This window comes from Nycticebus coucang, chromosome 12 (assembly GCF_027406575.1).
Source record: "Nycticebus coucang isolate mNycCou1 chromosome 12, mNycCou1.pri, whole genome shotgun sequence".
Classification (NCBI taxonomy): Eukaryota; Metazoa; Chordata; class Mammalia; order Primates; family Lorisidae; genus Nycticebus; species Nycticebus coucang.
Genome location: NC_069791.1, coordinates 100,209,221 through 100,494,762, shown reverse-complemented (window position 1 = coordinate 100,494,762; position 285,542 = coordinate 100,209,221). Strand labels below are relative to the sequence as shown.

The 285,542-nt window shown below is 44.0% G+C and overlaps 9 protein-coding genes and 3 pseudogenes across 25 annotated transcripts; 8 read left to right on the top strand and 4 right to left on the bottom strand.

The window, feature by feature from the left end:
- Positions 1-15,313: 15,313 nt before the first annotated feature.
- Positions 15,314-25,234, bottom strand: LOC128561296 (histone-lysine N-methyltransferase SETMAR-like). 2 transcript variants are annotated; one of them, XM_053555335.1, is made up of 2 exons: positions 25,115-25,234; positions 15,314-24,444 (listed from the first exon to the last, which is right to left on the bottom strand). In XM_053555335.1, the coding sequence occupies exon 2, from the start codon at positions 24,126-24,128 to the stop codon at positions 23,061-23,063; it is 1,068 nt and encodes a 355-aa protein (XP_053411310.1). In that variant the 5' UTR covers positions 24,129-24,444; positions 25,115-25,234; the 3' UTR covers positions 15,314-23,060. The 2 variants fall into 2 exon arrangements, with proteins under 2 accessions (XP_053411310.1, XP_053411309.1); XM_053555334.1 differs by having other exon boundaries at positions 25,070-25,201.
- Positions 25,235-25,270: 36 nt separating this feature from the next.
- Positions 25,271-55,852, top strand: SLX4 (SLX4 structure-specific endonuclease subunit). 4 transcript variants are annotated; one of them, XM_053555322.1, is made up of 15 exons: positions 25,271-25,371; positions 27,236-27,995; positions 29,708-29,932; positions 32,432-32,621; positions 33,467-33,679; positions 35,294-35,496; positions 35,601-35,917; positions 36,924-37,143; positions 37,594-37,682; positions 38,648-38,794; positions 46,620-46,786; positions 48,171-50,458; positions 53,069-53,171; positions 53,933-54,319; positions 54,711-55,852. In XM_053555322.1, the coding sequence occupies exons 2-15, from the start codon at positions 27,641-27,643 to the stop codon at positions 55,063-55,065; spliced, it is 5,259 nt and encodes a 1,752-aa protein (XP_053411297.1). In that variant the 5' UTR covers positions 25,271-25,371; positions 27,236-27,640; the 3' UTR covers positions 55,066-55,852. The 4 variants fall into 4 exon arrangements, with proteins under 4 accessions (XP_053411297.1, XP_053411295.1, XP_053411296.1 ...); XM_053555320.1 differs by lacking the exon at positions 25,271-25,371 and adding an exon at positions 25,404-25,757; XM_053555321.1 differs by lacking the exon at positions 25,271-25,371 and adding an exon at positions 25,404-26,306.
- Positions 55,853-58,074: 2,222 nt separating this feature from the next.
- NLRC3 (NLR family CARD domain containing 3) lies at positions 58,075-92,869 on the top strand. Of its 3 annotated transcripts, none has more exons than XM_053555323.1 (20): positions 58,075-58,304; positions 69,556-69,699; positions 71,048-71,109; positions 71,365-73,421; positions 74,349-74,435; positions 74,520-74,618; positions 80,013-80,096; positions 80,654-80,737; positions 82,152-82,235; positions 83,521-83,604; positions 84,407-84,490; positions 85,088-85,171; positions 85,677-85,760; positions 86,299-86,382; positions 86,817-86,900; positions 88,182-88,265; positions 88,962-89,045; positions 89,651-89,734; positions 90,139-90,222; positions 90,473-92,869. In XM_053555323.1, the coding sequence occupies exons 4-20, from the start codon at positions 71,389-71,391 to the stop codon at positions 90,561-90,563; spliced, it is 3,402 nt and encodes a 1,133-aa protein (XP_053411298.1). In that variant the 5' UTR covers positions 58,075-58,304; positions 69,556-69,699; positions 71,048-71,109; positions 71,365-71,388; the 3' UTR covers positions 90,564-92,869. The 3 variants fall into 3 exon arrangements, with proteins under 3 accessions (XP_053411298.1, XP_053411300.1, XP_053411299.1); XM_053555325.1 differs by having other exon boundaries at positions 69,556-69,707; positions 71,048-71,566; positions 71,672-73,421; XM_053555324.1 differs by lacking the exon at positions 69,556-69,699.
- Positions 92,870-95,665: 2,796 nt separating this feature from the next.
- CLUAP1 (clusterin associated protein 1) lies at positions 95,666-177,272 on the bottom strand. Of its 7 annotated transcripts, none has more exons than XM_053555327.1 (13): positions 176,137-177,272; positions 140,786-140,897; positions 139,518-139,602; positions 128,357-128,536; positions 124,083-124,178; positions 120,876-120,959; positions 114,137-114,270; positions 109,154-109,295; positions 107,285-107,357; positions 102,851-102,958; positions 100,325-100,380; positions 100,003-100,059; positions 95,666-96,117 (listed from the first exon to the last, which is right to left on the bottom strand). In XM_053555327.1, the coding sequence occupies exons 2-13, from the start codon at positions 140,884-140,886 to the stop codon at positions 95,968-95,970; spliced, it is 1,266 nt and encodes a 421-aa protein (XP_053411302.1). In that variant the 5' UTR covers positions 140,887-140,897; positions 176,137-177,272; the 3' UTR covers positions 95,666-95,967. The 7 variants fall into 7 exon arrangements, with proteins under 7 accessions (XP_053411302.1, XP_053411301.1, XP_053411303.1 ...); XM_053555326.1 differs by lacking the exon at positions 176,137-177,272 and adding an exon at positions 144,397-144,568; XM_053555328.1 differs by lacking the exon at positions 176,137-177,272 and adding an exon at positions 144,171-144,364.
- On the top strand, positions 119,307-119,406 carry LOC128562939 (uncharacterized; annotated as a pseudogene).
- LOC128561298 (ubiquitin-conjugating enzyme E2 variant 1-like) lies at positions 128,901-129,343 on the top strand (annotated as a pseudogene).
- On the top strand, positions 144,532-159,449 carry LOC128562059 (CCA tRNA nucleotidyltransferase 1, mitochondrial-like; annotated as a pseudogene).
- Positions 171,943-176,139, top strand: C12H16orf90 (chromosome 12 C16orf90 homolog). The gene is made up of 3 exons (XM_053556659.1): positions 171,943-171,988; positions 172,293-172,757; positions 173,267-176,139. Exons 1-3 carry the CDS (start codon positions 171,943-171,945, stop codon positions 173,422-173,424), a joined length of 669 nt encoding a protein of 222 aa, XP_053412634.1. The 3' UTR covers positions 173,425-176,139.
- Positions 177,273-177,415: 143 nt separating the features above from the next.
- Positions 177,416-211,021, bottom strand: NAA60 (N-alpha-acetyltransferase 60, NatF catalytic subunit). 4 transcript variants are annotated; one of them, XM_053555337.1, is made up of 6 exons: positions 210,869-211,021; positions 184,538-184,653; positions 183,023-183,152; positions 182,391-182,487; positions 181,132-181,366; positions 177,416-180,028 (listed from the first exon to the last, which is right to left on the bottom strand). In XM_053555337.1, the coding sequence occupies exons 2-6, from the start codon at positions 184,645-184,647 to the stop codon at positions 179,872-179,874; spliced, it is 729 nt and encodes a 242-aa protein (XP_053411312.1). In that variant the 5' UTR covers positions 184,648-184,653; positions 210,869-211,021; the 3' UTR covers positions 177,416-179,871. The 4 variants fall into 4 exon arrangements, with proteins under 4 accessions (XP_053411312.1, XP_053411311.1, XP_053411315.1 ...); XM_053555336.1 differs by lacking the exon at positions 210,869-211,021 and adding an exon at positions 200,951-201,237; XM_053555338.1 differs by lacking the exon at positions 210,869-211,021 and adding an exon at positions 200,951-201,244 and having other exon boundaries at positions 179,871-180,021.
- Positions 211,022-211,238: 217 nt separating this feature from the next.
- Positions 211,239-221,874, top strand: ZNF597 (zinc finger protein 597). Of its 2 annotated transcripts, XM_053555316.1 has the most exons (4): positions 211,239-211,338; positions 211,492-211,571; positions 212,323-212,449; positions 216,231-221,874. In XM_053555316.1, the coding sequence occupies exons 2-4, from the start codon at positions 211,539-211,541 to the stop codon at positions 217,775-217,777; spliced, it is 1,707 nt and encodes a 568-aa protein (XP_053411291.1). In that variant the 5' UTR covers positions 211,239-211,338; positions 211,492-211,538; the 3' UTR covers positions 217,778-221,874. The 2 variants fall into 2 exon arrangements, with proteins under 2 accessions (XP_053411291.1, XP_053411292.1); XM_053555317.1 differs by lacking the exons at positions 211,239-211,338; positions 211,492-211,571 and having other exon boundaries at positions 212,330-212,449; positions 216,038-221,874.
- A 34,882-nt stretch (positions 221,875-256,756) lies between these two features.
- Positions 256,757-264,689, bottom strand: ZNF174 (zinc finger protein 174). Its single transcript, XM_053555311.1, has 3 exons — positions 263,485-264,689; positions 262,257-262,479; positions 256,757-257,791 (listed from the first exon to the last, which is right to left on the bottom strand). The coding sequence occupies exons 1-3, from the start codon at positions 263,884-263,886 to the stop codon at positions 257,190-257,192; spliced, it is 1,227 nt and encodes a 408-aa protein (XP_053411286.1). The 5' UTR covers positions 263,887-264,689; the 3' UTR covers positions 256,757-257,189.
- Positions 264,690-264,783: 94 nt separating this feature from the next.
- ZSCAN32 (zinc finger and SCAN domain containing 32) lies at positions 264,784-284,759 on the top strand. Its single transcript, XM_053555315.1, is given in 8 exon segments — positions 264,784-264,986; positions 268,173-268,645; positions 272,737-272,902; positions 275,944-276,038; positions 276,341-276,477; positions 282,213-282,634; positions 282,637-282,684; positions 283,428-284,759. Coding segments are annotated over 7 exon segments (2,109 nt in total). The 5' UTR covers positions 264,784-264,986; positions 268,173-268,279; the 3' UTR covers positions 284,303-284,759.
- Positions 284,760-285,542: the final 783 nt, after the last annotated feature.

Below are 285,542 nucleotides of genomic sequence, written 5' to 3'. Positions count from 1 at the left end.
GGTATGGCATCCCTCCTGTGATAATGAGTGAGTTTTCACCCTGTTCATTCACACAGAACTAGTTGTAAAGCCTGGCACTGCTTCCTCTTGTGACATGCCTGGTCTCCCTTTGCCTCCCTGAATCCCTCACCAGGAGCAGATGCTGGCACCATGTTTCTTGTACAGTCTGCAGAACCATGAGCCAAACAAACCTCTTCTTTTTATAAATTATTCAGCCTCAGGTATTTCTTTTATAGCAGTGCAAAATGGACAAACATAGAGCCCTATAAGGTACTCACAGTGAAGATCAGAGAAAAATCCCTTCATGCTTCTGGCAGGGGGAGGGGAGCCATTTTGGAATATGTCTAGAGAGCACATGTAAGAATGAGATTGATTGAAGAGATTAACTTTTGAATTAGAAATGTTGAGTTGGGGGAATGAGTCATCCTATTATTGTTGTTTAAGATAAAGGTTAATTATTGTTAAGATAAGGGTTTAACATGGTTTCGCTTTGAACTTTTATGTATAAAATTGTAGTTTTGGAAATGGAAGGGCAGAACAGTCTTGGAGAAGCTACTCTCACTGTTCTCCAGAATTGCTGGCCTTCTAATAATAAAAATAAAGCTTGTTTGGATCTAGTCCCCGTCTCTGCATTTGGCTGGCAGTGACAGTTGGCAGGACCCTTCTTGTCCAGTAATACATTCTCTTCAATTTTTTTTTTTTTAGAGCCCTATCAATTCTTTTTTTTTAGACAGAGTCTCACTCTGTATGTGGGTAGGGTGGTGTGGCATCATAGTTCACAGCAACCTCAAACTCCTGGGCTTAAGGGATCCTCCTACCTTAGCCTCCCTGCATAGCTGGGACTACAGGGACCCACCACAACACCCACCTAGTTTTTCTGTTTTTTCTAGAGATAGTCTCATTCTTCCTCACGCTGGTCTTGAACTCCTGACCTCAAGCAATCCACAGGACTCAGCCTCCCAGAATGCTAGGATTACAGGTATGAGCCACTGTACCCAGCCCACACATTCTGTTCTTTCTTTCTTTTTTTTTTTTGAGACAGAGTCTCAAGCTGTCACCCTGGGTAGAGTACCATGGCGTCACAGCTCACAGCAACCTCAAATTCTTGGGCTTAAGCGATTCTCTTGCCTCAGCCTCCCAAGTAGCTGGGACTACAGGCACCTGCCACAATGCCCAGCTATTTTCTGGTTGTAGTTGTCATTGTTATTTGGCAGGCCCAGGCTGGATTCGAACCCGCCAGCTCTGGTGTATGTGGCTGGCGCTCTAGCTGCTTGAACCACAGTTGCGAGCCCACACATTCTGTTCTTAACAAAGCCTGTTCTCAAGAGCCTAACTTAATGAGATTTTACCAGAACCTATGAACCTAACTGACCTGGAGGAAGGGAAATACCAAACTCAAGAGCCCCCTGTAGCCTTTCACATGAAAGAAAGTAAATGCCCAACACTCGCCCCTTCTGCAGTCCTATTTCGCCTAATAGGGGGAAAAAACCAAAACTGAGAAGCACTTGTGAAAGTCACAGGCTCATGAAAAGACTGACACACTTAATTACAGAACTATGAAACACTTCTCCACCTGACTGCCACTCCTAGATAATGACAGGGGAATACAACTGAAAAAAAATTGCGCATTTCAAACCTTATTTAAGAAGTCTTTAAGGAAATCCAAAGGCACAGTGGCTGATGCCTGTAATCTTAGCACTCTGGGAAGCTGAGGTGGGTGGATCGCTGGAGCTCAGGAGTTTGAGACTAGCCTAACAAGAGTGCGACCCCCATCTCTACTAAAAAATGAAAAAAAACTGAGGCAAGAGGATCACTTGAACCCAAGAGTTTGAGGTTGCTGTGAGCATGATGCCATGGCACTCTACCCAGGGCGACAAAGTGAGACACTGTTTCAAAAATAAAAAAAGTAAAAAAGAAAGAAAAGGAACAAAGAACAAAAGCAATAGAAAAGAGGAGATATTAATTAAATATGGCAGATATTAATTTAACTGTACCAGTAATCATTTTAATATCAAAGGCCTAAATATACCAAATAAAAGACAGAGAGGGCTCGGCGCCTGTAGTTCAAGCGGCTAAGACACTAGCCACATATACCACAGCTTGCTGGTTCAAATCCAGCCCGGACCTGCCAAACAATGAAAACTACCAAAAAATAGCCTGGCGTTGTGGTGGGCACCTGTAGTCCCAGCTATTTGGGAGGCTGAGGCAAGAGAATTGCTTAAGCCCAGGAGTTTGAGGTTGCTGTGAGCTGTGATGCCACGGCACTCTACCCAGGGCAACAGCTTGAGGCTCTGCCTCAAAAAAACAAACAAACAAACAAAAAAAACCCAATAAAGCAGTGAGGTCAGTCTCAGTGGCTCTTACTTGTAATCCCAGTAGTTTGGGAGGTCTGGGTGGGAGGATTGCTTGAGGCCAGGAGTTCAAGACTAGTCTGGACAACATAGTGACACCTGGTCTCTACAAAAAGTAAAAACAATTAGCCAGGCATGGCTGTGTAGTCCTGTAGTTCTGGCTATTCAGGAGGCTAAGGCAGAAGGATCACTTGACCCTGGGAATTTAAGGGTAAAGTATGTATGATTGGGCCACTACACTCCAGCATGGGCAACAGAGTAAACCCAGGTAGGTTAAAAGTAAAGAGGTAGATGAAGATCTAATCAAAAGAAAACTAGAGTAGCTATTAATTTCACGTAGAGAAGACTTCAGTGCAATGAAAATTATCAGGGACAGAGGGGGTATTACATAATGGCAAGGAGTACTTCCTCAAAAAGACATGCTAATCCTTAATGTGTATGTGCCTAACAATGGCATCAAAATCTGTAAGGCAAAAATTGATTAAAAATACTGTAAAGAGAAAGAGATGATTTCACTGTTACAGTGGGAGACTTCAACACCCCTGTATCAAAATGGATGGATCTAGGTTGGGTGCAGTAGCTCATGACTGTAATCCTAGCACTCTGGTAGGCCAAGGTAGGTGTATTGCTTGAGCTCAGGAGTTTGAGACTAGCCTGAGAAAGAGTGAGACCCCTTCTTTACTAAAAACAGAAAAACTAGCCAGGCGTTGTGGTGGGCATCTGCAGTCCTACCAACTTGGGAGGCTGAGGCAAGAGGATTGCTTGAGCCCAAGATTTTGAGGTTGCTGTGAGTAGGATGATGCCACTGTACTCTACCCAGGGCAATAGAGTGAGATTCTGTTTCAAAAACAAAAAAAGGGACAGGTCCAGGCAGAAAGTCAGTAAGGGTATAGTAGAACTCAACAAAGCAACTATAGAATTGACATCTATAGGCTACTTCATCCAACCAGAACAGAATACATACTCTTCTCGAGCTTACCACTCACCAAGATAGACTATACTCTGGGCCATAAACACACTTTTGCAGACTAGTATATTCAAAATAATTATGAGTTTATGTTTGGGGGCACACAATATATAAGAATGCAATATTGTGATATCTATAACTGAAAGGAGTAGAGATGGAGGTGTAATGGAGCAGAATTTTTTTGTTATTGACGTTATGTTGGTATAAACTCAAATTAGGGGTGTTAAAAAGAAAACAAGAGTGTTACAACTTTGGGATGTTAACATATAATTCCCATGGTAACTACAAAGAAAATAGCTATGGAATACACACAAAATAAGAAAGGAATTAAAACATTTTACTTAGAAATTCTGCCCAATCACAAAAAAGATACTAATACAGGAAATGAGTGGGGAAAAGCTATAAGCTATAGAGAAAAAAATATAGCAAAATGATAGAAGTCCTTCCTGATCAGTAAGGATTCCTATATAAGTGGATTAAACTTTCCAATTAGAAGACAGAATGGTCAACAACACATGACTCAACTAATAGCTGTCTATAAGAGACTTACTCTAGATTCAAAGACATATAGGTTGAAAGAGAAAGGATGGAAAAAGATATTCCATGCAAACAGTAACTAAACGAGAACAGGGTGGCTATACTAAGATCAGACAAGACAGACTTTAAACCAAAACACAGGCTTGGCGCTTGTAGCACAGTGGTTACAGCGCCAGCCATATACATCGAGGCTGATGGGTTCAAACCCAGCCTGGGCCAGCTAAACAACAAAGACAACTGCAACAACAACAACAACAACAAAATAGCCAGGCATTGTGGTGGGCGCCTGTAGTCCCAGCTACTTGGGAGGCTGAGGCAAGAGAATCGCTTAAGCCCAAGAGCTTGAGATTGCTGTGAGCTGTGATGTCACAGCACCCTAATGAGGGTGACATAGTGAGACTCTGTCTCTAAATAAATAAATAAATAAATAAACAAACCACAAACACAAGATTCTGGTGCCTGCACTCACTCTTCTGTGGGTCTGCTCATTGTGCCATGGATGGCATTGTCCCAGGTATAGCAGGTGGTACAAAGTGGGGATCTGATGAGCTTTTCTCTACTTGTGTTACTAATGGACCCTTTATCAGTAACAGCAACTTGGCCTCTGCGGCAAACAGAAATGACAATAAGAAGGTTAAAGGTGATGACAGAAGTGCTGGCATTCCCTCTAGAGCGATCGACATCTGCAACTTCCAAGTGACATCACTGAGGGGAAGTCATCTTCCTGGGGCTGCCCTTTGGGAAAGGACCGAGCTCCTCATGCTGAAAGGAAGAACCAGGCCTTCACCAAGATGAAGACCAAGCAGGCCGCCAAAACCATGGTCACCTACAACACCTCAGTGATGCCCATGCTGTGCAGCCAGCCTATCTATATCCAGTCTTCAATCCCAAGGAGCTCCAGATTGATATCTCTTCCAACCAGGCACAGGTCCAGACAGCCTTGCAGGTGGTAAGTCTGGTTGAGTTGGAAAACCTGGCCTTGGCTGCCTCAGCTGCCACCGTGGATGCAGTTGGCAATGGCCAGGCAGAGCCCCATGCTCAAGTAATTGTGGAGAACTTCTACCCCTGACCCTGAACATGCTGCACCAGAACTTCTCCAGTTGGGTAGTTCTGGAAATCATCTTCACCTAGAACAATAGTTCCAACTGCTGCTCTAGATGTGGACCCTGTGAGTACCCAGCATACCAAGTAGTCCCTGGACTGGCAGAACATCTACCACGCCCGCTGCATGCTGCACATCAACTTCTCTAAGCCTCAGTGTCAAGTACAACAGCAAGTGCTGGGACTATACTGGCCCAGACCTGCCCACTGGGGACAGCCAGCCCTTGTTGGACCAGACTGTGGCTGCTGTTTTCAGTGTACCTGGTATAATCTCTGCCTCTCCATATATAAGAGCTAGTTTCCCTTCTGCTTTTGCCATTTCTCAAGCTGCATGGCTTTCCATTTGTAACATTCACGGAGCCTTGGACTCACTGTTCATTCCATCTGCAGCAGTGGAGGTGGCAGCAGTGGGCTGGATTACCATCCCACGCCCGGCAGGGGTTGGAAACTCTGTCTTGCTGGTCAGTAACTTCAATCTCAAGAGTCATACCCCAAAGCCTCTTTATTCTTTTCAGTGTTTTTGACAATGTGCAGAGGTGAAGATCCTATTCAACAAGAAAGAATATACCTTGTTGCATATGGCCAATGCAAGCCAAGCCCAGCTGGACAGCCATATGAATGGGCACAAGCTTTATGGGAAGCCCATCTAAATCATACTGTCAAAGCACCAGAATATGCAGCTGCTCCATGAGGGCCAGAAGGATGAGGGCCTCACCAAGGAATATAGCAACTCATCCCTGCACTGCTTTATTGTGAAGCCTGCATTTAAGAATTTCCAGAACATTTTCCCTCCCTCAGCTACCTTGCACCTCTCCAACATGCCACCCTCAATATCTGAGGAAGATCTCAAGATCCTCATCTCCAGCAGTGGTGGAGTTGTCAAAGGATTAGTTTTTCCAGAGGACTGCAAAATGGCCCTGATCCAGAAGGGCTCTGTGCAGGACGCTGTCCAGGTGCTCTTTGACTATGCACAACTACAACCTTGACAAAAACCACCACCTGCAGATGTCCTTCTCCAACTCCACCACTAAGGGGTGCAGGGCCCACACGTTGGACTCCCTCGTAACAACTTCCATCATTCCAGAAAAAAAAGCCACTTTAAAAAGTAGCTGAAGTGACCTTAACAGAGCAGAGATTTTATTTTTTTAAAGAGAAAATCAGCTTACCTTTTTAAAAAACAATTAAAAAAAACAAAAAAGCCATTCATAAGAGACAAAAAATCATTATATATTAATAAAAGGTTCAATATAATAAGATGATACAATACTTGTAAACATTTAGCATCTAGTAACATACTATTAAAAGGGAGAAACAGTTCTCCAATAAAAGTTGGAGACTTCAATAGCCCACTTTCAATAATTGAAGGAACAACTAAACAGAAGGTAACTAAGAAAACAGGACTTAACACAATAAACCAACTAGATTTAACAGACACATACAGGATGTGCTAGCCAACCACAGCAGTATAAACATTATTCTCAAGTACACATGGGGCATTTTTCAGGATAAACCATATGTCAGACAACAAATTAAGTCTCGGGGCAGCGCCTGTGGCTCAGAGGAGTAGGCACCAGCCCCATACGCCGGAGGTGGTGGGTTCAAACCCAGCCCCGGCCAAAAACTACAAAAAAAAAAAAAAAAATTAAGTCTCAATAGACTTAAAAAGATAGATATGGGCCAGGCATAGTAGCTTACACCTATAATCCTACCACTTTAAAGACTGAGGTAAGAGAATTGCTGGAGTTTGAAGCTGTTTGAGCTATGTCTACACCACTGCACTCCAGCCTGGGTGACAGAGCAAAACCTTGTCTCAAAAACAAACAACAAAAACCACACACAAAAACAAAGATAACAGACAAATTACCTTCTCCATGCAAAACAGGACAATTTCAGAAATTGGTAATAGAGAGAAAACTGTATAATTAAGAAATTTTTGGAAATTAAATGATATACTCTTAAATAACCAATGGATCAAAAAAGAAATCACAAGGGAAATTAGAAAATACAGACAGATGAAAATGAAAACAACATTAACATACCAAAACTAATGGGATGCAGTGAAAGAAGTGCTAAAGGGAAAATTTATAGCAGTAAATTGTTATAAACAAGAAATCTAAAATCAACAAACTAACGTTACAACTTAAGAGACTAGAAAAAGAATAACAAACTAACCCTAAAACCATAAGAAGGAAGGAAATAATAAAGATTAAAGCAGAGACCAACTAAATAGAGAATAGACAAACAATACAGAAAATCAATGAAACTGAAACTTGGTTCTTAGAGAGCATCAATCAAATTGATAAACGTTTAGGTAGGTGAACTAAATTGATAAACGTTTAGGAAGGTGAAGAATAAGAGAAAGACTCTTGAAATTATAAAAGTCAGAAATGAAAGTGGGGAAATTACTACCAATTCAACAGAAATAAGAAGAATTATAATTCTATGGTAGTCAGGAATGGTGGCTTACATCTGTAATGCTAACACTCTGGGAGACTGAGGCAGATGGATGGCTTGAGCTCAGGAGTTTGAGAGCAGCCTGAGCAAGAAGGAAACTTTCTCTCTGCTAAAAATAGAAAAACTAGCCAGGTGTGGTGGTGCATGCCTGTAGTCCCAGCTACTTGGGAGCCTGAGACAAGACTATTACTCAAGCCCAAGAGTCTGAGGTTGCTGTGAGCTAAGATGCTAGCCACAGCCTTCTACCCAGGGTTACAGAATGAGACTCTGTCTCAAAAAAAAAAAAAAAGTTCTGTGAGCTAGGCATGGTGGCTCATCCCTGTAATCCTGGCTCTTTGGGATGCCAAAATAGGAGGATTGCTTGAGTCCATGAGTCTGAGACTATAGTGAGCTATGATGATGCCACTGCACTCTAGTCAGGATGACAGAGGAAGATCTTGTGTCAAAAGAAAACAAAAACAGCAAAAACCACTATGAACAAAGGTATGCTGACAAATTGGAAAACCAGGATCAGATCTACAAATTCCTACAAACACAAAACCTACTGAGACTGGCCAGGTGCAATGGCTCATATCTGTAATCCTATCACTCTGGGAGGCTGAGGTGGCAGGGGTCATTTGAACCCAGGAGTTCAAGACTAGCCTGGGCAATACAGTGAGACCTTGTCTATACTAAATTTTTTTTTTGAGACAAAAGTCCCACTTTGTCGCCCTTGGTACAGTGCCATGGCATCATAGCTCACAGCAACCTCAAACTCTTGGGCTTAAGCAATTCTTTTGCCTTAGCCTCCCAAGTAGCTGGAACTATAGGTGCCTGCCACAATGCCTGGCTATTTTTAGAGACAAGGTCTTGCTCTTGCTCAGGCTGGTCTCAAACCTGTGAGCTCAGGCAATCCACTTGCATCAGCCTCCCAGAATGCTAGGATTATAGGCCGGAGCCACAGTGCCCAGCCTTAAATTTTTTTTTTTTTTTTTGAGACACAGTCTCAAGCTGTTGCCCTGGGTAGTGTGCCATGGCATCATTATAGCTCACAGCAACCTCCAAGTCTTGGGTTCAAGAGATCCTCTTGCCTCCGTTTTTCTGTTTTTAGTAGAGATAGGGTCTCACTCTTGCTCAGGCTGGTCTTGAACTCCTGAGCTGAGGCAATCCCACCTGCCTGAGCCTCCCAGAGTGCTAGGATTAGAGGCATCAGGCCCAGACAATAAAATTTTTTTAAATGTATGAAGTAATCAAAGAAAGGATATAAATGATGACCTGAATAAAAGCAAATGTATGGCCTATTTTTAGGAACAAAACAAAACAACAACAAAAAAGAATTGCCTTTGATATACAGGTTTCTTCTACTTCCATAGAAAATGAAGAACTATTTTTTTAAGTTCTTCAAAGTATAATTTTGGTATTTAATGGGGATTGGCTAATACCGTTTTGTATGTCTAAAATATTCTACAATTTTTTTGAGACAAAGTCTAACTTTTTCACCCTGGGTAGAGTGCTGTGAGCTATGATGCCACAGCACTCAAACTCTTGGGTGCAAGCAATCTTCTTGCCTCAGCCTCCCAAGGAGCTGGGACAATAGGTGCCCGCCACAACGCCTGACTATTTTTTTAGAGATGGGGTCTTGCTTCTGTTTAGGCTGGTCTCGAACTCTTGAACTGAGGCAATCCCACCTGCCTCAGCCTCCCAGAGTGCTAGGATTAGAAGCGTGAGCCATCAGGCCCAGTCCATAAAAGTTTTTAAAATGTATTAAGTAATCAAAAAAAAAAAAAAAACTACTGAAGGATATAAATGATGACCTGAATAAAAGCCTGTTTTGGGAAACAAAACAGTATCATAGATATCTATTCTCCTAGATTTAAAATATAAGTCTAAGGGCCAGGTGTGGTGCTCATGCCTGGAATCCTAGCACTCTGGGAGGCTGAAGCAGGTAGATTGCCTGAGCTCACAGGTTCAAGACCAGCCTAGCTCTAAAAATAGCCAGGCATTGTGGTGGGTGCCTGTAGTCTCAGCCATTTGGGAGGCTAAGGCAAGAAAATTGCTTGGGCCCAAGAGTTTGAGGTTGCTGTGAGCTATGATGCCATCGTACTCTACAGAGGGTGACAAAGTGAGACTCTGTCTCAAAAATAAAGTATATATGTGTGTGTGTGGGTGTATATATATATATATATAATATATATACATATACATACACATACACATAGGTTCGGCGCCTGTGACATACACTGGAGCTGGAGGGTTTGAATCCAGCCCAGGTCTGCCAAACAACAATGACAACTACACCCAAAAAATAGCTGGACATTGTGGCAGGCGCCTATAGTTCCAGCTACTTGGGAGGCTGAGGCAAGAGAATTGCTTAAGCCCAAGAGTTTGAGGTTGCTGCGAGCTATGACGCCACGGTACTTTACCCACGGTGGAGACTGTGCCTCAAAAAAAAAAAAAAAAAAAAGAATATATATATGTATATATATATATATTATATATATATGTATATATATAAATGTATTTATATATATATGAATATATATATGTATATATATATATTTTATATATATATGTATATATATAAATGTATTTATTGTAGTCTAATAAAAATACTAAGATGAGGCGGCGCCTGTGGCTCAGTGGGTAGGGCACTGGCCCCATATACTGAAGATGACCGGTTCAAACCTGGCCCTGGCCAGCTAAAACAGCAATGAGAATTCCAACAAAAAATAGCCAGGCGCTGTGGCGGGCACCTATAGTCCCAGCTACTTGGGAGGCTGAGGCAAGAGAATTGCTTAAGCCCAAGAGTTTGAGGTTGCTGTGAGCTGTGAGGCCACAGCAATCTACCAAGGGCGACAAAGTGAGAAAAAAAAAATACCAAGATGAATTCTTTTTTAGTAGACAAATTAATTTTAAGAGTTCATATGGGGCTCGGCGCCCATAGCACAGTGGTTATGGTGCCAGCCACATACACCAAGGATATCAGGTTTGAACCTGGCCAGGGCCAGCTGAACAAAAATGATAACTGCAACAAAAAATAGCTAGGTGTTGTGGCAGGTGCCTGTATTCCCAGCTGCTTGGGAGACTTAGGCAAGAGAATCGCTTGAGCCCAAGAGTTTGAGGTTGCTGTGAGCTGTGATGCTACAGCACTTTACCAGGGGTGACATGGTGAGACTCTGTCTCAGGGAAAAAAAAAAAAAAAAGAGTTCATATGGGCTGGGTACAGTGGCTCACACCTCTAATCCCAGCACTTTGACAGGCTGAGGTGGGGGTGGGGGTTTGCTTGAGCCCAGGAGTTTGAGGGTGCACTGAGCTATGATCACACCACACTGCACTACAGCCTCAGTGACAGAGACTCTGATTAAAAAAAAAAAGCATGTAAAGTCTATAAACACATGATCATAGAGGTTGTTTTTTTGGGGGAGGTTGTTTTTTGTTTTAAGAGAGAGCCTTGCTGTTGCTTGGGCTGTGAAGTAAAGTGGTGTGATCATAGCTCACTATAGGCTTGAACTCCTGGGATCAATGGATCTTCCCACCTCAGCCTCCCAAGTAGCTGGATTTATAATTATAGACTACTGTGCCTTGCTAATAACAAGTTGCATTTAATCATGTGAAGAAATGCTCAAATTTTCTCAATAAAAGAAATGCAATGCAAAACTACAAGGTGACAATTTTTGATAATTTTCTTATTTTTTAATTTCAGGTTAATTTGAGGGTACAAAGAAATAGGTTACAATGTTTGCATTTGTTAGGTAGAGTCCCTCTTATAATTGTGTCCTACCACCAAAAGTTATGCTACACACCCTAACATTGTGCCTATTAAATGGGAGCACACCCATCCCCCTCCCCTCTCCTCCTCCTTGTTCTCCATCCGCCATCTTGAATTGATTTGAATTTTCTTATGTGGGCATGTATTATTGTTTCATTTCTTGGTTTTCTATTCCATACCGTATGTCTACATCTCTATTTTTGTGGCAATACCATGTTTTGACCACTGTGGACTTGTAATATAAGCTGAAGTCTCACAGAGTGATGCCTTCAGTTTTTTTATTTTTTAATTTTCTTTTAGACAGAGTTTTACTTTGTCATCCTCAATAGAGTGCCACAGCATCCTAGTTCACAGCAACCTGAAACTCTTGGGCTCAAGTGATTCTCTTGCCTCAGCTTCCTGTGTAGCTGGGACTATAAGCACCTGCCACAATGCCCAGCTATTTTTAGAGATGGGGTCTTGCTCTGGCTCAGGCTGGTCTTGAACCTGTGAGTTCAAGCAATCCACCCATCTCAGCCTCCCAGAGTGCCCAGCTTTGTTTTTATAACTAAGAATTGCCTTGCCTATACATAGTTTTTCTGGTCCCATATAAAACAAAGTACTTGTTTTTCCAGTTCTTCAAAGTATGATATTGGCATTTTAATGAGGATTGAGTAGAATAGACATTTTAACAATGTTGGTTCTTTCCAGTCAAGAGCATGATGTGTTATTTCATTTGTTAATATCTTCTGCTATTTCCTTTTTAGAATTTCATAATTCTCATTGTAGAGATCCTTCACCTCTTTCATTAGGTATATTCCTAAGTATTTCACTTTCTTTTTTTTTTTTAAGTATTTCATTTTCTTTGAAGCTACTGTGAAGGGAATTATGTCCTTGATTTGCTTCTCAACTTGGTTGCTACTGGCATATACAAAGGCTTTGTGGACAAAGGATTTGTGGACATTGATTTTATTCTCTGAGATGTTACTGTATTTCTTGATCACTTCCAGTTTTGTGGGTGAGTCTCTCAGGTTTTCTAAGTATAAGATCATATCATCAGCAAAGAGCAAGAGTTTGACCTCCTCTGCCCCCATTTGGATGCCCTTTATATCCTTCTCTTGCTTGAACTTCCAGAACTATGTTGAATAATAGTGGCAATAGTGGACATCCTTAACTGGTCCCAGTTTTAAGTGGAGAAGCTTTCAGTTTTACTCCATTTAGTAGGATATTAGCTGTGGGTTTGTCATAGATGGCTTTTTTTTTTTTTTTTGGTTTTTGGCCAGGGGTAGGTTTGAACCCGCTACCTCTGGCATATGGGACTGGCGCCCTACTCCTTGAGCCATAGGCGCCGCCCATCACAGATGGCTTTAATCAGCCTAACAAATGTACCATCTATGCCTATATTCTTTTTTTTTTTTTTGGCCGGGGCTGGGTTTGAACCCGCCACCTCCGGCATATGGGACTGGCGCCCTACTCCTTGAGCCACAGGCGCCGCCCTATGCCTATATTCTTAAGTGTTCTTGTTAGAAGAAGATGCTAGATTTTATCAAATGCTTTTGCTACATCTATTGAGAGGGTCATATGGTCTTTGTTTTTGATTTTATTGATATGGTGAATTACATTTATGGATTTGTGTGTTAAACCAGCCTTGCATCCCTGGGATAAAGCCTACTTAATCATGATGTAGAATTGTTTTAATGTATAGCTGCAATCTATTAGCCAAGATTTTATTGAGTATTTTTACATTGACATTCATTAGTGAAACTGGTCTGTAGTCTTCCTTTTAGTTGAGTCCTTTCCTGGTTTTGGAATCAGGGTGATGTTTGCTTCATAGAACAAGTTGGGAAAGATTCCTTCTTTCTCACTGTTTTGGAATATGTTCTGCAGTATAGTACAAGCTCATCTTTGAAGTTTTGATAGAATTCTGGTATGAAGCCATCTGGTCCAGGGCTTTTTTTGTTGTTGGAAGATTTTTTATTGTTTCTTCAATTTCAGTGCTTGATATTGTCTGTTCAAGAAATCTATTTCTTCCTGGTTAAGTCTAGGGGGCTGGTGTGATTCCAGGTATTGGTCCATTTCCTCCATATTGTCAAATTTCTGGGCATAGAGTTTTTTGTAATAGTCAAAAATAATCTCTTGTATATCTGTGGTATCAGTTGTTATTGCCCCCTTTTTGTTTCTGATTGAGTTATTAAAGTTTTTACTTTTCTGTTTCTAGTTAATCTGGCCAGTGATTTATCAACTTTATCTTTTTGAAGAACCAACTTTTTGTTTCATTAATTTTCTGAATGCTGAATGATTCTTTGTTTTCAATTTCATTTCATTTCTTTCTTTTTTTTTACTGTTATTTGCATTTATTTTATGTTGCATCTATTCCCATGCCGTAAGTTTTTGTTCCTTCAGTTTCTTCTGGGATATCTTTTTCTTCTGTGCTACCTCTTCTTCTGGTTTGGGAAAAATCTGTTCCTTTTCAGTAAGGATCATCTCAATGTGGCAGGGGGAGCTCATGTATGGGTTAATGCGACCATGAGCTCTGTAAGTTAGGCAACACATCTTGGGTGCTTTGTTCACTTGGATATACTCAATGACCAGAGAATCTACATTGAAACCCTTAAGTTCAGCAGTTCTCTCTGCATTTTTAAGCATATACAGCAAAAATTCAGCACTCTTTTTGGGCCACCGACCCTGTGTCAGCTCCACTGTTTGGCCTGGGCACACCTACCAACTCCACCATTGTAATGTCGGAATGGTACACCTTGTTTCTTTAAGGTGACATCCTTGAGATACTTGGTGGCTTTTCGTACATGCATACCCTTAATGGCCTGGACAGTTTCACGTGTATTCTTAAAGTGAACATGAAGATTTGAGCCTCTTGACTTGCATGACTTTGTGGGGTTTTCTGGGTCGAGTGAATAGCAAACCATTTTCACAGATCACCTCAGGCTGCTTAGGGGAAGAGAAAGAGTGGTGGCTTCTGGGAGAATTCGTGAGAACTCCAATTTCATTTATTTCTGATTTAATTTTGGTTATTTCTTTTCTTCTGCTAGGTTTGGGATTGGATTGCTCTTTCTTTTCCATTTCTTTAAGATGATTCATTAGGTTGTTGATTTAGTCTCTGTTCATCAGTCAGCAGCTAGTGCAATAAAGCCCCAGGCTTTGGTAGTTTATGTCTTCATTGTTGTTATGTTCAAGGAAGTTAATGATTTCCTCCTTTATCTCTTCCTTGATTCAAATGTCATTTGGCATGAGGTTGTTTAGTTTCCATGCCTTTGTGTGGGGATGAAAATTTTTGTGGGAGTTGAGATCTCTTTTTAACTTGTGGTCTGAAAAGATACAAGGTATAATTTTGATTCTTTTGATTTTGTTGAGATTTGATTTGTGTCCTAGGATGTGATCTATTTTGGACAATGTTCCATGGGCTGCTGCGAAGAATGTATATTCCTTAGTTTTGGGATCGTATGTTCTATATATGGCTATTAGGCTACTAAGCCTAATTGTTCTAGGGTCATGTTTAAGTCCCTTGTATCTTCATTTAGTTTTTGTTTAGAAGATCTGCCCAGCTCTGTAAGAGGGGTGTTAAAGTCCCCAGCTATTATGGTGTTATAGTATATATTGCTCAGGCCAATTATGGTCTGTTTCATAAATCTGGGAGTATTTATGTTAGGTGCATAAATATTTAGAACTGAAATGACCTTGTTGTATTTATTGTTCTCTTGACCACTATGAAGTGACCATCTTTGTCTTTCTTGACTTTAGTTGCTTTAAATACATTTATATCTGAAAATAAGATTATGACCCCTCCTTTCTTCTGATTGCCATTTGCCTGAAATATTGTTTTCCTATCCTTTACCCTGAGTCTTGTTTTGTCCTTTGAGACTTCTATTTCCTGGAGGCAATATACAGATGTCCTTGAGGCCTTGTGTTTCCTGGAGGCAATATATAGATGGCTTGTGCTTTTTTCTTTCTTTCTTTTTTTTTTTTTTAATCCAATCAGCCAGCTTGTGCCTCTTCAGTGGGGAATTTCAATATAAATAAAAACTCATATACAGGGTGGCACCTGTGGCTCAAAGGGGTAGGGTGCAGGCCCCATATGCCAGAGGTGGCAGGTTCAAACCCAGCCCCAGCCAAAAACAAAAACAAAACAACAACAAAAAAAACTCATATACATGGGATATAAGCACAAAGACATTTATTGCATGATTATAATGATAAAAACAATAAATGTATTTTTTTATCAATAGGAAAATATTTGGCTCAATATCGAATGTAGATTTTTGTGTACTGACTTAGAGAAATATTCATGATATAACAAGAAAAACAAAATGTAATGTGCAGACTCTTTGTTAAAGGATATCAAACAAAAGGCTATACATGTATATTTATAAAAGCATAAAAATAGAGTAGAAAAGATGCATATATCAGACTTCAACATGTGAGAACAGAGGAGGGGTGAATAGTCATCCGACTATTACTTTTTCGAATAATTTTGTAATTAAAATATGGTAGGTTCTGGCTCAGCACCTGTATCTCAGTGGCTAGGGCATCGGCCACATACACTGGAGCTGGCAGGTTTGAACCCAGCCTGGGCCTGCTAAACAACGACCACTACAACAAAAAAATAGCTGGGCATTGTGGTGGGTGCCTGTAGTCCCAGCTACTCGGGAGGCTGAGGCAAGAAAATTGCTTAAGCCCAAGAGTTAGAGGTTGCTGTGAGCTGTGATGCCATGGCACTCTACCAAGGATGACACAGTGAGACTCTGTCTCAAACAGAAAAAAAAAGGGAGGTTTTACTGTTGTTTTAATATGGGAAACATTAATGAAGGTTTATAGCAACTAATGTGAACAATCCACAGAGAAGGAAAAGGTAAGCAGGCATTTTGTTTTAGCAGAGAACAGTCATATTAGAAGAGGGTGCTGAAGGCCTGTTTGAGGTGTATGATCATGAATTTAAAGTGATAGTACTACATGCCCTGTAACAGGAATTTACTCAGTACTGTTCAGCTGCTTGGCTAATGGAACAGGTACAAAGAGTAGTGGAGTTGAGGTACTATTGTCTAGGTGGAATGAAGATAAACAGGATTAAACTATATTGAGTACTGGTAAAACATGATGGCCCATAAGCTACATGAGGATGTGGAAAAGAGAAAGCAAAGAAGGCCAGGCACTGTGGCTTTCTATAGTCCTAACACTCTGGGAGGCTGAGGGAGGAGGACTGCTTGAGTCTCAACCAGCCTAAGCCAAGAGTGAGACCCAGTCTCTTACTAAATATAGGAAAAACTAGTCAGGCATGGTGGCAGGCACCTGTAGTCCCAGCTACTCAGGAGGCTGAGGCAAGAGGATCCCTTTAACCAGGAGTTTAAAGTTGCTGTGAGCTACGATATGATAGCACTCTACCTAGGGTGACAGAGACTCAATCTCAAAAAAAAAAAAAGAAAGAAAGAAAAAAGAAAAAAAAAGGAGAGAAAGCAAAGGAGTTAATGGCCTGGAAATTCCTATTAAAGTCAGGGAAAGGATGTCGCTTGCAACTCCATAGAATTTTCAGATGGGTAGCCAATTCCCAAAATATAACCCTAGGTTCCCTGGGATTTTGGGAAGGATGATGGGTGAAATGGTCAATTCGTATTTAGATGGACCTGGGCTGAATCTTAAATCTGATTTGTTAGCTTCATGACCTTGGATAAATTATTTGCCCTGAACTAATTTCCTCATTTTAAATAAGCATAACAATCTCACAAACTTTTTCAAAGGATTAAAGAAAATAATGGATGGAAAAGGCTAGAGATATAAGTCATGGTGTATAGAACATGATCATGGATGCTCTTTTCTTTCCAGGAGTAAAACATAGTATTTATTTGGGGCCAGTTCAGCTTCAAAAATAAAAGCTTTTTTTTTTTTTTGAGACAGTAAGACAGTCTTAGTCGCTCTGGTGGAGTGCTGTGCAGTGACAGCTCACAGCAACCTCAAACTCCTGGGCTCAGGTGATTCTCTTGCCTCAGCCTCCCAAGTAGCTGGGACTACAGGTGCCTGCCACAGTGCCCAGCTATTTTTTGTTGCAGTTGTCATTGTTGTCTAGCAGGCCCAGACCGGGTTAAAACTCACCAGTCTTGGTGTATGTGGCTGGTGCCATAACCACTGTGCTACAGGTGTCAAGCCAAAAATAAAAGCTTTTTGATCTCTGAAATGCTTGTTACCCAATCACGTGTGACTAAATGATGTGATAAATGTGACTCAATGAATATGACATGCAATTAAATATGACACATGAATTTTTGAAAAGGAAAGCCACATATATGAATTTTCTTTACATTTATAATGAGTCTGCTGACCCAATCAAATCCTTAGTGGAAATGAAAATGGATATTAGAATTTAAAAACACAGAGGATATGCTCTCTTGGGCCTCTTTTATAAAGGCACTAATTCCATTCATGAGGGCTCCACCCCTATTATCTAATTACCTCCAAAGGCCTCGTCTCCTAATCATCTTGGATGTAAGGATTTCAACCTATTAATTTGGGGGGGACATAAATATTCATAGCACAGATTATTATCTGGTTTATGATTTAATAAATATTTTCTCCCATTCTATTGGTGGTCTTTTCACTCTCTTGATAGTATACTTTGGCACTCAAGTTTTTAATTTTGACAAAGTGCACTTTATCTTTTTTTGTTATTTGTGCTTTTGATATTATATCTAGAACCCACTGCCAAATCCAAGGTCATGAAGATTTACCTGTTTTAAGAGCTGTATAGTTTTAGTTCTTACATTTTTGTTTTTGTTCCATTGAGTTAACTTTTGTACATGCTGTGAGGTAAGGGTTCAACTTCATTCTTTTGCATGTGATATCCTGTTATCCCAGCATTATTTATTGAAGAGACTATTCATTCCCCACTCAATGGTCTTGGCATCATTGTCAAAAATCAATTCCTGGGGCTAGGAGCAAGGGCCCATCCTTATAAACCCAGCACCTTGGAGGCCAAGGTGGGAGGATTGCCTGAAGCCAGGAGATTGAAATCAGCCTAGATAACATGGAGAAACCCCATTTCCAAAAAAAAAGATTTTTTAAAATTAGTTGCCTGAATATACATGGACTTATTTCTGGACTCTTCAGTTCTGTTCCACTGATCTATATCTGTATGTCTATCCTTATGCCAGTACCACACAGCCTTCATTACTATAGCTTTGTAATAAGCTTTGAAATATGAGAGTGTGTTCCTGAAAAAGAACAAAGTTGGAGGCTACTGGGATTTGGGGTAATGGGGGGGGAGTCGCTTGCAACTCCATAGAATTTTAAGATCAGATTTTCTACTTCTGAAAAAAAGGCTCTTGGGATTTAGATAGGAATTAAACTGAATGTATAAATAGTTTGGGAAGTATTGCTGTCTTAAACATATTAAGTGAAGATGACTTCATTTTAACATCAAAATTATGAGTGCCATTATTAATCTCAATTGGGGTAAATGTTTTGCAGTTGAGGCCAGTAAATTTGCATACAAAAGTGACTCCATCTTGGATGTTAAGCTACCTTGTTACTTTATATTAACTCCAGTCACATAAATGTCTCCTGATTTCTACTTTATTTACTGTCCTTAATGGAAGAACGTGTACTCACTATAAATTCTGCCTTTACTATAAAGGAACCTTAATATTATCACACAAATTGTAAGCTATGAACATATAGCATTCTTGCCTGTTCTGGAGGGTTGCCTTCAATTATTTTACACAGAGCATTTATACCTTTTCCCAATGGTACCTAAGCCTGGGGTGTGGGGAGTAACAGGTAGAGAAATTGTGGCTACCAAGGCCACACTTGTGTCTTTATCCCCAATAAAAAAACCCTTTACCAAGAAAGCTGGATTTGTCTGCTTTATCCTTTGGCTTCTTGGCTACTTTAACATTTGCAAGCTGCTTTGAATATACGGCCCTTTCAATTTCCCTTAGACTCATCTAGCAAAACAGAGCTATATCACATAACAGGTGGTAGAAGGACACTGCAAGAAATGGTGTGTCACCTAGAGTAACTTCTGTGTACTCAGACATGTAAAAGTTAAAAAAAAAAAAAAGACATGTAAAAGTTATTTGCCCTCCTGATTTCAAAAAATTTGGTGGTATAGGAAATAGAATTATACAACAGTAAATAAAAGGTAACATGACCAAAGAGGTCAGAAGACAATGCTTTCCTTGTTCAGTCTGCTTTCTCTCCAACCCCTGTCAAGATAAATGAGAGGGACCAGGATAGATTTTGGCTTTGGGATTTATAAACAAACCACAAACCTGGGACAAAAAACTTTCAATTCTTCCTTAGAACTGTTAAAACATTAACCCAGTGGAAGATGTCATAGTTTTCAAAAAAAGGAAATAGTCCAAAAGGGTAAGGAAGTGATAATCATAGCATATTCATTCAACCTTTGTTTTTTACCCCTGTGCCCTAAAATGATATAGAGGGTGTCCCAAAAGTCATCTCTAAAATCACCAAACATAGGGAAAATGGGAAATTATAGCTAAATGTACCTTTTTCTGGGGGAGGGGCAGAATGTCCCTCTGTTGTCTTAAGAGTACAGGGGCCATCAGCCTAGCTCACAGCAACCACAAACTCCTGGGCTCCAGTGATCTTCTTTCCCCAGCCTCCAGAGTAGCTAAGGACTACAGGTGCACGGTTAATTTTTGTTTAGCCATGATGCCCAGCTAATTTTTCTATTTCTAGTAGAGATGAGGTCTTGCTCTTGCTCAGGCTGATTGGGAACTCCTGAGTTCAAATGATCCTCCCACATCATCCTTCCAAAGCGCTACTACTATAGGCATGAGCCATCCCGCCTGGCCTACATGAACCTTTATTTACAAAATATTCATTACAAAGTATTTTCAAAATATTTTCTATGAGTTGGCCACCTCTCTGTAAAATTTGAAATATTCTTTCATCTCCCTGGTTTGAGTATTTTGGCAATATGATAGTTTTCTACCCCAAATGCTGGCAGAGAACACACATAACTGTCATTGAAATAAAGAACACGTCAGCTTAGTCACACTTCTGCCTTGTAGTGGAAGAGTATCATAAAACACAGAGCTTTTGTGGAAGACAAGTCACAATAGGGTTCAGGAAAGGGTGGTTCCCATTGTCAAGCATGGGCCAAAGAAAAAGCTCTCCCAGTTATGGAAAACTTTCTTCCTTGAAAAAGGAATTATATCTAACTGTAAATGCCAATTGCTCCTCACCTAGCTTTTTTTTGAGACGGTCTTACTATGTTGCCCTTGGTAGAGTGCCGTGGTGTCACAGCTCACAGCAACCTCAAACTCGTGGGCTTAAGTGATTCTCTTGCTTCAGCCTCCCAAGTAGCTGGAACTACAGGCATCTGCCACACGCCCAGCTATTTTCTGTTGTTGTTGCAGTTGTCATTGTTGTTTTAGCAGGCCCGGGCTGGGTTCCAACCCGGGTATATGTGACAGGTGCCCTACCCACTGAGCTATAGGTGCTGCCTTCTCACCTAGCTTTTGGCTTTTTTTTCCCAACACAGCTCTGTCACTTGGGCTAGGGTGCAGCGGCATGCCAGCTCACTGCAACCTCAAACGCCTAGGCCCAAGTGATCTTCCTGCCTCAGCCTCCCCAGTAGCAACTACAGGTTTGTGCCACCATGCCTGACTAATTTTAAAATTTTTTTGTAGTGATGGAATCTTGCTGTATTTCTCAGGCTGATCCTTCCTTCCTAGTTTTTTTTTGCCAACCTAAGCTATGTAAGCTCAGACTGATCTTGACTTCTGGCCTCAAGCAATCCTCCCACCAAAGCCTCCCAAAGGATTATAGGCATGAGCCTCTGCACCCAGCTAGCATCTCTTTTATACTTAACCTACAGTACCTTTTTTAACTTACAGTATTTAGTTAACCTACAGTATTTCTCAGTAGGTGTTGTTTAATAGTAAATTTAGCAGTTCTTAATATAGGGGCCATCAGAGTCATCTGTGAAACTTTCAAAAGACACAGGTTGGAAATCTCTCCCCCAAGATTTATTCAGTATATGTAACATCAAAGCTTTTCCATAGGTTATTCCATAGGTTATTCAGTTGAGAATCTTGCGTTTAAGGTAACTCTTCACTAAACTACCTCATTTTATGTAAATAAATACAGCTAGATTTTACGTTGGGAGGAGATGGAAAGGGCTTTCTTCCTCTAACGAACTTAAATCCTAAATAGGCTCAGGCCCTACATTTTCAACCTGACTGAAGAATAATCATCTCTACCTTTCCAACTGTCCTTCATATCATGCCAGCCATCTCCATATGTATCAGTCATTTAAAATTTTTTTCTGACATTTTGACATCTTAAAAACCTTTCTGGCAGAAGGAGACTATCTTTTCCCTGGACTCTTTTTTTTTTTTTTTTTTTTTAAGAGACAGAGTCTCACTCTGCTGCCCTTGGGTAGAGTGCCATGGTGTTACAATTCACAGCAACCTCTTGGGTTTAGGCGATCCTCTTGCCTCAACCTCCCAAGTAGCTGGGACTACAGGTGCCCACCACAAAGCCCAGCTATTTTGTTGTTGTTGTTGCAGTTTGGCTGGGACTGGGTTTGAACCCACCACCCTTGGTGTATGGGACCAGCAACCTACTCACTAAGCCGCAGGTGCCGCCAGGACTAGTTGATTCTTAAAAATTCTTGAAGATATTAAATAACTTATTTGGGAGCACGCCTCTCATAGAAAGCCAACCACCCACTTTATCTAACTCTCACACACCAAGCCAATATTTTTCCTGTCCTAAGTCATCCCATTGGCCAGGTACCAGACAACTAAGGAACACCTAAAGCTAAAGCCCACTGGAATGTTTACTCTGGCCTGATTTGTTATTCCTGTGGAAACCCCACAAAGGCTCTGGCCTAGGCTTTCTCCTTGTTTCTCCTTCCTTCTGACCAAAAGCCCATGCTTCTCTTGTGGCTCTGCCATGTTGTGGCATGCCACCCCGTTTTTTTTGAAATATAATAAATTCTTTCAACAGCACTGGCCTCTCCATGTTGTCACTCAGTCATCTCTATAAATTAAAATCCCAAGGGATTTTAGACACCTACACCACCGCCCCCAAAAACTCTGAGCTAACTACAGTTTATTTTTGATTTTGTTGTTGTTGTTGAGACAGAGTCCCACCCTATTCCCTGAGCAGAGTGCAATGGCATCATAGCTCACTGCAACCTCAGACTCGGGCTGTGGGCATCCCGCTGCCTCAGCCTCCTAGGATTACAGGCATATGCCGAGGTGCCTGGCTTGGTTTTTCATTTTTTTAGGAGTTGGGGGGTCTCACTCTCCCTCATGTGTATACTTTGCTAATCCAATTGGAAACTATATTACAAACTAACTTAGATTTCCAAAACCAGAGCAAGAAACAACTAATTCCTGTATATAGAAAAACCTCTTGAAAGTGCTATTAGCATTTGAAACTCAACATTCAGAACTAAGTTTTACCCAGTAATTCCACTCCTAGAGCACAAAAACTTGTACACAAGTGTTCACGGTAGCATTATTTATAATAGCCAAAAAGTAGAAACATCCATGTTCATCACTGAATAAACAGATAAACAAAAGTGTATATCTGTGTATGGGACTATTATTCAATCACGAAAAAGAATGAAGCGCTGATTTATGCTACATTAACCTTAAAATTATGCTTAGTAAAATCCTGACTGAAGAGACCACATATTGTATAATTCCATGTATATAAAATGTACAGAATAGGGAAATGTATAGAAACAGAAAGCTAGTTAGTGACTGCCAGGGGATGGGGTAAAGGGGAATGAAGAGTGACTGCTAATGAGTAGAAAAGTTTCTATTTGGGGTTACAAATGTTCTCAAATTGATAATGATGACAGCTGAATAATCTTGTATGAGGGACACAATGAAAGTTTTGAGATACACAAAAATTTTAAAATGTAAAATAATTTTGGTTACTGTATTTTCTCAAAATAATCACCATGACATTCTATGCACTTTTGCATTCTTGTAAACCATTCTTTAAAACACTCCTTCCACTCATTTTCTTCAAGTGCTGTAAGCTCATTTTCGTAGGCACAAACAGCTTCTTCAGGGCTGGAGAAGCTTCTTCCCCGCATGCGATTTTTTACTATAGGTAACAGAAAATAATCACACGGGGCCAGGTCAGGACTATAGGGTGGATGAGTCATAAGTTCAACTTCTGTGGACTCCAGAAACTGAATGGTGACATTGGCTGTGTGGGCTGATACATTGTCATGATGCAAAATGGTCCCCCGCAGTCCTGTCGTTGGCCGCCATTCTTGAAGCTTCCTGAAAACTTTTGGTAGACATACTGTTGTGTACCACTGAGCAGTAAAAGTCCTTTGTTCCTCCAGAGGAACAGTTGCAATATGACCGCTTTTGGAGAAGAAAGTTGCCACCATTTTCCTTCCAACACTTCGGGGCCGCTTCACTTTTGTTGGTGGATTTTCATCGGGAAAAAAAATCCACATTGTTGACTGACATTTATTCTCTGGATCAAATTGATATATCCAGGTTTCATCACCAGTAATGATGTCAGAAATGCGTCTAGACTTGCCTCCATCGAATCTGATCAGCATTTCTTGACACCATTTAACACGGATGCGCTTTTGCTCATCTGTCAAAGTGTGAGGCACCCAACGGGATAAAACTTTCCTGACTCGAAGATAATTGTGCAGGATTTTGGACACTGCAGGTGATCCAATCTGTAGTGCTGCCTCAATGTCCTTAATTGTCACTTGACTGTTCTTGCGAACCATTTTTTCCACAGCAGCAATGTTTTCCTCAGTCACTGCAGTTGCCGGACGCCCACTCCTCTCCTCATCTCTCAGTGAAGTACGGCCTCTTCTAAATTCTTGAAACCACCGAAAAATTGTTGCACGGGAAGGAGTAAGGTCCCCGAAAGCTCGATGTAAACGCTCAAGGCTTTGAGTCTGGTTCAATCCACTTTTAAAATCATAGAAAATCATCGCACGAAAGTGCTCTCTTCCCAGCTCCATAGCTGACCTCCAATGAGTGTAGAGTGAATGGAAACAAATGAAGCCCTACCAGCAACACAGACAAGTCTAGCAAGTTAAAATTTGCACAAGTGAATCAGAGAAAAAAACTGCTGTCTACTGCACTTCTTGGAAGTGAAATAACCATAACAGAGTCTGTCTCAAAACTTTTGTAGTGACCTTCCTAAATACATTAAAAACCTCAGTGAATTTTTGATATGTGGATTATATCTTTACATGAACATATCATCTTCCCTCCAAACCTGTTTCTTGACACTTTTTCTGTGATCACATTCACTGAGATGCTCAGGCCAGAAACCTGCAAATCATAACAGACAAGTAGATCATGATGAGTCTAACACTTTAGGTGTTTCCATTTTCTTCACTCCCCTTCCTAATTCGGGCCACTCTCATTTTTCACCCAGATCTTTGCAGCCTCCTAATTAGTGGGTCTTGTGGTCTCCTGTCTTGCTCCCCCATCCATCTTTACACTGCAATTAGCATAGCCTTTAAAAAGAAAATCTTCAGTGGTTCCCAATGACCCCAAGCTGAAGCTCAAACCCTTAATAGGATGTGTAAAGTCCTTCAAATTTCATCCTGTGGTGAATCTCTCCAGCTTCACCTTCACCTTAAGCGCTTGACAAATCCGCGAGAGCCTGGGTATCCAGGCCGCTGCAAGCGCAGTACAATCCCCTCTTCATGTAGCTACTGCTCCCTAATCACCAGACCTCAACTTTCATGCTACCCTCTCCGGGAAACAAACTCTTCTGGTACTGCCAGACTGGATCTGGGTTTTTTTCCCAATTCCCCTCACTCCAGTAACTCTATCTGCTCCACAGGCAGGTGCGCTCCGAGGGGGCCGCCATTGTACCAGCAAACACCTGAGTAACCTTGGTGAAACCACATTTTATCTTAAAACTGCTGCAACAGCACCGCAAACTCACCCCAACTTGTCCTCAACAATTAACAGACTTTATAGCGTCGCGTACCGCCGCCGCCCAGCCTGCTATACACAGCTTCCGCCTCTCCAGGCCTCGCCCAGTCCTGCGCTGTCAGGGAGCATTAGTCGCACTCCATTCGCGCCCGTAGCCGCGGAGGAAGATGGGAAAGCCAGACACCGCTCCCAGCCAACGCGCCGCTCTGCGCCGGCGCATACGTAATTCTCCGAGGGTGGGGTAGTGGCGATAGGTGGCGCATGCGCAGGCGCACGGTTCTCCGTTGAGAAGGTGTCCGGACCGCGCCGGAGGTAGGAGGAGCCGGGCTGTGGGGTTGGGAGTCTGCGCCCGGAGGAGTCGGTTCTGTTACCTAGGGCGGTTGTCGCTCTCCTGAGGAAGAAGAGCTTTTCTCGCCGGTCTTCCTCGCTGGTTCCTTGGCCTCGAGAGGCCGGCAGCCTCGGCGGACTGCAGGACCCGCGCTTGGGAGGAGAGGAGCCGGGGCCCTCCTCGAGGGAGGACGAGAGTGGATCGGGATATCTTTGGTGGTCAGGGTCTGGGGCCTGAGAGCTGTCAGAGTCCTGGCAGCCCTTTTCCAGGCGGGTCCCTCAGCCTCCTTTCCATAGGTCGCCAGGCTGGGGGGAAGCGGGAGGGTCCGCCCCCCACCGATCCATTCATTCATTCCATGCCTGGCGCCGAGGTAGGTGGGATGCTAAGGAGGAGGCCCAAGTCCCCTACCCTCTGGAAACTTGCAGTCTTGTAGGATCCATTCTGCCATTCAGCACATGTCGATTGAGCACCTGTAGGAGATGGAACTGTTTAAGACTCATGTCAACAGAAATGTAGAGACTCCACACTGTTGTGGAGGGTGGAATTTGCTCTTAACTTCTCACCACATCCAACAGAATAAAATTCATTTGGCTTAGCCTGACGATCCAGGCTTTTGGGAACTAGTTTTTGCCTCTCCCGCAGCCTTCTGTCCTACCACTTTCTCTTCACTCCGATTATATCAAAAACTTTGCATTTCATGAATTCAACAAGTAGTTGTCCAATACTTATTACAAGTCAGGCACTGGCTAAGCTGAAGAGAATACAAAGTGAAGTAGATGGGCCCGTGTCCTCCTAAAACGTTGAACTTAGTAGGGGCGGATAATAAGTTGATGAATAAAATTTATTCCAGCAGAGTTCCAGCAGATACTCTGGAACCATACTGCCTAGGTTTGATCCCAACCCTGCTACTGGAAAAGCTGTAAGGACTTGAATTGGTTTCTCATTCTGCTTGTGCCTGTTTTCTTGCTATAAAGAGAAAGTGGCAATAGATGCTACCATAAAGGATTATTGTACAGATGAAACGAGTTAAAGATTTGAAAAGCAGTTGTAACAGTGCTTGGCACACAGTAGGCATTGAATAAATAATATCTTCTACATATGATTATAACCTATGACAAGTGATATTGTGAAAACAGTGGGTGGTGATAGAGATTAATGGTGGTGAGGGTCCACTTAAAGGATTGGGGAAGCTTCACTAAGGAAGTGATGTGGAAGACAAGAATGAGCCAGCCATACAAAATAGATTCTAGGTAGGGTTATCTGCCTAGCTTTCTAAAACAGAATGATTAATCAGATTTTTTGGACAGCATGACTTGTATCATTGTGTTTGAAATGAAGAACTTTCGGCTGTTAGGTCATTCATGTGCCAAAGTAAATCATTCCCAGGTAGCATTCTAGTCATCTGAGTTTGGAGAGCTCTTGTTGGGCTGATATGTCTCTCATAATGCAGTGTTTGCTGATAAAGCCTTTAATAGATGGGGGTCTTGGGCCAGTCAGGTGATAGTTTTTCTAGATTTGGGACTCCTCCTGTTTCTGTGGTGACTGCCATCCACTGGGTCCCCTTCCCTCCCCCCCCCAAGTTTCAGTAAAAATATTCTCCCAAGGTATACATACTTTTCTGGAAGAACACATGCTTTAAGAGATTCCTAGATCACTCTCCTCTGTTATGTAGTGATGTCCTATAGGAAGATTAGACCATGTTAACCAGGCTGTTCTGAGTATTTGAGAGGAGTATAGTTATTCTGAAGACTTATACCTTACCCCACATACCCTTGTACCTTCTGGAAGAAATGGCATAAAATAACAATGTCTGTCTAATTACACTTAGATGCTTTTGGTTTTCCACAGATATCAAATTAAGTGAACCAAATGTGCTTTATCACCCTGGAGATATTGGAGAATCATCTGACACCAAGTTCATAGATAATTCTATTTGAGAGGCATCTACTGGGCAACAAAACCTTCTCTTGGCTTTGAACTTTAACAGAGGAAAGCTTTAAACATATTATTTAACTACAGGCCTAACTTGAACAAAGACATTTAAATTGCTGTGGAGAGGAAAACAATACTTCTTGTTCAATTGTGCAAACTCCAAGTATCTAAGTGAGAAGAAGAGAGGAACCATACAAGGCTGTGAGTGTGAATGAGACTTGACTAGACTCATACTTGGGTTCATGTTTGCCTCTGTGTTCATGCCCCAAGACTGACTCTCACTCCTCCGAAGACCAGCCTGAAAGCCTTAAATGTTGTCACATGATGGATGAGTCAGATGAGGATTTTAAAGAACTCTGCTCCAGCTTTTTCCAAAGGGTGAAAAAAAATGCAACCAAGGAAGTGCCAAGAGAAAAGAAGGCACAAAAAGCCTCAAACAATATGCAGATAAGAAGCAAATTGAAAACAAAACAAGTTGATACCAAGGGCAAAACCCTTCAAGACCCTTCAGAGAAGAAACCTCAATCTGGCGGCCAGGCCCCTAGGACAAAAAAGCAAGGGACAATCAAGTCGCAAGCAAGTGAAATGGCTTTCACTGTAAACGGTGAAGGAGGTATGCTTGCTCCTGCTCCAAACCAGCCTGAGCTCTGGGAAAGAGTACAGACCACCCAGACAGGTAACTGGGCAAGAACCACTTCCAGAACTTTCCAGAGGAAACCAGAGATGATTTGTCCTATTTTAAACCAGGGGTTAGAAAACTTTCTGAAAAAGGCCAGATAGTAAATTATTTTGGCTTTGTGGGCCATAGAGTCTCTGTTGAAACTATTCAACTCTGCTGTTGCAGTGAAAAAGTAGCCATATTCAATATATAAATGAGTGGAAGTGGTTGTGTGCTAGTAAAACTTTATAAAAACAGGCAGCCAGCCCCATGTCCAGAGTTTACTGATTTATGTTTTAAACAGTAGTCATAAAAAATATAATCCCTTGGTGAATTTTTCATATGATTATGTTTGGAGTCCTTTGTTCTTTCAGAATTTCCTATGTGGGTTTACATTATATGGTTGACAAGAGTTACATAAACATGACAATAATGCTGCTTTTGTCATTTTCTCAAACTTATTCCAAAGTGGGTAAGTTGGAATTGGCAACCCAATTTGGTTAGGTTGCTGAGAAGGTGCTGTATGGATTTAAGTCCCAGGGAATTTTAAGGTCCTTTCTTTCTCTCTAAAGACTTTTTATTCTATCCCCCTCCTTTTTTGTTTGTAAGCAGCTTTCTTGCGCCTATACCCTAGGTATATTGAGCCTTGTGCTTAGCATACCTTCTTCATGCAGAACTGGAAACTATTCTTGGATATATAGTACACCACAAGCAGTTTGGGCTCCTGAGTTCTGTTTCTAAATTCTCACCTTCATTTCCTGATCTTAAATCATTTTTTTTCTAGTGTGGTCAGCATCACCTTACTAAATGGTGGTAATATCTTAGCTCGCAGAGACTGGTGTAAGGCTTCAGCAGTGCTGCTTTACCAACACTATTGGTCTCTCCTCCTCCCTTTGAAGGCCTAATAAAAGCTATTCATGATTCCCCAGAAAACTACCTACATGTATACCTGTGGAATTGACACAATTTCAGGATCCCTACTGAAGGACATTTCTGGATCCTAAGTTAAAGCAGAACTCCTGATCTAGAACATGTAAACCTTTGTCATTAATATTTCTTCTTCTTCTTCTTTTTTTTTTTAAGACAGTCTCACTTTGTCACCCTCTGTAGAGTACTGTGGTGTCACAGCTCATAGCAACCTCAAACTCTTGGGCTCAAGTGATTCTCTTGGCCTCAGCCTCCCGAGTAGTTGGGACTACAAGTGCCTGCCACAGTGCCCAGCTATTTTTAGAGACGAGGTCTTACTCTTGCTCAGGCTGGGTCGAACCTGTGAGCTCAGGCAATCCACCCGCCTCAGCCTCCCAGAGTGCTAGGATTACAGGCATGAGCCTCTGTGCCTGTCCTATTAATATTTCTTTAATAACAACTTTATTGGGATATCATTCACATTCTATAAATTTGCCCTTTTAAAATATAAAGTTAAATGGTTTTTAGTATTTTCACAGTTGTGCAACTATCACCACCTCCTAATTGTAGAACATTTTCATCATTCCCAAAATAAACCCCAAGCTCAATTAGCAGTCATTTGTCATTTCCCTCCTGTCATTGATATTTATGTCTACCTTGCCATAGACAAAGAAGTTGCCATGAAGCAATCAGTCCTGTTTGAAGCAAACCTAAACTAGTTGATAAAGGACTCCTTTGAAACTTAGGTCCAATCTCTACCTGCTGGAAAAGCCTGTTATTTTTCCAGCTATAACAGATGCTTGTGAATATTTTCTTCCTTCCAGAGACTACTCCCAACAGTGACTCCCAGCCACCTCCTTCCTGTTTGGCGACAGTCGTGCCAAGTCCCTCCAAACCCCGCACAGCAGAGTTGGTCCTACAGCGAATGCAGCAATTCAAGAGAGCAGATCCCAAGCGTTTGAAACATGCTTCAGAAGAATGCTCCCATGAAGTGGCATTGGAAGAACATGCCCCAGAGGGCCCTCTAAAGGAGACAGTGTTGGGGAATGGTATGATGAGTATGTTTGTGTCTTCCAAACAGATATAAGTTAACCTCTGAAGAAAGGAGACAGGGAGAAACCCTCTGCTGTGGGCCTGGTATTTTACCACGCCCCTACATTGGCTCTAGTGAGACAATAAAAGATCCCTTGTCTGGCTTCTTTGACAAGATACTTTTATTTATTTATTTATTTTTTGACACTGTCACCCTAGGTAGAGTGCTGTGCCATCACAGCTTATGTCAACCTCAAACTCTTGGGCTCAAGTGATTCTCTTGCCTCAGCCTCCTAAGTAGCTGGGACTACAGGCGCCTGCCACAATGCCCAGCTGTTTTTTTGTTGCAGTTGTCATTGTTTGTTTTTGTTTTTTGTTGCAGTTGTCGAAGCTGGTCAGGGCCAGGTTCGAACCCACCAGCCTCAGTGTATGTGGCCAGTGCCCTACCCACTGAGCTATGGGCACCACCCTGATTTTTTTTGAAAGAACAATCTCTGTTTATTAAACATGATTTTTCTTTTTCACCATATACTCCAGAAAAGAAAAGGAAATGAGGCTGGGAGGAAAAAGGAACAATGGTAGGGGATAGAGAAGGCTGGGAGTGGGATGGGGAGGGTTGTTTGATTGTTTTTAACGAGACAGAGTCTAGCTCTGTTGCCAAGGCTAGAGTGCAGTGGCATCATCACAGCTCACTGCAGCTTCTAACTCCTGGGCTGTAGTGATCCTCTTGTGTCAGCCTCCCCAGTAGCTGGGATTATAAGTGCACATCATTAAGCCTGGCTAATATTTTAATTTTGGGTACTGACCAGGTCTTGCTATGTTTCTCAGACTGTTCTTAAACTCTTGGCCTTAAGCAGTCCTCCTGCCTTGGCCTCCAAAGTGCTAGGATGATAAGTGTGAGCCACTGCACCTAGCTGATACTGACTGTTTGAAGCATCTGTGCTAACTATCTAATAAGATTTTCCACTTTCTGGATTTGTTTGATTATTTCTTCATGGCATCATTCAGCCCCTTCCTCTTGCCCTTGGACTGCTGGTAGACTGTAAGTAATTTAGAGGTCTGATTGGCTCCAGGTTACAGTGCTTCACAGATGCTGTTTCCCATTGTACCACATCATAGGCATGTAATGTCAAGTGGTCCTATTCTTTATCCCCCATAAACAATGTGGACCTTCTATGCCTCATATCCTCATTTCTGATGAAAATATAAGAAAAGAAATAGGAAGAGATTGTATTGACAGACCTACAGCCAGTAAACATGTAGGCTCTTGGTGTTGCATGTGCAGTTTTACTATAAGAGCACTGATAATTCTCAGGCCACCCTAAATGTCCACACATAAAACAATTTGCCAGGCTACTGATATATCAATTTTCAACGCACATGGGATGTGCAGAGGCATTGCCCAGCCAGTGCACAAGCCCAGCACCTGCCCTACATTTGACTCATATCTTTTCATATCATACCTAACGAATGCTCAGAAAGAGAGCATTGTTTGTTAAAAAACAAAACAGGACACCAAAATGAAGGTGGTTTGCTTTTCTGGTGTCAGTGGCAGGCATGGTAGCCTATAGTAATATTAAAAAGCTTAGGGCTTATGGCTCGGCGCCTGTGGCTCACACGGCTAAGGTGCCAGCCACATACACCAGAGCTAGCAGGTTCGAATCCAGCCCGGGCCCACCAAACAACAATGACAACTGTAACCAAAAAATAGCTGGGTGTTGTGGCAGGCACCTATAGTTCCAGCTACTTGGGAGGCGGAGGCAGGAGTTGGAGGTTGCTGTGAGCTGTGATGCTATGGCATTCTACCCAGGGTGACAGCTTGAGGCTTTGTCTCAAAAACAAAAAAAGAACAAACAAAAAAACTTGGGACTTATGAAGTTCTCAGGGCATATCTTTTGTGAGTGCCAAGGTTCTGCTCTAGCAATATCAGAGGGCCCACCTTAGAAGCCATCTCAAGACCAGCATATTCTCTCTCTCTCTCTCTCTCTCTGTCTGATGCTAAGTAAGAGATGTTGCCTTTTAATCGCCAAAGGCATTTCACTCTGCCTGGTTCTGTAATGGGCAGTACAAAGTCAGCACTGGGAAAGCTTAAGCTTTGAGGAAAAAAGCTAGATTTGTTGGAATAGGGCCCTGGTGAAGCTGCAATGGCTGAGGCAGCCAACTTCAGCAGAAATGGGGAAAACAAAAGGCAAGTTCTTCAGGTTCTTGATACTCAAAGAGTGGTCCTGGACTACCAGCATTGCCATGCCTGGGAGCTTTTGGAAATGCAGGGTCTCAGGCTCCAGCTAGGCCCCCTGAATCTGGATTTGCATTTTGACAAGCTTCCCAAATGACTTTAATGCTAAGTTTGGAAAGTGCTGTTCTAGGAGCCCCATTTAGTGCTTGTGTTACCAGGTGGCATGGGGCTGGATTCTGTTCTCCTAATGCTCAGCCTGGTGCCCATGTACAGTGCAGAGGTTTGAGAGTGAGCTTGTCTTTAGGATTTATCCTCACAGTTCTTTGGTGCTTCTCTGCAGGATATGGGTCTGGGCTCCCTGCCACAGAGAGCGATGCTGCGGTGGCCTTGGCCCTACAGCAAGAGTTTGCACAGGGAGGAGCATCTGCACACAATGATAGCCTGGAGGAAAAGGGGTTGTTCTTCTGCCAAATCTGCCAGAAGGACCTCTCAGCCATGAACGTGGCCCGGAGGGAGCAGCATGTGAACAGGTGGGAACAGTTTGGACCAGGGCCCCTCCCATGCATGCCATCAATCCTGAGACTCTGTACTATGATGACATCACCTCAATTTTCTTGTCAACCTACCCTTTTTTAAAAGTAACTCTTAAGATATAATTCACATACCATGCATTTACCCATTTAAAGTGTATAATTCAGTGGCTTTTGGTGTATTCACAGAGTTGTGCAGCCATCACCACAATCTTGGATTATTTCCATCACCCCTAAAAGAACCCCCATACTCACTAGCAGTCACTCCTAGTTGTCTCCATCCTCCCCTGGCAACCGCTAACCAACATTCTGTATGGAGATGCCTATTGTGCATGCTTCGTGTGAGTGGAATCAATGCTTGGCCTTTGTGTCTGATTTCTTTTACTTGACAATGTTTTTGAGGTTCATCCATGTCGTAGTCTTTCAGGACTTCATACCTTTTTATGGCTGAGCAATATCTCATTGTATGGATAACCCATAGTTTGTTTATCCTTTCAGCCACTGGTAGACTGTGGATTATGTCCACCTTTGGGGTATTGTGCATGAAGTTTGCTATGCATGTGTGTTTCATGTATTTGTTTGAGTACTTGTTTTCAGTTCTTTGGGATATGTACTCAGGAGTAGAATTTCTGGGTCATAAGGTAACTTTTAATGTATCCTTGCTTTCTTTAGCTAACTTTGGTAACAGATACTTCATGTCTGGAGGCCGACTGCTGGGAGTTGTGCAGGCTGTGTGGAGGGGATTGGCTTTGGCCAAACATTGTCCATGTTGACGTGGATCCACATCTGCTACAACCCTCATTACTGGCCAGCATGGTTCTCCTATGTTTACTGTTTTCCTCCAGGTGCTTGGATGAGGCTGAAAAGGCACTAAGACCTTCCATGCCTCAGATCCCTGAATGCCCGATTTGTGGCAAACCATTTCTCACCTTAAAGAGCAGAATCAGTCACTTGAAACAATGCGCAGTGAAGATGGAAGTTGGCCCCCAACTCTTGCTGCAGGCCGTCCGGCTGCAGACAGCTCAGCCTGAGGGGGCTGGCAGCCCACCAGCATCTAGGTGAGTCAAATGAAAAGGAAGAAAATAAGCCAAGTAATGGTGTTTGTTTAAAAAAAGAAAATACTTCTTGTTTGAGATAGAGTTTCACTGTCGCCCTGGTTAGAGTGCCATGGCATCATAGCTCATAGCAACCTCAAACTCCTGGGTTCAAGCAATCTTGGGACTATAGACGCCTGACACAACACCCAGCTAGTTTTTCTGTATGTGTGTGTGTGTGTGTGTGTGTATATATATATATATATAATTTTTTTCCCCTTTTTTATAGTATAGATGGGGTCTCGCTCTTGCTTAGGCTGGTCTTAAACTCCTGAGCTCAAGCAATCCACCTACCTCAGCCTCCCTGAGTACTAGGATTACAGGAGTGAGCGACCATGCCTAGCCTAAGAAAAAGCTTTTTACGGTGTCGGAGGACAGTACAGGCCTCTTTGATTCATATGAGATAGAAATCAGGCATAGTCTAGAAGGGATTAAGAGGGGAAAAATTCTCCATCCTTGAAGGCTTTGGAATGGCCTGTTCAGGTGTGTCTGTGGAAAGGACCATTTGGACTGGTTTCCTCAAGGTCCTTCTGAAATCCTTCTAGTCCCACAATCCTGCAATGAGTCCCCTCTGGTGTTTCTGAGAATTTGGTATTCACTTTACCATATCCATTTCTTTGTTGTATGACATGGTTTCTGCCTCAGTGTAGTCTAATTATTACATAGTTAATGTAAGATTATTCAGCACAATTCAAAGAATTGGTGAGATAGAAGCACAGAACTCTTATTTTTTAAAAAGATTGCATGAATTAATGCTTAAGTGTTAAAATAGAAGGCCCTGCTGACATCTGGGCAACAAGTCCTTGGCATGCAAACCACAGCGCCACCTGTGGTGGAAGGTTGGGCCAGCTCTGTTCCACATGGCTCCTGCCACTGAGGATGCCAGAGTTGACCTCAACTTTACAGGAAACAAAGGCAGTTTGGACCCTAGATCTTTCTAGATTTGGGAGTTCTTCCCTTGACAGCTGCAGGAGCAAAGAGAAGGCCAAGGATGATGGCTCTATTTGTTCTGGCCAACTGCCTTGTACACAGGTTATGGGCAGTTGAGCTGAGCTAGGGCTGAGATGACAGAGGGCAGAAGTGGATTCTCTTAGCTAGTGACCCTATCTGTATTTAGCAGATCCACACAAGTATCATAGTGTTGAAATCCTAGAGGCCTTAGAATAAACGTTATGTAAGCCATTGCTTGCCTCGTGGCAGGACTGCACTGAAATTGTCCACTCCGGTAAAGTATGTCTGCTTTTAAAATATCTCCAAGTAGTGAAACAAGATGTGTGTAGATCCTTCTAGAACAGTGGTTCTCAACCTGTGGGTTGCGACCCCTTTGTAACAATGAAAATACATCGCAGCATTAGGAAGGTTGAGAACCACTGTTCTAGAAGGTTGTTAGAGTAGAAAGCTACTGGAGCTAGACACTCTTAAGGGGTCTTTGAACCTCCTATCTCCTAAGGCCAAGCCTGGGCATTTGCAACTCAGGTTGTCAGGGCACAAGTGCTGGTCAGGGTGCCCACTCATCCCTACATCAGAAGAAGCTTAGGCAGTTAGTCCCACTAACTTCTCTCTTTGGCTGCCTGTTAGCTTTAGCAATCACGTGGGAGGTTTGAAACGGAAAGTAGCCAACAACAAGAAGGAGACACGGAAGAAGCGGAAGGTTGTTGAGGCACCCTCCGAGGACCTGCTGGTGGCCATGGCTCTGTCCCGATCTGAGATGGAGCAGTGTCCATCTGTGCCAGCACTCAAACTGGAAAGTGCTTTTTCTGAGAAAATAAGGCCAGGAGCAGGTATGTGTGGCTGAGAGCAGTAGCCCTGGGGAGAGACCACTGGTAGGTCCCAGGACAAGTGGACAGAGTCCACTATTCATCATGTTGCTTCTGTTTCCCTCTAGAGAAGAAAAGTCACAAGAAGAAAACCCTGGTTCCCCTTCCCAGGTTGTTGGTCCAGGACTCTGAGACCACAGGCAGGCAGATAGAAGACCGAGTGGCCCTGCTCCTTTCTGAGGAAGCAGAATTATTCAGCACACCACCACTTCCTGCCAGCAGGATTTTAAAGGAAGAATTGGAAAAGGGAGGCTGGTGTCTGCCACCACCTGAAGGAAAGCGGAACTTTCTGTGGGAGGGCAGCACCCTGACCGGAGCCTGGGCTGTGGAGTCCTTCTACACGGCCAGCCTTGTCCCTCCCCTCATGCCCCAGAGGCCTGTCATGGTGAGCCCTTCCCTCTGGGCACCCTTGTGGATGGGCTGTGGGGAGAGGTCGGCAGTTCCAGAATTGCAGAAGTGGGCATCAACAGCTGAGCTGAGGGAAAATCTGTGGAAAGAAGGAAAGTCTAAGGAAAGAGGGGAAGAAGCCAAAGGGGCATCAGCTATAGTTTATTTCTATGTGCAACAACTAAATAGCTTTCTGGTAAGAGCAGGGATGAAGGACGCATGCTTCCCACAATTTAGTGTGTTCCTGGAGCTTATTGGTTTATTTGCATTCATACCTGCTTACCTGGAGTTTATTTAAAACACAGAGCCCCAGGGTGGCTGGGATAACATCTAAGAGGGGACCCAGGAACAAATATGCGGCAGGTGGTGCCAGGTGGTGTTAGAGTTGGTACTCCCTTGACTGAGGCCATTCAAGAGATGTTAGGAGAGGGGCAGGCCCAGGGACCCCTTCCGGCCCTCTGATAAAACTTTCTTCAGAGGTTTGGTGCCCATAGCTCAGTGGTTAGGGTGCCGGCCACATACACTGGGACTGGCAGGTTCGAACCCTGCCCTGGCCTGCTAAACAACGATGACAATTACAACAACAAGAAAAAATAGCCGGGCATTGTGGTGGGTGCCTGTAGTCCCAGCTACTTGAGAGGCTGAGACAAAAGGATCGCTTAAGCCCAAGAGTTTGAAGTTGTTGTGAGCTATGACACCATGGCACTCTACTGAGGGCGACATAGTGAGACTCTGTTTCAAAAAAAAGAAAAAGAAAAACTTTCTTCAGACATGGATATCACAGGGCTGGCCTTGGCCATTACAGAGAAGCCTGTTGACCAGAAGTAATGGAGAAAAGCATTCCTGGGCTGCTCTGGGCTGTGGCTGTGCCATTGGGGACCCTCTGTGCTCCAGAGCCCTGGACTTGCTCTGTGGTCCTGTGTCCAGCTGTGCACACTGTGGTGGCCTCTGCAGTGCATTGGTACAGCAACCCTACAGTCATTCTGCTTGCTGACTTCTTTCAGGGACTCCCTCTGCCAGCTGAGCAGTCAGAGCTGGGTATGGGAAGACCACCTGCCCTACACAGCAATGCCCCTGTGGGCTGCAGCCCTGAGTACCCATCACCATCAGCCAGCCAGAGGGAACACCAGGCCCTGCAGGACCTGGTGGACCTGGCAAGGGAGGGGCTGAGTGCTAGCCCGTGGCCTGGCAGTGGGGGCCTAGCCAACTCTGGAGGCACTGCAGGTAAGACATTGGGTAGGAGGCTGCGGCCTGCCCCACCATTATGGGCCTCTCTTCCCTATGGCTGAGGCTGGAGTGGACCAGATCTTGTGCCTCTGTGACATAATCTCATCCCAGGAAAATGGGAGGATGTGTAGTCTCTGGGTGCTTTTATTTTTTTCTCAAAGGTAAATGTAATGTAGTTAAGCTTGTTGCAGTTTCCTTAAACTTTAACCAAAGGCAGAGTCTTATACCCACAGCAAGTGATCCTTTGGGCTAATTTTATCTATTTTACCTCCCTGTTGGGAGGGTAATAAAAATGGTTTGTAGTGGGGGTTTGCTCTAAAAGACGTCCTTAAGTAACAAGTGCTTTCACACCTCTGGGTCAAGCTCAGCCTGCAGATGATGCTGTCTGCTTGACAGTTGACCTTGCTGGAAAGTGACCTTCTTTTAACCTACAAATCCTTATCTCAGGGTTGGAGTTGGTGCCCAGTGGCCTTCCACTGACTGGGTTTGTCCTGCCACCCAAGGAAAAGCATCTGGAGAGGGGCAGCTATGCTTCGGTAAGGACCAGAGCTCCTCCCACCACACATTTAGCTGTTGGGCTCTGCCACTCACTCTGTGGTCCTGGACACTCTTGCTTGTTGTATGACTGTGTGTTTGGTGAGGTTGGCTCACCACTGGCCTCCAGGCCCTGCCATGAATGTGCTGGTCTCTCAAGAAGCATCTCTGCTTCCCAGAAAGCTGACACATATTAACAGCCTGTGAACAGAGCCAGAGAGAGTGCACTGGGGCCTGTCTCTCTGCCATGATGGCTTTTGTCCTTTCTGTCTTTGAACTCTATGGATCACTCCAGAAGTCAAACACTCAGAGCCTACTTGTCCCGGGACTATTCCTTTCTTAGTGCATTTGCCTCATGTGTGGGCTGTTCCAGAGCCTAGCTGAGCAGCCCACAGGCCAGTGTTCTGTGTTGGGGTTGAATTGAGGTGAAGGCTAGGTTTTCCTCAGAGTGGACCTCATGCCACTAAGATATTAGTGTCAACCAAACACTGCATGCAGGGAGAGCCTAGTGACATTATTGCACATCATCAGAGAGCAGACCTGGGGCTTGCCTCTTACCCAGGTCCCTGAGCTGCTTGGAGTCAGGGTCCTCATGTATCATAGCGGGCTGGGATATTTCCTCACAGGGCTGCTGTGAGTACTGAGTATGTGAGCACGTGAAGCACATTAGCCTGACCCCTCATTGGTGCCAGAAGCTTTCTCCTGATCTGTCTATCCACTAACTGTACTCCTGTTTTAGATTGGGGTATAGCACTAGGGAATTTGAGAAAGAGGCTAGTGTTTTGCTGTTGTGTATGACCAAGTACCTCAAGGTAACTCAAAGGTAGAACCCAGCACAGGAACCATCCTAGAGAGGAAAGAGAGGCTCCTGGCCCACCCTAGGGCCGCCTCAGCTGGGGGAGTGTCCCACAGCTCAGAGAAGCACGATAGATGAAAATGACAGCTCGCCTCCTCTCATGCATTTCAGCTCTCCCTCGGGTTATTGGTTGCTGACTTTGGTGCCATGGTCAATAACTCACACCTGAGCGATGTCCAGTTCCAGACAGACAGTGGGGAGACACTTCATGCCCACAAGTTTGTGCTTTATGCCCGATGTCCACTTCTCAGTCAGTATGTAAGTATGTGGTGGCCATCATACGCCCCTCCCTGTTCCTTCCCACCTTTTTCTGACCAGTCCTTTCTTTGTCTCTCCTTTGCTTCTACCCCCTCCCTGTCTCCCTTACTTCTTTTTTTTTTTATTATTATTAAATCATAGCTGTATACATTAATGCAATCATGGGGCACCATACACTGGTTTTATAGACCATTTGACATATTTTCATCACACTGGTTACCATAGCCTTCCTGGCATTTTCTTAGTTATTGTGTTAAGACATTTATATTCTACATTTACTAAGTTTCACATGTACCCTTGTAAGATGCACCGTAGGTGTAATCCCACCAATCACCCTGCCTCCACCCATCTTCCCCCTCCATTCCCTCCCTCTCCCCCTTCCCCATATTCTTAGGTTATAACTGGGTTATAGCTTTAGGGCTGAGTACATTGGATACTTTTTCTTGCATTCTTGAGATACTTTACTAAGAAGAATATGTTCCACCTCCATCCATGTAAATGTGAATGAGGTAAAGTCTCCATCTTTCTTTAAGGCTGCATAATATTCCATGGTGTACATACACCACAATTTATTAATCCATTCGTGGATCCATGGGCACTTGGGCTTTTTCCATGACTTAGCAATTATGAATTGGGCTGCAATAAACATTCTGGTACAAATATCTTTGTTATAATGTGATTTTTGGTCTTCTGGGTATATACCTAGTAGAGGAATTATAGGATTGAATGGCAGATCTATTTTTAGATCTCTAAGTGTTCTCCAAACATCTTTCCAAAAGGGATCTATTAATTTGAATTCCCACTAGCAGTGTAGAAGTGTTCCCTTTTCTCTATGTCCACGCCAACATCTCTGGTCTTGGGATTTTGTGATATGGGCTAATCTTACTGGAGTTAGATGATATCTCAAAGTAGTTTTGATTTGCATTTCTCTGATGATTAAGGATGATGAGCATTTTTTCATGTCTGTAGGCTGTGCGCCTGTCTTCTTCAGAGACGTTTCTCTTCAAGTCCCTTGCCCAGCCTGCGATGCGATCACTTGTTCTTTTCTTGCTTATATGTCTGAGTTCTCTGTGGATTCTGGTTATTAAACCTTTGTCAGAGACATAACCTGCAAATATCTTCTCCCGTTCTGAGGGCTGTCTGCTTGCTTTACTTACTGTGTTCTTGGCTGTGCAGAAGCTTTTTAGTTTGATCAGGTCCCAGTAGTGTATTTTTGAAGCTGTTTCAATTGCCTAGGGGTCCTCCTTATAAAATATTCGCTCAGACCGATTTCTTCAAGAGTTTTCCCTGAATTTTCTTCTAGTATTTTTATAGTTTCATGTCTTAAGTTTAAATCTTTAATCCAGTGAGTCTATCTTAGTTAATGGTGAAAGGTGTGGGTCCAGTTTCAGTCTTCTGCAGATTGCCAGCCAGTTCACCCAGCACCATTTGTTAAATAGAGAATCTTTTCCCCACTGAATGTTTTTAATTGGCTTGTCAAAGATCAAATAACGGTAAGTAGCTGGGTTCATCTTTTGGTTCTCTATTCTGTTCCAGACATCTACCTCTCTGTTTTTGTGCCAGTACCATGCTGTTTTGATCACTATTGATTTATAGTACAGTTTGAGGTCTGGTAGGGTGAGTCCTCCTGCTTTGTTTTTATTTCTGAGTAATGTCTTGGCTATTTGAGGTTTTTTATGATTCTGTATAAAACAAAGTATTGTTTTTTCAAGATCTTTAAAGTATGACAGTGGAGCTTTAATAGGGATTGCATTAAAATTGTGTATTGCTTTGGGTAGTAGGGACATTTTAACAATGTTGATTCTTCCCAGCCATGAGCATGGTATGTTTTTCCATTTGTTAACATTTTCAGCTATTTATTTTCTTAGAGTTTCATAGTTCTCTTTATAGAGATCTTTCATGTCCTTTGTTAGATAAACTCCCAAATATTTCATCTTCCTTAGCACTACTATGAATGGAATAGAGTCCTTAACTGTTTTTTCAGCTCGACTATTGTTGGGATATCTAAAGGCTACCTATTTATGAATGTTGATTTTGTAACCTGAGATGCTGCTGTATTCTTTGATCACTTCCAAGAGTTTTGTAGTAGAACCCCTGGTGTTTTCCAGGTACACAATCATATCATCTACGAAGAGCGAAAGTTTGATCTCTTCTGACCCTATATGGATACTCTTGATCGTCTTTTCTTCCCTAATTGCGATGGCTAAAACTTCCATTACAATGTTAAAGAGCAGTGGAGACAATGGGCAACTTTGCCTAGTCCCTGATTTGAGTGGAAATGATTTCAATTTAACTCCATTCAATATGATATTGGCTGTGTGTTTGCTGTAGAGGGCCTCTATCAGTTTAAGAAATATCCCTTCTGTACCAATTTTCTTAAGTGTTCTGATCATGAAGGGATGCTGGATATTATCAAAAGCTTTTTCTGCATCAATTGAGAGAATCATATGGTCTTTGTTTTTTAATTTGTTTATGTGCTGAATTATATTTATAGATTTACGTATATTGAACCAGCCTTGAGACCCTGGGATAAAACCAACTTGGTCATGATGTATAATTTGTTTGATGTGTTGCTGGATTCTGTTTGTTAGGATCTTGTTCAATATTTTTGCATCTATATTCATTAGTGATATTGGTCTATAATTTTCTTTTCTTGTTGGGTCTTTTCCTTGTTTGGGGATCAGGGTGATATTTGCTTCATAGAACGTGTTGGGTAGTCTTCCTTCTTTTTCCATATTTTGGAACAGGTTGAGTAATATAGGTACTAGCTCCTCCTTAAAGATTTGGTAGAATTCTGACATGAAGCCATCTGGTCCCGGGCTTTTCTTTTTAGGGAGATTTTGTATGGTTGATGCCATTTCAGAACTTGATATAGGCCTGTTCAACATTTCCACTTGATTCTGGCTAAGTCTTGGAAGGTGACATGCTTCCAAGTTTTGGTCAATTTCCTTCAGATTTTCATATTTCTGAGGATAAAGTTTCTTGTAATATTCATTAAGGATTTTTTGAATTTTTGAGTAGTCTGTTGTTATTTCATCTTTGTTATTTCTGATTGATGAAATTAGAGATTTTACTCTTTTTTTCCTGGTTAGGTTAGCCAAAGGTTTATCTATTTTATTGACCTTTTAAAAAAACCAACTTTTTGATTTATTGATCTATTGTATAATTCTTTTGTTTTCAATTTCATTTAATTCTGCTCTAATTTTGGTTATTTCTTTTCTTCTACTGGGTTTTGGGTTGGAATGTTCTTCCTTTTCCAGTTGCTTGAGATGTCCCATTAAGTTGTTAACTTCCTCTGTTTCCGTTCTCTTGAGGAAGGTTTGCAGTGCTATAAATTTCCCTCTTAGGACTGCCTTTGCGGTATCCCAGAGGTTCTGATAATTCGTGCTTCATTGTTGTTTTGTTCCACAAATTTGGCAATTTCCTTCTTAATCTCATCTATGACCCAGCTATCATTCAGCATAACGTTATTTAACTTCCATGTTTTTGTATGAGTATGCAGATTCCTGTTGTTACTGAGTTCAACTTTTATTCCATGGTGGACCGAGAAGATGCAAGGAATAATTTCTATTCCTTTAAATTTACTGACGTTAGACTTGTGACCTAAGATGTGATCGATTTTTTGAGTATGTGCCATGGGCTGATGAGAAGTATGTGTATTCAGTTTTGTTGGGATGAAATGTTCTGTAGATGTCTGTTAAATCCAAATGTTGGATAGTTAGGTTTAAATCTAACATTTCTTTGCTCAGCTTCTTATTGGAGGATCTATCCAACACTGTCAAAGGAATGTTAAAATCTCCAATATTATGGAGCTGGAGGAAATCAAGTTGCTCACGTTTGTTAGAATTTCTCTTATAAATTGAGGCGCATTCTGGTTGGGTGCATAAATATTAATAATTGAAATCATATCATATTGAGTATTACCATTAACAAATATGAAGTGAGCTTTCTTATTCTTCCTTACTTTTGTTGGTTTAAAGCCTATTGTATCTGCAAATAGAATTGCAACACCTGCTTTTTTCTAATTTCCATTTGCCTGAAATATGGATGACCATCCTTTCACCCTGAGTCTATATTTATCTTTTAAGGTAAGATGAGATTCTTGTATGCAGCAAATATCTGGCCCGAGTCTTTGTATACAGTCAGCCAACCTGTGCCTCTTTAGAGGACAGTTTAAGCCATTCACATTAATGCAGAATATGGATAAGCCTGGTAAAATTTTGGGTATCGAGTTTTTCAAAAGTCCAGTAGACATTTTTCGCCACTGTGGAAGTTGGAGTTTGATCAAAAGTTTCTGAGTGAGTTTACTTTTGTGGTAGAGAATTGTGCTAGTAATTATGGAGGATAGGTCTGAGAATATCCTGAAGAGCTGATTCGGTTATGGCAAATTTCTTCAGCATGGACTGTCATTAAAGTATTTACTTTCTCCATCATAAATGAAACTCAGTTTAGCTGGATACAGGATCCTGGGTTGAAAGTTATTTTGTTTTAGGAGATTAAAAGTTGATGACCACCCTCTTTTGGCTTGAAAGGTTTCAGCAGAGAGATCTGCAGTCATTCTAATATTCTTCCCTTTGTAGTTTATGGTTTTCTTACGTCTGGCTGCTTTCACTATTCTCTCCTTCATATTAACTTTAGTGAAGTTAATTATGATGTGCCTGGGGGATGCCAGGTTGAGAAATGCTGGGGTTCTGAAACTGTCAGCTATCTGAATTTCAGAATCTCTTGGCATGTCTGGAAAATTCTCTTTCATAATTTCATGGAGAAGAGCCTCTGTGCCTTGCAAAGCCACTTCATCGCTTTCAGGGATTCCAGTGAGGCAGATATTAGCCTTCTTCAAATTATCTCAGAGCTCTCTGTGAGAATGATCCGTTTTTGCTCTCCATTTCTCTTCCTCTTTGAGAGTTTGGGAGCGTTCAAAAGCTTTGTGTTCAATGTCAGAAATTCTTTCTTCTGCTTGCTCCACTCTGTTACTAAGGGATTCTACTGTATTTTTCAGATCTTTGAGGGCTGCAAATTCTTGATTCAATGTGTCAAAATCTTTGGTGATTTTGTCTTTAAATTCGTTGAATTCTTGAGACAACTTTTTAATTTCTCCTTGAATTTCTAATTCCAACTTTTCCTCCATTCTATTAATCTTGTTTGCAATCCAAATTCTGAATTCGATTTCTGACATCTCGGCCATCTGTTTATGAATGGGATCTTCAGTTACATCTGCCATATCTTTCCTGGGCAGGGGGAGGGGGTTGATCTACTCTGGTTATTCATGTTACCAGAGTTTTTCTGCCAATTCTGCCCCATGATTATTTTACACCATTTGACTAGATGAGTGGATAAAGAAAAGTTGGGTTCTGGGCTCCAGGAGTAGTGGTTAAACATCCCTTTGCCCAAAAGCTGGCACTGGTGTCTGTACCTTTTCCCCTGGAGCTTTGCAGAGGACCCGTACAGTGCTACGGCCTGAGAAACTAGGGACCTGTTTGGTGTGGTGGGGCTAAATGGTTCTGTCTTGTTTTCAGCTGGTCTCTGTCTGACCCTAGTGAAACAGTTACTCTGGGTGAAGTCTCAGCTGTGGAGAAATACCAGCAATTAAGTCACCCTGCCCCCCACAGGCAACAATTGGAAAAGGAAAATCAAACCTTCCTACAACCACACACCCAGGGTACCACTTGGATAGTCCTCGGGCGATTGGCTCAGTTCAAAAGGTCCAAATCAATTGTCTCAGTCAGCACCTACCTCAGGTGGGAGAGTTTAAAAGGTCTCAGGCAACTAGATCCAGGGCTCTGCTGGCAACTCAAATATGACTTGCTCCGGTGCTCCGTGAGATCAGGAGGACCCACACAGCAAATAGATTAATCTGGGAAGGTTGATGCCTCCTTCCCCACCTTGCACCTCTGTCACACTCAGTCACTGATAATCCCACAGGGCTGTGACCCAGTTGCCTCCAATGAGCAGATACTCTAGGGGTTTGCACCTGCCTGAATCACAGGGAGATCTATGTCTCCTCAGCCAGGCCACTGCTCTCTGCCACTATCCAGCAGGGGGAGGTGAGGCCTGACAACCTCGGGTGCTTAATGGAGGCTGGGGCTGTTCACTCAGTTCCAACCCCGCCCCTGATTGATGTTACTGACAGAACAGAACAACTTTGCAGAATTTGTTTCTGTCCCAGCTAAATTCCCCTGCAGAAGAGAGGCTGTTTTGAGTTCACAGAACCTGTGTCTCAGGCCCTGTCTGTGCTGCTGTCCAGTCTCAGCTATTGGTATTTGCTGCACGGTTACCTGTCAGTTCCAGCCTCTGCCTATCCTTGTCTAGGCTGATGATCCCCTGAGGGCTGAATGCATCTTAGGCTCAGTAAAGCAGTCCTCTGGGTCAGCCCCGCCCTGGGAATCTGCTGGCTCTGTGCATGCGTTTTCTAGTCCCTGTGCTCCACCCAGGCCGGTACCACCTCAGGCAAACCCTTTACTCACGGGGCCTGCGTTTCCACCCCAGTTCTGTTCTGCTGGTGGTTGCCACCTGAGGAGATGCCCAGCCTCCTCTGGTTGCCCAGAGAGACATGGGGTGTGACTCCAGAATATCCGGGGGTGAGCCCTATTGTTGCCAAAAACGGCTGCTGCTCTGTGTCTTGGGGCACTGCTGCTCCTGTGTGGTTCCCTCTCAGCCAACCGTCCTCTCCTCACTCCTGTGCCACAGAATTAGCACTGACCAGCAGCAATCCATGCCCTGTTCACACCTCTCAAGAAAATACCCAAGAATCTGGACTCCTGGGGGACAGGCTTTCAGACCTCAGAGTGAGAATGGAGGGGAGTGCTGGGAGCTCAGAATTGCAGGTAGAGAATATATACAGTTTTATGCCTGGCAGGAGAGCACCAGGGCACCCCAATAGGGGAAGTAGGTCCAGTTTTTAGAGGGTCTCTCCCGTGGAATATAATGGAAGAACTTTTGAACTCTACTCGTTTGTTTATGGAGTACTCTGAGCCGTTCTCATGGGGAAAGGGACTCCCGTCTGCTTGTTGATGGATTTTGTACCTTTTCTTTGTATCCTTGGGGTTGCAGCTCACCTCAGCAGGGTTGATGTGCGTTCTTTAACCTCTCTCTTGGCGCAGCTCTAATCCTCCAGGTTACTTGCTAAATTTCTGTCCTTTAACTCTTCTTCTGGATGGGAGCCTCTGTGGAAAGCTGGCTTTAGTAAGCCATCTTGTCTCCGCCCCTTCTCCCTTACTTCTTGTTCCCCACATTCTCCCCAGCTCCCCATTGTTGCCACAATGTTTACCACATACATACATACTTACTTGATATATGGAGGAGAGACAAAGACTCTTGGGGGAGATCAGGAGGGGTGTGAGGGAGTATGAGGGGAGGGCCCCAGTATTGGGAAACACTGGATTTTTCTTCTGTTGAATGAAAATCCTTGGTTTCAAGAATTTTTGCTTTCTATATATAGCCTCCCAGCTAATCCCTTTAAGATTGAATTGCTGACAGATGTTTTCAGAGACTTCTGCTTTGACATATTCTGATCTGCATTTGACTTGAACTTGAATCCAGAAAGCTGCTATCAGTCTCTTTAAGAAAGTTCTGGAGCCTGTGATATGTCTACCAGAAGGAAACTAATTGGGTTCTTGAACTTCTACTCCTGATATGATTTGACAACAAATGTATTAGGCCTAACCTGCAGAACTAATGCCCCCAAAAATGTATAAACACTGGATAATACTTTTCTTGGGGCAGGGGCTGTTTTTAAAACTGACTCTGAGGACACCCAGACTATTTTCTTCACTCTAAGTTGTAAATGTCTGACCCATAAGCCTTCTGTGTTGTGTTTCACATGCAGGTGAACAATGAAGGCTTCTCTGCTGTAGAAGAGGGGATTCTGACCCAGCGTGTCCTATTAAACGACGTGAGCACCGAGGGTGCCTATGCATTCCTGCACTATCTCTACACTGCAGACACTGGCCTTCCTCCCCACCTGACCCCTGAGCTGAGGTCCCTGGCCCTCAGGTCTGGATTGTTCTTTCCTTGTGTTCTACAGCCTTTGAAATCAACTGATGAGGATTGGCAGGTTGATAGCTCAAGGGAGGGCTGTGTTGCGGAAAGGGCAAGGCTGAGGCCATCAGAACTTCAAGTCCTATTTATTATACCTTTTATTTATTTATTTTTTCAATTTGAAATATTTTCATCAAACTGGTTAACATGGCCTTCATGGCATTTTCTTAGTTATTGTGTTAAGACATTTATATTCTTATTTATTTATTTTTAATTTTGTTTTTTTTGAGACAGAGTCTCACTTTGCTGTCCTCAATAGAGTGCTGTGACATCATAGCTCACAGCAACCTCAAACTCTTGGGTTCAAGCTATTCTCTTGCTTCAGCCTCCCAAGTAGCTGGGACTATAGGCACCGCCACAATGCCTGGCTATTTTTAGAGATGTGATCTTGTTTGTGGTCAGGCTGGTCTCAAACCTGTGAGCTCAGGCAGTCCACCTGCCTCAGCCTCACAGAGTGCTAGGATTACTGGCATGAGCCACAGCACCCAGCCTGTTTATACCTTTTAATTCCAAATTCATGACTGGTGATGACCGTGAACAGTGTGTGTTAGTTGAAAGGCCAGAATGGACACTTGCAGGGACATCACATGCTAGATGGGGAGAATGCTACTGAGTCCTGTGGCTTTTAGTGCCCTGGGTATGATAATAGAGTGATTCTTGGCTTCAGCACTGCCCCCAGAAATGCTGCTCCTTGATTATTCTGCCACTAGAGCTGGACAACTGCAGTCCTTTCCTGAGTCCAAGAAAATGGACATGGAGAAAATGCTTAGTCTATATCCCATGACTTTGCAGCTCCCTAGCTTGTCCACTCAGGACAGATGGCAGGTGGCTTAGCAGAAATAGCTGTTCTACCTCCCAACAAGGCTTGAGGTCCTGTGGGGGAACCTTGTTCATCCAAGGCTGTGTCATCCATCAGATGCTCTCTTGGGAAAGGAGTGGCTCAGCCTCTGGGGTTTGAAATGTACTGATTAGTCCACCAAGCCTTGGAGCAGGTAGCCTGCTGGTGTGCCCATTAGCCAGGCTCATCTACTGACAAGTTTGGTCTGTTGTGGTTTGGTCTGCTGTGCCTTCCAGTTTTGCAGTCCTGCTAACTCCTATTGTATCAAACTCAGCCTGATGTACAGTAGTGAACCCTGTGTTAAGATGTTGTAAGTCACTGGTTTCTAGAACACTGCTGGATAGAAGTGTGAGCACCATTTTTGAAGATAAACAGGGCCAGGGCTGAGTCACAGTTGTTCCTCCTCGTGAAGACTCAGTTCTGATACCCCCACTTCACCCCAGGTGCCCAGAGCCCACCTTCATGCAGTGTGGCCATGACATTTGGTGTTTCATGTTGCAGGTTTGGCATGAGTGAGCTTGCTCACCTATGTGAACAAGTGCCCACCATGACAGATTCAGAGGGCGAACAATGGGAGAAGGAGGATGAGAATTGTGAAAGCAGAGCAGAGAATTTCCAAGAACTCTTGAGGTCAGTGTGGGTAGATGAAGATGAGGAAGCAGAGATGTTGAAATCTAACAGCCACAAAGAAGACAGAGAAAAGGTAAATGAAGCAGAAATGGAGGAAATTTATGAATTTGCAGCTACTCAGCGAAAGCTGCTCCAGGGGTCAAGAACACCAGATGATAATGAGGACACTGACCACCACAAGGAAGACAGACCAATTTCTGGGCATGTCCTAGCAAGTGTCCAGGTTAATGAACAGTTGGAAAAGGCAGAGAACATGGAATCTTCTGAGCCAGGAAGAGATGAGGACCCAACCAATGGGGGGGATAAGCGAGAGTGCGTTCTCTGGCCACTCCAGAGCCACCCCTCAGACAGGGAGGGGGGTGCAGAGACCCATGAGCAAGAGGCGCCCATGAAGGCCCAGGGTTGTTCCAGGTCCTGCAGTCTTTCTGTGAGCTACCCACTTCCACACTTGGAGGATACCCGTGAACACAAGCAGCTTTTTTCATCTACTCTAGGAGAATTCTCTGAGCTGTCCCAGATAACGTGTGATTCCAAGGAACAGAGTGGCTCTGTCAGGGAGAGGAGTATGGAGATTCTTCATGACCCTGCTGCCCAGCAGGTGCCCCTGGCACACACGAGGGGCTTCCTGTCTCAGCTACCCCACGGTGGGAGTCCCAGCCAGTCCCCTCTTCACCCTCATCACCCAAGTGGGTTGTCCCCATCAATACCGCAGTTGCATGGTGGTCTCTCCCAGCTGGCCACCCCAAACTCACTGTCTCCAGCTGGGCTATCAAAGCTGAAAAGGAACAGTAATGTGCTTACATTATTTAAAGAGCCAGGCCACCAGAAAGGCAAAGAATGTAGTTCCGTATTGGAACCCCAAAGTAAGGGGGTCCTGATTTCCCCAGAAAAGTCTCTGTCCATTGACCTAACCCAAATAAAACCTGATCATCTGAGTCCCAGATCTCAGAATTCTCTATCCAGTGTGAACAAAGAAGATGAGATTATCCTTTTGTTGGATTCAGATGAAGAGCTGGAGCTAGAACAAACCAAAATGAAGTCAGTTTCTAGAGATCTTCCAGAAGAAAGGAAAGTTCTAGACATTAGTCTCAAGTCCTCTGAGTTGTTTTCTGTCATTGATGTCGATACAGATCAGGAGCATTCCCACAGCCCACCAAGAGGAGAAGCTGAGCTACAGCAGGAAAGGAGGGAGGGGCATTTGGAGAAGAGGGGCTCTGTGGGCAGCAGAGGGACTCCCTGGCTATTCTGTAACCGTGAGAGCAGCCCTGACGAGGATAGCACTATGGACACCTCCTGGCTGGTACCTGCCACCCCTCTGGCCAGCAGAAGCTGCAACTCTTCATCCCAGACCCAGATCACCAGCCTCAGGACCAGGATAGCAGTGGATGAAATGACTCGGCACATGGCTGCGGCCTCATCAGAAAATAGGGAAGTGAAGGAAGCTACACAGGAACTGTCAGTGATCATGCCCCAGGCACTGTCATCATGCCGTGTCCCCAGCACTCTAGGAACTTCTCAGAGCAGAAGGCAGGTCCACAGAAGCTTCCCTTTTCCCCACCTCAGGCACCAGAAGGTCTCTCCTCTGATCCCTTGGTCCATCTCAGAAGATCATGTCCATCTCACCAGGCCGTTCCCTCAGGGGATCTCATACTCACAGCCCGGGCTGAGGCTTCCAAAGCAGGCCACTGCTAGTGAAGTGGTGGAGGTTGAGGACAGTGAAGATGAGCAGGAGGTGGCCTTATGCCAGCCATATAGCAGCCCCCCACTGGACAGTGACCCCAGGGTTCCTGCTGATGACTGCTGCTGGCCAGTGGAGCCCCTTTCACCGATTCCAATCGACCATGTAAACCTTGAGCGGACTGGCCCCCTGAGCACGAGTAGTCCCAGCAATAGGGTGAGGGATGCCTTTGATAGCAGTGACAGCCACTCACCTGGGCTCCTGGGCACCACTCCCATCCGAGGAAGCTGTGCTACACAAAGAAAATCTCCAGAAAAATCCTCCCAGGCCAGCTCCCCAGGCAGTAGCAGGCTGAGCTTTTTGAATTCAGCTCTGTGGGCTGACTGGGATGGAGAAGAGCAGAAGTCTCCAGAAGCTCTTCCTCTGACCAAGACACCAAGTGTTGATCCAGCTCAGAAGTCCAAAGAGTCAAGTACACCCAGTGAGTAGCCAGGAGGGCGAAGGAGAGGGAGGGCTACTGTTTTTGTTTGTTTTTTTTGTTTTTAAGATACAGGTCTTGCTGTGTCGTTCAGGCTGAACTCAAACTCCTGGTTCAAGGGATCCTCCTAACTCAGCCTCCTATATAGCTGGGGTTACAGATGTGAGCCACTGCACCAGTTCTGTTATAGTACCTTACACTAAGCGGACATGGCCATGGCCATCTATAATGAAAATCAAGGGGCCAATGATGCTAAAGGGCCTACTCACCTGCAGTAGGACCTTCCCATTGCTTTCTAGATCCCTCCCCAGTGGAGGGAGAACCAGCTGCCTATTAACATTTATTTCCCAGCCCATAAGTGAGCATTTCCCAAATTGGCCTGGGTCCCAGTGTTCTCCTAGGCATGTGTTAGAAATCTGCGTGTGTAGACCATTCTGCAGAACACAGTGTGGTTCTTCACGGAACCAGCACTTTCAGAGGCCACAACTCTGTTCATCAAGTATATCCATGTGCTTTAAGATTGGGCAAATGTGGGTCCTCAAAAAGTTAACCATAGAATGGCCATAGGACCCAGCATATGTCCAAACAAATTGAAAACAGGGCTCAGACAGAGACTTATTCACACATGTTCATAGCAGAACTATTCACAACAGTCAAAAATAGAAGCAACCCAAATGACCATTGATAGATGAGTGGGCAAATTAAATGTGGGTGGTCCATGCGATGGAGCATTTCTTAGCCACAAAAGGGAATGAAGCACTGATGCGTGCTACAATGTGGATGAACCTTGAGAACATGCTGAATGAGAAAAGCCAGTCACAGAAGACCATGTGCTATGTAGTTTTGTTGTTAGGAAATGTATAGAATAGGTGGATCCACAGAGACGGAATGCAGATTACGAGTAGTTGCCAGGGGTCATGGTGGGGAGGAATGAGGAGTGAACACTTATCCGGTCCGGGATTCCTTTTGCAGGTGCTAAAAATATTTTGGAACTAGACAGAGGTTGGCCCACGCTGTGACTGACTTAAAGCCTCTGAGTTGTTTATTTTGCAATTCTTTATGTGAATTTCACCTCAGTTTAAAAAAACAGAAACAGGCCAGGTGTGGGAGGCCATGATCCTCATCTTTTCTCATACCCCTGGAAGGGAGATACATCCCTAGTTCACTTCAGTGCTGGCCCTCTCAATGCTGCTGCTCCCTGGCCAGGCACTTCCAGAGGGGCTAAGGAAGGACAGCCCCCTGAGCAGTGACCAGATCAAGGTGGCTGAGCTGTGGGTGGGCACCAGCCTGTGGCTGGGTGGCTCCTTTCCTCCTGAAATCCCAGATGAATGATGCCAGTGAGGGTGCCCTCAGGAGCTTCAGAACACATGTGGCCCTATCCAACCCAGAGCTTCAGAGCTTCATGAGGGTGACAGAAAAATTTCATTGCTAACCCATTCCTAAGTGTTGCCATGAGAGCTGCTGCAGCAGGCTTCAGACCAGTGCATCTGGGCCTGAATCCGAGTTGGGCTTCAAGACAGATGCTGCAATGGTAGGAAGAGCTGTGTGCATTCTTCAGAAGATAGAGCCTACTGTTTCCATCGGAGTCTCCAAGGGCTCCATGATCATAAAGAGGATTAGAACCAAAGCCTGTACATTTCTTTTTGTTTGTTTGTTTTTTTGAGACAGAGTCTCACTTTGTTGCCCTCGGTAGAATGCCGTGACGTCACAGCTCACAGCAACCTCAAACTCTTGGGCTTAAGTGATTGTCTTGCCTCAGCCTCCCAAGTAGCTGGGTCTAAGGTGCCCATCACAATGCCTGGCTATATTTTGGTTGTAATTGTTATTGTTGTTTGGTGGGCCTGGGCTGAATTTGAACCCGCCAGCTTCAGTGTATGTGGCTGGTGCCCTAGCTGCTGAGCTACAGGCGCCGCCCCTCACGTTTCTTTTTTTTTTTTTTTTTTTTTTGGTTTTTGGCCGGGGCTGGGTTTGAACCTGCCACCTCCGGCATATGGGACCAGCACCCTACTCCTTGAGCCACAGGCGCCACCCAGCCCCTCACGTTTCTTATTATGGCAATCCTAGTGAGTATGAAATGACATTTCATTGTGGTTTTGGTTTGCATTTCCTTTGTAGCTAATGAAGTTGAGCATCTTTTCATGGGCTTATTGGCCATTTATATATCTTCTTTGGATAAATGTCTGTTCATATTTTAAGTTGGATTATTTGTCCTTTTATTGTTGAATTACAAAAAAAAAAATTGATGTGTAAGCCTGCTTGGAGGCTATGAGCACTGCCCATTGTCTCAAGTTGTCACTGTGTTTTAAGACATTTTAAGTTTATCTATGTTAGGTTTAGTCCTGTGCTAGGCTGTTGGGTCGAATAGCCCCAGGAGCCATGCTCACTCAGTATTAGTGTCAGACAAGGCATGGCCTTCAGCGTGTGCCCCATGATGCTTTCCAATGGGAAGATATGATTCCAAACAGTGAAGGGGATGGTCATTTCTTGCTTTCATGGAGCAAAATGGTGGTTAGGTTGTCTTCAAGTGCAGTCTTCTTGGTGACACTACTAGGATAAGAAGTGGTAAATCCATGTCTCTTATGCTAAAACATGTGCCACTTTTGTCTCACTCAGGAGGTGCTAATCAAAAGAAGAACTTGCCCCCCAAAGTGCCCATAACTCCAATGCCACAGTATTCCATTATGGAGACCCCAGTGCTGAAGAAAGAACTGGATAGGTTAGTGGTGTTTGTATGTGGTCTTTTCTCTCCTGTGGGTGACCAGACTCAGCAAGCCTGGGAGTGTCCATGTAGTCCCTTCAAGTCTGGTGGGTGCAGCTGGTTGGGAGGAAGTCTGTTCTGCCGGGAGCCTGTGTAACTGTCTGGGCCTCTCTGCATACTGTTCCCTGGGGAAGCTGACAAATGAGACTCTTCAGGTGACCCACTGGGAAACAGGTCTCCATGTTCCATGTTCATAGAAATGGGACCTTTGCCAGAACAGTCTGAGTAAGGAGATCTGACGTTGTAAAAGACACTAAAACTATCACATCCAAATGAATGTCAATTTTCAACTTGGGTGCCCAGGAAAGTCACTGCTACCACCGATGCTCAGAACAGGATAGTAATGTCTCTTTTGGAATACAGGCAGTTCCCAAGTTACAAACATCTGACATACAACTCACATTTAACAAACAAAGGCTATCATAGGCAATAGATAAATATATCCACCTGTTCCAATTTACAAATTCAATTAAAAAATAAACCTATATAATGTATCTCATTCGTAAGCTAGGGACTTATTCCCTAGAGTAAGCTTAGTTGGTGCCTAGGACAGACTAACCTCTGATGCTCCTAAAAGCCAGGCACCTAAGGTTTCAGTCCTACAAAGCCTTTGCTAGATGTGCCAGTAACTGCTCTTTGCAGTCTATTTTGGAAATAGCATGGAGTATGTACACAGGCCTTGTGATTGAGTCCTGAACTTCACCTGTTTTCTTGCTCAGGTTTGGAGTCCGCCCTCTGCCCAAACGCCAGATGGTTCTGAAACTGAAGGAGATATTCCAGTATACTCACCAGACCTTAGAGTCCAATTCTGAGGATGAGATCCAGTCCTCACAAGTGCCACTGGAGGTGCCTCCCAGCCGGACACACACCTCTGCGACCCACAAGCCTTCAAGGGAGGCCAATCTGGGACCCGTACCCCAAAGGTCCAAGCAACCTGCTAAGACCAAGGGTCCCCGATGTAGAAAGCAGCAGCCCTGTGGATTGCTGAACAGGTCACCAGCCAAGGAGTCTCTGCCACACCCTAGTGGTGACACCCCGCTCCCAGCCTCCCAGGAATCTGTGACCACCTCTGTGGATGGCAGTGACAGCTCCTTTAGCTCACAAAGGTAAACAGATAGAAGCAAATCAGAGAGTTGGCATAAGCAAGGCCTAATGGTTGATTTTCAGAAACCTCTGTTGCCTTGTGGGTTTGCACTATAGGAAACCCCGGCAGGTTTAAAGTGTGTTTCTCTGACCCTGAGCAGACCTTCTGGTTCCTTGTCCCCATGCCTGGACTTTTCTGGCTGAGGACAGGAACCTGCTGGAGTATAGCCTGCAAAGAACTGTCTGGCGTGTCCTGCTGCCCAAAGGGATCATCTGTGCCCCCCTGCCAGGCTCCACAGGGGGTGGGTCTGGGGCTGAACAAATACATACCTTCCTTCAAAGAGGCTCCTGATCTTGGGGTGGGGGGCTAGAGAGAAAGAGTGTCACAAAATGCCGTTGTCTGGCTCTTTTCAGTTCTTCCTCCTGTGAGTTTGGTGCAGCCTTTGAGTCTGCAAGTGAAAATGAGGAGCACGAGGAGGGGCTTAGTGCATCACAGGCCGCCATCCAGGCAGCAGACACAGAGGAGGCAGTGAGACGCTTCATTCGCTCCCGGCCTGCCTTGTACCGGAAGGTGCTACTGTACCAGCCCTTTGAGCTAGGGGAGCTGCAGGCTGAGCTGAAGCAGAATGGCATCTGCATGGCCACAGGCAAGCTGCTGGACTTCCTGGATGCCCACTGCATCACCTTTACCACTGCTGCAGCCCGCAAGGAGAAGCTCCAGGGGAAGAGGAGGCATCCTGTGGGCAAGAAGAAAGGGGAGCAGAATTGACAGGGCCCTCCCCTATCCCACCCCTGCGGCCAGTAGCCTCCACTGGCCATCTGTGGGGAGTACCGGGGATACCAGTGCCAGTTAGGCCTCCACAGGTACTTCTGGGCCTCAGGATCCTGTCAGCTCTGCACCTGTCAAAATAACAGCACTGACCCAAGTCTCCTTCCTCTGGACGCCACTCTCTGGAGTGGTATTTGGAGAGTATCAACCACTGGATTTTGGGTCCCCAACCCCTCCCCTTTCTCAGTGCCCACAGCGTGTCTCTCTTTAACTCAGTAAGGCCATAGTGTTTTAGGGGGTAGTGGGCTTCTACCAGGCCAGGACAAGACCTCATTGTGCCACATCTGCCACTCTGTCCACTAGTCCTCTGCCCCATGAGTCTGTTCCTGAAATGGACGTCAGGCCCCTCCTGCCTAGCGGTGTGGGCTTGTCTTCCCTCTCAGCTCTCGGGTCAGTACCAGCAACTACCAGCAGACCAGGAGTCCACAGGCTCCATGCATTACCACATCCCAGGGGCAGTTGTCCTGCTGATATTTGTCATTGTCACCAGCAGTCTGTAAATTGGGTTGTGCACAAGGGCCGAGCACAACTCTGGAGCTCCCCAAACAAGCATGTTTTGTTAGTGGGTTCTGCTCATGCTTGTTAGTGCTGCCTCCAGTCTCAGGAGCCATGTAGGCTGAAGGTGAGGGCCAGAAAGAAGGAAAATTGAGTCTCCACATCCTGTGTCTGTCCTTGTCTGTCTGAAGTGTGGTGCAGCCAGTTTTATATGATATGCAATAAAAACAAAAAGGCTTCATAAAAACTCAGATGTTACACTCCAGAAAAATCAGGAGGGAAGCAGGCTGTGAGCTGGAAACCACACTATCCTGCTCCATGCCTGTGTCTGCAGAAGCCCTTCCCGTGCCTATCCCTCATCTCAGAGTGGCCCAGACCTGCTGCTGCCTCATTTTTCATAGATGGTCATTCACTTGTTCATCCATACATGTGTCTATACATCTACATTCATAGAGCCCCTGCAAAGCTCTGCTCTGGCCTGCCTTGGCAGTGTGGAGAGACCAGGAGACAGATGCTGGCCTAACCCAGGCTTGTGGAGGTTGGGGGTTGGGCTCAGGTGGCCTGAAGGGTCATGTCAGGTACAGCCTCCTTTGTGAGCTGGGTGTTAGGCGTGCCTTCTCTCAGTGCCTATGGTGAGGCTTGTGGCTGCAGGGGCCTTCTCACGGACAAGGCAGGGAGAGAGTCCCTTACCTGCCTCACCATGGGGGGAAGGAGTACCTGGAGTGCTGACAGCTGAACATTCATTGGCCATAACTAGATCAAAAAACAGGCACATCCAGGCCTGTCCTACTTCCCATGACCCCAGCCTCAGCCTGGGTGTGTCCACTCAAAGCAATCAAAGGAGAACCACAGCCCAGCTCTGGCCCAGGCAATGGTGCCCACCGAGAAAGGCCTCGCCCCTGCAGGTGGGAAGTTGTGCTGTGGTTGAAAGGTGGGCCGATGTTACTGCTGTCCAGCTGACCCCAGCTCTGGATAGAAAGCCCCAGAGTGAGAATAACTCAGGATCCCTTGACACTCCTTGGCCAGGAGCTGGGGGAACGGCCCACCTGTTCTCCCAGAGGTGGCGGCAGCATGGAGAATGTGGGCCAGCCCTGCGTAGGCGAGTGGGCATTCCTGTGAGGTGGAGAGAGGGAGGTGGGCTTGAGATGCTCCTGAGGTCCCCGCAGAGGAGGCTGTTTCCTCTTATGCTCTGCGTGCTCGGCATCCAGCCACTGTGAACTGTCAAAGGAGGCAGGGCAAGCTTCTTCAGGCCCCTTCATGCGACTGATACCCATCAGGCCCCTGTGGTTTCCAACATCCTGTGGGTGGCCTGGTTGCAAACATCTTTGCTGCACCCCACAGCCAAAGCTGCAGCCGATGATTCTGTGCTCTGTGTCTGGAACTTTGCCAGGCTTCTCCAGGACCACCATGGTGTCCTCCCAGCACCTGGCACATTCCTGGGTTCTCAGAGGCATTAGGAGGGAGGGGGAAGGCAGGAAGGGATGTGGAGCTCTTCTCATCGGCCACCTAGGCTCCCTCCCTTCCTCCACCCAACCACATAGGCCCAGGAGAATGAGCTGGTGATAATCACACATGCTCTCCCACCTCCCATAATACACAAGCTGCTGTCTGCCTCTGAACCCACAATCCTGCTCTTCAACCATCACTGGTTCTCACTTGTTTGCTGAGGAAAATTCAGATCCCAAGACTCCTATCTCTTTGTTCCCACTTTGTCACCTCCTTTCCTCAGTGGACCCATGTTACGTGGCTTGTCACTGGAAAATACCCTGTACTTTCCCTTTATTATAACATCCCTGTATGTCTTACTCTGGGCCATGTCCTTCCTCTTCATGTCCTCCTCTATCAGGGCAGACCCCCTGCTCAGGCCTAGCTTCAGGGGCCAGTGGGGGAATCTCTTGCCATGAATGGCCACATGGTGCTGTTTCCTGTCAGGGTGCAGGTGACCTGCCTTTAGGGGCTTTTGACTCACAGGAAGACATTGTGGGGTATAGATGGGTGAGAAGGTGCCTGTTGGGTGACGGAGAGAAGGAAGCAAGAGAGGTTAGAAGAGGGAGAGAGGGCTGCAGGGGTAGCAGAGCACCTGGCGTAGGAGTGCGAGGGTGCAGTCTAGCCCCAGACAGGGTAGGGTGTCTTCTAGCTGTGTGACCTCAGGCCACGCACTGAACTCCTCAACCACCACTGCTCCTACTAGTGGTGAGTCTGCTTTCCTTTGTGGCGGAGTGGAGGGTGATGTGTCAACAGCTTTAATGCCGTGTCACTTTATCTAAGCATCAGGTCTCAGAATAGAGACCCTCCCAGTGGCACTCCCCCACTTTGACTTATGGGGGTGGTGACAAAGCCAGAGAGTGGTGCCGAGGCAGCCCTAGCCCATTAATTTGTCTGTGAAGCTGTTGGCTTTTGAAATCAGACAGGAAGGAAGGTTGAGGTTGAGACCAGCACAGGAAGAGGCGAAGAGCCAGAGCTGCAGGGACAGCTGGTAGGCTTGGGGGGTCTGCAGCAACAGCCACCGTGTTGCCCCCACGCTGCCTCCCTGACTCCCAAGAGGTCGACATGGGAAGTACCTCCGATCCCTAGGTCTCAGACCCAGGGCCCAGCTGGTCTGTGGCAGAGTCTCTCAGGGCACCCACCACCACCTGGCAGGAGCTAGAGATGGGCATTCCTGGAGCAATAGCCAGGCCCAGGAGGTAAGTTGAGTCCATGCTACTTCAGTGCAGGGCAGGGAAGGATGGTGATTTTTAAGGCCTGAGCTACTCTGGGGAGGGGACTGAGAGACTCTAGGGAAGTGTCCTCCTGGGTGCTGGGAGCTGTTGGCACAGGACTGATTCATAAACATGTCCCCAAGGACAGCCCAAGACAGGCCCCAGGGGACAAAGCCCAGCTCCCTCAGGGACCAATGATGGATGGGAGAAGCGGGAAGCAATGGGGAGGGCCAGTGGGTGGACGGTAGGGACATGGAACCCCAGCCCAGGGGAATCAGCAGACTTGGGCACCATCCCTACACAGGCCCAGGCAGGTGGCTCTGCTCCTAACTCCAGTTCCCCATCTAGAAGTGGAGAAACAACACAGGATTCAATTCAAAGGGCATAAGGGCCAAGGGAGGTAGTACAGGCAGCTCCAGATCCAGCTCATGATGCCTGCCCCATGGTGGCACCCCAGTATCAGGGGATCACTCCAGGGCCTCTCCCACCCACAGCCCTGATCGGGAGTGGCCCATCATCCTGAGAGAGAAGCAGCACAGGAGGCCTTCTTGGAACAGGCTCTGCCAAGTGAACCAGTGAGGGTGCTGGCTGTAGGGTCCTACCTAGAGGCTAGGTTCCTGGGGCCCCTGTGCTCCCTCCCTGGAGGTGTCCCCCCAAGGCCAAGGGCTCACTCGCAGCCATCACCAGGCTGCAGGCTGGGTACCTCCTCTCTATCCCAGGAGAGTTGAGCTCCCAGGGTTGGGCCTGCCCTCCCACTTGGACTCCAGGGATTGGGACAGTTTGGAGCATGGTATCTTGAGGTGCAGGCACAGCTTTTCTTTGGAAAGGTGTTTGATCTCAAATTATATAGTTGGTGTCACCTCAAGAGGGACCAGTTACTGAATTCCCAGGCCTCTGGGAGTGGGGCTGGGACAAGGAGTTGGGACAGAGGAGCATCCAAGGAGCCATGGACAGAGATATGGACAGCCCAGGTGGGCATCCAGCACTGGAAGGCCCCCTTAATCACCAAGTAGCAGGTGGGCAGGGCAGGCTCAGGCTAGGAGTGAAGCTCTTAGGCCCCAAGGGCAGAGACAAGGGACACTAGGAGGGTCTTGGATCCAATATCCCCTGCATACAAAACTCTAGGAATGGGCCCTGGTGACACATGCCAGGCTCAGGGAGGCAGTAGTGGCCACCCACTCAACCCTCTGGCCTTGCCTGCCTGCTACACAGCTCTGTGGAGTAACCTCTGGCCTTCAGGTCCCCCATACAACCCAAAGCCAACGTCCTCAGTCTTCTGCTCTTTAAGCTGGGCTAGAGGGAGCCCCTGCAGCTCTCCTGGAAGCCATTTGCACCAGGTGGGTTATCTGACTGTCCCTGGTGGTATCTGTGGCCTCCAGACCTCAGCCTGCTTAGAGTCTGTGGTAGGTTCTAATCTACAAGAGAGGCGTCTGGAACTGCCTACAGGGCTGTTGGCAGTGGCAGTCATAGCTGCACCCACTAGCCTCCAGACCAGGAGGTTGGCTCACCTGCACCTCCTCCTCCGTCCTTGCTGGGCAAAGTGTGCAAGGGTGAAAAGCAGCTTGGGGAGCTTTGTGGGGGGGAAGGGTCTCATCTGAGTGGAGCGTGAGTAGAACACCTTGTAAATTTGAATTTCAGACCAACAATCATTTTTTTAGTATGTCTCAAGTATTACATGGGACATGCTTACACTAAAATCATGTGTTATTTAAATTTCCCTGTTGTCCCGTTTATTTATTTATTTTTTTGGAGATAGAGTCTTACTTTGTCACCATTGGTAGAGTGCTGTGTCATAGCTCACAGTAACCTCAAACTCTTGGGCTCAAGTGATCCTCTTGCTTCAGCCTCCCCAGTAGCTGGGACTACAGGGGCCCTCCATAATGCTTGGTTAGTTTTTAGATGGGATCTCACTCTTGCTAAGGTCTCGAACTCATGAGGTCAAGCAATCTACTGCCTTGGCCTCCCAGAGTGTTAGGATTACAGGTGTGAGCCACTGTGCCTGACCCGGTGTCCTATATTTTAATTTGCTAAGTCTGGCAACCCTAAGGACTGAGGTCACTGGGGCAAGAAAGATGGGTGTCGGATTGAGAGGGAGCATTGATCCCAGCCCTGAGAGACCTGTGTGGCAGTGCCTGTAGTCCTAGCTACTTGGGAGGCTGAGGCAGGAGACTCACTCGCCTGATCCCAGGAGTGTGAAGTTGCAGTGAGCTATGATGATGCCACTGCACTCTAGCCTGGTGACAGCAAGAACCTGTTTCCAAAAAAAAAAAAAAAAAAAAATCAGGTCAAACTAATCCTAAATGATGGAAGTCTAAATAGTGGTTACCCCTAGGAGTGATTCTGAGGGGGGGTGGGTGCATGTAGATGCCTTCTAGGGTGTTGGAAATGTCTATATGTTGATCTGGGTGGTGGTTACATGGGATTATGTATACATATCACTTTACTGTAGGTCAGTTATACCTCAATTTAAAAAATAACTAAACCATCTAAAAACCCAAACATATGTAAACCAAAATGAAGCAGTGAAGCAAAATGAGACTGGTGTCCCTTGTCTCTGCCCATGGGGCCTAGGAGCCTCTTTAAGCTGGGCTAGCAGGAGCCCCTGCAGCTCTCCTGGAAGCCATTTGCACCAGGTGGGTTATCTGACTGTCCCTGGTGTCATCTATGGCCTACAGACCTCAGCCTGCTTAGAGGTCTGTGGTAGGTTCTAGCCTACAAGAGAGGCATTTTAGTGCCAGAGGCCAGGACATTGGGGGCCCTGCCCTGCTCTCATATTGGGTGATGTCAGGGTGTGGTCCAGGAGTGGACACAGCCTCATCTTAATGGAAGTCCAGATGGAAGTCCAGATGTGTCCACCAGGTGACATACCCTGTTGCTGCTGGGGCTGGGTCAGTGGCTGAAGGAGGAGGGTCTCGTTGAAGAGGAGCCCTGGGCCGGGCATTGTGGCTCATGCCTGCAATCCCAGCACTTGGGAGGCTAAGGTGGGTGGATTGTATTGCCTGAGCTTACAGATTTGAAACCAGCCTGAGCCACAGCGAGACCCTATCTCTAAAAAATAGCCGGGCATTGTGGTACCTGTAGTCCCAGCTACTCGGGGGTCTGAGGCAAGAGGATCATTTGAACCCAAGAGTTTGAGGTTGCTGTGAACTAACATGCCATGGCACTCTATTGGGGGTGACAAAGTGTCTCAAAAAAAGAAAAAAAAAAAAAAGAAGAAGAAGAGGGGCCCAGCTCTGTGCTTCTCTGTTCTGGCAGGGCATTATCTGGAGCACTACTTGCTCCAAGACTGGAGTGTGGTGGCATCATTGTAGCTCACTGCAACCTTCACCTCCTGGGCTCAAGTGACCCTCCTGTTTCAGCCTACCAAGTAGTTGGGTGCCACCACAACCCACTAATTCTTCTGTTTTTTCTGTAGAAACATGGTCTCACTCTTCCTCAGGCTGGTCTCAAACTCCCAAACTCAAGTGATTCTCCCATCTCAGCCTCCCAGAGTGCTAGAATTATAGGCCTGAGCCACCAGGCCCAGCCTTGGTTTGACCTTATTTTAAACTCCCTACAAATGGAATCACAGAGTGTGTTCTCTTCTATGTTAAACTTTTTTCACTCAACATTAGATGACTGCAAGAGCCATCAAAATAGTTAGCATGTCAGTAGTTTATTCTTTTTCATTGCTATGTGGGATTCAATTGAATGAACATTATCAAAAAAATTTCCCATACTATTGTTGATGGATATTGGTTAATTCTGCTTTTTTGGTCATTATGAATAAAGCTATTAGGAACATTTGGTATCTGCACTCCTGAGTCCCAACAGAAATAAATACTCATTTCTGTTGGGACGGAGGAGAGGAACCGCTGGCTCACAGAGAATATGCATAGTTCCTTTATTGCAATCAAACATTTCCAAAGTGATTTTAATTTGCATTTCTCTGATGACTGATTCTTTTTTACAATGTACCTGTTAAATTTTTTGTCTCAGTTTTTAATTGATCTGTTTTTTTCTTATTTATTTGTAAGCATTTTTTAATGTGCTTGGGATATATATATATCAGATACCGCCCAGTCTGTTTTTCTTTTTCATATATATATACATATACATATACATATATATCAGATATATCCCAATCTGTTTTTCTTTTTCATCTTCTTAATGCTGTCTTTTAATGAATAGACACTTCTATTTTTTTTTTTTTTTTTGGCCTGGGCTGGGTTTGAACCCACCACCTCTGATATATGGGACTGGTGCCCTACTCCTTTGAGCCACAGGCGCTGCCCGACACTTCTAATTTTAATGAATCCTAATATAGAATTCTTTTCTTTTTTGGTTAATGCTTTTTGTGTTCAGGTTTTACTTAGCTCAAGTTCATAAAGATATTCTTCTATATTTTCTGAAGGCTTGATATTGTTAGCAATCACCTTAGGTCTACAATACAGCTCTAATTTTTATTTATGGTGTGAGGTAGGGGTCAAGGTTCATTTTACTTATATATTTATACTTTGCTTATCACTCAGCAAAGTTTATTGCAAAGATACCATCCTTCACCATCAAATTGCAAAGGAAACATTTATAAGTCATGTATGGGACCTTCTATTCTATTGCCTTGGTCTATTTGTCTACTCTTGTGCCAATACCTATAGCTCTGTAATATGTCTTGATGTTGTCTAGTGTGAGTTTTCTACCTTTATTTTTCTTTTTGAAAAAGCTGTTCTGCCTAGTCAAGGATCCTTTGCATTTCCATATATATTTTACATGTTTTAGAATCAGCTTGACAATTTCTACCCACTTCCCCAAAAAGCCTGCTGAGCTTTTGATTGAGATGTTATTGAATCTATAGATCAATTTAGGGGAGAACTGACATCTGAATAATACTGAGTCTTCCAATCCTTCAACCTAAAGGGGGCCAATCTGTCCTTTAGGTGTTCTTTAATATCCCTCAGTAATGTTTTATAATTTTCAGTACAACAATCTTGCAAATTTTTTACTAGATTTATGACTAGTAAATAGATATTTGACTTTTAGTGGTGTTTTAAATGTCAGGTTTTTGATTTGATTTTTGCTAATAAGTGGAAATATAGTTTTTTTGCTTGTATTGATCTGTATCCAGAAACTTAATTCACATATTAGTTATAACTGTAGATTATTTTGGATCTTCTATATACACAATCATGTCAGCTGTGAACAGTGACTTCTTTCTTTTCCAATCTTGATACCTTGTATTTTTCTATGTGCTCTAAATCTAGCATCTAATTTTTTTACAAAACCAAACCAAATCTCATGTTTGTTTTTTTTTTTCCCCTGAGATATGGTCTCTCTGTCACCCAGGCATAAGTGCAGTGGTGCATCAAGCTCACTGCATACTTCTGTATTCTTTAAATGTTTTTAGTAAGCATGTATTACCTCTGTTTGTTTTCATTTTTAATTTTTAATTTTTTGAGACAGAGTCTCACTATGTTGCCCTTGGTAGAGTGCTATGGCGTCACAGCTCACAGCAACCTCGAACTCTTGGGCTCAAGCGATTCTCTTGCCTCAGCCTCCCAAGTAGCTGGGACTACAGGTGCCCGGCACAACACCTGGCTATTTTTTTGTTGCAGTTGTTTAGCTGGCCCAGGCCGGGTTTGAACCTGCCACCCTCAGTGTATGTGGCTGGCATCGTAATCACTGTGCTATGGGTGCCGAGCCAGCATGTATTACCTTTATAATTATTTTTAAAAAATTTAAGCCTACAGCACCCAGTATTCCCAGGTTGTCTCCTATCCAACTACTAACCAGGCCTTACTCTGTGCAAAGCTTAGATCATAGGGGCACAGTCAGGGTAGTGTAGACTATTGCTTTTATGGTTCTGTAAACAATCTATTTAAATGGGGGGAGCAATACATGTGAGCAAACTTTAAGCAAGTGAAATTCACAAAATAAGAAACAATTCCTTAATTCCCCTGTCATATATTTCTGACCTTTTCTATAGCTAGATAAAAATGGTATCCTAGGCTTGGTGCCGCTAGCTCAGTGAGTAGAGCACCAGCCACATACACGGAGGGTGGTGGGTTCAAGCCCGGCCCAGGTCAGCTAAAACAATGACAATTGCAACAAAAAGAATAGCCAGGTGTTGTGGCAGGCGCCTGTAGTCCCAGCTACTTGGGAGGCTGAGGCAAGAGAATCACTTAAGCCCAAGAGTTTGAGGTTGCTGTGAGCTGTGACGCCACAGCACTCTACCGAGGGCGACATAAAGAGACTCTGTCTCAAAAAAAAAAAAGTATATATTATAGTTTTCTTCTGCATCTTGTTTTTTTCCTACATAGAATACATTATGGTGCTATATTACTCTATTTATATGAAATTATAAAAAAGACAAAACTAATTTATAGTGAAAAAAGTAGACCAATGGCGTCAGGACAGAGAGACGTGGTTGGGAATAAATTGCAAAGGGTCATGAGAGAACATTTCTTTTTAGAGAAAGAAGTGTTCAATATATTGATTGTAGTAGTTGTTACTTCAGTATATAAACTGTTAAAACTTATATAGCTGGGCGGCGCCTGTGGCTCAGTGAGCAGGGCGCCAGCCCCATATACCGAGGGTGGCAGGTTCAAACCCAGCCCCGGCCAAACTGCAACAATAACAACAAAAAAAAGCCGGGCGTTGTGGTGGGCGCCTGTAGTCCCAGCTACTCGGGAGGCTGAGGCAGGAGAATTGCCTAAGCCCAGGAGTTGGAGGTTGCTGTGAGCTGTGTGACGCCACGGCACTCTACCGAGGGCAATAAAGTGAAACTCTGTCTCTACAAAAAAAAAAAAACTTATATAGCTATACACCATTGCTGACTGGTCACAAGTTATCTAGTAACATGGATAGTTTTTGCATGAAATTGCAGGTCAACGATGTGTTAAAATAGGTGCACTTTATTGTATATAAATTGTATTTCAAAGAAAGTGATCACAATCTTTATGATATTGAAAGACTAAAAATACACTGTGGGCCAGGTGCAATGGCTCATGCCTGTAATCCAAGCACTTTGGGGGCTGAGGTGGGAGGATTGCTTGAGGCCAGCCTGAGAAAGAGTTGAGACTCCACCACTATAAAAAATGGAAAAAATTAGCTGGGTGTTACAGTGGGCGCCTATAGTTCCAGTTGCTCAGGAGGCTGAGGTAGGATCACTTGAACCTAGGAGGTTCAGGAAGGCTCGCCTACTCAGGAGGCTGAGGCTGCAGTGAGCTATGATAACCCTGTCTCAAACCAAACCAAAACAAAACAAAATAAAACCATTGTAGATATTTTCACAGTTTGACATGTAGTTTGACCTCACTAGTTTTTGTGGTCGCATAGTATTCCATTGTATAATTGGACCATAATTTAATTTACCTATTCCTGTTAATAGAGATTTAGTTTCTTCTCCTTTAATTTCTTCCTTCCTTTCTTTTTTTTTTTTTTTTGAGACAGTCTCAGTATGTCACCCTGGGTAGAGTGCTGTAGCGTCACAGCTCACAGCAACCTCAAACTCTTGGGCTTAAGCGATTCTCTTGCCTCAGCCTCTCAAGTAGCTGGGATTACAGGCGCCCACCACAGCACCTGGATCTATTTTTTTTGTCATAGTTGTCATCGTTGGGTTTTTTTTGCTGGCCTGGGCTGGGTTCGAACCTGCCAGCCTCAGTGTACATGGCCAACACCCTACCTACTGAGCTATGGGCACCACCTTCAATTTCTATTATAGACAATGTTTCCATGATCATGGTTATAGCCACATCTGTGTATACTTGTCCACTTATTTCTTTAGGATAAATTCCCAGAAATGGAATTTCTTGGACAAAAGATATTTAATGGCAATAGATAATGGCAAATTATAATCCAATATTTTACACTGGCTGGGTGTTATGGTGGGTGCCTGTAGTCCCACCCAAGGGTCTGAGGCTGGAGGCTGAAGCAGGAGGATAGCTTGAGCCCAGGAATCTGAGGTTGCTGTGACCTAGGCTGATGCCATGGCACTCTATCCTGGGGCAACAGAGTAAGACTCTGTCTCAAACAAAACAATCCCCCCAAAATTGTTATACTAATTCATACTTCCACCAACTATGTATTAAGATTTCCACTACTGCTACATTCTTACCAGTGCAGTCTGTTATGTTTTTATAATATTTGCCAATTAGAAAGATTAAAAATGGGCTCAGCATCTGTAGCTCAGCAGCTAGGGTGCCGCCACATACACCAGAGCTGGGAAGTTCGAATCCAGCCTGAGCCTGCCAAACAACAATGACAACTACACCCCCCAAATAGCCAGGCATTGTGGCAGGTGCCTGTAGTCCCAGCTACTTGGGAGGCTGAGGCAAGAGAATCACTTAAGCCCAAGGGTTTGAGGTTGCTGCGAGCTGTGACACCATGGCACTCTACCCAGGGTGACATAGTGAGACTCTGTCTCACAAACAAAAAAAAAAGAAAGAAAGATTAAAAATGATACCTCACTGGTTCCATTTTTTTTTGAGACAGAGTCTTGTTCTGTGGCCACTGTTAATTACAATGGCATCCCACAGGACACAGCAGCTTCAAACTCCTGGGTTCAAGCAATCCTCCTACCTCAACCTCCCAAGTCACCGGGACTACAGGAGCTCACCATGATGGCTGGATAATTTTTTTATTTTTAGTAGAAACAGGATCTTGCTCTTGCTCAGGCTGTTCTCGAACTCCTGAGCTCAAGAGATCCTCCTGCCTCAGCCTCCCAGAGTGCTAGGATTACAGGCCTGAGCCATCTCGCCTGGCTAACTCTGGCCTTTTTCTTTTCCTCTGACATGCACTTGCTGTTTGCCCTGCCTGAAATGCTCTTCTCCTAGGTTTTCACATGTCTAACTCCTCCTCACCCTTCTCTGCTCCTAGGTTGCTTTCTCCCAGAGGTCTTCCCTGGCCACCGTGACCAAAGCATCCCCTTCTGACCTCCCCCTAGATTGCCAATGCTCTTTGTCACTTACAGTTTATTTCATTCCCAGCACTAATCACCAGCTGAATCTGCCTTGCTAATTTGCTTGTTTTCTTCTTTGTTGTCACCATCCCCTACCCTCTAGTGTGTGCCTAGAACACACTACTGGGAGCCTGTTTGGTCCTTAGTAAATATATGCTGATTGAATAATTAAATGAAAATAAATCACCATAATTACATCAATATGTGCTAACAAGTCATTTACTAATTTAACAGACATTTCTAACTTTTAAAAACCGTGTAAAGCTACTGTAAGAGGCAGCAAAGATGATATGGCGCGAGCATTGGTGTCAGTGAGGTCTTGTTTTCTATGCCAAACGAGTCACTTCCCATTGGGCAAGTCACTTAACCTTTTTGAGTCTCATGTCCTCATCTATAAAATGGGAGAAATAATGGTATTGAAAGTTGTTATGAGAAGTAAATTAAATGATGTAAATATAGTGCTTAACAGAATATCTGAAAAGCAGTATGTGTTCAGTAAGTATTATACGTTATTATTTGAGTAGTAATAGAAAACAAGTGGAGAAGAAAATGAACTTGAAATCTGTCACAAACACCATGCCTAACAGTGTGGGCTGGAACCACTCCTGGTTCCATAAGGCATGAATGCGTGCTATTACCACATTGCTCCAGGGAAGAGGAAAGCCTAGCTAATGCAACAAACTGTGTGCAATAGAGCTATAATTTTAGAGATGAAGAGATAATATTATTCTCACTGAAGCAATCTCAAAGCCTAAAGAAAGTTAACTGAAAAATTATAAGATACATTAATACTTAATATGCTGATGAGATAGGAGATATAATAAAATACACAAAAATCAATCATCTTCTTTTATACCAACAATATTCATAATAACAACAGAAACTATTTTAAAAATACCTATGTACAAATAAAAAATTGGCAAGCTCTAGAAGAGAAAAAGTAGAAAGTTTTGTTAGCCTGTAGTCCCAGCTACTCGGGAGGCTGAGGCAAGAGAATCGCTTAAGCCCAGGAGTTGGAGGTTGCTGTGAGCTGTGTGAGGCCACAGCACTCTACCGAGGGCCATAAAGTGAGACTCTGTCTCTACAAAAAAAAAAAAAAAAAAAAAAAGAAAGTTTTGTTAAAGAACATAGATAAAGACCTCAGCCAGGCACAGTGATTCACACCTGTGATTCCAGTACTTTGGAAGGCTGAGGGAGAGAGGTTGTGTAAAGCCAGGAGTTGGAGAACAGAATTTATTTTATTAAAAATAAAATGAGACTCGGCGCCCCTAGCTCAGTGGTTAGGGTGCCAGCCACATACACCAAGGCTGGCAGGCCTGAACCCAACCCGGGCCTGCTAAACAACAATGACAACTACAACAAAAACATATCCAGGCATTGAGGCAGGCACCTGTAGTCCCAGACACTTGGAAGTCTGAGGCAAGAGAATCACTTAAGCCCAAGAGTTTGAGGTTGCTATGAGCTCTGATGCCATGGCACTCTACCGAGGGTGACAAAGTGAGACTCTGTCTCAAAAAAAAAAAATAAAATAAACAAATGAAACAAAATGAAATAAGAAAGACCTCCAGTTACCCACATGAATCCATACACATAATGCAACTTTAATCAAAATCCCATCTCTTTTCCCCTTGGCTTTGACATTTAGAAAAATAACAAAGTGAGAATAGCCAAGGACTCTGAAGCAATGTAACAACAGTGGCCATGCCCCGGCTTAGTGCTGATGTTCCTGGATTAGCTCAGCTTGTTTGGCTATCATCTACTTTTAATTCACAGCATCCCTTGCCTCTTCAGCACTAGCATGAACCAAATGGCTGGAAAATGCTATTTTACTTATTGCTAAGCTTCTTTTAGAATTTTTCAGATAAAAATGTTCACCCAGGTTGGACACAGTGGCTCATGCCTATGATCCCACCACTTTGAGAGACCAAGGCAGAAGATTGCTTGAGGCCAGTAGCTCAAGTTCAAGCTCAGCCTGGGGAACATGGCAAGTAGTCCCAGCTACTTGGCAGGAGGACTGCTTGAGCCAGGTGTTCAAGGTTGCAGTGAGCTGTGATGGCATCACTGTGCTCCAGCCTGGGTGACAGACCACCACCTTGTCTCAAAAAAACAAAAGTTCAACCTGAGTTAAAATTCCAGGATCCCTAATGCAAATCCATGGTCAGGGAATTTATTAATCCTTGGGGCTGTAGCCAGTGAATTCTTCTTAAGCTAAACACTGAGAACCAGAGAACTGAAGGGTCTGACAGTATGCATCTGACCTGTTTCTCTGTGAAGTGACATCTGGGGCATGTTTGCACACAGGGCTGCCATCAGCAACAAAGGGCTGTGATCTGTGTTGGCCATGCATCGTATTTTCTCTCCCCAAACCATGGATGACAGATGGCTGGCCCCTACTCCCTGATTCCTGGGGCCCTGCTGGAGGGGTTGCCGTGGCTTACGTACCTGGTGAGGAGGTAGGGGTGAGTGTGGGGTCCTCAGTGTCCACCTTGGCTACAGGAGGGTCACAGAGGGGGATGATGAGCATTGGCGAGAAGGAGGCAGAGGAATGTAAATGGGTGGGCCTTGAGTGTAGTTTGGACTCTTAGCATCTGGATCACCATCTCAGCAGCAAACAGCGCAAATGGTGGGCCAGGAGCCCCTGTGGTCCTGGGAGACCTGGGAAAATAGTAAGAAAAGCAGCTGTGTAGCTGCTCTGAGAAGTAGCTTTTTCTCCCTTTTGACTTTTCCTCCTTTCTGTTCTTTTTCTTTTCTTTCTTTTTTTTCCCCCTTTTTTAGATAGAGTCTTACTCTGTGCCCTGGGTAGAGTACTGTGGCATCATAGCTCACAGCAACCTCAAATTCTTGGGCTTGAGTGAAACCCTTGCTTTAACCTCCCAAGTAGCTGGGACAACAGGCACCTGTCACAACACTTGGCTAGTTTTTCTATATTTATTTATTTATTGTTGTTATTGTTGAGACAGAGTTTCACTTTGTCACCCTTGGTAGAGTACCCTGGTGTCACGGCTCCCAGCAACCTCAAACTCTTGGACTCAAGTGATCCTTTTGCCTCAAGAGATCCTCTTGCCTCAGCCTCCTGAATATCTTGGACTACAGGCACCTGCTATTTTTTAGAGAAGGGGTCTCGCTCTTGCTCAGGGTGGCCTCTAACTCATGAGCTCAGGCAATCCAACCACCTTGGCCTCCCAAAGTGCTGGGATTACTGGTGTGAGCCACCTTGATTAGCCTAGTTTTTCTATTTTTAGTAGAGATAGGGTCTTGCTTTTGCTCAGGCTGTTCTCGAACTACTGGCCTCGGCCTCCCAGAGTGCTAGGATTGCAGGCATGAGGCACTACACCCAGGCTTTCTGTTTTTTTTCTAATCCATAAACTCTTATACTACCTGTCTGTCCCTCTTCTAGACTCTACCACTATCAACATGCCCCACCAGAGTGGTCCATTTGTTACAATCAATAAACCTACACTGACACTACACTATCACCCAAAGTCTACAGTTTACAATGGAGTTCACTCTCGGTGCTGTATATTCTGTGGGTTTGGACAAACACATAATGATGTGCATCCACCATTAACGTATGCTGCAGAGCAGTGTCACTACCCCAAGGACCCTCGGTGCTCCATCCCCAGCCTCTCTGCCCCGCCCCTGACCTTGTTACTGGCTCTGTACATGTATCTCCACACTTTTGCCTTTTCCAGAATGTTAATGGGAATCATGTTGTGCAGTCTCCCCAGACAGGCTTCTTTCATTCCTCCCTCCTTTTGAATGAATCTACTTGAAAACTTGTCACCATTTTTAGGTGACAGATGAGGGCACCAGGATGCAGACAGGTGACACAGCCCGCCCAGGGTCACCCAGCTGGTAAGTGACAGGATGGAGTGTGAGCCCAGAAACCCAGTTCCTATCCACTTGGCTCCTGAATCCATGTGATTGTTTTCACCATCTGAAAACAAATAAGCCCTTCTAGACCATTCTTGGAGGTGAGGCCAGTGGGCCACCTGCAGCCTGGGAAGGGGGCCGGGGAGGTTCCTCAGCTCCATTCCTGGGACTTCACTTACCCATTCCAGGGCACTGAGTAAGGGTGGCACACAGCAGGGTTGGGCCCTCTCTTCACAGCTCCTGGTGGTAATCCCAGACTCCATGAGGAAGCAGGAGGTGCAGACGGGCAGGGAGGCTGGCCAGGGCCATGGCACCAGCTCCCCAGCTGAGCAGGTGAAAGCCCTCATGGACCTGCTGGCCAGGAAGGGTGGGCAGGGCTCTCAGGCCCCACAGGCTCCTGACAAGACACCAGACTCTGCGCTGGGATCCTGCAGCAACGGTAGGACCGGTAGGACCGCTTGGGAGGCCATGGAGGGATCTACCTGGGCCTTCTCCCCTCTGACCTTCCCTGATCTTGCCTTCACCTCTGGCCTCTGGCCTCCAGACTCAAGGATACAGAGGCACCGAGAGGCCCTGCTGAGCAGGGTGGGAGGCGGCCTGGAGCTGGGCAGCACCTCACACAGGCTGACCACCCTCCTGCTGGTGGAGGGCTTAACAGACCTGCAGCTGAAGGAACACGACTTCACACAGGTGGAGGCCACCCGTGGGGGCTGGCGTCTTGCCAGACCCATCACCATGGACAGGCTTTTCCTGCCTCTCTCCCGGGTGTCCATCCCGCCCCGTGTCTCCATCACTGTCGGGGTGGCTGGCATGGGCAAGACCACCCTGGTGAGACACTTTGTCCGCCTCTGGGCCCGAGGGCAGGTTGGCAAGGACTTCTCATTGGTGTTGCCTTTGACCTTCCGTGATCTCAACACCCATGAGAAGCTATGTGCAGACAGACTCATCTGCTCTATCTTCCCGCACATCAGGGAGCCCACCTTGGTGTTGGCAGCCCCCACGAGAGTCCTCCTGATCTTGGATGGCTTGGATGAGTGTAAGACGCCTTTGGACTTCTCAAATACTGTGGCTTGCACGGACCCCAAGAAGGAGATCCAGGTGGACCACCTGATCACCAACATTATTCGAGGAAACCTCTTTCCGGAAGTTTCTGTCTGGATCACATCCCGACCCAGTGCTGCTGGTCAGATCCCAGGAGGCCTGGTGGACCGGATGACAGAGATGCGGGGCTTTAATGAGAAGGAGATCAAGCTGTGTTTGGAGCAAATGTTCCCCGAGGATGAGACCGTCCTGGGCTGGATCCTGAGCCAGGTGCAGGCCAACAGGGCCCTGTACTTGATGTGCACTGTTCCAGCCTTCTGCAGGCTCACGGGGTTGGTGCTGGGCTACTTATGCCACAAAAGGTCAGGGCCCCAGGATGCAGAGCTGCGGCCTCCAAGGACGCTGTGTGAGCTCTACTCTTGGTACTTTAGGATGGCCCTCAGTGGGGAGGGGCATGAGAAGGGCAAGATGAGCCCTCGAATTGAGCAGGTGGCCCATGGTGGCCGCAAGATGGTAGGGATGCTGGGCAGGCTGGCCTTCCATGGGCTGGTCAAGAAGAAGTACGTGTTTTATGAGCAGGACATGAAGGCGCTGGGCATGGATCTCACTCTGCTGCAGGGTGCCCCATGCAGCTGCTTCCTGCAGCGTGAGGAGACACTGGCCTCCTCAGTGGCCTACTGCTTCACACACCTGTCCCTGCAGGAGTTTGTGGCAGCCATGTATTACTACAGCGCTTCCAAGAAGTCCATCTTTGACCTCTTCACGGAGAGTGGCATGTCCTGGCCCAGGCTGGGCTTCCTCACGCATTTCAGGTGTGCAGCCCAGCGGGCCATGCAGGCCGAGGATGGGAGGCTGGATGTGTTCCTGCGCTTCCTCTCAGGTCTCTTGTCTCCGAGGGTCAACAACCTGCTGGCTGGCTCCCTGCTGGCCCCAGGCGAGCACCAGGGCTACCGGGCCCAGGCGGCCGAGCTCCTGCAGGGCTGTCTGCGCCCTGATTCTGCAGTCTGCGCCAGGGCGGTTAACATCCTGCACTGCCTGCATGAGCTGCAGCACACGGAGCTGGCCTGCAGCGTGCAGGAGGCCATGGAGAGTGGGGCCCTGGCAGGGCTGACAAGCCCTTTGCACCGGGCTGCCCTGGCCTACCTCCTTCAAGTGTCTGATGCCTGCGCCCAGGAGGCCAACCTGTCCCTGTGCCTCAGCCCAGGCGTCCTCCAGAGTCTGCTGCCCCAGCTGCTGTATTGCCAGAGCCTCAGGTGGGTGCTGGGCTGGGCTGGGGAGAAGGGGAGTAGTGGTGAGAGAAGGACCTGGATGTTCCTTCCTGCACCATGATCCATCTCCTGGAGCTGCTGTAACAAAGGACCACAAACTCAGTGGCTTCAAACGATAGAAATGTGTTCTCTCACAGCTCTGGAGGCCAGAAGTCTAAATACAGGTGTCAGTATGACCTCATTCCTTCTGACATCTGCAGGGACACTGCTCCCTTGCCTCTCTAGCTCTGGCACCGCCAGCAATCCTTGGTGATCCTTGGCTTGTCACAGCACTGCGCCATTCCCTGCCTCTCTGTCACATGCTGTTTTTTCCCCCGTGTGTGTCTGTCTTTACATGGTACTGTCCTCTCTTAAAGGGACACCATCACACTAGATTATAGGCCTGCTCTATTCCAGCATGACCTTATCTTCATGAGTTATGTCTGCAACGACCCGCTTTCCAATTAAGGCCACATTCTTGAGACACTGGGGGTCAGGAGGTGAACATGTCTGTTTGGGGGACACAATCCAATTCACAACACCTCCTGGACCATTCTGTCTGATGGAAGCTGACACTGCCCTCCTCTTCAACTTCTCTAGACCTTAGCAAGCAGGAAGGGACAAATGTGGGCTGAGGGTCCTTCAGGACCTGACAGCAGCTTAGGTGCCCTCAGAAGTGCTAGAGCTTACAACTGGTGTCCTGCGGAGGCATATGGTGCGTGGACTATTGGGATCACAGCCTCTGGAGGATACGCCTCTGAACAGACACCACAGCGCTCACCAGAACCAAGCCTTACATTCTCTCTCTTAAAAAGGCTTAGCATACATCACTGAGCTGCAGTGAGGGTGCTGGTGTGGGATGCAGAGAGGCAGAGTGTGTCGGCAGAGAGTGAGTCTGTAGCCGACACTCATTGTCACTGCTCCCCTTGGCAGGCTGGACACCAACCAGTTCCAGGATCCCGTGATGAACTTGCTGGGCAGTGTGCTAAGTGGAAAGGACTGTCGCATTCAGAAGATCAGGTAATGCTGACCCAGGAGACCTCCCAGGGTACACACCTGTCTGGTGGGGTATGGGGCCCCCTCCCCATCATCCTCTCTGTGCAGCTGGCCAGTGGCACCTTCAAGGAGAGGTATCTTTGAAGCCTGTGACTCAGGATCCAGTCTGCTTGTTTCTGCCCATTCCAGAAAGTGCCAGAGGCTCAGGTACCTCATTTATAAGAAGAGGGAAATGACCAGACACTGTTGTGGTCATGGAAGCATTAGAATTAAAATTTAATTCTAAATTAATTTAAGTAATTTTTAATTAAAAACTACCTCTTTCATGTTATCATTAAACAAAAGTTTGTATGCTTGCTTATACACTAATGAAATCTCTCCTGGAATAACATTTCTGGATCTCAGAACATGCTGGTTTGTAGTTGAATCGAAGTGAAGCGCTGAGGGTAGCTGTTGGAGAACAGGACTCAGGGAGTAATTTTTCATCCTTACACAAGCCTCTAGGTTTATCAGCGTTAACAACAATTTAGACTGAGTAAGGAACAAAATTCAGTCATTGAGGATAGTGGTTAGAGTCATGGGCTCTGTATGACCTTGAACAAATCACCTGGCAGTAAAAATGGGCTTAAAAGGGTATTTACCTGTGGATTGGGGGAATCCCTATGACCACCCTCAGGTTCACCAATCTGCTAGGTCTCAGAACTCAAAAACGCCATTATACTCATGGTTACAATTAATTACACTGAAAAGACACAGATTAAAATGAGGAAAAGAAAAAGGCATATTGAATGGGGGCCTGGAGAGACCAGGCATGAGCTTCCAGTTGTCCTCTCCTAGTGGACAGACAGCAACACTTATTTCTCCCAGCAATGTACGACAACACGCTGGAAATACTGCCAACCAGGGACATTCATCAAAGCCTTGGTATCTAGGATTTTTAATTGGGGATTGGGTTACAAGGACATATCTGATCACTTGGATGAATGACCTTAGTCTACAGCCTCTCCAGAGGGCGAGCTAGTACTGCATTGCCCAAGACCCCTACCACAAATCCCATTTTGAGATAAACTCTCCAGCATGGCCCAAGGCCCCCAGGTAAACAAAGACATTCTTAAGCCAGCACATTCTAAGGGCCAGGTTAATCCTTCAGTACACATTACCTTTTTGTTTTGGGGTTTTTTTTTGCAGTGTTTGACGAGGGCCAGGTTTGAACCTGCCACCTCTGGTATATGGAGCCGGTGCCCTACTCCTCTGAGCCACAAGAGCCGCCCCTACCTTTTTTTTTTGAGTCAAGAGTCTCACTATGTCGCCCTGGGTAGAGTGCTATGATGTCACAGCTTACAGCAACCTCAAACTCTTGGGCTTAAGTGATTTTCTTGCCTCAGCCTCCCAAGTAGCTGGACTACAGGTGCCCACCACAATGCCCAGCTATTTTTTTGTTACAGTTGTCATTATTTTAGCAGGCCTGGGCCAGGTTCGAACCTGCAACCCTCAGGGTTTGTGGCTGGCGCCATAACTACTATGCTACGGCTGTGGAGCCCACATTGCCTTTTAGAGTTGTTGTGAAGTTCAGGTGCAGAGGAAGCTCTGGGTAAGAGCTGGTTATTATCATTATTATTATTATTTTATTTTATTTTTTGAGACAGAGTCTCACTATGTTGTCCTAGGTAGAGTGCCGTGGTGTCACAGCTTATAGCAACCTCAAACTCTTGAGCTTAAGCGATTCTCTTGCATCAGCCTCCCAAGTAGCTGGGACTATAGGCACCTGTCACAATGCCCGGCTATTTTTCTGTTGCATTTGTCATTATTGCTTAGCTGGCCCAGGCTGGGTTCGAACTCACTAGCCTAGGTGTATGTGGATGACGCTGCAACCAGCTACGGGCACCGAGCCAAGGGCTGGTTATTATTAACAGGATTACTTTTGCCTTGTTAGCAGAAGATATAATTGTAACTTCTTTGACAGAAAAATGATAATGACAACCCATTATTAATAGGTTTTTCCTTCATAGGAGGCTCCAAGCATTTTTAGCACATGATATACTGCTAGTTTTGCTTATGGGAAGCTGGGTAGTGCTCAGAAGTTATTCTGAATGAAGCCAAAAATTCTGCCTATGGTCACATGCTCCCCTGTACCTCTTTATGGCGGTGCTCAATGTCATATCCCTATTTGAAATGCCCAAGGAGTCCTTCAGAAAACACAAATGGCTGCTCATTAAATATTATTTATAAAATATTACAAAAGTACTGGAGGGAATGATGCCTGGATTGGCTTGGCGCCCATAGTAGTTAGGGTGCCGGCCACATACACCAAGGCTGGCGAGTTCAAACCCAACCCGGTTTTGCTAAACAGCAATGACAACTGCAACAAAAAAATAGCCAGGCATTGTGGCGGGTGCCTGTAGTGCCAGCTACTTAGGAGGCTGAGGCAAGAGATTTGCTTAAGACCAAGAGTTTGAGGTTGCTGTGAGCTGTGACACCATGGCACTCTATCTAGGGTGAAACATAGTGAGACTCTGTCTCAAAAAAAAAAAAAGAAAAGAAAAGAAAATGGCCTGGATGAATGGTGTGAACGAAATTCTCTGAAAAGGAATTTGAGAAAAGAGACCTTATTTCAGTGAACAGTCTGCAAACCAGGGAGACAGAGCCTCTTTGGAGGACAAAGGGAGGGTTGATCTTTGTTTCTTTTTAAAATTTCAGATTAATTTGAGAGTACAAATAATTAGGTTACAATGCTTGTGTTTGTTAGGTAAAGTCCCTATTGTAGAAGTGTCCCAGACCCCATAAAGAGGTATGCCATATACCCTAACATTGTGCCCATTAGGTGGGAGCACACCTAATTGAATTGAATTGAATTGAGTTTTTCTCTTATGTGGGCATGTGTTAGATCTTCTACTGGCTTCTTATAAATAAGGAGTACATGGATACTTGCTTTTCCATTCTTGTGATACTTTACTAAGAAGTATGTGTTAATTCTTCATTTAGGTTAATACAAAAGATGTAAAGTCTTCATCTTTTCATGGCTGAATAGTATTCCATGATATACATATACCACATTTTATTCATCCATTCCTGGGCTGATGGGCATTTAGGTTGTTTCCATATCTTGGCAATTGTAAATTGAGCTGTGATGAATGTAGTGCAAATGTCTTTATGATAAAATTATATTTTTTCTTTTGGGTAGATGACTAATAATGGGATTGTGAGATCAAATGGAAGGTCTATTTTGAGTTCTTTGAGGATTCTTCATACTAATTTCCAAAGAGGCTATATTAGTTTGCAGTTCCACCAACAATGTAATAGGGTTCCCTTCCCTTCACAACCACACCAGCATTTGCAGCTTTGAGACTATGATGTGGGCTATTCTCACTGGGGTTAGGGGACGTCTCAGGATGGTTTTGATTTGCGTTTCTCTGATGATTACGGAGGATGAGCATTAGGATTGATCTTTTATAGAATCTCCACCCAGGTCTATGCAAATGAAGGGTTCAAACTTGCTTAGTTCTGATTGGCTGATGCTTGCTGAGTTCTGATTGGTTGTTATAGTACTGGTTGCTTCATGCAGCATAAACAGGAATAAGCAGCTATCAAAGCCCCCAAAGTTAAGCATACCTGTAGGTTTTCTGGGAACTCAAAAGAACCTGTGTATGGGCAGCGCCTGTGACTCAGTGGGTAAGGCCCCAGCCCCATATACCGAGGGTGGCGGGTTTGAACCCAACCCAGTCAAACTGCAACAAAAAAATAGCCAGGCGTTGTGGCGGGCGCCTATAGTCCCAGCTACTTGGGAGGCTGAAGCAAGAGAATCGCCTAAGTCCGGGAGCTGGAGGTTGCTGTGAGCTGTGATGCTACAACACTCTACCAAGGGCGACAAAGTCAGACTCTGTCTTTAAAAAAAAAAATGGTATCCTAGGCTTGGTGCTTGTAGCTCAATGAGTAGGGAGCCAGCCACATACACCGACCCTGGCAGGTTCAAGCCCGGCCCAGGCCTGTTAAACAACTATGACAACTGCAAAAAAAGTAGCCGGGTGTTGTGTCCAGTGCCGATAGTCCCAGGTACTCAGGAGGCTGAGACAAGAGAATTGCCTAAGCTCAAGAGCTGGAGGTTGCTGTGAGCTGTGACAGCACGGCACTCTACCAGGGACAACAAAGTGAGATTCTGTCTCAAAAAAAAAGAAAAAAGAAAAGAAAAAGAAAAAGAACCTGTGTGTCCTCTAGTCAGCAAATGACCACTTGACTGTATTTTTTTTTTTTTTTTTGCGGTTTTTGGCCAGGGCTGGGTTTGAACCCACCACCTCTGGCATATGGGGCTGGTGCCCTACCCTTTTGAGCCACAGGCACCACCCTTGACTGTAGTTTTAATTGAAGGCCAGTCACTTAGGATTCATCTTGATGGATTAGGTTTTTCAGGGTTCAGGGTTCACATGATCTTTAAACTTTTTTTTTTTTTTTTGCAGTTTTTGGCTGGGGCCAGGTTTCAACCCACCACCTCCGGTATATGGGGCAATGGAACACCTCCTTTAAGAAATGGAACACCTCCTTTTCTTTTTTTTTCTTTTCTTAGAGATAGGGTCTTGCTGTATTGCCTGGGCTAGACTTGAATTCCTGGCTTTAAGCGCTCCACCTGCCTCAGCTGTCTGAATAGGGGGGATTATAGGCATGTGCCACAGTGCCCAGCTCAGCAATAGAACCATTTCTAAAAGTAATGTGTTGGGCATAAACCTATGAAGTACAACAGACAAAAAGGGAGCTGTGGGGATTGAAAGAAGTGGGGATGAAGGGGCCCAAGCCCAGCCAGTTAGTTCTCCTTCATCCTCCTGTTGGCCTGTGGGTTTTCTGGGAATCCTAGAAAATAGGCCCTGGGAAAATAGCTTGAAAAGCACCGGCCTTGAAATTGTAATTGAACAGCTATATCCATGGGCTAAATGCCTGCAAAACTCAAGAAATTCAACAGCCACCATTTCTGAAACTGGCTACATGTGGCAACATTAAGTTGATTCACCAGCAAATGCCTGGCATCACTCGTTCAAGGCAGATACAGATGTACAGTTCTTTTTTTTCTTTTACTTTTGTAATAACTCTACTATTTCCCACTTTGCACTAGAGTAGAGGCTAATATGAGTAGTGATTTGGAACTAGTTTGTATCAGTTCATAAGAGCTGTTAAATTTTTAGGAATTTTGCCATTTGGCCATTGTGGGAATATTTACACCAGGGGAATATGAAAATGCTACATATCAGTTGTTTGTCCCTTGTTTTTTTCTGAGTCAGTTTACCAGTGCGCCAGTGGTTGGCATCCCTGGGCAGACTTCTAAAATTAATTATCCATGTTCTCTGTTGTGCTACTGGTGTAGAAGCTGTTGTGCTGAATTCTGGCCAAACTTTTCCCTGGAACCCTTTGCCAGGGTGATATCTGTCCACCCACTCTGGCCTTACCCTGCCCAGGGGTTTTCCTTTGTCTGCATTCTGGTCCAGACGTCACCTTATCTCCACCTGTGTATAGGCCCTGATGATGCTGGACAGGCCTAGGGGGTTAAAGAAGTGTTGAAAGAGAGGAGACAAGATATATATGACTGCAATGACCAGTCCTCTCTCTTTCCTTGGGCAGCTTGGCTGAGAACCAGATCAGTAACAAAGGGGCCAAAGCTCTGGCCAGATCCCTCCTGGTCAACAGAAGTCTGACCGCTCTGGAGTAAGTAGGATGCCAAAGGCCAAACTTCATCACTGGACCAGGGGAACTGTGAGCCATTCTGTGAAGTGCCTTCCCCACCCCTAACATGACTGGGATCTTATAAATTCTTCCTGATTCTCCAGATTCAGCCCCTGGGAAGTGCTTAGAGCTGGTTCCAAGGACTTCAGGCTCCTGTAGGAATAGGACAGAGGGAAACCACCCCTGGTTCACAAGCTCCCCTGGGTGGGTCAGAAGAACAGCTGAGCCCCCACCCTGTGAAACACCAGATTTGGGACCCTGAATCTAGGATTAGCTTTATCCCCAGCTGCATACCTGCCCAAGCCCATTAGTCCATCAGGTCCTGCTTTTCTGCCCATCACATGGGGCCATCTTGGAAACTCCTTCTTTGTTCACCGTACAAAGATCTCTGCCCTGGTTCCACTAAATGTGAAACCTTAAATCCTGACACATTCACTTTAAGGATCATAGATGAGAGGGTTGGTGTCATTTCTTTTCTCTCTTCCCTCTTGGGAGTCAGATGGAAGAGAACAACAGATCTTTGTCTTCCTTCTGCCCAGCCTCCGCAGTAACTCCATTGGACCACAAGGGGCCAAGGCTCTGGCAGATGCTCTGAAGATTAATCACACACTGATCTCGCTGAGGTACGTTACCTGCTGCCCCCAGGAGAGGGCCCAGAAAACCTTCTCCTCAGTGCCCCCTATAGAGTGGGAGGCAATTCAATATGGTGGGCATTTGACACCAGCTCCCATCCTATTTGGTACCAGGGATCTTGTATCCTAAGTGAGTTTCCAAGTTCTGGCTCTTCTTCAGTTTTTGAGCTTGTGTGTATGGCCTGAGCAGCAAAGAGAGAAGTGGCAGAAGGGTACTAGAGATGGAAAGGCAGAATCATCTCTAAGGAAAATCTCTTATCCTCTGATGAAGGGGGAGATCTCCAAGGCTATGGTGTCAAAATTCCCCTGAGATGTTTTCTAGGACATTAAAAAGCCTACCTTCCAAAAGGTGCCTACGGTTTGGTGTGGTTTGCTGTGTCCCCTTGAGGAGCTCATGGTTGTGTCCATCCTTAGTTGAGTGGGTACTGTCATTCTGTTCTAGTTATATTTATTATTTTGTTTTTTATTTTTCTTAAAGTGAAACTCACATTTTTACATTTACCATGTTAAAGTGTACAGTTCGATGATGTTTGGTAGGTTCACAATGCTGTGCAATGATCACCACTACTAGTTCCAAAATATTTTCATCACCTCTACAGGAGACTTGTGCCCATAAGCAATCACTCCACATTCTCCCCTTCTTCCAGTGTTGGCAACCACCAATCTTCCTGTCTCTGTTGATTTACCAACTCTGGATATTTCCTATAGATGAAATCATATAATATGTGGCCTTTTGTGTCTGCCTTACTTCACTTAGCATAATGTTTTCAAGGTTCATTCATATTGTAGCCTGAATCAATACTTCTTTCCATTTTATGGCTGAATAATATTCCATCATGTGGACAGACCATAATTTGTTTATCCATGCTCTATGAATAATGCTGCTATGAACATTCATCTCCAGGTCTTCAAGTACCTATTTTCAATTATTTTGGGTATATACCTAAGAGTGGAATTGCTAGGTCATGTGGTAACTCCATGTTTAACCTTTTGAGGACCTGCCAGACTGCTTTCCATGGAGACTGGTCCATTTTACATTCCAACCAGCAGTGTGAGGGTTGCAATTTTTCCATATACTCAAGCACTGTCCATATACTCGCTGACATTTGGGCACTGAGGTTTTTAGCTATAATAAGGACTATTGATGACCTTGTCATTGTTATCCAGAGAGCATGGGCACCTTGTTCCCAGTTGGGAGGCAAGTGCTTACAGACCCAGGGAAAAACTGAGCCCTGAGCAGTGGCAGGAAGGGCCATCTGTTTTTCCTTCCTGGTTAGCAATCAGAGCACACAGTGGTCAGAACCCCTTCTCACTGAAGTCAGCTGCTGTCACCCATTGGGCCTCTGAGGCATCTTTTGGTGAGAGTTCAGGCCACCTCTGGGTACACTTCTTCTTGCCTCTGCAGCCTCCAGAGCAACGCAATCAGGGATGATGGTGCCAGGTCCATGGCTGAGGCCTTGGCCTCCAACCGGACCCTCTCCGTGCTGCAGTGAGTGGACATGTCTCCTCTTGCCTCTCTTGCCTCCTTCAAGGGCCTCTCTGCCTATTTCTTGCAAGGGGGAATGGATGGAGTGAGGCCTCTAAGGCTTTTGGATGGCCCCTGGGACACTTGATATTCACTGTTATCCAGAGAACAGGTGCTGGGGAAATAATTTTATACAAATCTTCCTGCTAACCCAGAAAATTCTCTCCACAGATGTAGGAAAGAATAGTTTTATTACTGAATAAGCAATGTAATGCTTATTATTAAATAACCAACTACAGTGTGCATCATGGGCTGCAAATGAGACCGCAAAGACAAAAAGAAATCTCACCCTTCCCTATAGCTGTGTTCTCAAGATAAACAACTGTCCTCAAGCAAGAAGATCTGACAGCATCATTTGTCATCCATAATTTGCCCTAAATTCACCTGATAATAAAGGTGGCCACCTGTGTTCCCTAATTTCTTTTATCCAAAGGAAAAAATAAAACTTCTGCTATCTTTATGACATGCAGGTACTTACCTAGCTAGGTACCTCAGGCTAATTCTTACAGAGGCAGGGAGCTAGGGACTCTGTCTTCCTTTGATGTTTCAAAGAGAAACATCCAAGTCCCTTATAAAAGATATTCCTGGCTATGAAACTGGCAAGAGGCTGAGTTAGCTTTTTAAAAAGATTTATACACATTTCAAAGGGACAGAGAAAGGATTTGCAATCTCAAGTTTTCTTAAGAGATTAAGGAAATACTCTAAGAAAAGGTGTGTCAGGGAGTGTCTCTGTTCTTTTTGGAACCAGGGAAAATTGCATTTCTTAAAGATTTGTATTTAGCCTCACACAGGAGGAAAGGCCCTGCCCTATTGTCCTAGGATTGCACAGAAAACGAAGTAGCTCTCTAAGAAAAGGAACCTAACAGAGGGTCTCCCTGGGGTCTCTTTTGGTGGAGGCAAGCTGCTGGCTGGCCTGGATGGGAGGCAGACTGTTGGGTGAGGGCCACAGGATTTGTCCAGGAAAGCCCCCACTTGGCAGATTGCTAGACATCACCGCACCCTCTGCTCCCCTGCCCCTTACAACAGGCCTCAGCTGCCCTGCTGCTTACTCTCCCACGTAATGTCAGCCCACTAGCATCACTTTGGCAATAATCAAAACCTTTCCGGGAGATCCCTGCTTCCCTGCTGTGATAAATGGAGAGGGCACCCTAGTTGTCACCCTAGTTGTCTCTGACCTTGAACCTGATCTGTCCTTGGCCTGGGAACAGCTGTGGCCAGCTGTATTGAGGATACTTCTCTTCTCACACAGCCTGCAAAAGAACACCATCGGGCCCACGGGAGCCCAGCGAATGGCAGATGCCCTGAAGCAGAACAAGAATCTGAAGGAGCTCATGTGAGAAATGCAGAAGGGCCAAATTTGCATGCTCAGAGTCCAGCACAATGACAAACTCATCATAAATATTAGTGAGCATGAGGAAGGATGCATGGTTGGATGGTTGGATGGCTGGCTGGGAAGATGGCCAGGTGGGTAGATGAGTGGATGATGGGTAGACAGCTGGCTGGCTGGTTGGATAGATGGACAGAAGATTGGGTGGGTGGCTGAAGAGTGGCTAGATAGGGGGCTGGGTACCTGGCTGGGTGGGTGGATAGATGGAAGGATGGCTGAATGGGTGTGGGAATGGACGAATGAGTAAATAGATGGGTGGATGAATGAGTGGATTGATGGGTGCATGGATAAATGGATGTAATGATGGATGGATAGATGGAAGTGTGGGTGCTGGTTAGTTGGCTTGGGACTCCAAAGCACTAGACCAGGAAAACGAGGTTCCAAGGATTGGGTGAGCACTACCTCTTCAAGCTCACATTTATTGCTTTCCCAGCTGATAGAAGAAAAACAGCATTTCCTGGCCATCTTCACATAAAGTATCACAAATTCTTCTTGCTAAAGGGCTGACTCTGCCTGCCTCCCACCTGCTCTTGCCAAAGAGTCCAGGAGAACTTTTCTGCCTTGATCTCTTACAGTCACTTGCAAAGAACATGGCTCAACAGGCCTCAGGCAGAACAGACTGTGCACTGGACACCCTTAAGAGATCAGATTCAGCCCTCCCCTGAAGGCTTCCTAGGGCCCCGATCCCCAGGCCCAGCCCTTCCTGGCTGCTGCAGGAGGCCAGCTCATCGTGTCCCATCTTTCACAGGCTCTCCAGTAACAGCATTGGTGATGGAGGCACCAAGGCCCTGGCTGAGGCCATGAAGGTGAACCAGAGCCTGGAGAGCTTGGAGTGAGTAGGCCTGACCACCCTCCAGGGGTGGTGATTCCCTCTGGGTTCTCCATCCAGCAGATTCTGGGCTGGCAGTCCTGGAATAGGGCCACTTCCCTGCCAGAACCCTCATCACCCACCCTGGGCATACTCCTATCCTCTCCTTGTCCCATGCCCACCTATCAGCTCCATTTCCCCAGACAGGAGCTGAAGTTGGTTCAGTGACAAGGATAGCAGAGGAGGTTGAAGAGGGAGTCGTGATGGTAGCCTTGCAGGAAAGTAGAGGAGTTTGGTGCTGCTTTCATACTGGGGAGAATGCTGTACCCTTCTCTCTGGGGGATTCAGGCCAAGGCCACACCAAGGCCATTTGGAGCCACCCACAGAGAGACAGAGTTTGAACTTTAGTGCTCATTGCACAAACCCACCTGCCCTGACCTGGCAGGGGCTAGAAGGTTTGGGGAAGGGAAGGGAAGCAGAGTTGAGAGCAGTGTGGCTTGGTGACTCTCTGAGGTCCTCCAACTCCCTGTTAAATCCAGGGCCTGTGGTCCCAGGCTGGAGTGGGCAGCTCCCTCTGGGTCCCAGGACAGCCCCACCAAGGATGCTCTGTCCTGTCTGCAGCCTGCAGAGCAATTCCATCAGTGACGTGGGAGTGGCAGCACTGATGGGGGCCCTCTGCACCAACCAGACCCTCCTCAGCCTCAAGTAAGTCCTGGCCTCCCTCTTCAGCCAGGTTGTCCCATTGATCAGGGGGGTCTAAAGGGACCTTGGCACTGGGAAGCCTGTTATGGGGAAATCTATGGCTGGGCAGTCTTTCTGGCAGCCTGTCGCTCTTCCTCCACTCAGAGAGCAGGGGACAGCTACAGCCGTCAGTGGGCCTGTTCTGCTGCCCCCTTCCTAGACACAAGCCTCTTGCGTACCCCTACATGCTCGCTCATCTCTTGTCCCTCTGAAGTCCTGTCCTGTTGTCTTATCCACTTCCTCCTGGACTCCCCACATTGTGGATGGGCATAAAGTGGATGACTGACTGGCCAGCCACAGGGTCCCGCAGCTGGAACAGGCTTCTTCACACCTCAGCCCACATTGCTTAGGAGGCCAGGGTCCCACCTGAGGATTCTTGGGCTTGGAGCAACCTAAGTATCTGGGCTTGTCTCCTGCCAGAGGCCACATCTGCTGGGTCAGCAGCTCAGGGTCTTCTCTCTTTCCTCAGCCTGAGAGAAAACTCCATTAGCCCTGAGGGAGCCCAGGCTGTGGCTCATGCGCTCTGCACCAACAGCACCCTGAGGAACTTAGAGTATGTGACGGGGGTTGGGGGGTCCTGAGGGCTCTGAATGACCACGGCCACACCACACAAAGCCCAGGGCTGAGGGGTGCACTGTGACAGCTGGGCCCTGGGCACCATTGCCATTCCACAGGGTTAGAGAAGAACCTGGTTGGGGAGGAGCAGCCAGGAGACTGGGTATAACTCACATGAGGATGAGGCTGGCTTGACAGCCGCGCTGCCTCACCCAGCAGTGTAGACAAGTACCTGGGAAGGGCTCTGACAAGTGGATGGGGAGCTCCTGGGCGGCGTGACCCACAGGTAGCTCTGCCACATCCTGGCTGTGTGACCTGTCATCACACCCACCGAGCTGAGCGTGAGACAACCCCCACTGGTCGGTTGTCAGGATTCAGTACAGCAGTCAAGTTCCCATAAACATGAACTTGAAAATTCTGACATTGATGCTCCCTTGGGGAGCATGGGGGGTGAGTGGTCTGAATTCCCTGGTGACTGGGGACAGAGGTCTTCACGGTTGGGCCCCACTCCTTTGCTTTTGTTTCCTTCTTTCCAGCCTGACAGCCAATCTCCTCCACGACCAGGGCGCACAGGCCATCGCAGTGGCAGTGAGAGAAAACCGTGCCCTCACATCCCTTCAGTGAGTCTGTGGCTCCTCCGCCCCCCCTCTGCCACTCTGCAGAGCTGCAGGGCTATACCCAAACAATGTGTGAAGACCAGCATGCCTTTGGAGCACCTCCAAAGGTCTCAGGGGCCTTCCCAGGCCCGCTCGCCTCCAGCAGGCGATGCCCTGTCCCATGTTCTGACTCCTAAGGCTCCACCACAGACAAGTGTTAGGAGGTGGGTGTCTATGGCTGTGCCTCGGGGTGCCCCATGCTTCATGCACAGGCCGTCTGGAGAGTCCCTACTTGACCCTGTCCTGGTGGTCACCACTAACAGAGTAGGCATGTAGCCCCCTGGAGGACCAAGCCTGAGGAGGTGGCAGGAATTCTGCCACACCCTGAGGACTCCATCTCCTGCCCGGTTGGCTCTGCCATGGTCCACCTGGTCACACGTGTCTTTATGTTTCCTCAGCTTGCAGTGGAACTTCATCCAGGCCAGTGCTGCCAAAGTCCTGGGACAAGCACTACAGTTCAACCAGAACCTAACCAGCTTGGAGTGAGTATGGTGCCCAGGGGCTGTGCAGAAGTGGGATCTGGAAACCTGGAGCCCAGCAGGCACAGGGCTCCTTTCTGAGAGCTCCTCTTCCCCCAGGGTCCCAATGACCTCTCCCCCAAGCTCCAACCCCTGCACCCACACCACTCTACACCTCCCCTCCGGTGTTTCCCAGGTCCTGCCAGCTGCCTGTGTTCTCCCCCACAAGCCTGCTTCTTGGTTCCCAATCTTGCCAATGTAAACCAATCAACCAACTGTGCCAGCTCTCACCTCTCACTCCCCATTCATTTCCAAGTCCTGGCCATTCCCCTCCTGCCATCCCTCCTACCTACCCCCTTCCTTCTATCCCTACTGTCACCATCCAGGCCACCAGCACCAATAACTAGCATCCCACAGCAGCCTCCCCATTGCTACCCATCGATCTTTCCGAAACATGAATCTGTCCCTGTCCTAGGTGTGGTCTTTAAACAGCTGCCCAGAACCTGCAGGATGAAGCACAGTACTGCATGTGGCTCACGAGGCCCCTTCAGATCTGCTTCTTTTCAATCTCCCCAGCCTTGTTTCTCACAACTCTGGAAACTCAGCTCCACTCGTTTGGGTTTCTTAGATGTGCCAGGCCCTCCCCCATCTCATCCTTTGGGTTTTGGTTTACACTTTCTGTAACCACACTGGGCTAGAACACACAGACGTTCTCCTCTGCAGCCAGCACTTGGCCTACTGTAACTGCTTTTAATCATGTCTTCCCTCTGAGCAGGCAGAAGGGCGCCCACTGCCTGCCTTGCACAACACCCAGCACACAGACAGTTTGCTAAAATCATGAAGGGAAACTGCTCCCTTCATGCCAACGTCCATGTGAACTGAACTCTATCTTTTACAGCTCTAGGGCTTGCTGTTTTCCTCCAGTTTGGAAGGGGGGAAAGATGCAAAACCCTGACCAGTAAGAATAGCCCAGGAATTAAGGGGCTTTAATTTAATTTTCTGGCTGGCTTTGAAAAGCATACCATTTTTTTTGTCCCAAGTCCCTGCTGTCAGTAATTTCCACGTGTCCCTTTTCTCCTTGCCTCTGCCTTCTGCTTGCCTTGTCCAGACTCATGCAGACTCCAAACCCCTCTGTGCATTAATTATGAGGCCAAGGGCTTTAATTGCTGTTCAGCAGGGGCAGGGTGACCCTGGGAGTCTATGTCTGTAATGTCTGTAGTCAAATCTAGAAGGTCCAAACCCAGCAGGTAATTGATAGAATGTTCCCAGCACCCCATGCACCTGAAGGGGTCATGCTGTGTCTAGTTTACAGGAGAATGCCATTGGGGATGAAGGAGCATCTGCGGTGGCCAGTGCACTGAAGGCAAACACAGCCCTCACTTCTCTCTAGTAAGTCCTTGTGCGTGGCAGTCCCAGAAGCCACCCCCTTTCATGCTTTGTTTGCAAGTCAAGGAAAGTTCCACTTTCCTATTACAGGAAATAGTAATATTGGCAATTGAGAAATCAAACTTAGATAGGGGGGATACAGTGAACATTCTCCCCCAACCTTTCCAGGAAACTGCTTTTTTTTTTTTTTTTATTGAGACAGAGTCTCAAGCTATTGCCCTTGGTACAGTGCTGTGGCGTCACAACTCAGAGCAACCTCCAACCCTTGGGCTTAAGTGATTCACTTGGCTCAGCCTCCCAAGTAGCTGGGACTACAGGCACCCGCCACAATGCCCGGCTATTTTTGGTTGCAGTTGCCATTGTTGTGTAGCTGGCCCAGGCCAGGTTCGAACCTGCCACTCTGGGTGTATGTGGCTGGCTGTAACCACTGTGCTATGGGTGCTAAGCCAGGAGGAAACTGCTTCCATTTCCTGTGTCCTTAGCATCCAGATCTCTGTCTTAGGCATCAGTGTAGACAGGGGATGAAGCATTCAGACACATCATTGGCCAACAATTTTCAGTACTTTCTCCACTTTCAGCCCTAAGTCAAGGAGTGCTGAAAGTGAAGGGAGAGTCTGGAGGGAGCCAGGCTCAGGACAGGCATAAGAGGAGGGGAGGAGGGCACCACCCTCATGCTGTTCTGACCACAATACCCCTCAGTCTCCAGGTGGCCTCCATTGGTACTCCAGGGGCCCAGGCGCTGGGGGAGGCTCTGGCTGTGAACAGAACCTTGGAGATTCTTGAGTAAGTTTCCATTCTCCAGCTACATCTTTTCACCAAAGAAACAAGCTATTGATTCAAAATGGGTATGGGGCAAAACCAGTTTACATGGTAACTCAAATGGTTTTAATGACCTTCATTTCAGATCAAGTATGTGGTATGCCCAACTTCCCCATTTCCACTTCATCCCCTATCCCGATAGTCACTGTCACTTGCTGTCCTCTGCCACTTGGCCTTGTCCAGGCTGATCTCTGAGATCTAAACTCCTGGTAGGCTGGGTAGGGGTGCTCAGTGCGTCCCCATCATCCCTGTTTGCTGAGAGCACTGGGACCTGCTCCTGGAGTGTGGCCTCTCCTGCCTCAGCCCAGGTTTCTGTTTGGAATGGAAGAGGATGAGGGCAAAACACCCAGTCTGGGCCAGCCTCACCTTCCTGCATGCCCTGCTCCCTAGAGCCCAGCTTTGTTCTGTTGCCTGGGCAGGGAGGTGGCAGCAGCAACTTTAACTGTAACCCCTGTCACTGCTCAAGTCCATGTTTTCTCTACCAAGTAACCCCACACTCACCTGAAAAGGCATCATAAATCACCTCCCAGCCTGTCCCTGTGTCTTAGGTTTCCTGTTTTTCCTGACAGCTTAAGAGGAAATGCCATTGGGGTGGCTGGAGCCAAAGCCCTGGCGAGCGCTCTGAAGGTAAATTCAAGTCTCCGAAGACTCAAGTAAGTGGTTGCAGAGACCAACTATTGTCCCAGGGGAGCAAACTTCCCTGCTGGGTCTTTTGGGATAAAATGCTCATCTCCTCTGTAGCTATTTCCTTCTGAGTATGAATCAGTCGCACTGTTCTGATCCTTACAGCCCACATTCCATTGCAGTTAGGTTTGTTTATTCGCTTAAGTCGGATGTCTGCCACTTAACATATGCATTTAGGGTCTTACATCCTCCATGGCACTTGGGTGGGACGACCTGGCTACTTGTAGATGCCAGTCTCAAGGGTCAGCTGCCACCTAGTGGTTACCATGGCGCCCATGGATAAATCAGCCCCAGAACTGCTGGTCCCCTCTGCTGCCCCCACAAGACAACATAGTGTTGCTTCCTCTGGTGTCTCCATCTTCTCTCTGCCTAGCCTTCAAGAGAATTCATTAGGGATGGACGGGGCAATATGTGTCGCCACCGCACTCTCTGGAAACCACAGGCTCCAGCACATCAAGTGAGTGAGGCTCAACAGCTTCTGCCCTTTCTGCTCACCTTCAGAACTACTCCCAGGTCAGACCCCGCCTTTTGCCTGATTCTCGCATTCAGAAGACTCCCAGGCCCCTCAGCAACACTCCAGAGAAACTTGATCTAAGAGGGAGTCACCCTGAGCCTTGTCCCTCTGGCTTTTCCGTAGTGCTAACCTGCTTTGCTATGGAGAACCTGCAGGCTTCAAGTCGAGTCCTGCCCTAACCCTTCTCTTCCAGTCTCCAGGGAAATCACATCGGGGAATCTGGTGCCAGAATGATCTCAGAGGCTATCAAGACAAATGCTCCTGCGTGCACTGTTGAAATGTGAACAAAACAAGTTCCTGGTCGACCAAGCAGGACAGGCAGAGACTCAGCTGGAAGCTTTTGAACAGAAAGACCCATCTGTGAGGGGCCCTCCTGAGATCTGGGAATGATGCTGATCTAGCAAGAGTCCTGGTCTCCTGAACAGAGAAAGATGCTATCCAAGGAAGTCGTGAGCTCCGCTGGTCCAGGATCAGTCCGGGCAGTGGCAGATGGATACTCTGCTACAGCACAGACAAGGGAAGAGGCTGCCACCAAAGGGGCTTGGGGACACAGGCCTGTAAGCACAACAACGTAGGAAGCTAGTTCTAGCTTACTTATACCCCAAGGTCTTCATCTGCCCCCAACTTTAAAAAACTTTTATTACCACCCTTTTGTACTTACTTGATTAAAATCATCCCACTCTGAAATGAGCTGCCATCTCCACGTCCATTAAGAGCATCAGTTTGGCAGGAGTGACAGAGGGGACCCTTTCTTTGCTCAAGAAGGAAAAAAAGGTTGTAGGTATAATCTTTATAGATACATGGAAAATGGGAATATTGTGAAGACAAATGAAAGCTTTAATTCTCAGATTTTGGAAACAGACAAAAATGTTCTACAAGGATTTTGCCGTTTTGTAAGATACCTTAAAAAATCTCTCAAAGACATGGATGATGTCTGCCACATGTCATTTGGTGTCTGACACACAGGCACGCTAAATGTTGGTACTTTAATAATGTTATTCTGTGTTAGGTTTTCAAAACCACTACTGTGTCTACAGTTTCCTATGAAGACAAGCAAGCTGAGCATCCATGTGGATAAATTCCCTCAGCTGTGTTGAAAGGAAAAAATTCCAAATGGACATCACAGCTCTCTCTTATCAACTAAATAACCAAGAAAAATGCTTATGAAGACTATAAAGTGATTATCACTTAAAATAAATTTTTTAAGAGACACAGTCTTACTGTGTCACTTAGGCTGGAGTGCAGTGGCTCAATCATAGCTCACTGTAACCTCGAAATCCTGTTTTTAAGTGCTGCTCCTATCTTGGCCTCCCAGAGTGCTGGGATTACAGTCATGAGCCACTGCACATGCTTTTAAATTTGAAAAGGAATCACTATTCTTTAAATGTTTCTTTAAAAATGAGTATTCACAGGAGGCGCCTGTGCTCAAGGAGTAGGGCACCAGCTCCATATACTGGAGGTGGCGTGTTCAAATCTGGCCCCAGCCAAAAATTGCACCACCCCCCCCCCACACACAAAATGAGTATTCATGGCTTGGCGCCCATAGCACTGGTTACGGTGCCAGCCACATACACCAAGGGTGGCAGGTTTGAATCTGCCCCAGGCCAGATAACAACGATAATTGCTACAAAAAATAGCCGGGCATTGTGGCACATGCCTACAGTTCCAGCTACTTGGGAGGCTGAGGCAAGAGAATAGCTTAAGCCCAAGAGTTTGAGGTTGCTGTGAGCTGTGATGCTACAGCACTCTACTGAGGGTGACATAGTGAGACTCTGTTTCAAAAAATAAAAACTGGAGTAATACAGAGAAGATTAGCATGGAATAAGAAAGTATAGAAGAAAAAAATCTTTTAAATGACTATTCAGTAGAGAGGAATTATCATAGATGTTAAAATCAGGGATTAAAGTCTGTTGGGAAAGATAATCTACGGAGTCTCAAATATCACCCTACAAAGGTGATATCTCCATCTACAAAGGGAAAATCCCCATCTACAAAGGAAAAAAGGTACCTTAATCCAAATCTGGCAAATGCAGCCCTAACAGAACTGATTAAACTTAACATTACCAATAATGAGATAAATGAACATCATGTGCCGCGGATCTGAGGCAATAAGGACCCATCACTGATGTAGTATTCTTGCCAATTAGACAAAATCCAAATTGACATTCTGCAAAACAACTGGCCTGGCCTCATGAAAAACACAGGTGGCTAGAGACAGTTTTAAATGAAAGGAGATTAAAGAAACATAACTTAATACAAGATTTCTGAGGATCCTCGCCCAAGAGGGGGAAAAAAACATTATTTGGAAATTGGGAATGTTTGAGCATTGATCTTGTAGTATTTATTACTATTTCTTGAAAAATATTTTTGCTTGGTATAGAACTCTAGATTGAGGATTTTTGATTTTCAGTGTTTTTAAGAGATTGCTCTGCTCTCTGGTTTGCATTGGTTTTGCCTGAGTTGAAAGCTTGGCAAAACCAAGGAGAGATGCAGTACTCAAACGACAGAAAAGCTGTGCCCTACAAACACCTGACACTGACGAAACCTCAAGGGCAAAAGCAGTGGAGACAAATGAGCCCGCCCTCCCTCCCTCCCTCCCTCTTTAAACAATGATCACATACCTTTTACTTACTTGAAACGGTTAAGGAATTCAGTCTATGGTCATGGACAAACCAAAGCCAGCTGGCCCACAGAGACCATATCAGAGCACAATTAAAAAGAAAATTTAATTCACATCCACATAGAAAGGACGTCCATTCTAGGCAGGAGGTAGAACCTTTGGTTCCCTTCCAATTCTGGAAACAGAGGTGAAAGAGTTCTCCAAGGATTATGCCACTTTGTAAATTACCTTACAAAATCTGGGAGTAGGCCAGTGCCGTGGCTCGCACCTGTAATCTGGGAAGCAGAGGTGGGAGGATCCCTAAAGCTCAGGAGTTTGAGACCAGTCTGAGCAAAAGTGAGACTTTGTCTATACCAAAAATAGAAAAATTAGCCAGGAGTTGTAGCAGGCATCTGTAGGCCCAGCTACTTGGGAGGCTGAGTCAGGAGGATCGCTTGAACTCAGGAGTTTGAAGTTTCCGTGAGCTAGTCCATCTAACACAGTGGTTCTCAACCTTCCTAATGCCACAATGTATTTTCATTGTTAAAAAGGGGTTGCGACACACAGGTTGAGAACCGCTGATCTAATAGCTATGATATTCACATAATGTGCTGCCTACCTATACCTATACAACTTCTTTCCAGACATCTGACACTGATAGTAGTTTAAAATGCTCATGGAAGAAATTTTTTGTTATCTTCTTGTCCCAGTTAAAAGAAAAACTTCAGATTTCCTATCAGAAGTCCTTGGACTTTGCACTTGATGGCTACTACCAATAAAAATTGAGGATTTGAAAAATTCCTTTGCATTTTCTGTCTGTACAAATATTTTAAAGCATTTTAAGAGGTCCTTTAATAATACAGTTAAAAAAAATTGTCAGTCATGACCTAAATGCTAGTTTTTCATTGACCCAGTCACACAACCTTCTTGGGGCCTGAGGTCTTTTCTCTGTCAATGACACCAGTTCATGAGGCAGTTGCACATAAAATTTGACTCCTGGATCTGTGACAGCGACTGAAGTGCATTAATGACAATGATCAAGTATGTGAAGTTCCTTGTTGACAGAAACTGCTCAAGCAAAGGAAGTGTTGTACCATGATGAGACTCCGCCCAAAGTCAGTTAACCAGCAGATGAGGGATGATCTAGAAGCAGGTGGAGCAATGAAACACCTTTTGCAGCTATTGCATATATTTATGAATGTTATTTGTAGCTTGGGTAAGGCTTCCAGGTTAAAGCCAAGTAGAAGAAACCATTTAGAAAACAGAACTATATTTGTATGTTTTTCCAAACTATAAGTCAAATCAGATTGAGGTAAACCAAATCTGTAACATCCAAGAAGATGCAGCGACTCTTCTGTATCTCAGAAGCCTTGTGTCTAAGGTGGTTAGGATAGTTCCCAAGAACTGGTTTCTCTTTCAGCTTACTGTTTACAACATGGCACACCTCACATTATTGGTAAATAAACTAAAGGCTAAGTGTTTTAAAAAAACAGGATAATCTCATACATAAAATTTAGGAAAAGAGAAAGAGAAAAGGAAAGATAGAAATAATTGTCATAGTCTCCTGGAATTGACATGCACCAAAATAACGTGGACTTTTCTTAAATAAGTATTTATGGGCAAATAAAATAATTATACTTCGTTAGTATACTTTCAAGTAAAGCTTATTTAATATAAAAATATGGTACTAAATACATTTAATAAAAGATAAGTTACTTCAGAAGTCTTCTGATTTTACAATTGTAAAATAAGTGACAATTGCTGCAGGCTTTTAACATTAAAAATAACAAATGAGGGCGGCGCCTGTGGCTCAAGGAGTAGGGCGCCGGTCCCATATGCCAGAGGTGGCGGGTTCAAACCTAGCCCCGGCCAAAATCCAAAAAAATAAAAAATAAACAATAACAAATGAACCAACCAACTCCACCTGTCATTTCTCATTTCGTAATAGGGAAATTGTTCTAGTGCAGCGGTTCTCAACCTGTAGGTCGTGAGCAATGAAAATATATCCTGCATATCAGATATTTATATTACAATTCATAACAGTAGCAAAATTACAGTTATGAAGTAGCAACAGAAATAATTTCATGGTTGGGGGTCATCACTACATGAGGAACTATATTAAAGGGTTGAGGCATTAGGGAGGTTGAAAACCACTGTTCTAGTGCTGTGCTACATAATTCAATTTTGGTTTATTTTTTAAATGAGAAATGTGAATGTGTATTGACATTTTTTCCTTAATTGGCTCTTTCCCATTCCTTCTGTTCTGTGTTGGGGCCTGATATCTTACCATACTTCAGACAAGACAAAGGTCCTTTAGAGAAAGGCCAGCTGGTGGGAAGGAGCATGTCTGGCTGTCATTGCCACAGGAGTCTGGAACCTCTAAAGGGGTAACCCAGGTCAGTAGAGGTTCTAAACTTAGTATAAGCCAAGCAAACATCTAGGTGTCTTCAACCCAAGGCAGATGACTCCTAGCAGATGTCAGGCTTTTGAGAGAAAATGGAATATTCACAACCTGGAGTTTCTCTCTAGATTTTGCAAGGAAAGCTCGTTTTTATTTAACTTAGTTAACTTTCAGAAAATTTTAGTTACTAATATACAGTTAATAGTTGGTATTATGAACACAAAGAAGAAAGAAAATAAGACTATAAAATGAAATAAAGGCTCAAAAATTGATGTACAGTAAATGTTTCCCTACAATTCCTAAAATGACTCCCTGTGCCACACTCCAATCCCAGGGATGTTCCACTCTCAGAGGAAATATATCACAATAAACAGCCAAGACTTACATGGTATCAACTCTGATTTCTTCTCTTTTGTCCTGTGGATATAAATCACTAAGAGCACATGCATTTCCCAAGTTTTAGGACACAAATAAAGCAAAAGAAGTCGTATCAGAGATTTACTTCAGTTCTTACTTAAGCTTTGTGGAAAACAAACAAGGAGGCTAAAGCAGAAATAAGTATTGCTTTAGTAATGAATGGAGTCCATCTAGCTGAATGAACAAAATACTTGCTACCTTCTTAAAACTTTGTCCTCATTTACCTACAAATCTGAGGGCTTTAATCTGCATAGGTCCCTTGGCAAAAGGGTCAGAAGTCATTGTCACTCTCATCCAGGGGTTCAGGTTTCCGGACCCTTCGACTGGGCTTAGCAGGTGACAGAGCAATGCTCTCATCTTCTAAATCATCATCATCTTCTTCATCGTCTTCCATGTCAATTTCACTGTCCTCTGAGTCATCCTATAGGAATAAGACAGTAGTAAATGCAACTGGGGGCCCCACCTCATTACTGACATCTTGTTATAGAGACCCTGTCTCACTTTTTAGTAGCAGCTAGGGGGGAAGAGTACAGTACCTTGCAGTAGCCCCTCACTCCTGACCAAGAAGCAGTCAGGCTGGTAGTGGGGATTAGAATGGGGCCATCATCTATATACTGCTGGCTGGAGCTTCTCATCCAACCAGGATCCTTCAAACATCAATGTGATTCCGGTTTGGTTCTGCAGGGGCTGGCTTTCCCAGAAACATCTTGGGAGCACCCTGAATCTGCACTGAAGGTCACCAGATGCTGGGGGCCTAGAGACCCGCCACCTGACAGCATGGAGGGCAGGGGCTTGGAGAGAGGCCTATTGGCTTTTTCCAGACTGGGGACGGAAAGTAACACAGGCAATGAGTGTAAGGAGCAAAGTGAAAGATGTGCTCTCTCCCACATCATCTAGATCCAGAGGGACTAACTTGGCCAGCTTTAAAACTGCAAGTCCTCTGTCTCACACAAACCATGATGGCTGCTTAGTCTACCTAGATCACTTCTACCAGTGCACATGTCCTATAATTTCCTTCTTATTGAAAAAGCAAAAATAGGTTGGGCATGGTGGCTCATGCCTATAATCCCTAGCACTCTGAGAGGCCAAGGTGGGAGGATACCTTGAGCTCAGGAGTTCGAAACCACCCTAAGCAAGAGTGAGACTCTATTTCAACCAAAAATAGAAAAATTAACCAGGTATTGTGGTGGGCACCTATAGTCCCAGCGACTTGGGAGGCCAAGGCAGTAGGATCTCTTAAACCCAGGAGTTTTAGGTTGCTTTGAGCTAAGCCGATGCCACAGCACTCTAGCTTGGGCAACAGAGTGAAACTCTATCTCAAAAAAAAAGTAAAATTGGGTGGCACCTGTGGCTCAAACGAGTAGGGTGCTGGCCCCATATGCCGGAGGTGGGGGGTTCTACCCCGGTCAAAAACTGCAAAAAAAAAAAGAAAAGAAAGTAAAATCAAAAGCAAAAATAGAACTTAATCCCTCCTTCCTTTCCAGCTACTCTGCCTTGTTTCCCTCCCAGCAAAACCCTGGAGTGGGCTGCTAAACTCATTGTTCCTCTTCTGTCCTCTCACTGCCTCTAACCAGTTAGTATATCCTAATGAGCCCCTCAAGACTGAAACATTCAATGGATTCGAATTTAGCAGGTAATCTTCAGCCCTCATCTTGCTTGGCCTATGTGTGGCATCATCCCCTTCTTCCTCAAAATCCATTTTCTCCACCCACAGAGCCCCGCCTCCAGTCTAGGTGCCCCCTCAGTGCTCAGTCTCCCTGGCCTGACCCTCTCCTCCCTTGAGCCCTGCAGTGAAGGGGCAGAGCTCAGGATTGAGGGCTTCTTTCTTCTTTTTTTTCTATCCTTCTATCACTTTCTATCCTTGTGGCTTAGATACCACCTAAATAGGGATGGCTCCCAAAATTGGACCTCCAGCCCAGACCTGGATGTTGACCAGCTGCTCAACATGTGGACCTCTACCAGGCAAATGTCAAAAACCAAACTCTGGATGTGTCCTCAAGCCCCTTCCTCAAGTTGGCCCTACCTCAGGAAATGAAAACGCTTTCTATTTCTTTCTCTAACACCTGATGTCCAATCAATATTTTTTGGTTTTTTGATTTTTTTTTGATCCATCATTGTCCTTTATTTTCTTTTCTCCCTGTCATCAAATAGGTTACCATCATTCCTATGGGCTTTGTTCTATACAGTCTATCTCTTTTTATGAAATAAAAGACAGTATTCTGTATATAGTTTGTTCTGTACAGAATTTTTTTTTTGTTCTGTACAGAATTTTTTTAATCAAACCATATATACTATATTTTTTGAGACAGAGTCTCACTATGTCACCCTGGGTAGAGTGCTGTGGCGTCACAGCTCACAGCAACCTCAAACTTTTGGGCTTAAGTGATTCTCTTGCCTCAGTCTCCCAAGTAGCTGGGAATACAGGCGCTTGCCACAACGCCTGGCTATTTTTTTTGTTGCAGTTGTCATTGTTTTAGTTGACCTGGGCTGGGTTCGAACCTGCCAGCCTCAGTGTATGTGGCCAGCACCCTACCCACTGAGCTACAGGCACTGCCACATTTTTTTTTTTTTTTTTTTTTTGAGACAAGAATCTCACTGTTTTCCAGGCTAAAGTGTCATGGCATCAGCCTAGCTCATAGCAACTTCAAACTTCTAGGTATAAGGAATCCTCTTGCCTCAGTCTCCTGAGAAACTGGGAGTACAGACACTTGCTATGATGCCTGGCTAATTCTTCTATTTTTAGTAGAGACGGGGTCTTGCTCTTGCTCAGCCTGGTCTTGAACTCCTGAGCTCAAGTGATCCTCCTGCTTTGGCTAGGATTACAGGCATGAGACAACATGTCTAGTCTGATGTCCAACCAATTAACAAAACCCGATGGCTCTGACCTAGGAAACATTTCCAGAACATGACCACTTCCCAAACCTGGTGCCACTCCTTAGGCTAAGCCACCATCGCCTGTGACCTATAGGACTACAATCGCCTCCTAACTGGTTTATCTCAAAGTTTAATCAGTTCTTGGCCCTTCTGGGTTTACAATTCTCAAGTGCCTTCCCATCATACTAGAGAAAACAGAGAGTCCTCATTGCATCCTGAAGCTCTGTGAAGCCCTTGCTGCCTCTCTCTCCTCCCTGTTCATTCCACCTCAGCCGGATGGCTCACTCCCTCCTTTCACTCAGGCCTCTACCCAAACATCTCCATATCAGAGATCTCCCAACTTATTTCTTGATCCTGCTTATTTCTTGTCTAAAACTCATACCCCTCACATGTGTGCTCAACTGCTACTGTCTGAACCTGTGTGAAGTAGGGCCTTTGTTTCTTTCTATTCCCTGCTGTGCTCCCCATTATCTGTAACAGTACCTGGCACGTGACAGCCACTAAGTAGATACCTGTTAAATGACCGAGTAAAGGATGATGAAGGATAATGGCTCTTTCCAAGCATCACCAGCTCCTAAGCCAGACTCTATTTCCATGTTAGATGGATAAGATGGACAGAAGCTATTTAACCATCCATGCTTTACCTTGTTAAGAAATATTTTTGAGGTAGTCTCCCTGCCTCTTTACAGACCATCTCCTATGAATTCAAGGCCTAATTTTCTCCGTGCTCTCTGTCTAGAAAACCTGAGTGAACTCTCCCTCCTATGAATTTCTGTAACAGTGTACACTGTGGGCAAGTGTATATGCACAAGAACATAAGGCCTGTTTCTGTGTCTGCACTGCCACTAGTGCCATGCCCAACACAGGGCACATCTACCCGATGGAGATGTGACAGGTCTCAGCCTAGTTCTCTGTACCATGTGGGCTAAGCAGCACCTAGGACTGCAACAAAGAGGGAAGGCTGAGTGACAGTGCAGTCCTGATGACTTGATGACGCTGAGAATCCCTGTCCTCCACTCTAATTAAGTTCTCTAGTCAGTTATCTACTCGATAAAGCTCAGGGCACTGGCAGTCTGACATTTCCCCCTCTTACAGCCTCCGGGAGACCAGGTCTGGGGAGAGCACTGTTTCCATATTCCTTCCCCAGAATGGAGCAGAAGAGAGGCCTTGTCCTGAACCATACCATGCAGCATTATCCCTTCCTTTGTAGGTCACAGCTGAAGAGCCTGATAACCCTCCAGCCATAGCTTTCTCATCTCTTGGGTCAGTGCTTACATGGGGACCTTCAGCTAATTCCATCTCACACTGTGTAATCCACTTTGAGTGGCTTTCTGCCCACGAGAGAGGCAGCATCACTCCTGGGGAGAGGCTCTCTGCTGGCCCTGAGCAGGCTGACACACCAACAAGTGGATGAGGTAAAAAGGAAACCAACCTGCTTCTTGGAGCTGGAGGTCTTGCATTTATCTAAGAGAGCTGGTGCTGCTTCCGTCTTTGGAAAGCGAGAATGGAAAGAACAGTGAGAAGGCAAAAAAAAGTAGAACAAGCACATTCATTTGAAAAGAAATGAGCCATCAACAAGCAAAGAAAGAGTCCAGCACTTAGAAGGCCAAACTCTGCTGCAAATCAAGCGATGGATTGGGCTGAGAACAGAGAACAGACAGTTCCCTGGCTGCTGGCAGCAACTCAGTTAGTCTATGAGGACAGTCCAAAAGCAGAAAGCACAGAACTGTTAAAGGGAGTTGGTTGGGACTCACTTCATCATCGGAGTCTCCACCTTGCATTGTGCCCACAACTCGTTTGCTGGGTCTCCCTGAGAAGAAAAGCATGAAGAAATCATAAAAATAACCTTGGAAAATAAGGCAGGAAATAGCATTCAAGATTTGTTTTCCCTTGGGAAAATGGGAAGAATACCAAAAAATTTATGTAGGCAGTATCCAGCTAATCAGAACTGTCAACCAACAGTAATGGATTTTCTGTTATTTTCAATTTGAAAAAAAGAAACAGGGCAATAATATATAAGCACAAATCATGAATTACTTGCTAAACTTCTGTCCCCCAACTCACCTTCTGGACGGGAGTCTCTGTGGAAAGCTGGCTCCAGTCCCAAATCATGAACTAAAAAAACAAACATGTGGCTTGGCGCCTGTAGCTCATACACCAGAACTGGTGGGTTTGAACCCAGTCCGGGCCTACCAAATAGCAATGCCAACTACAACCAAAAAATAGCCAGGTGTTGTGGGGGGCGCCTGTAGTCCCAGTTACTTGGGAGGCTGAGACAAAAGGATCACTTGAGCCCAAGAGTTTGAGGTTACTGTGAGCTATGATGCCATGGCACTCTACCTAGGGCATCAGAGTGAGACTCTTATCTCAAAAATAAAATTATCTTATGAAAAAAGTAAAATGTAATAAATGAAAATAGCTGAGCCCAGAATCAGAGAAAGCAGTTACTAATAAAAGGTAATGTAATATGATAAAAGAAAGATGATTTCGCCTCACAAATTTTTATATATTAAAGATGCAACTGTGCTCCAAACATTAACAGATGGTAGGTAAGAAATGGTTATCAGGCAATTTAGTATAATAGTATCTACCAAAATAAAATTTACAGGACCTTTGACTAAAGAATTCTACCATTTTTTTTTTTTTTTTTTGATACAGTCTCATTCTGTTGCTGTTAGTACAGTGCCATGGTGTCATAGTTCACAGCAACCTCCAATTCCTGGACTCAAGTGATCCACTTGTCTCAGCCTCCTACTGAGTAGCTAGGACTACAGGTGCCCACCACAATGCCCAGCTATTTTTTAGAGATGGGGTCTTGCTCTTGCTCAGGCTGGTCTTGAATTCCTGACCTCCAGCAATCCACCCATCTCTGCCTCCCGGAGTGCTAGGATTATAAGTGTGCACCACCATGCCCAGCCCAGAATTTCACTTTTAATGACTCCATCTAAAGAAACACTGGCAGATATGCAGAAGGATGTATATACAAGGGAAAGAATGGAAATTTGATATGAGAATGATGAAGTAAATTATGGGGAATATGATACAGCCATTAAAAAGACTGAAGCAAAACTGTATTTTACTCAGAAGAGTTTCACTATATGGAATTTATTTATTTATTTATTTTTGAGACACAGCCTCAAGCTATTGCCCTGGGTAAAGTGCCATGGCAGCAACCTCCAGCTCTTGGACTCAAGCGATTCTCTTGCCTCTGCCTCCCAAGTAGCTGGGACTACAGGCATCTGCCACAACGCCCAGCTATTTTTTTGGTTGCAGCGTCATTGTTGTTTGGCGGGCCAGGCTGGATTGTAACCTGCCAGCTCAGGTGTATGTGGCTGGCGCCTTAGCCGCTTGAGCCACAGGTGCCAAGCCCACTATATGGAATTTTAAAAAACAAAAGTTGAAAAGAACCATATATACAGTCTGGTTACTTTTCAGGTGATCTTTGTATCTATGTTTGAGTGTATGTGTGTATGTCTGTTTGTATATGCGCACATGCCTGTATATGCATATGTGTATACACATAGAAAGGCTATTTGTATGGGCACCCCCAAGCCCAAACACTAGCCATGACCTCTTTAGAGTGGGAGTGGGAAATGAGGAAGACCCTAGGTAGGCATTCGTGTTTATTCCACGTTTTGTTGTTTGAATCCTTTTTTCTTTTCAAAGGGATGGCGTCTTGCCATGTTGCCCAGGCTGGAGTACAGTGGCTGTTCACTGGTGTGATCGTTAACACAATACAGCCCTGAACTCCTGAGCTCAAGTGATCCTCCTGCCTCAGCCTCCTCAGTAGCTGGGACTGCAGTTGTGCCACTAGACTTGGCTTTGTTGCTTGTATCTTTTGCAGTGAGAAAGAAATTAGAAGAATTTTTTTTTTAAAGGCTGAGATGCGCACTCAATTCCCTACTTTGTGCACTAATTCTTGGACCATAAGGAATGTAATTGCACCGAGAGCAGTTTAGGACCCAAAACAGGTAGATTAAATAACTCAGTGGCATAGGCAATGTGTTCCCATGCCCTCAGTGAGAAATACCAAGCCACAAGTATGAATCAGGCCTTTGCAGGACCACAGGTAGAGTATTAGCAAAAAGATGACCACTGAGCAGTTTAAGGGCCAATCCTTATAAACAATAGGGCAGGATAAACCTAGGGCAGGAAGTGCTTCCAGGAGCCATTCACAGTGTGCTTGTGACCCTTAATACTAGCAATCCTGACATGATTCTGGCCATGGTGTTCTGTAAACAGGGCATAAGGAGGAAGGTAAGTGAAAAAAGCTGTGGTACCTTGCATGAGTACCTCCATGGCTGTCCGTGGCTTGGACAGCTGTCTCTCTTCCAATTCACTGTCGGATTCATCCTCCTCCTGAATCTCTATGTCTGAGCCATTATTACCTGGAAGGAACATAAGTAAACAAAACAAGAGTGGCTTCGTCATTACAACCAAAACAGCTTCTGTCCAGTAAGGCTTATGTACAAAGTTCACTTATACAGGCTTTCTTTTGATGCATTAGATTTTTTGAGATTCTCTGAATGTGCCTGTAGATATTTTGTGAAGAGCTAATTAAGACAATGATGGGGTGTGTTTTTATCTTTTTTAAAACAAATTTCCAAAGTAAGAAAAAAGTCAGTCAGATGTATTAGTTACAAACACTATTTAGAGTCTGTAAAAATTTTTTTAATTTTTCAAATTGGCCAGGGGCGGTGGCTCATGCCTTTAATTCTAGCACTCTGGGAGGCCGAGGCAGGTGGATTGCCTAAGCTCACAGGTTCAAGACCAGCCTGAGCAAAAGTAAGACCCTGTCTCTAAAAATAGCCAGGCGTTGTGGTGAGCACCTGTATCCCAGCTACTTGGGAGGCTGAGGCAACAGAATTGCTTGAGCCCAAGAGTTTAAGGTTGCTGTGAGCTATAACGCCACGGCACTCTATCGGGGGTGACAAAGTAAAACTGTCTCAAAATAAATTAACTAGCTAGCTGTCAATGTGCTTGGTTAGTTTGGGAAAACATTCTTTGTTCAATGTTAGGCTGTGTTACCAGAACTCAAGCTCCTAGATTGTGACAAAGATGAGGAAGTGGAGCCTGCTAAAAAGGTAACAAAAAAGACCATTAAAAAAACAAGATGGAAGCAAAAGGAGGCCACGGCTAGGAATGGCATGAATGGAGCTGTCCTGAGAGAGAGAGTAATGTCAAGAAACCAGCAAGGAAAACTGAAGTGTGGGGCGGGTGCAGTGGCTCACTCCTGTATTCCTAGCACTCTGGGAGACTGAGGTGGATGGACTGCTTGAGCTCACCAGTTCGAGACCAACCTGAGCAAAAAGTGAGACCATATCTCTACTAAAAATAGGAAAGCTGGCTTGGCACCTGTGGCTTACGTGGCTAAGGCATCAGCCACATACACCTGAGCTGGTGGGTTCGAATCCAGCCCAGGGCCCACCAAACAACGACGGTGGCAACCAAAAAAATAGCCGGGCATTGTGGCGGGCGCCTGTAGTCCCAGCTACTTGGGAGGCAGAGGCAGGAGACTCGCTTGAGCCCAGGGAGTTGGAGGTTGCTGTTAGCTGTAATGCCAGGGCACTCTACCCAGGGTGACAGCTTGAGGCTCTGTCTCTAAAAAAAAAAAGAAAGAAAGAAAGAAAGAAAAACTGAGGCAAGAGAATCGCTTGATCCCAATAGTTGGCGGTTGCTGTGAACTATGACGCCATGGTATTCTACCTAGGGCGACAGCTGGAGACTCGACAGACAAAAAAAAAAAAACAAACAAACAAAAAACTAAAGTGCACGATATTCTCCAGTGGGAAAAATTCCATCATAAAGATAGATTTTAGGGCGGCGCCTATGGCTCAGTGGGTTGGGCGCTGGCCCCATATACCGAGGGTGGCAGGTTCGAACCCAGGCCCAGCCAAACTGCAACAACAAAAAAATAGCTGGGTGTTGTGGCAGGCACCTGTAGTCCCAGCTACTTGGGAGGCCAAGGCAAGAGAATCACCTTAGCCCAGGAATTGGAGGTTGCTGTGAGCCGTGTGATGCCATGGCACTCTACCGAGGGCAAAACAGTGAGACTGTCTCTACAAAAAAAAAAAAAAGATATATATTTTAGGGCAGCACCTGTGGCTCAGTGAGTAGGGTGTCGGCCCCATATACCAAGGGTAGTGGGTTCAAACCCAGCCCTGGCCCAACTGCAACAAAAAAATAGTCGGGCATTGTGGCGGGTACCTGTAGTCCCAGCTACTCGGGAGGCTGTGGCAAGAGAATCGCCTAAGTCCAGGAGTTGGAGGTTGCTGTGAGTTGTAACGCCAATGCCACGGCACTATACCAGGGTGACAAAGTGAGACTCTGTCTAAAAAAAAATATATATATATATATATATATTATTTTAGAAGATAATTTTCAGTGCAATATCTTTTCTTTTTGACACAAGATCTTGCTCTGTCACCCAGGTTGGAGTGTAGTAGCATGATCATAGCTCACTGAAGCCTCAAATTCCTGAGCTCAAGCAATCCTCCTGCCTTGGCCTCCCAAAGTGCTGGGATTACAGGCATGAGCTACTGCACCCATACTATATTAATTTCTTAATACTTTTTTGGAGTATTTAAAGACAGAATACTTCCTAAAGGACACTTACATGTAGAAGAGGAGAATTTCCAAAGTGGGAGGTAGGGGTGAGGAGAAGCTTTCCAACATATCTGCACCCACGGAGCTAAGCAGGTTTTAGGAAAATGGTATTGAAGGAGTTTGCAGTTGCAGTTCTGGTGACTAAGAAGTTAGCTTGGGAATATTGTAATTGTTAGTCTACCAAGACCAGGCATGGTGACTCAGGCCTGTGTATCCCAGTACTTTGGGAGGCCAAGACAGGAGGACTGCTTGAGCCCAGGAGTTAAAGGTTACAGTGAGCTACTATTGTACCATTGGACTCCAGTCTGAGTGACAGAGCAAGACCCTATCTCTAAAAAAGAAATTTTTTTTTGCTTTGTCCCTGCTGTGAGAGGGTAATGGATTGGTAACTAACTCTAGCTGTATACAGAGGGAGTATTTGGTTTCTGCTTTCTTCAGCCCTGGAGGGAAGAGCTGTGCTCTCTAGTAGATGAGGGACAACAAACTTGGGAGCATGGCAGGAAGATGAAGGGGTGCTTCTGATTTTTATAACAGGGCATCTGAACCAAGCATTGGCCTTTCTAATGTCTAAGCCCCCTATGGCATTGTCCCATCTCTGCAATCAACCAACCAGGACTCTTACCTATGCTGCGTCTCTTGCGAGGGGATAAACTCCACGCAGGCTTATCACATAGGACCACTGCAAGCTCTCCTGGATGACATGAAACTAAACAGATGAAGGGCTACGCAGAGAGGCCCTTCAAATCTCCTAAAATTGCTACTAGAGGACTTCCCAGCAGTCCCTATTCTCTTTCCAGATTCAGAAGAAAGAGTCATAGAGCAGGTAAAAAAAGAGAAAAACGCAAAAGGGAAAGGCAAACAGAGACAGGAATTGAGAGTGAAGGGGCCCCAAGGATACTATCCTCAACATGAGAGAGAATAAAATATTTCACCATGAAAAAGCAATAAGAAAAGCAGTAACCCTAAACAACAAGGCCATCAGTACAGCAGGAAGATCACATGTTGCTACTGCTCCCGACAAGGACTTGACACCTTGGGGAAAGTTGCGGATGAAGAGTGCAAACCAGTTATGGAGAGCATTCCTCCCCAGAATACTTGTATGTAGGTAATCCCCATTTCACTACCACCAAGAACCTAGCTGAGCAATTTTGGATTCTAGTGGGTCATCCTACAACATGTGTGGCCCCTTAATTTGCACTGCCTCTGAACACTTGCTTTCCATTGCTCTGCCCTGAAGTACAAAACCCTATAAACCTCTAGGACCAATTTTTCTTTTAGTTACATGTAATTCAAGCCATCATTTAAACAGGGGAAAACACTATTTTAATTGGCATAAGGATGAAATGGACTTTAAATGCTATATAATTTAAACCAGTCTCTTTCATGTGAAAACCCTAAATTGAAAGCTATAACCCAGTTACAACCTAAGAATAGGGGGAAGGGGGAAAGGGAGGGGAGGGAGGGGGGAGGTGGGATTACACCAGCGGTGCATCTTACAAGGGTATATGTGAAACTTGGTAAATGTGGAATGTAAGTGTCTTGGCACAGTAACTGAGAGAATGCCAGGAAGGCTATGTTAACCAGTGTGATGAAAGTGTGTCAAATGGTCTGTGAAGCTAGTGAATGATGCCCCATGATCATATCAATGTCACACAGCTATGATTTAATAAAAACAAACAAACAAACAAACAAAAACAGTCTCTTGAGTGAATTCAAATAGTACCTAATAAAAAATTGCCTTTGAAAAAATTTTTTGTTTTTAGAGACAGGGTCTTGCTCTTTCACCCAGGCTGGAGTGCAGCGGTGCCACCATAGCTCACTGTAACCTTGAACTCCTGGCTCAAGAGATCCTTCCACCTCAGCCTCCCAAATAGCTGGGACTATGGGCATGTGCCACCATACCAGGCTTGATAAGTTTTTTTGTCTACAGTCAATAATACGTTACACATTTAAAAACTTAAGACACAGATCTCACATCAAGTGTTCTTATCACAATAAAGTACTGAAAGAAAAAATTTTTAGACAAAATATTTAAAAAATAATAAAATTTTTAAGGGTTAAAGTGCTAGTCCAGAATAGACACCTCTGTCTACGAATTATGGCCTTACTTCCGCTCTTTAGCAGCCGCTTTTCTTCTTCTTTTAGCTTGTTCTGCATCAGACGAAGAGTATTTTCAGCTTCCTGTGGGAAAGGAAAAATAAGATTCAGAAGAGATGACCCTTTTGTGGACTGTTCTATTCTTCTTGACAACTGTGTAAGTACTACTTAGTTTGTGATACAGAACAAGAAAGGTTCTAACTTCAAGGACAGAGAAGAGAACTAACACTGTCTAAGCAGCTCTAGGGTCCCAAAACTTGGTACCGTCTCTCTCTGAGGTCACCAGCTGTCCTGTGGACAGGGGCTCCAAGAGTAATGTGTCTGCTCTACTCCCATGCTCATCTAACACACTTCCCTGCCTCTGAGGATAACCAAATGATACATCTGAAAGCCTACTGTGGTGGCTCATGCCTATAATCCTAGTACTCGGGGAAGCCAAGATAGGTAGATTGCTGGATCTCTGGAGTTTGAGACCAACCTGAGCAAGAACATGTCTTAACACAACAATTAAGTGAGGTGAAGGCTATGTTAACCAGTTTGATGTAAGCACTCCAAATTGTATATAAAATCAGCACATTGTACCCCCAAATGCATTAATGTACACAGTTATGATTTAATAAAAAAAAAAAAGAAAAAAGAAAACAAATGAATGGATAAAAAAAAAAAATGTCCTAAACTCCAGGCTCTTCCCATTAATCTTACAATGTGCCTGTCCTGTACCCTGTTTCTCCATGGCCTGCCTCTCTGTCATAAAGTAATACCAGGAATGAGTTACTTGTCAAGATGCCATGTGTCCATATGAACGTGTCACTGGACAACTCAGAACAGCCCTACTTTATTCAAATGCCCAGGCTTCTAAGAAAGTGCCTAACCTTAACACCAAAAGTTGTCAAGGACAGTGTAAGAAGGGGAGATTGTAAACCAATTTCCTCATGAACATGGACTCTAAATAACCATTCATGGGTTAGGCAGAAATATCCTAAGGGATAAGGCCAATTCAAAATGTGATTGTAATTTGATCCAATTTCCTTCGTTATGAATTCCACGTGTCAATTCCTGCTGGAATCTAAAGAAGGTGGTCAGATTCTAGATTACATGAATTTCTCATAACCAATGAACTGCCACTCCTCTTTATAGAGCAGTCTAAAATGAGATAGTTTGGGTGGTATACTTAACCAAGGCTTGAAACTCTACATGAACGGACCAAGCAAGTATTTAGATCTGTACTCAAGACCAGTTGCCTAATTTGTGGGAATCAATGCAAAATAAAATGCACATAAAAATGATTACAAATTTCAGGACAGTAACAGCAGACCATGGAAACAAGTACAGACTCTTCTAAGTGCACAGTCTTATGTGATTGCACAGGTCACACATTGCCCTGTCTGTACTCCTAACTGACTAAACCCTGATGAAAACATTAACATCAAAGAGTTGAAGCCAGGCAAGGTGGCTCATACTTGTAATCCCAGTACTTTGGGAATCAGAAGGATTGCTTGAGCCTAGGAGTTTGAGACCAGCCTGGGCAAGATAGTGAGACCCCATCTCCACAAAAAAAAAAAAAAATTAATTGGGCTTGGTGGCATGTGCCTGTCTTCTCAGCTATTTGGGAGGAGGACTGTTTGAGCCCAGGAATTAGAGGATGCAGTGAGTTATGATGATGCCTCTATCTGAGCAATAGAGTGAGACCCTGCTCCCTACTTTCCCCCAAAAGAAAAAGATTTGATAACCCTGGAGTCCTGAGTACACTGCCAGCAAAACAAAAAAATTAAATGAGCAATCCTCAGACTTCCCGGGGAGAATAATTAATCACTGGTATTTTTTTCAGTGATACTCACAAACTGAAGGAATAGTCTATATAGAGAAGGCTAAGCACTCACCTCAAACCTCTCCTGTTCCATCCTGTGATGGTCTTCGAGCTGTTGTTCCAGGTAAGTCAAATTTCGAAATTTCTCTAGATAAATGTCATACTGCTTCTGCAATTCTTCCTCAATCTTCTCATACTCATCCATAAAGGCTGGCCTAAAACAAGCAAGTGAAATAAAAAGTGAAAGATTAATTAATATAGTATTCTGAAACTCATGTTCAGAGCTCCAGACTCCCTTCATGGCTTTCCTTGGAAACATTTAATAGAGAAGGTTCCTCACTCTTTTAACTGCTTAAAACGAATTACCCTTGGTGGGGTGTTGCGGGCCACACCTGTAATCTTAGCACTTCAGGAGTTTGAGACCAGCCTGAGCAAGAGGCTGAAGCAAGAGGATTGCTCAAGCCCAAGAGTTTGAGGTTGCTGTGAGCTATGATGAAGTCACGGCACTCTACGTGGGGCAAGAGAGTGAGACTCTGACTCAAAAAAACAAAACAAAACAAAACAAAAAAAACCCCAAATCCCCCAAACCCCTAATTACCCTTTTTCTCTTCCCTCACACCAAAATTAACATTTTCTTTTCTTTTCTTTTTGAGACAGAGCATCAAGCTGTTGCCCTGGGTAGAGTGCCATGGCATCACCACTCACAGCAACCTCAACCCCCTGGGCTCAAGTGATTCTCCTGCCTCCGCCTCCCAAGTAGCTGGGACTACAGGTGCCTGCCACAACGCCCAGCTGTTTTTTGGTTGCAGCCATCATTGTTGTTTGGTGGGCCCGGGCTGGATTGGAACCCGCCAGCTCAGGTGTATGTGGCTGGCGCCTTAACCGCTTGAGCCACAGGCACTGAGCCAACATATTTCTTTTAAGTCATAAATAAGATGCATTCTTTGTAAGAACTTAATATAATCCTGGAAGTATGAAAAATGATGTAAAAATTACTCAAAGTTCCATTGCTAGGTATAAGCACTTAATATTTAACATACATCCTTACAGGCTTTCCTTTCCTTTTTTTTTTTTTTTTTTGAGACAGAGTCTCACTACGTCACCCTCAGTAGAGTGCCATGGCATTACAGCTGACAGCAACCTCAAACTCTTAGGCTTAAGCAATTCTCTTGCCTCAGCCTCCTGAGTAGCTGGGACTATAGGCACCCACCACAATGCCTGGCTATTTTTTTTTTTTAATGATAGTTGTCATTGTTGTTTAGCAGGCCCGGGTCGGGCTTGAAATCTGTCAGTGTATGTGGCTGGTGCCATAACCAATATGTGGCTGACGCCGAGCCCTTACAGACTTTTCTATGCATATATACACAGAAATGCATTTTTTTTTTTTTTTGTAGAGACAGTCTCACTTTACCGCCTTCAGTAGAGTGCCATGATGTCACAGGACTCACAGCAACCTCTAGCTCTTGGGCTTCCGCGATTCTTCTGCCTCAGCCTCCTGAGCAGCTGGGATTACAGGTGCCCGCAATGCATTTTTGAACAAAAATTAAATGTATTAACATAAAGTTCTATAGTTTTTTTCACTTCAATATACTACAGACTTCAATAGTTAAAACATAATCATATACTATATACTTCTCTCAAAATAGATAAAGTAAATATATACATTATTATCTTAGTTGGAAATAATGTTCTACTGTCTGGATGTTCCAAAATTTAATAAGTTCTCTAAAAAGGGAAACAGAGATTGTTACAAATTAAAGATATTTTTATTTTATTTTGTTTTGTTTTTCTTTTGAGAAAGAGTCTCGCTCAGTTGCCCTAGGTAGAGTGCCATGGCATCATAGCTCATAGCAACCTCAAAATCTTGGGTTTGAGCCATCCTCTCACCTCAGCCTTCTGAGCAGCTGGGACTACAGGTGTGTATTACCACACCCGGCTATTTTTTCTATTTTTAGTAGAGATGGGGTCTTGCTCAGGTTGGTCTCCAACTCCTGAGCTCAAGCGACCCACCTGCCCCAGTCTCCCAAAGTGCTAGGATTGTAGGTGTGAGCCATCACGCCTGGCTAAAGCTATTTTTAAATAACAGAAAATTAAAAAAATTAAACCAGGGGTGCAGAGGCTCACACCTATAAAAGCTATTTTTAAATAATATAAAATAAAAAAATTAAAACCAAGGGCTGAGCATGGCAGCTCACACCTGTAATCCTAGCACTCTGGGAGGCTAAGGCAGGTGCATTGCTTGAGCTCAGAAGTTCAAAACAAGCCTGAGCAAGAGCGAATCCCTGTCTCTGCTAAAAATAGAAAAACCAGCCAGCTATGGTAGCACATGCTTGTAGTCCTAGCTATTCAGGAGACTGAGGCAGAAGTACTGCTTGAGCCCAAGAGTTTGAGATTGCTGTGAGCTACAATGATATCATGGCACTCCACCCAGGGTGACAGAGAGAGACTCTGTCTCAAAAAAATTTTTCAAAATAAATTTAAAAGGGCAGCGCCTGTGGCTCAGTGAGTAGGGAGCCAGTCCCATATACCGAGGGTGGCAGGTTCGTATCCAGCCCTGGCCAAACTGCAACAAAAAAATAGCCAGGCATTGTGGGGGGGCGCCTGTAGTCCCAGCTACTTTGGAGGCTGAGGCAAGAAAATCGCCTAAGCCCAAAAGCTGGAGGTTGCTGTGAGCTGTGATGCCACAGCACACTACTGAGGGCGACAAAGTGAGACTCTGTCTCTAAAGAAAAGAATAAATAAGGGCGATGCCTGTGGCTCAAAGGAGTAGGGCGCCAGCCCCGTATGCTGGAGGTGGCAGGTTCAGCCCCGGCCAAAAACTGTAAAAATAAATAAATAAATAAATAAATAAAAAAGAATAAATAAGTAAAATAAATTAAAAATTAAAACCATAATATAAAAATCTGTTTCAACTGACTTGCTGAACTACCTTTTCTTTTCTGATTAATGATCTTGAAGAAATTCTGCTCTTTATAATATACACTAAAAAACTTTTTAAAAAAATTTAATTTAAGGGTGGCGCCTGTGGCTCAAGGAGTAGGGTGCCAGCCTCATATACTGGAGGTTGTGAGTTCAAACCTGGCCTCAGCCAAAAACTGCAAAATTTAATTTAATTTTTATTTTTTTGAGACAGAGTCTCACTTTGTCGCCCTCAGTAGAGTTCCATGGTGTCACAGCTCATAGCCACCTCAAACTCTATGGCTCAAGCAATTCTCTTGCCTCAGCCTCCCAAGTAGCTGGGACTACAGGCACCTGCCACAATGCCCAGCTATTTTTTGTTGCAGTTGTCATTGTTGTTTAGCAGGCCTGGGCCGGATTCAAACACGCCAGCCTTGGTGCATGTGGCTTGCGCTGTAACCACTATGCTACTGGCACTGAGCCTAAACTGAAAAACTTAAAAATAATTTATCTTTTGAACTAAAACAAAATAAACTTTTCTATTAAAAGGATCAAGGGTTAACAAAAGTTAATTTATAGTTTAAAGGTAGGGTTTTTTGTTTTATTATTTTATTTTTAACATTTTGTGAGACAAAGTCATACTTTGTTGCCCTCAGTAGAGAGCCATGGCGTCATAGCTTACAGCAACCTCAAACTCTTGGGCTCAAGTGACTCTTGCCTCAGCTTCCTGAGTAGCTGGAACTACAGGTGCCCACGATAACATCTAGCTATTTTTAGAGACGGGGTCTTGCTCTTGCTCAGGCTGGGCTGGAACCCAGAATGCTAGGATTACAAGGCGTGAGCCACTGTGCCTGGCCTAAAGGCAGGATTTTTTTTTTTTTAAGGACAGGAACATATTTGGGATCACTGATTTCAGAAGAGCAGGGGCGGTGGCTGTTCTCCGTGGTTACCCTCTTGCCGCCTCCAGGTGCTGCTTTTCCTCAGATCTCAGGGCTGTAGCCAGAGTGAGGGCCAGCAATCAGTATCTCAAAAAGCAAAACACATTCAGAGCAGATGGAGTAACTGCAAAGAGGAGAGAGTCAAGAAAAAGAAAAATGGGCCGGGTGCAGGGGCTCATGCCTATAATAGCACTCTGGGACTGCTTGAGCTCGGAGGTTTGAGACCAGCATGAGCAAGAACAAGACCCTGTCTTTATGCAAAATACAAAAACTAGCCAGGCATTGTGGCAGGTGCCTATAATCCACGCTACTCAGGAGCTAAGGCAAGAGGATCACTTGAGCCCAAGAGTTTGAAGTTGCAGTTTCTCTATGATCACACCACTGCAACTAGCTAGAGTGACAGAATGAGATTCTGTATCAAATTAAAAAAAAAGAAAGCACAATCAGTATAACCTAATTCTTTGTATCCTCAATGAATCCCAAACCAAAAAAAAAAAAAAAAAAGAGTGAGAGAGAGAAAGAAAGAAACCATATGGCCAGTAAAAATTAAAAAAAAAAAAAAAACCCAAATGAATGCAGAATAAAAAGGGCGAAAGAGTAAAAGCATAGGGGGTAAAAAAACCCAAAGACACAAGGGAAGAAGGTTACAAAATACGTAAAGAGAAGAAAAAAGCTCCAAGGAATGTGAGGAACACACTTAAAAATGTTCCACTGATCTAGAAGGTGGTTTGTGCCACTATTCTCCATCCATATTCTTTGGAAACATATTTCCAGTGAGGTAAAGTAAGAATTACTTGTTGGTGAGGAAATAGTGTAAATAAAGTCTAAAATCCACTCAAACCCAGATATGGGAGTATATTTCTGTTTCCATCTAATTTATGGCAGGATCTTAGGAGACCAAGCCTCATATAAGTTTCACCATCTGGATTTACCTACTTTGCCTTGAGTTCCAAAAAGCTATAAAAGCTTAAAGGGCAGTTCAAAGAAGTAAGCAATTTTTCAGACGTACTGAAAGCAACAAAGAGTGCAAAAAAAAAAAAAAAGAGTGCAGCAGTCTACTTGTTATGACAGGCAACACACACACACGTTTTGAAGTAGAAATAACCTTAAGTAAAGCTTTTTTTACTGCTTAAAGAGTTACTGTCATGTTATATTCTCTTAGTCTTTGTTCTAACTTCCAGAGACATTTTTCCACTCATTCTTCAAATGTTCATATCTACCTGACACTCTGCAGAGTCTGTAGTCGCTTCCGATTTCTTTCCAATTCTAATTTTCTCTTTTCAATTTTGGCTTCTAAATTAGCTTCATCAGAGGCCACATTATTGAGCAGGTCTTTAGTCTTCTGAACCTGAGTCTACATTTAATAGGAAATAAGGAGACAATGTGCCAATAAGGATCTCTATCCTGTCTGTTTGAAGAGAGGTATACTTCAGTTCATCAGGCATAGCAACATCAGGTTAAACAAACACAAACGCTGACAAATAGGCAATGACATATTTAACCAACTATTATAGGGAAAATGTCCAGAAAAAATTATTCTCTCCACCCTCTCATAAAAAGTAGGTTTTAAACAAGTGAAGATGGAAAGATGTGTCCTGATGGAGAGGCTCTTATCTAACTTAATCAATTAGAACTGGGTATATATCACTCTAGTTAGTTGGTGTGCCTTTACATCCTTCAGGCTATTCCCTGGTTATAAACACCTGACTTACAGAATAAACACACACACACAGTTTTACTAGGAGGGGACAGAAAGAAACATGAGTAGCTCTAACCCATGGCTTTCTGGGATTCAGAAAGAAAGGTGCCTTCCCCCTCTCTGGTGACAGAAGCTTGACTATCTAAAAATAAACAGAGCACTGTGAAGTTGTTACAGAAGTAGCTCTTCAGTGGCATCAGCCACGCCAGTGTCCATCAAACTCTGGAAGGGGGCCCTGGGAAGCAGTTGGACAGAGGCCCTTGGGTAATGGGGCTAAGTAAAGAAAGCAAGGGGATAAGAAACCATTGATGACAATGGACACCTCCTGATCTTCTAGTTAAAGTTCATTTGAAGCAGGTAGAACCACAGTAAATGCACTGTGTCCCTCACACTCATTATTTTCATCTTGTCTGGGAAGCTGGCCAGGTCATATGCCTGTGCAGCTGAGTATGGAGCTGCTGCTTCAAGTTCTGACTTTCCAGCCCTGTACTAAGTTCCTAATGGCCACAATGGGGTTTTCCTATCCAATAATTTCCATGTGCACAGGCACCCCTAAAAGGGTGATCATTTTCCTGGAGATCTCTGAAAAACTATGGTGTCCACAACGAAAGGACCTAAGAAGTCCAGACATTCTTAATCCTCAGAGACAGTGTGTTTTTCTAAGAAACCATGGTTACTGATAATGAATTCATGTTTTGTGTTGTTTTTTTTGTTGTTGTTGTTGTTTTTTGAGACAGAGCCTCAAGCTGGTGCCCTGGGTAGAGTGCCGTGGCATCACAGCAACTTCCAACTCCTGGGCTCAAGTGAGTCTCCTGCCTCCGCCTCCCAAGTAGCCGCCACAACACCTGGCTATTTTTGGTTGCAGCTGTCATTGTTGTTTGGCTGGCCCAGGCTGGATTCGAACCTGCCAGCTCAGGTGTATGTAGTTGGCGCCTTAGCCACTTGAGCCACAGGCACCAAGCCATGAATTCATGTTTTAATTATTTTTGGTTGAAGTACACTAACCCTTTCTAAGATTATTTCATTAAAACAATCATTACTAACCAGCCATTTGCTGTAAGGGTTTAAAGACCCCAGGAAAAACATGAGCTCACTCTCACAGGAAGAAAGGTGGGTCTCCTTTCTAAACAACTCAAGCTGATATAGACCACTTCTCTGAATCAAAGTCAGATTAAACCGTAGTGAATTTATTTGACCTTAAAAAATAAAAAGTACTTTTTAAAGGTATCTGTTCCTCAGGCTTGGTGTCTGTAGCGCAGCGGTTACCGCACCGGCAACATACACCCAGGCTGGCTGGTTTGAACTCAGCCCAAGCCAGCTAAACAGCAATGACAACTGCAGCAGAAAGAAATAGCCGGGCATTGTGGTGGACACCGGTGGTCCCAGCTACTTGGGAGGCTGAGGCAAGAGAATTGCTTAAGCTCAAGAGTTTGTGGCTGCTGTGAGCTGTGACGCCACAGCACTCTACCAAAGGTGACATAATGCGACTCTGTCTCAAAAAAAAAAAAAAAGTATCTGTTCCTCAAATAAGAAAGATTGGGCCAGGTGTGGTGGCTCATATCTGTGATCTCTGAAAGGGTGAGGCAGATAGATCCCAGCTCAAGAGTTTGAGACCTGCTACCAGACCTGAGACTGTATTATAAATTGATAGTGATCAAAACAGCATGGTACTGGCACAAAAACAGAGAGATAGATGTCTGGAACAGAATATAGAACCAAGAGATGAATCCAGTTTGATGTTGACAAGCCAATTAAAAACATTCAGTGGGGAAAAAGATTCCCTATTTAACAAATGGTGCTGGGTGAACTGGCTGGCGACCTGCAGAAGACTGAAACTGGATCCACACCTTTCACCATTAACTAAGATAGACTCTCACTGGATAAAAGATTTAAACTTAAGACACGAAACTATAAAAATACTTGAAGAAAGTGCAAAGAAAACTCTTGAAGGTATCGGACTGGGTGAATATTTTATGAGGAGGACTCCCCAAGCAATTGAAGCAGTATCAAAAATACACTACTGGGACCTGATCAAACTAAAAAGCTTCTGCACAGCCAAGAATATAGTAAGTATAGCAAGCAGACAGCCCTCAGAATGGGAGAAAATATTTGCAGGTTATACCTCCGACAAAGGTTTAATAACCAGAATCCACAGAGAACTCAAACATATTAGCAAGAAAAGAACAAGTGATCCCATCACAGGGTGGGCAAGGGACTTGAAGAGAAACTGCTCTAAAGAAGACAGGTGCACAATCTACAAACACATGAAAAAAAGCTCATCATCCTTTATCATCAGAGAAATGCAAATCAAAACTACTTTGAGATATCACCTAACTCCAGTAAGAGTAGCCCACATAACAAAATCCCAAAACCAGAGATGTTGGCGTGGATGTGGAGAAAAGGGCACACTTCTACACTGCTGGTGGGAATGCACACTAATACGTTCCTTCTGGAAGGATGTTTGGAGAATACTTAGAGACCTAAAAATAGACCTGCCATTCGATCCTGTAATTCCTTTACTAGGTATATACCCAGAAGACCAAAAATCACAATATAACAAAGACATCTGTACCAGAATGTTTATTGCAGCCCAATTCATAATTGCTAAGTCATGGAAGAAGCTCAGGTGCCCATTGACCCACAAATAGATTAATAAATTGTGGTACATGTATACCATGGAATATTATGCAGCCTTAAAGAAAGATGGAGATTTTACCTTTTTCATGTTTACATGGATGGAGCTGGAACATATTCTTCTTAGCAAAGTATCGCAAGAATGGAAGAAAAAGTATCCAATGTACTCAGCCCTACTATGAAGCTAATTTATAGCTTTCATATGAAGGCTATAACCCAACTATAGTACAAGAATATGGGGAAAGGGCTAAGGGAAGGGAGGGAAGGAGGGAAGGTGGGGTGGAGGGAGGGAAATTGGTGGGGCCACACCTACAGTGCATCTTAGAATGGGTACAGGCAAAACTTACTAAATGCAGAATACAAATGTCTTCATACAATAACTAAGAAAATGCCATGAAGGCTATATTAAACAGTTTGATGAAAATATTTCAGATTGTATATAAAACCAGCACATTGTACCCCTTGATTGCACTAATGTACACAGCTATGATTTAATAAAAAAAAAAAAAAAAAAGAGTTTGAGACCAGTCCGAGCAAAAGCAAGACCTAATCTCTACTAAAAATAGAAAAACTAGGCAGGTGCTGTCGCAAACACCTGCAGTTCCAGATACTTGGGAGGCTGAGACAAGAGTTTTGGTCAAGCTGAAGAATTTAAGGTTGCTGTGAGCTATGATGCCATGGCATTCTACCCAGGGCACAGGGTAAAAAATTCTGACTGGAAAAAAAAAAAAGATTAATATATAAACTTAAATAATTTTGCCTGGTTTCCTGAAATATATGGCCTATATACTTCATAATCCTTTTAAAGTAATCATGTTGTTTTGGTTTTGCTTTTAGAAGTAGCAAACATCATAGATATTTTTCAACAACTGAAAGATATCTTAAGAGATGTTCACCAAGAATTATGCCTCCTTTTAGATGTTCTTATATTTAATGTGTCAGTACCAAGGGCATGTTCATACCATGTTCACTAGATTCAGTTAGAATATAGACAAGTATATTTTAAAATTAATATTTATAGAAAAACTGGAGTATAATACAACACATTTTTTACAATCTAGGTGAAAGTTGCTGACAAGATATCTCATTACCCTGAATACTTTAGTGTTTTTATATTTATAGTGTATTTATATTTTCTATAAATAATCTTCTACACAATTACAATACAGTCATCAAAACAGGAACTCATTCCTGACACACCACCACCTAAGTTGCAGACCCATCCCAGTGTCCTCACCTTGCCCAGTGAAGACCTCAACAGCAGATAGGAGCCACCTGTGCTATTCAGGCATCACCTACCTGGAGCCTCCTTCAGCCTGGAATGTCCCTAGGTTGCCTTGATTTTTACAAACTTTTTACTTTTGAAGAGTATAGGCCAGTTAATTTATAGTATGCTCTTCAATTTGCTTTGTCTGATTAGATTCAGATTATGCATCTTTAGCAGCCATATCTCAGAAAAGATGGCATCCTATCAGACATGCATAACTGTGATTTGTTCCATTACAATACTCACTTTGATCACTTGATTAAGGGGGTGACTGTCAGGCTTCCCCAGGAGAAGTTACTCTTTTCCTATTTGTAATCAGCAAGGATTTTGTGGGGAGCTACTTTGAAACTATGTGAATAACTTGCTTTTCATCAACTTTCAATTGTTTTTCTATGTCAGAATTAAATAAATCACTGCAACTTATTTTGATGCTTAAATTGTCCCTGACTGGGTGAGGGGAGGCCCATGCAACTTAGCTTCCTGGTCCTTTTGACAGTTCCCTTTCATCATCTGAGCACTTCTTTACTTTCTGGCACAAGAAGTTCTTGCACTTCTCCTGCCCTGGCTATGGCATCAGCCATTTTTCCCTAGGAGTTCTGGTTCATTTTAGAAGAAGAATGGCATTTAGAAGCCAAGATCTAGGTGTGAGGTGTGATCAGAACTAAGAAATGTATGAATTTGGGTGGGTTCATGTGTGTGCATATAAATATATTTATATACACATACACAATTATTCCTTGTAAGTACATACATATTTTGATATACATATATATCAAATTTTATTCTTAGTGCTTGGTTTGGCAGCATATACTTAAACTGGAATGATATAAAGGTCAAAACAGCCCCTGTACAAGGATGACATGAAAATTCATGAAGAATTCCATGTTAAAAAAAATTATCCCTCTATCTAGCTATCTATTGAAAACTATGAGTATATAATCAACACCTTCAATTTCAGGGTTCATTCTAATTTTCTCTCTTTCCATTTATATAGTTCTCTTCTCCAACAGTGAGGAACTTAGTTTTGTTATTCTTATTACTTATCTGATCAATCTGCCATCCCCCATCCACACTGCTATGCCCTTTTCATCCTATGAGGCTTGGATGCCCTGTGCTGAGCTGCCTAGGGAGTATTATTGTTGACTGACAAAGGAATTACAAAAAAACTATGATTCTCAGAATTTATACAACTCTCTGAAAATTCTTTTTTATGCCTGCTCCTAATTTGTATAAGACCTCCTTGCCTATTTCCACCAGATAAACTAAATCACTTATGGTGACTGAATATCTATGTACACCAGAGTAGGCTTGACATGCACTGTTTTTTATTTTTATTTTTTTGTAGAGACAGAGTCTCACTTTATGGCCCTTGGTAGAGTGCCGTGGCCTCACACAGCTCACAGCAACCTCCAACTCCTGGGCTTAAGCGATTCCCTCCTGAGTAGCTGGGACTACAGGCGCCCGCCACAACGCCCGGCTATTTTTTGGTTGCAGTTTAGCCAGGGCTGGGTTTGAACCCGCCACCCTCGGTATATGGGGCCGGCACCCCACTCACTGAGCCACAGGCGCCACCCACCGAGCTATTTTTTAAAGCTGGGGTCTCGCTCTTGCTCGGGCTGGTCTCAAACCTGTGAGCTAAGACCTTCTCCTAGAATGCTAGGATTACAGGCATGAGCCACTGCGCCCAGCCTTGACATGCACTGTTGATTAATGCTTATAATACCCATGCTATTAGCACTGTAGTTCTCCTCATTTTATAGATAAGGAAAGTGAGGCAGAGAGGAGTTAAGTAACTTACCTAAAATTACACAGTAAAGTTCAAACCACCATGAGCAGTCTTGAGTCCACCTGTCATCTACCTCTAACCCAGTGGTTCTCAAACTTCCTAATGCCACGGCCCTTTGATATAGTTCCTATGGCTCGCGACCTACAGGTTGAGAATTGCTGCTCTAACCTGACTGCTTTAGATGAAAGGAATAAATAATAATTGAGGGTGGATAGGTAGTAATGGATGGTGATAGTTCCATTCATTAGACTCTCTTTAGAATTAAGAAAACCCGGGAATCATTTAAATAGCAGTAAGGAACTGGTTAAATAAGAGTATTATTAAAATTACTGAAGAATTTAAAATAATTATCAAATTAAAACTACTGAATTTTTAGTAACATAGGAAATTGTTCTTGTTTATAATGAGGGAAAACACAATGCTGTAACCTACATATTCTAGAATGTCCTCTAAATTTTCACTTCCCTACTAACACATCCTTTTATTATACGTCTAGCTTGTTCTGTCTTGTGCAAGCAGGAAATTGGTATTTTTGAGTCCCAGACATAAAGACATTAAATAAAGTAATCTTACCAAAATCTCTTTTATTGCAATTCTTATCACTTTTTCAGTCTCATTTATTTCCAGGGGTCTGCCAATAGCTTCTGTTCTCATTTCCTAAGGGAAACAATAAAATTGTTTAAATAGGTTTTCAGAAAAGGAATTCACAAAACAAATATTCCTAGATCTGGATATGGCTAATGGACAGATTCTCAAAAGTTTCATTACAATGTAGATCTCTGATGAACATACTTCTGCCACCACCTCCTACAAATGTCTTCCATAAGCCGATTGCTTATCTGGCCTTTCTCCAGAGGTCGAGATCCTTCTTTTTTGTTACAGGCCCTCTGTGCCCTTATCTCCATGGACAAAACTGAACTCAGCTTCTGGTATGTTTTCTCCCAAATTTGTTTCTTTACCTGCATTCCACACAGGTGACTCCCAAACACAAGCACAGTACAACTTGCTATCTGAATCCCTGACAGCCTCTACAATCTTATGATTGAGTCTCTTTAAATCAGTGGTTCTCAACCTTCCTAATGCCACGACCCTTTCATACAGTTCCTGTGGATCGCAACCCACAGGTTGAGAACCACTGCTTTAAATTGCCTATCACTGACAAACACAAGTGATGAGAACAGCTCTCCTGGTTCTGCCCTAGCACTAACCATTAACTAATCAAGGGAGGCATTTGACTATCACATTAGCCCTGGAAACTTATGAGATACTGGATTTAAATGTAGATACAGTTATAAGGTTTGCTACAGACTGAATGTTTGTATCTCCCTAAAATTCTTATGTTGAACTCCTAATCCCAAAACTGATGGTATTAGGTGAGTCCTTTATCAAGTGATTAGGTCATTAGGGTGGAGCCTTCATGAATGGGACTAGTGACCTTAAAGATTCCTCATCCCTTCCACCATGTGACGACTCAGAAGGGGCTGTCTATGAGGAATGGGCCCATATACCAAGTTAGCCAGCACTTTGATCTAGGACTTGCTGGTCTCCAGAACTGTGAGAAATAAATTTCTGTTGTTTACAGCCATCTAGTTTATGTATTTTTTGGAACATTTGTCTTGTCCCAAAGTATTTTGTTATAGCAGTGTGAATGCACTAAGACAAGGTTCCTGGAGCACTTTATCAAATCCACCTGTGCTTGCTTCATTCTACGGGGTACCTTATCTCCCCCACTGGTGGAAAACTATTGAAGGGGATTAGGATTCACTTGAGGAGGCAGAGGCCAGTGCCTCGCCTATGACACTTCAATAAATGTGTATTGAGTGTATGGAAAACAATATTGGATAGTGTCCTTTCCTCAGATCATGACTGTATTCAGAATTTGAGAAGTACTATATTCAGAGCCTCATGGTTTCCCTGGGAATGGTTCAGCCACTGATTACTTAATTGTTCATCACAGGACAGTGCTGAAAGAGGCCCTGACAAGAAAGCCAGTTAGTCTCATAAGGATATGACAGCTCCATTGTCAATCAGCAAGTGACTAGCTCCTGTCTCTGGGTCTCTTAAGAGACATGTGCAAACCTGTGTACACTACTTCACTATAAACAGAAAGCAGAGAAAGTCTGGCACTGCTGCTTCATTGGTCATGTGAAATTAGCTAGCATTATGTTAGTGGCTATCTTGTTCTGTCAACTACACTTCACCAGGTGGCAACCACAGGGCAATATATGCAGAGCAGGGTACCCAAGTCCCTGGTACCCAAGTCCCTCTTTCCCAGACCTCAGCACAGTCATGGTTGATATGAAATGAAATGAATAAAATTCATTCAATTTTAGAACATTAGATTGAGCCTGTATATCTCAATGCCAAAATACCAGGTAAAAATTAAACACTGTACCACTTCTTCTTAAAGCAGTGGTTCTCAAACTCTCCTTCACATTAGAGTCATCTGGAGACCTGATGCCTGGTTCTTATCCCCAGACACACTAATTCATTGGTACAGGGAAACCCTGGACATCACATGAAGTCTAACATTCAACAAAATTTAGGAAACACATTCTTAAGTAGATGTGTAAATAGGAGTTAGCACATACTCTTTGGTTGGCACTTGCTGGACTACTTCAATTGACTGAGAGTGACTGCCAAGATATCAATGGTCCCAAATTTTGCTGTATGTGAGAATCACCCAGGAGACTTTGAGAACTCCCAATAGCCAGGTCATATTCCATAACAATGACAATAGAAAGGCTTGAAGCCAGGCATGGTAGCTCATACCTTTAATCCTGGCACTTAGGGGGGCTAAGGCAGGAGGATCACTTGAGCCCAAAAGTTTGAGACCAGCTTAGGCAACCTTGTGAGACTTTATCTCTTAAAAAACAAACAAACAAACAAACAAACAAAAAAATGAAAACAAGGGTGGTACCTATGGCTCAGTGAGTAGGGCACCGGTCCCATATACTGAAGGAGGTGGGTTCAAACCCAGTCCCAGCCAAACTGCAACAAAAGAAAAGCTAGGCGTTGTGGTGGGCGCCTGTAGTCCTACCTACTCAGGAGGCTGAGGCAAGAGTATCGCCTAAGCCCAAGTGCTAGAGGTTGCTGTGAGCTATGACGCCACTGCACTCTACTAAGGGCAACAAAGTGAGACTGTCTCTAAAAAAAAAAAAAAAAAAACAAACTAAAGTAGTCAGGCATGGTGGCACACATATAGTCCTTGCTACTCAGGAGGCTGAGGCAGGAGGATTGGCAGAGCCTAGGAGTTCAAGGTTGTAGTTAGTTGTGATTATGCCACTGCACTCCAGCCCAGGCAACAAAGTGAAACTGTCTAAAAAAAAAGTAAATAAATAAAGGAAAAGAAAGCAAGAAGCAAGCAAGATTCAGGAGTGTTTAAAGATGCCCATGTGATTCCCCTGGGCAGCAAGGTCTGGGAACCATGAGCTCAGAGAATGGCACTTTTGAGAAGAATGAGGTGGCTAAGAACAGAAGATAAAAGCATGTGACCAATAATATCTGTCATGGGCGTAAGGACAGTTTTGGCTACATACCACACTTTTGCCATTCCTAAACTAGGAGCTAAAGGCATTAACACCAGCAGATCAGTGCTAACTAGAAGCAGGAAGAGCAGCTAGCAGCCTATCAGTTTCCTACACATCGTCTCATTTAATCAGGTATGTTTAATTAAATCAGAGAAATGAAGAGGGAGAACAGGCTTGAAAAGAAAAACCCTGAATAGAAGAAAATTTGCACAGCTAAGAAAAGTAATTACGTTATCTGAATGTAGCTTACCCTCAACTCTACCTCCTTGCCAAGCAAGTCATACAGAGATGCTCCTTTGGAGGTAATTTCAGATGCAAGCTGCCTGGCTGCTTTCAAATCTGCGATCTGGAAGAAAAATATCAAAAACAGAAACCTCAGTAACAGATTTTTAAGAGGCATTCAATCAAGAGTACACAAAAATGTACTGGTTTTTGGTGGTGGTGGGAGGCGGGGCAGAGACAGAGTCTCATTCTGTTGCTCAGGCCTCAGCCTAGCTCACAGTAACCTCAAACTCCTGGGTTCAAGCAATCCTCCTGCCTCAGCCTGGAGTAGCTGGGACTATATGTGCCTGCCACCACACCTCGTTAATTTTTAAAAAACTCTTTTGGTAGATACAGGGTCATACTCTTGCTCAGGCTTGTCTCAAACTCCTGAACTCAAGCTATCCTCTTACCTTGGACACCCAGAATGCTGTGATTATAGGTGTGAGCCACCACACCCAGCCAATCAATCTGTTAATATCTATTCCTCCCGAGTCAGCACTTACATGCTGCAGAAAAGCACTCCCAGCACACCTGGTTAGGAAGCAATGCTTAAAGCACAAATGATACCAATTCCAGGACACCTGGGTCTCTCTGAAAAACTAAATTTCAACCCACAACCAGGAGGTACAGATGAAAGTTGACATGCTTTCTATTTGGACTGGGACATAACAAGGTACTCTGACAGTAGTACGGTAACCAAAGGGGCAACTTGAGGGATACATGTCCTACTGTGGCATCCTGATGACCTATGTTCAATCTTCCCCTGTCTGTTCACTCTCCAGACCAGTAGTTCTCAACCTTCCTAATGCTGCGACCCTTTAATACAGTTCCTCTTGTTGTAATGACCCCCAACCATAAAATTATTTTCGTTGCTACTTCATAATTGTAATTTTGCTACTGTTACGAATCGTAATGTAAATATCTGATATGCAGGATGTATTTTTATTGTTACAAAGGGGTCACGACCCACAGGTTGAGAACTGCTGCTCTAGACTTTCCTCCACAGGGTTGCTATAAGGATCAAATGGGGTAACACCCACTAACTACTTACAACAGTTCTAGGCTCCCACAGTGGTGAGCTATTGTCAGGGAGACAATAATGACAACCATAATGATGACTTATCACCTAGCCCTTTGCGCAGGCTTCTTTCTTAGGATGTGCATGTCACCTCCTTTCCTTTGAATGTGCTAATTTTCCAAAGTGCCCAAACATAAGCATTTCCCGGCTTCACACTCAACTCTCAATCCTAAACAACAACAATCCTAATTCCAACCTTCTCTCTTTCATTTCCTTCTTTCCTTTTTTTAAGAGACAGGGTCTTCCTATTGTAGCCCAGGCTAAAGTGCAGTGGCATAATCATGGCTCACAGCAACCTCCAATTCCTGGGCTCAAGCTATACTCCTGCCTCAGCTTCTTCAGTAGCTGGGACTACAAGGGCATGCCGCCATGCTCAGTTGACTTTTTTTTTGAGACGATTCTCACTCTGCCACCCTGAGTGAAGTACCATGGCATCATAGCTCACAGCAACCTCAAACTCTTGGGCTCAAGCAATCCTCCTGCCTCAGCCTTCCAAGTAGCTGGGACAAGGAGCCTACCCCAATACCCAGCTAGTTTTTCTATTTTTAGTCGAGACAGGGTCTTGCTCTTGCTTAGGCTGGTCTCGAACTTCTGAGCTCAGGCGATCCACCAACCTCAGCCTCCAGAGTACTAGGATTATAGGCATGAGCCATCATGTGCCTCCGCTGATTTTTTTTTTTTTAATTGAGACAGTCTCACTATGTCACCCTAGGTAGAGTGCCATGGCATCACAGCTCACAGCAACCTCAAACTCTTGGGCTTAAGAGATTCTCTTGCCTCAACCTCCCAAGTAGCTGGAACTACAGGCGCCTGCTATAATGGCTATTTTTTGGTTGGAGTTGTCATTGCTGTTTAGCAGGACTGGGCTGAGTTTGAACCCACCAGCCTCGGTGCATATGGCTGGCACCCTACTCACTGAGCCATGGGTGCCGAGCCACCAGCCGATTTTTTTTTTTTTAACATTTTTATTGTAGAGAGAAGGTCTCACTATGTTGCTCATGCTGGTTTCAAATATCTGACCTCAAGAAATCCTCCTGCCTCAAGAGGATTGAGATTACAGTCATGAGCCACTGTGCCTGGCCCTCTCTTTTCATTTCCTTTTTTCCTAAAAAAATGTAATTTTTTAAAATTTCAGATTAATATAAGAATTGATTAGCTTACAATGTTTGCATTTATTGGTAAGGTCCCTATTGTAGTTGTGTCCCACACCCAGGAAGTGTGCCATATACCCTTGTATTGTGTCCATTAGGTGGGAGCACACCAATCTCCCTCTTTCTTCTCTTACCCCTCTCTCCTTCCCGCAACTTGAATTAAATTGAGTTTTTCTCTTGTATGGGTATGTATTAGTTCATCTACTGGCTTCATATTAGTATTGAGTACATTGGATATTTGCTTTTCCATTCTTGTGATACTTTACGATAAAGAGAATGTTCTCCAACTATAACCAGGTTAATACAAAAGATGTAAAGTCTCCAGCTTTTTATGGCTGAATAGTATTCCATGGTATACATGTACCACAGCTCTCATTTTCAACTCAGCAACTGTCCCTCTCCTTTCACAGCTGATGACTTTCTTTCTACTTCCTCACTCCAGCTCCAGCACCTCATCCTCAGGATATAGCCCCCTCCAGTTCTAGCTGCTTTTCCTACTTTCCTGGAGCAAATTCCATTTTTGTTGCAGGATTCTCTTCACCTTCCCCACTTGTCCAGTGGAGAATGCCAGAGTTCAGTCCCTGTACCTCCCCTTCTTTTCTACTGGCACTCCCCTAACATCATGGCTCTGAAACCATTATGTGTGCTCATGCCTCCCAAGCCCCAGCACCAGCCTGGTTATCCCCGGGTTCCAGTCTCACATACCAACCTCCTATTCAATATCTCCACCTGACAATCCCACGGGCTTGGCAAATATAACACATCCAGAGCCAAACTCCTAATCTTCCCCCACCAAATCTACACATTTATAGACTTCTCTATTTTGGTAAATGGTAACTTCATCCTTCTAGGTGCTCAGACCATAACTTTAGAGTTGCAATATCTAATAGCTTTTTTCACCCTTAAATGACCTAAAAATTCAGTAAAATTAACTCAGTTCCTCATCTGTTCCCACCACATGTGGCCAGTTTTTTCTGCAGATCATAGCGCAGGCACAAAGCATGCCCACCAACACACAGCACAGCAAGTGCAACTATGCAGAGCTGCTTTGGGATTCTCCTTGTATCATCTTGCTTGCTCTCAACCCTCATGCAATCCCCCAGATCTATAGTCAAAATATGCCCAAACATCAAACATCTAGCCACTTCTCCAGCTGAGGAGTCTTGTTCCTGGTTAAAAAGCCATGTGATTTTTCAAGCCTAGCCATAGTTAATTTCAAAGTTGTGCCATCATAGGGGAAGCTGCCCTCCCCATTTCCTCCCCACTAAAGCCCTTGGTGCCTTCACTCCTAGGTCTCTTTAGCTGGCCACTACAGTCAGTGGTTAGCGTGCCAGCCCCACACACCAGGGGCTGTGGGTTCAAGCCTAGACTAGGCCTGATAAACATTCCCAGGTCTTTTTGAGGCTTGGGCTGAGGTCCTCTCCAGGGGCCTCTGCTGAGGCCTCCTTATGGGGAGGTAGGGACAACCCTGAAAACACCTTCCCCACCCTGACTCTACCTTAGAGAAAAAGGCAAACGCTTTCCAGGTGCTGGAAGGTCTATCACTTTCCCTAATGGCTGTCATCAAGCAGCTTCCTTGCTGTTCCCTCAAACATACAAAGCAATATTCTCATCACAGGACACTCTTTCCAACCCTCCATTTTCCTTCCCTCAGGCCCCTACTAAAAACACTGTCCAACCCTAGTCACCCTCTACAATACCCACTCTAGTACCCTCTACTCACCCTGCTCACAGCCTTTATGTTGCTGTTTATAGTCTGGCTCCTCCAGCTAAGCAGCAGAAACATACAATTCCTGTCCTTTTAGTTCACACCTGTATCTCTAGGACTTGAATACCACCTAGCAAATACCAGGCTTTCAATAGTTGAATTAATGTTTTGTGGCTTTTTTACAAATGATGATTAGCACAAAACTGACCAATTGCTGTTAGTCAAAGAGTAAGGAAAGAAGTGGTGCTGTGAGCATCAGACGCTTTCCATTTCAGAGATTGAGAAATAAAGTGTCCCTCACTACAGCCTTTCATTGTCCTCACCTTTGAGCCGAGATCAAACTTGAATTTGCTGATGTCTTCCTCTCCTATCTTAGAGCCCTCCATCCCTTTAGTCTTCATAGCATTGTAAAGGACAGATGTGATCTTCAATAGTTCTTTCACTGCATACCCATCTGCTTGATAAAGCTTCTTAGTATTGAGTTTTATATGTGCCTTTGTGGCCTATTTTTAGAAAAAAAACAAAACAAAAAATAAGCTTAAGGCCTTTTCTATGTTATGTCTAAACCAAATCCCACAATCCCACGTAGGTAAATTAAAAATGCCTCTATTGACATTTGGGATAAAACCTATAGTATTCAGAGTACAGCATTCACGTGACAGTATGAGTAAGTGTGTAAACTGGTACAATCTTGATGAAGAGCAATTTGGTAAAGGACATCAAAATTACAAATGCACGTGTCTTTTGACCCAGAAATTCCAACCATAAGAACTTTTTCTAGCAATATACTTACACAAAAATAAATCCCCCTTAAATGACCGAAAATTTCAATAAAATTAACACACAGCAGAGCGACAGCAACACAAAATGGCAGCCACCATGGGCTTGGGAGTAAAAGTCCCTCACAATTTCCGACTGTTGGAAGAACTCGAAGAAGGCCAGAAAGGAGTAGGAGATGGCACAGTTAGCTGGGGTCTAGAAGATGACGAAGACATGACACTTACATGATGGACAGGGATGATAATTGGGCCTCCAAGAACAATTTATGAAAACCTAATATACAGCCTTAAAATAGAATATGGACCTAAAAACCCAGAAGCAACCCCCTTTGTAAGATTTGTAACAAAAATTAATATGAATGGAGTTAATAGTTCTAATGGAGTGGTGGACCCAAGAGCCATATCAGTGCTAGCAAAATGACAGAATTCATATAGCATCAAAGTTGTCCTGCGAGAACTTCGGCGCCTAATGATGTCTAAAGAAAATATGAACTCCCTCAGCCACCTGAAAGACAGTGTTACAGCAATTAATCAAAAGGAAAACCACAGGCCCTTCCCCTCTCCCCCATTCGATTTAAGCAGTCTTCATTTTTCCACAGTAGTAAATTTTTTGATATGTCTTGTAGACCTTAAAGTACTGGAAAGGAAGCTCCCATTCAAAGGCAATTTATTTTAAGATACTGTAAATGATACTAATTTTTTGTCCATTTGAAATATATAAGTTGTGCTATAACAAATCATCCCATCAAGTGTAACCACTGTCCACGTAGCTGAACTTCTGTGATCAAGAAAGTACATTTAAATTGGTTCCCATCATAACTGCTAGGGCACATCTAACTCATCTGTGAAAAGACACATCACACAATCACCTTGCTGCTGATTACATGGCCTGGGGTTGTTTCCCCTGCCCATCTCCTCCCCTCCCTGCAACAGCCCTCTAGCTTGGGGGCTTGTTAGAGTAGACATGAAGGTTTCAGGTCACAGCCTGTGGGACTACTGCTGTGTGTGTGGGGTGCTTTGTCTGCACCCCTGATTTCTTTAAGTCTTAAATGATGCCCCCCCCCTTACAAGCCATCATCCCCTTCCTACTCTCCTCCACTCCCACCCTTGGCCAAAGCATAGATTGTAACCCCTCTGCTCCCTTCTGAGATTGGCCTTTGATGAGGAATTCAGGGCTTTCCCCATATCTTCTCTCCACGACTTTTATCAAGGGGTGCTGCTTTCTCCTCCCCCCTCCTCAATTCCCTCTTTGCACTGTCACCACCCAATACTTTCCATGACACTTCCTTGCTCTGGCCAAAAGCCATCAGGTAAGGTTGGAAAGAGTCTCTGACCTTCCTTGTTTAGTTTTGGAATCGCATTTATTCACTCCACCAGCCTGGGAAATTAATTGGGTCCTCAGCCCTGCCACCTCTGCTGTCATCATCAGCTAATGCATTTTTTTAGCTCAGGTTTTGATAAGGTCAACAGTCACCAGGGTTACTCAGACCTGCCAGCTCTCAAGAGTCCTTGGGAACTTGGAGAAAGCCCACATGAAGCACACACCATCTCTCTCTGAATTGTTTTTATTTTCCTGTAATTGCTTTTGCTTTTAAAAATCAAAGAAGTTTTAAACAGGGCTCTCATTTTGTCATCCTTACGATTCATTGGGTTTAGTTTTGAATTTGATAACTGGAACAAAAAAACCTTGAATTCAGTGCATACTTTGGTTTTGGTGCTGCTGCTTCGCACAATCCAATCCTCAGCAGAGATCCAGAAAGAAATGGTTGAGCACAGCTGATCCCCAAAATTGGCAGGCTTGACTTCCTGGCAAATGGCTGCGTTTTTTCACATTCTGTTAGGGAACACTAAATGCTGAAATGTGGATGTGTACCAAAATAAAAGCAATTCATTGTGTACTAAAGGTTTTTTTTAGATTTAGTATTTGTGTAAAACCACCTTTTGAGCAGCAACTGTCAAAAGTCTGGAAAGCAACTGATGTTTCCATTAATCTTTTTTCTGGGGAAAACGTTAGTTCTAAGGATTTAACATCCTGTAAGTAAAGTTTAACATAACAGTATTCCATAAGCAGCCTTTTGATTGTCAGACCATTGCCTGATTTTAATGTAATAAAAAAAGTGTGCATTAATATTTTAAAAAAAATTAACACACAGCACAGCAAGTGCAACTGCACAGGGTTGCTTTGGCATCCTCCTTGTATCATCTTGCTTGCTCTCAACCCTCATCCAATCCCCCAAGATCTATAGTCAAAATATGTCCAAAACATCAAACATCTAACCACTTCTCCAGCTGGGTTATCTGTTACAGGATTGTTTCAATGAACACAGTTGGAAACAACCTAAATACCTATCTATGTAAGTTACATAATGAAATATCCAAGTAAGCAATACTACTCGTGTAAGAGAATGAGGACATTGTAAAGTTCTCCAAAATATACCATTAAATGAAGAAATCAATATGCTAAACAATACATATGGTATGCTGCCATCTGTGAAAAAGGAAGGAAAAAGAAGAATGTATACTCTTCTTTGCTTATACACAGGAGGTGGCAAAAACATATATACATGTTTTAAGAAAAAAAAACTATTAAATTTGTAATACTCAAGTTGTTTGACTTCTGCAATTGCAAGAGGTGCTCAAAATGACTTATATTCATCTTTTGTTGTTGGTATATATTGAATATTACATTTTTTTTTTTTTTTGCAGTTTTTGGCCGGGGCTGGGTTTGAACCCGCCACTTCCGGCATGTGGGGCTGGCGCCCTACTCCTTTGAGCCACAGGTGCTGCCCTGAATATTACAATTTTAGTACAGCTTTTTCCTTTCTTAAAATGTGTATACATTTTGGGGGTACCCTCTGTATGTATAAAGAGACTCTGGAAGAAATTTAAAATGGTGGTTATTGGGAATAAACCTGGGCAGACTTGGTGGAGTCATTTTACTCTATATTGTTTCATGATACTTTTAATTTTTTATTTATTTAATTAATTTTTTGTTTGTTTGTTTTTGGAGACAAAGTTTCACTATGTCACCCTCAGTAGAGTGCCGTGGAGTCACAGCTCACAGCAACCTCAAACTCTTGGGCTCAAGTGATTCTCTTGCCTCAGGCTCCCAACTAGCTGGGACCACAGGTGCCCACCACAACACCCGGCTATATTTTTTGTTGTAATTGTCATTGTTGTTTGGCATGCCTGGACTGGATTCGAACCTGCCAGTTCAGGTGTATGTGGCTGGCACTGTAGCCGCTGAGCTACAAGCATTGAGCCAATACTTTTTATTTTATTTTATTTATTTATTTTTTTTGTAGAGACAGAGTCTCACTTTATGGCCCTCGGTAGAGTGCTGTGGCCTCACACAGCTCACAGCAACCTCCAACTCCTGGGCTCAAGCGATTCTCTTGCCTCAGCCTCCTGAGTAGCTGGGACTACAGGTGCCTGCCACAACGCCCAGGTGAACCTGCCACCTCCGGTATATGGGGCCAGCGCCCTACGGACTGAGCCACAGGTGCCGCCCTACTTTCTATTTTTGAACCATGAAATATATTATCCCTTCAAAAATAAACAAAAAATTAAAACATAAAAAAATAAAATTCTTGAAGAGGCGGAGCAAGATGGCAGCCGAGTAACAGCTTCCTTGCATCTGGGCACCGTGAGTCTGGAGAGATAGGACTCCAGGCATCTCTGGCTGGTGGGATCTGCCTATCATCACCCCTGAGAGGATACAGGGAGTCAGCGAGACTTCTGGACCCCAAGAGGAGGACTAAAACAGTGGAAAACCGGCAAGTGGTCGCGTGTGTTCAATCCGTCTAAACCCGCCCGCAACTGTAAGTTCAGTAGCAGCGAGACTGCAAACCAGAAAGGCCTTATCTGTGAACAGTTTTGGTGTCTTTGGACTTGGCACTCAGCTGAACTGCCTTGGGGAGAGCCTGAGCGGGAGTGCAGAGAACTTTGGCCTTTGTCTAGGGCCCCAGTCTGAGCCGCTGAGCCAGACAGAGCTAAAAGTGTTTGGCTCTGGGTCACAGGCAGCCATTGTGAGCGATCTGCTCCGGCAAGCTCCGCCCTCAGGGTCGCAGAGCTAGAACTGGGTGGGAACTGGTAACCTAGTGACCAAGTAGCCTAAGGGCGGGGTCTGAGCCGCCCTGCAGCCCTAACCCTCAGGGGCAGAGGGAGACCAGTTTTGGCACACAGGGTAAGTGGATAGCCACTTCAGCAGTGATTCCAGCGACAAGCACTTCCCTGGGAAAGCTTCTGCTCAGCAAGTGAACAAGTTCAAAGAGCCTTCTAAGTGGGCTGAAGAGAGATTTAGGGTGTCTACCTGCTGGGGTTTGAGAAACTAGCAGCCTCCAGTCGTATCAGAACTGTGATTAACATCTCATACCCCAGAAGACCACGTGTTGCCCAGACAATATTCAATAACATATATATACTGCTTTGTTTTTGGTTGTGGTTTTTTTTTTTTTTTTTTTTGGTTTGGTTGTTTTTCTTGTTTATTTTGATGTTGTAGATTGTTGTTTTGTTTTTCAAGTTCAACCTTTTCCATACAGATCCTTTTTCTTTCTCAATTTTGCTAGTTTAATTATAATTTCCCATTGCTGCCTATTTCAATAATTAGAACTTCATTTTTGTTAGTGTTTCTACCGCTATTATTTGGTTTTCCAGCCAATTTTATCCCGTAAAGTTTTCTGTTTGCTTGTTTTGGTTTGATTTATAGCATTTTTGTCTTTCCTCTCTACTTGGTGGAGGTGGGGTACTGTGTCTGATCAGGTTAGCAAAGAGCTGCTGACCTCAAGGGAACCAACCAACTGGGCACCCCCCGAAGGTGGTTTTTTTTTTTAAGGTTGTATCAAAGTACCCTACTGTACACCTATATTGCTCTGTCTCCCTCTTTCTGTGCCTCTCTTCTTTTTGTCAATATTCCTTTTACCCACCCCCTCTCCTTTCTCTATTTTTCTTTTTTTTTTTCTTATCACTCAGTCCTCCTTTCTTTCATCCCTTTTTTGCTCTTCAACCTTCTCACCCTTCTGGCCCTGTAACCCTTAGTCCACAGGCACGAGAACTTAAAGAGCAAGAGGAAGTGAAAGGAAAATTAGGGCAAGGAAACAGATAAAAGAAATCACTCATGAGGAAGAATCAGCAGAAAACTCCAGGCAACATGAAGAACCAGTCCAGAACAACCCCGCCAAGGGACCATGAGGTAGCTACTGCAGAGGATTCCACCTATACAGAAATGTTAGGAATGACAGAAAGGGAATTTAGAATACACATGTTGCAAACAATGAAAGAAATGATGGAAACAATGAAGGAAACTGCTAATAAAGTGGAAAATAACCAAAAGGAAATGCAAAAACAGAATCAAATAAGAGATGAACGATATGAAGAATATAAAAAGGATATAGCAGAGCTGAAGGAACTGAAACAGTCAATTAGGGAACTTAAAGATGCAATGGAAAGTATCAGCAACAGGTTAGACCATGCAGAAGAAAGAATTTCAGAGGTAGAAGACAAAGTTTTTGAGATAACTCAGATAGTAAAAGAGGCAGAAAAGAAGAGAGAGAAAGCAGAACGTTCCCTGTCAGAATTATGGGACTTTATGAAGCGTTCCAACATACGAGTTATAGGAATTCCAGAAGGGGAAGAAGAATGCCCCAGAGGAATGGAAGCCATACTAGAGAATATTATAAAAGAAAATTTCCCAAATATCACCAAAGATTCTGACACACTGATTTCAGAGGGCTATCAGACCCCAGGTCGCCTCAACTCTAACCGAGCTTCTCCAAGACACATTGTGATGAACCTGTCCAAAGTCAAGACAAAAGAAAAGATTCTGCAAGCTGCCAGGAGTAAGCGCCAGTTGACCTACAGGGGCAAATCCATCAGAGTGACCGCAGACTTCTCTAATGAAACTTTCCAGGCAAGAAGACAATGGTCATCTACCTTTAATCTACTTAAACAGAACAATTTCCAGCCCAGAATTCTGTACCCTGCTAAGCTAAGCTTCAAAATTGACGGAGAAATCAAATCATTTACGGATATACAAACATTGAGGAAATTCGCCACAACAAGACCAGCTCTATAGGAAATACTTCAACCTGTTCTGCACACTGACCACCACAATGGATCAGCAGCAAAGTAAGAACTCAGAAATTAAAGGACAGAACCTAACCTCCACATTGATGCGAAAGATAAAACTAAGCAATGGACTCTCACAAAATAAGACGAATAGAATACTACCACACTTATCAATTATCTCAATAAATGTTAATGGCTTGAATTCCCCACTGAAGAGACATAGATTGGTTGACTGGATTAAAAAACACAAGCCATACATTTGCTGTCTGCAAGAAACATACCTGGCTTCAAAAGACAAATTAAAGCTCCGAGTCAAGGGTTGGAAGACAATTTTTCAGGCAAATGGAGAAGAAAAGAGGAGTTGCAATCTTATTTTCAGATACATGTGGATTTAAAGCAACTAAAGTCAAAAAAGACAAAGACGGTCACTTTATATTGGTCAAGGGAAAAATACAAGAAGACATTTCAATTCTAAATATTTATGCACCCAATTTAAATGCTCCCAGATTCTTGAAACAGACCTTACTCAGTCTGAGCAATATGATATCTGATAATACCATCATAACAGGGGACTTTAACACTCCTCTTATAGAGCTGGACAGATCCTCTAAACAGAAATTAAACAAGGATATAAGAGATTTAAATGAGACCCTAGAACAACTGTGCTTGATAGATGCGTATAGAACACTCCATCCCAAAGATAAAGAGTATACATTCTTCTCATCACCCCATGGAACATTCTCCAAAATTGATCATATCCTGGGACACAAAACAAATATCAACAGAATCAAAAGAATTGAAATTTTACCTTGTATCTTCTCAGACCATAAGGCACTAAAGGTGGAACTCAACTCTGACAAAAATGCTCGACCCCACCCAAAGGCATGGAAATTAAACAATCTTCTGTTGAATAACAGATGGGTGCAGGAAGAAATAAAACAGGAAATCATTAACTTCCTTGAGCATAACAACAATGAAGACACAAGCTACCAAAACCTGTGGGATACTGCAAAAGCAGTTTTGAGAGGAAAATTCATCGCTTTAGATGCCTACATTCGAAAAACAGAAAGAGAGCACATCAACAATCTCACAAGAGATCTTATGGAATTGGAAAAAGAAGAACAATCTAAGCCTAAACTCAGTAGAAGAAAAGAAATCTCCAAAATCAAATCAGAGATCAATGAAATTGAAAACAAAAGAATCATTCAGAAAATTAATGAAACAAGGAGTTGGTTTTTTGAAAAAATAAATAAAATAGATAAACCATTGGCCAGACTAACGAGGAATAGAAAAGTAAAATCTCTAGAAACCTCAATCAGAAATGATAAAGGGGAAATAACAACTGATCCCACAGAGATACAAGAGATCATCTCTGAATACTACCAGAAACTCTATGCCCAGAAATTTGACAATGTGAAAGAAATGGATCAATATTTGGAATCACACCCTCTCCCTAGACTCAGCCAGGAAGAAATAGAGCTCCTGAACAGACCAATTTCAAGCACTGAGATCAAAGAAACAATAAAAAATCTTCCAACCAAAAAATGCCCTGGTCCAGATGGCTTCACACCAGAATTCTATCAAACCTTCAAGGAAGAGCTTATTCCTGTACTGCAGAAATTATTCCAAAAAATTGAGGAAGAAGGAATCTTCCCCAACACATTCTATGAAACAAACATCACCCTGATACCAAAACCAGGAAAAGACCCAAACAAAAAGGAGAATTTCAGACCAATCTCACTCATGAACATAGACGCAAAAATTCTCAACAAAATCCTAGCCAATAGATTACAGCTTATCATCAAAAAAGTCATTCATCATGATCAAGTAGGCTTCATCCCAGGGATGCAAGGCTGGTTTAATATACGCAAGTCCATAAACGTTATCCACCATATTAACAGAGGCAAAAATAAAGATCACATGATCCTCTCAATAGATGCAGAAAAAGCATTTGATAAAATCCAGCATCCTTTTCTAATTAGAACACTGAAGAGTATAGGCATAGGTGGCACATTTCTAAAACTGATTGAAGCTATCTATGACAAACCCACAGCCAATATTTTACTGAATGGAGTAAAACTGAAAGCTTTTCCCCTTAGAACTGGAACCAGACAAGGTTGTCCTCTGTCACCTTTACTATTCAACGTAGTGCTGGAAGTTCTAACCAATACAATTAGGCAAGACAAGGAAATAAAGGGAATCCAAATGGGAGCAGAGGAGGTCAAACTCTCCCTCTTTACTGACGACATGATCTTATACTTAGAGAACCCCAAAGACTCAACCATAAGACTCCTAGAAGTCATCAAAAAATACAGTAATGTTTCAGGATATAAAATCAATGTCCACAAGTCAGTAGCCTTTGTGTACACCAATAACAGTCAAGATGAGAAGCTAATTAAGGACACAACTCCCTTCACCATAGTTTCAAAGAAAATGAAATACCTAGGAATATACCTAACAAAGGAGGTGAAGGACCTTTATAAAGAAAACTATGAAATCCTCAGAAAGGAAATAGCAGAGGATATTAATAAATGGAAGAACATACCATGCTCATGGATGGGAAGAATCAACATTGTTAAAATGTCTATACTTCCCAAAGCAATCTACCTATTCAATGCCATTCCTATCAAAATACCAACATCGTACTTTCAAGATTTGGAAAAAATGATTCTGCGTTTTGTATGGAACCGGAGAAAACCCCATATAGCTAAGGCAGTTCTCTGTAACAAAAATAAAGCTGGGGGCATCAGCATACCAGATTTTAGTCTGTACTACAAAGCCATAGTGCTCAAGACAGCATGGTACTGGCACAAAAACAGAGACATAGACACTTGGAATCAAATTGAAAACCAAGAAATGAAACTAACATTTTACAACCACCTAATCTTTGATAAACCAAACAAGAACATACCTTGGGGGAAAGACTCCCTATTCAATAAATGGTGTTGGGAGAACTGGATGTCTACATGTAAAAGACTGAAACTGGACCCACACCTTTCCCCACTCACAAAAATTGATTCAAGATGGATAAAGGACTTAAATTTAAGGCATGAAACAATAAAAATCCTCCAAGAAAGCATAGGAAAAACACTGGAAGATATTGGCCTGGGGAAAGACTTCATGAAGAAGACTGCCATGGCAATTGCAACAACAACAAAAATAAACAAATGGGACTTCATTAAACTGAAAAGCTTCTGTACAGCTAAGGAGACAATAACCAAAGCAAAGAGACAACCTACACAATGGGAAAGGATATTTGCATATTTTCAATCAGACAAAAGCTTGATAACTAGGATCTATAGAGAACTCAAATTAATCCACATGAAAAAAGCCAACAATCCCATATATCAATGGGCAAGAGACATGAATAGAACTTTCTCTAAAGACGACAGACAAATGGCTAACAAACACATGAAAAAATGTTCATCATCTCTATATATTAGAGAAATGCAAATCAAAACAACCCTGAGGTATCATCTAACCCCAGTGAGAATGGCCCACATCACAAAATCTCAAAACTGCAGATGCTGGCGTAGATGTGGAGAGAAGGGAACACTTTTACACTCTTGGTGGGACTGCAAACTAGTACAACCTTTCTGGAAGGAAGTATGGAGAAACCTCAAAGCACTCAAGCTAGACCTCCCGTTTGATCCTGCAATCCCATTACTGGGCATCTACCCAGAAGGAAAAAAATCCTTTTACCATAAGGACACTTGTACTAGACTGTTTATTGCAGTTCAATTTACAATCGCCAAAATGTGGAAACAGCCTAAATGCCCACCAACCCAGGAATGGATTACCAAGCTGTGGTATATGTATACCATGGAATACTATTCAGCCATTAAAAAAAATGGAGACTTTACCTCCTTCGTATTAACCTGGATGGACGTGGAAGACATTATTCTTAGTAAAGCATCAGAAGAATGGAGAAGCATGAATCCTATGTACTCAATTTTGATATGAGGACAATTAATGACAATTATGGTTATGGGGGGGGAATAGAAAGAGGGAAGGAGGGAGGGGGGTGGGGCCTTGGTGTGTGTCACACTTTATGGGGGCAAGACATGATTGCAAGAGGGACTTTACCTAACAATTGCAATCAGTGTAACCTGGCTTATTGTACCCTCAATGAATCCCCAACAATAAAAAAGAAAAAATAAAATAAATAAAATTCTTAATGAATTAAAAACCAAAAAAAGTTTGCTGATGAAATAGTTCCACAGAAAACTGTCAATGGAATGGTTTTATTTATTCATTTTTTATTTTTATTTTTTGACACCCCGGTAGAGTGCTATGGTGTCATAGCTCACAGCAATGTCAGACTCCTGTGCGCAAGTGATTCACTTGCCTCAGCCTCCCAAGTAGCTGGGATTACAGATGCCCACCACAAAGCCCAGCTATTTTTAGAGACAGGGTCTTGCTCTAACTCAGGCTAGTCTCGAACTCATGAACTCAGGCAATCTGACCACCTCAGCTTCCTAAGTGCTAGGATTACAGGTGTAAGACACCACGCCCAGACTGCAATGGAATGGTTTTAGAAAGTAAACTTAATTGTTTAATTTGAAAGCAGCCCTAACTGGGACACATCTCTTTATAATTTATTCAATTTTACAACGTCACAAAGTAACTGTCAATTTACCATGAATTGGGCAACTGCCTTAACGAAGAAAACTCGGTCTTGTTCACTCTCAACATCAGAAGGAATGTCAGTCTGAGGTTCATACCTACCAGAGAGAGAGAGAGAACAAACACAGGTTAATCAAGTAGAAAGTCTGTTAAAGAGAAAATGGGCAGGTGAGGGGACAGTGGATCTACAACAGGAAGCTCCTCCAAGTCCCCAGCTGAAGTAGTAAGATTAAGGAAAACTTCCCAAGCAACAGAATATATCAAGGGACCAAATCCCCACCTAACAACAGTGTTAAATGATTTTTTTTTTGTAGAGACCGAGTCTCACTGTACCGCCCTCAGGTAGAGTGCCGTGGCGTCACACGGCTCACAGCAACCTCTTAACTCTTGGGCTTACGCGATTCTCTTGCCTCAGCCTCCCGAGCAGCTGCAGCTAGGACTACAGGCGCCCGCCACAACGCCCGGCTATTTTTTGGTTGCAGTTTGGCCGGGGCTGGGTTTGAACCCGCCACCCTCGGCATATGGGGCTGGCGCCCTACTCACTGAGCCACAGGCGCCGCCCAGTGTTAAATGATTTAGAAACCAAATGTGGGGCTGAGCTTATAACGTTGAATCTATCTCAGTCTTCAAAGTTTCATAACAATAATCAGAACTATTACCCTGCTGACAGCCCTTGACTGAAAGATAAATGCTAAGGCTAATTAGTTAGCTTTGAGAAGCAGCAGAGTTGTCAAAGTTAAGTTATTTTTCTTCAAGTTACTGATAATTACCAGAGGTCTGCAGACCACAGGCCTTGACTTGTACAGCTGCAAGTTAAGAATGGTTTTTACTTTTTAAGAACTAAAGGAGAGTATGTAACAGAAATCTTACATAATCTATGAAAGTTACATGTAGCAACATGTAAAATATTTACTATACACCCTTAACAGAAAAAGCTGCCAACTCAGAATCATATTAGATTTTTCACACAAAAAAGGAAATCTAAATGATTTCTAATCCAGGGTTCTGAGGAGAGTGTACAGGGTGGTTCCTGTCGCTCTCTGGTGAGGGCCTAGCCCAGGACCCTACTGAGGAATATTCTCCTTTCATGGCTGCTTGATATATTCCTGCTCTCATAGCATTCTTTAAACTTAGTAGATTTTTAGCAGGTTACAAATGAGTCTGTCAAACTAAACATTTTATTGAATTATCCCTTATGCATCACAACAGTATCCAGTTCTAGGTGGCTAATCAATAAACTCTAGTATTAATTTTAAGACTCCAATAAAGTGCAATTCTAACCTTTTCACAAGCCAGAGAAGCACTTCAGCTACAAGTCCAAAATTGGGTGTACGGAAATTTTCCATGGAAATATGTCGAGGATATCCCAGGGCTCTCATCATCTCTGTGAAATCTGTCCAAGGTAAAATACAATTTAGTCAGTTCCTCATCACATAGCAACTACTTATTAACTTAAATATTATCTTTGTTTTCCATTCTTATCCCCAACTTACTGGCTAGGGCGCCAGCCACATACACTGGAGCTGGTGGGTTCGAATCCAACCCAGGCCTGCCAAACAACGACGACAATTACAGCAACAGAACAGTTGGGCGTTATGGTGGGCACCTGTGGTCTCAGCTGCTTAGGAGGCTGAGGCAAGAGAATCACTTAAGCCCAAGAGTTTGAGGTTGCTGTGAGCTGTAATGCCATAGCACTCTACCCAGGGCAACAGCTTGAGACTCTGTCTCAAAAAAAAGGAAAGCAAAAAGGAGATAAAATTTTAAATCTGGTCCTTGAACAACATCTATTTAAATTCCATGGGAGAAGCAGACGCTATACATGAAAAATAGGATTTAGAAATTGTGAATTTATTTCTACTATTTCACAATACCATTTAAAATAAAAAATACCTGGCCTTATAAATTATCATGAAGAAAAGTGTTTTAAAATGTTAATGGTAGTGCAGGTGGTGCCTGTGGCTCGATGAGTAGGGTGCCAGCCCCATATACTGAGGGTGATGGGTTCGAACCCAGCCCTGGCCAAACTGCAACAAAAAAATAGCCAGGTGTTGTGGCAGGTGCCTGTAGTCCCAGCTACTAGGGAGGATGAGGAAAGAGAATCACCTAAGCCCAAGAGCTAGGGGTTGCTGTGAGCTGTGACGCTACAGAACTCTACAGAGGGCAACAAAGTGAGACTCTGTCTCTAAAAAAAAAAAAGGTTAATAGTAGTTACGGGGGGGGCGCAGTAAGAATGAAGTTCACTTTTCTTTTAGTGAGCATACAGGGCCTTAAAAATACAAATTTTAAAGATTAGTTGCCTTGTATTTAGAGAAATCTTAAAGAGTGATTAAACTATACAGCATATTTAGATGTATCATGAGACAGATTAACAAACAGTAATTCTAATACTTGTTGATAGCACAAATTGGGGTCACCTCAGGAAAAGCTACCAAGCTTTCGGAAATGCAGGACTTGGAACTGAACACAATATTTTTCAAGCTCCCACGCTGTGCCAAGATCTATATTCAGTGCATATCCGGGCAATGTAATGTCTATCTGCACTCTTCTTAAAGATGGATGTTCAAAATGTCCCATTGACATTCATGAATAATCTACCTGGACATTAGAAGTCAGGTTAGATTTCACCAGACAATGGAAGACAAAGTATGAGCATAAGAAAGAACAAAGTCACAAAGGGACCCTGGGTTTTTTGGGCAATTTGAATAGAGAGAGAAAATAAAGCAGCAGCCTTTCCATCACACAGGCATTGCCAAAATGCTTCTTCCTACTAAATATTAATTAAGCTCTGTTAGTTCTGAAAATGAAGACAATTTGAGTAAAATTATCACCATACACTGCATAGTATTCATTTAAGGTAGAAATAATCCAAAATTCTCTTCTCACTCTTTCCAACACAACTCCATTCAACATTCTTTAGCAGAGGCTCGGTGTCTGTAGCTCAGCAGCTACGGTGCCAGTCATGTACATGGGAGCTAGCGGGTTTGAACCCAGCCTGGGCCTGCCAAACAGTGACAACTACAACCAAAAATAGCCAGGCGTTGTAGCGGGCACCTGTAGTCCCAGCTAGTTGGGAGGCTAAGGCAAGAGAATCGCTTAAGCCCAAGAGATTGAGGTTGATGTGAGCTGTGACGCCATGGCACTCTACTGAGGGTGGCGTAGGGAAATTCTGTCTCAACAAAACAAAATAGGGGCAGCACCTGTGGCTCAACGGAGTAGGGCGCTGGCCGCATATGCCGGAGGTGGCAGGTTCGAACCCAGCCACGGCCAAAAACTGCAAAAAGAAAAAAAGAAAAGAAAAAAAAAAAACAAAACCCAAAAACCTCCCCTAACAGAGTGCTGGCCCCTCTAAAAACTCTATGGAAGGAGACATTTGTCTTGCACAATGTATAGTTGCCAAGAACCCTGAAACTGGCTGGATGCAGTGGTTCTCATCTGTAATCCTAACACTCTGGGAGGCTGAGGTGAAAGGATCACTTGAGCTCAGGAGTTTGAGACCAGTCTGAGCAGAGTGAGATACCATATCTACTAAAAAATAGAAAAATTAGCCAGGTGTAATGGCCAGCACCTGCAGTCCCAGCTACTTGGAAGGCTGAGGCGAGGATCTTGCACCCAGGAGTTTAGGGTTGCTGGGAGTTAGGCTGGTAGCACCACACTCTATCCTGGAGCAACAGAATGAGACTGCCTCAAAAACAAAAACTCTTGAAATCTCAGAGAACATGATTCACACCACTGCACCAGTAGCTGCATCAATAAATTGTGATGTGTCTTCCTAGACATTTATATTGTAGAAAAAGAGCAATTCATAACTGAAAAAGAGTAATCTCTAATGCTGAAATTTAAGGCATCAGCAATTTGGAGAGAAAATTGGCCTTAAAGATGCTCCTCAGATTACACCAAATTGGCAATCACCTACTATTCCTATGCAGGTGGAGACAGTTAGCTTTAGTGCTTCAGATTCAGAAAATGATGGTGTATAAAAAGCAAGCGATGCTGAATTACACAATCCGGTCTTCATCTGTGGTTCCACTCGGTTCTAGCTGTGAGATCTACATCAAGCTGCTTTACCTCATTGTGCCTCAAAGCAGTTCATCCACGCATTATACCACATCTCTCACTCTTAAAAAGAGGACTAAGATATTCTTCTAATAAGATAAAAAGCCTGGTATTCAACAGGTGTCCAACACAGGCATACTAATACTCTCAGCCCCATTATTCCACTTCCTCACCCTCCAAGCAAAGGTTTCTCTTCCACCTCTCTTTTCCTCACCCCTTAGGAATAGGTGCAGACTTCGGAGTTCAGACAAACTAAATCTTAATCCAGTGGCACCTCTCACCACTGTGCCTGTTTTCTCATCTCTTAAAACCAACGGGCACAGAGTTGTTCAAAGGGTTAAGTGAAATGATACACGGAATCAGTGATACACAAATACACGGAACAGTACCAGGAAGATCGTTAAAACAGAAAAAGAAGTTAACATCCAGCTGCCTCCTCAGTTTTGCTGCTGTTTGTTTCTCTAAGCGCTAAGTTAACCCAACTCAAATAGTCCCTGAACTTTCCATGCATCTTACAATACGGTAGGCAACAATCCTGTGTGGCTATGTAAACAGAAATGAGTATAAATGAGACAAAATTTAAGATTCTGTTCTTCATCCGCTCTAGCCATACTTCAAGTGTTCTCAGTTACACGCGGCCAACGGCACACAGAGAACTTTCTAGCATCGCAGAAAGTGCCATCGGGCAGGCCTGGGCACTCGGCCCGGGGCGCAGCAGCGGTTCAGACCCGGTTCCCGACGACGCAAGCCTCAGCGGGGTGCTCCGACTAGGGCCCCAGCGGGCCAGAGCCCTGAGCATCTGGGAGACCCGCAGGCCACAGGGGGAGGGGCTGCCTTACTGCGGAGGTCGCGGAAAGACATGGTTCCCAGCAGCCACGGGTCACAGCCGCTTGCCCCTCAGCGCTCCGGGATCCAGAGCTCATCGGTCTCTATGGCAACCAAGGAAGGCCTGGACAGCCCGCGATTGGGGCCAAATGAGTGGAGCACTGAAGCAGCCACAGCGTGCGCAGGCGCACGAGAAGGGGCGCGCAGCAGACTGTACACCGGAGACGCCGAGGGAAGCGGGCGTGGCGCTGCCGACCTCCGCAGGGGGCTGTGAGCCCTGGATCCTTCGAATCCCTCTTTTCACACTTAGCAAGCCTTTGCTACCAGGTGACATGCTCAGAGCATGTACCCGCTATGTGTTCGACACTGTGCTAAGCACTTAACAAACTGCTCATTTCCTCCTCAGTTCTCTAAAGAATGTACTATAATCTGACCAAGCCGGGACCTCGGCCTGTGCGCGGCAGGCTTCCTCTCTGGCATCTGTACAATGTCTGGCTCAGCGACCGGCATCCAGAGGTCTGGAGAAATGCCCGTGGTGTGTGGGGGACTAGACTCAGGCTGTGAAGTGGAGACCCAGCCTAGCAGGAAGGTAGGAGAGCTGAGCGACATTCCGCGCATGCGCAGACGGCTCAGACCCCGAGACTAGCCGGAAGTCAGGCCCGAGCCTAGTGCGCAGGAGCCTGCCCTACCCCCGCGGCCTTTTCCGTGCGGGGGGGAGTTCCTGCCTCTGGCTGAGGGAGGAGCAACATGGCGGAGGACCACACCCAGCCCGAGGCCTAACTGGGAGCTCTCTCTGGAGAGTTACCCCCGGGAAAAGGGAAAGGAGGAGACAGAGAACGGCTGCGAGGAGTGGGGAGCTGTGAAATGAGCCGAGACTGGCAAAATGGGCAAATGTTACCTTGCTGACTACACACATAAAGGCCGGCATACACGTATTGAGAAAGGAGTTGCAGCGGAGAAAGGGTTTAATACACAAGGCGCCAGGCAGGAGACAGAAGTAATTTCTCCAGTCCATCTCCAGGAGAATTTAAAGGCTAAGACTTTTAAAGGTAATTCGGAGGATAAAGAGCTAGGGAATTGAGTCTGCTGGTTGGCTGGAGATGAACTCAAAGGGTTAGGAAGCAGAAATTGTCTTCTTGGAAAACGGGAGTTCCTCGGTAGGGATAGCAGCACTTGTTGGAGGACCATTTCGTTGACGTCAGTTGGTTTCCCTCTTCCCTCAGTGCACAATCTGGAATGTGTTTCAAAGACCAGGATTACGCTTACGTTTTACAATAGTGATGTCATCTACAGAAGTGTTTAGGGGAAGTCACAAATCTTCCGTCTGTCAAGGATATGTGACTCTTAAGCGGTATGCAGTTCAGCAATAGGGAAGTTAGGGAACAATAACTGGCTAACTTTTAGCTATATTAAAAATTTCTATAGAAATCAGTCTTTTATCATTTCTGCCTTTTGGCCTTACATTGTTTTTATATAGGTTGTTTCACAGAGAAGAAGGAGCCACCAGATGCCCTCTGTTCCTTGGTGGTATGGAAAAGTATTAGATGCATACATGGAACTTAAAGTCCGTGGAGAAATCCTTATGTAAAATCCTCTGCTCTGACCTAGCACTATATACAAAAATCAATTGAAAAAGGGTCACAAACCTAAATGTAAAATTTTAAACTATAAATTTTCTAAAAGGAAATTTGCTGGAAAAGCTTTGTGACAGGGTGAGGCAAGAATTCTTAGGTATGCCAGAAGCACAATGCCTAAAATAAATTATTTTGGGATGCACTGGACTTCATCAAAATAGAAAATTTCTGCACTTAAAAAGAAACTGTTAAAAAGCAAAATTTCAACAAATTGAATGTAATGATTGAATTAGCATTTATTAGGGGCTCAGGAATGGGACAGCATCTGTAGGGCATGGGTGAACATTGGGTTTTTGTAAAGTAGCTTCGTCAGGAACAAGGAACCAGCATGGTACAAAAGCAACCCATACTTTCCTTGTATGACTTAAGGCAGAGGGGACTTCCTGATCATGTATGGGTTAAGGCAGAGGAGACTTCCTGAGGCATTTGTTGTTGTGAATCTCCTGGGTTTTGGCAGATTGGCCAGTTTGATTATGAGGTATCTAGCCCTAGCTACTCCATTCTGGTTTGGTCTTGTCTGTTGGTGCCTGATGCAGAAGCTCATTCTCATTTCAAAATAATGGCCTTCTTCCCATAAATTTTATTTTACCACATTATTAAGAAAACAAAAAGAGGTGGGGTGTGGTAGCTCACACCTGTAATCCCAGCACTCTAGGAGGCTGAGGCAGGGGATTGCTTGAGCTCAGAACTTTCAGACCAGCCTGAGCAAGAGTGAAACCCCATCTCTATTAACAGTAGAAAAAAATTAGCTGGGTGTTGTGGCTGGCACCTATTATACCAGTTACTTGGGAGGTTAAGGCAGGATGATCACTTGACCCCAGGAATTTGAGGTTGCTATGAACTATGTTGACACCATAGCACTCTAGTCTGGGCATCAGAGATTCTGTCTCAAAAAAACAAAAACAAACAAAAAAAAGAGACGTGTTTAGAATATATAAAGAACTCTTGAGATGGAGCAAGGACTCCTCTCTTGGGGGCCAACTGGGACTCCCAAACCAAGGAAATAAAGAATCTTCCTTCAAGGGAAATTCTAGGCACCTATCCAGCCTTGAAAAGTAAGTGAACAACCTGATAAAAAAGAAGAGGGTAACAAGCAAGCCAGAGTCGCAGGGTGTTTGGGTTCCCTATAGAAACCGAAAGATGACATCTTAGCATACGTTCTTGAGTTGTTTTTCAGAAACTCCACCAAATGGAAAATACTGCCCATTATCCCATAGACCTCAGAGAAGTGGGAATTGAGGACTGAACTCTGACTCTTTTTTGGTTGTAAACTTCTTGAGGGCCCTGAATAGAGTTACACCCACAAGAATAAAAGAATCTCTCAATCCACCTATGGCCTGAAAGCCCCTCTCCTTCAAGATAACCTGCCTTTTTCGCCAAACCAATGTATAACCTCCATGTATTGATTTATAATTTTGCCTACTATTAGGGCAGAAAATCACTAGGTACTCACAGCAGGTTGGAGAATGAATTCTCAGACGGTGATTAGGATAGAAGTACAACATTTACTTATTTTTGAGAGAAAGAGGGAAGGAAAGGAAGGACAGAAGGTAAAGAAACAGAAAGAGAGTGAGTGACCACGGCAAAAAGTAAAGGAGAAAGCACCGGGAAGTTGAAGAAAAGCAGCTGGTGTTTTAAAGTGTAAAAATGGCTTTTTTCCCCTTTGCTTTAGCCAACTGATAACAAAAAAAAGATGAAGCTGATGGGACCATTGTTATCCTAAATAACGCAGGCTGCTGCTGGACAGGCCCTGGCAGGACTGATGAACCTGTGTGTGGCCCTCTGGAGTTGTTTATTCACTTGCAAGGCCTTCTGTTTTAAGCTAAGAGACCAGATGCTTCAATGACCATAGTGCTGGTCAAGGACCCAGTGCATTTTGTGCACTTAGTAGTGACTATGGATTTAGTCTAGAGTAGGAATGCTTTGAAGATATAACCAGTTTAAGATAGGTGTCTTGTAACCTTGTAACCTATGAGGGCAAATCTGTTTAATGTATACTATGATGATTATTAACATTGCTGGTGCTGCTTTTACTGTGAGAGTATAAAAGTAACAAAGGGAAACAGGAGAGCAGAGCAATTCTTTGTGGAGATATCATCACTGCTCTTTGGAGTTACTGCCTTTTCCGTAAATAAAGTGAAGTTATTGATCTCCCATCTGATTCTCTGTTGATTGCCTTGGGTGACAGGCAGACGAACTCCTTGGTCCAGCTACAAAGTGGTTGCAGGTGTTCTTTCTGGCTTTTCTGAGTTCTTGGAATCTGGTGCTGGCGAGAACTGAGGCAGAGTTGGAGGGGAGAGTCACACTCCTTCCGTCTGCTTAGGGCTCTTCACGGCCGAGAAAGAACTCTCAGAGACAATGATTTAGGCCAGAGGTGTTTTAATGAAATAGAACAAAGGGGATAGTTGTGAGTTTTCTCTTCAGAGGGGCAATTCTGTGCTGTGAATTTATATTGCTTTAGTTTTGATAGTTCATTTTCCTTTGTTAGGTAGATTGTTAGCACAGCCACCTTTCACCAACTACTGCTTTCCTGAAAAAAAACCTTTGCTTGTGGTCAGGATCAGTGTCTCAACACCTGTAATTCCAGCAATATGAGAGGTATGCTGGAGGTCAGGAGTTCAAGACCAACCTGGGCAACACAGTGACAGCCTGTTTGTGCAAAAAAAATTTTAATTAGCTGGACATGCTGGTGCATTCCTGTAGTTCCAGCTACTCAGGAGGCGAAGGTGGGAGGATCATTTGGGCCAGGAATTTGAGGTTGCAGTGAGCTATGATCACACCACTGCATTCCACCCTGGGTGACAGGGTGAGGCCCCATCTCTAAAAAGAAAAACATTTTCTGAAAATAAAAAACAACCCTTGCTTGTCAGTCATGCGAAGTTTGAATCTTAGGCAGTAGCTGCCTATTTTCCTTACTTGGCACCAAGCAATCGTCTTTTTTTCTTGCTATAAATCTCGGGGTAAGTGGCTTTGCTGTGCCATGTGAGTGAACCCAACTTTGGTTTGGTAACACTCTCAATACTTGATAATTAGAAGATAAACAATCCAATCCCCCAAAATTTAAGATACTTCACAAAAGAAGATAAATGGATGGCTAAAAATAAGCAAATGAAAAGATGCTCAAGATTGGCATGGCGGCGACGGCCAGTGGGAATTATTTGTCAAAAAGAACCATGAATAAAGAATAGCAGGAGGTGCAGTGAGGGATTTATTAAATGGAGTGAAACCTCAGGATGTGGATTTTGCCACCACTGCTACCCCGGCTCAGAGGAAGGAGATGTTTCAGTCGGCTGGGATTCAGATGATAAACAACAAAGGAGAACAGCAGGGGCGGCGCCTGTGGCTCAGTCGGTAGGGCACCGGCCCCATATACCTAGGGTGGCGGGTTCAAACCCGGCCCCGGCCAAACTGCAACCAAAAAATAGCCGGGCGTTGTGGCGGGCGCCTGTAGTCCCAGCTACTCTGGAGGCTGAGGCAAGAGAATCGCTTAAGCCCAGGAGTTGGAGGTTGCTGTGAGCTGTGTGAGGCCACGGCACTCTACCAAGGGCCACAAAGTCAGACTCTGTCTCTACAAAAAAAGAAAAAAAAAAAAAAAAGGAGAACAGCACAGAACAATTACTGCCAGGCTTCATGAAGAAAATTATGAAATTACAATACTATGGATTGATGTCCTCACTGATGGAAGACATGCTGAGGTAGAATTCACAGCTGACTGGCAGAAAGAAGCTGAACGCAGAGATCTCACTATAGATTCACTGTTTTTAGGTTTTGATGGCACCTTATTTGACTATTTTAATGGTTATGCAGATTTAAAAAATAGGAAAGAGATTTGTTGGATGTGCTAAACAGAATACAAGATTATCTAAGAATTTTAAGATATTTTAGTTTTTATGGGACAACTGTAGACAAACCTGGTGACCATGATCCTGATACTTTGGAAGCAACTGCAGAAAATGCAAAAGGCCTGGCTGGAGTATCAGGAGAGAGGATTTGGGTTGAACTGAAAAAAATTCTTTTATTTATTTATTTATTTATTTATTTATTTATTTATTTTTATTGTTAAATCATAGCTGTGTACATTAGTGCAATCAAGGGGTACAATGTGCTGGTTTCATATACAATCTGAAATATTCTCATCAAACTGTTCAACGTAGCCTTCATGGCACTTTCTTGTATGTAGACATTTGTATTCTGCCTTTAGTAAGTTTCGCCTGTACCCATTCTAAGATGTACCATAGTGTGGCTCCACCCATTACCCTCCCTTCACCCTAACCGCCCCTCTCCCTTCCACTTCCTTAGCCCTTTCCTCTTGTGCTATAGTTGGGTTATATAGCCTTCATGTGAAAGCTAGGGCTGAGTACATTGGATAATTTTTCTTCCATTCCTGGATACTTTACTAAGAAGAATATGTTGCAACTCCATCCGTGTAAACATGAAAGAGGTAAAGTCTCCATCTTTCTTTAAGGCTGTATAATATTCCATGGTATACCTAGTATTTGCTAGTCCATTCTTGGGTCAATGGGCACTTGGGCTTCTTCCATGACTTAGCAATTATGAATTGGGCTACAATAAACATTCTGGTACAGATGTCTTTGTTATATTGTGATTTTTGATCTTCTGGGTATAACCCTAGTAAAGGAATTATAGGATCGAATGGCAGGTCTATTTTTAGGTCTCTAAGTATTCTCCAAACATCCTTCCAGAAGGAACATATTAGTGTGCATTCCCACCAGCAGTGTAGAAGTGTGCCCTTTTCTCCACATCCATGCCAACATCTCTGGTTTTGGGATTTTGTTATGTAGGCTACTCTTACTGGGGTTAGGTGATATCTCAAAGTAGTTTTGATTTGCATTTCTCTGATGATTAAGGATAATGAGCTTTTCTTCCTGTGTTTGTAGATCGTGCGTCTGTCTTCTTTAGAGCAGTTTCTCTTCAAGTCCCTTGCCGACCCTGAGATGGGATCACATGTTCTTTTCTTGCTAATACGTTTGAGTTCTCTGTGGATTCTGGTTATTAGACCTTCATCGGAGGTATAACCTGCAAATATTTTCTCCCATTCTGAGGGCTGTCTGCTTGCTTTACTTACTATGTTCTTGGCTATGCAGAAGCTTTTTAGTTTGATCAGGTCCCAGTAGTATATTTTTAATACTGCTTCAATTGCCTAGGGAGTCCTCCTCATAAAATATTCACCCAGGCCGATTCCTTCAAGAGATTTCCCTGCACTTTCTTCAAGTATTTTATAGTTTCATGTCTTAAGTTTAAATCTTTTACCCAGTGAGAGTCTATCTTAGTTAATGGTGAAAGGTTTGGGTCCAGTTTCAATCTTCTACAGGTTGCCAGCCAGTTCACCCAGCACCATTTGTTAAATAGGGAATCTTTTCCCCACTGAATGTTTTTAATTGGCTTGTCAAAGATCAAATAACGGTAAGTAGCTGGATTCATCTCTTGGTTCTCTATTCTGTTCCAGACATCTACTTCTCTGTTTTTGTGCTAGTACTGTGCTGTTTTGATCACTATCGATTTATAGTACAGTCTCAGGTCTGGTAGTGTGATTCCTCCTGCTGTGTTTTTATTGCTGAGTAATGTTTTGGCTATTCAAGGTTTTATCTGATTCCATACAAAACAAAGTATTACTTTTTCAAGATCTTTAATCTCATAAATGCCTCTCATTTGTAAAATGTAATAATTTAGTTGTTTAAATTGTTGGGGAAACTGAATCTTTGTCTTAGGGTAAGATTCTTACCTTTTAAACCTTGTAGTTATCAGTTAGGCTGAGTGAATGGGTGACTTCATGGTAAACTGGGATCCTGTTTTGTGGAAAGTGAGTTTTTAAGAGTAAGAGAAATTAGACAGGAGAATGGCATTGTGTAAAGAAAGAATCTTGTATGACAAATTTTGTCCTGAAACAGAATGGTTGTGTAAGAAAGTGAAAGGCAGGGCAAAAGTTAAAGAAAGTTTAGAATGTTTATAGATGGTCTGTGCAGGTTAAATGAAGTTCATAAAAGAGACTTTGTGAAAGAATTTACATGTGATCCAGTTGACTATGTATTTCCTTTAAAATCTTTTGGCTGGTAATTTTCTTTAAACAAATGTTTTAGGCCTTTGATATTTAACAAACCTTCCAAAATAAAAACTCTAAATCTGGGACTATCAGGTTTGTCCCCCAAAACCCGCCCCCTCAAGTCCAAGCCTCCTCTCCCTCTCCCAAGCAACTGCCGGCAGTGCAGGACTGGACCTCTGTTCCTCCACCAGCGCAATACTAACACCTGAAATGGGCATCCAAATCCTCCCTACTGGGGTTTATGGCCCCTTGCCCCCCAACACTTTCGGACTTCTTCTTGGCCATGCCAGTACCACCCTGCAAGGCCTCACTATTCCCCCCGCATCATTGATAATGATTACGCCGGAGAAATTAAAATATTTGCTTCTGCCTCCCTCGGCCCTATAACCATTCACCCAGGCCAAAGAATAGCTCAGCTCTTCCCCTCCAAACATCCTTATTCTCTAAAAACCCGGGGTACTCATAACCTCGGTTCCTCTGACGGTTATTGGGTCAGACAAATCACACAAGAAAAACCCCTCCTTAAGCTACAATTAAACGGCAAAACTTTTGAAGGATTACTTGACACTGGGGCAGACGCCACAGTAATCGCCAGTAAATACTGGCCCCCTTCCTGGCCCCTCACTACTTCCCTAACCCATCTCCGGGGTATTGGCCAAACCTCCAACCCCCAACAGAGTGCTGAAATCCTCAAATGGACAGACGAGGAAGGCAACACTGGTACTGTCCAACCTTATGTTGTGCCTGGCCTCCCAGTCAATCTCTGGGGCAGAGACATCCTGGCCCAACTAAGACTAATTATGTGCAGTCCAAATATGAAAGAAAATGCAGCCAGATGGCTGCCTGAAAGATTAGTAAAACAAATTGATAACAATTCTAAAATCCAGGGAGAAAAACCTCCCTGAGATTATCTTTCTCCTTTCCCTTCCAGAACCACGGATTTCCATCCATGATGCTGCCTTATCTCCTGATCTTCTGCCTTCCGGCACTGGGCCAACCTGTTCCAGCAGTTACCAAGCCCTTCGCTTGGCGCTTTTATTTAACTGAAAACTCGACCGATGAAAACACAGATTGACAAACTTCATAAGCTTAACTTAGATTTACAAAAACAAAAATTTTCTTCTGAGGCAAACCAGTGATGGAAATCCTCCATGCACTCCTTACTCATGCCCCTTGCAGGTCCCCTTATTCTTGCTATTAATAATCACCCTTGGACCCATTATTCTTAATAAAATCATGAATTTTATCAAATCACAGATTGACTCCCTGGCATCAAAACCCATTCAAGTCCATTATCATAGACTCGACCTTGCAGACCGGGGCCTTGCCGAACCTAACAACGAAGATATTCCTCCGGGAACCGCGTAAGCACTCAGAGCTATGCATGTTGACTCACCATCATGTGTGAGTACAACCTGGGTACCTTTTTACGGGGTGCAATAAAGACACTGCAGAGGGAAGGCATAAACAGCCTGTCTGAGTCCCTTGGAAGCAAACCTGATTTGCATAGAGGTTAGCGTCGTAAAAATTTCTCCTCTCCTCCCCAAAAGACGCTCAAACTTATCATGCGGTCATTATGCCCGCGGGAGGAATCAGGTCAATACTTCCCCCCAAAAGGTTAATGCCCTCTCTTCTACGCCGACAACTGACAGACCCCAACAATTTAAAAAACTAAAAGGGAGGAGATGCCGGGAGCCAAAACATCTCACAAGAATACCCCTTGCTATCTTGATTTTACAGGCAAACTGTTCTCAGGAATTCAACCATAAACAGCAACAGTACTTTCCCCTTGCGTATCTCCTCAAAAATGCACCCCCCGCCTTAGGGTCTTTCTCCTAGTAATTTTCCAGAAACTAGCCCCCTCCCCGCCCTGTTAGGAACAGCCCTTAGTTACTTCCTCGTTTGTGTGCTTATAAGTCCAGCTGAAAAATAAACTCTTCGGAGCTTGATCAGACTCTTGACTTGCTCTCATTCTTTCGTGTCTCTTGTCCCCTCATTCGACTGACCCCTTTGTTTCCCAGGTCCCCATTGAATTCCCCACGGGCTGGGGCAAATAGGAATTGCATTAAAATTATATATTGCTTTGGGTAGTATAGACATTTTAACAATGTTGATTCTTCCCAGCCATGAGCATGGTATGTTTTCCCATTTGTTAACATCTTCAGCTATTTCTTTTCTTAAAGTTTATAGTTCTCTTTGTAGAGATCTTTCACGTCCTTTGTTAGGTATTCTCCCAAATATTTCATCTTCTTTGGCACTACTGTGAAAGGAATAGAGTCCTTGACTGTGTTTTCGGCTTGGTTATTGTTGGTATATATATGAAGGCTACAGATTTATGGGTATTGATTTTGTAGCCTGAGACATTGCTGTATTCCTTGATCACTTCTAATAGTTTTGTAGTAGAATCCCTAGTGTTTTCCACGGATCATATCATCTGTGAAGAGTGAAAGTTTGATCTCTTCTGACCCTATGTGGATACCCTTGATTGCCTTTTCTTCCCTAATTGCAATGGCTAAAACTTCCATTACAATGTTAAAGAGCAATGGAGACAACGGGCAACCTTGCCTGGTTCCTGATCTAAGTGGAAATGATTTCAATTTAACTCCATTCAATATGATATTGGCTGTGGGTTTGCTGTAGATGGCCTCTATTAGTTTAAGAAATGTCCCTTCTATACCAATTTTCTTAAGTGTTCTGATCATGAAGGGATGCTGGATATTATCAAAAGCTTTTTTTGCATCAATGGAAAGAATCATATGGTCCTTATTTTTTAGTTTGTTTTTGTGCTGAATTACATTTATAGATTTACGTATATTGAACCAGCCTTGAGACCCTGGGATAAATCCCACTTGGTAGTGGTGTATAATTTTTTTGATGTGTTGTTGGATTCTGTTTGTTAGGATCTTATTGAATATTTTACCATCAATATTCATTAGTGATATTGGTCTATAATTTTCTTTTCTTGTTGGGTCTTTCCCTGGTTTGGGGATCAAGGCGATGTTTGCTTCTTAGAATGTGTTGGGTAATATTCCTTCTTTTTCTATATTTTGGAAAAGGTTTAGTAATATAGGTACTAGTTCTTCTTTAAAGTTTTGGTAGAATTCTGACGTAAAGCCATCTGGTCCTGGGCTTTTCTTTTTAGGGAGATTTTGTATAGTTGATGCTATTTCAGAACTTGATATAGGCCTGTTCAACATTTTCACTTTGTTCTGGCTAAGTCTTTGTAGGTGGCGTCGTTCCAGGTATTGGTCGATATCTTTCAGATTTTCATATTTCTGAGAGTAGAATTTCTTGTAGTATTTGTTAAGGATTTTTTGAATTTCTGAGGGGTCTTTTGTTATTTCATCATTACCATTTCTGATTGATGAAATTAGAGATTTTACTCTTTTTTTTCCTGGTTATGTTGGCCAAAGGTTTATCTATTTTATTGATCTTTTCAAAAAAACAACTTTTGGATTTATTGATCTGTTGTATAATTCTTTTGTTTTCAATTTCATTTAATTCTCTGATTTTGGTTATTTCTTTTCTTCTGCTGAGTTTGGGGTTGGAGTGTTCTTCCTTCTCCAGTTGCTTGAGATGTCCCATTAATTAATTAACTTCCTCTCTTTCCGTTTTCTTGAGGAAGGCTTGCAGTGCTATAAATTTCCCTCTGAGGACTGCCTTTGCAGTATCCCAGAGGTTCTGGTAATTCGTGTCTTGATTGTTGTTTTGTTCCAGAAATTTGGTGATTTCCTTCTTAATCTCATCTATAACCCATCTATCCTTCAGCATAAGGTTGTTTAGCTTCCATGTTTTTGTATGGGTATGCAGGGTCCTGTTGTAATTGAGTTCAACTTTTATTCTATGATGGTCTAAGAAGATGCAAGGAATAATTTCTATTTTTTTTAAATTTGCTTAGGTTAGATTTGTGGCCTAGGATGGGGTCGATTTTGGAGTATGTTCTGTGGGCTGATGAGAAGAATATGTATTCATTTTTGTTGGGATGAAGTGTTCTGTAGATGTCTGTTAAGTCCAAATGTTGAATGGTTAAGTTTAAATCTAAAATGTCTTTGCTTTGCTTCTGTTTGGAGGCTGTATCCAGCCTGCTAAAGGGGTGTTAAAATCTCCAACTACTATGGAACTGGAGGAAATCAAGTTGCACATGTCTGTTAGAGTTCCTCTTATAAATTTAGGTGCGTTCTGGTTGGGTGCATAAATATTAATAATTGAAATCTCATCATATTGATTATTACCTTTAACAAATATGAAGTGTCCATCCTTATCCTTCCTTATTTTGGTTGGTTTAAAGCCTATTGCATCTGCGAATAGGATTGCAATGCCTGCTTTTTTCTGCTTTCCATTTGCCTGGAGGATAGATGATCATCCCTTCATCTTGAGTCTATATTTGTCTTTTAATGTAAGATGCGATTCTTGTATGCAGCAGATATCTGGCTTGAGTTTTTGTATCCAGTCAGCCAACCTGTGCCTCTTTAGAGGACAATTTAAACCATTCACACTCATTGAGAATATTGATAAGCCTTTTGACAGTCCGGTGGACATTTTTTATCCTTTCGAGACTATGGAGGTTGGAATTTGATCAAAATTTTCTGGGTGGGTTTACTTTTGTGGTGGAGGATTACGCTGGTCCTTATGGAGTATAGGTCTGAGAATATCCTGGAGAGCTGGTTTAGTTATGGCAGATTTCTTCAACATGTGAATGTCATTGAAGTATTTAATTTCTCCATCATAAATGAGACTCAATTTAGCTGGGTACAGGATCCTGGGTTGAAAGTTATTTTGTTTTAGGAGATTAAAAGTCAATGACCATCCTCTTCTAGTTTGAAAGGTTTCAGCAGAGAGATCTGCAGTTATTCTAATATTCTTCCCCTTGTAGGTGATGGTTTTCTTTCATCTGGTTGATTTCAGAATTTTCTCCTTCGTATTAACTTTAGTGAAATTGATTATGATGTGTCTGGGGGATGTCTTATTTGGGTTGAGTCGTGCTGGAGTTCTGAAACTGTCTGCTATCTGAATTTCAGAATCTCTTGGCATGTCTGGAAAGTTCTCCTTCATAATCTCATGGAGAAGAGACTCTGAGCCTTGTGAAGCCACTTCATCGCTTTCGGGGATCGCTATAAGACGAATATTGGTTTTCTTCTAATTATCCCAGAGCTCTATGAGAGAGTGATCAGTTTTTGCCCTCCATTTCTCTTCCTCTTTGAGAGTTTGGGAGCTTTTGAAAGCTTTGTCTTCAATGTCAGAAGTCCTTTCTTCTGCTTGCTCCATTCTGTTACTGAGGGATTCTACTGTGTTTCTCAGATCTTTGAGGGCTGCAACTTCTTGTCTCAATGTGTCAAAATCTTTGTTCATTTGGTCTTTGAATTGGTTGAATTCTTAAGATATCTTTTTGGTTACTGCTTGGAATTCTAATTCAATCTTATTTGCTATCCAGATTCTGAATTCGATTTCTGACATCTCAGCTATTTGTTTGTGAATGGGATCTTGTGCTGTGTCTGCCCCATTTATCCTTGGGGGAGTTGATCTACTCTGATTATTCATATTGCCAGATTTTTTCTGTTGATTTCACCTCATGATTGTTTTTCACCATTGCCTTTGGCTGTCCTCACAGTTGGGGAGGTGTCTCTCCAAGATTAGACCCCAGCGGGATCACTCTATTGTTGCTGGATCTTTGTAGGGAGTGACCGTGTGTAGTTCCTCTGGGGCTGCCCCAGCCAGGGAGTTCTGGTTGTGGAAGCAACTCCGGATCTAGCAACAGAGCAGGAGGTGGTGTGCACAGTTCTGGGAGTGCCTGGCACCCAGTGACTTTGGCACAGAGAGCCCAAGGCTCCTACAGTCTCTGGCCAGGAAAAGGGCTCTGCGCAGAGGCAGGGAGTGCTCTGGGGAGCACGCGGCTACCAGAGTCCTTGGCCAGACAAGCGGGCTGGTGTGGAGGCAGGGAGGGTACAGGAGGGAGGACGCAGGGTTGCAAGGCTCCCTCAGTTCCTGGTCAGGGCATGCAGAAGCCTGGGGTCATGGCGCAGCTCTTATGGAGGTCCAGGCGGTGCCAAGCCCAGGAGTTTGAGGTTGCTATGAGCTGTGATGCCATGGCATTCTACCCAGGGCAACAGCACAAGGCTCAAGTGTGCCAAAACCAGTCTCACTCTGCCAATGAGGGTTAAGGCTGTAAGGCAGCTCAGTCCCCACCTTTAGGCTGCTCAGCTAGGTTACTAGCTCCCGCCAGATCCTTGCTCTGCGACCCTGAGGGCGGAGCTTGCCAGGGCAGTTCTCTCACAATGGCTCCCTGTGGCCCACAGCCGAACACTATTAGCTCCGTCGGGCTTAGCGGCTCAGTGTGGGGCTCTAGACAATGCCCAGAGTTCTCCGCACTCCTGCTCAAGCTCTCCCCAAGGCAGTTCAACTGAGTGCCAAGTCCAAAAATACCGAAACAGTTCACAGGTAAGGCCTTTCCAGTTTGTAGTCTTACTGTTGCTTGTACTTATGGCTGCCAGTGGGATTAGGTCGATCGAACACACGCAACTACTTCCCAGTTTTCCACTGTTTTTGTCCTCCTCTTGGGGTCCAGAAGTCTCTTGCTGACTCCCTGTATCCTCAAAGGGATGATTATAGGCAGATCCCACCAGCCAGAGATACCTGGAGTCTTATCTCCCCAGACTCACCGTGCCCAGTTGCAGGGAAGCTGTTACTCGGCCACCATCTTCTATGTTGTAGTTTTGAGGAAATCCCTTCTTCCTGAACTGAAAAAATTCTTATTGGTAACCATGTAAATCATTTGATTCACCTTATTTATGATTTTGATGTAGCTCCTTATATAGCTTTACCTGCTAATGCAAGTTTAGAAGAACTAAACAAAGTCTGTAAAAATGTTGAAGGATTTTCACCAAACAAATGACTCTTGGCCTCATTATTTAAAGTATAGGATGATATAACAAAATTGGATTTGAGGTTGAAGATTTCAAAAGAAGAGAAAAACCTTGGCTTATTTATATTTAAAAATAGGAAAGATTTAGTGAAAGCAACAGATAATTCTGAACCATTGAAACCCTATCAAGACTTTCACTATTGATTGTAGGGAACCTGATGCAACTACTCGTGTGTGTGAACTACTGAAGTACCAAGGAGAGCACCGTCTCCTAAAGGAAATGCAGCAGTGGTCCACTTCTCCATTTCCTGTCAGTGGCCATGACATCAGAAAAGTGGGCATTTCTTCAGGAAAAGAAATTGGAGCTCTATTACAACAGTTGCGAGAACAGTGGAAAAAAGTGGTTATCGAATGAAAAAACACGAACTTCTAAGTTACATAAAGAAGAAATTCATGGCTAATAAAATCCAGAAAATTTGGGGGAAAAAAAGAAGAGATACTCAAGATTATTAGTCATTAGGGAACTGCATATTAAATCATAATGAGATATCACTACAAAGGTATTAAAATGGCTAAAATAAAAAAACCTGACAATGCCAAGGGCTGGAAAGGATGTTGATCAACTTGACTTTTGTACATTATTGATGAGAATGTCAAATGAGATGAGAAATTATACACTAAAGATATGACTCATCAATCTCACTCCTAGGTATTTGCCCAAGAAACATGAAAACTTATGTTCACACAAAAAGACCTTTACGCAAATATTTATAGCAGCTTTCTTTATAATCACCAAAATCTAGAACCACCCAAGTGTGCTTCAACTTGCAAATGGATAAACAAACTGTGGTATAACTAGACAACAAACCACTCAGCAATAAAAAAAGGAACAAACTTCTGATATATACATGTACAATAATAGTGATGAATCTCTAACGCATTATGCTAAGTAAAAGAAGCTGGACTCAAAAAGCTACATACTGTATGATTCCATTTATATGATTAACTGGACAAGATAAAACTATAGAGACATAAAACAGATCAGGAGGAGTTAGACACAAAGTGGGTACAAAAGTTTTTGGGGGGGATGATGGAACTATTCTGTATCTTGATGTTTTGTTGGTTACATGACAGTGTTTATCAAAACTCATAAAATAGTGCACCAAAATTTAGGGTGAACTTTACCATATCTAAAATTATATCTCAGTAACCATGACTAAAAACAAATAAAAAGCGTTAAATAAAACTGTCCAATGACGGGTGGCGCCTGTGGCTCAGGTCAGTAAGGCGCCGGCCCCATATACCGAGGGTGGGGGGTTCAAACCCGGCCCCGGCCAAACTGCAACCAAAAAATAGCCGGGCATTGTGGCGGGCACCTGTAGTCCCAGCTACTCGGGAGGCTGAGGCAAGAGAATCGCTTAAACCCAGGAGTTGGAGGTTGCTATGAGCTGTGTGAGGCCACGGCACTCAACAGAGGGCCATAAAGTGAGACTCTGTCTCCACAAAAAAAAAACAACAACTGTCCAAGTGACTTCCCATTATAGTTAGAATAAAGCTCAACCTCTTTGGTGGGGCCTCCTCTGTGCCCCAGCCACTCTACTTGCTTCCTTTCTTTCATCCATCCTGCCTGGCCCTCCCTTAATCAGGCTTCTTTTGTCCCTGCCTTGAGAGAGACCTGAAGTTCCCTCTGCCTGGACTGCAGGTCTTCCCAGCTTCTTCAGATCTTTGTATGGCTGGTTCCTTTGTTTCATTCAGGTCTCACCACCTATACCAAAGCAGACCATGACCCTCTGTGTTACATTACCCTGTTTTATGTTGTCTGCTTCTCTGTTTACAAGCTGGACATGTGAGCTCTGTGAAAGCAGAGACCTGTTTTCTATCCTATTCTTGACTACATCCCCAAGTCTATGATTACATCTGGCACTGCACAGTTCCTCCGAACCCAATGAATGAATTCATGAGAGTAAATCACTGGAGGGAGGTGAAAAAAGTCCTTGAGGACAGGCCATGACTTCAGTTTCTTGTCCCTCGACCCCTACCATGCTTCTCTCCTGGCTGTGATGTCTAGTTGGCGCTGGCTTTAGGGCAGTGCTGGTTAGTTCTGGGTTTGTGTGCTCACATTGGGTCACCAGAAGTCCACTAGCTCTGCTTTGCAGTTATGAACTGCTGTGAACAAGCTTCCAGAGCTTCCCCTAAAGAGAAGATGTGAGCTATGCAACCTTAACCATAATCTAGTTAACCTTTCAATGATAAAGATTCTTCAACTTTGAGAAAGGGAGGCAGTAATACTTGGTAGGGTTGCTGTGAGAGTTAAATGAGATGTGATGGGCAGTTTGGGGTAGACCACACTCAGTGCCCATTCTAGCTGGCAGAGCTTGGAGGGTGCACAAGAAGGGAATCAAAGCCTCCTCTTTTGGTTTTTAATTTTTAATTACTTTGTCAAGGCATGAGTGGCATACAATATAATCTGTACATATGTCAAGTCTGCAGTTGGATGAGTTTTAACACATGCATACATCCATGAAACCATCAACCACAATCAGGATAGCAAATAGGCTCAGTGCCCATAGCACAGTGGTTATGGCGCCAGCAACATACACCGAAGCTGGAGGGTTCAAACCCAGCCCGGACCAGCTAAACAACATTGACAACTGCAACAAAAAAATAGCTGGGCATTGTGGCAGGTGCCTGTAGTCCCAGCTACTTGGGAGGCAGAGGCAAGAGAATCACTTAGACACCACGGCACTCTACTAGGGGTGATATAGTGAGACTAGGTCTCCAAAAAAAAAAAAAAAAAAAGATAGCAAATAAATCCATCACCTCAACATTTTCTTGTGCTCCCATCTTGGTAATTCCTTCTTTTTGGCCCTTCCTGTATCTCCATAACCCCCATCACTAAGCAACCATTGTTCTGATTTTTGTCAGTATAGATTTGCCTGTTTCTAGAGTTTCATATGAATGGAATCACCCTACATCATGCTCCTTTATATTTGGCTTCTTTCACTCGACATAACCGAGTTTCATCCATATGGTAGTGTGTTTCAATAATTCAATCCTCTTTATTCTTGAATAGTATAACCATCTATGGACATATCACTGTTTACCCATCACCTGTTGCTGGACATTTTCAGTTTTTGGTATGAATATTCATGTAGAAATCCTTGTATGGACACAAACTTTCTTTTCTCTTGAGTGAATACCAAAGAATCACTGTCAGAGTCATGAGGCAAGTGAACATTTAATGTTGGTTTTGTCTTCAAATAACTTTAAATTGTAGAATTGCTTTAGATTTATAAAGAACTTGCAAAGATAGTATACAGTGTTCCTTACACTCCATCTATCCTCCTCTTTATTGTTAACGACTTAACATTAATACATTAGTCACAACTAATGAATGAATATGGGTACATTATTGTTAGCTAAAGTCCATTTTTAGTGGACTTCTCACTTAACATCCTTTTTCTGTTTCAGGATTCTATTCAGGACCCTGCACTGCAATTATCTTTTTCTTTTTTGTTTGAGACAGAGTCTCAAGCTGTCACCCTGGGTAGAGTGCCATGGCATCATAGCTCACAATCTCCAACTCTAGGGCAGATCCAAGCGATCCTCTTGCCTCAGTTTTTCTATTTTAGTAGAGACGGGTCTCACTTTTGCTCAGGCTGGTCTCGAACTTGTGAGCTCAAGCAATCCACCCACCTTGGCCTCCCAGAGTGCTAGGATTACAGGCGCGAGCCACCGCGCCCAGCCCCTGCATTACTTTTAGTTGTCATGTCTTCTTAGGTTCCTCTGGACTGTGACAGTTTCTCAAACTTTCAGTGTTTTTGATGACCCTGACTTCTTCTTCTTCTTTTTTTTTTTTTTTTTTTGTAGAGACAGAGTCTCACTTTACTGCCCTCGGTAGAGTGCTGTGGCGTCACACGGCTCACAGCAACCTCCAGCTCTTGGGCTTATGTGATTCTCTTGCCTCAGCCTCCTGAACAGCTGGGACTACAGGCGCCTGCCACGACGCCCGGCTATTTTTTGGTTGCAGTTTGGCCGGGGCTGGGTTTGAACCCACCACCCTCAGTATATGGGGCCAGTGGCCTACTCACTGAGCCACAGGTGCCGCCCAACCCTGGCTTCTTAAAACTGACCATTTTAAGGAGTAATGGTCAGTTACTTTTTTAATTGTGGTAAAATATTCATGAAATGAAATTTACTCTTTTATGTGTATAATTTCAGCAACATTAAGTACATTCACAATGTTGTTCAACCATCACCTCTGTCTAGTTTCAAAACATTTTAATCACTTCTAAAGGAGGAGACCTCATTAAACAGTCACTTCTCATTCCTCCCTCCCCCCAGACTCTGGTAGACTACTTTCCATCTTTATGGATGTTTCATATAAATTGAATCATATGATATATGACCTTTTATGTCTAGATTCTTTCACTTAGCTTTTTTTTTTTTTTTTTGAGACAGAGTCTCACTCTGTCAGCCAGGCTAGAAAGCCACAGTGTTATCATAGCTCACCTCAACCTCCAACTCCTGGGCTCAAATGATCCTCCTACCTCAGGCTCCCAAATTGCTGGGATTATAGGTGTAAGCTGCTTGTACCTGGCCAGCATAATGTTTTTGAGGTGCATCCATATTTTAGCATATGTCAGTACTTTATTCTTTCTCATGGCTGAATAATATTCCATTGTATGAACATATTACAGTTAGTTTCTTCATTCATTAGCTAATAGACATTTGGGTTGTTTTTAATTTTGGCTATTGTGAATAGTGCTGCTATGAACATTCGTGTACAAGGATTTGTTGTTGTTTTTTTTTTTTCAGACAGAGCCTCAAGCTGTCACCCCGGGTAGAGTGCTGTGGAATCACAGCTCACAACAGCCTCCAACTCCTGGGCTCAAGCTATTCTCCTGCCTCTGCCTCCCAAGTAGCTGGGATTACAGGCGCCTGCCACAATGCATGGCTAATTTTTTGGTTGCAGCCGTCATTGTTGTTTGGTGGGCCTGGGCTGGATTTGAACCTGCCAGCTCAGGTGTATGTGGCTGGTGCCTTAGCTGTTTGAGCCACAGGTGCCGAGCCACAAGGATTTGTTTTAATACCTGTTTTCAGTACTTTCAGATATATGCCTGAAGAGTAAAATTGCTGAGTCATGGGCGGTGCCTGTGGCTCAGTGAGTAGGGCGCTGAGGGTGGTGGGTTCAAACCCAGCCCCGGCCAAACTGCAACAAAAAATAGCCGGGCGTTGTGGTGGGCGCCTGTGGTCCTAGCTACTGAGGAGGCTGAGGCAAGAGAATTGCCTAAGCCCAGGAGTTAGAGGCTGCGGTGAGCTGTGACGCCATGGTACTCTACCCAGGGTGATGAAGTTTAAGACTATCTCTAAAAAAAAAAAAGAAAAGAAAAGAAATTGCTAAGTCATATGGTAATTCTACATTTAACTTACTGAGACTGCAAAACTCTTTTCCATCGAAGCTACACCACTTTACCCATATATTCCTTTTTTTCATTAAACCATAACTGTGTACATTAATGCATTTATAGCTTCTGCACAGCCAAGAATACAGTAATTAAAGCAAGCAGATAGCCCTCAGAATGGGAGAAGATATTTGCAGGTTATGTTTCTGACAAAGGTTTGATAACTAGAATCCACAAAGAGTTCAAACTAATTAATAAGAAAAGAACAAGTGATCCTATTTCATTGTGGGCAAGAGCCTTGTACCTGTATATTCCTATCAGCAATGTATCAAGGTTCCAATTTCTCCATTCCTCATCAACACACCATCTTCTGCTCTTTTGTTTTTTTTCTTCCCACCTTTGTGGGTGTGAAGTGTTATCTCATTGTGGTTTTGGTTTGTCTTTCCCCAATGACTAATGATGTTGAACATCTTTTCATGTGTGTGTTGTGGACCATTTGTTTATTTTCTTTAGGGAAATGTCTATTCAAGTTCTATGCTCCTTTTTAAATTGGGTTACATGTCTCTTTGTTGTTGAATTGTAGGAGTTCTTTATATACTCTGCATATGAGACCTTTATTGGGTATATGATTTGTAAATACTTTCTTCCATTCCACAGGTTGTCTTTTCATTTCACTTCCCCACCCCCTTCCCTTTCTCTGTCTCCTCTTTTTTGACAGGGTTTTGTTCTTTCATTTAAGCTTGAGTGCAGTGGCATCTTTATAGATCACTGCAACCTCAAACTCCTGGGCCTCAGTTTCCAGGTAGCTGGGACTACAGACTTGTACCACCACACCTGACTAATTTTTTCTGTTTTTAGTAGAGATGTTTTTAATTTTGTTTTTAATTTTAATGAGATCCAATGTATTTATTTATTTTTAAATATCATATGTAAGAATCCATTGCCAAATCCCTATGTTTTCCATTAAAGATTTTACAGTGTTCAGCTATTGAATTTAGTCCTTTGATCTATTCTGAGTTAATTTTTGTATATAGTATGAGGTAGGGGTCCAACTCCATTCTTTTGCATGTGGCTATCCAGTGGTTCCCAGGATCATTTGTTGCAGAGACTATTCTTTCCTACCTTGAATGGTCTTGGCAACTTTGTCAAAAATCAACCGATCATAGATGTACAGGTTTATTTCTGGGCTCTCTATTCTACATCATTGGTCTAGATGTCTATCCTTATGCCAGTTCCACACTGTTTTAATTACTGTAGACTATAGTAAAATTTGAAATCAGAAAGTATGAGACCTCAAACTTTGTTTTCCTTTTTGAAGGCTGTTATGGTTATTTGGGCTGCCTTATAATTTTAGGATCAGTTTTTCCATTTCTGTCTTTGATAGTTAATTCTATGTGTCAACTTGACTAGAATGCCCAGATAGCTGATAAAACATTATTTCTGGGTGTGCCTAGGAGAATGTCTCCAGAATAGGTTAGCATTTGAATTGGTAGACTGAGTAAAGATAACATGGATGGTCATTATTCAATATTGGGGACCTGATTATAATAAAAAGGTAGTCTCTCTTCTTAAGCTAGGACATCCTTCTCCTTTCCTTAGACATTGGAGCCCTTGGTTCTTGGGACTGTGGACTTATACCAGCCCTTAACTTCTTACCTCTACCCCAATTTTTAGACCTTCAGGTCAGACTGAATTACACCATTGATTTTTCTTGGTTCTCCAGCTCACAGACGGCATAATGCAAAACTTCTTGACCGCCATAATCATGTGAGCCAATTCTCCTTATAAATTTCTTCTTTTTTTTTTTTTATTGTTGGGGATTCCTTGAGGGTACAATAAGCCAGGTTACACTGATTGCATTTGTTAGGTAAAGTCCCTCTTGCAATCATGTCTTGCCCCCAGAAGGTGTGGCACACACCAAGGCCCTACCCCCTCCCTCCTTCCCTCTCTCTGCTTTTCCTCCCCCCCCCATGACCTTAATTGTCATTAATTGTCCTCATATCAAAATTGAGTACATAGGATTCATGCTTCTCCATTCTTCTGATGCTTTACTAAGAATAGTGTCTTCCACTTCCATCCAGGTTAATACGAAGGATGTAAAGTCTCCATTTTTTTAAATAGCTGAGTAGTATTCCATGGTATACATATACCACAGCTTGTTAATCCATTCCTGGGTTGGTGGGCATTTAGGCTGTTTCCACATTTTGGCGATTGTAAATTGAACTGCAATAAACAGTCTATCTAGTACAAGTGTCCTCATGATAAAAGGATTTTTTTTCCTCCTGGGTAGATGCCCAGTAATGGGATTGCAGGATCAAACGGGAGGTCTAGCTTGAGTGCTTTGAGGTTTCTCCATACTTCCTTCCAGAAAGGTTGTACTAGTTTGCAGTCCCACCAGCAGTGTAAAAGTGTTCCCTTCTCTCCACATCCACGCCAGCATCTGCAGTCTTGAGATTTTGTGATGTGGGCCATTCTCACTGGGGTTAGATGGTATCTCAGGATGGTTTTGATTTGCATTTCTCTAATATATAGGGATGATGAACATTTTTTTCATGTTTGTTAGCCATTCATCTGTCTTCTTTAGAGAAGGTTCTATTCATGTCTCTTGCCCATTGATATATGGGATTGTTAGCTTTTTTCAGGTGGATTAATTTGAGTTCTCCATAGATCCTAGTTATCAAGCTTTTGTCTGATTCAAAATATGCAAATATCCTTTTCCATTGTGTAGGTTGTCTCTTTGCTTTGTTGTCTCCTTGGCTGTACAGAAGCTTTTCAGTTTAATGAAGTCTCATTTGTTTATTTTTGTTGTTGTTGCAATTGCCATGGCAGTCTTCTTCATGAAGTCTTTCCCCAGGCCAATATCTTCCAGTGTTTTTCCTATGCTTTCTTTGAGGATTTTTATGGTTTCATGCCTTAAATTTGAGTCCTTTATCCATCTTGAATCAATTTTTGTGAGTGGGGAAAGGTGTGGGTCCAGTTTCAGTCTTTTACATGTGGATATCCAGTTCTCCCAACACCATTTATTGAATAGGGAGTCTTTCCCCCGAGGTATGTTCTTGTTTGGTTTATCGAAGATTAGGTGGTTGTAAGATGTTAGTTTCATTTCTTGGTTTTCTATTCGATTCCAAGTATCTATGTCTCTATTTTTGTGCCAGTACCGTGCTGTCTTGACCACTATGGCTTTGTAGTACAGACTAAAATCTGGTATGCTGATGCCCCCAGCTTTATTTTTGTTACAGAGAACTGCCTTAGCTATACGGGGTTTTTTCTGGTTCCATACAAAACGCAGAATCATTTTTTCCAAATCTTGAAAGTACGATGTTGGTATTTTGATAGGAATGGCATTGAATAGGTAGATTGCTTTGGGAAGTATAGACATTTTAACAATGTTGATTCTGCCCATCCATGAGCATGGTGTGTTCTTCCATTTGTTAAAATCCTCTGCTATTTCCTGAGGATTTCATAATTTTCTTTATAGAGGTCCTTCATCTCCTTCGTTAGGTATATTCCTAGGTATTTCATTTTCTTTGAAACTATGGTGAAGGGAGTTGTGTCCTTAATTAGCTTCTCATCTTCACTGTTATTGGCATATACAAAGGCCACTGATTTGTGGACATTAATTTTATATCCTGAAACATTGCTGTATTTTTCGATGACTTCTAGGAGTCTTGTGGTTGAGTCTTTGGGATTCTCTAAGTATAGGATCATGTCGTCAGCAAAAAGGGAGAGTTTGACCTCCTCTGCTCCCATTTGGATTCCCTGTCTTGCCTAATTGTATTAGCTAGAACTTCCAGCACTATGTTGAATAGTAAAGGTGACAGAGGACAACCTTGTTTGGTTCCAGTTTTAAGAGAAAAAGCTTTAAGTTTTACTCCATTCAGTAAAATATTAACTGTTAGTTTGTCATAGATAGCTTCAATCAGTTTTAGAAATGTGCTACCTATGCCTATACTCTTCAGTGTTCTAATTAGAAAAGGATGCTGGGGGCAGCGCCTGTGGCTCAGTCGGTAAGGCGCTGGCCCCATATGCCGAGGGTGGCAGGTTCAAACCCAGCCCCGGCCAAACTGCAACCAAAAAATAGCCGGGCGTTGTGGCGGGCACCTGTAGTCCCAGCTACTCGGGAGGCTGAGGCAAGAGAATTGCTTAAGCCCAGGAGTTGGAGGTTGCTGTGAGCTGTGTGAGGCCACGGCACTCTACCGAGGGCCATAAAGTGAGACTCTGTCTCTACAAAAAAAAAAAAAAAGGATGCTGGATTTTATCAAATGCTTTTTCTGCATCTATTGAGAGGATCATATGATCTTTATTTTTGCTTTTGTTAATATGGTGGATAACGTTTATGGATTTGCGTATGTTAAACCAGCCTTGCATCCCTGGGATGAAACCTACTTGATCATGATGTATGACTTTTTTGATGTTAAGCTGTAATCTATTGGCTAGGATTTTGTTGAGAATTTTTGCATCTATATTCATGAGTGAGATTGGTCAGAAATTCTCCTTTTTGGTTGGGTTATAAATCTCTTCTTACCTAAGAGATTTATTTATCTCCTAACAAATCTCTGTATAAGTATCTATCCACCTACTGTCATATTGATTCTGTTTCTCTGAAGAACTGTAATACACTGTTGAAAGACTGTTTTGATTTTGATAAGAATTGCATTGAACACTTTGGGGAGTTTTGCTGTCTTAACAATATTAAGTCTTCAACCCATGAACAAAGGATTTTTTTTCTATTTATTTAAGTCTTCTTTAGATTATGTCAGCAATATTTTATAGTATTCAAAGTTAACTCATATACTTCTTTGGTTAAATTTATTCCTATTTTATTTTTTGTTGTTTGCTTGTGCCTAGAAATACAACTAACTTTTATGTGTTGATTTTATATCGTGAGATGTTTCTGAACTTCATTAGATGTAATAAAGCTCCATTAGGTTATTAGCTCTACTAGAATTTTTTTGTTGTTGAGTATAGATTTTTTGTTTTTTCTATATACAAGATCATGTCACCTATGATTATAGACAATCAATTTTTTTTTTTTTTGAGACAGAGCCTCAAGCTGTCACCCTGGGTAGAGTGCTATGGCATCACAGCTCACAGCAACCTCCAACTCCTGGGCTCAAGCAATTCTCCTGCCTCAGTCTCCCAAGTAGCTGGGCCTACAGGCATCCGCCAGCAAGCACCAGCTATTTTTTGGTTGCGGTTGTCGTTGATGTTTGGTAGGCCCGGGCTGGATTCGAACCCACCAGCTCAGGTGTATGTGGCTGGTGCCTTAGCAACAGGCGCGGAGCTGAGAATCGAATGTTTAACTTGTTTTTTTTTTGAGACAGAGTCGCCCTGGGTAGAGTGCTGGGAGGGAGGTCTGTGACTGGTTTCATAACAAAATTTTACAATTCTCTAGTGTCTTAGCTCCCTCATATTCCAAAGGAGTTTCTAATATTCATATCAGAACTGAAATAGGCAGCTTAGTGGGCTTGACTGGACAGGGATAAAAGTGAGCATTATCTCAGTTCCAGTGGCCCACCAATAGCAGTCTTAGAAAAAGTAGAGAAGGGGCAGAAGGGTCTCAGTACAAATTGCTACACAGAACTTTGTAATTTTGTGTGCCCTGATATAATTTCTTTGGGTTTTTCCCAAGAAAGAGCAGAACCTCCTTGAGATAACTACAGTGCCTTACTCTACTAGAATGTCTGGAGAAAGTCAAGTGATATGCCACTGTAGATTATGACCGAGAGCCACTGAGCCAGAGCATAAGGGTGAAAGAATGAACAATATTAACCCCTAGCTCATTATAATACTAATTCCCACTCTGGGGAGAGATTTGTCCACCATTTTTTGTTCATGGAATGTATGAACTAGCATGATTCCTCACTGCACTTGTGTGCCCTGCACTCCACCCCAAACATACAAAGGAGTACACTACACTCCCTCTATGCATTATTCATTTTTAGCTTCATAAAAAACCCTTAATCTTGCTAATCTGGGAGGTGGATTTGAGGTAGCCTGTGCCTCCCCTGCCCAGTTGACGTATCTTCTGAAATAAATCCTTTCTTCCTTGACAATCCTTGTTGTCTCAGAATTGACTTCCTATGCGGTGAGCAATAGTGAACCCCCCTTGTGGGTTAGTTAACAGTGTTATAGCTCTGGAAGGTGCCTGGGCTCTGTGAGTAGGGCGCCTGCCCCATATACTGAGAGTGGCGGATCTGAACCCGGCCCCGGCCAAACTGCAACAAAAAAATGGGCGTTGTGGCAGGTGCCTGTAATCCCAGCTACTCGGGAGGCTGAGGCAAGAGAATTGCCTAGGACCAAGAGCTGGAGGTTGTTGTGAGGTATGATGCCCCTGCACTCTACTGAGGGCAACAAAATGAGACTCTTGTCTCTAAAACAACAACAACAACAAAAAAACATGTCTTAGTTCAGAACAACCTCAAAGTCTTGGGCTCAAGCAATGCTCTTGCTCCTCGGCATCCTGAGTAACTGGGACTACAAGTGTCTGCCACAATGCCCAGCTATTTTTTTCTATTTTTAGTAGAGATGGAGTCTCATTCTTGCTCAGGCTGGTCTCAAACTCCTGAGCTCAATCTACCCACCTCAGCCTCTCAGAATGCTAGGATTACAGGTGTGAGCCACCCAGACCAGCTTAAATGTTTTAACTTTTTAAAAAACTGCCAGACTGCTTTGCAAAGTGGTACCATTTCCCTGAAAATAAGACAGTGTCTTATTTTAAGGTGTGCTCCCAAAGATGCGCTAGGTCTTATTTTCAGGGGACGTCTTATCTTTCTTGTAAGTAGGTCTTATTTTCGGAGGATGTCTTATTTTCGGGGAAACAGGGTAGTACCATTTTACCTTCCCACCAACAGTACATGGGAATTCCAGTTGCTCCAATATCCTTATGGTTGGTGTGACCCACACAATACCTAGTAACTGACTTATGGGAAAATGAAGAGTTAAAAAAGTTGGCTCAGTGAGTAGGGCGCCGGCCCCATATATCGAGGGTGGAGGGTTTAAACCTGGCCCCGGCCAAACTGTAACAAAAAATAGCCGGGTGTTGTGGCAGGTGCCTGTAGTCCCAGCTACTGGGGAGGCTGAGGCAAAAGAATCGCCTAAGCCCAAGAGCTGGAGGTTGTTGTGAGCTGTGAAGCCGCAGCACTCTACCAAGGGCGACAAAGTAAGACTCTGTCTCAAAAAAAAGTTAAGTGACTTGCCAAGTCACCCTCTACTACCTTTGCAGCATGTTGAAAGCACTGACCCAGGTCTCAGCGGGTCTGTATCCCTAAACACTCATTTCCTACCCATGGATGAGAAAGCTGAGAGATCATCCTAAAGAGTGACTTCTAGACAGAACTGAGTCAGACAGAACTGAAACAGTGTGGTCTGTTTCAAACCAAAGGTACCAATACCTCACTTGGAGCTCTGGCCCCTTCTTGTGCCCTCTTCTCACCCTGCCCCTGCTCAGGGCATCATCCTCCCCCAAGCTGTGAGTATTCCCCGTGATGTCATAAAAGCCAGTTGCCATAGGAGCCTACAAACTCACCCCAGAGGCAGGGAGAACAGGGCCCTGTTGCATAGGAGGCCTGGCCACTCCTCCCCCACCACATTGGCCCTCCATGGAAGCCTTGGTCTGTGCGTTCTCTGAGCTGCGCATAAGAGAAGGTGCTGGGCTGCAGGGAGGAGTAGCAGGAGGAGCAATGTCTTCCTGTCCCAATCTAGGCCCAAAGCCACTGGGGTGTCCTCAGGGACATGTATCCTTGGGCGAGGGGAGGTCCCTGATCCAGGCTGGTCACTTCCTCCTGAACTGACTGGAATGAGTGCTTTAGTCCTGAAAGGGATCTTGGTACTCAGATGCCAGACTACACAGACCTCCTTGCTGGTTAAGGGAGAGAACAGGAGCAGTATGTTGGGCACAGGCAGTGAGGAGGCAGGGGACTGAGACTATTTGACAGACAGCTAAGCTGAGGCTGGGGTAGCGCCCTCCATATCCATGTGAGGTCTCAAGAGGCATATGGCTGTGTTCTCCGTCATGGCTGCTTTGGCCAGCTGGCCACCACCCACCTACTCTCCCCTGCAGATGCAGTGAGCTGGGCCCAAGGACACCCCAGTCACCCTGACACACCTCCCAACATCTACGAGGGGGGACTGGGGACCCAGCAGCAGCAGTGCCCCAGTGCCCAGGGAAGCAAACCCAAGAACTTCCGGCTGCGCCACCTCCGGGGCCTGGCTCTCTACCTGCCAGGCCACATGCAGCCTGCAGGCCAGTGTGAGAGTCACTGGCTGGGCCGGCTCATGGCTGGGGGCTGCCTGCCACAGCCTGAGGGCACACCCTGGTCCCTGGACATGCCACAGGCGACTCTGGGCCCAGGTAACAGCCATTGCTCAGCCCTTCTAGAAGCCCAATTGCCCAGGGACAGCCTGGGAAACACAGGTGAGGCAGGTCTGAGCACAGACGGTAAGACCCCGGGCGTTAGGGACTCAGATGGACCTTTCTTCCTTCCCAAGTTCCCTAGGGAGGTAGCCTCATGGAGACTTTTGGCCAGGCCACTGCCACAGTGACGTTACGCTTCAGGAAGACATTATCCTAACAAATCTGCTCCCGTACCTATGCCATCTGAGGGAAGGGGCTGTGAGGCAAAGGGAGGTTCTGGGATGGAGTTCCGGGTTGCTGTCCCAGGTCTGCACTCAATGTACGTCTTTGGATAAGTCTTGCCCTCACTGGGCCTGTTCTCCAACTTGTAAAATGAGGGGTTCAGGTTGGATGAAGGTCTTTTCCATCCTGAACCATTCACTTCCTTCTTCCTCCCTCCGCTGAGAGTTCTCTCAGGGAAGAATTACTGCCCCTCTTGTTCTGAAGGACATTAGGGTCTGGGGAACTCTAGGGCTGCCAGTGTTTCCTTGGTTTCCTCCCTGTGACTTCTTTCTTTCCTCTTTCCTCAGCTTCCAGCTCCAGCATGGACCCAGCCAAGGGTGCCCCCTCCCAGCCCAGTCCCCCTGAGGGCTTGGGGCTTAGGCCCAAGAGGTCTTGGGGGGCCTCAGAAGAGGCCATGTGTCCCTTGTGCAAGAGAACCCGCTCTGGGGCCCTGGAGAGGCAGTAGGGATCCTGAGTGCCAGGTGTGGGGACAGGAGGGAAAGATGGCCAAGGAGGCTGGCCCAAATCAGAATGGCTCAGCCCCCAACAGTGGCCCCCCTGCACACTGAGATGACCCAGGCAGCAGTATAGCACCAAAGCCTGGGCCAGCCTGGGGAAGTGTGAAGGGGGGAGGGATGAGGATGTCCCAAGGGAGGGACAGAAGAAATAGAAGCATGGCTGTGCCCTTGCAGCCTGCTCAAACTCAAGTCAGCCACTTGAAGCTGGGAGGCAAGGCCAAGCAGAGAATCTGTTCCAGAGAGGCCTGGGAACCCTCAGGTCTAATCTCAATAAAAGTCAAGGCCTGCACCTTCTTGTTAGTCTGTCTGCCATGGTGCCAGTTCAGAAGAATAGCCTGTGTGGCCCCCAGGGCTGGGTCTGCAGTGCTCCCACCCTGGGCTCTCCAGAGTGGGCAGAGCCTCAACATGCCTGGTGAGAAGCGTCAATCCAGGCCAAGGGGCAAAGAGGACAAAAAAGGCCAGGGACTAGGGAGAGACCAAGGCCAGCCAGTTTAAGGAGAGCAGCCCAGGCTATCTCTCTCTGGGTGTGTGAGGCCACTGGTCCATAGCCCCTCCAGGCAGGACAAGCACAGCCCTCTACTCCCGCTGGCCTGGCTCCAGGCCCCCTGGCGTGAGATTCCTCTGTACTCGTGTCTCAGCCTTGGCTGTGGACTTCGGAAACCAAGCCATTCTTTTCTGTGTGTTGTAGGACCCTTAGCATTTCTGGCTGCTACCTGCTAGGTGTCAGTACTACTCTCCAAGTCAGTGTCTCCAGAGTTCCCTTAGGGCAGCAGTTCTCAACCTGTGGGTCGCCACCCCTTTGGGAGTCAAACGACTCTCTCACAGGGGTTGCCTAAATACATCCTGCACATCAGATATTTACATTATGATTCATAACAGTAGCAAAAGTTCAGTTATGAAGTAGCAACAAAAATAATTTTACGGTTGGGGGTCACCATAACAAGAGGAACTGTATTAAAGGGTCATGGCTTTAGGAAGGTTGAGAACTACTGTCTTAGGGGCACAATCTCTCCTGTTCAGAAGCCTTGCTCTGCAGCACTGGGCTTGTCTGGGGGGAGCAGGCACTAGGGTTGAGCACTGCCCCTCCCTTGGGCAACTGCCAGACCATGTGTGATGGTGCCCAGGACAGCTGATGCCCTTCCCTTAGTACCCCTTCCCTTTCCCTGTACATTGGCTCCGCCCTAGACATCTCCTAGGACCCTGGGATAGCAGATCTGGGAGATTTCCATCTTTGGGTGGTTTTTAAGTTGTTTTAAGTAGGTGGGTGTGGCCCTGGGTGGTGGGAGCCTGAGGCTGTAGCAGCCCCCAGGTGACAGCAGGTATTTGGACACTACCCCCAAGAGCAGCTGTGACGGGACAGGTGTGGGAGGGATGCAGATGGCCAAAGGCCCACATGAGTCGCCCAGGGTGAGGGAAGTTGCCTTCTCTCTCACAACACTCTCCCCTGGATGTAGAGGCCAAGGGTTCACTACTAGAGACAGGTATTAGGGAGGTTACTAAGGGAACACAGAGGGACACATGCCCCAGCCACCAGCTGAGGATGCTGGGAAGAAGTGAGACTGCCCAGAAGCTGGCAATACCAAGTCCCTGGAGACCATCAGGGGCCCAATCTACTTACTTCTGAATGAAGAGCCTGAGGCTCAGGGAGGAGCAGATTGCCCCAGTGCCTAGATTTTAGGACACGCAAGCTGTGGTCAGTGGCCACACATGTCCTGGTATCTGCCCCTTTGATGTTCTCTCCCCTTGTAGAATTGAGACTTGCCCTGAGTCTTGCTTTACTAGTAGAATGTAGTGGAAGTGAAATGGTGTCTTCCGGCAGCTTCCAGGGGAGGTTAGTGACCATGTAGAGTCAGGCTGTCCCGAGACTGCTGTACAGTGGGAAACCACCTAGCACAGAGACAGCCCCAGGGAGGGAACAAGCTGAGCCATGGCCACATTTGCTGTCAGCCACCCCTGTAAGAAGGGCCATCTTGGACTTGGATCCTCCAGCCCTGCTGGCCTGCTTCAGCTGATGCCACCTAGAGCAGACATACTCTACCTGTTGACCCCTGTTCTGACTACAGAATTGTGAGCAGATAGGATGGCTCTGGCTCAGGCTGCTAATTTTTCAGGTGGTTACACAGCTGGAGAAAAAGCTCAGGGTCTTACCCCATGAAAGACATCTGCTGCACCCACACGTTGGCCACAAAGAAAACTGGCTCTAAACCACCTCCAGTTTCTCCCTAAAACTTCCCAAAGCTTTTTTTTTTTTTTGAGACTGAGTCTTACTGTGTCACCCTTAGTAGAGTGCCATGGCATCACAGCTCACAGCAACCTCAAACTCTTGAGCTTAAGTGATTCTCTTGCCTCAGCCTCCCAAGTAAGCACCCGCCACAATGCCCGGCTATTTTTTTGGTTGTAGTTGTCATTGTTGTTTGTCAGGCCGGGGCTGGGTTTGAACCCACCAGCCCTGGTATAAGTGGCTCGCTCCTTAGCTGCTGAGGTACAGGCACCAAGTCTCTCAAAGCTTTCTTGAAAAGCACTCCAACAGGTTGGGAAGCAGAAAAGCCACAGCTATGGCATGCTGGAGACAAGTGTGGAGGAGCACCCTCGTCCCAAGCAGGTGGACGTTGTCTAGCCCTGGGGCACACCCCTCACCGTACAAGTCCCTGAATACTCACTGGGCTGGGAGCTGAGCAACCAAGAGTCTTAGTCCTTGAGGAGACAGTGTCCTGAAGTATAAGGCCCCTCGTGTGGGCTGCTGAGAAGTCTCCAGGCCCCTGGCTCTGCAGAAGAGTCTTGAGCAGTACATACAGGTACAGAGGAGACTGGCCTCTATTGCAGGGTGAGGCTGGAGCAGAGGTGGTCCCCTTCAGGGCTGGTCTGTAGTCTGCGTCAGTGTCTTGCTCCTTGTGGAAGTCACAAAGAGCCTGCAATTTCTGATCCAGAGTGGGGCTGGAGGCCCAAGGTGGGGCTTTGGCAAGAGGTAGTCCTGGAGCAGTGACTAGCTGGTCCTGTCTGACCTCACTGAAGCAGGGAGGCCACAGCTTTCTTCAGAGCAGGGCTTCAGCTGGAACCCCAACTGGGCAAGTTGACATTTGGTCACACAATCAACCAAAGGTCCCAAGGAGACAGCCCTTAATTGGGACATTGACCCATCATCAAAGGAGAACACGGTCCTTTCTTGAGTAACCAAGAACATAAATGCTGCTGCAGGCCAGGCTGGGTTGGTTCATTTGGTTCCACAAGCCCCATGGCTTCAGACACAACGTCCACTGTGTCTAGCTTGCTGACATTCTGGGTGCCAGTCCTTACCCTGACTCCACTTTGCAGGTGCTCCAGACCCTATCCCTGGGAGGGCATGTCCCCCAGCTGCCAGCTGAGATCAGAGATGTGTGAACAATGTAAAGGGAACAGCACATGTAGGCTGCAGGAGGTCCTGACCTGGGCTGGATGCTTGGGCCACCATCCACAAAGCCCCAGGCCCCCTAAGCCAGTTCTTTTGTGTCTAACAGGGACAACAACACAGCTGGCTCCCTCCAAGGCCAGAGTTTCAACGACAGGCTAATGGAAGTACCTAGTCCCGTGCTTGGCTGGCACCCATCTTAGGCTCCTGCAGCTAGGTACACTGGCTCGGGTTCCCCAACTGTGAGGCTGAATAGCCTTCAGAGAGAAAGCTGTAGAGCTGCCACCTGGACCAGGCCCCCCTTTCAAGGCCCAGAGCCAGGGAGACAGACACTTGGACAGGCAGGTAGCTGCTGAGGACCCTTTCGTTAAATAAAAGGAACCCAGTTGTGTCTTTCAACTTTTTTACAATCTCTTCCCCAGGTTCACACTCTTTGTCAGGGTTAATGACACAATCAGCCCATTTGGCTAGAAGCCATCCTTGGGACTTGCCAGTGACAAGCCTGCCATTCCCAGCCACTGCTGCAAAGAAGCTGAATCCACAGGGACAAGGTCCAAAGTGTAGCCAGCTGGAAGCTGGGAACAGAATGTGACCAATTAAGGTCTATTTATTTGTAATGAGACAAAACACTACAATCGTTCAACACTGGGCTGGACACTGCAGTGATTGGAGGGCAGGGCAAGGCCTCGAGCTCAGTTATGAATGTCCAAGGCAGAACCTTCCAGAAGACTCTTCCCCTACCCCATGGGACAGAAATAAAAATCACATGATCACCACTGATTCAGAGTAGAGGACACCCAGTGGACCCTCAGTAGGCAGCCAACAGCAGCAGAAGTTCAGACCAGTGAGCATTCAAGGGAGGGGATGCTTTCTTGTCCAGGGTTTGCCTTCATCTTGAGGACACTGACCCTCTGCTGTGAGGCCAGGAGACATTACCCTGGGCTGGTTCCAGAATCTTAAGACCTCTGGGCTGGGAAACTCTGCAGGAGGGAAGAACTCAGGACACAGAGGCCCATCTGCCCAGGCTGTTTCCCCTATTCCTTCTCTTCTGGCTGGCAGTGTAGTGTTGCTAGGACCCTCTGCCATGGCTCTTGTGACACTGCAGCTACACTAGGTATGACTAACCCCCACTCCCAGCTACTCTGGAGAGCAGGGCAGGCAGCAAGTGGCTTTAGGGGGTATTAAGGTGGAGGGGATGCTAGAAGCATGGATGCATGACTGCTGCAAGCACACTTCACAGCACTGACACAGCCTCTCTATTCTCAGAGACTGAGGGCCTACAAGGCAGGTAACTGCCCCTGCCCCCAATGCCAGGCTCTGTGAGACCCATGGCAGCCTTGAATCCTGACTTCAAGCTCAGCTTCCTCCTGTTTGCCTCTGGGCAGGCCTTGCAGCTGCAGCTCGTGAAGGATGAGGTGGAGAGAGGACCCTGGAGCCTCAGTGGCACCTGTCCCTCAGCCCAGCTCCCAGCAGCAGATCAGCTGAGTAGAGCACTCCAATATCCAATGGGAAGGGCAATTGGCCTGGGGCAGCAGGAAATGTACAGCAGGAGGTGCTGCAGAGGGGGAATTGTCCCACAGTCTGACCACTGGTGCCAGGGAGCTGAGCCCTAGAGCTCTCTGCTCGTGTGAAAAGCCTCCTCCACTGTGCCCTCCCCTTGCCAGCCCCTCATAGAGGGGCAGCACCACCTCCCACCCTCCAGGCTTCATTGGGCTGGTCCTGGATGGGGGCCTGGCATTCCCTTTATTGTGCCCCCTTGTTCTCAGGCTCCTATGTCCACACCACTTGTGTTCCTCCCTCGTTGCAGAAAGATCCCTACAGCTTTGCAGGAAGGAGCTGAAGGAATGGGCAGTGCAGCAGGAGTGGCCTGGTTAGGGAGGCCTTTTTCCAGTGACCCCAGCCATACCCAAGCCACCCATGAAGATGGTGCATGCACACAGAGGCAGGACCAGGGTGCCAGGAGGAGGTGGAGGGCAGAAGTTTCCAAAAGCAGGAAGAAGAGCCAGAGAGCCTGTGGGAAAGAGAAGATCAGGGCAGGGTGAAGACATGACAGAGATGCTCCCCCTACCTGTGCCATCCTGCCTACAAGCGCAGCTGGGCCTGGGTTCCCCAGGTACAAGCCTCCTCCAGACCCATGGGCTCCCGTGGGTCCCAGAATAAAGGCACTGATGATGCCAAACTCAGGTGGTCATGGAGCTTGCTGTGTGGCTTTGGCCCAAGTCACCAAGTCTTCTGGGCTGTGCTGGTACACAAGAGGGCAGCCTCTGGAGGCTCCTTGGCCCTGTCCAGCTCTGAAGTTCCAAGGCCTGGGAGAGACCTGCTCCCAGGGATACTCGTGGTGACCAGAAGTGGCCGTGTCTTAGCAGAGCACTCACGTACAAGCTGACCACCAAGGGAAGTTGACATGAAGCTTCGGTTTGAGAATGGTGTGTGCAGTGGAGATGGCAGCAGTGGAACAGTTCTGGAAGCACACCCAAGACACAGGGGTACTGGGTGCCTCTTGCTATGGGAATTTGAACATCTGGGGGACAGATAGGAGGGACTCAATCTTTTTGTACTTCCTATTTTTGAACCCTGAGATTGCAGTATTTTAACATAAAACAGCAGCTCCAGAAATGAAAATGTATCTGGCCATAAGCTCAAGGTGTCTTTGGTCACCTGCTTTCCTTCATGAAGTTACCAAGTCAGTCAGGAACTACCCCGTTGTTGGCTTTCCAACCTCCTGCTCAGCAGGTGCCTGTCTAGGGCCGTGTTTTTTGTGGTTGGAAGTGCCAGGCTCCCATGCCCTATGTCTGCACTGGCATACCTGTTAGAGACTGGGCGCACCTTAAATGAGCCCACAACACTGCTCGCGAGCCCACATAGCACCGGGCCTGCAGCTGGGGCAGGCCAACGGGCCCGGCAGGTGGCCACCAGCGCCTTGCAGAGGACAGCAAGGGTCAGATGGATGGGAAGGCAGGCTCTGCAGGGTGCCGAGGGACAGGCCATGAAGGAGGCTGCCTGGCTGGTATCACATGGTCCGGCTGTACTCGATGCCACCTTTGGTAGAAATGCCCGACCATGGCAGGAAGCTGCAGAGCAGGCTGTGGGCCTGGCGGTAGACCCTGTGCGGGATGGAGCAGGGGCTCAGGCTGGCTAGTGCAGAGCCCAGGTGCTGGATGTAGTCCGTGGGGGTCTGTTAAGGAAGACTCTCAGGTGCCCTCACCTGCCCATACTCTCTTGGGCACATGGTCAGCTGGGGTCAGCATGATGACCTATAGGACTATGTACCGTCAGCACGCCACAGTAAGGGAGGCTGAGAACCCACTAAGTCTCAGAAAAGCGCCAGAAGGCTAATTAGGTGGAGGGGCTCTCACTGCACAAAATCGTAAAGGGTGGGACCTGGAAACAGGAGGGCCTCCTGGGTGAGGCCCCAGGCATGTGGGACACCTGCCTGGGGATGGACAGGGAGTGGGGGAGGGGTCTGGCAGAAAAGCAAGTATTTCTGGTTCTCCCCAGACTCTCAACCCTCAGGGCAACAGAAGGAACAGACAGCCCTGTCCCTCTAACAAGGGTCAATAGTGCTGATGCCCTGGACTCCTACCAGGGCCTGGCTGTATGTGAGCTAGGAGGCCTATCAGGTTTGGGGTATCCTCTCTCTTTCCTGTTTATTTCCCTATGAAATGAATAAATCCTAAATTCATTCATCTGAAAATATGCACACACACAACAGCATTTCTGGGGCCATACTCTCTGTGACTATTATAAAGTTTCCTGGCATCCCTCCTACCTATTAAGGGCCAGAGGTAAGGAAGAGGGAAGAGGTGAGGGCTGCCCCTTTGGTCAAACAACGATAACAATGGTTACAACTCATGTGTTCAAAAACACTAAAAAACTCTTTTTACCTCACTTGTCTTCCCCTTTTCTAGCATACAGGCTCCACAAGGGTAAGACTTTTGCCTGCTTTGTACATTGTTATCTCCAGTACACTTAGAACAGGAGGCTCTCAATCAGTATTTGTTGAATGAACAGATGGATGAGTGGATCTTGGGACAAGAGGGGGCCTCATGCCAGGCTGAACTCCGTGAACAGTGGGTGCCAACGAACATCTGCTTTCTTAGTGTGTGCAACCAGATTTACCCACAACACAATCTGGATGGGGAAAAGAGCATCCACTAGCTTGGATCTTTGAATGTCATTTGAAGATGACCACAGCTCCAACTAGCTCACTGGCTCTGTCACCCTTACAGCTAAGAAGCCATAGTCCCACACCCCCAGAAGGAAAGGATATAAAATTGTCCAGGGAGGGTGGCCGCCATTGATGTAGAGGACGTAGGTGAAGCCATCTTTGAGGACCCCTCGGATGGAATAGTAATAGGGGAGATAGTGATGCTGTTTAAAGTCTCTGTTCTCGTAGAAGTTTATTGCTGTATTGTTGGTGGTGAGAACATGCAGGTAAATGGCTTTGCAGTGGTCCTGGGCAGTGGTTGATATGTGATCCTTTAAACTTTCAAGTAAGAGGGAACCTTGGGGAAAAGAAGGGAAGGTTATGCAGTCAGGGCAGGAGGAAGGAAGGAAGGATGATGTGGGTATGAACAGAACCTTCATAGGAGTCTCCTAAGAGTCTCTCTATCCTCTGTTGTCAGAGATCAGTCTCCTGTCACCACCCACTGTCAAAGCCCAGAGAATCTCATTGTCAGATGGAATGTGTCAGCCACAGCCCTCCCAAAGGAGGGACCCTCAGTGAAGACTCATTTTCAGGTAATAAAAAGGACGGAAATTGAGCCCAAGAAAACATGGAATAGACCTGGGTTAAAAATTAAGACTCTGGCCAGGCATGGTGGATCATGGCTATAATCCCTAGCACTTTGGGAGGGCTAGATGGGGAAATTGCTTTAGCTCTGGCATTCAAGACCAGCCTGAGCAAGAGTGAGACCCCATATGTACTAAAAATAGAAAAGTTACCTGGGTGTTGTGGTGGGTGCCTAAAGTCCCAGTTACTTGGGAACCTGAGGTAAGAGATCACTTGAGCCCAAGAGATTGAGGTTGCTGTGAGCTATGATGATGCCACGGTACTTTACCCAGGGTGACAGAATGAGACTCTTAAAAAAAAAAAAACTCTGCCACTCGATGGCTGTGTGGCCGAGTGGGATAGGAATTTGATGACACGAGCAACAAGTTGTGCTGAGTATTTCTTCTTCATGTATATGGTTCCTACTCTGCATCAAGAACCCCAGTCAACAGACATAAGGTGTGCACATGGTAGCAGGAGGGGTGATGGGCTTGTTCCCTCGAGAGGGCATCCTGGGAGCTGATCGTGTCAGATTTGAGAAGTAGGCTACCACAGACAGGCCTGGCAACATGCAGGAAAAAGATGGTTGAAGGCGAGCAGACAGTCTGGCTGAGGACAGAGGGAGAAGGTCTGATGAGGATGAAGGAAGAGACTGAGAGACATCCTTGAGCCAGAGCTGTCAGGATGAGGGAAATGGCTGGGCTGGGCTGGGGGGCTGGGGCTGGGTGTGCCAAACCATGAGTTCTGCTGGCCCTTACCTATGCCATGCTTCCTGAATTCTTTGACTACTCCCAGACTCAGAATGTACGCAACTTGTGTGTCAACAGAGAAGTTGGAGGCTAGAATATCTCCATCCTAAAGGAAAAGTCAAAGATAAAATCAGGTTAACGTTCAAGGCACACAGGCTCACTGCAGAGCCCGGCCCAGGAGGTCTACGTGCCAACTTCTCAGCTACTACACTGAAGGGACATGCGTGGGAACACGAGTCACCCAACCTCCCTACAGAGGTTCACTAACCTCTAAATAAAACCTAGCACTGCCTTCTGCAAACCAAAGCGGTATTAGCAGTTTCTATGACACTGCCACCAACATAAATTATGGATATTTTTGTATCACATTACAACTGTGCCTATTCTCAACGTATCATCTATGCTCATCCCCACTTCAGAATGACAGTGGTTACTAGGCCTTATAACTTCACATGTGAATAAAAGCATGCATGTTACAATTTCATGCACACACAGAAGAATGAGTTGGGGATGAGCCTCACTCGCTGCTCTGGACTCCCCAGGTCATGAGCTCCTCAGACAAAGGGCTGAGGCAGGCAGCGTGATTCCATCACAAGCCCCTTCATTCCTGTTCAGCAGCAGTGACTGCCACACACATGTACCTCTTTATGTATCTTGGTCCTGTTTTTAATTTCAGCTACTATCATTCCCACAATGGCACCTCTGTAGGTTGCAGCAAGGGAAAAGAACTTCTTGTTGGATGTGATATCACGATACCATGAGTCTGGGTACCTGAGAGAGAGAACACAGGCAGGTGAACTTGCCAAATGTCTACTCCAACTAATGCTATGCTTTGGCTATCAGAATCAAGGGGGGCTCTAGGTTGCTTCTGCTCATTGCTCTGGGGCTGATAAGGAGTTTGTCCAACACTTAACTCTCTACCTGTCACAGTTATCTTTTTAAAGTAGTGGTATGTCCAGATAGGACTGAGAATTTCTGATGGGAAAAATAATTTTACCAGACATAAAATATGGGGGGGAGGGGGAAACTTCAATGATTGATTACATGAGAATAATTCACATGGGGTCAGTGGAACATGGCTCATTTCTCAGTCAGGGGAGTTAAGAGCCCCTGGTAGCCCATGAGAATTCCGCAAGAATTTTTGACACTGAAGACTACAAGGTGGTGCAGAGCCAGGTTCACAGATGAGTGGCAGGACAGGAAAGGGTCTGCTCTTAAGGGCAATATGTGGCCAGGGCTGCTCATCAAGAACAAAGGCCAAGACCCTTCAAGGGGAGCAAGGAAAAGAATACCGGGTGTTGAGGTCAACAGGCAGATCCAGCCTCATCCCCAGACAGATGGGCAAGAAGGCAGAGGCACTGAGATTTTATGGGTTTTGCCACCTCACAGTCCAGTGAGATAACAGTTCATGTCACCATCTTGTGAGCTCGAAGCCTCAGGCCCACAAAGTTATGAGGAGAGGCAGGTAGGCTGGTCATCTCGGGAGGCACAGAGGCCCATGGACCAGTGCGGCTCCATCTGGCAAGGTCTTACCTACGAACACACTGGCAAGTTTCTGTTTCGGATTAGTTTCCAGCAGGAGGATGCTGGGCTGCAGAAGTTTCTTAACATATAAAGCTCCCGCAGTGCCCATACACAGCAGGCTGTGACAGTTCATACTTCTACAGACATACTGGAGAGGTGCCTGTCCCCAGCCTTCCTGCCAACAGCATAAGGTTAAATAGCAAGTCTGAGGTTAATACTCATGGAAATACTGGTGGTGGTTGGCAGGATTTTTATTTTCTTATTTGTTTTGGGTTTTTTTTTTTTTTTTTTGGAGTCTTCACTATAATTCAGTTTTCCGAGTTATAAACAGCATGGACTGAACATCTATGTAACTCAAGTTTCCCAGCAGAGCCCTTCTGGGGACCTCTTCGCATGGGGACATGGTAGTGCAGAAAGGGCCAGGAGCAGACAGGAGAGGAGCAGAGGCCTGGGGTCTACAATGTGCTGGGCAACTGTGGGGGACCCCCCACTTGGACTCCTCTATGCCTGTCCTTGCCTTTGCAGTGTGGCCCTAGGGTCCCAAAGGCCTCTCCCAGCATCAGCACCTGCGGATTATGTGACTCCCCAGGCCCCGTGGTCTGCAGTGGTTACACAGGTGCTGCTCCACTTACTCGATGGGGAACCAGTCACCGCACAGATGTTTCACGGTGTCTATGTCATCGTGGCAGAGGAGGCGCAAGCTGACCTCGCTGAGGGCACTGGATGGCACCACCTCTGTCATTCACACCTGCAGAGAGAGGGAAGCAGTGTCACTTCACCCTCAGCTTGTGAGGCAGGCAAGACGCAAGAGCAGAGTGTGACCTATGGGTGTCCCACTCTACAAATGAGGAGACTGAGGTACCAGAGGTGGGGACAGGACAGGTACTCAGGCCCCTCACTGGTCAGTCCAGCTACTGAGGGAAGCCCTGCCACAATCTGGTTCTCTCCTCTCCACCCCCATCTGACCTGTGCCTGGTGACTCTCTGGCTGGTGTCATGGCTTAAGACAGCAGTTCCTCTACTTCAAAAAGCACAAGGGCTCTGGCCAGCCTGACTCTCCTAACCCCAGGCTTGGTGACTGCCAAAGACAGTGGTTGGTGCTGCAGCCCCCATGCCTCATTCCCCAATGAGGCAGCCTGGGGGCCAGCACCAGCAAGTGGCTGGATTTCCAGGGAAAGTGGTGCTGGCTTTGTCACCAGAGGCTGTGTCTGTGCAGATGGATCACACCTGATTTCTTTTTCCCTACTCAGCAGGTGAAGACTCACGGGTGAGACATTCAAAGACACCAAAGTTCAAATCAGGGGTCATGAGTTGCCAAGGACTCTTAAATCAGGGAAGAGTGAGAGTGTGTGTGTATGTGTGTATTTATTTTCAATCTGGGCTGGGAGTGAAGGAGAGAAAGAAGGGAGGGAGGGAGGGAGGGAGGGAGGAAGGAAGGAAGGAAGGGAGGGAGGCCTTTTTTATTTAAATTGAAAACTGGTCATCAAGAGGAAAAGGATTATACATTTAACCTGCCTTTTTTAGGAGGAATTGTGTTCATCCTCAATGGTTGAGGAAAAGTTCTTTTTTTAACAGAAGAATGACAGCTAATTAAAAGCTGAAATAATGAGTCACCATTTTGGAACCACCAATAGAAATAACCAAGTCAAGCAATAATCACAAAAGGCTGTTAACTACCAGGTACACGTTGCCAGGAAGCAGGCGCAAGGCAGGGAGACAAGCCCCTTGGCTGCCAGGATCACTGATTGCCAAAAGACTTTATCTTTCCATCTTGAGATTTGGCAGTCGTTATTTTGCCAGAGTGACAAGCCCAGCCTCTTTGACCTCCTGTGCCTTAGATACCACAGCAGGAGGTACCCAAAGTGGTCCAAGGTACAGCTTTCTTGAGGTTTCTGCACAACCCCCACTGCACTGGGAACACTCCCTCTTGTGAAAACGGGAAGGGATCTGGACACTGAGTCTGGCCTCTTCTCTGGTTCAGCCGTATCTAATCAGGCCCTCTAGCCTCCTTTGTAAATGGAGGTGGCCACCCCCTCACAGGACGATTCCAAGCTGGAAAAGACTGATGTCAAAGTGCCAGGAGAGTGTTCAGCAAAGATGAAGTGCCTACTGACACTGGCTGTTGGTGCCCACACCCAAGACCCAGCCCTATCCAGCCACTTCCAGGGACATCACCTTGACCCACAACAGGGCTAATGCTTACATCTGGGCAGCTTGGCTCTGATTCCTAACTTGTGTCTCTAAGCTTCTGGTCCATCGCTGGGGGAGAAAGAAGCTTCTCTCTAGACTTAACCTCCTCACCCCTCAGTACCCAAGGTTCTCAATCCAGGCACTGTTTACCTCAGATACTTTAAAAAATAGTCATCTGGTAAAACACAACAAAAACTAAAAGTGACAAATGAAGGTGTTAATCTTGTAGTGAGAAGGGCATTGAGGTTACATAAAAAAAAGTCCATGTTTTAGATGCACACCGGATATGCAGGGGGGAAATAACAGAATGTTCTAGAATTTAGTTTAGGTGGAGCAAAAGTGTCAAGATGTTAATAGCTGAATCTGGGTAATGGGTACATAAAACAGATGTTAGAAAATGGGTCTAATTGGCTCAGGGCTTGTAGCTCAAGCAGCTAAGATACCAGCCATGTACACCAGAGATGGCGGGTTCAAATACAGTCCGGGCCTGCCAAACAACAATGACAACTCCAACCAAAAAATAGCCAGGCATTGTGACAGGCGCCTGTAGTCCCAGCTACTTGGGAGGCTAAGGCAAGAGAATTGCTTAAGCCCAAGAGTTTGAGTTTGAGGTTGCTGTGAGCTGTGACGCCATGGCACTCTGCCAAGGGCAACATAGTGAGACTCTGCCTCAAAAAAAAAAAAAAATAGGTTAATTAAAGCCATCAACCCAACAAACTTCTAATCTCCAGGGAGACTGGATTTCAGATAAGGATGGCAGGCCTTCCAGGTGACTGAATCAAAGGGCTGTGTCATCCTGCACCAAGAGCTCTAGAGAGCAGTCCCCTGACAGTACCACCACTGTCAGCTGTTGGGCATTTTGTTGCCGAGGACAGCAAGTCTCTGGTGTGCATCACTGCACACTGAATTACACTTTGTATCCCATAGTACCTGTTCGGAGTGTTTTGTCAGGGTGGAGGGAAGATACCACTTGGGACACAAGTTAGCCAGCCTTCAAACTCCACTGGGGTCTCAAAGAGTGAGAAGACATCGGGTGTGTCACTTGAGGACAGGGCACTGTTTATAGGAGGCAGCTAAGGGTAGGCTCTCTCCCTTTCCCTTCAGGACCAAGAAAACGTATCCTAGGAAGCCCTCATCCAAACCTTGAGCCTCTGGGGAGTCACCCTAAACCATCCCAGGCCAAGGCAGAGGCCAGTTCCTCAATTCGCCCTTTCCAGAGATGACTCCTAAGACAGGGGCCACCACACACTGCTGCCTACTCCCTGCTACAAAGAAGCCGTAGGGGGCCAGCAGGGGGTAAAATGCCTGCCTGCTTTGTAGACCTGGACAGAGCTCCAGATGCCCCATAGCCTGAGCTCCCTGGTTTCTGACCAGGACCAGAGGTAGATCCTCCAGACAGCTAGGAGCTGCTGGGGCACAGGAGGCAGGGTTAGCATGGCCTTACGGCTATGGCCGCCTGGGGCAGAGCAATGACTGGAGGCTGGGGGTAAGGGAGTGACTTCCTGAGGGGAGGAAAACGTTCCATGTCTTGGGCGGGCCCAATTACAGGGTGACTCATGCCTGTAATTCCAGCACTCTGGGAGGCTGAGGCAGGTGGATTAGCTGAGCTCATGAATTTGAGACCAGCCTGAGCTGGAACAAGACCCCGTCTCTAAAAATAGCTGGGCATTGTGGCAGGCACCTGTAGTCCCAGCTACTTGGGAGGCTGAGTCAAGAGAATCACTTTAGCCCAAGAGGTTGTGAGCTATGACACCACAGCACTCTACTAGAGGTGACAAAGTAAGACTCTGTCTCAAAAAACAAAAACAAAAACAAAAAACCCTCATTGAACTGTACACTTAAAATGGGCACATTCACGTGGTGTGTGTGTATATTAAGCTTTGGTAAAGTTCATTTTATTTTATTTATTTATTTTTGAGACAGAGTCTCTAGCTGTCACCCTGGGTAGAGTGCCATGGTGTCATAGCTCATAACGTCCAACTCGTGGGCTCAAGCAATCCTCTTGCCTTAGTTCTTTAAAACCAGCTCAGGCTGGTTTCGAACTCGTGAGCTCAAGCAATCTGCCCACCTCGGCAGCCCAGAGTGCTAGGATTACAGGTGTGAGTCACCATACCCAGCCTGGTAAAGTTGATTTTAAAAAAACTCTATATTGGCCAGGCATGGTGGCTCACTCCTGTAATCCTAGTACTCTGGGAGGTCAAGGTGGGAGGATTCCTTGAGTTTAAGAATTTGAGACCAGCTTGAGAAGAGTGAGAACCTGCCTCCACTAAAAACAGAAAAATAAGCCTGGCATTGTGGCGGATGCCCGTGGTCCTACTTACTCCAGAGGCTGAGGCAGGAGGATTGCTTGAGCCAGGAGTTTGAGATTGCTGTGAGCTAGCTAGGCTGATGCCACGGCAATCTAGCCAGGGCCACAGAGTGAGACTCTGTCTCAAAAAAAAAAAAAAAAAAAAAAATAGAAAATCTCTATATTATGCCTTGATAGTGAAAGGAGAGATCTATAATAAATTTGTATCTCTTATGTCCTGGGATTACATGTATCTCCCCCACCCCCCAGTATCCTTGGGACAAAGCTCTTGACCACAGGGACACCCTTTGTGTCCAGTTCAAATCTGAAGAAAAACACTGGGCTCCAGGACATACAGCCATGTTTGGATTCTTACATCTCTACTAAAAATAATTCCATTTTTCCAAAGACCAGTTCTTTAGACATCTTGATTTAAAAATAGAAGCATGTTATATTTAACAAAGAGAAAAACCCAGCACATGGCAGGGTCTGATCTGTCCCAGTCCAAGTAACAGATGGCAGAGAAGAGGCAGGAGGTGTGTGGGAGGGAGCATCTGGGACCATGAGGCTGGCCAGCAGGTCTGCCCCTGGGGAAGGAAATGAGGGGGACTCATGTGTGCCGCTGGTGCTGTGACCTACCAGCTTCACCTTAGAGCTGGGGATTTGTGCTAATCCAGCGGCACAGATGACCCAAAGGCAGAGCTGGTAGCCAGACAGCTACTCTCTGCCCACCCGCCACCTGTGCCCAGGGTCACAGAGGCCTGGGGGAGAGGAGAAGGGCTGGCTACAAAGGGCCACCCTGTGCCCAGCTGTGGGAGGAGATGAAGCTGGCTGAAGGGAGAGCTTGTGAGAAAGTGGGAACTCTGACCCCCTGAGAAGTTTTTTTGTTTGTTTTTTGTTTGAGACAGTCTTATTTTGTCACCCTCGGTAGACTGCCATAGTGTCACAGTTCACAGCAACCTCAAACTCTTGGGCTTAAGCTATTCTCTTGCCTCAGCCTCCCAAGTAGCTGGGACTACAGGTGCCCGCCTCTTTTTTTGTTGCAGTTGTCATTGTTGTTTAGCAGGCCCAGGCTGGGTTCAAACCAGCCTCCCTTGGTATATGTGGCTGAAGCCTTAACCATTGTGCTACGGGCACCACGCCCCCCCCCCCCCCCAAGCAGCTTTACCTCTGAGATCTAGAAACCTGAACATCTGCAAGAACAGCTACTGTCACTCAGCTGCTTGGCTCTGTGCCCCTGAGGACAGCAAAGCAACCCCAAGCATCTGTATGTGAGAAGTTGAGACACACATGGTCTGCTCTGGAGGTACTGCCAAGCCAGGTCTGGTGACAGGGTGCCTGTGCCATCTGTCGGGGTGGGGCTTGACCCTTTCTGTTGGTAGCACCAGGCACTATAGCACATGGACACCCACTTCCCAGCTCCTCAGAGGTAGTGACAGCTGGCTCTGATGCAAAACCACCTTATAAGTCACCCCTGGAGTGTGTGGGGGACTCAAGAAATGGCAGAGCCAAAGCTATCTTGGATACCAAAAAATGTTCCCACGGTGCCCACCTCTGAACACATCCCTGACACAGGACATTGGACTTCATCAAAGAACTTTCCAGGCCCAAACGCAGCCCTGGTGTACGCTTTTGCCCCAGGTGAGGAAACAGATGTAGAAGGATGGAGTGACTAAGGGCTCAGAGTGGCTGAGCCCTGGCTCGCTGCTGGACAGCTGCATGTGCCACCTGTGCGAACAAGGTCCTGGTGTTGGCTGGGACTCCTTCCTCACTTGCTTATCCAGAACCTTCCACTAAGTAGCCATCACAAGCCACCTGTAGGACACAGGGATGAGGATTCTGAGACAGGGACCCAGCAGAGGCCCTGTGGGACAGGTGCTCTCTTGAATTGTCCAAATGGGACAGGTACTCTGGCCTTGCTAGAGAATTGGGGGCATCAAAGTCACAGATGCCTAGGCTACCTTTCAGTAAATTTTCCTAAAAAGGCACAGGCACTTTTCTATTACAACAAGCAGGGCCATGTGTTGTACAGGAGAGTGCAATGTTCACTTGAATTTTTAAGTTAGAATAGGAAGCTTCAAAGGTTAGAGCCTGCAGTGAGAATTCTTCCCTGGATGTCCTGGATCTGTGTCCCCTGTCCTCTGCCTCTAGCATGTGGATGAGAAAAGCAACTCAACGAAGGTAAGATCCTGGATCCAGCACAGCACAAATGAAGAGAATGCTCTCACTTCACCAGGGCTCCCTGTTCGCCCAACCTCACCTTCCTTTTGCCTTGTGATGACCTCTGTAGGTACTGTACTGAGGGCCACTCCCCTGAGTACTGTGGTGGCTGGAAGGAGATGGTGTCTGGACTGGCAGAGCTGGGCTGGGACCTCCCTCCTCAACAACACTGCCCAGAGCATCCACATGCCCAGCCCACAAGGCACATGGGTGAAATTAGAGACAGTTGCCAAAACATCCTCAACTGCCACAGGTACATTTGCTGTCTCCCTGCTACTGCCAAGTACTGGGGAACTCAAAATCTGGGGGACACAGAATGGGCTGTGTTAGTTTCCAAGAGGCTTTCCTGGCATCATCATGATGCTTACAGGGGCACTCCACTCGCACCCTGGTAGGAAAGCCAGAAACAATCCTATTTCCTACAGATTCTTCTCTTGTACAGACCCTGCCCTGACATCCTGAGCCCACAAGGGCCTCCCCCTTCCTCAAAGGTGATGCTTCAAGTTACCAAATGAGCCATACTTAACTGGGAAAACCAGCCTGTTCTCTTAATAGCTTGAGAGGTACAAATTTGTGGTGTTCTGCTGGCCACAGCCACGCCACCCTGCCCTGCCCTCCAGCCCTCTCCCTGCGCTTTGCATGCTGTGTCCTCAACCTGCTCCCATACCCTGCAAGGTCTCAGACTGTCACAGGGACAGCTCTCCCACCATGTGCTTCAGCTTCTTATCTGGGACACAAAGATGACATGAGATAGCTACTTCCGAAAGGTCACCCCAGACCAGCTCCTCAGCCCTCCCCCGCACCCAGTACAGCACCTTCAGTCTCCTCTAACACCTTCAGTCTTCTCTTCTGCACAAGCTTCCCCAACAGGCCGTCAATACCTGCAAGCACCCTCTCTTGGGCAGGCCTTCCTGCCATCTCCCTTCCCAGCAACGTTAACACTTGCTGCTACTTTACTGCTGTGCTTGCAACTCTCATTCCTTGACTCACTCCTTCTGCTCCAGCACACTCATACCCTCTCCCACACGCCTGCCCCTTTCTTATGGGGCTCACATCAGAGTCAATCCCTATCTCAGACCCTGACACCCTTCCTCCTATGATAAAGCACTACCCTAGGCCTTTCCCCGCACACACTGGGCTTCAAGGGAAACACCAGGGAAGGTTAACGCATGGTAGCTCATATCAAAGAATTAAAGACCCCTGGGAATGTGAAATTCTGCAGACACATGTTTACCTGTTTGAAAAATCCAACAACTAATGAACTGCATACTCTTGCCTCTAGGGTGGAAGGGGGAGAAAAGGGAAAACACACTAATGACAGATACAGGACACTGTCTTACCCACCAATGAAGTGGGCTCAAAGGCTAAAAGTGCAGAGTGTGGGTGGTAACAATTGCCACCACAGCCTGTTTGTTCAAAGGCGCAGCTGCCCATGGGTGAGTAAGCTGTCCCCACAGCAGCCTTGGGGTCTGCCAAAGCATCAGTGTAGCAAGAAGGTGAATCATTTCCAGGGTGACGAGAAACAAACACCCACCACTTTATTTCCAGACAGCCTCTCTCTAGAAACTGTGCATGAGGGATGCTCACGGTGGTCACAGACAACTTGAGACACATCTCTTTAAACACAGGGCTGGAGGCTCCTGTGAAATTCCAGGACTGGCAAAACCAATGGATTGTAGTGGCTATTAGGAAGCAGCTGGCAGAGTGAGATGGGTGACAGCAAGCTCACTAAGTTGTGCATTTGGCTGAGTGTTAGTTATACCTCAACTAAAAACGACAGCCCAATTCATAACTGCCAAGTCATGGAAGCAACCCAAATGCCTATCAACCCATGAATGGATCAACAAATTCTGATATATATCATAGAATACTATTCAGCCATAAAAAGATGGAGACTTTACATCTTTTATGTTTACGTGGACGGAGTTGGAAGACATTCTTCTTAGTCAAGTATCACAAGAATGGAAAAAAAAGTATCCAATGTACTCAATATTATTATGAAACCAATATACAATCACTTACACACTTATATGAATGATAAAACACAAATTTATCATTTGGTGAGAAAGGAGAGGGGAGTGGAAGGGGAGAGTGATTTGTGGGAGGAGGGAAGGTATTTCAAAGGATCTCACCTAATGTGTACAATGTGCCAAGGGTATATTTCAAAATAACTAACAGTAAATTTTAAATGTCTTATCATAAAAAAAGGTGAGGTGATGGATATGTTAATCAGTTTGATATCATCACATTATAACCCATAAATGCATAGTTATGATTTTAATTAAAAATTAAATTAAAAAAATAAAAATGATGACAGGTAGTCCTGGTCCCCAAGTCCAGATTCAAGCCTCCTTCCTTTAGGTCAAATGTTCTATCAGTCCCTACTTTCCATTCTGAAAATCCATTTAGTCATTAATTTGTCAAAATTGTACTGAAAATTCAGGTCCTGCTCAAAGCCACTGGGCACTCAGTGATGAGCAGAGTCAGAAATCTGCTTTGCTAGCAGAATTCCATGGTGAACAGCATGCTGGCAAACAGGAAAATCAACATGTTTGGTTTAAAAACAACAAAACCACCTGTAAATAATACTATTTATTATTATTAGGGAGAGGGGTCATGAGAATCTAAAGACAGTAAAATGTTATTTATTTTATTTATTTCTGAAGCAGAGTCTCACTCTGTCACCCTGGGTTGAATGCCATGGCATCGTTATAGCTCACAGCAACCTCAAATGTATTTATTTAAACAGCATTCTTGACTAAAATCCAAGAACTTATCTGCTCTTGGACAGGGAACTTAGATGACTGCAAGAAATCCTCTGCACTGCTTAGGAGAAAGTGGGTAAGAGGGAGGCACAGCCACTCAGTTTAAGAGTAAAAAGTATTTCAAGAGGGGAGCAGGTTTCAGGAGACCCTCCCATCCGTAGCTGCTACTTCACTCTTTCTATCTCACTCTGCTGGGTCTTGTTGCTTTTTTGTTTCTTATTTTATTATTATTATTTAATTTTTTATCAGCATCTTGTGACAAAAGTGAAATGTTTTTGTTTCTTAATCTGTTTCTCTGGGTTTGCATTTAAGATCTTTCAGAATCAAATAAATGTTAAATGTGAAAGAGGGTCAAATTTACTATAAATTACCACTTGATTATGAGGCTTTTTTTTTTCCTTTTTGAGACAGAGTCTCACTATGTTGCCCTTGGTAGAGTCCTGTAGCATCACAGCTCACAGCAACCTCAAACTCTTGGGCTTAAGCTATTCTCTTGCCTCAGCCTCCCAAGTAGCTGGGACTACAGGCACTGGCCACGACACCCAGCTATTTTTCTATTGCAGTTGTCATTGATGTTTAGCTGGCCCCAGCTGGGTTTGAACCCACCAGCCTTGGTGTATGTGGCCAACACCGTAACCACTGTGCTATGGGCACCAAGCCAATTATGAGGCTAACTTTTATAACCAAAATGATTTTTTTTTTTTTTTTGTAGAGACAGAGTCTCACTGTACCGCCCTCGGTAGAGTGCCGTGGCGTCACACGGCTCACAGCAACCTCTAACTCTTGGGCTTACGCGATTCTCTTGCCTCAGCCTCCTGAGCAGCTGGGACTACAGGCGCCCGCCACAACGCCCGGCTATTTTTTTTTTTTGTTGCAGTTTGGCCGGGGCTGGGTTTGTGGGATATGGGGCCCTCGCCCAACTCACTGAGCCATAGGCGCTGCCAACCAAAATGATTTTTTAGAAGTAATTCAAAATTCCTGTTTGAATTCACTGCTGGAATTGTGGCAGATATTTGGATTCTGCATCACCCATTTCTTTCTTTTTTGAGAGTTTTAAGTTGTCACCCTCGGTAGAGTGCTGTGGCATCACAGCTCACAGCAGCCTTCAATTCCTAGGCTGAAGTGATTCTCTTGCTTCAGCCTCCTAAGTAGCTGGGACTACAGGCACCCGCCACAATGCCTGGCTATTTTTTGGTTGTAATTGTCACTGTTGTTTGGCAGGCCCAGGCTGGATTTGAAACCACCAGCTCTGGTGTATGTGGCTGGCGCCTTAGCTGCTTGAGCTACAAGCACCAAGCCACACATCACTCATTTCTGTATTATTTGAGACCTTTGACTATGATGATGGGTTATTATTATTATTATTTTTTTGTAGAGACAGAGTCTCACTGTACCATCCTTGGGTAGGGTGCCATGACGTCACATGGCTCACAGCAACCTCTAGCTCTCGGGCTTACGTGATTCTCTTGCCTCAGCCTCCCAAGCAGCTGGGACTACAGGCGCCCGCCACAACACCCGGCTATTTTTTTGTTGCAGTTTGGTAGGGGCTGGGTTTGAACCTGCCACCCTCGGCATATGGGGCCGGCGCCCTAGTCACTGAGCCACAGGCGCCGCCCAATGTTGGGTTATTTTTTATCAGGGAAAAAAGATGACTTTTAGGTGGTATGTGAAAACTATGAACGTACTTTTTATTAAAATAACCTCATAGAATGTCTTAAATTACTAACAAATTTGAAAATTTTACAGCATGTCTTCAAATTATGAGAATTACTACTCATTTTGCCCTAAAACAGCACTGACTTTTAAACTCTGTAACCTTGGCATAGGATGGCATTTGTGTACTGATGCCAGAAATATATGTTCTAAACACAGAGTCAAAAATTGTAAAGAAGAAAAAGGTGGTGGTTATGGACAGGGAGATCAAGCAGCCTCACAAAAATATTTTAAAGCATTTCTGTGTAACCATTAAAGAGCAATTTTAGTGCTATATAATTTTTAAAAATATTTAAAAGCTATAAAACAATCATGTTAAAAGATTTTTAAAAAGAGCATTCTCTTTTTCTTGAGGGAGGGAGAATTCTTTTTAAAATCTTTTTGTTTTTAAATGGTAAAAGTAATCCATATTAATAGTAACATCAAGGTGGGAAGTGGACTTGGACTGGAGTGGTTGCTGGACCTGGCCCAGGAGCAACCGCAAATGCAACTACCGCAGAAGAGAAGAAGATGAAGCCGGTGGCAGCAGTAGTAGCTGCTCCGGCTGGAGAGGGGAGGTCGGCTGCTTCAGCAGCTGAGCCCAGTTCTGGAGAGGCTGTAAGTGGTAAGGTGCTGAGGAGACTTCAGAGGTGATGGATACTCAGGCTGGCTGAGTAGATGGTTCACTGCAGACACCTCTGGCATAGATGCCTCATCCTGTCTGCAGTCCATGACCAACTACAGTTTTCATTACAATGTATACCATCATAGTGGTAATACTTATTTCCTCCAGAGGCAAGCAAACTTGAAGGAAATGTGCCTTAGGGCTTTGGCCAACCTAACATGGCAGTCCCAAGCACAGGATGAACATCCAAAAACCATGTTCTCCAAAGACACGGATATTATACTATTTATTGATAAATACTGGGAGTACATGACCACCAGACAGAGACCTGGGAAAATGAGTTGGCCAAATAACATTGTTAAAACAATGGTTTTCAGGAGGGAGAGATGGAGGATGTCACATATGGAGTTCCAGCCTTGGAATTGATGGAAGACCAACCAAAAAATGACTATAGGCTCATTATTTTCAACCTTGTTACACTCCCCAATGCTAGAAGCTGAAGAAACTTTGGCTACATTTTGAGAGTCTAGCAGATAGATGTTAACTCCACTTTACAGGTGAGGAAATAGGCCCAGGAGGTTAAACAACTTGTCCACAGACCCACAGTTAATAAATAGCAAAGCAAGGATTTAGTTTCAGATATGATTCTTAAACAAGGCTTTTTGTGCTCCCACAAAGTCTTTGCTATTGAGGCAGCAATGGTAATGTATGCAAGAGTCTACTTGTAAACAATTTATTCTTTGGGTATGCACCCATTCCTTGGTGATCTGAGATATTAAAATGAAAAACAGGAGGTCTTCAAAATAGAAAAAGGAAAAACAAAAGAGTAAAGTTACTTTATTAAATCTAAATATATATGCAGGTATGTTGCCTATTATAATCAGGCATGTAAATAAACACATATATAGAGTATATGCAAAATCATTAATCATTTACTACCATGTTAAAATAAATTTGATTTCTACCACCTTTTATTTGAAAAAAAGTAACATAAGAAGTCATGTGCAATATAAAGCAAAAATTAATAACCCTATACTCACTTCCTCTCTAATATAGTAGTTAATGGTCTTTTTTTTTTTTTTTCCAACATGAGTTTTGGAGGGGACAAACATTGAAACAGCAGCATAGTATTCTGCTATAGTGACACATTAAAAATGTTACACTACAAAAATGTATGGAACTGCTTATACTTTGGTTTGTGTTTCTTACAAGAAAAACATTTTTTCAAGTTAAGAGGTAGCCTGTCCGGTAAGGAGTTCATATGTCTTCTGGTAGGGATTTTATAGGCATGTCCGTACTATGCCAATTCGTTAGGCATTGGACTTTTCTGTATGGATACCTCAATGGTTAAAAACAGAGTCCAGACGAGATGCAAAGTAATCTGAAACTAAGGGTAGAAACACAAGAGCAGCAAATATCTGATTAGTGAGCCATTCTCAATGTAACACGGTCTATGGAAAGAACAACCTTGGAATAGTATACAACCAGAGTCAGAATAAACTCTATTCCAAAAAGAAACACTTTTGTAAAAATGATCCAGTAGCACGCCCAAGAATGTCAAGAGAATGATGAACTATTGTTGCATTAACATTTTTCAGAAAATAATCCTTTTCAGTACCCAAGGGAAAATTACCCACCTACCATTTTATAAAATGAAATTGCTTTCTTCAAATAGTTTTTTCAAGATGGGCTCACATTTTAGTACTTTGCTGTTCAAATTGACCCTACTTCAGGAGTATAGTAAACAAAAAAGGAGAAACACCATTTGATTTTTAATAATAACTATACAACAAAAAGTAGAATTCAAAGAATTTCCTAATATGGTCTACCAAAAAAACGGCAAAATACCTCTCTTTTATCTTCTTGTGGAAGCAAAGGAACAAAGACTTTCTCAAACATCTGTTTTATTATCCAGGTCCATAACCATCTTCTCTTTATTTTGTCGCAACTTTAAATCTGCGTTTAGAACATTTCTAGCATCAGTGCATAAAATTCCATGCTACTTCAAGCGTACGGCCTCTCCATTTGGTATGAAGAGTCCATTTTAAGGCAAACGAGTAATAATTCTAACATAATTTTAAGAAACATTTTAAAAATCTCTAAGCTGTCACACCCATAGCTGGTTCTTGCCATGGTTTTTTGCAGTGTCGGCCCCCCACTTCGGCCCCTGTGCCCTGCCTGAGGTAGAGAAGTTAAGCTGCTGACAGGATGGGACTAGTGACTGACTCTCATCTGCTGATATCATCCATACCTGACCAGCTATGGCACTTTGGGGTGACTGTCACATCTCTTCTGGCCTCTGCAGAGGGGCAGTTTGGCTCCATTAAGCACTGTTCAATTGCTGACAAGGACCCCATATCTTTTCCTGCAGAAAGCCTTAGCTCCCTGATCAGACTCCCTTCCTATCACTCCCACAAGCACTGAGCAAATGCCTTAGTGTTCGTAACAGAATATTAACACTATTATATTCTCGTTTTGTTTTCAAATGTATAAGTTTCTCTTTAATCAGCAGTGAAGTTATCTGGGTTTCAGGTAAATCTTAAAACTGTCCTGCTTCTATTACAGGTCATGCTAAGAAGAATGGTAGTATGTAGGGAAGAAGGCCTGACCTTGGAGTTATCAAAGGCACTATGACTATTTATAGAATCAAATTCAGCATTTTCACTTAGCCAGAAAGAAACCTAGAACTTCCAGCATCATTTTGCAAATCAGCATTTTACTTGAATGCATTTTTATGAGGACAGAAAGAGAACCATTTTTGATGCCGGGGCCACACTTCAACCCTGCTATCTACAAGTGAGGAACTGAGATGTAAAAGCCACTAGGGGGGTTTGTGGATTCTTCCCAGAGATGATGAAGGAGATGATGGAGATAAGATGTAGATATGCAGGAGACACCATTTAAGAAGAGTGTTTGAAAAGCAGCCAGCTTTCTATTGAGGTGGGAGAGCTGTCACCAAGTGGAACCTCTGGGCTATTTCAGCAAAGACATGCATTGCCTAGAACTCTGAGTTATAAAGACTATTTTCTACATCTGTTTGTTCTTTGTGGCTGCAAGGTAACAATCTTGTATCCACCTGGTCTAAACATGTCAGGCTGCCAGAAGCTAAACTGCAGCTACCACTTAGGTACACTGAGGCATGATGGGTCATGAGTGTCAGTCAGCAATGATATTTCATCAGCCTTTCTGGTCTAGTTTCAGGTGTAAGTTATCTTTTATCTCTCAAATCACTAACACCAAGGAATTTTCTTCCATTCTAGCCAGAAGTGTGCTGTTGCTAAGCAACTGGGACAAGTTACTTCTAAAGATACTCTCCACACCAAAAGTATGTGTGGTTAAAACAAACAGGGTGACAAAGTCACTTCAAGTTAGAACTAGGAGAGGCTAAAGATAAGACACACACAGACCATTTAGAAATGTCTGTTTTATTTGGGCATGTCGACACCAGACAATGCCTTGACTTTGTTACTAACAGGTTCAAACCATCTTCACAGAAACCCAGTGTGTCTGCAAACTCAGTGAGATGCAACACTACAAACCACAGTCTAGCAGAGGATTTCATGCATGCCCCATTCTCCAAGGGCTGATGTGCACATTCTTTTTTTTTTTTTTTGAGACAGAGTCTCATCTTGTTGCCCTCGGTAGAGTGTCATGGCATCACAGTTCACATGAACCTCAAACTCTTAGGCACAAGCAATCCTCTTGCCTCAGCCTTTCAAGTAGCTGGGCTTACAGGCGCCCACCAGAACGCCTGGCTGTTTTTTAGAGATTGGCGTCTCACACTTGCTCACGCTGGTCTCAAACTCCTGAGCTCAGGCACCAGCTCCTAAGCACCTGGGCCTTCCAGAGTGCTAGGATTACAGGTGTGAGCCACCACACGTGGCATGCACACCAATTCTGATGGGTACAAAATCCTAGAAGAGGGGAGATTAAGTCCTACCTTGGGAAGTAACACTGCAGCCACCTGTGAGTTTCCTCTGGTCTTTAATCCCATTTGTAATTCATTGGGGGCACGTGTGTGTTTGCTTTGTCTGTTTTTCCTCCCAATGCTTTTTAATTCAATGATGTTGAAGACTTTCCCTCTTCCTATCTGGCGAGCCACTATTAAGACCAAGACTTCTATGCATCAATGTACGAAGTTATGATTTAATAAAAAATAATTAAAAAAAAAAAGACCAAGACTTCTAACCACCTCTAGATCACAGTGTTCCATAGACTGTAGCATTTCTATAGATGACCTTTGGAGTCACATGACTTTCACTGCCCAGTTAAGCATTAACTAGGGATTCAGTACTCTGGTAAAAGGAAAATATCTGTAAATGGTAATGCTCTCCCAGTTCTGGCACTCCAATTAACTACTACTGCAGACACCGCAGTCAATTATCCTATTGGGCTGTTGTCCTCTTCCTTTAGGAGTGACACAAAAGCATACAAAAGGGTGACAATACATCGATGAGGCAGCCAATGTCCACATTTATTGCAGAGTACCTCCTTGCCAATCTTCAGGTCCTGGGTTCCAACTACAAAGATAATTGCTGATGGAAGTCCAGACAAAGCCCACAACCTCCCCATTTTCCCAGCAGGACAAACAAACCACAGAAGGTACAGATTCCCTCCACTCCCTGGACAGTGTCCAATTCGGAAAAGGGAATTGGGTCTGTATGGGCTGGTGTGTAAATGACCAGAAACGTAAAGAATGAGTTTAATTCCAAAGGGTACAGCTGAAGGGACGAGACATGGGGGAGATCAAGACAAAGCCCCCTGGCTTTCAGAAGTTCACAGGAAGGCAAACAAGTTACAAATAACTACATTCGGTGCAACAAGTAACAAAACAGCTTTGGGGCAAGCAAGGCGGGAACAGGGACATGACAGCAAATCGCTCAGACCCTTTACCTCGAGCAAGACCCCAGCGGATATCCAGACACATTATCCTTTCGTTTCAAAATTTCCCAACAACTTGTCTTGGGGTCTGGCACGGGAGCGTTCCCCAGGAAAATGAGGCGATTCCCACCCGGCACTTAAAACAGCAACCTCTCCCCACCCTCCCGCGAGCCTGTTGGCCCCAACTCTCCACGCCGTCGCGGACGCGGAAAGGACCGGACGCCCAAAGGGCGCGGGGCCGCACACCGGGCTTGCCTTCTGGTATGCTCGCTCCGGGGTAGCCCGGCCTTATCAGCGGTCGCGCCCACCCTCGCCTGTACCCGCGCCACCCCCAGCTTCCCGCAGGCCCTCGCCTCGGCAGCCGCGGCTGCGCCTCCTCGTCTCACCTCGGTGCGGGAGCCGGCGGCAGCTGAGGGCGTGTAGGGCTCAGCGCATCCTCGGGTCGCAGGGAACAGGAAAACGAGGCCGCCCGGAGCCCAGCCAGTTACGTAACCGGCAGGGGCCGCAACCCGGACGGAGGCGGCGGCCCGCGGCACTTCCGCCTCCCGCTCCCAGCGGCAGCGCAGCCCGGAAGCTCATTGGCTGTCGCCCCATACGGCATCGCCCTCCCGGATGCCGCCGCCGCCGCCATCTTAGGAGCGGGCAGGCCTCGAGAGGACTTGGGAATGCGTCTGCCGATAACCGGTGAGAGCGGTAGAGGGAACAAGGCTCGACCCCTGCTCTCACAGCCGGTGGAGGTGCCCAGATGTGGCGCGCCCGACCCATGAGTGCCCCCAGGCGTGGCGCACGTGGACGCTGGTGGTACCATTCCCGGGTCGAGGTGCCTTGGGCTCTTCCCAGCGTCCCACGCTCAGACACAGGCCTGCTCACTCGCCGCCCTCTAGTTATTGGCTAACATTTGCTCATCTTACATTGAAGTTTACTACATCCAAGCACCTGGCCCTGGCGTTGACACTCGGCAGACGATTGAATGAAGCTATACATAGTTGGGTCTCCCCCACCCTCCCAATCCCAGCCTGGCTGGCAGCACCACCCTGCGACAGCGTTGGACGTGCTCAGCAGACAGAAAAGTCCTATTTCGGCAGAAAGGCAATTTAGGGATGACATGTGTAACAGGCAAGGGTCAGTTGTCCCTAAAGTTGCAGGGCGTTCTGTAACGCAAGATCTAATTCAAATTTTGTTATGGAACCTGTAATGAGCAAAACCATTACATTTATTTTTCTGCTTTCAAATAACCACAACGGTTCACATAACCAAAGAATGGAATAAGAAGAAACTCAAAGGAGTAGGGCGCCGGCCCCATATGCCGGAGGTGGCGGGTTCAAACCCAGCCCTGGCCAAAAACTGCAAAAAAAAAAAAAGAAAGAAAAGAAACTGTGTACAAGCCAAAACCTAAAATGATTAACCCTAAAAAAGATTTAATTCATAACCAAGAGAATAAACCTTATAACAGATTAAAGTATCTTTGTACCCCAAATAAAATGACACTATTCTTATGGTTGCAAAAGGTAAAACAAATAAAAAAGCATATCCTTTTATCATTTTGACAAGGAAAAAGTACCTAACGATCTTAGAAGTTTAAAAGGTACTTGGGGTCAGGCACAGTAGCTCACACCTGTAACTCTAGCACTCTGGGAAGCCAAGGAGCATAGATTGCCTGAGATCAGGAGTTTGAGACCAGCCTGAGCAAGTGCAAAACCCGGTCTCTAAAACTAGCCTCTGCTTGTGGCGGGCGCTTGTAATCCCAGCTACTGGGAAGGCTGAGGCAAGAGGATGGCCTGAGCCATGATGTCACAGCACTCTACCAGAGGATGACAAAGTGAGACTTTGTCTCAAAAAGGGGGGGGGGCAATTGGTATCAATAGACCAAGGATAGACAAAATGATATAAAACAGGAATTGACAATCTACCATTGTCTACATAATATATATGTATGATGTTTAGTGGCTGGTGGAATTTTAAACAACCTGCATTTCTATTTCTTTAAGGAACAATTTCTGTAAAGTTCCTACTTTTTTTTTTTTTTGGAGACAGGGTCTCTCTTACTCTGTTGTTTGGGCTATAGTGCAGTGGCATCATCACAGCTCACTGCAACCTCAAACTCCTGGGGGCAAGTGATCCTTCTGCCTCAGCCTTCAGAGTATCTGGGACTACAGGCTTGCACTACCATGCCAGGTTAATTTTTTTTTTTTTTGCAGTTTTTAGCAGGGGCTGGGCTTGAACCTGCCACCTCTGGCATATGGGACCAGCACTCTACTCCTTTGAGCCACAGGCACCGCCCCGGGTTAATTTATTTATTTATTTTTTTTTTTGAGACAGAGTCTTAACTATGTCTCCCTCCTGTGGCATCACAGCTCACAGCAACCTCAAACTCTTGGGCTTAAGAGCAATTTTCCTGCTTCAGCCTCCCAAGTAGCTGGGACTACAGGGACCCACCACAACGCCCAGTTTTTTGTTGTTGCAGTTGTCATTGTTGGTTAGCTGGCCCAGGCTGGAGCACAGTGATGATATCATACTCACTGCAGCCTCCAACTCTTGGGCTTACATGATCATCATACCTCAAGCTACCGAGTAGCTGGGACTACAGGTGTGCAAAACCACACATGGGTAATTTTTTTCTTTTCTTGAGACAGAGTCTCACTATGTTGCCCTTGGTAGAGTGCCATGGTGTCACAGCTCACAGCAACCTCAAACTCTTTGGCTCAAGCGATTCTCTTGCCTCAGCCTCCAAAGTAGCTGGGACTACAGGCACCCACCACAACGGCCAGCTATTTTTTGTTGCCATTGTCATCGTTACTTTAGCTGGCTAGGGCCGGTTCGAACCTGCCACCCTCGGTGTATGTGGCTGGTGTTGTAACCACTGTGCTACAGGCACTGAGCCATACACACGGGTAATTTTTAAATTTTTTTGTAGAAGTGGGGTCTTGCCATGTTGCCCAGGTTGGTCTCAAACTCTTGGACTCAAGAGATCCTCCCACCTCACCCTCCAAAGTGCTCGGATTATAGGCATGAGTCACGGTGCTAAACTCTATTTTCTCTCTCTCTCTCTCTTTTTTTTTTTTTTGGAGAAAGGGGTCTTGTTCTGTTTCCCAGGCTGGACTTGAACTCCTATGCTCAAGGAATCCTCCTGCTAAGCCTTCCCAGTAGCTGAGACTACAAATGTGCACCATAATGCCTACTAAGTTCTTTTTTTTTTGCAGTTTTTGGCCAGGGCTGGGTTTGAACACGCCAGCTCTGGCATATGGGGCTGGCGCCCTACTCCTTTGAGCCACAGGCACCGCCCCTAAGTTCTTATTTTTAAAAATCAACTGAAAATCACTTAAACAAAATGTAGATCAATATAGTACTATTTACAACTCTGTGGAGTTACAGGTTTAGGTTCGGAAAATATGCTATTGTAAGCAAAGTAGCCATGGTAAAGTGTTTGGAGCCATTCAGAACATTTTGAGCACCCCAATTATATTTAGTGTGTCATTATTAAAATCATCTCTAATTGAACCTCTTGCAAAAAAAAAGATATATGACTGATTAGAAAGATCTACACAATATGGCAAGAATAAATGTGGCAAAGAGAAAATTAGGGTGGAAATCTAAAGAGTACTGTGGGTGTGTAAAATGCATACTATGAAGTCCTATACTTCCTAGAGGTGGGCTATAAATTTAACCCCAAGCTTTCCAGAATCAAGTTAGAAGAGAACATATGAACATATGGTTCTAAGGTTGAACATTTTAATTCCTATTAGAGCTAAGAAAAAAAAAATGGGAAAACAAGATTTGATGAATCAGTGTGTCAGAAGTATGAGAGGGTATTGTCCCCGGGTATCCACTGTTTCATTCCTTCCCAATCCTTTCTTAAAATAATAGTTTATGATATATTATTATCATTTCAACTTTTTTTTTTTTGAGACAGAGTCTCAAGCTGTCACCTGGGTAGAGTGCCATGGCGTCACAACTCACAGCAACCTCAAACTCTTGGGCTTATGTGATTCACTTGCCTCAGCCTCCCAAGAAGCTGAGACTACAGGCACCCACCACAATGCCTGGCTGTTTTTTGGTTATAGTTGTCGTTGTTTGGCAGGCCAGGGCTGGATTTGAACCCGCTAGCTCTGGTGAATGTGGCTGGTGCCCTAGCTGCTGAGCTATAGTTGCCGTGCCATCATTTCAAAATTTTTATTACAAAACTTATTTTTAGAGATGGGGTCTCACTGTGTTGCCCAGGCTGGTCTCAAACTTCTGGCCTCAAGTGATCCACCTACCTTGGTCTCCCAAAGTGATGGGATTACAGGTGTGAGAAACTGAGCCTGCCCATATCATATATTCTTGCAGTGATAGAATCCTACCCCACATAGCAGGGATAATGATTGCCAAGCCAGGCTTTTATTTCTAGGCATCTCTTGCAGCAGGATTAGGCTATGTTCCAATTTTTTTTTTTTTTATTAGTGAACAGGATGAGAGTGACGCAGGCAACAACTGTGTCACGTCATTAAAAGAAAATTACCAAAATGTTAACAACTGCTGAAGCTAGATAAAGGGCACATAGGTGTTCACTGCATTATTCTTTCAAATATTCAAGAGGTTTTAAATTTTCAAAATAAAAAGGTGGGGTTAAGGCTCGGCGCCTGTGGCTCAAGCGGCTAAGGCGCCAGCCACATACACCTGAGCTGGTGGGTTCAAATCCAGCCCAGGGCTTGGGCGGTGCCTGTAGCTCAAAGGGGTAGGGCGCCGGCCCCAAATGTTGGAGGTGGCGGGTTCAGACCCAGCCCCGGCCAAAAACTGCAAAAAAAAAAAAAAAATCCAGCCTAGGGCCCGCCAAACAACAATGACAGCTGCAACCAAAAAATAGCCTGGCATTGTGGTAGGCGCCTGTAGTCCCAGCTACTTGGGAGGCAGAGGCAGGAAAATCGTCTGAGCCCAGGAGTTGGAGGTTTCTGTGAGCTATGATGCCACAGCACTCTACCCAGGGTGACAGCTTGAGGCTCTCTCTCTCTCAAAAAAAAAAAAAGGTGGGGTTAAAAAAAGGAAACTGCTAATCAATGTATAATACATATACTCTGTAAATAAACCTTGGTTATAATGATGGTTGGGTATAATAATAATTACTTCCCCAATTATAAGAAATGTTTGAAAAAAAAAAAAAGAAATGTTTGCAGACTCCAGAAAGATGTTAACAATCAGGAAATCTATGCAGAGAGAGAGAAAGGGAAAGTGTATAGTATCTGCTCAATTTTTCTGTAAAACTAAAACCTACTATTAAATAAAAAGGAAATTAGTGATGTCTGTAGTTCAGTGGGTAGGGCACCAGCCACCTACACTGAGGCTGGCGGGTTTGAACCCAGCCCAGGCCAGCTAAAACAACAATGACAACTGCAACAACAAAAAAAATAGCTGGGTATTGTGGCAGCCGCCTGTGGTCCCAGCTACTTGGGAGGCTGAGGCAAGAGGATTGCTTAAACCCAAGAGTTTGAGGTTGCTTTGAGCTCTAACCCCACAGCACTCTACCCAGGGTGACAGCTTGAGACTCTTTCTCAAAAAAGAAAAGAAAAAAAGGAAATTTCTCTCCCCCCTCACTCTCCTTTCCCATTGGCTAGAACATGTAGTTGTGAGCCCCTTCAATCATATAAACCCCACTTAAATCCTTGTTACTCAAAGTATGATCTCTGGTCCAGAAGCACCAGCATCACCTAGGAGCTTGTTAAAAATGCAGCACCTCAGGCCCCAACCAGGCTGAATGTGAATTTGCACTGAACAGCATCTTCACTGAATCAGGGACACATTAGAGCTTGAGATATACTCCCTAGGTGACAGCAGACTAACAACATCCTGCTGTTTCCAGGAGCCTATATACTATACAGCACTGTAAGATGAACTGGCAAAACTAAGAAAGACATGTATGATATATCCATTCAAACTTTGAAAACACAAATGAGAAAAATGTATCTCCCCAGGGCTATGTGCCAGGCACTCTATTAAGCATTTTATACAAGAACCACGTTTTTCCTCAAGACCATTCTTGTAGTCAGATATCATGTTTTACTACAAGGAATATTCAATGTATTTGTCCCACAAGAAATGATTCCACCCTCAATGATTCCACCCCTTGTTCCAATGTTTCCTAGTAAGTCTAACGAGTTAAAGTCATTTAGTTCTCCCTTGGCTCAGAAGACCCTGGTCAAAGCAAGTCCAGGGGAAAGGCATCTGCTGGCCACAGGGACTTATTAATAGTATCTGCATGGATCAAAACTACTACAACCAGGAACCAAAAATTTTGCTTCCAAGAAAATTCTCTTTTGGCAGTGCCTATAGTTCAGTGGATAGGGCGCGGGCCACATACACCAAGGCTGGCAGGTTCAAACCCACTGGGCCAGCTAAACAGCAATGACAATTGCAACAATAACAACAAAATAGCCAGGTGCTGTGGCAAGTGCCTGTAGTCCCAGCTACTTGGGAGGCTGAGGCAAGAGGATTGCTTAAGCCCAAGAGTTTGAGGTTGCTGTAAGCCGTGATGCCACAGCACTCTACCCAGGGGGACATAGTGAAACTCTGTCTCAAAAAAAAAAGAAAAGACAAAGAAAAAAAGCCAGGTGTTGTGGCAGGTGCCTGTAGTCCCAGCTACTTGGGAGGCTGAGGCAAGAGAATCGCTTAAGCCTAAGAGTTTGAAGATTGCTGTAACCTGTGACGCCACAGCACTCTACTCAGGGCGACATAGTTTTTCGTAATGGGATTAAGATACTGGAGGTACATTTTAGAGCTCTAAGCCTTTTTTTGATGAAGAGACATATATTAATATAGAGGTGATCCCAGCTCCAAAATTGATGAGAGCCTCTTGTTCTTTACACAAGTAAAATTTGCAGGCACGAATCGTATCCATTTTTCTCTTGATAAGAAACTGGAGATTAGTAAACACCAGTGTTCTAACTACTCAGTCAGGCATTCTGAACACCGGAAATAAAAACCTGCGCTAAAGTTAGGAGAAAGATAATCTTGCTTACCTAGACTTTAGAGGCACATGAGAAGGTCCTGTGGCAATTTCTGATCACTAATAACTTCTCATGAGGATACAGTAGGCTGTAAGAACCAGAGATATACTTACTTTTCAGTTATGAGCTCTAAAAAGCAGTACTTCTGGGAATGAAAAACACCCCAAATCTAATCAGCAGTTAATTCTGGCAATCATGTTAAAAGTCACCAAGGAAATGGAATAAACAGTAGTGATCTACGGGTGATATAAATATTGTGCTTTTATTTTCTATTTTTTATCTGTATTTCTTAACTTTCTAAAATGCACATATACTGTTTTTGTAATAAAGGTTATCTTCAATATTTAAAAAGATAACTTTCACAGAGAAAACAGATGCTTGCCTATAGAAAGAATTTCAATACAAACAGGTTGTTATTATTGTTGGTATTATGTTAAAGGCAGAAATGCAGACACTTGAAAAATGTGGTGGTGGCAGGAGTGTTAAGTTCTGATGATTAAAACACATCATGTGAATTTATGATGAATATATAGTTAAAATGATCTCCGATGTTTTTAGCTCTTAGAAAGTTTAGAGATTTTGTTTCCCCTCTCATTTCAGAGATAACCCTATCTCTGGTAATCCACTGAGTGTTAATGCCACAAGCTCCCTTTCTAGTCATTGGAAACTACTATTTATTTCTTTGTAACAACGAGAACAGAGAAAAGAACCACGAAAGCCTCTATTCTTGATGAAAGAGCCACAAATCCAGATCGGGAGAATCTGAGCCCCAAATGAGACATCTCTGAATAAGAATACCATTAAATATAAACACAAAGCAAGAAAAAGCATGACTGTGAGCAGCATCATGACTTTATGACAAACATTCCTTTGGTTTAGGTCTCTGTATACCAGGCTGGTTAGTTTTGTTTTGTTTTTGAGACTCACTATGTCATCCTCAGTAGAGTGCCGTGCTGTCACAGCTCAGAGCAACCTCAAACTCTTGGGCTTTAGCAATTATCTTGCCTCAGCCTCCCAAGTAGCTGGGAATACAGGCACCTGCCACAATGCCCGGCTATTTTTCTTTTTTTTTAGCAGGCCCAGGCTGTGTTCAAACCCACCAGCTTTGCTGCATGTGGCTGGTGCCCTACCCACTGAGCTACGGGCAACGCCCCTTGGTTAGTTTTTCTTTAACATACATGCTTTACATAGGCTTAGCCTATAGGCAAGTTTCTTATTGTTCTTCTACCTGTCCTTAAAACATTTTTTTCCCTGGTCGTGGGATCCTCAGGTACCTTGTTTGTGACCCATTCCTACAAGGCCTAACTCTGAGCTAGATGTCAAGAGGTATCACTTGTGGCAGATACTATTAGTTTACTACCTGACTTTGTTTCTACTTAGGCTTTTCCTTTTCCAACAGAGTCCTGATTTGGGGCAGGTAGTTGATCATGCAAGACTGGGTTCTTCCACCAGTGCCAGGGGGTGAAGCGTTAACGGGCCAAAGCCAGTTAAGTTTTTCTTTTCTGGGCTACAGTGCAGTGGTGCCATCATTGCTCACTGAAACCTCAAACTCTTGGGCTGGAGCAATTCTCTTATCTGAACCTCTGGAGTAGCTGGGAATACAGGTCTGTGCTACCGCACTCAGCTAATTTTTCTATTTTTTGCTCTTGCTCAGGCTGGTCCTGAACTCCTGTCCTTGAGTGATCCTCCTGCCTTTGCCTCCCAAAGTGCTAGGATTACAGTTGTGAGCCACTGCCAATGACCCAGTTATGATGATTTTTTTTTTTTTTTTTTTTTGGTAATGACTGGTTTAGGATGCCTACATGACATGATACATTTCTGCATTTATTACCTAGAATCCAGTGTCACCTTCATGAACATAAGGATGGCAGAGGAGAAATATGGAAGCACCGGGACCTTGATATTGTCACTGAGCCACTTTAAAAATGTGTTAGTGGCTTTTCTGTTACTTGCTGAGACTATCCTGATGGTCCACCAAATCCCATCATGTAAGTCGTTAACCCTCCTGATACTGTTTTAATAACCACGCAAACCACTCATTGAGTAAAATTTTAGGTGCAGGCACTTGCCTGGAACTTGAATAATAAAATATGTTGAGGGTGGCACCCATCGCTCAGTGGGTAGGGTGCTGGCCACATAACACTGAGGCTGGCAGGTTCTAACCCAGCCCAGACCAGCTAAAACAACAATGACAACTGCCACAACAAAAAGAAATAGCCGGGCATTGTGGCAGGCGCCTGTAGTCCCAGCTACTTGAGAGGATGAGGCAAGAGAATAGCTTAAGACCAAGAGTTTGAGGTTCTGTGAGTTGTGACACCACAGCACTATACCGAGGGCAACATAGTGAGACTCTGTCTCAAATAAATAAAATAAAATAAATATGTTGAGATTTACTCAGACTTTTCTGTCAAGGAACTTACCATCCTCATCTTTTTCTTTCCCAAACAAACGCCTTTGTAAACTGACAATTTCTTTCACTTACTTTATCTCATAATCTTTGAAATTACCTTCTGAGTTAGGCAAGAGAGGCATTCTGAACCTTCTGCAGCTGAAGGAAGTAAAGTTGTAAATGTCAAAATTACCAACCAGGGCCTGCATGGTGGCTCACGCCTATAATCTTAGCACTCTGGGAGGCTGAGGAGCGTGGATTGCTTGAGCTCACAGGTTCGAGTCCAGACTGAGCCAGAGGAAGACCTCATCTCTAAAAATAGATGACGCGGGCACCTTGAGTCCCAGCTACTCGGGAGGCTGAGGCAAGAGAATCGCTTGAGCCCAAGAGTTTGAGGTTGCTGTGAGCTATGACGCCACAGCACTCTACCAAGGGCGACAAAAGAAAAAGAAAAAAAAGATTACCAACCAGTAAGTGGCAGGACTTGGGAAGGAGCTCAATTACCTAATTCCAAATCTCTGTACCACAGCACCCAGTATCAGTAACACGGGGAATGTCTGGCATTAGGGTAAGTCGAATGTGAGGTATTACGAGGCAAACAACGTACTGTGGGGCAAACCAATGTCTCTACTCTCGCTTGAGGTCTGCCAGGGGGTCTAAGCTGAAAGTGGCTCGATTGGTTTGCAGCCGCGGCGTACAACAAATAATGCCTCCAGAATACTTTGGATCAGAAACTAGCAACCCAGCAACCAATCTGAACTTTGTGAACTTATAAAAAGACACCCCTTTACATTCCACTGCTCCACAATTCTCCTAAGACACAGCAGGCTGCTCAGGTTAGTCTAGGCCCGAGACCCTGGACTCTCATTCACTTCGCCAGGGCCAGGCCCAAATTTCAGGCCTCCAGGGCACTGCTGGCTGAGCCCATATTTCGTTACCGATTCTTTTCGAGTTCTGAAGTCGCCCTGCTTTGTCGCTTTCTTTCTTGTAGGACACATTACGTTCCTCAGAGGTCAACCTAAGACTCCACTTCAGTGGATCTACACGCTCGGAGCTCACGGCGGAGACCCCGTCAGCGGAAGCGGAAATAATTGCTTAGAGAAAAAGAGGAAACTACTTCGTTCTTGCTCCGTGCGCGATGAGTCCTCACTTAAGGTGTTCGATTGGTCAACACAACAGAAAGACTGCCCCCTCGAGAGCACGTTGACCAATCAAAGGGCAGATGGACATTGCGGCACGGGCCAGGCCGCTTCCGGCGGCTTTCCCCGCAGCGTTGCGGGGGGGCGGGGGGAGTATGGGAGCGTGGGAGTTTTGCAGTGGCTGCGGCCTTCGGCGTAGCGTTTTCGTTAGGCGTCGTTTTCTGCTTTGTCTGCCCCGGCAGCGCGAGGCTGTCATTAGTCCCGGATTGGTAAGTGGGTCCTTTTCGAGGTTGGGTCAGGGAGAGGAGCCACTGGCTCAGGTTCTTAAAGGGTTTGGGCAGAATCGAGGGAGGCTTGTGGGGTACGTAGAGGAGCTTTGCAGCAGAACTGGCCCCATTAGGGATTGTTCTCTCCCCTCGCAGCTTTGTCCCGAAGTCCCTTGAAGAAGGCACCCTCCCTATTCCCCCAGATGGCGTCCACGCTTGCGACAACCGAGGCCCAGGTGAGATGCAGTACCTTTTTTTCCATCCAAGTTCGTCGCTACTTTCCTGTTATGAGGCGAGTGCGTCTGATCCCCTAATAGCCCTTTCGTCAAGCTGTCTTTATTTTTAGACTAGGGACATAGAAGGGGTTTACCAATTTCTTCCTTTATGAACCACCATCTGGGAGCAGAGCTCTTTGGAGGCATCTCTCACAGAATTTCTCAGAGTGTCTGGAACGCTTTTCAAAATTGCAAATTTCTAGCCTTTACCCCACACCTGTTGAATAATAATAATAAAGCCCAGGTGATTCTTAATCACACACCATTAAGAGGTGTCATGGGGAACTAAAAAAGGAAATAACAAAGGGAAGGATGTTGGGAGAACCCTGGAACCTGTATCTCTTTTGTGATTCTTCTAGGGCTGCCCAGTTTAATTCTTTATCTTAGAGCATCCTTATTAATGATTTCCATCCCCAAGAATTGCTACCTCATCCATTATTTTCCAGAATAGACTTCATCATTCTCACACCACTGTCTCAGAATTTATGCCCATGTTTTCTCTCTTACCAACCCCCACCTTACCCGTAAGAACCCATTTATACCCCACCCCAGTACTCAGAAACCTTTTACACCAAGCCCTTTTCTCCTTTGAAGATGATGATGATGATGATGATTCTCCTGATGATGTTTCTGGCTCTGCTCAGCCTTTCTAGACTGAGAAAGAGGCTCACTTGCAACCTCTTTCCTGAGTTGGGCTCTCCTGTTGTTTTAGGGATCAATGCTATTTGAAGATCTGGCTGTGTATTTTTCTCAAGAGGAGTGTGTGAGTCTGAACCCTGTCCAGAGGTCCCTCAGCAGAGATGCCACACAGGAGTGTTTTGAGGATGGGGCCTTGATGGGTAAGGAAGGCAATTGTTCTTCTTGCATTTTAGAACTTTAATCAGTTCTAGGAGGAGGATTTCATGTCTTGTCCACATGTTGGTATGGGAGAATGGGACTTATCCTTAGGTGATTTATGTGGATGTGATAATTGAATGAAAGAGCAAGTTTTAAAGCATGACATTTTTTTTTTTAATTTCAGTTTAATGTGAGGGTACAGACAAGCAAATTACAATATTTGAGTTTGTTAAGTAGAGTGATTTCCTTTTTTCTTTTTCTTGAGACAGAGTATCACTCTGTAGTCCTGGGTAGAGTGACATCATAGCTCACAGCAACCTCAAACTCTTGGGCTCAAGAGATCCTTTTTCCTCAGTTTTTCTATTTTTAGTAGAGATGGGGGTCTACTCTTGGCTCAGGCTGGTCTCGAATTCCTCATCTCAAGAGGAGATCCGCCTGATTTGGCTGCCCATAGTGCTAGATTACAGGCATAGAGTGATTTCTTTCTTTCTTTCTTTTTTGAGACAGAGTCTTATTGTGTTGCCCTCTGTAGAGTGTCAAGGTGTCACAGCTCACAGCAACCTCAAACTCTTGGGCTTAACCTATTGTCTTGCCTCAGTCTGTCAAGTAGCTGGGACTACAGGTGCCCACCACAACGCCTGGCTATTTTTTTGTTGCAGTTGTCATTGTTGGTTTAGTTGGCCCAAGCCAGGTTTGAACCTGCCTGTTTCAGTGTATGTGGCTGGCACCATAACCACTGTGCTATGGGAGCCGAGCCATAGAGAGATTTCTTAAGGACAAAAATCTTATACAATGACTGATTTTGCATGAGAGGGCAATACTTTGTAGTCTTGCCCATAATTTGATGCAGTCAATTTGTCGTTTTACTTGGGAAATCCCATAAATATAGATTGCTATCGTTTGCTAAAGATTGGAGATTGATGGCTGGGCACCTGTAGCTCAAGTGGCTAAGGCGCCAGCCACGTACATCAGAGCTGGTGGGTTCGAATCCAGCCAGGGCCTGCCAAACAATGACAACTATGACCAAAAAATAGCCGGGCATGGTGGCGGGCACCTGTAGTCCCAACTTCTTGGGAGGCCGAGGCAAGAGAATCGCTTAAGCCCAGGAGTTGGAGGTTGCTGTGAGCTGTGATGCCATGGCACTATACCCAGGGTGACAGCTTGAGGCTCTATCTCAAAAAAAAAAAAAAAAAGATTGAATATTGATTTGCTGTTAAAGAGGTGCTATGTCTTTCTCACCTAAGAACTACATGCAGAGGTATTGCTATGCCTGAGGTTTTATCTCTGACATAGGACTATAGGTTGAGTATGTAAACAATCCCATAAAACTCCTATTTTATATCTTCTACTTCTGTCTTTGTCATATTCATGTTTTTCTCCATTTCTTTGAACATATGGAATATATCTGTAATAGCTATTTAATTATTTTTTTCCAGATGGTTTTATCATGTGTGTCATTTCTGGATATGTTTCTGTTGATTTTTTTCTCCTACTTATGGGTCATATTTTCCTGCTTCTTACTTTCCTGGTATTTTTTTATTGAATGTTGGACATTGTAACTCTTATATTGCTGGATTTTCTTGTAGTTGAAAAACTATTTTTGGACTTACTTGGAGGATATAGTTAAGTTACTTGAGATAATTTGATCTTTTTTTTTTTTGAGACAGAGTCTCATTAAGTCGCCCTCGGTAGAGTGCTATGGCATCACAGCTCACAACAACATCAAACTCTTGGACTTAAGCGTTTCTCTTGCCACAGCCTCCTGAGTAGCTGGTACTACAGGTGCCTGCCACAATGCCCGTCTATTTTTTAGTTGCAGTTGTCATTGTCTTTTAGCAGGCCTGGGCCAGGCTTGAACCCTCCAGCCTTGGTGTATGTGGCCGGCGCCCAACTCACTGAGCTATGAGCACCAAGCCCAGTTTGATTCTTTCAAAGTGTGTTGTTTTGCTTTGTTAGATTGGGTTCAGATCAACCTTTATCCTAGGGATGATTTGACCTACCACTAAGGCAGTGTTTCTCAACCTGTGGGTCATGACCCACAGAAACTGTATTTATTTATTTATTTATTTATTTGTTTGTTGTTGTTGTTGTTTAGCAGGCCCGGGGTGGGTTTGAACCCTCCAGCCTCATTGTATGTGGCTGGTGCTGTAACCACTGTGTTACAGGCATCAAGCCATGCAAACATAGATTATTAATAATTAAAATAAATTTTATTTTGCTTATAAGCTATTTACTCATGCACTGATTATGAGATGTAAATGTAGTGATGTATACATGATTTTCTTTGCCTTATACTGAAGCAAGACTAATATTAAAAAGTTGGGGGTCACAGGCTCTTCATTTCCCACTAAATGGGATAACTTGTTTTGTTAATACCTCAGTAAAACTCTAGAGTCGTTGGCACCTGACTGATAAAAAATGTGGATGAAAGTGACTTCTAAGTGTTCTGGTTTTTCTCAATAGCATTAGTTATTTGAAAACATTAATTTATAAGTATACAGTCATGCACTTGATTACAATTTTACAGGGCAGATACAAGTTGTAACAATGCAATTTTATTTTATTTTATTTTATTGTTGGGGATTCATTGAGGGTACAATAAGCCAGGTTACACTGATTGCAATTGTTAGGTAAAGTCCCTCTTGCAATCGTGTCTTGCCCCAGAAACTGTATTTATTAAAGGGCCACAGCATTAGGAAGATTGAGAACCATTGCATTAGAGGGTCTTTCCAGTTTGGCTGGTGGGAACATGAACTATTGTGTGAACTCTGATTATTGCCCTAAATATTTTTGGTGGTTCTTCTGTGATCGTGGGTAGTTTCCTCATGAACATATAGACCAGTAACAAGCCAAACTTAATAAGACCCCATGTAGATTCTGTGAGCTGGTGTTTTTTAAGAATAATATTTGGAAAAAAAGACTGCTTTTTGACAAGCTCAAGTTCTGTCAGCCATCCTTGTAGTATGACTGGCTATTATCTGCCTATAGTACACACAGCAGCTCTACCTTGATCTTTCCTCAGTGAGAAAAATTTTGGAGACCTCTCCTGGTGCTAGTAAAACTATTTCTGGTAACCTGTATATTTCTCTGTTAACATGGAAAAATACTCAAATTGCCCTCTTTCTTAATAAATATTAATCCAGTTTTTTTTTTTTTGTAGAGACAGAGTTTTACTTTATTGCCCTCGGTAGAGTGCCGTGGCATCACACAGCTCACAGCAACCTCCAACTCCTGGGCTTAGGCGATTCTCTTGCCTCAGCCTCCCGAGTAGCTGGGACTACAGGCGCCTGCCACAACGCCCAGCTATTTTTTTTGTTGCAGTTTGGTCGGGGCTGGGTTTGAACCCGCCACCCTCGGTATATGGGGCCGGCGCCCTGCTCACTGAGCCGCAGGTGCCACCCTAATCCAGTTTTTAAAATTGTCTGCTCAGCTGTTACTTGAGAGAGCTTAAATGATGAAAAGTTCTTGAGACCTAAACAGACTAATTGGAAAACTTCACCTCTAGACAATGTCTACCAAGATTGCCCTTAGCACTTATCCCACTGGCCTCTGACTTAGTTATAGCTATTCTCTGCTCCTCCCCCTTGCAGGTTCACCTAGAACTGGATCTTTTGGGAAACCAGGAGAGTCTGCTGTCTTCCTGATTTTGTATATTTATCAGTGTCTGTATTGTAGGATAACCAATCTACAGTTTTCTTGTCTACTTGTAACTACTTAGCTTGTTTTTCCCATACTGCTGGAAGGTGTTGTCTATGTTTTGCTTTGTTTTGTTTTTATCAACAGGAGAGGAAAACAAGACTGAGGTGAATCACCAGTTAAGCCTAGAGTCTGTGAAACTTGAAGAGCTTACCCTAGAAAATTACCCCATTACTGCACCCCTTGTCCAGTACTCAGAATACCCCTCTGAGGATGCAGTTGGAAACGCTGAAGAGAAAATATCAGGTGCAGCTCCCCCTTACAAGAAAAAGTTCATAAGCCTTTTAATTACCATTGAAAACCATACCCCATTAGTAGAATTATCTCAATGTTTAGGAACCAGAACACTTTCTGAGATTCTAGAATTTCCCTGGGAAGAAGCCAACAATGTGTACAAGTGTCCTGAATGTGACCAAAGCTTCAGTGATAATTCATACCTTCTTTTGCATCAGAAAATTCATTCAGGAGACAAGAAATATAAATGTGGTAATTGTGGAAAGATTTTCAATCATAGAGCCAACCTGAGGACACATAGTAGAATCCATAATGGTGAGAAGCCTTATAAGTGTGCCAAGTGCAGCGCCAGCTTCCGCCAGCACTCACATCTGTCTCGGCACATGAATAGCCACATAAAGGAGAAACCCTATACATGTAGCGTATGTGCGAGAGGTTTTATGTGGCTCCCCGGATTGAAAGAGCATCAGAAAATGCACAATGTTGAAAAACCCTATGAATGTACTAACCTTAGTAAATATTTCAGTCAGAAAAAAGATCTTCCTTTGGATGAAAAAACACAAACATCATCACCTCAGGACCAGTACAATCAGCACATGAAGAGCTGTGAGGAGTCCTCATATCCTGCTCTCCCTGAGAAGACTGAGGAGCCCTCATGTCCTGCTCTCCCTGAGAAGGCTGAGGAGCCCTCATGTCCTGCTCTCCCTGAGAAGGCTGAGGAGCCCTCATGTCCTGCTCTCCCTGAGAAGGCTGAGGAGCCCTCATGTCCTGCTGTCCCTGAGAAGGCTGAGGAGCCCTCATGTCCTGCTGTCCCTGAGAAGGCTGAGGAGCCCTCATGTCCTGCTGTCCCTGAGAAGGCTGAGGAGCCCTCATGTCCTGCTGTCCCTGAGAAGGCTGAGGAGCCCTCATGTCCTGCTGTCCCTGAGAAGGCTGAGGAGCCCTCATGTCCTGCTCTCCCTGAGAAGGCTGAGGAGCCCTCATGTCCTGCTCTCCCTGAGAAGGCTGAGGAGCCCTCATATCCTGCTGTCCCTGAGAAGGCTGAGGAGCCCTCATATCCTGCTCTCCCTGAGAAGGCCCACAAGGAGGACTGTGAATGCCGCACTGATGATGATGACAATTTTTTTTCATTCTCAAGATTCAAACCGTTACAGTGTTCTGAGTGTGACATGACCTTTCCATCTTTCTTTGAGCTTATTTCTCATCAGGACATTCATGCAAAGGAAAAGCCCCATAAATGCAAAACATGTGAAAAAAGTTTTACTTCAGAGTCAGATCTTGTATACCACCAGAAGAGCCACACAGCAGAGGAACCTTTTAAATGTACTGTGTGTGGAAAAAGTTTCAGGGTAATTATGCATCTCATTACTCATAAGCGCACCCATATGAAAAACACCAAGTAAATATAACAGGTGGCTTTTCAGTATCTGTACAGTAAGAAAATAGTTACTGTTTATGTGCCAGGCACTGTGCTAAGCACTTTATACATATTCCATGTATATTTCATTTTTACCACAACCTTGTTTTTTAGGCAGTATTACTTCTATTTTATAACAGAGGAAGCATAATCAATATCACATAGTGAATTAAGCCAGGGTTCAAACTCAGTTGTTTTTTAAATTACATTCGTATGAGCCAGACAAAGATACAGAATTTTTGTTTAAATTCAGCTTTCATTAAAATGAAGGCTACTGCTAGAGTTCTTTTAATTTTGTTTATGTTGTTTCTATGTTTTGGAAGATTTTATTTATTTTTTGATAGTTTTGCAGATGCATCTTGGAAAGTAAATGGTTTTATATCCTTTTTATACTTTTTTGGCTATAACTGTTTGCAATATTTTTATGAAATTATTTTACGTGTGAATTTTTAGAGGTGTTTAGAAGTCTTTTTCCTCTTGTCCTGTAAAAAGTTCCCCAGTGGATGTACTAGTTGGTATCTTGATGGCTGTTAGTGTTCATGGAGTTCTCATTCTCAGATCGGATGCCAGGGACAGTACTGGCATTTATGACCCAGTTTGCAAGGAGTTTTGGCAACCTGACTATAACCCTTTTCTGGAGGTTGGACTTGACTTGGAGAGGAGGGGAAGTACTTGCTCCTCTCTAAGGTTATTGCCTCCTCTCTGTGGAGGCAATATGACTTGCCTCCATATTTCTATGAAGCACATTATCTGTCTTATTATGAGTAATTGTTTCTTATAGCTGTTCTTAGTGAGCATGCTAGATACTTTAGGTATACGACCTAATTTAATCTTCAGAATAAATCTGTGACAGACGAAAGACTGTCCTTGTTTGTAAATAAATAAACTGAAGCCCTCACAGGGTAGTCAGTACTTGGCCCAGCATACAAAAAATACCACATTATGTGAAGCTGGCATTTAAACTTGGGTCTCTCTAACTCCCAAGGCCATGCATCCTGCAACACTGCATTATTTGTTGGCATTTACATCATGTATACGTATTAGCACCTTGGGCAGCCAGGGAGGCTGAGATCGGTAGGTGAGGATGGTCATCTTGAAGGCTGCCCTGTGTAAATTGCATCCTGGAACCGCTTCACTCTCCTTGAGCTTTACCCAAAGTCTGCCTTACATGTACAGTTACACAGCAAAAGACTAATCCTCAGGACTTCAAGTTTGAACTCCGATTCCTGTAATCAGGTGAGATTTCAAACTTTTCAGGGCATAGTCCTGAATATTTTAGTTGGTTTTTTTTTTTTTTTTTTTTTAGTTGGGTTTTTTTTTTTAAACACTCATAACATTTCCTCTCCATCTCCAAAGAAAAATACATATAGAACATTGTTAGATTTTAACCAAAATATTTGGTAATATGTATGTCTTTAGATACTGTTGTTATACATAAATATTGGAGCAAAATATCGTTAAATAGTATGGTTATTAATGTTAAAGAATTAGAGAATGTTGTAAATATACACTCATATAGAATTTCTCTTTAACATGAAATTGATTGCATACCTGTCAGCAAAACAATACTTATATGGGCTTTTGAGCGTAATGTATTATTCTGTTTAATAGTATGAAAGTATAATATTTGCTAAAATGGAATTATTCTTAGGAAGTCTCGTGAGCAAAAAGAAAGGCTTTTTGGGATGGAAGGTAGTAACTGGAAGATGGTCACCCTACAGAATAGCAGATTCAGAACTTAATATATAAAAACATGCTGGCTACTGGAGCTAAGCTCTTAACACTGATTAGAGACAAGGAGACAATATTTAGGTGACAGAAAAACTGAAACCAGCAACCCTAACCCAGGCTGCCTAATTCCCCCCCTTTTTGTCATTCTCGTTTGCAGAGCCACCATGGAGACCATGTGCTTTGTATGTCAAGGTCAGACTTGGCTCTTTGTTTCTGATGTCTCCATTCTTAGGATACCAGTCTACCAGGGCTTTAAGTTCTTAAAGTTAAAAGAATGAGGCCTTGCAGTCTTCAGTAGGTCTATCTGTATGGGGTACTTTGAATTGTGTACAAAGATAGTCTCCATTTTAGCCAACTCTGGAATATAAGGATCTTTGTTAAATCTAAGCAAGAACACTCCCTGCTCTCTTGTTTCTGCTCTCAGTAGGAGAAACCAACGTGATGCCCAATTAGCACAAGAGAGGCTCTGAATGAAGAGTTGCAGGATGAGGAATATAACTGAGAGCATAACTCTACTAGCAGAATTGCTGCAGAAGGAATTGCTGCAGAAGGAAAAAAGGAAGTAGAGAAGAATGTGTTAGGCATTTGGACAGAATGGAGCTAATAAAAAAGATGGACACTCTCATCCCTTCCCTTTTTTTCTCTTAAGAAAGTATACATCCTATTCTGCACCTCAGTATGAAAATTTTGCCTTCCCAGTTGAGGCTTCCTTCCCAATTAACCTCTTATTTTTTGCAATTTTACTTATTCTCCATATTTAGGAAGATTATGAAAAACCTCCATAGAAGATTAGAAAAATAATACTTTTACAGAAATATTAACATACGCATGGTGTATTTAAAGTGGCTTTTTGGTGTAATATTGATGATTGGTATGCAGAAAAAAATGAAAAAAAAAAAAAACCCACCTGAGCGTCAGTTACTGTGAAATAGGTGTATTTTCAATTGTTGCCTTATTGTGCACTTGTACATAAAAACATTCGCTGGATGTAATTCAAGCTGCTATATCCCCAGGGAATTGAGGGAAAAGGTGTGTCTACTCATGAGTTTTAGGCTGTTTTTATAATGATGGCTTTTTCATCCTACTGTTTAGTGTCAACTGATGGAGATTTCATAAAATTGTCATTGACTCAGAGCCTACTGTGTTAGGTGCTGTTAACAGATACTGGATAAAAGTTAATATAGAAATGAAAAACCTAAATGCAAGAATTTATTGCTAGGTTTGGATAGCTACATTGTACAGCATAAATGTTGACAGACCTTGTAGAGTAAAAACTTGGTGTGGAAGAAACTGACTAAAACTAATTTCTTTTTTATTGTTAATACAGTGATGAAAATTCTTTAACGTGATTGTTGGAATATCAGGTTCTGATTTCATTGATGAAAACAGCATTTTCTCGATATAATTTAGATGTCTGCAGTTTACATTTTGTAATTTAAGAAGAGGTGGAGTTTATTTCTTGAATGAGTCGGACTCAAAAATAGTTTTGTTTAGAGCTACAGGTAATAGTCTATCCACAGCTCCTCATTTAACATAGAAAATAACCAACCCAATAATTCAAGGAATTAAAACACAAATGACGTTTCACAGATGTCATCTTGAGTCTTTGCCTGGAGAGATTCCATATAATTAAGTGGCATTGTTCTGGTGACTGCAGCATAAGATGCCATACAATATAAACTGCAGCTGCTGTTCAAAGTAATCTGCACCTTACTGCATATGTGTACAAAGCGGGTAAGTTATATGAGTGAAGAGTCTATTTTGAATGTTCATTAAACTTGTTATCCCTGTGGGACTTTAGCAGGAAAGTGTTTTTCTTTGGCCATCTGTTTAAAAAGTAACAAAATGATCTTCATTATAAGTGTATCTGTTCCTGTGTTTTAGTTTTGTAGATTTAGGAGAACTGTTAATCTGATATAAAGATGATTACTACTCATCTTTCTAAGGCGCATCAGACTACAGGTGTTTTGTCTCTTGTTTTTAAATTGACATTCCTTCTTGCATTAAGTCGGGGGGGAGGGAGATTTAATATAAATATTCATCTGTATAAACCTAAGAATGTGCTGTAATCTCTAGTTCTTTTGGATACCTCAGAAGTATATTTGTTGTATGCACTTCTACTGTTTGTCACTGTTTTTGGTGCATTTTCATCTGTCTTAGCTCTAGATTGTAAGCTCTCAACAGGCAGTGATTATGTTTATCTGCTGTGCAATTTGTCATCTAATAAATGCTATTTTGTGACGATAGCAAGGAGGTGAACTTCTTTCTTTTTTACACGTCAATGGTTTTAGATGGTAATAAGGTGAATTTTAAAGACCGGCGTGATTGTGATTTGGAGAGGGTGAATGAATGATTTCGCGCCATTTAATGAAGTAAGTAAAATTGCTGGCTGTTTGAACTTTTTAGACAATTCCGGCGTTATTTCCGGAAGACCGCACTAGATGTCGGTCGCCTTTCCAGTGTCCAGAGTACAGGGCCACATGTACCTCTAGTCTCCCCAGAGTAGCGGCATGGGCTGCCACTTAAAGGTGGGGGTCTGGGGTAGGGATACAGGGCCAGGCACCTCTAGTCTCCCCCGGGCAGCGGCATTAATTGTCACTTAAAGGTGGGAGTCAGGGTAGCGATTGCGTATGTTTCCCAGAAGGCTTTGCGCAGGCTCGAGGAGACCCTAGGTCTCCACGTTTGTAGCCAACTGCACAGACCAGCGGAAATGGTAACGAGGAGATGCATTGCAGTGGGCCGCTGCCCAGGAAACGGAAGTGCAAAGCCACTTCCGGTACACGCTTCCAGCAGCGCCTGCGCACTCCAGGTATGGTTAGCTGTCGTGAGCGGTGGAGATCCAGCCGATGGGTTTGGCCGGGACCTTGCCACACATCCACTGAACCCTTCTAGATGGTGTCTGTGTAAATCGGGCGGTAGGGGTGAGAATATTTGCTGAGGGAGTCCTCAGGTCTTTCCGTCGCATCAGCAAGAGGGTAACATGAGTGGGAATGTTGAGGATAAACCTGAATTTCCATCCCGTGATTCCAGGAAATTACCGCGCTGGGAGTGGAGAAGGAACCCTACGTCACTTTCTAGCCTCTGACCCATTTCATCATTATGAAGCTACAGGCCTGTCGTGCATACACTTGTTGACATGGATACTTACTGATTCTCACATGGGCTGGGTAAAGTATCTTCTCTTTAGAACCAGCACTGATCTCCTCTTACTCTTTTAACATTTTGAATAGCCAAATTCGAATGTGCTTCTGGTTAGTTGGAATGAACTCTCCTTTCACCTTGGTAAATGGTCTCCCTAAGTGAGATTGGACATTTCAGTGGCTACAAAAGGTCTCACTTTAGTTCTAACTCAAGATTTCTCTTCTGTGCACTTCAGATTCTGATATTCAAGTGCCTTCTACAGATCATCTTTTGGATGTCTCTTAACTGTCAAAACACATGCCCTAGCCAGGCATAGTAGCTGAAGCCTATTATCCAAGCACGTTGGGAGGCTGAGGCAGGAGGATTGCTTGATTCTGGCATTGAGGCTACAGTGAGTTATGATTTTGCCACTGCACTCCAACCTGGGCAACAGAGTGAGACACTGATTCAAAATAGCATCCCCCTCCCAACAAAAATCACACATGTCCTTAACTGAACTCATGCTTTTAGCCCTCTGTTTGCCGCCAGTATAAGCTATCACATCTAGGTAATTAATCATGCTATCAACAGATACCCTTTCTCCCCTTAACTGTGGTTTGAATGTTCATGTTCCCCTTATATGTTGACATTCTAAGGCTGTGGTATAAGTAGGAGGGAGGTGATTATATATGAAGGCAGAGCTCTCATAATTAAGATTAGTGCCCTTATAAAAGAGATTGCAGAGAGCTAGCCAGCACCTTGCACCATGTGAGGACCTATAAGAAGGTACCGTCTATGAAATGACCCTCACCACACACCAAATCTTCCAGTGCTTTGATCTTACATTTCCCAGTTTCCAGAACTATGAGAAATAAACTTCTGGTATTTATAAATTACCCAGTTAATAGTAATTTGTTAAAACAGCTAGAATGAACTAAGACACCTCATCTATACAATCACCAAGTCCTATGAATTCTACCTCACAATTATCAAAGACACGACTATTTCTCTTTCCATTGTCCCCACCCTTATCCAGCAATACTCAGCTAGGTTGACTGTTTTACCTAGAAAATTTCCCTCAATCCCTGCCTCTTTGTTTTACCTTCCATATAGTAACTACCATGCTTGTAATTGAATAGCAATTATGCAGCTAATAATTTAATCATCTCTATATGGGCAGAGACCAGGGACAAGGTAAATGCTTACAATTATGCATTGAATAAATGAAAATTCTATAGCTCTGTCAGTTTTATACGGTTGATTACAGCTAAAAGACTAATAGGAGAAAGGGAGATAAACATTGGTGCAGTTACTAATAGGCAAGCAGCTTCCAGAGAAGCTGTAAGGAGTTTAGAAAAACACTAAGAAAGTTTCTCATAATAAAAATGTAATGATGTCCTATAGGCTTGAAGGGAATAGTATAGCAAAGGTGCACAATTGCTAATAGCTATGTTTGAAGGAAATGAGGTAAAAGTGATGTTTGTATTTCAAAGACAATTGTATTGAGCTAATACAATAGGGAAGGAGACTTGAGAAATTTTGCTCTACACCCGACCTTGAACCTTCTGGTTCAGTGAAATCAAAGGTTTTCTGACCCAGTAACATCATTGCTGGTGCTGTCCTCATCCTAGGGGGTCCCCTTTGTGGGAGAGGAGCAAGTATCCAGGTGGGCAATGTGATGATACACCTGAAGGGTTGACTGCCCAGGGAATTCCAAGAAGGGAAAGTTTTGTTTTGTTTTTTTTTTATTGTTGGGGATTCATTGAGGGTACAATAAGCCAGGTTACACTGGTTGCATTTGTTAGGTAAAGTCCCCCTTGCAATCATGTCTTGCCCCCAGAAGGTATGGCACACACCAAGGCCCCACCCCTCTCCCTCCTTCCCTCTCTCTGCTTTTCCTCCCCCCCATGATTGTCATTAATTGTCCTCATATCAAAATTGAGTACATAGGATTCATGCTTCTCCATTCTTGTGAGGCTTTACTAAGAATAATGTCTTCCACTTCCATCCAGGTTAATACGAAGGATGTAAAGTCTCCATTTTTTTTAATAGCTGAATAGTATTCTATGGTATACATATACCACAGCTTGTTAATCCATTCCTGGGTTGGTGGGCATTTAGGCTGTTTCCACATTTTGGCGATTGTAAATTGAGCTGCAATAAACAGTCTAGTACAAGTGTCCTCATGATAAAAGGATTTTTTTCCTTCTGGGTAGATGCCCAGTAATGGGATTGCAGGATCAAATGGGAGGTCTAGCTTGAGTGCTTTGTGGTTTCTCCATACCTTCTTCCAGAAAGGTTGTACTAAGGAAGGTAAACTTTTGATAACCTGAATACCATGGAACAAAAAGAACTTGGCAAGCTGCTCCATATTCTTGTTATATAGACATCAACTGTTAGTTGACTGATTTGGCACAGAAAGACTACAGAATAGGAGGTTCCTGGACTTTCCCTTCTTCTGTGGATGCACCAAATAAACAGCTACATGTGGATCTATTCTCTCTCTAAGAGAAATTCAGAAACTAGACAGGGTGCAGTGGCTCACACCTGTTATCCCAGTACTTTTGGAGGCTGAGGTGGGAAGATGGCTAGAACCAAGAAGTTTGAGGTTACAGTTAGCTATGATTGTATCACTGCACTCTAGCCTGGGTCTCAGACAAAACAACAAACCTCTGTCTCAAACAAAAACAAAACAAACCGTCAAGAGATTCTACACCTGAGCAACTGAGATATCCATAATATCCCCATCAAAATGGGTAGATAAATCCAAGACACCCATATACACCATAAATCTCAACCTGTGCACAGCATCTCACAAGTGGGAGGGAATCTTCAAATCCAAGCTTCCTGAAGGGTGAAGTGTTTGGGCCACACATATAGCTATCCAACTTAGTTCCCATATGAGGGCTTGGCTCCTAAATCACCTGCTCTGGAAGTAGATAGGGTTTTTAGCATTTGTGAGTTCCCTGAGACCACAGAAAAAAGAGGGAATTTTAAGCAGTTATGTGAACACATTTGGTGGGTGTCCCCCAGGTTCAATGTAGAGCAAGCAGGCAAAAATGCACAGTTCTCAGTTTCTCCCTGGAAAATAATTTGTCTACACATTTTTCCAACTGCTGCCTGAGGACTAGGCTTCTAACTAGCCTGAATCTGGTAACTGACGGGGCAGATAAACACCTCCAGGAGATCTATAGGCATGTGGGCACTTTACCGACATTCTCTCCTTGACTCTCCATTTCATTCAAACATAAAATTAGGCCTCAAGCTTCCCCCTGGATGGAGTTCATCCACACATTGAGCACCCCAGCTTTTACAGCTTTCACTTAAGGGACTAGCTTCTAATTCATCTAGCTCTGGGAATTGATGTGTCTGTATTCATAAGCCCTCATAGACTACATAGAGAAGAAAGAGGTGGGTGTGTTTTCCTGAAAGAGGATGAGAAACAGGTAGTTTTAAAAGAGTGTGCAAGCACTACAACTAGTAGCCATTTCCCCCATCTCAGAGCAAAGTGAGTAGGCAGAAACACTCAGCTCCCAATTTATCCTTGGAAGGGGTTTGACTGTATAACTAATATCCCAACTTTATCAGCTGCTGCCTAGGGGTCAGGCCTTTAGCCTTCATCTGGAAATTCACAGAGCAGGGATTCAGATTCGGATCAGCATCCCTCCGGAAGCCTCAATGGATATATGATCACATCCCATACACAATTCCTTTCTCAGGCTCACTCAAGAAATAGAGCCAACCCTCCAAATAATTCATCTGAGTCTGACAGTGACTGGGAGCTGGAACTCGCTAAGCCCCTGATGGTAACAAAAAACAAAGAAATGAAAGAGTTGGGTAGTCTTGAGTGAGAATGAAAGCATTCTACAGATTATTTTGCCAGCTTAGTGCGGAGGAAATAGGAGATAAACTGTACTTCCCTACTCCTCCTTGAGCATAGAATGTGTTAGAGTACACATCTAATAACCCTACTTTTCTAGCTATGTTTCAAGGCAATGGTGGTACTTGGTGCACCCTAATTTTTTAGGACTACTAAGAACAAAGACAGGAATTTGGACAACACAGAAGTTTGAGAGGCACTTAGACTTTCTGGTTGGGTTGATTGGTTAGGTTCATCTCTTACCCTCCACAAGGCCAGTTAGGATTGGGACGAAGGTGTCTTATCTAATACAAGACAGTCAAGGAAAATGAGGAAACGGGCAATATGTTGCAAACAAAAGAAGACAAATCAACTCTAATGAAATGGAGACAAGTGATGTACCAAATAGAGAATTTAAGATAATGGTCATAAAGATGATCTTTGAGGTTAGGAAAGTAATGCATGAACAAACGGAGAACTTCCATGCAGAGATAGAAAATGCAAAGATGTACCAAAGAAAAATTATATAGTTGAAGAATATAATAACTGAAAAATTCAATAGAGGAGTTCAACAGCAGACTGGATGAAGCAGAAGAAAGGATGAATGAACTTGAAGATAGGGCATTGAGAATCATCCAGAGGGGCAAAAATGAAAAAGAATAAAAAAGAGTAAAGATAGCTTAAAGGACTTGCGGTCCACCATCAAACAGACCAATATATGCATTATTAGATTTTCACAAGGTAGGGTGAGAGAGAGGATATTCAAACAGTGGCAGGAAAACTCCCCAAATCTGGGGAATGAAATGGAAATCCAAATCCAGGACACTCAAGGGACACTATATAGACAAGATGAATCCCAAGAGACTGACATTGAGAAACATTACAGTAAAGTTTTCAAAAGTAAGAGATGGAATTCTGAAAGCAGCAAGAGAAAAGCAACTTCTGCGTTCAAGAGGTATCCCATAAGACTATCAGCAGATTTTTTTTTTTTTTTGGAGACAGTCTCACTATGTTGCCCTTGGTTAGAGTGCTGTGGCATGATAGCTCACAGCAACCTCCAACTTTTGGGCTCAAGAGATTCTCTTGCCTCAACCTCCCAAGTAGTTAGGACTACAGGTGTCCACCACAACTGCTATTTTTTTGTTTTTGGTTGTAGTTGTCATTGTTTTTTGGCAGGCCCAGGCTGGGTTCAAACCTGCCAGCTCCAGTGTATGTGGCTGGCACCCTAGCCACGGAGCTACAGGTGCTGAACCAGCAGGGTTTTTTTTTTTTTTAAATGTAAGCTTGTAGGCCAGAAGGGTATAGAATGATATATATAAAGTGCTGAAAGAAAAGAAAAGAAACTGCCAACCAAGAATATTATACCCAGCAAATCCATTCTTCAGAGATGAAGGAGAAACAAAGATGTTCTCAGGGAAACAGAAGCTGAAGGAGTTTATTGTAACTAGACCTGCCTTCTAGAAATACTAAAGGTAATTTTTCAGGTTGAAACAAAAGGATGTGAAACAGCAACATGAGACACAAAGTGTAAAACTCATTGGCAAAGATAAATGTTCAGACAAAACCAGGATATGGTATTACTATAAAAGTTGTATAAATATATTTTAATTTTGCTGTATGAATTATATGGCAAAAATATTTTAAAACAACTGTAATTTTTATGTGGATCGGCACAGAATATAAATAGATGTAAATTGTGACATCAATAGCATATAAGGTGAGGAGAGGGAAAAGAGGAGTTCTTGTATGGAGGGGAGTTCAGTTATTATCAGCTTAAGGTAGATTTATAACTATAAGATATTTTATGTAAGCCCCTTGGTTTACATAAATGTAAAGAAAATGACTATAGAAGTTATACAAAGAAAAGAAAAAGAATAAAAACTATCAATATAAAATAAACACAAAAGACAGGAAGAGAGATGAAAGACTTACAAGACAAATGAAAAATAGTTAAGAAAATGGCAATAGTGAATCCTTGTTGACAATTACTTTAAATGTAAATGGACCAAACTTACCAATAAAAAGATACAGATTGGCTGAATGGATAAAAAAAATTCAGCTATAAGCTAAATTTTACAAGACACTCACTTTAGATTCAAGGACACACATAGGCTGACAAGGTTTTACATCAAAAGCTGTCTCTAAGGGTGGCACCTGTGGTTCAAGGAGTAGGGCGCTGGCCCCATATACTGGAGGTGGTGAGTTCAAACCCTGCCCCAGTCAAAAAAAAAAACCGTAAAAAAAAAAAAAAAGCTGTCTCTAGAAACAAAGAAGGTTATTACATAATGATAAAAGAGTCATTTCAGCAGGAAGATATAACAACTGTAGATATATACTATATACTATATATAATATATATACATACATATATAAGTGAACTTGGTGCACCTTAATCTCTTAGGGCTACTAAGAACAAAGACAGGACTTTGGACAACACAGAAGTTACATAAAAATTATAAAGCTTTATGAAAAAACAAAGCTATATACATATATATGTGAACATATATACATATATGTGTGTGTGTGTATCCAACATCAAAATACTTAAGAATATAAAGCAAGTATTGACACATATGAAAAGAGAAATTGGTGTCAATGCAATAATAGTAAAAGATTTCAACACTCCACTTTCAATAATGGATAGAACATCCATACAGAAAATCAATGAAAATTAGCACACTTGAACAACACTACAGACCAAATTTACCTAAAAGACATATTAAGAACTTTCACACATCAGAAAAAAATTTCAAGCATCACACAGAATATTCTCCAAGATAGATAGCATGTTTTATCACAAAACAAATTTTCACAAATTCAGGATGATTGAAATCATACCAAGTATTTTTATTTATTTATTTATTATTATTATTTTTTTGAGACAGAGTCTCACTATGTCTCCCTGGGTAGAGTGCCATGGCATCACAGCTCACAGCAAACTCAAACTCCTGGGCTCAAGCAATTCTCTTGCCTCAGCCTCCCAAGTAGCTGGGATTACAGGCATCCACCACAACACCTGGCTATTTTTTTGTTGCAGTTGTCATTGCTGTTTTAGTTGGCCTGGGCTGGATTCAAACCCACCAGCCCCAGTGTATGTGGCCGGTGCCCTACCCACTGAACTATAGGCGCCACCCACACTAAGTATCTTTTTTTTTTTATAGAATGAAACTAGAAATCAGTAATAGTAAGAAAACAGGAAGATTCACAAATATCTGGAAACTAAATAACACACTTTACACCCACAACTGGGACAAAGAGGAAATCAAACAGTACTTAGAAAAGTACTACTAAGAGGGAAATTTATAGCAATAAATGCCTACATCAAAAAAGAAAGATCTCACAAAACCCTAACCTAACTGTATATATCAATACCTAACTGTATATTTTAGCAAAACTAAAACCAAAATTAGCAAAAGGAAAAAAAAATACAGATCAGAACATGAATACATAAGGTAGAAAATAGAAAAAACTATAGAAAAAGAACAACAAAACTAAGTTTGTTGAAAAACTAATCAAAATTGATAAACTCTTAGGTAGACTAAAAAGAAAAGACTCAAAGTAAAAAATGAAAGAGGAGGCTCAAGGGGCAGCACCTGTGGCTCAGTGGGTAGAGCACCGACCCCATATGCCAAGGGTGGAAGGTTCGAGCCCAGCCCCAGCCAAACTGCAACAAAAAACTAGCCCAGCGTTGTGGCAGGTGCCTGTAGTCCCAGCTACTTGGGAGGCTGAGACAAGAGAATTGCTTAAGCCTGGGAGTTGGAGGTTACTGTGAGCTGTGACGCTATGGCACGTAAAGTGAGACTCTGTCTGTACAAAAATAAAATACTGAGGGCGATAAAGTGAGACTCTGTCTCTACAAAAAATAAAAAAAAATTGGGCGGCACCTGTGGCTCAGTGAGCAGGGCGCCAGCCCCATATGCTGAGGGTGGCGGGTTCAAACCCAGCCCCGGCCAAACTGCAACAAAAAAATAGCCGGGTGTTGTGGCGGGCGCCTGTAGTCCCAGCTACTCGGGAGGCTGAGGCAAGAGAATCGCTTAAGCCCAGGAGCTGGAGGTTGCTGTGAGCTGTGTGATGCCACAGCACTCTACCGAGGGCCATAAAATAAGACTCTGTCTCTACAAAAAAAAAATAAATAAATAAATAAAAAAATTTAAAAAAATTAAAAAAGCAGTAAATGAAAGAGGAGGCTCAGGGTGCTGGCCACATACACTGGGGTTGGTGGGTTCGAACTCAGCCAGAGCCAGCTAAAACAAGAATGACAACTGCAACAACAACAACAAAATAGCCAGGTATTGTGGCAGGTGCCTATAAGCCCCGGCTACTTGGGAGGCTGAGGCAAGAGAATCGCTTGAGCCCAAGGGTTTGAGGTTGCTGTGAGAAGTGAGGCCACGGCACCCTACTGAGGGCAACATAGTGAGGCTCTGTCTCAGAAAACAAAAATGAAACAGGTGTCAGTATGATATATTCCTTAGAAATAAAAAGGATTATGTTGGGTTCAGTGGCTCATGCCTGTAATCCTAGCACTCTGGGAGGCCGAGGTGGGTGGATTGCTTGATCTCAGGAGTTCAAGACCAGCCTGAGCAAGAGCAAGACCCTGTCTCTAAAAATAATTGGGCATTGTGGTGGGCATCTGTAATCCCAGCTACTTGGAAGGCTGAGGCAAGAGAATCACTTGAGCCCAAGAGTTTGAGATTGCTGTGAGGTATGATGCCACAGCACTCTACTCAAGGTGACAGAGTGAGACTCTGTCTCAAAAATATAAATAAAAAGGATTATAAGAGACTATTATAAACAATTGTATGCCAACAAATTGAATAGGCTGGAAGAAATTGTTAACTTCCTAGAAACACAACCTACCAATACTGAATCAAAAAGAAATTGAAGGCATGAACAGAACAATTACAAATGAGGAGGGTGAAGTAGTAATCAAAAACCTCCCAAAAAGGAAAAGCCTAGGGCCCAATGGTTTCATGGCTGAATCTACCAAACATTCAAAGAAGAATTAATGCCAATCTTTCTTTAATTCATTGAAAAAAACAGAGGTAGAGGGAGTATTTCCAAATGCAGTTTATAATGAGAGCATTAAACTGATACCAAGGCCAGACAAGGACACCACAAAAAATGAAAACTGCAAGCCATATCCTGATGAACATAAATACAAAAATCCTCAATAAAAATACTAGCAAACTGAGGCCAGGGGTGGTTGCTCATGCCTGTAAATCTAGCACTCCAGGAAGCTGACATGGGTAGATTACTTGAGCTCAGAAGTTGAAGACTAGCCTGAGCAAGAGCGACGCCCCATCTCTAATAATGATGCAACTGCACTCTACCTAGGGTGACAAAGTGAGACTCTGTCTCAAAAAAAAAAAACAAAAACTAGCAAACTGATAAGGCCTGGGGCTTATGTCTGTAATCCTAGCACTGGCTGAGGAGGTAGGATCTCTTGGGGCCAGAAGTTCAAGACCAGCCTGGGAAACATAGCAAGATCCCACGTCTAAAAAGATTAGAAAAAGTTTTGCTGGGCCTGGTGGCATGTACCTGTAGTCCTAGCAATTTGGGAGGCTGAGACGGGAGGATCTCTTAAGCCCAGGGGTTTAAGGTTGCATGAGTTGTGATTGAACTTCTGGCCCCAAGAGATCCTACCTCCTCAACCAGTGCTGGGATTACATAAGCCCCAGGCCGTATCAGTTTGCTAGTTTTTTTTTTTTTTTTTTTTTTTTGAGACAGAGTCTCACTTTGTCACCCTGGGTAGAGTGCAGTTGCATCATACCTCACTGCATGCCAGCCGGGGAGACAGAGTGAGACTCTGTGTCCAAAAAAATAAAAATAAATTAAACAAACAAAATAATAACAATAACAGCAGGTAAAGGGAAGGAGAGAATCAGAGGTAATTAAAATAGAAAAAAATGACTAACAGTAATCAAAGCACTTTTCCTGGATTACTTCACCACTTTTATCATACTTTAACACATCAGAAAACAAGGCTGGATTTGGGTGTGTTGGGCACAGGATGGAAGGTGTGTTGAAGGTGGTGGTTAAATCGCTCAGCTTCCTATAAACTTCAAACTCAAAAGAAAAATTGCGTATCAGTTTCCTCAAATGCCAAGAACATAATCATAACGTCTACCTCGAAACATGCCATGGTCAAGGGAGACGCTCTGAGGTGTCCTTGTGAAGAATCATTCCGCCTTCAAGTGACTGTTCTGGAAGGAAAATACTGGGGGCTCCCTGCCTTCTTTCTATCTAAATTAGATCCTTTCCCACTCACTTCCTATTGCGTCATTCCTGTTCAATATTTATTACCCTATTTCCCCGAAAATAAGACATCCTCCGAAAATAAGACCTACTTACAGAAAAGATAAGACGTCCCCTGAAAATAAGACCTAGCGCATCTTTGGGAGCACACCTTGAAATAAGACACTGTCTTATTTTCGGGGAAACAGGGTAGTAGTTTTAGTTGCAGTTTTATATTTGTATAATTATTCTATTCAGGTCTATTTCACCCTCTAGACTGGGCTTTCTAAGGCAGTGTGCACGTCGTCTGGGTTCCTTACAGTACCTCCAGCACATAATGTTGCCTTGGCGTTTAGTATGTATTTGTCATTCAGTATGTATTTGTCATATGAATGAACGAGTTTAAAGCATGAACCTCCAGCACAGCTTTTTCGCTCCAGGCTCAAGGCAACCACGCATGGTCTCCGGAGCCCAGCTAGCCAACACTATAATTTCCCAGAGGTCTGCACAGCGGCGTGGCCCCCTTTTGGTACTGACAGCGGTGCCCCAGACAATACAATGGGAGAATTCGAGGAGAGGGTCTGAGTACTTCCTGTTGAGGCCTCGCCCCTCAGCCCAGGGCCGCCTTAACTGCGAGTGCCGCTTTCCAGAACCGCTTACCTGATTCATCCCATCCTAATGTAAGGCTCATTAGGCTGCAGGGTCCTGACCCGTTGGATTCTGGCCCCATGTTCTTGCGTGGCCCCGGGGAAACCCCATCCTCTCCTGTTTAGCAAGTCCCAGGCACAGAGAAAGAGACAGGTTCGGAGGCCGTGAGCGCTCCCTTGTGCTGCCTCCTCCTCGGCGGCCGCTGCCCCGGGTCGCCATCTCAGGGACAGGGTTTTGCTTTGATCTGCCTCTTAAGGATAACTCTACAGCCAAATGATTGGACGAGACTCAGCTCGGAGACGACAGACACTTAGGTGGCTGTTGGAATCCAAGGTATGAGAGTTAAGGGCCTGTAATGGGGGTCAAGGGAATGAGGAAGAGCGGGTGACTTCTTAACAGATGGAAGAGGGATCTGTGACAATTGGTACAGTAGATGAGAACCGGGAGTAACTTGGGTTGGGTAGTGGCTTCGTGAGGGATCTCTCGGTTTTTCAGTTCACATTCGAAAAGATGCCTAAATCACAAATAAGTTTGAAACTGTAGCTCTGGTCAATGCCATAAAGAAGAGTTATGTTTAGCTATGAGAAAGGTAAGAGGGATTCATCTAGCCAGGGAGGTCAGGGAGCCCATTTTCTTTGGAGGAGTACTGAGAACTAAATCATGATTTGGAGTTAATTGGTTGGGAACTTCCAGAAAAGGTAGGGCCTGAGCTAATGTGTTAGCTGACCCCACATATACTAAGCTTTTCCTGCTCACCTGTACTGTCTCAATATCCAGGAGAAAATGACCAGAAATTGGCAAACCTAGATGTCCAGCCACATCCTACAGAGAGGTAGGGTGTGATGTTTCCAGGGCTTGTGTGTGTTGTCCCCTGAGCCATAAGATGAATGCAAATTTAGGTACCCTGGACCTCCCTTCCCCTCAGAACTGAATGTCTCCTGATAAAAGATCTCACTGGGGCTGGAATCCAATCTGCAAAACTATGATCCTGGTCCTGAAACTGTGGTTAGTACATTAGACTCCTCTGCCACAGGAGGTAACTGGGCCAGGGAGGCTCTCAGCCACTTTTGGGAACTGCTAAGGCCAGAGATGCCCTTCAATAAGCAGATGCTGGGGCTCAGTACCTGTAGCTCAGAGGCCAGGGCGCCAACACTGGAGCTGGTGGGCAGTTCAAACCCAGCTTGGGCCTGCCAAACAACCATGGCAACTACAACAACAACAAATAATAATAATAGCTGGGCATTGTGGCAGGTGCCTATACTCCTAGCTACTTAGGAGGCTGAGGCAAGAGGATCACTTAAGCCCAAGAATTTGAGGTTGCTGTGAGCTGTGACACCATGGCACTCTACCAAGGGCAACATAGTAAGACTCTGTCTCCAAAAAAAAAAAAAAATAGAAGCAGATGCTGGGTTCAGCTCCTGTAGCACAGTGCTTACAGCACCAGCCACATATACCGAGGCTGGTAGGTTCAAAACTGGCCCAGGCCAGGTAAACAACAACTGCAACAAAAAATAGCAGGGCGTTGTGGTGGGTGCCTTTAGTCTTAGCTACTTGGGAGGCTGAGACAAGAGAATCACTTATGCCCAAGAGTTTGAGGTTGTTGTGAGCTGTGACACCACTGCACTCTGCCAAGGGTAACATAATGAGACTTCATCTCAGAAAAAAAAAAAGAAGAAGCAGATGCTGGAACTGCTGGAGGGGCAGCACTCCTGATCATCCTATCTGAGACTCAGATTGCTTGAGGAGCAGCATCCTGAGGGTGACAAGAAGCAGCAACCCTAATGGAGAATTCACAGAGAAAGCCCAGAAATTAGGGTGTTGGGTGACAGGGGCCAGAAAGCAATGATCTCATCTCCTTAGGAAAGTTAGGCAGGGCCAAACTCAGAGCATATTATCCTTCTGCTTCCTCTTCCCCTAGGCCTTCTGAATCCTAGGGCTCCTCAGAATCTACCTCACCAAGCTCTGAGGTTCACCATTATTTTAGCCCAAGGCAAAAACAAACACTCAAGTTATATATGGGCAGGTCAGATTAGAACTGAAAAGAAAACAAGAGAACATTTTGTTTAACCCTCTCATTTTACTGGTAAGGCAACTGTGGTGTAGGCATTATGGGCTCTGAAATGGAACCCAGGTCTTTAGGTTCCTAGCCCAGGCCCTTTTCTACTATCCCAAGTGGTCTCCTGAACATTCCTACTACACCAGCATGCTAGCTGTATGATCAGCTAACAAGCCTTGTGAGGAAGTCATCTTTGTTTCTCAAAAAGATTGTCTAGTTGCACAACTTTGTGAATATACTAAAACCCCCTGAACTATATACATTTTACAAGGGTAAAATTTATCTGTATTAACAAAATAACCATATTTTTTCTTTTCTTTTGTAGAGAGAGAGTCTTACTTTGTCTCCCTTAGTAGAGTGCTGTGGCATCACAGCTGACAGCAACCTCCAACTCCTGGGCTTAGGCGATTCTCTTGCCTCAGCCTCCCCAGTAGTTGGGACTACAGGCACCCACCACAACGCCCGGCTATTTTTTTGCGGCAGTTTGGCTGGGGTCGGGTTTGAACCTGCCACCCTTGGTATATAGGGCCGGTGCCCTACCCACTGAGCCACAGGCTCTGCCCACGCCCAGCTATTTTTAACAAAATAACACTAAAAGTAAAAAAAGTTGGCTCCTAGCACAGTAGTTACGGCACCAGCCACACACACCAAGGCTGGCAGGTTTGAACCCAGCCCAGGCCTGCTAAACAACAATGACAACCACAACAAAAAATAGCCAGGTGTTGTGGTAGGCACCTATAGTCCCAGCTATTGGGAGGCTGAGGCAAGAGAATTGCTTAAGCCCAATAGTTGGAGGTTGCTGTGAGTTGTGACGCTACAGCACTCTACCAAGGGCAACATAGTGAGACTGTGTCTCAAAAAAAAAAAAGTAAAAACAAGTTGAAATTGGCTTGGCGCCTATGGCTCAAGAGGCTAAGGCGCCAGCCACATACACCAAGAATATCGGGTTTGAACCTGGCCTGGGCCAGCTGAACAACAATGACAACTGCAACAAAAAATAGCTGAACGTTGTGGCAGGTGCCTGTAGTCCCAGCTACTTGGGAGGTGGAGGCAGGAGAATCGCTTGAGCTCAGGAGTTGGAGGTTGCTGTGAGCTGTGATGCTGCAGCACTCTACCCAAGGCAACAGCTTGAGGCTCTGTCTCAAAAAAAAAAGGTGAAATATATATTTTAAAAGCATACTAAATACATATTTAAATATGTAATATACAAATTTTTTAACCTATTGCAGGCATGCAAATAATTTATGCTACCAGGTTAACTGATTTTTATACAGATCTTATAATAAAGCTGCTTTTGCCTTCTCTGTATAAAGAGTAGAATATCTTATAAGAGAGGCTGTTAAAAAAACTGCCAGGATTTGTAACTCTTTGTCCCTGAGTTAGAATTTTCTCCATACTGTGCAATCCAAATAAAAATCAAATTAACTAAGTGGGACCCCCACCCCGTGCAGAGCCTGAGCGGCTGCTGCAGCCACTCCCAAGCTGAGGAGCATGCCGGGAATCTGCAGGAGCCTAGCGCAGTGAGATCAGAAATCCAGGAGCGGATTAGTGGGATGTTTCTGGATATTCTGGCTTAGAATATCTCTTGAAGACAGTGAGTCTGGGGAGATAAAACTCCAGGCATCTCTGGCTGGTAAGATCTGCCTATAATCATCCCTTTGAGGATACAGGGAGTCATCAAGGGACTTCTGGACCCCAAGAGGAGGACAAAAACAGTGGAAAACTGGCAAGTGGTTGTGTGTGTTCGATCGACATAATCCTGCCAGGAGCCGTAAGTACAAGCAGCAGTGAGACTGCAAACCGGAAAGGCCTTACCTGTGAACTGTTTCGGTGTTTTTGGACTTGGCACTCAGTTGAACTGCCTTGGGGAAAGCTTGAGCAGGAGTGCAGAGAACTTTGGGCATTATCTAGGGCCCTAGACTGAGCCACTGAGCAGGACGGAGCTAATAGTGTTTGGCTGTGGGCCACAAGGAGCTATTGTGAGAGAACTGCCCTGGCAAGCTCTGCCCTCAGGGTCCCACATCAAGGATCGAGCGGGAGCTAGTAAGCTAGTGACTGAGCAGCCTAAAGACAGGGACTGAGCTACCTTACAGCCTTAACCCTCAGGGCAGAGTGAGACCGGTTTTGGCACACTGGAGTCTCAGGCTGTTGCCCTGGGTAGAGTGCCATGGCGTCACAGCTCATAGAAACCTCAAACTCCTGGGCTTGGTGCTGCCCGGAGCTCCATAAGAGCTGTGCCGTGACCCTCGACCCACAACCTGTGCCTGCTGGGCCTCCGGATGCCCTGACCAGGAACTGTGGGAAGCCGCGCAACCCTGCATCCTCCCTCCCGTACCCTCCTCCCTACACACTGGCCCGCTTGTCTGGCCAGGGACTCTAGTAGTCATATGACCTCTAGAGCCCTCCCTGCCTCTGCACAGAGCCATTCTCCTGGCCAGAGACTCCTGGAACCTTCGGCTCTCTGTGCCAAAGTCACTGGGTGCCAGGCACTCCCAGAACCATGCGCACCACCTCTTGCCATGTTGCTGGATCTGGGTGTGTCATACTCTGGAGCTGCTTCCACAGCCAGTACTCCCTGGCAGGGGCAGCCCAAGAGAAACTACACAGGGTCACTCCCTACAAAGATCCAGCAACAGTAGTGATCCCGCTGGGGTCTAATCTTGGAGAGACACCTCCCCAACTCTGAGGATGGCCAGAGGCAATGGTGAAAAACAATCATGAGGTGAAATCAACAGAAAAACTCTGGGAATATGAATAATCAGAGTAGATCAAACCCCGCCCCCCCAAGGACCAATGGCATGCATCAATGTGAAGACACAGCACAAGATCCCATGCACAAACAAATAGCTGAGATGTCAGAAATTGAATTCAGAATCTGGATAGCAAATAAGATTGAATTAGAATTCCAAGCAGTAACCCAAAAGATATTTCAAGAATTCAACAAATTCAAAGACCAAATACCCAAAGATTTTGACACATTGAGACAAGAAGTTGCAGCCCTCAAAGATCTGAGAAACACAGTAGAATCCCTCAGTAACAGAATGGAGGAAGCAGAAGAAAGGATTTCTGACATTGAAGACAAAGCTTTCAAATGCTCCCAAACTCGCAAAGAGAAAGAGAAATGGAGGGCAAAAACTGATCACTCTCTCAGAGAGCTCTGGGATAATTAGAAGAAAACCAATATTCGTCTTATAGGGATCCCTGAAAGTGACAAAGTGGGTTCACAAGGCACAGAGTCTCTTCTCCATGAGATTATGAAAGAGAACTTTCCAGACATGCCAAGAGATTCTGAAATTCAGATAGCAGACAGTTTCAGAACTCCAGCACGACTCAGCCCAAACAACATCATAATCAATTTCACTAAAGTTAATATGAAGGAGAAAATTCTGAAAGCAGCCAGACAAAAGAAAACCATCACCTACAAGGGCAAGAATATTAGAATAACTGCAGATTTCTCTGCTGAAACCATTCAAGCTAGAAGAGGATGGTCATCGACTTTTAATCTCCTAAAACAAAATACTTTCAACCCAGGATCCTGTACCCAGTTAAACTGAGTTTCATTTATCACGGAGAAATTAAATACTTCAATGACATTCACATGTTGAAGAACTTTGCCATAACTAACCAGCTCTCCAGGATATTCTCAGACCTATCCTCCATAAAGACCAGCATAATCCTCCACCACAAAAGTAAACCCACCCAGAAAATTTTGATCAAATTACAACTTCCACAGTCACAAAAGGACTAAAATTGTCACCGGACTCTCGAAAGGCTTATCAATATTCTCAATTAATGTGAATGGTTTAAACTGTCCTCTAAAGAGGCACAGGTTGGCTGACTGGATACAAAAACTCAAGCCAGATATCTGCTGCATACAAGAATTGCATCTTACATTAAAAGACAAATATAGACTCAAGGTGAAAGGATGGTCATCTATACTCAAGGCAAATGGAAAGCAGAAAAAAGCAGGCATTGCAATCCTATTCGCAGACGCAATAGGCTTTAAACCGACCGAAATAAGGAAGAATAAGGACGGATACTTCATATTTGTTTAAGGTAATACTCAATATGATGAGATTTCAATTATTAATATTTATGCACCCAACCAGAACGCACCTCAATTTATAGGAGAAACTCTAACAGACATGAGCAACTTGATTTCCTCCAGTTCCATAGTAGTTGGAGATTTTAACACCCCTTTAGCAGTGCTGGATACATCCTCCAAAAAGAAGCTAAGCAAAGAAATCTTAGATTTAAACTTAATGATTCAACATCTGGACTTAACAGACATCTACAGAACATTTCATCCCAACAAAACTGAATACACATTCTTCTCATCAGCCCATGGAACATACTCCAAAATCGACCACATCCTAGGCCACAAATCTAACCTCAGCAAATTTTAGAAAAATAGAAATTATTCCTTGCATCTTCTTAGACCATCATGGAATAAAAGTTGAACTCAATAACAACAGGAACCTGCATGCCCATACAAAAACATGGAAGCTAAACAACCTTATGCTGAAGGATAGATGGGTTATAGATGAGATTAAGAAGGAAATCACCAAATTTTTGGAACAAAACAACAATCAAGACACGAATTACCAGAACCTCTGGGATACTGCAAAGGCAGTCCTAAGAGGGAAATTTATAGCACTTCAAGCCTTCCTCAAGAAAATGGAAAAGGGGAAATTAATAACTTAATGGGACATCTCAAGCAACTGGAGAAGGAAAGACACGCCAACCCCAAACCCAGCAGAAGAAAAGAAATAACCAAAATCAGAGCAGAATTAAATAAAATTGAAAACAAAAGAACTATACAACAGATCAATAAATCCCAAAGTTGGTTTTTTGAAAAGATCAATTAAATAGATAAACCTTTGGCCAACCTAACCAGGAAAAAAAGAGTAAAATCTCTAATTTCATCAATCAGAAATGGTAACGATGAAATAACAACAGACCCCTCAGAAATTCAAAAAATCCTTAACAAATACTACAAGAAACTCTACTCTCAGAAATATGAAAATCTGAAAGATATCGACCAATACCTGGAACTACGCCACCTACCAAGACTTAGCCAGAACGAAGTGGAAATGTTGAACAGGCCTATATCAAGTTCTGAAATAGCATCAACTATACAAAATCTCCCTAAAAAGCAAAGCCCAGGACCTGATGGCTTTAGGTCAGAATTCTACCAAAGCTTTAAAGAAGAACTAGTACTTATATTACTAAACCTCTTCCAAAATATAAAAAAAGAAGGAATATTACCCAACACATTCTATGAAGCAAACATCACCTTGATCCCCAAACCAGGGAAAGACCCAACAAGAAAAGAAAATTATAGACCATTATCACTAAAGAATATTGATGCTAAAATACTCAATAAGATCCTAACAAACAGAATCCAACAACACATCAAAAAATTATACACCACGACCAAGTGGGATTTATCCCAGGGTCTCAAGGCTGGTTCAATATACATAAATCTATAAATGTAATTCAGCACATAAACAAACTAAAAAATAAGGACCATATGATTCTTTCAATTGATGCAGAAAAAGCTTTTGATAATATCCAGCATCCCTTCATGATCAGAACACTTAAGAAAATTGGTGGGTGGCACCTATGGCTCAAAGGGGTATGGCGCCAGCCTCATATGCCGGAGGTGGTGGGTTCAAACCCAGCCCCGGCCAAAAACTGCAAATAAATAAATAAACGGCAAAAAAAAAAAAAAAAAAAAAGAAAATTGGTATAGAAGGGACATTTCTTAAACTAATAGAGGCCATCTACAGCAAACCCACAGCCAATATCATATTGAATGGAGTTAAATTGAAATCATTTCCACTTAGATCAGGAACCAGGCAAGGTTACCAATTGTCTCCATTGCTCTTTTTTTTTTTTTTTTTTTTTTTTTATAGAGACAGAGCTTCACTTTATTGCCCTGGGTAGAGTGCCGTGGCGTAACACAGCTCACAGCAACCTCCAACTCCTGGGCCTAGGTGATTCTCCTGCCTCGGCCTCCTAAGTAGCTGGGACTACAGACGCCCGCCACAACGCCCGGCTATTATTTTGTTGCAGTTTGGCTGGGGCTGGGGTTGAACCCGCCACCCTCGGTATATGGGGCCAGCGCCCTGCTCACTGAGCCACAGGTGCCGCCCCCATCTCCATTGCTCTTTAATATTGTAATGGAAGTTTTAGCCATTGCAATTAGGGAAGAAAAGGCGATCAAGGGTATCCACATAGGGTCAGAAGAGATCAAACTTTCACTCTTCTCAGGTCATATGATCGTATATCTGGAAAGCACTGGGGATTCTACTATAAAACTTTTAGAAGTGATCAAGGAATACAGCAATGTCTCAAGCTACAAAATCAATACCCATAAATCTGTAGCCTTTATATATACCAGCAATAACCAAGCCGAAAAAACAGTCAAGGACTCCATTCCTTTCGCAGTAGTGCCAAAGAAGATGAAATATTTGGGAGTATACCTAACAAAGGACGTGAAAGATCTCTACAAAGAGAACTATGAAACTTTAAGAAAAGAAATAGCTAAAGATGTTAACAAATGGAAAAACATACCATGCTCATGGCTGGGAAGAATCAACATTGTTAAAATGTCTATACTACCCAAAGCAATATATAATTTTAATGCAATTCCTATTAAAGCTCCATTGTCATATTTTAAAGATCTTGAAAAAATAATACTTCATTTTATGTGGAATCGGAAAAAACCTCGAATAGCCAAAACATTACTCAGCAATTAAAACACAGCAGGAGGAATCATGCTGCCAGACCTGAGACTGTACTATAAATCGATAGTGATTAAAACAGCATGGTACTGGCACAAAAACAGAGAAGTAGATGTCTGGAACAGAATAGAAAACCAAGAGATGAATCCAGCTACTTACCGTTATTTGATCTTTGACAAGCCAATTAAAAACATTCAGTGGGGAAAAGATTCCCTATTTAACAAATGGTGCTGGGTGAACTGGCTGGCAACCTGTAGAAGATTGAAAATGGACCCATACCTTTCACCATCAACTAAGATAGACTCTCACTGGATAAAAGATTTAAACTTAAGACATGAAACTATAAAAATACTTGAAGAAAAAAAAATACTTGAAGAAAGTGCAGGGAAAACTCTTGAAGGAATAGGCCTGGGTGAATATTTTATGAGGAAGACTCCCCCAGGCAATTGAAGCAGTATCAAAAATACACTACTGGGACCTGATCAAACTAAAAAGCTTCTGCACAGCCAAGATCATACTAAGTAAAGCAAGCAGACAGCCCTCAGAAGGGGAGAAAATATTTGCAGGTTATACCTCCGATAAAGGTCTAATAACCAGAATCCACAGAGAACTCAAACGTATTAGCAACCAAAGAACACATGATCCCATCTCAGGATGGGCAGGAGACTTGAAGAGAAAATTCTCTAAAGAAAACAGATGCACGATATACAAACACATGAAAAAAAGCTCATCATTCTTAATCATGAGACAAATGCAAATCAAAACTACTTTGAGATATCACCTAACCCCAGTGAGAGTAGCCCACATAACAAAATCCCCAAACCAGAGATGTTGGCGTGAATGTGGAGAAAAGGGCACACTTCTACACTGCTGGTGGGAAGCACACTAATACATTCCTTCTGGAAGGATGTTTGGAGAATACTTAGAGACCTAAAAATAGACCTGGCATTTGATCCTATAATTCCTTTACTAGGTTTATACCCAGAAGACCAAAAATCACAATATAACAAAGACATCTATACCAGAATGTTTATTGTAGCCCAATTCATAATTGCTAAGTCATGGAGGAAGTCCAAGTGCCCATCGACCCAGGAATGGACTAGCAAATTGTGGTACATGTATACCATGGAATACTATGCAGCCTTAAAGAAAGATGAAGACTTTACCTCTTTTATGTTTACATGGATAGAGCTGGAACATATTCTTCTTAGCAAAGTATCTCAGGAATGGAAGAAAAAGTATCCAATGTACTCAGCCCTACTATGAAGCTAAATTATAGCTTTCACATGAAGGCTATAACCCAACTATAGCACAAGACTATGAGGAAAGGGCCAAGGAAGGGGAAGGGAGGGGGGAGGTTAGGGTGGAGGGAGATTGGGTGGGGCCACACCTACGGTGCATCTTAGAATGGGTAGAGGCAAAACTTACTACAGGCAGAATACAAATGTCTACATATAATAACTAAAAAAATGCCGTGAAGGCTATGTTGAACAGTTTGATGAGAATGTTTCAGATTGTATATGAAACCAGCACATTGTACCCCTTGATTGCACTAATGTACACAGCTGTGATTTAACAATAAAAAGAAAGAAAAAAATCAAATAAACTAGATGTTAGTATAAGAAAATAGTCCCCCAAGGAATAAATAAATAAATAAGACATGTGCTCTAGTTTAGGTAGTGTTTCCTTCCATAGAACCTACCTGTGGCAAATAGAAGATTTTTCAAAATGTGTTTCTAAGAACTGAGCAAAGGGAATTTTCATCAGGATTTGGGGAAGAGCTGTGGCCCAAGTAGAAAATTAAGGTGAAAGAGGAGAAGACGCAAGCCTGCCTTCTGGAGGTGTACTTCCTGCCAACTCCTCTACCACCCCTCTTGCCGTTGGGAGGTCCTGTTATGCTCTAGGAGCAAACTTCTCCATCACGGAGAACTTTATTCTCAGCTCCCTTTCTCCTTACCCAAAGGCATATCCCTGATTTCTGGTGTAATCTCCACCAGCCAGAACTTTTGATTTCTTCAACTAACAACTCCTAGATCAGAAAGGACTTTATTTTCCTCTTCTAGAATAGACTCTATTTCCCAGGGAATCATCCTTTTCAGTGTGGTATGTTCCTCAGAACTAGACATCTCAGAGCATGCTCTCCAGAGATTTCTGGATCCCCAAGATATTTTATTTAACCTCCCTAAAATATACTGCCTGGCACTCTCCTTCCTTGCCTTCAGAGCCATTCAGCTTGACAGATATTTATAAAGTGTTTACTTTGTGTGGGGTATTCTAGAGGCTATAACATGATCCCTTCATCTCCTTGTCTCCTCACCCTGTCCATTCCCTCTCCAAAGTATTCACAGGAACAACAAGGACTCCAGGGGCAAAGGCCTGCATGGCTCTAAGTTCAGCCTTTTAGAACTTAAAACAACTAGGACAGTCCTCCAAAGCAATGTTTCACCTTGTAAATTGGCAAGATCCCCATCTATGAATATTTCTAACCAGAGCTTGGGTGATAGTCTAGCAGGGTGTGGTAGAGAGAGCTATGCCACAGGCAGAGTGTGGCCAGTCTTGGTTTTTCTTCCAGCAGTAGACTGATTTTGAAAAGATTTGTCAAGAGGAGTATGGGGTGGTCAGATGCAGAGACTTATAATGAGGACATAGCCTTCTCCCTGGAAAAGAGAGTCTATTCTAAAAGAAGAAAATAAGAGTCCTTTCTGATGATCATCAGTTACCAGTTTTGCCTTACCTATTAGTTGCCACTTTTGGTGGTGGCTGAACCAGTCCTATGTGAGCCACCCCTACGGGACCAGCCACATGAGACCTGAGGATTTATGCCCTTGATAGCTGTTTCCTTAAGGTAGTAGGGCAATCACTACTCTGGAGGCACATGATCAGATCCTCTCACTTAAAGAAAGCTTCTGAAGCTGGTAGCTGTGTTCTGCAAGGGCAACTAGAGCCAGGATTGGATCTAAGTCTGTCAAAAGCCAAAGTTCATGCACACTTGGCTACACTGAATGACCTCTAACATTCCTTAAAGCAGTGGTTCTCAACCTTCCTAATGCCACGGCCCTTTAATACAGTTCCTGTGGGTCATGACCCACAGGTTGAGAATCGCTGGCTTTAAGTTTTCCAAAAAGTGAAACCAATGACTTAAAACTTCCTTGTGACATTGTCTTGAGCCTGGAAACCCTCACTCTGTATGGCCTATACTCTGCAGTGTCAGTTCCTGGGCTTCTATATTTTCTACGACTGTGGGATAGATTCCTAAGAATTTATCAAATTATCAAGGATTTCCCTCCTGTTGAACATGGGACACTGCCCCTGTCCTCTCAAGACTGTGTCCTCAGTACAAGTGTCACATGCCACAAACATGCACACACAGACATGCCCACATCCTCATACTTCCCAGGTAGGCCCAGTTAAGCCCTAATTTGTAACCTTCCCCTTTGGATCTTCTGTTCTCCTTAAAGCTTTTCCTGTGAGATAGACCTTCTTCCATCCTGCTCTCTTTCCTCACTTCCCACCCCATACTCCATCTACTGGGGCAAACCCTTCCTAGACCTCTTCCCCTATTCCTGCTCTCAGGTACTCCAAGGACACTACTATACAATGCCATGAAGACTCTGATGTTCCTGTGGAGAACTTTTCCAGTTGGTTTCTGAAAATGATGTATTTGCAAAAAGTAAAAAAGCACATGATTCACAATGGCCAAAACATTTTACAACCTTAAGGGCTATTGATGAATGGACAGATAAGCAAAATGTGGTATAGACATTCAATGGAATTTTATTTGGCCTTAAAAAATAGAGGAATTCTTGACACATGCTACAACATGGATTAAAGCACTATGCTAAGTGAAGGAAGCTAGACACCAAAGGACAAATAGGCCAGCACTGTGCTTCGTGCTTGTAATCCTAGCACTCTGGGAGGCTGAGGGAGGAGGATTGATTGAGATCAGGAGTTTGAGACAAGCCTGAGCAAGAGTGAGACTGTCTCTATCAAAAGGAAAAAAAAAAGGACAAATTAAATAATGTATTCCACTTGTATTAGGCATGCAGAGCAGTCAAATCCATAGAGACAGGGAGCAGAATGGTGGTTGCCAAGGGGGTGAGGAAGAGAAGGGTGGGGAGTTAGTATTTAATGGGGACCAGAGTTTTAGTTTTGGAAAGATAGAGAAGTTCTAGTGATGGATGATGGTGCTAGTTGCACAACAACCTACCGTCACTGAACTGTACATTTAAAAATGGTTAAAACAATAAATGGTATGCTATGTACATCACACACAATAAAAAATCAAATTTTGAAAAGCCAGCATAACAAGTAAGAACAGCATGAAGGGACTTCTGGTTTCTGGTTCCAAGTGTAAGGAACTTAGGAGCTGTCACTCCCTCCTAAAGACAAGCTAAAAAGCTGAACAAACTGGAAAACAAAATCAACAGTTATTCTTAGGTCTGTAAGAAAAGTGAGGTCGCAGGGCAAACAGTTGCCTCCAAAATTGGAGACAAAAAGGTAGATACAAGGTCGAGTGTGGTGGCTCATGCCTATAATCCTAGCATTTAGGGAGGCCAAGGCAGGTGGATTTCTTGAGCTCAAGAGCTCAGCTACTGGGGAGGCTGAAGTAAAAAGATCACTTGAAGCCAAGAGTTTGAGGTTGCTGTGAGCTATGATGCCACAGCACTCTATCAAGGTATCAACGATGACAAAGTGAGACTCAGTCTCAAAAAAAAAAAAAAAAGAAGAAGAAGAAGAATTATAAGGCACGTGGCAAGGCCCAGTGGGGGAAAAAGAGACAGTTTGAAGGGACTGAGCAAGCAGCAGAATCAGACACAGCAGGTGTGCTGAAATGATATCTGGAATTTAAAACAACTATGATTCATAAGCTAAGGGCTCTAATGGAGAAAGTGGATGACATGCAAGAACAGATGGGCAGGGGCAGCAGAGAGATGGAAATCCTAAGAAAGGACCATAAAGAAATGCTAGAGATCAAAAACACTTTAGCAGAAATGAAGATTGCCTTTGATGGACCTATTATATACTGGAGATAGCTGAGAAAAGACTCTAAACTTGAGGGTATATCAAAAGAACACCAGGCTGGGAATGGTGGCAGGTACCTGTAGTCCTAGCTACTTGGGAGGCTGAGGCAGGAAGATCACTTGAGCCCAGGAATTCAAGGTTGCAATGAGCTATGATTGCACCACTGCACTCCATCCTGGGGCATACATCGGGACCCTGTCTCTAAAACAACAAACAAACAAACAAACAAAATAGCAGGAAGAGCCATGGAAGAAAAAAATGGAGCTTGTGAACAAAGGGAGAAAGAGAAGTCATTCTGCTTTGGATCACCTTTCCCTAGGAAACCACTTTTATTCATAAACAGCCCTTTGTGGAAATTATTCTCCTCTCCCTTTCCAGGACATTTTCTACTGTAACCATGGTCTAAGCAAGTGCTAAGTCTAGGAAAATAGGATTTTTTCTACCTCAAATTCCTGTGGGCCATTTTGATCTTTCTGGGCCCAAATACCAGTACCCAAAGATCTTAGGGGGAGATTTTCAGATGCTTGGTTTCATTTGATTGATACTTTCATTTACCTTTTATCAGACACTTTCCAGCCAGGAGGCCATGTTGTGGTTGGCATACCCATCAAGGACAGTAACTACCACGGCTTCCAGTGCTTTGAAAAATCTCAGATGTGTGGCCTCCTGCCCATATGCCTGCAGTTTCATATTGTTGGAGCATTCACTGTATCCCTGGGGGTTGCTGCTTTCTGTAAGTTTGCTGTGGCTGACCCAAGAAAGAAGGCATAAGTGAATTTCTACAGAAATTATGATTCTATGGAAGATTCTGAGAAGATGAGGAAGGCTGGTATCTTTCAGAGTGTGCAGTGATTTGGGAATATAAAGAATTTCTTTGGGTTGATTTACCTAAAAATTTGTCACTGACCTATGTTCCTGAGCTATGAATATGAGTACTGAGGAATAATTTCTCTTGACAAATGAAAAATTAAAAAAAGATACTTTATAGAAAAAAATGCTTTCACATACACATTTTTTCTTCATCAATCATGTGAGGGAAGCAGAGCAAGTCTTCCCATTTCTAATGGAAGAAATAGGCTTGCAGAATTTAAATGACATGTCCAGAGTCATAGGGCTAGAAAATGATAGTGCTGGCTGTAAACTTATCCTTTGATCTTAGCTGGGTACAAATTCCACTCCCCTGGTTTGTTCACAGAGCCCTGCTAAGGCCCAAAGTCACCCCAATGACCACGGTCAATGCTTGGGGTTCCTCTAGGCAGGCTCTGTCCTAATCTGGTCTACCAAGCTTCTGGAGCCAGGAGTGACATTGGAGAGCTTTGCCTTGTGATTTTGTTCTTAGAGTCCCAGTGACTGTAGCTGAGACACCACCCTGTCCACCTTCTGAGTTCCAATATATTTGAGGGTGCTTTTGCTAGTGTGGGTTCACAGGAGTGCTTTTCACCGACTTAGGCTGTTGATCCTGAGTGGAATCTAAAGAGAGGCTTCAGTAGTGCACCAGTTCTGATGAGTGAGAAGGCAAATGTCATAGGAATCTGGCTGGATCTGAGACATGGGTCTGGGAGCAGCAGGAAGGCAAGGGTGCTGGGCTACCAGATGGCTACTGTGCTTCTATTGCCCTGACCTATGTGAGAAATAGCTTTAATTTTTGCCCTGGACACTGGGTCCCTGGCTGTGGAGCCAGGGGTTGGGGCTTCAGGCTGTGGAGCTATCTACCATGTTGTCCTTTTGAGATATAATTCACACATCATAAAATTCACCCTTTAAAAGTGCACAATTCAGTACATTCACAAGATTGTGCAACCATCGTCACTAATTCCAGAACATTTCATCACCCCAGAAAGAAACCCACTATCCTTTATCTGTCTCTCTCCATTCTCCCTCTCTATAGTCCCTAGCAACTACTTATTAGTTTTCTATGCAACAGAAACTCTGTGAAAATCTATGTATTTTCATACTCTGGACCAGGGGTCCTCAAACTACAGCCCACGGGTCACGTGAGGTGGTGTGATTGTATTTGTTCCCATTTTGTTTTTTTACTTCAAAATAAGATATGTGCAGTGCACATAGGAATTTGTTCATAGGTTGTTTTTTTTTTTTTAAACTATAGTCCAGCCTTCCAACAGTGTCTGAGGGACAGTGAACTGGCCCCCTGTTTAAAAAGTTTGAGGACCCCTGCCTGGACATTTCATATAAATGGACTCATGCCATGTAGTCTTGTGTATCTGGCTTTTTTTCACTCAGCATAAAGTTTTCGAGGTTCATCCAGCTATAGCATGTGTCAGTACTCTATTTTTTATAATTGAATAATATTTCCTTGCATGAATGAACCACACTTGCCCATTCATTCTGTATATAATGTTCTTGGAGTATGTCCGCTGTGAATCTTTTAGGTGTTCCTGCCCTAGGGTGGAAGAGTCAAGCAGCTGGAGGTATACTCAGACGCAGCAATAAATCAGAAAAGCCTGCCTAGAATTCTATTCCTGGGCTACTCCTCAAACCTGGGATATCTCATTCTCTTCTCCCCACTGAGATATGCTCCTTATGGACTTTGCTTTCTCAGCTCCTCTTCTTTCTCATTCTATGTCCCTCCAGGTTTCAGGAGTTCAGGAGACTCAATAAGAACAACCACCCAAAACTCTGTAGGGCAACACAGGGAGTAATTTGCAGCACAGTGATTAAAAACACTGACTTTGAAATCAGACCCAGTCCTGATCTAGGGCTATTGACTAATTGTTGTAGTCTAGCAAGTTATTTAAACTCTCTGAACTTGCAGTTTCTTCATCTCTCAAATGAGAACCATAACTATCTCCAGGGTTATTTTAAGAATTAAATGAAGTCTTGCATATAAAGCACTTAGCAATGTCTGTTGCTAATTAAGTGATTAATAAATATGTTTCGTACAGTGGAGAATTGTTTATTCAAGAGCTTAAACATCAGAACTACTCTAAAAGAATAAAAAAAATTTTTTTCTAGAACAAACAAACAAACAAACAAACAAAAAAAAAAAAACAGTTGGGCACAGTGGCTCATGCCTGTACTCCCAGCACTGTGGGAGGCTGAAGAGGGAGAATTGCTTGAGCTCAGGAGTTCAAGACTTGCCTGAGTGAGAGTGAGACCCCAACTCCTAAAAAAATGGAAAAACCCAGCCGGGTGCTGTGGCGAGTGCCTATAATCCCAGTGGCTTCCGGAGGTTGAGGCAGCGGGATGCCCACAGCCTGGGTCTGAGGTTGCAGTGAGCTATGATGCCATTGCACTCTGCTCAGGGCATAGGGTGGGACTCTGTCTCAACAACAACAACAAAAATTCCATTAAAAAATCGTGAGCTGGGGCCAGGTGAGGTGGCTCATCCCTGTAATCCTAGCACTCTGGGAGGCCGAGGCGGGTGAATTGCCTGAGCTCACAAAGACCACTGTGAGCAAGGGCAAGACACCTTCTCTTAAAAACAGCTGGGTGTGTAATCCCAGCTACCCAGGAGACTGAGGCAAGTGAATTGCTTTATCCCAGGAGTTTGAGGTTGCTGTGAGCTATGATGCCACAGCACTCTACCCAGGGTGACAAAGTGAAACTCTGTCTCAAAATAACTAACTAAATAAATGAATAAAATAAAAAATTGTGAGCTGGGCTTAGTGGTTCATGCTTGTAAACCTGTCACTCTTGGAGGCTGAGGCAGAAGGACTGCTTGAGCTAAGGAGTTTGAGACTTGCCTGAGCAAGAGCAAGACCCTGTCTCTACAAAAAAAAAAAATACAAAAAACAAAAAACAAACAATTAGCTGGACATCATGGCCTGTAGTTCTAGCTATTTGGAAGGCTGAGGTAGGACGATTGCTTGAGCCGAGGTGTTTGAGGTTGCAGATGAGCTATGATGATACTACTGCACTCTATGGAGGGTGACAGAGTGAGACTGTCTCAAAACAAACAAGGAAACCTGAATCTCCCTCCTTCCCCCTTTCATAATAAAAAAAATTTTTTTAAGCCATGTCAGCTGAAATAGTGGGTAGCCTGTGGCTGTGGTATGACCTAAAAGGTGCCAGGAACTGGTCTAGATGGTGACAAAAGGACTCCAAGCCTCATTATCCATTCATAGAAATGCCATGCTATTTAATTGGCAATTCAGGAATTAGGACAATTTGGTCAGTCTTTTGTTTTTGGCAGATGGCAGCTCTTTTAAAGAGATGTACTATAATAGTGCCAAAGTATATTAAAGCAGAATGAGAGAAAATATTGCATATCATATATCCAATAAGGATTTGATTCCAGAATATTTAAAGAATTCTTATAACTCAACAATAAAAAGGACAACCCAGTTAAACACTGGGCAGAAATTTTGAATTGCCGTTTCTTCAAAGCAGATAAAAAATGGGCGGTAAACATATGAAAAGATGCCAAAGATCATTTAGTCATTAGAGAAATGAAAATCAAAATCAACAGATGCCACTTCACACCCACTAGGACATCTATAATAAAAAATATAGATAATAGAAGCATTAGTGAAGATGTGGAGAGACTGAAACTCTCACACACTGCTGGTAGGAATGTAAAATGGTACAGCCACTTTGGAAAACAGTTTGGTACTTCCTAAAGAAGTTAAACATATAACAGAATTACCATATGACCCAGAAATTCTACCTTTATGTATATACCCAACAGAAAAGGAAATATAAAAACTTGTATGCCAGTATTCATAACAGCATTATTTGTAATAGCCAAAAAGTGGAAACAACACAAATGTCCACCAACGAATGAATACATAAACGGAATAAGGTCTACCTATTGGAGCATTATTTGGCAATAAAAAGAATAAAGTCTGGCTGGGCACTTGTAATTCAGGGCAGTCCATGTGCACCGGGGCTGGTGGGTTTGAACCCGCCCTGGGCCTGCTAAACAAAGACAAAACAAACAAAAACAATAGCTGGGTGTTGTGGCTGGTGCCCGTAGTCCCAGCTACTCAGGAAGCTGAGGCAAGAGAATCGCTTGAGCCCAAGAGTTTAAGGTTGCTGTGAGGAGCTATAACGCCATTGCACTCTACCAAGGGTAGACCAACAGCTTTGGGTATATACATAAAGGTAGAATTTCTGGGTCATATGGTAATTCTGTTATATGTTTAACTTCTTTAGGACATACCAAACTGTTTTCCAAAGTGGCTGTACCATTTTACATTCCTACCAGTAGTGTGTGAAAGTATTGATTTTGTAACCAGGAGATAGGAAACATGCACACACAGGTTCTTCAAAACACACCAAGCAAGAAAAAACTATTATGCAATAAATCAAAAGAAAAAGGATAAAGTAAGTCTTTTATGTACTACAACATGGATGGACCTTGAAGAACCTATACTAAGTAAGAAGAGTAGTAGGACTTTGGTGGGGGGCAGAAAGGGGGAATGACTGCTCATGGTAAATGGGTTTCTTTCTGGGATGTTGAAAATATTCTAAAATTAGATTATGGTAAAAAGCTGTGCAACTGAGAATATATTACAATCACTGAACTGTACACTTTAAATGAACAACTTTTCATATATCTCAATTAGAGCTATAAAACAGAGCTATAAAAATAGAGCTTTTTTTTTTTGCTTCAGAAACAATTTAAGGAAATTTCAACATTTTCTACTGGATGGTAGAATAAGTTAGAACTTCTTGCTAATTTTGTTGGGAGTGATAATAGTATTACAGGATGGATGTTAAAAGTCCTCATCTGCTGTAAATAGAAAATGATCTTCAGAGAAATCCAGACCCCTACCTGCCACCTGGTACTTCCTCTCTCCTCTCTCTTCTTGTGGACAATCCAGGGACCAAATATCCTGAGCAGGAATCACGCTCATGACGATACAGGTAAGAACAGGGCAAGGCCCAGAAAAGATGGCAGGACCTTACAAGCAGCTCCACTGGCAAGGGCTGGACATGAAAGAAGACAGATTCTTATCTTATACTGGGGTACTACAAATGGCAGCTGATGGCAAACCAGAAGGTCAGCATTTCATGGTGAACCATGCAGAGGCAAGGTGGTGAGGGGACACCTACATTTGAGAGCAATACCCACAATCCTTTTTCTGGCTACCAGGCTCATCCTGGAACTCCTCACCTGGAGTTGAGCCTTATGCCCAAGGAAATCCAGACGGGGGAGACAAGGCAGCACCACAGACTTGAAACCTTTTAGAAATGAGTGATGTTCAGAGTTGTGACTATGGCACATTTATTCAAGGTCCACAGTTAAACAAGTACCCCCAAACCACTAATATTAAACAGTTAAGTGATTTTTTTTTTTTTTTTGTAGAGACATAGTCTCACTTTATCGCCCTTGGTAGAGTGCCATGGCATCATACAGCTCACAGCAACCTCCAGCTCCTGGGCGTAGGTGATTCTCTTGCCTCAGCCTCTTGAGTAGCTGGGACTACAGGCGCCCACCATGATGCCTGGCTATTTTTTTGTTGCCATTTGGCCAGGGGTGGGTTTGAACCCACCACCCTCGGTATATGGGGCCAGTGCCCTACTCACAGAGCCGCCACAGGCGCCGCCTAACAGTTATTGATTTTGTAACCAGGAGAAAGGAAACATGCACACACAGGTTCTTCAAAACATGCCAAGCAAGAAAAAACTATTATGCAAAGAAGAGTTCCTATGCCAACCCTTACGAATAGAAAAGTGGAAATCTATGCTCCATCTCTTTTGTGAGAGATCTTCTTCAACCAAGTTGATTCAAGATAGACATGTATGGTAAGCTGAATCATGGCTGCCCAAATACTTCTATATCCTAATACCTAGAACCTGTGAATGTTACCTTATATGCAAAGGAACTTTGCAGATGTTATTAAGGATCTTGAAATGGGGAGATTATCCTGATGGGCCCAACATAATCAACATCAGTCCTTACAAAAGGGAGGCAGGAAAGTCAGAGTCAGAAAAGACAGGAATGATGCACTCGAAAACAGAAGAGAGGGCCATAAGCCAAAGAATATATGTGGTGACTAGAAGCTGAAAAGTCAAGGACTAATTCATCTCTCAGAGCCTTCAGAAAGAATCAGCCTTGTTGACAGCTTGATTTTGGCTGAGTGAAACTGATTTTGGACTTCTGACCTCCAGAATGTTAAGTTTGTGGTCATTTTTTATAGCACCAATAGGAAACTAATACAGGTGTGACTATGACTTGTGGGTTAAAGGGTAACAATGAAAGCAGTCTAGAAAAAGGGGGAAGGCAAGGAGGGAACACAATAAGAAATAAAGAGGTCCTGACCAGGGAGAAGTAGCAGGCCAGGGACAGGACAGGGTAGGGGGAGGCCAGATACAAAAAGATAAATTCTATGATTTAACATAGTAGACGGAAGATAACTGCCTAACAGAACACCAAAAGCTAAGAGAAAGGCCAATGGGCTTTCAATAAGCCTCTGCCGAAAAGACAGAAGCTTGTTTGTACAGCCAACTGATTGTCACAAACCCTGAATTCAGGCAGAAATGGGCCTATAAGGTAAAGCAAGGGTCCTCAACTATTCAATTACTGAACATCTATTTCTCTTGGCTGGGCATGGCCCAAGTCCAAAAGCTAAAATTATGGGAAAATAAAATTCTTGTCCTGAAAGAGCTTCTATAGGATATAGTAGATCCCCAGCCTCAGCACAATTGATATGTTGGGCCAGATAATTGTTGTGGGGCTGTCCTGCGCCTGTAGGACAGTCAGCAGGATCTATTAGAAGCCAGGTTCAATGCTCCCTTCCCCATATCATAACCAAAAGTATCTCAGACATTGCCAAACATCTCCTGAGGGTGGGGGTGTCCCAGGTTGAGCCCCTCTAGTGTATGGAGTCTAGCAGGGAGGCTGACCCATGATTATAACAAAAGTTGTCAGGGAAGGCTTTCCAGAGCAGGAAACTCTTGAGAGATAGTGGAGGTAGAAAACAGGGGGACAGGACAGGAACTAAAGGCAAAGGAAACAGCGTGTGCACAGGCCCCAAGTGACATCTCATAGGTGTTTACTTGCCCTGAGATTCTTGGAGGCAGAACACAGGTTACAGCCCCAAAGTGACTGGCAGTGACTTGATACTGGTGTTTTAGGAAGAAGTCCATCTGCCTCTATTCCCTGCATGACACAGCACACCAATCTGTGAAATGTTTTCTCTAAACTGAGAAATGAGCTGGCTTTCCCAGAGTAACTGAGAATTGTATACTGAGTTTTTAAATTTCCACTTTGAGAAAATGAGAGGGGTGGAATTAGATGATTTCCTAGGCTTAGTTCCAGGACTCTCATATTTTGCATAAATATATTTTGTCATTTGAAAAATGGTAGGCCAGGCTTGGTGCCTGTAGTTCAGTGGTTAGGGTGCTGGCCACATACATTGGGGTTGGTGGTTTTGAACCCAGCCTGGGCCTGCTAAACAATAATGACAACTACAACATAAAATAGCTAGGCGTTCTGCAGGCACCTGTAGTCCCAGCTACTTGGGAGGCTGAGGCAAGAGAATTGCTTAAGCCCAAGAGTTTGAGGTTGCTGTGAACTGTGACACCATGACTCTACTGAGGGTGACATAGTGAGACTGTCTCAAAAAAAAAAAAAATGCTAGGCCAGGTGTGTGGTGGCTCAGCCCTGTACTCCTAGCACTCTGGAAGGCTGAGGCAGGTGGATTGCCTGAGCTCATGGGTTTGAGACCAGCCTAAGCAAGAGAAAGACCCCATCTCTAAAAATAGCCAGGCATTGTGGTACACCGGAGGCTGAGGCAAGAGAATCACTTGTACCCAGGAGTGAGGTTGCTGTGAACTATGACTCCACAGCACTCTACCAAGGGTAACAAAAGTGAGACTCTGACTCAAAAAAAAAAAAAAAAAAAAAAGAATGCTATTACATATCATAAAATTAACCCATTTCATGAATTTTAGTTAATTTATGAAGTTGTGTGACAGTCACCATAATCCAGTTTTAGGACTTTTTTTTTTTTTTTGAGACAGTCTCAAACTGTCACCCTGGGTAGAGTGCTATGGCATCTCTCACAGCTCACAGCAACCTCAAACTCTTGGGCTCAAGTGATCCTCTTACCTCAGCCTCCCAACTAGCTGGGACTACAGGCATCTGCCACAACACCTGGCTATTTGTTGTTGTTGTTGCAGTTGTCATTGTTGTTTTAGCTGGCCTGGGCCAGGTTTGAACCCACAAGCCTTGGTGTATTTGGCCAGAGCCGCCCCCATTTCAGAACACTTTTGACACAACAAACATTTTGTTAATCTTTAAGTTAATGGCCTAAGTGAGAAAGGAGAGTGGGAAGAATTCCCTCTTACATTTCCTCAGAACCTTTATCCACTGCTTGCTTCTCACTGTACTTTTTCCCTTTCTCTTGGACTGGGGTTGTTGCAGCTGTGTGGATTTTCTTTTTCTAAATCAAAGACGTTTTGATACAAAAAGATCTCTCAAATGTATTTTTTTGGTAAAAGCACCATGTAATTATTTGGAAATCCTCTCCCCACACAAACATGTACATGCTCTCACTTAATTCATCCTTTGTTATGAACAACTAGGAATTATAGAAGAGACACTTGGGGATCTATTTTCCAATGATCTTTGCCTTCAAATTCTGATGGCCACTCATCTTTATTAAAGAAGTATGAGCATGATAAAAATTGTGTGATATAACAGCAAATGCATAACTATACATATAATTTACCCTTTAACATATTTTAGAGCAATGGGGGGATGATTTCACAATAAGGGGCCACCGGTAGGATTGTCCCGATTCTTCCTCAGTAGTCTCTGCTCTCTGCAGAGACTGCAGTTCTCTTTGATCCAATGCCTGGACCTGCCACCTTTTCACCTTATCACTGTGCACAGTCAGGTCCTGGTCAGCCTCTTCTGGGGATCCTCACTAGCTGACTATGCACCTTCATTCCTCATGGGCCTCTTGCTCTCCCTGTAAGTCACACAGACAGTCTTTGTGATTTACATGCAAGTAAGGGGAAGGAGAAACACAGTACCTTCCCAAATCTAAAGCAAGGAGCACTCCTTTCAGTCCCCATGGTGGAGCCTGTAATGCTGGTGAAGGTTTGAGCTCTGGCGAAAGCTTTTCCCACACTGGCCACACTGGTATGGTTTCTCTCCAGTGTGAATCCTCTGGTGCAGCTTCAAGGTTGACTGCCGCCCAAAGCAGTTTCCACACTCTCCACAAGTGTAGGGTCTCTCTCCTGTGTGGACTCTCTTGTGTCTTTTCAGCTCTGAATTCCATGTGAAGCTTTTCCCACAGTCATCACACTTGTAGGGTTTCTTTGCTGAGCGGGTTGGCTGGTGACCAAGACGTTGCAAATGATTGCTCAGGCTTTTTTTACCTCCTTTGCTTTTTTTCAGCTCTCTCAGAGGGTGGCTTTTTAGTGGGCTGCTGATGTATTCTAGTTCCCTGCAATGTCTCTGGTAGTGAACAAATGGCTTTTGAGCATTTGGGGGGCTGACTTGCCTCCGTGACAACCGAGGTTCACTCATATTTGCTCCTCTTGGTTCAGGATTCTGCAGACCATTCCCTTTGAATCTGCCTGCTGACACAGAACATGGCTTTGCTCCTTTAGCTCCTTCCTGTTGTGGATTTTCCTTGTTGTCACTTTTCATTCTGGGGGCCTCTATAATTAGAAAGAATATGGTTCATTTTCTAGTCTTAGAAGAAAGAACTTCAGCAAAAGAATTATGAAATACTCTGAAAAAATTTCTCAAAAGGTGGCCTTCCACTGGCAACTAGCATTGGACTCATCTGGGGCACTTATTAAACAAGAAGATTCTTTGAACCTCTCAAAAAGCTGCTGAGTCAGAATCTCTGGGGGTTGGACCTATAAATCTGAACAGTTAACAGATTCCTAGGGTGATTCTAATTTATATTAAAGTTAGGAACTACCCTCCCTCCTTCCTATCTTTAGGGAGAGGTTTAGGAAGGGAGAAATAGGGAAAAGCAAAACCATCAGAAATGATCATCAACTAATGAATGAAAGAAAGTAGACAGTTGAAATTTCAACACTGAAAATTTCACTGTATAGTCTAGTGCCTGAGCTATTTCAGCAAATACTCTTCACTTAGTGAACACTGATTGACAGCCACCTTTTCTTCAAAGGATAGTAAATACAGTGACTGTGGTGTTTTCTTTCATTACATATATATGTGTTTTTAAACTAGAATACGGGCTAGACATGTAAACTAGTTATAGAAACTCCCTACCTCCTGACTGCTAGCCTTGAAGATCAGGATAGAAATGAGCTGGAAAGGCTTGTGGGAAGTTGGAGGATACAGAGCAGTACTAGTTGATAAGACTTGCTGTAATGTGGAAAATATGTGTGTGTGCAAACATGTGAGTTATTCAATATGGCAGCCTCTAGCCACATGTGATTGTGTGGCTATTGAGTACTTAAAATGTGGTTGGTGTGACTGAGGAGCTAAATTTTAAACTTTATTTGATTTTCATTAATTTAAATTCAAAATGAAATAAATAGCCCGTGTAATTAGGGTCAACTGCCTTCTGACAAAGTTCTCAAGACAGTTCTAGGGAAAAAAATAATCTTTTAAATAAATAATGCTGGCTAGGCATAATGGCTCATGCCTATAATCCTAGCACTCTAGGAGGCTGAGATGAGTGCATTGTTTCAGCTTGGGAGTTTGAGACTAGCCTGAGAAAGTGAGACCCTGTCTCCCCTAAAAACAGAACTATTAGCTAGGTGTGGTAGTGTGTACCTGTAGTCCTGGCTACAGGAGGCTATTGCAGGAAGATTGTTTGAGCATGGGAGTTTGAGGTTGCTGTGAGCTAGGCTGAGATCATTGCACTTAGCCCAGGTGACAGAGTAAGACTCTGTCTCAAAAACAAAAAACAACCTCCCCCCAAAACAACAACAACAAAAACCTAACAAATAATGCTGGGACAACTGGATTTCCCCATTCAAGAGAATAAAGTTGGACCCACCATGGTCTGAATGTTTATGTCTCCCTTCCCCAAATTCACATATTGACACTCAGTCCTCAGTGCAGTGAGGTATTGGGAAGTGATTAGGTTATGAGAGTGGAGACTTCATGAATGGGATTAATGCCCTTAAAAAAGACACCTGAGGAAGTTTGTTTGCCCCTTCTGCTGGATGAGGACACATGGCAGGCACCATCTAGGAGGAATGGGCTCTCTCTAGACACCAAATCTGCTGGTGCCTTGATCGTGAACTTCCCAGCCTCCCCAAATTGTGAGCAATAAATTTCTGTTGTTTATAATTTACTCAGTCTAAGATAATTTGTTATAGCACAGACCCCTGTCTTACACTATATATAAAAAATTAACTTAAAATGGACCAAAGACCAGTAGAAGAGTTTAACCTATCTCTCATATTTATATAAGGGTCTAGTACCCAGAATACATAAAGCACTCTTACAATAAAAAGACAAATAGCCCAACTTAAAAATGAGCAAAGGATCTGAACAGACGTTTATCTGAACAAAATATACAGTTGGCCAATAAGGACATGAAAAGATACTCAACATCATCAGTCACTAGGGAAATAGAAATCAGAACTTCAAGGAAATACCACTTCATAGCTAATAGGACAGAGATAACAAAAAATCCTGACAATAACAAGTGCTGACAAGGATTTAGAGAAATTGGAATCCTAATACTCTATTGGTGGGAATGTAAAATGGTGCAGCTGCTTTAGAAAACTGTCTTGTAGTTTCTCAAAAAGTTAAAAATAAAATTATCAAATGATCTAGCAATTCCACTCCGAGGTATATATCCCAGCTTTTGTGTCCGCACAGAAACTTGTACAAATATGTTCACAGCAGCATTATTCATAATAGCCAAAAAGTGGACATAACCCAAAAGTCAATCAACTGATGAAAAGATAAACAGCATGTAGTATAACCATATAATGCATATTATTAAGCCATAACATGGATGAAGCACTGATATCTGCTACATATATGAAGCTTTAAAACATATTTGGTGAAAGAAGCCAGAGCAAAAGAGCACATATTATGATTCCATTATATAAAATGCCCAGAATAGGAAAATCCAGAGACACAAAGTAGATTAGGGGTTAGGGATGCGGGGTAGGGAGAAATGGGGAAGACTGCTGGAAAGTATGAAGTTTATCTTCAAAGTGATGAAAATGTTTGGGAGGCTCGACACTCATAGCACAGTTGTTATGGCACCAGCCACATACACTGAGGCTAGTGGGTTTGAACCTGGCCAGGGCCAGCTAAACAATGACAACTGCAACAAAAAATAGCTAGATGTTGTGGTGGGTGCCTGTAGTCCCAGCTACATGGGAGGCTGAGGCAAGAGAATCACTTAAGCCCAAGAGTTTGAGGTTGCTGTGAGCTGTGACGCCATAGCACTCTACCCAGCACAACATATTGAGACTCTGTCTCAAAAAATGTTTGGGAATTAGATACTCATTGCATAACTTTGTGAATTTATTAAAAACCACTGATCTGTCTACTTTCAAAGGTTAAAAATTATGGAATGTGAATTGTATTTCAATAAGTCACACGGCTACTGATTATTGTATTAGACTGTGCAGTTCTGAAGGAAGGTACTGGTGGATCCTAGGGATGAGGAGCAGGGGAATCTTTTCTCTTGGGGATCAAATGAAAAAAGACAGAGATAGCGGCGGCGCCTGTGGCTCAGTCGGTAAGGCGCCAGCCCCATATACCGAGGGTGACGGGTTCAAACCCAGCCCTGGCCAAACTGCAACCAAAAAATAGCCAGGTGTTGTGGCGGGCGCCTGTAGTCCCAGCTACTTGGGAGCTGAGGCAAGAGAATCGCTTAAGCCCAGGAGTTGGAGGTTGCTGTGAGCTGTGTGAGGCCACGACACTCTACCCAGGAACATAAAGTGAGACTCTGTCTCTACAAAAAAAAAAAAAAAAAAAGACAGAGATAGCACACACATATCTAGCTGCCTCTGCTGAGGCAGCTGTATGTCCATGAAAGCTGTAGGTTATGTGGTAGGACCTCAGATAGAGTCATAAGCTTTTCTACTGGATGCCACAGATCTTCTCCATTTCCTGAGTTCCAAGAATCATCAAACTAAAGTGAAGTGGCTTATGTTCCCCAACATTAATATATTGCAATCCTAACTCCCAAGGTCATTATCGTTGAGAGGCAGGACCTCGGGGAAGTGACTAGCCCTCATGGAAATGGTATTAATGTCCTTATGAAAGAGGCCCAAGAGAGCTTGTTGTACCCTTTCTGCCATGTGAGAACAGAGAAAGGTTGGCAGTCTGCAACCAGGAAGAGAGCCCCCACCAGAACCCAACCAAAGTGGCACTTTGATCTTAGGCTTCTCAGCCTTCATAACTCTAAGAAATAAATTTCTGTTGTTTGTAAGTTACCCCGTCTCTTGTATTTTACACACTTGATCTTAGCCAAAAGGCCGAGAAGCGATCAGTCTCTTGTATTTTATTACAGCAGCCTGAATAGACTAAGACGCAAGACAGATTGACTATACCAAATGTCAAGGAAATAAGGCTCTAGCCTTTTTGTAACCTCCTCTCTAACTTGTTGATTTTGTATTCACATCATCAAGACTAGCCAAAGTGTCACTGTCATTTAGTCTTAAGAAATCAATGGACAGTGTAGAACAGGGCCAGCAATTATACTGGTATTGTACCAGAGGCAGAGAAATAGATTCAAGGGTTTAAGACACAGACAATGTCACAGAGGAGGAAGAGAAATATTATGGAGTGGGACATTTTCTTTACTAGTCCCCTTCTAAACATTAGACCATTTTAAGTAATGAAACAGCTAGAGTTTGCATGGAAGTTCATTAATAGTCATATTCAGATTTGTCTTCACTACAAAAAGCTATGACAGGGACAAAAAGTACTAGAACAGTCCTGTCATGCACTGGATTGTCAAATATCCATTAATAGAAAAATGATAAAAAACATTTTTATTCATAGTATCACCATTATTCTAATTGGTAAATTTTTTGGTAAATAGAATTTATTACATACATTTAAAACCACACACATACATGTGGTCTTTGCTTTTGTGGAACCATGAGATGCTTTGATGGAGATAAATGGCTAATGAGTGGGAGAGAAGAGGCACAGAGTGATTACCTGTCCCAGCTAATTTGGGGGCTGGTTCCTGGAGGAGTGGGGATTTCTCCCAATGATGGGGGTTCAGATGATCATGAGATCCTGCCTGGGAAGGCTCCTCCAACAAGCTCTCCCTGAGATCTGTCCTGGGAGTTTGCAGTTGAAAGTCTGGCAGTTCCTGTTCTCCGAGCTGGGATCCAGTTTTCTCCAAAAGCACCTTCTGCCCCTGCATACAAACGGCCACCTAGGAATAAGCCCCATCCATTAGGACTGACTAAGGGCAGCATTTCTTTTCACTGCTTTATAACAACCACTTTGCCTTAGGAATTTCTGATAATGGCCTGGACATCAGCTTTCACAGAGATCACTAAAACCCTCAAAAGAAGCAAAGGAATGGGCATAGAGAACAAGAATGAGACTGTTTCGAATGAGTCAAAACTTCTTGAGTGGCTTAGGCTAAAGCTTGGGCCTTTCTCAAGGTCTGGAAGTCCTAAGAAGAGATTTGGCACAAATATCAGGGTCAGTCCTGACACTGGCCCATCAGATTTGTACCCTACATACCACTGCCCTCCCTACTTCTGCTGGGGACAGACACTATAGGAACAGCAGTATGGTAAGGGGCCATTAAAAACCATTCTTATCTAATAAACATTCTGCCAAAGGCTCTCCTGGTAAGGAGATCCCAGTAGTAGTACAGGTCTAAGAGAATTAATTGTCTCACCCCTGATCCCTAACAGGTTCCATTTTCATTTCTGCTTGCTTTTTGCCTAAGCCCTGACTGGGGTCTGATTTGGGAGATTAGAGGTGGGGTGGAATAGCAACACTAGCTAAATTAAGCTGCAACTTCCTAATCCCAAAACAATAAGCCAGACTCTTCACTGGAACAAGGTACAATAGTTTCCCCCAACAGGATGACCCCTACCTGCTAATAATTCTGACTGTTGGAAAAATTCAAGAGGAATAGGTGGCATAAGATATGACAGCAGAAATTCAAGAACCTTAAAACTACTTCTAGTGGCATGAGGCCCATAAAGGAACGGTTAACAACCTTGATCCTCTACTTCCTTGCTGGATGTCAATAGCTGGGTTTTCTGAAAACCTGTTACAATTCACAGGTTTTCAGATAAGAGGCAACTTTGAAGCCATCCAGTCCATTCTGGACTCTGTTTAAATAAGGAGGGATCCAGAGACTAAACATTATCCAAATTAAAAAGAAACCCTGGAGACCACGAGAGAGGACTCTCCTTACCCACTGCTTTGGTTTCTTGGATGCTCTGTGAAAATCCTCCACCAGACTCACAATCTCCTTGCTGCTCACTGGGCATCGATGCCTGACCCGAGCCTGGATCTCGGGAGGCAGGATTGTCAGGAACTGCTCCATCACCAGAAGCTCCAAAATCTGCTCTTTGGTGTGCAGCTCAGGCTGCAGCCACTGATGGCAGAGTAGTCGGAGCCTGGAGAGTGCCTCTTGGGGACTAGACACCTCTTGATAACAAAACCGTCTGAAACTCTGACGAGAAAGCTCAGGATCCGGGCAGTTTTTTGGTGGAGCAAGTACTCGTTTCTCTTCTAGTTTTGTTATTATATGTCTCTCTTGCTTGCAGGAAGCATGAGTGTGGGAGCTCAAAGTTATCTCCATTTTAGCAGCCATTTTGGGGATCAGGAGACAACTTCTCTCTCCTAGTAAATGGATCAAGCCTTTATGATCATGACTCTGGAGAAGTCTCTCTAAATGCTAGAAAGGCGCTAAAAACTGAAGCTCCTCTGAGGATAGTAGGGCGTACAGGATGCAGCGACAGGGCCTTCTCATTAGGTAGCCTTTACCCTAAACTTTGAAGACAACGTGACAGTGCGAAGAGCTGCTTGTTCCGTGAACTATCTTGCAAAGGGAAAAAGTCATAACGTCCTAAAACGACTCGGGGAAAAACACTTCTTTGATTTCACAAAGTCTCAGACGAAATGGACAATACGATCTAACGAGCTAGCCGAGTGAAATCTCTAGGAAAAGTTCAAGCTGTCTTACAGGTAGCTCACACCAACTCTCCGGCATCCTGGCTGAAACCGACCCGGAGCATATCCCTAGTAGATAGAGATTAGAGCCAAGGAAGGCCACAGCAAAAGCCAGAGGGGGTGTGAGCTAGCGGTGCGCCTCCTGCTCGAGAGCTAGGCTGATGCAGGCGCGCGGACAGCTCGCTCCCGAGGTGCCGCAGGCCCAGCGGCTCCGGCCTCCAGGCGTCCCGGCTCCAGCTCCGGCTCCGGCTCCGGCTCCGGCTCCGACTCCGGCTTTGCCGCTCAGCTGGCCCTGGGCCTGTCGAAACTGCGGCAATCCGGCGCCCGGCTCAACTACACAGAAAGATGTTGAGTTTAGGCTGGCGCCTGCAACACCACTATCCCGAGCAGCCCAGAAACTCACGCTCACCTACAGCCGACTCCCCTCTCTGAAGATCCGGGACTAGGAACCCAGAAGCACAAGCTGGGGGCGGGGCTGAAGCCGCACGTCGCGGAGACGCCTACTGGGTACCCTGAAACTGCCGCGGGAGGCTCCGCCTCCCCCCAAGGGATTGGTGCATAGAGGACGCCCTCCATCGTTCATTGGCTGCTGGGTCTGTCAAGAGCATCGCAGTGCACCCGGGAGCTGTAGTCCGGTTGCTCGACTTGCGAGCGTGCGCAGTGAGTGGCCTGGAGGAAGGGTAGGAACCGCTGACTTCCGGCCTGGCTGACAGTTTGGGGAGTCTAGAGTGCTCGCGTCTGGTGAGTTTTAATTCTTCCTTGCTGCCGGGCCGCAAGTCGGCTAAGGAGCCCCTTGTCTCTGGGAGTCTTCTCGGAGACGGTTGGGTCAGGCCCAGGTGGACGTCTCGGTGGGACGGGTAGCCTTCTTTATGTCTGGAGTCCCCACGTAGCCGGCCCAGGGGTGGTCCCGGGTCCCGCCCCCGACGCTCACCTTGAAGTAGTCGTCCGGACCATGCTCCTTTCGCCCCGACTCACTCCTTGCTCCTGGTCCACAGTACCTAACCCCAGCACACTGCATAATAAATATTTGCCGAGTGAAAAATGAATCAGCTGGGCTCTCTGCGCTCATTCCCCGTTTCTCTGACTTTGAGGCAACCCTACAATGAAAGAAATTTGGAGAGACAGCATTTAAAAATTTTTTTTTTTAATTTTTTTTTTCAAAGAGACAGTCTCACTCTGTCGCTCTCGGTAGAGTGCTGTGCCCACACAGCTAACAGCAACCTCCAGCTCTTGGGCTTAGGCGATTCTCTTGCCTTAGCCTCCTGAGTAGCTGGGACTATAGGTGCCCCCCACAACGCCCGGCTATTTTTTGTTACAGTTTGGCTGGGGCCTGGTTTGAACCCACCACCCTCGGCATATGAGGCCAGCACCCTACTCCCTGAGCCACAGGCACCGCCAGCATTTTAAAATTTAATGATGAGTGGAATGTAAGGGGTCAAGAAGAGTGCAGGTTCCGCTTCTGCATGGAACTAAAAGAACATTTATTAGATTATTCTCCAGCCAGAATTCAGGGGTCCTCAAACTTTTTAAACAGGGGGCCAGTTCACTGTCCCTCGGACCGTTGGAGGGCCGGACTATATTTAAAAAACAAAACAAAACTATGAACAAATTCCTGTGCACATTGCACATATCTTATTTTGAAGTAAAAAAACAAAAGGGGAACAAATAACAATCACACCACCGCATGTGGCCCCGGGGGGGCCGTAGTTTGAGGACCCCTGGTAGGCTGTAAGAACATGTGCAAGGCAAGGGGTACGGGTTCTAGTCCTGGCCTTGCTGTTTAAGAGCTATGCTGTATGACGCTAGGCAAGACAATCACCCTGTGTTTCTCCTCATTGGCTAAAAAGGAGCGCTAACAATAATGTCCTTGATTTCTGTTTCTAGCCTCTCCTGCTGAACTGAAATGTAAAGAGAATCTAAGTGATAGAAGTTTAAATTTTTTGAGAAAAGAGAACCCAAATCCATTAAAAAAACAAACTAAAATTTAATTGTGAAAAACAAAATGTACCGTCTTAACCTTTTTTTTTTTTTTTTTGAGGCAGAGTCTCAAGCTGTGGCCCTGAGTAGAGAGTGCTCTGGTGTCACAGCTCACAGCAACCTCAAACTCCTGGGCTCAAGCGATTCTCCTGCCTCAGCCTCCCAAGTAGCTGGGACCACAGGTGTCCACTGCAATGCCTGGCTATTTTCAAGTTGCAGTTGTCATTGTTGCTTGGCAGGCCCAGGCTGGATTCGAACCCACCACCTCCAGTGTATGTGGCTGGCTCCCTAGCTGCTTGAGCTATAGGTGCTGAGCTCATCTTAACCATTTTTAAGTGTACAGTTCAGTAGTGTTGAGTATTCATTTATTGTGCAACCCAAATCCATTTAAAACTTCGTGGTAGGGCTCGGCACCCGTAGCTCAGTGAGTAGGGCAGCAGACATGTACCTTGAGGCTGGCAGGTTCAAGCCCCGGCCCGGGGCTGCTAAACAACAATGACAACTGCAACCAAAAATAGCCAGGCATTGTGGCGGGTGCCTGTACTTCCAGTTACTGGGGAAGCTGAGGCAAGAGAATTGCTTAAGCCAGAATTTGAGGTTGCTGTGAGCTGTGATGCCACAGCACTCTACTGAGGGCAACATACTGACACTGGTCAAAAAAAAAATACTGCCTGGTGGGGGTATATTGACTCTTATATAAGATTAAAAATTGCCCTTTATGATTGTATCTGCTTTAATCTGTATTTTAAGTAGTTAAAACCCAACCCAAATTAATTAAAAAATATTTCCTTATACAAATTGGCCTTGGAGATCCAAATATATTGTCAAAACTCTGGTGTATTGGTCTTCTCCTGTGAACAGGCTCACCTCTGTATTGGAAGAGTGGAATAGAGAGTGGGACATAGTGACAGAGAGTTCCAGTCTTATATCTACCAGTGGAGCATTTCCCAGGAAATTCAGAACTTTTCGCACTCCTCCAGCATGTGAATTTTTATATGTTAAAAAATATATATCTAGCAATGAATCCCCAACAATAAAAAAAATATATATGTATATCTATGTTATATGCCCACTCTTGGAGTAAGGGGAAGGGTATTTTCACTAGTAGCCCTACTAGAACCAGTAAAGTAGAAAGGGTCTCTTTGACAAAGAAAGAAGATGCTCCTATCAGAAGTGGGGGAAAGAATGCTGGAATATAAAAACATATAGCAAACCAGAATAATGACTTACTCACATTCTGTGTGTGTGTGTAGGTGTTGGTTATGGGGAGCACAGTGTATTAGTGATAAAGAGATTAATCAAAAAGCACATGCTCAATAATTTCTCTCCTTAGAGAAAGAGGCAATTGGGAAGATGAATCCAGGCTTCTTGAGGATAGGGAATGACAGGAAAAAGACCCAGGCAGGTGAGGGAAGAAGAGAAGGACAAGTAGGCTACATTGTGAGGAGGAATAGTTTTGGTAATTTGTTAGCATACTTAGAAACTTGGCTGGGAAGAAAACTATGTTTTCTATATTGTTTTTTTTCTTTTCTTTTCTTTTTTTTGAGACAGAGTCTCGCTATGTTGCCCTCAGTAGAGTGCCATGGCATCATAACTCACCGCAAGCTCAAACTCCTGGGCTCAAGTGATTCTCTGGTCTCAGCTTCCTGAGGAGCTGGGACTAACAGGCACCCGCCACAATGCCCAGCTATTTTTAGAGATGGGGTCTCGCTCTTTTTAAGGCTGGTCTTGAACTCCTGAGCTCAAGCAGTCTGCCCATCTCAGCCTCCCAAAGTGCTTGTTTTTTTTATATTCTAATGTTTTGGATTCTTAGCATGCATTTGTGGAAGGAGTAAAAGGGATAAAGTCAATCACAAGGGGGAGAGTGAGGGAATATGGGGTAATTGAGCTGTTTTTTTCAACCGTGAGTCTTTGCGTAACTTTGACACTCTCATGTCCCTTTGATTCCAGAAAGACATTCTTTGCAAGAGAATATGACTTCTCAGTGACTGGTAAGAGATGGAATCTAATCCACAGGGTAGGCATGGCAACCAGTGTAAGGCAGTTCCTTGAGGCAAATGATGGCTGCAGCAAGGAGTCCCCAGGCACACTCATCCTCAAACAAGGACTGCATACCGGGCCGGAAATCAGCCCTTCAGCGCAATAGCAGTGACTGTGAGGCCTCCCGCCAGCGCTTCAGGCAGTTCTGCTACCAGGAGGTAGCTGGCCCCCAGGAAGCTTTTAGCAGACTCTGGGAACTCTGTTGTCAGTGGTTGAGGCCTAAGACACATTCAAAAGAACAAATCCTGGAGCTGCTGGTTTTGGAACAATTTTTGACCATTTTGCCAGAGGAGATCCAGAGCTGGGTGAGGGAGCAATCTCCAGAAAATGGGGAGGAAGCTGTGGCTCTGGTTGAGGGTGTACAAAGAGCTCCTGAACAACAGGTGAGAAAGGGAAGTTGAAACCTTATGGTTTTGGTTATGAAGAAGTTGGATGAGGAACATAGGAATCCAGTTACTAGAGAGGTGCTTGATTGAAGAACACAGTAGCTCTCTGCTACCCCCAGAGAGTCTTGGATTTCTTGGATTGGTTCAGAGCCCTTAATTATATGGGAAGAATGTCGTATCTGTAGATATCATTTTTAGATATTCATATATTTAGTTAATTTCTGGAGTCCCCAATTTCTTTTTTTTTTTAAGACAGAGTCTCACTTTCTCATCCTCTAGAGTGCTGTGATGTCATAGCTGACAGCAACCTCAAAATCTTGGGCTCTTGCAATCCTCTTGCCTGCCCCTCCCAAGTAGCTGGACTACAGGTACCCACTACAAAACCCAGCTATTTTTTTTTTTTTGAGACAATCTTATTTTGTCCCCCTTGGTAGAGGGCCGTGGTGTCACAGCTCACAGCAACCTCAAACTCTTGGGCTCAAGCGATTCTCTTGTCTCAGCCTCCGGAGTAGCTGGGACTAGAGGCACCTGCCACAGTGCCCTGCTATTTTTTTAGAAATGAGATCTCACTCTGGCTGAGGCTGGTCTCGAACCTGTGAGCTCAGCATTCTATTGGCCTTGGCCTTCCAAGTGCTAGGATTACAGGTGTGAGCCACTGTGCCCAGCCAGCCCAGCTATTTTTTAGAGACGGGGTCTTGCTCTTGCTCAGGTTGGTTTCAAACTCATGAGCACAAGCAATCCACCTGCCTTGGTCTCCCAGTGTAGTCCCCAATTAAAATAGTAAAAACATTCATAAAAATTCTCTAAAACAAGGCCAGGGAAAGGACATCTATCCTTCACTCAAGACATAAGGAAAAATAGAAAAGTAGTGGATGAAAATGGTGACTAAAAATCTAACCTCTTGTTAGAAGGTTCTTTGAGGGCAGAGTGCCATGTGTTGTACAGTAAACAAAGTTGTTTTAGAGCTGGGCCTTACCATGGCTCTTGCTGCTTGGATTAAGTGCTCAGTTTGGGACAGTAATGGGCTCACAAAATATCCTCTATAGTTAGTACTAGGTTTGAGATCCCATCAGTGTAACCAGCTAATATCTTCTGAGAGAAGGGAGGTATGCCCAACATGTGGGCTTTGGTTGTGGGAGAATTGGTGAGGAGGAAGGCAGCTGAAATCTGGAAAGTCTGAATGAGGCCTGTAGTGATGGAGGAGGGTGTGTCAGAGGAATGCTGGTCAGCCTGAGTGGGTCTACAGTCAGAGTAGCAAGGTGCCCTGCGCCTTCATGGCTGAAATGGGAAGGACCCAGGAAATAGAGATGTTTTCCCAGTTTGAAGGCAGGGGCTGTGGGGGGAGGAGTGGTGAAGGGGGAAGTAGATGAAATTAGTACGATTGAGGATTGAGTACTTTTGACTAAATTTAGAGAGGGGAAGGGTGGTGATACATTAGGGAAAAGTTGAGAAGTTAGTTGGAAATCTATGGGATTAGGACTCTTACTAAAAGTAGGATTGAGTGGACAGATGCAGTAGCACACGTGTGAAGGTAGAGCTTAGCGGGGAGCTAAATAGAGTGGGAATCCCAAAATGCTAATACTCATCCTAGACCCAACATAGCCATCTCTCTGTTGATGTATTCTCCCTTCTTTCTTTTTTTTTTTTTTTGTAGAGACAGAGTCTCACTGTACCGCCCTCGGGTAGAGTGCCGTGGCGTCACACGGCTCACAGCAACCTCTTAACTCTTGGGCTTACGCGATTCTCTTGCCTCAGCCTCCTGAGCAGCTGGGACTACAGGCGCCCGCCACAACGCCCGACTATTTTTTGGTTGCAGTTTGGCCGGGGCTGGGTTTGAACCCGCCACCCTCGGCATATGGGACTGGCGCCCTACTCATGAGCCACAGGCGCCGCCCATATTCTCCCTTCTTATTCCTCACCATTTCAGAGCCGGTTTTTTTCCTTGAGACAGAGTCTCACTCAGTCACCCTAGGGTTGAGTGCCATTGTGTCATAGCTCATAGCAACATCAAACTCTTGGGCTCAAACAATCCTCTTGCCTTAGTCTTCCAAGTAGCTGTGGGCCACAGGTGCCCACTACAATGCCTAGCTATTTTTTTTTTTTTTTTTTGCAGTTTTTGGCCGGGGCTGGGTTTGAACGCACCACCTCCGATATATGGGGCCAGTGCTGTACTCCTTTGAGCCACAGGTGCCGCCTGTGCCTGGCTATTTTTAGAGACTCCTGAGCTCAAGCAATCAGCCCACCTTGGTCTCCCAGAGTGAGAGACCAAACTCTTTTTTTATTTTATTTATTTATTTTTATTAAGTCATATACACATAGATCATGAATACATTTATGCATATGTGAGGTACAATGTGTTGATTTTTTATACAATTTGGAGTGCTTACATCAAAGTAATTAAGATATATTTCGCCTCATTTACTTGATACTGTGTTAAGACATTTATGTTCTATACTTGATAGATTTGACTTGTACCCTTGCAATATGCTCCATAGGTGTGGTCAAATGCAAATGAAAACAGTGCAGGAGTATAAAGGTTAAACACCTAATTGAAACTATCATGAAAGTGAAAGGGAGAGTAAGAAGTGGGGGTGGGAAGTGGTAATGGAAGTAGATATATTAATAACTTCTCAACACCCCACTTGCCTGGCACTACCTTTCTTCATTCACTTTAAGGACTAGCTGTAAGCATGGGACTTAAAGAATGAAGATGGCTCTGAAAGACAGAAGTTGATTTTAAGTGACCGCGATGTGCCAGATATCAGGGATTTTTACAGTAAACACAGCAGACATGGCCTCTGGCCTGCTGCAGCTTATATTCCATGGAGGAAACAAACAAACAGACGATAGCAAATGAAAGATAGTTTCAGATAGTGCTCAGAAGGAAATGAGCAGGGTGATCTGGTAGCTGTCATGGGGGACAATAGATTGTGAGACAAAACCTTTTGGAGGTGACACTGAAGGAGCAGAAGGAACCAGTTGTACCAAGATGGGAGGAGAATATTCCAGGCTGAGGGGACAGTACATGTCAAGAGCCTAAAGTGGGAGAGGACTTGGCATGTTTGGGAAAGAGAAGAGAGGGCTGGTAGCTGGAGCTCAGGTCAGGGGAAGAGTGTTATGAGATGAGAGAGGAAGGCAGGAGCCAAATCAGAAGGGCCTTTCAGTCTATGAATAGGAGTTTGAATTTTATTCTGAACTGGCAAGCCACTGAAGAGTGTTTCCAAGTAGGAATGTGATCTGAGATTTTAAAAAGATCACATTGGATTTCCATGTAGAGAGAGAATGTAGTGAAAGGTCCAGCAGCAGAGAAGAGGATGCAGGGCCACCAGTTAAGAGGCCATGACATCAGTCCAGGCAGCCCACAGTGTCCTGGACCCAGCTAGAGGCTGTAGAGAGAGAAGACAAAATACAAAGTATCTTTTGAAGGTAAACCTGACATTGGGTTTGGGGAGAGAGGAAATGACTTAGTTTTGAGGTCAGAAGGGGCTGACATTCTCACTTCTAACAAATGTATATAATTTTTTAGCAAATCTGATGTGTCAAGCTCTATGCTGAGTGATTTCATATAAAAGTTCTTAACCACTTCAGAGACCTAATTCTATTAATTTTTATCTGATTACAGCAGCAATACAGTGACTCCTAGAGACTGCTTTTCTGCTTCCTTATGTTTCATATCATTTTTTTAAGGTTTTTTTTGTTTGTTTGTTTTTTTAATCAGCTTTATTTATTTTTATTTTTTTGGGACAGAGCCTCAAGCTGTCACCCTGGGTAGAGTGCTGTGGCATCACAGCTCACAGCAACCTCCAACTCGTGGGCTTGAGTGATTCTCTTACCTTAGCCTCCCAAATAGCTGGGACCACAGGAGCCCGCCACAACGCCCGGCTATTTTTTTGGTTGCAGCCGTCATTGTTGTTTGGTGCGCCCAGGCTGGATTCGAACCCACCAGCTCAAGTGTATATGGCTGGTGCCTTAGCTGTTTGGGCTACAGGCACCAAGCCTCACATCATTTTTAAATGCTACTCTTTAGGGATTGTAAAATCCAGTTTAGGCAGGAATTTGTAGTGATGGATGATTGGGTCTGTTCTCAGGTCTCAGGTTCTGAGAAGGACTTCAAAGTGCTCATGGAGGAGATGGCCCCTTGGGGAGCAGCCAGAGAATCACTGAGATCCCAATGGACACAGGAGGTTCAGCCAGAGGAACAGACTTTGAAGGGATCACAGAGCTTATACCAAAGCCCAGGGAAACAGTCAGAAGGTGAGCAGAAGGGCGGCACCTGTGACTCAGTGAGTAGGGCGCCGACCCCACATACCGAGGGTGGCAGGTTCAAACCCAGCCCCAGCCAAACTGCAACAAAAAATAGCCGGGCGTTGTGGCAGGCACCTGTGGTCCCAGCTACTGGGGAGGCTGAGGCAAGAGAATCGCCTAAGCCCAGGAGCTGGAGGTTGCTGTGAGCTGTGACGGCACGGCACTCTACCGAGGGCAACAAAGTGAGACTCTGTCTCTACAAAAAAAAAAGAAGAAGAAGAAGAAGGTGAGCAGAAGCCACTGCCCTCACTTGGAAACAAAGGTCTGATCTTGAGTTCACCCAGGGGTTCCAGATCGAATGCCTTTGAAATATGTCCAAAACACAAGATTTCAAATTTCAGTTGAGGGTTATAGCATTTAAAGTAGGTATGAAAAGTCTTTATGTATTAGCCTAATTCTCTTTCATTACAATTTCATTCTTTACTTGAAAACCAGATGTTATTAAAAATGAACATGGTTACCCTTACTTTCTGCACAGCAGCTCTTCGTATACTTAAGACATAAAACTGCCCCATTTAGCTTAAATCTCTTCCAGAATACATTTTTCCTATTATTTTCTTTCTTTCTTTTTTATTAATTAATTATTTTTATATCTTTTGTTGTTGTTGTTGCATTTTGACGGGGGCCAGGTTCAAACCTGCCACCCTCGGTATACAGGGCCGGCACCCTACTCACTGAGCCACAGGCACCACCCATTTTCCTATTATTTTCACCTTTCTTCCAAATCTCTACTTTTTGTTTTTACTCATCTTAATTTTTGGAAAACTTAAAAAGATTTAACTGAGGGCAACGCCTGTAGCTCAGTGGGTAGGGCGCTGGCCACATACACCCAGGCTGGTGGGTTTAAACCCAGCCCAGGCCAGCTAAACAACAATGACAATTGCAACAACAACAACAACAAATAGCTGGGTATTATGGCAGGTGCCTGTAGTCCCAGCTACTTGGGAGGCTGAGGCAAGAGAATCGCTTAAGCCCAAGAGTTTGAGATTGCTGTGAGCTGTGACGCTATGGCACTCTACTGAGGGTGACATAGTGAGACTCTGTCTCAAAAAAAAAAATAAATAAATAATTTAACTGAGTTGAAATTTATGTAACATAAAATTAACTATTTTAAAGTGATCTATCTATCTATATTTTGAGACGGGGTTTTGTTTTGTTGCCTGGGTTAGAGTATAGTGGATCATCATAGGTCACTACAATCTCAAACTCCTGGCTCAAGTGATTCTCCTGCCTCAGGCTTCCAAGCAGCTGGTACTACAGTTGTATACAATCACACTTGACTAATTTTTGAAATTTTTTGTAGAGGTGAGGTCTTGCTATATTGCCCAGGCTGGTCTCAAATTCCTGGCCGCAAGCATTCCTCCTGCCTCAGCCTCCCAAAGTGCTAGGAATATAGGCATGAGCTACTATACCTGACACAGGTTCTATATTTTTATAAATCTTTTTCCATGAAGCAATTTGGCTACATATATTTCTAGATACCTTAAAGCCCATTGGTGCTTTTTCTGCATAATTTAAAGCTGCCATTACAGATTGCTAGGTAATTTTTTAAAGCCAGCTCATCTTTACATAGTTCAAATCCTAGAGGAAGATATTGTCTTAAAGATGTTAAGTTGACAAATTTGTGTTTATAAAATGGAATATTGTCTAAGAGGTTTATTTGTTTTAGTATTTTCAAGGCAGAATAAATACTATTATTGATATCTTTCTAAACTTTGCCACTTTGCACTTATTTCCTTTTAATCTTTGGGAATATCTGTCCTAACAGGTGATTTCAGAAGCTTGAAGACATCAGGGGCTATGAGTAAAGGGAGGCAGACCTTGAAGTGTTCCAGGTTCTGCTCCCTCTGCTTCCCACACCCACAGGCTAGTCACAGATCTGGAGTTGTTATAAACTCACTGGGGTGACATTCCTCTGAGTTTACCCTAAAGTTCAATTAATAAGTCATAAAAATGTGTCATTTCATTTGTAGAATTCTTGAAAGTGGGGGTTTGGGAAAGAATATATTATCTTGATCTGAAAAATACAAATGTTTTCAGGTACTATGGTATTTTTTAAGAGTAATATGGAAGCCAGGGGAGGTGGCTCACGCCTGTAATCCTAGCACTCTGGGAGGCTGAGGCAGGTGGATTGCTTGAGCTCAGGAGTTTTGAGACTAGCCTGAGCAAGAGCAAGACCCCCTTTCTAAAAGATAGCTGAGCACTGTGGCAGCTGCCTGTAGTCCCACCTACTTGGGAGGCTGAGGCAAGAGGATCACTTGAGCCCAAGAGTTTGAGGTTGCTGTGAGCTATGATGCCACAGCACTCTACTGAGGGTGACAAAAAGACTCTGTCTCAAAAAAAAAAAGTGCTATAGTTATCTCTGGGTATTGGGGCTATGGAGAGATTATTTTTCCCCTTCTATTATTCCATTTAAATTTTTTTGCCTCTAACATGTACATATTTCTTTAGAATGAAAAAAAATTTTTTTAAAAAGCTGTTATACCACAATAAATCTAGTGAAAGGAACTTCTCACCATATAGAGGCCATTGGCTGTGGCCACGGTTCTCAAACTTGAGCGTATCTCGGATTCTAGTGTGTACCTTTAGAGCAGTGTTTTTCAACCTTTTTTTTTTAATCCCCAGGCACACTTAAATCTATAGTTAAACTTCTACAGCACACTTAAATTATGTTGATCAAAAAAAGAATATACTGTGCTTTGAACTTCTGAAAATAATTTCGTTGATGATCTTTAAAATTTTTCACAGCACACCTAATATCCCACCAGTTGAAAACCACTGCTCTAGAGGGTATGTTAAAACACAGCTTCCCAGGCCCCACCTCTAGAACTTCTGATTCAGAGGATCTGAGATGAGGCCCCAGAATTTGCATTTCTGACAGGTTCCCAGTGCTGCTGATGTGGCTAGTCCAGGGAACCCACTTTGAGAATCTCTTTTCTGTGGGTATTGTATAGAAGTTTCCCTCTAACAGTAGCTATTTCCTTCTCCAGCTTGGCTTGTTCCTCAGGCTCCCGGAAACTTGCTCCAAAAGAAGGGTCTCCAAGCTCAGGAGACAGGTGCTGTGGTCTGGACAGCTGGGTCCCAGGTGAGCTGTGGTTGATGCCTTCTGTTTCTTTTCAAGTTCCCACTTCACCTTTGCACTCATTCTAACCATAATGTAAAGGTTCCAAAAACATTAGAAAGACTTTATGTAGTCCATTGAATGGTATTCTGTCCACTCTGACATCAGCACATGGCTCTTTATTCATCTAATCCTTTCCATAGAGGGCTGATCTCCCCTGCCTTTTCTTTGCCCCTGATCTGACAGCAGTGGTCCTGTCTCTGCCCCTTACCCCAGACTAGAGTGGTGCTATTTTATTGGTAGCAGCAGCCCTGGTGTTGTTACAGGGACCAGCCATGTGTAAGGACAGAGCCCCATCCCTCTGTCAGCAAGAATGGATGTATGTTAGCCCTGCACAGAGGGCATTCTACTGGGGTGCTACACAGAAGAAGAACAGACACTTCTCGCTGGGTAAGGATCCACCTTCCCTCTAGATCCAGATGGATGTGTTCAGTTATTCAGAGATACTGAAAGAGTCCAAGAGGGAAGGAGACAGAAGGAGTGGAGAGACTTAGGTAGAAGGAAAGGAGGAAATAAATGGGAAACAAGAACACGGAAGAGAAATAACAGGCAGATGGCTTGGTGTCTATAGCTCAAGCGTCTAGGGCACCAGCCACATACACCAGAAGGTGGGTTCGAATCCAGCTTGGGCCTGCCAAACAAAACAACAATGACAACTATAACCAAAAAATAGCCAGGCGTTGTGGCATCTCAGCTACTTGGGAAGCTGAGGCAAGAGGATCACTTAAGCCCAAGACTTTGAGGTTGCTGTGAGCTGTGATGCCACAGCACTCTACCCAGGGCAAAAGCTTGAGACTCTGTCTCAAAAAAAAAAAGACAGGCAGACATAGAAAGAGGCAGTACAGGAATCAGTGCTTATGACTGGGAGGCAGCATGTGCGACAAGGTGAGCAAGAGCAAGAGAGGGAGTGTGAGACCCAAAGCAGTGGGACAGAGTGTGAGGAGAAGGATAAGTGGGAAGGTGAGACAGAGACAGGCAAGAGCCAAGGCAGTAGCCAGTGAGGCCAGATGGGGAGAGGAAAAGGTGGAAGACAGATGTGTGTGTGCTGATACACACACAGATAGCTGCGATAGCTCCTGAGTTTCTCTGGCAGAGAAGATTAAAAACAAAATATTGATCATGAGGGCCTATTTCTATGCCCAGGCCCTTCGAGGGGAACCAAGACCTTTACTAGAGCTGTAGGACACTTAGGGAAGGTTTTGCCAATTGGACTGCTCTTTTGCTTTTCTCAGATCAGTTCTGCCTCATTTGGATCAAATGCCTCCTCCCCAGAGCAGCCTCCCTGACCAACTAGATTCAGAGACAGATGCTCTGCAGCTTATTGAACCTTGATATCTTCCCTCTGCTTCTTCATGTGCAGGGTTTCCTATTCACGGTTTGAATGTTGGCTCTGGGCTGGATCAAAGAGAACATACAGGGACCCCAGATTTTCACAGCTGCAGGATGAGGAAAAGGTCTAAGAATTCCACAAGTAAGACAGGAGTGGAAGCCCATGTGAAACCAGCAGAGGAGAAAGAAAAAATCAGCAGCGATGCAAAACAGCCGGACTCAGCAGATGAGAAAGTGACAGGTGTGCACTGGGCGTTTGAGGAAAGTAGGACTTTCCTTCTATTCTCAGTGAGTCTTGGGTTTTAAAAAACTCCAGATGCACCAGCACAGCAGCCAGCTATATGGGGAAGTTGCTGCACTCTGTGTGAACAAGGTTTCCACCAGACTGTGGAGCAGTGCCAAACCAATTTCAGAAGCCTCAAGGCCAGTTGCCATTGAGAGAGGTGAGGCTGCAGCCCAGAGGCCTGTACCTTCCAAAAGGAGATAGAAGCTCTGCTGGCTTTACAGGAGCCCACCCCTTCTCCCAGGAGCTTGACAAACAGGGCTGATGAGATCAAAGCACCAGGCCAGGGCCCACAGACTTGAAAAGAAGTGGAGGTTGAGGATGCAGTAGAGGACTCAAACAGCTACAAAACTAATGGCAAACAGCCAGTCCAGGCAACTGGGAGCCCCCAGAGCTGTAGTTTGCCCCAGAGCCACTTGGTTGAGGACCTCTCTGCATCTGTATTCTTGTGCCAATTGCTGGTTTATAAACCATACCTCTACACTGAGTTGTCTTCCAGCTGTAAAATTGGTGCTGGTTCCTATTCCATGGGGTTCCTGTCCCTTACAGTTGGGGACACTGTTGGGATAAAAGCTGTTTATTTTAGTATGTACAGGTTACACATAGAAGTACGTAGTAGGACCTAAACTCTTAGGGTGTCTGGGGAACTCAGGAAATTTCAGTGTGAGATTTGAAATCTAGGTATGTTTCTGTCACCAAAAGAGTGAATTGTCTAAGTAAGTGCTATATCCAGATTTTGTTAACATAAAAGAATGATGATGATGTTAGCCTAGGAATCAATATTGTATTCTCTATGGAGGTGGGTGATGCATGGACAGGTATCTATGTGAATTCAAAAGGTTATTATTAGGAATCAGGCTCCACTGCAACTGTAGGGTATTGATCTGTGTACAGGGTATGTTCCTTAGAACATCCAAGTCACTGCCATAAGTAACCAGCATCATGCCTGTGTTTCAGTTGACTATAGCTACGAAACAAATCAGTCCAAAACTTCATGATTTAAGACAATTATTTCTTACTCACCATTCTGTGGATTGACCAGGTGATTCTACTTCTTGATGTTGAGGTTGGAGGATCCAGAATGGCCTCATCACCTGGCTGACAGTTGATGGTGGCCAATAGCTAGGAGCTAGCTAGGTTTAAGATGGATGCAGCTTACACCTGCCTTGCTGAGGCAGTGTTCCAAAAGGACAAGCCCCCATGTGCAAGTGCCTTATTGAGCCTTTGCTGGCATCATGTTTGCTAATGTCCCACTGGCCAAAATTAGTTATGTGGCCACATCCAGGGTGGGAGAGACTACAAAGGACTGTGAAAGCAGGGACCCTGTGACACTGCTCTTGCCTCCTTCATACACACTGCCCTCCCTTCTTGGTGTACGGTTTTTCCCTAGTGCATCCACTTCCATCCTTCCCCTTCCTTTGCCGTGAACTCCCCATTTCCTGGCTTCTGCACTGTGCTTTTTCCTGCCTCTTTTTCAGACTTCTCCTGCACCAAATCTTTGGCCAGTTTTAGGGAATGTGTAGTATCTTTTTGAGCAGATTTATATTATTAAATATCTGGTTAATAGAATGAGGTAAGACATTTTCTTAAAGATGCTTTTGTTTTTGTGGTTATGATTATTATTATTATTTTTTTTTTTGCAGGTTAGTTTTTTTGCCTGGGGCTGGGTTTGAACCCGCCACCTCCGGCATATGGGGCCGGCGCCCTACTCCTTTGAGCCACAGGCGCTACCCTGGATATGATTATTTTTTAACTTATTGAGGTGAAATTCACATGACATGAAATTAACTATTTTAAAGTGAACTGTTCCTTGGTACCTAGCACATTTACAATGTTGTGTAATTACCTCCTCTACCTAGTTCCAAAACCTTACATACTCCAAAATAAAACCCACAGCCATCAAGCAATTTCTCCCAATCCTCTTTCCCTACGGTCCCTGGCAGCCACTAATCATTCTATGGATTGATCTATTCTGGACTTTCATTTGATAGCACTATATGAACCTATAGTTTCTAGAACCTAGAGAACTATATAAATCTATAATCTTAATTTCCAAAATGTTAGGCTTATTGAATGAGGGCTTATGTTTCCCACACTTGTTGGTTTCCTGTCAATTCATGGCCCTTTACAGTTAGCGATGAGAATTAAGTTAGAGAATGTGGAAAGAAGAGTCCTTCTTTCAACAAATATTTAGTACCTACTTTGTCTCAGATAGTTTTAGGTCCTTAGTGAACAAAATTATTTCCCTGTGGGAAGAGATGGACAGTAGCATAGTAAATCATTAAGTAATAGATTATGTTAGAAATCAATAAGTACAATGGTAGAGAAGGAACAAAAGAGATGATGGGGAGTTCTAGGGAAGAGAGTGGCTTGCAGTTTCAGTTTTGGTTGTTAGAGTTGTTTTCATTGAGAAAATGACATTTGAAAAGACTTTCAGGAAGAAAAGGAATGAGCTATGTTGCCATTTCTTTTTTTTTACTTTTTTTTTTTATTGTTCGGGATTCATTGAGGGTACAATAAGCCAGGTTACACTGATTGTATGTAGCCATTTCTACATGGGAGAAGAGTATAAGAGATGCAGGGGGGCCAGGCAAGGTGACTCACGCCTGTAATCCTGGGAGGCTGAGGCGAGAGGATCCCTTGACCTCTGGAGTTTGAAACTAGCCTGAGAAAGAATGAGACCCTATCTCTACTAAAACAGAAAAATTAGCTGGGTGTGGTGGCAGGTGCCTTAGTCCCAGTTACTTGAGAGGCTGAGGCAAGAGGATTGCTTGAGCCCAGAAGTTTGAGGTTGCTATGAGGTAAGCTAAGGTAATGGCACTCTAGCCCAAGTAACACAGTGAGACTCTGTCTCAGAAAACAAACAAACAAAAAAAAAAGCTTCACAAAAAAAGCATAGGGAATAGCCCATGCACACTCCCATGAGACTGGAGTGAAGTGGGCATGGAGGCCAGCTAACTGGTGCAGAGTGAACAGATGGGAGTGGTAAGAAAATAAGCTCAGACTCGGCACCTGTAGCTCAGCAGCTGGAGCACCAGCCACATACACCTGAGCTGGTGGGTTCGAACCCAGCCTGAGCCTGCTAAACAACAATGACAACTACAACCAAAAAACAGCCAGGTGTTGTGGTGGGCACCTGTAGTCCCAGCTGCTTGGGGGGCTGAGGCAAGAGGATCAATCACTTAAGCCCAAGAGTTTGAGGTTGCTGTGAGCTGTGACAGCACAGCACTCTACCGAGGGTGACGTAGTGAGACTCTGTCTCATAAGGAAGGAAGGGAGGGAGGGGGAAAACAGGAAGAAAGAAAAGAAGCTCAGAGAATTGGATCAACTGAGAGTGAGGCAGGCTGCAAATGAGTGAGCAGTTAGAAGTTGTTACAGCAATTTGACATTGCTGCACTAAGTGAACATTTATTGTATTTTATACAATAAACACAAGAGTCTGGTTCTTCACAGATAGAGAAATATTAATACAAGGCCTAGAGGCCCTACATGAAGGCTTTGACTTTTATTCTGAGTAAATGGGGGAACTTTGCAGGGTTCTGGGAAGAAGAGTAATAGTTCTAAAAGGATTACTTTGAGTAGTTCAATTTATTCGGGACTTAACTATATGTAAACATTTATTTGTGTCTCTTTGCTACAGAAAGTAGCATCATAGGTCCTCAATAAGTGTTAACTGAATTGAATAAAAAAAGGAAGGGGACTCACTGTGACTCCTGGGTTGAAAACAGAACAGAGGAGGTCTGAGTGGAAGCAAGATCATATAGGAGGCCATGGCAGTGATCCTAGCATGAAAGGACAGTCATTCAGAGTGGAGTAGAGGGGGTGATAAGAAGCGGCTGGTGCCCATCATGACCAGATATGAGAATGCACTTGGTGAAAAAGCTCTAGACAAATTTGCCCTCATGAACTGGCCCACACGGGCAGCAGGAGTGTGTGCTGAGTGTTCGTGAATAGCCAGCCACCTTAAACTTCTCTTCTCAAATGTTTACTACTTATTCTCACATTGGGATGTTAACTGCTATCATTTGGTTTCTTTTATCTGTGAGGATGACAGGAGATATATACAGACAGAGATGGAGGGCCCGACCAGGAGGTACTCCTATATCAGAGGAGGGAGGAAACAGATATATCTTTATAACCAGCTCTTCTCTCCCCTGAATCTTTGCTTTCCTTCAAGCTTTGCCTGTTCACCTTGTTTTCCAATGTGGCTACCCTCAGGAAGTCTCACAACTTTGGAGACAGGCAAGCCTTATTGTATAGAAGTCACCTCTCAAAGTGAAATGTGTAGAGTTGAGAATTATTAAAAAGAAATAAAAAGGGAAGCTTTAGAATATCTTTTTGTACTATTACCAAAAGTTTTTGTGTTTTAGGAAAAAAGGTCATAGATTTTTTTTTCTCCAGGAACAATAGCCAGTTGTGATGTAGTTTGAGAAACTAGAATTAGCTACTTAGGCAGCTAGAACTCTGCACTGCATTATGTACAGTCCTCCCTGATCTGATTGTCAGATCTGACTGGATCTTTTCCACTGGGGCTATGAAGAGACCAAGACATTCCTGGCCATTCTCAGTAGTTCTCAGTTTTGCAGAAAACTTCAGACCCATAAGCAGAACAGCCAGATCTACAGTGGGGTGGCGGAAAGACTCTGGGAGCAGGGCTTCTTGTGGACCCTACAGCAGTGTCACAGTAAGTTTAGAAGCCTACAGATGAGTTACCACAAAGTAAGGCTAGGCTGTGTGCTTGAGCCTTGTATCCTTTATGAAGAAATAGATGTTTATTCAAGCTCCTGGGCCTCTGTACCTCCTGTGGCAAGCAGTGCTGTTCCTAGCCTAGAGGGAAGTATTACTGAGGCTGGAGAGATGCATCAGCAGAGCGGGGAGCCCAAAGAGGTTGTAGAAGATGGCACTGTGGATGGTACAAATAGCAATGAAAAAGACTTCAGGAACCCTGGCAAGAACTCACAAAATTTGACTTAACAGTCCTGTTCTCAAATAGACTTGGTAAGACTCTTTTGGCTCTGATGGTCAAAGGATGAGAAAGTCTACCTAGAAACTATTAGCCTAACAATTGAGAGGCAACTGTCACTGCTCCTGGCTTTGTCATCATCTTGATGCGTAACCTTATACAGGCCAGGAGTGTTGGTTTTCATGGTGTTTAAGGATTATTCCCCTTGGATTTTAGAGTGTTCATTTTGTATTTGCCAACCTCTTTATCATTCTGTCATGGAGTTCCATTATTTTGCTTCCTTAGATTGCTAATTAGGCCTCCAGACCAGGTTCCTCCTCCTTTCCACTTCTCTAACATGGCTATTCCTTTTATAACCTGAACCTGTACTGGTCAAGTACTTAGCACCTTGCTTTCTTCCTGTCTGAGATGGCTGACCCAGAGTAGCCTTTTCTTGTTCCGCTGCCAGAAGTTAGGCCATTCAAAAATTTAGAATACATCTTTAACTAGATTGATAGATAACATAGAATTGACCCTTTGCCTCAGTTTATCATTGTGTCAAAAAATAGATAGGGGAAAAGTTGGTGGACTTTATCATGTGATTTGTCACTGACTACAGAATTTGGAGCTCAAAAGTATTATGATTAGAAAATAAAATTTAGGCTTTTAATTAGTGGGAGACTTAATCACATGAAGGATTCCAATTTTATATTTCTTTTTTATAAGTATAATTGTAACTCGTTTGGCATTCCATTGCCTTCCTTCTTTATAGTCCATTTTATTTCTTTTTCCCCCCCAGGTTTTGAGATCAAGAATGGTATTAAAAAAGAGAATCTGAAATGGGATGACGATTCAGAGGAAGTAGAAATGAATAAAGCTTTACATGGAAAGTCTAGTGGAGAAGTTTTTTGGCACTCTGAGCTAAAAAAACGTTGGGAGAGTGAGCCAACATCAAGAAGGCAATATAGAAATTCTCCAGGGAAAAGTGAGGAGAAACCCCCATCCCAGGATAAAATGAGTCACCAGAGACTTTGTACTGGGGACAAAGCTTATACACAGTTCCTCTGTGGGAATAACTTCTCTCAGAGTGTGTCTGTTCCCTGCAAGCCAGCCCTTGAACTAGAAAAATCTTCTCAATGTCCTGAATGTGGAAAAACCTTTAGTCGAGGTTCTTATCTTATTCGGCATCAGAGAATCCATACAGGCGAGAAGCCTCACAAGTGCAGTGAATGCGGGAAAGGCTTTAGTGAGCGTTCCAACCTCACTACCCACCTACGAACTCACACAGGGGAGAGGCCCTACCAGTGTGGGCAGTGTGGGAAAAGCTTCAACCAGAGCTCTAGCCTCATTGTCCACCAGAGGACCCACACGGGGGAGAAGCCTTATCAGTGCATTATTTGTGGAAAGAGATTCAACAACAGTTCTCAATTCAGCACTCACCGGCGCATCCACACTGGAGGGACCCTGTACAAGTGTGCAGAATGTGGGAAAAGCTTCAGCAACAGCTCCCACTTCAGTGCCCACCAGAAAACCCACACTGGGGAAAAGCCTTACAAGTGTTCTCAATGTGAGAAAAGCTTTACTACGAACTCTGCTCTCACTCACCATCAGGTAGTACACATAAAAGAGATGACTGTCATCACAGGAAGTGAGAGGTATGTTGTAAGTTTGTAGGAAACCTGAGAAACCAATTCCTTAGGTCCATGTGTGTTCCTTCGAACTTCCTTCTGCTTGTGGAGAGATCTAGCCAATCCATGGGTTAGTAAGTGGACTTATTGACAACTGGATCTTAAGAACCAGGTCCAGGAACAGGAATTAGCATAAAGATGCTGACCTCTTCTGGCTCTGCCTGTGACTTCAGAGTCCTGTCTTACTGTGACTTAAAGTTTGCTACAATGGGGAGAATGCTGAAGGATCCGTAAGTTCTGCCAGGAAACCAGGGTCTCCCTGTTCCCAACATTGTGAATGTTTTCCTAAATGACTTAATCTTCGAGGAAACAGTACATCAAGGTTAACCTTTATAAGATCTCTCACTTTACCATCACCCCTACCATAGTTCCTGATTGTCTTTTACAGCAAATGGTTGTAAACATTACTATTTATGGTGAAAATAAAGGTGTTTCTCCCTCTACTTCCTTGGCCTTGATTGTAATTTTTTCCATTAGAAATTGTACTCATAAAGAAGCCTGAGGGTTCCTGAAGATGATCTAAGCATAGAATCTGTTTCAGGGCAGTAGGACATGCAGAGAAGGAATAAGGGGCAGGAAAAAGGGACAGGAGGAAAAGAATTGAGTTGGGAAGGGTTTGAGCCATCAGGAGAAGGAAGAACATAGGAGTAAGGGAAAAGTAGGTATATAGGAGGATCTGACTACAAAGAGAATAGTAAGTGATAGGAAGGATGAGTGTGAGGAGCACTAAAAAACAAAACTTACCAATCCAGCACAAGTCTCAGATAAATTTAAGCTTTTATGAAATTACCACATTAAAAAAACATGGTAAAAGGTGGATACAGTGTCTACAGTTACTGGTTTCTGCATGCAAAGTATTAGGACATTGTCTAAGCTATGGCGTTAAGAATAAATTTTCTTCTTGACCCTATTTGAAGAATTATATGTGAACAAAGTAGAATGTACATTCTACCTCAGAGCCAGAGAAAATTAAAATTGGAGAAGAATCAAAGGTAGAGTATATCTAAGTGTTTGCTCAGGTTGAGCCCTGCCTGGATTACTGTTTTTCCCTGCACAACACTGTCCTTGAGCATGGCCCTAAGGAGAAACTTCTAGACAGTTCCTAGAAGCATAAACTTAATCACCTCTGCTCTACACAGAAAATCATCTTCAAAGGCCATGGGGAAAGGCAAAGAGTTCAGCCCAAGACCTCTGGGCCAGGACTGGAATAAGACCTCTTAGGGACT

What these genes read in the sequence shown, in the direction of transcription:
- LOC128561296 (XM_053555335.1), bottom strand. Translation starts at nt 24,128, where the DNA reads ATGGAGCTGGGAAGAGAGCACTTTCGTGCGATGATTTTCTATGATTTT.
- SLX4 (XM_053555322.1), top strand. Translation starts at nt 27,641, where the DNA reads ATGATGGATGAGTCAGATGAGGATTTTAAAGAACTCTGCTCCAGCTTT. An exon ending in GGCAGCCCACCAGCATCTAG is followed by an intron (nt 33,680 to 35,293) that starts GTGAGTCAAATG and finishes GCTGCCTGTTAG; the next exon opens with CTTTAGCAATCACGTGGGAG. An exon ending in CTGAGGTCCCTGGCCCTCAG is followed by an intron (nt 46,787 to 48,170) that starts GTCTGGATTGTT and finishes TTCATGTTGCAG; the next exon opens with GTTTGGCATGAGTGAGCTTG.
- NLRC3 (XM_053555324.1), top strand. Translation starts at nt 71,389, where the DNA reads ATGAGGAAGCAGGAGGTGCAGACGGGCAGGGAGGCTGGCCAGGGCCAT. An exon ending in CTGTATTGCCAGAGCCTCAG is followed by an intron (nt 73,422 to 74,348) that starts GTGGGTGCTGGG and finishes TCCCCTTGGCAG; the next exon opens with GCTGGACACCAACCAGTTCC. An exon ending in CAGAACCTAACCAGCTTGGA is followed by an intron (nt 86,901 to 88,181) that starts GTGAGTATGGTG and finishes TGCTGTGTCTAG; the next exon opens with TTTACAGGAGAATGCCATTG.
- CLUAP1 (XM_053555326.1), bottom strand. Translation starts at nt 144,418, where the DNA reads ATGTCTTTCCGCGACCTCCGCA. An exon ending in CTTCTCTGGCTTGTGAAAAG is followed by an intron (nt 139,603 to 140,785) that starts GTTAGAATTGCA and finishes TCTCTCTGGTAG; the next exon opens with GTATGAACCTCAGACTGACA. An exon ending in AGGCAGTTGCCCAATTCATG is followed by an intron (nt 128,537 to 139,517) that starts GTAAATTGACAG and finishes TTCTAAAAATAG; the next exon opens with GCCACAAAGGCACATATAAA.
- C12H16orf90 (XM_053556659.1), top strand. Translation starts at nt 171,943, where the DNA reads ATGGAAGCCTTGGTCTGTGCGTTCTCTGAGCTGCGCATAAGAGAAG. An exon ending in TGAGCTGCGCATAAGAGAAG is followed by an intron (nt 171,989 to 172,292) that starts GTGCTGGGCTGC and finishes AGCTAAGCTGAG; the next exon opens with GCTGGGGTAGCGCCCTCCAT. An exon ending in GGACAGCCTGGGAAACACAG is followed by an intron (nt 172,758 to 173,266) that starts GTGAGGCAGGTC and finishes CTCTTTCCTCAG; the next exon opens with CTTCCAGCTCCAGCATGGAC.
- NAA60 (XM_053555337.1), bottom strand. Translation starts at nt 184,647, where the DNA reads ATGACAGAGGTGGTGCCATCCAGTGCCCTCAGCGAGGTCAGCTTGCGC. An exon ending in GGTGACTGGTTCCCCATCGA is followed by an intron (nt 183,153 to 184,537) that starts GTAAGTGGAGCA and finishes TCTCTCTCTCAG; the next exon opens with GTACCCAGACTCATGGTATC. An exon ending in GGACCAAGATACATAAAGAG is followed by an intron (nt 182,488 to 183,022) that starts GTACATGTGTGT and finishes CTTTTCCTTTAG; the next exon opens with GATGGAGATATTCTAGCCTC.
- ZNF597 (XM_053555316.1), top strand. Translation starts at nt 211,539, where the DNA reads ATGGCGTCCACGCTTGCGACAACCGAGGCCCAG. An exon ending in TTGCGACAACCGAGGCCCAG is followed by an intron (nt 211,572 to 212,322) that starts GTGAGATGCAGT and finishes CTGTTGTTTTAG; the next exon opens with GGATCAATGCTATTTGAAGA. An exon ending in TGAGGATGGGGCCTTGATGG is followed by an intron (nt 212,450 to 216,230) that starts GTAAGGAAGGCA and finishes TTTTATCAACAG; the next exon opens with GAGAGGAAAACAAGACTGAG.
- ZNF174 (XM_053555311.1), bottom strand. Translation starts at nt 263,886, where the DNA reads ATGGCTGCTAAAATGGAGATAACTTTGAGCTCCCACACTCATGCTTCC. An exon ending in CCAAGAAACCAAAGCAGTGG is followed by an intron (nt 262,480 to 263,484) that starts GTAAGGAGAGTC and finishes GCTTATTCCTAG; the next exon opens with GTGGCCGTTTGTATGCAGGG. An exon ending in CCCCAAATTAGCTGGGACAG is followed by an intron (nt 257,792 to 262,256) that starts GTAATCACTCTG and finishes TTCTAATTATAG; the next exon opens with AGGCCCCCAGAATGAAAAGT.